The sequence below is a fragment of the Microcaecilia unicolor genome, chromosome 8 (assembly GCF_901765095.1).
Source record: "Microcaecilia unicolor chromosome 8, aMicUni1.1, whole genome shotgun sequence".
Classification (NCBI taxonomy): domain Eukaryota; kingdom Metazoa; phylum Chordata; class Amphibia; order Gymnophiona; family Siphonopidae; genus Microcaecilia; species Microcaecilia unicolor.
The window spans coordinates 47,063,224-47,351,581 of NC_044038.1; positions in this window are offsets into that span (position 1 = coordinate 47,063,224).

The following is a 288,358-nucleotide window of genomic DNA, read 5'->3' on the forward strand; positions in this document are numbered from 1 at the left end:
TAATGCACAATGTTTCAAGCTCTTTAGTTATGAGAGATGCTGATAGGCTAGGAGTTCAAATACATCCTGTAACTAGATTTAATATAGCATATATTGATCCATAAAAATGTTTGTGGATTAGTGCATGAGGCTGTGAGTTTGAAAATCCCCAGTAATTAGTTCATTATGGGGCCCTTTTACTAAGCCACATGGGCGCCTACATGCACCCAACAAGCATCAATTTTGAGTTACCGCCCAGCTACCGCGTGGCCCATGCAGTAATTTCATTTTTGACGTGCATCTGCTAAGCGTGCTGGAAAATATTTTTATTTTCTGGCGTGGAGGCGGTAATTGGGCGGTAATCAGCATTTACGTGCATTGACCATTACCGCCCGGTTACTGCATGAGACCTTACCGCTAGGTCGATGGCTGGTGGTAAGGTCTCAGACCTAAAATGGACACATGGTTTTTTTCATTTTGCCGCACTTCCATTTTTGGCACGCTGAAAAATGCTGAAAAATGCTGAAAAATGATTCTGCGCGTGCCCAAAACACATGTCTACACTACTGCAGGCCAGTTTTCAGCTCGCCTTTGTAAAAGGGCCCCTTAGTATTTGGAAATAAATTTTTGTTGTGTTAATAAATGTGAATTTATATGGAAGGGGTTAATTCTATAAAGAATAGCATCAACATTTTCATGCCAAGAAAACATACAAATGATATATACATATGTGGGTAGATGCCAATATTCTACTACTACTACTACCAGTTAACATTTCTAGAGCGCTACTCGGGTTACGCAGTGCTGTACAGTTTAACAAAGAAGGCCAGTCCCTGCTCAAAGGAGCTTACAATCTAAAGGACGAAATGTCAAGTTGTGGCAGTCTAGATTTCCTGAATAGAGGTATAGTGGTTAGGTGCCAAAGGCGACATTGAAGAGGTGGGCTTTGAGCAAGGATTTGAAGATGGGCAGGGAGGGGGCCTGGCGTATAGGCTCAGGGAGTTTATTCAAAGCATGGGGTGAGACGAGGCAGAAAGGGCGGAGCCTGGAATTGGCAGTGGTGGAGAAGGGTACTGAAAGGAGGGATTTGTCTTGAGAGTGGAGGTTACGGGTAGGAACGTAAGGGGAGATGAGGGTAGAGAGGTAGGGAGGGGCTGCTGATCGAGTGCATTTGTAGGTTAGTAGGAGAAGCTTGAACTGTATGCGGTACCTGATCGGAAGCCAGTGAAGTGACTTGAGGAGAGGGGTGATATGAGTATATCGGTCCAGGCGGAAGATAAGACGCGCAGCAGAGTTCTGAACGGACTGAAGGGGGATAGATGGTTAAGTGGGAGGCCAGTGAGGAGCAGGTTGCAGTAGTCAAGGTGAGAGGTAATGAGAGAGTGGATGAGAGTTCGGGTGGTGTGCTCAGAGAGGAAAGGATGAATTTTGCTAATGTTATAGAGGAAGAAGCGACAGGTCTTGGCTATCTGCTGGATATGTGCAGAGAAGGAGAGGGAGGAGTCGAAGATGACTCCGAGGTTGCGGGCAGATGAGACGGAGACAATGAGGGTGTTCTCAACTGAGAGAGTGGAGGGAGAGGAGAAGTGGGTTTGGATGGGAAGAAAATAAGCTCAGTCTTGGCCATGTTCAGTTTCAGGTGGCGGTTGGACATCCAGGCAGCAATGTCGGATAAGCAGGCCGATACTTTGGCCTGGGTTTCAGCAGTTATGTCTGGTGTGGAGAGGTAAAGCTGGGTATAGCTACGCGATATTGAATGACACATAAATACAATGGCATACACATGGACAGAGTCTGGATAAAGATTGGGCCAGGCACACAGTTATGTTAGCACAGTGGGCTGAGAACCTGGGGAACTGGGATCGATTCTCAATGCAGCAACTTATGATCCTGAGTAAGTCACTTAACCCTCTATTATCCTAGGTACAAAACTTGGATTGTGAGCCCACTAGGAAAAGAGAAAATATCTGCACATAGTAAATGTAAACACTTTGGTTGTACCACAGAAAGGGAGTATATCAAATTATAAAAACATTTCTTTGGGTAGAGCGAGTCACATTTGAAAAGATTTGTATCCTCTGCCTGCAGAAATGCACATTTTAAACTTTAAAATATGCTTTCAAAACCAACAATTTATCTTTTTCAGAGACAAAGTTCACCATCAAAATAGCCCACAAAGAAATTAAGGGCCTCTTTTACTAAACCACGCTAGTGATTTTCGGCGTGGCAAATGTGCCACAGCCTATTCAATTTGAATGGGCTGCATCATATTTGGCAAGTGGGAATCTCTAGCACTGTGTAGTAAACGAGACCCTAAATCCTGTGAGTCCTGGAGAAAGGCCATCAATTGACCTGCCCAGTTGTAGGCTGCCTCCCACCACCCCCACCCCGAGGGGTAGAGGATGAATTAGGAAGGTACAAACACTTGAGAAGGGAAAATTATCCCCATTCTCCAGGTGTAAAACATCACAGAAATACTTTCTTAACAATATTTCAGGAGACATCAAATATGTAAAAGGAAAGTTCAAAATTCATAGGGGTACTTTTACTAAGGTGTGCTGAAAAATGGCCTGTGGTAGTGTAGGCGCCTGTTTTGGCCAAGCGCAGAATCATTTTTTAGCGCCCCTGTAAAAATGCCTTTTTTTTTTTACTGAAAATGGACATGCGGCAAAATGAAAATTGGCACGTGTCCATTTTGGGTCTGAGACCTTACCGCCAGCCATTGACTTAGTGGTAAGGTCTCATGCATTAACCGGGCGGTAATGGTCAATGCGCGTTCAAATGCCGATTACCGCCCATGCGCCAGAAAATAAAAATATTTTCCGGCGCGCGTAGTGGATGCACGTAAATAATGAAATTACCGCCTGGGTCACACGGTAGCCGGGCGGTAGCTCAGAATTGATGCGTGTTGGGTACACATAGGCGCTTACACGGCTTAGTAAAAGGACCCCTTAAATTGTTAATACGTAATCGATTTTCTAATTATTCAGTCATATGATGTACACCCAGGTTCCCTCTGATAGAAGAAGCACTGCTTGCAGAGTTTTTACCCGAACCTACATCTCTGATATTGACTTTTCTATTTCTGTGGCTTTAGTTTGCAACACCATAAATTTATCTACCATTTTAGAAGAAAAATCACATAATTGTGCAACCTTCCCCATCAATAAGCTGAGCCTTTTAAATAACAACTATGTTAAAAAAATGTAAAATCTAACAAATTTTAGGCCTTAAAAGATAATAACAAAGAGTAGATGGGGAGGGGGGCATGTTACGCTATTCTACATGCAACCACTAAAGTCCAATTTACATGACATTCTTTTACATTTGCATATGCATTAATTTTAGCAGGTACATGCTAACATCTTCAGGAACTAGTTTAGAATACATGCTAGGGCCTTAGTGCATATCATACGTTTACAATTGCATGCTAAATAAATTTATTTTTCATGCCAAAATTTAGAGCTCCGACCCCTATGTTCTGTTGCATCTGCAGAAAAAAAATATGATTTTTGTTTCTTTTTATGGAGGTCACAGTGTGCAATAGATAGTATGCTTGGGAAGCATATCATGCAACATTTTTTGTAATCAGTTTATAACTCAATTCACTTGTATTTTCATTGCATTATTATGCTAAATTGGTTATGGGCACAGGAAATGCAATTACACTGTGGAGCAAGTAAGACATTGTGAATAATATTATGAGATCAAGATGTCAGGAGGTACAACCAAATTGAAGTCTACAGTTATCAAATTGACTTGCCTCATCTACACCACATGATGCTACCTAATAAAAAATAATGTTGGTGGAGTGCAACTTCTACTACTACTGCTACTACTTACTTCTAAAGCGCTACAAGGCATACGCAGCGCTGTACACCATACATGAAAAGACAGTCCCTGCTCAAAGAGCTCACAATCTAAATAGGACAAACAGACAGAACAACTAAGAGGCAAGGGAATTAAAGAGGTGGGGATAAAAGGGTACAGGGCAAGTGAGTAGTAGTTAGGAGTCAAAAGTAGCATTAAAGAGGTGGGCTTTTAGCCTGGATTTGAAGCTCAGGAAGTCTATTCCAGGTGTGAGGTGCAGCGAGATAAAAGGAACGGAGTCTGGAATTAGCAGTAGAGGAGAAGGGGACAGACCAGAGAGATTTATCAACAGAACGGAGTAAGAACTATCCAATTTAGAAAAAGAATCGAATAGGAAAATTATGCAAATAAACATCAAAACATGGAAGGACCATTGTAAAGACTTGCATAGGTGTAGGAGGCAATGAGCAAGCTGCATGTTTACAACTTAAACTCCCAAAAGGAAGTGTGAGAAAAAAAAAAACTCCACAAGAGGCAAGTGTCAAAGGACAATAAGTTCATATAATTCAGTTGAGACACCAGAGGTATTCTAAAAAGCTTAGGAGCCCTTTGACTAAAGAGTTGGTGCATGGCAATGGGCTTGCCACGTACCAATCCAGAACTACTGCCGGGCTACTGCAGGAGCCTGGTGGTGGTGGTTCCTACCCCCAGGGGGAGCACTTACCACCACCCGTTGAGGTTGCAGTAAGGGCTCCCACATGATGACTTCCATATACACTTAACTCTATTATTGACGTACACATAAAATCTCCTGGTTTGGTTGTAGATTTAGCTCAGGATGTCCTTACTGTTTGTATAAAAATTGACTGCATCTGTTTTTAATTTAGATTTTGCTCACACCTTTTTCAGTAGTAGCTCAAGGTGAGTAACATTAAGGTGCACTGGGTATTTCTCTGTCCCTGGAGGGCTCACAATCTAATTATGTACCTGAGGCAATGGAGGGTTAAGTAAATTGCCCAAGATCACAAGGAGCAGCAGTTGGATGCTCTAACCCCTAGGCTACTCCTCCACTCCATATCATGTTTTTATTATTTGCATTGTTATGAATAGTTTATCTCTTTTAAATTGTTTTCTCCTCTTTTTAATGGCTACATTGTAACCTATCTAACCTTGTGCATCCTCAACACTATTTGCTTTTCTTTAATTATGTAAACCACTTGAATATATTTTATTATTTGTGGTCTTTCAATTAAAAGTGAAATGTGACTAGTTTTGGAGGTAGGGCAATTTGTGTTGTGGTGGCATAATAGTGGGGTTGTTTTGGGGGGGGGATGAAGGTAGTTTGTGGGTTAGTCGGGGTAGTTTTTAGGAGTGGAACAGTCAGGAAGCAGTTTTAAGGGGTGGGGCAGCTTCAGGATGTTGTGGCAGTTGCAGGAATAGTATTTGGTTGTGGGCAAATGTGGGGGGAGGCAGTTTTTTTGGAGATAGGGCAGTTTGCACTATGGTGGGGCAGTTGCAGGGGAAGTATTTGAAAATGGGAGAGTTTGAGGGGTAGTGTGACAGAGTGTGTGTTTGTGTGTGTATGTATGTGTGTGAGAGAGAGAAGTCTATCTTTTCCTTTTGAAAATGCCGTTTGGAAAAATGTTTTGTGATTTGGGGGAGTAAGGGAAGGTGAGCCCCTTCAGTGGTCATCTGGTCACTTGAGGCACCTCTCGTGTGGAGTAGAGGAGTAGCCTAGTGGTTACTGCAGCAGACTTTGATCCTGGGGAAGTGGGTTTAATTCCTACTGCAGCTATTTTTTATAAAAACAGGTCTAGCTCGAAACGTCTAAATTTTAGTCTTGGACGTTTTTGTTTTGTTCCATTTTGGCTGAGTCTTAGGAACACTCCCTGCCTTGAACTCGCCCCTGGCAAGCCCCCTTGAGATTTGGACGTCCTTCTGGTTCACTTCATAGAAAGACGTCCAAAAAGAGGTTTGGATAATACTGATTTGGACGTTTCTGTGAGATAAACGTCCAAATGCTGGCTTACGTCACTTTTTGGACGTCTATCTCTTTTGAAAATGAGCCTGATAGTCACCCGAGCAAGAGTAAAAATAATAGTATTGAGATGTACCATGAACCTCTACCTGCAGAGCTAATAATATGAAATGTTTAAACTGAAAACACGGTGTTATTTTATTCTGAATTTTACAGCATAGACAAGATCAGTCCAGTTCTATCCATTAATTGCAAAAAGAAAGAAAAAAGAAAAAGATGAAGCCCATGGATTTTCGAATCATCATGTAAAAAATACAACCACAGGATCCTCATAATCATACTCACAGCGTCTGCAACCATCTGAATATTTATGAAATTCAAAACAGAGCTGCCCTGCTGGCGTGAGGTACTCAAAAAATCTAATTAAAATAAAGCAAATAAGCTGTAAATATTAATGAAGTCCAGGAAATGAGGTGCTACTAAATCATCCAGGCTAGACATCTTGAATGCTGGCAACAACACCAAACAAAAAATTCTTCTGTTTTTTTTCTCTCTTTTACTTTTTATGGAAATGAGTGAAAGATCTAAAGTCTTGCAGTATGGAAATTGACTTATAAACATTATTTATAGAATCCAAACAAAAATAGATTGTTTTATAAGCTATAAGAATGCTGTACTTGAAATAGGAAAAAATTGCAGTAGTGAGTTTGGAATTAATCTGCCTGGAGGGAAATAAATAAAGATAGAAAACAATAAAAACTGGATGGAAAGACTGAAGGGTCCTCCTTTTAGGAACATATGAATTATACATTAGTGAATAAAACTGATTTATGATTTCTAAGTCCAGTTTGAGAATTAATGTAGGAGATCAGAGCAATTTGGAGCGAGACTGCCAAACCTCACAAACTATGACCAAAAATATCACTATTAAAAAGGCTTTTGGATTTGGATGTTACCGTGTCAGCTTGAGGTATTGTGGTTCTCAAACTTATCTTCATGACCTTACAGTCAGTCTCATTTTAAGGACATCCACAATAAATGTATATATATATATATATATATTGTAATAACTGTAATCCCGGTAGCAAACCTTCAGGGGTGGTAGGCTCCCTTTAGCAGTCCACAAATAAAGTCCTTCCAGAAAACACAGCTTTTAGTTCCAAACAGTTTATTTCCCCTCCTCCACCAAATCTCAGTTCAAGGGGTTAAAGTCCCATTCGGTTTCCAAAATAAAGCAACAAGAAAAAACTTCCCTTTAAATCCACGTTCTTCCCCCAGTTCAACAGCCTGGGTTTCAGTTTTTAAAAGTCTTTCTGCTTGGGTGGTTGCAGAATGGCAGTACACCTCCCACAACACAGCTAATTGACTCCTGTGACCACCCACTGCCTTCAGTCCCTGCAACTCTGCCCCAAAATACAATTACAGTCCATGTCCACTGGTTCCTCCAAACCTGGTGTGTTGGTCTCTCCAGCCTCCCCTTCCTCCAAACACTCCATTAATTCTGCTTCTCTCCTAGGCTGTTGGTTGGAGACCTCCTCCCCCTCCCAGGTGGAAGGAATCTTGTACTGATTTCTAACCCACGGGTATTGAGCTTTGTCATCTCTGCTCCCCCTTCTGGCCCTCGCCTGCCATCGCAGCTGCTCTCTCCAGTCCTTTTCCCCCTCCCTTCCACGTGGGGGCCATACCGGGTTTTGGGACCTACCACCCCGATCCCTTCTCTCAGGGCCTTGTGGGGAATGTAGTCTGGCCCCATACCTCCTCCTGAGCTGCTTAGACCCTTCAACCTCCTTACAATATATATATATATATATATATATATATATATATATATACAGTGGTGGAAATAAGTATTTGATCCCTTGCTGATTTTGTAAGTTTGCCCACTGACAAAGACATGAGCAGCCCATAATTGAAGGGTAGGTTATTGGTAACAGTGAGAGATAGCACATCACAAATTAAATCCGGAAAATCACATTGTGGAAAGTATATGAATTTATTTGCATTCTGCAGAGGGAAATAAGTATTTGATCCCCCACCAACCAGTAAGAGAGCTGGCCCCTACAGACCAGGTAGATGCTCCAAATCAACTCGTTACCTGCATGACAGACAGCTGTCGGCAATGGTCACCTGTATGAAAGACACCTGTTCACAGACTCAGTGAATCAGTCAGACTCTAACCTCTACAAAATGGCCAAGAGCAAGGAGCTGTCTAAGGATGTCAGGGACAAGATCATACACCTGCACAAGGCTGGAATGGGCTACAAAACCATCAGTAAGACGCTGGGCGAGAAGGAGACAACTGTTGGTGCCATAGTAAGAAAATGGAAGGAGTACAAAATGACTGTCAATCGACAAAGATCTGGGGCTCCACGCAAAATCTCACCTCGTGGGGTATCCTTGATCATGAGGAAGGTTAGAAATCAGCCTACAACTACAAGGGGGGAACTTGTCAATGATCTCAAGGCAGCTGGGACCACTGTCACCACACGAAAACCATTGGTAACACATTACGACATAACGGATTGCAATCCTGCAGTGCCCGCAAGGTCCCCCTGCTCCGGAAGGCACATGTGACGGCCCGTCTGAAGTTTGCCAGTGAACACCTGGATGATGCCGAGAGTGATTGGGAGAAGGTGCTGTGGTCAGATGAGACAAAAATTGAGCTCTTTGGCATGAACTCAACTCGCTGTGTTTGGAGGAAGAGAAATGCTGCCTATGACCCAAAGAACACCGTCCCCACTGTCAAGCATGGAGGTGGAAATGTTATGTTTTGGGGGTGTTTCTCTGCTAAGGGCACAGGACTACTTCACCCGCATCAATGGGAGAATGGATGGGGCCATGTACCGTACAATTCTGAGTGACAACCTCCTTCCCTCCGCCAGGGCCTTAAAAATGGGTCGTGGCTGGGTCTTCCAGCACGACAATGACCCAAAACATACAGCCAAGGCAACAAAGGAGTGGCTCAGGAAGAAGCACATTAGGGTCATGGAGTGGCCTAGCCAGTCACCAGACCTTAATCCCATTGAAAACTTATGGAGGGAGCTGAAGCTGCGAGTTGCCAAGCGACAGCCCAGAACTCTTAATGATTTAGAGATGATCTGCAAAGAGGAGTGGACCAAAATTCCTCCTGACATGTGTGCAAACCTCATCATCAACTACAGAAGACGTCTGACCGCTGTGCTTGCCAACAAGGGTTTTGCCACCAAGTATTAGGTCTTGTTTGCCAGAGGGATTAAATACTTATTTCCCTCTGCAGAATGCAAATAAATTCATATACTTTCCACAATGTGATTTTCCGGATTTAATTTGTGATGTGCTATCTCTCACTGTTACCAATAACCTACCCTTCAATTATGGGCTGCTCATGTCTTTGTCAGTGGGCAAACTTACAAAATCAGCAAGGGATCAAATACTTATTTCCACCACTGTATATATATATATCCAGGATATTTGCATAAATTATTGACCTAATATATGCACATGTGTTTCAAATGTATTCATTGTGAATATCCTGAAATACTGACTGGATGTGAGGTCTGTGCAGGGGCGGATTCACTATTCCGGCAACCAGGCAGTGCCTGAGGGCCCAGGGCCCAGATGCACGCCGCAAACTACAGCCCTCTGCTTCTGCGGGGGGGGGGGGGGGGGCATGTTCTTTCCTGCCCATTGTGCTGCTGCTATTCCCCCTGCCCAGCACCACCATACTTTAAAAAATGGCAGCCAAGACTCCTTGCGTAAATCTCATGAGACTGAGACCCGCAAGATTACCGCGGGAAGTCTCGGCCGCCACTTTGAAAACACGGCGGTGTCATTAGCACTGGATTTAGTGCACGCTAACCATTTAGCACAGGTCCACCCTAACGGCTAACATGCACTAAATCAACCAATAGTGGACCAATGGTTCACTGTGCAAATAAATAGACACGTGGAAGGAAAAAATGGGGAAAAAATCTCATAAATCACCGGCTCAACACTCCGCTGTTCACTTTGAGGAGCCTGATTCGAACACCCTTGGGTGATTGATATAATCATTGACAAAAAAAACCCTCCATCCAAATAACATGTGACATTCAAAAAGTGATACTTGATTAATTATTTAAATTATACTGAGTGACTAGCAGTAAACTCATAAATAAAGCAGGGTGGTGCTCATCTTTGGCTCTCTAGCTTTTTTCAACACCGATTTTTTAGGCGTCATGTATACAATGTAGTCCAGACTGTGTACAGTTAGGCACAAGCATTTACACCAGCGACTGAGCTAGTGTAGGTGCTCACCCCTAAAATTAGGCATTTAATTCTGGACTTATGCTACTATTCTAAAACAATAATTGTGCTTGTAATTGCTGATATAGAATTCATGCTTAGCGCTCATCCTAACTTGAAGTGATCTATAGACTGTCTCTTCTTCATGTTCAATTGTGAAGCGCTACGAATGACTGGTAGCGCTATAGAAATGATTTGTAGTAGTTGTACATTTGCGCTAATAGTGAATGAACTTAATATGTGCTAAGGAACTTCTGTATGGTAACTGCTGGGACGTGCTGGACACAGCCATGACAGTGCACCACCTTTGTATGTATTGCATGGTCATTTTTGCTGCTAAAATTTTGCAAGTGCAAAAACTTATCACACTGTAGTAAACTAATCCTTAAAAGCCTTGAAATCAACGTACGACCACCTAAACTTCCGGAAATCATTAAAACCTAACCTGTTCAAAAAGGCATACCCCACCAATCCAACTTAAATGCCTGATCCCTGCAACATAATAAAACTAAGTACGTAATGGACAAAACGCAACTCTTCCGATGTATGTTTCCCTAATGTGGCTATATGCCACATGAACTTCATCTTACCACAACATCACTTTGTATTCGTTCTCACCAGAGTCCTGGGCCAATCAGAGCCCAGTCAACAAGATTTCAAATGTATACTGCTTCTCGCTTCCTTTTTGTGTCAAACTGAAAAAAAAAAAAAACCCACCACCACCACCATAAACAACACCAAAACTCAATTAATAGCTTTACAGCAAAGAAATACCATCTGCTGGCCAAATAAGAGAAATACACTTCAGGACATAATCAATACAGAGAAATATCCAATACATTTTAGAGGCTTAAAACACACTTTCCTCACATACATTTTGTGATAATCTCAGCGAAAAACAAAACCAGAGGTAAAGGTAAAAGAAAACCCTATGCAGAATCCAAACAGAAAGCCAAAGAGTAGGGGTGGACCAAGAAATCTTCACAGCCGAATGTAATGCAAAAAAGGTTTATTCAGCACCAAACATGTAGTAGACCCTTGATATTCTCAGCGGCAGGTCAGAGTGGGTGAGCAAAAATCATTGTGGACAGATTCAGCTTCAGTAGCTGGAGAACAAGGTCACTTATACGGTTGTGCCCTGATTGTGGCTAGACAGATACACCAGTGCCGGCAGACTTCTACAGTCTGTGCCCTGATCATGGCTGGACAGATTTGGATGGACTGGAGTAGGCTTTGAGATCAAGGCAAGTGCTGGGCAAACTTCCACAGTCTGTGCCTTGAAAATGGCAAGGACAAATCAAGATCAAGTATATGTAAGTACTATCACATTATACCTTATGCTATGAGTTTATCTTGTTGGGCAGACTGGATGGGCTGCACAGGTCTTTATCTGCTGTTATCTACTATGTTACTATGGGGACCTTTTTCAAAGGCACAGTAGGGCTACTGTGCGGGTAGCAGGTGCCAAATTGCCCCTACTGCAGGGGCCCAGCGGTAGTTCCAAAGTTGGTATGTGCCATTTTCCGTGGTAGAAAATAATTTTCTATTTTCAAGCAAGGGGAGCATTCCTGGCAGTACCCGTCAGCGCAGCTACATTGCTATGCGCTGGGGTTGGCGTATAAGCCCTTACCGTCTGCTAAATAGGTGGTGGTAAGGGCTCAGGCAGTAAATAGCAGTGCACTAATCTTAATATTAGAATCAAATAATCTCCAAATATGTCCGGTTGCAGATCGACTTCAACAATGTACAAAAACACAGAGAACTGCTGTCACAAAATGACCACTGACACCTGAATAATATGCAAAAATAGCGGAAAAAGCCTCAAAAAGCTTCCAGGTCTTGAATTGATCTGTTGAAGCTGTGTCAGGCCAAAAGACCCTACTTTCATCACTGGCACAAAAAACCGTTATTACTTGAAATGTTTTAAATTTCATTAATTTTACTTTATTTTCAAACGTTTAACTTATTAGTTGTACTTTTACTAAAAGTACTATCCATTATCTATATTAAATAAACACCACACATATCTTAATAGCGGGTGCTTCGTGGACAGCGTAAATCCCTAAATTTGCTGAGATCTTCTCTCTTAGATACTAGTGCGGGGCCGACAATGGCCAGCGTTTCGCAAGGCTGCTTCAGGGCCTCTGTCGCACAATCTAGGGGAGAAGTATTAACATATATCTTATTGCAGGGACATCGCAAAGCATAAACTACACCACTTGATCTACAATTGGTGTATTGTTTTAATGTGTAGATCTTATCATCAACTGGATTCGTGAACACTTGGGTCTCATCCATGATCGAACAGTAATTACAGTCACAATTTACCTTTCTCTCAGTTTCTGAGACATCGACGTATATGTTCCACGGAAAAAGAGTTTAGAATGCAATCTAAAAGACTCTCACAGAGATTGGCCAATAGAGGCTATCCAGAATATGAACTACGGAGAGCATATAAAAGAGCGACATGGAATACTAGAGAATTGTTACTGACCCCGAAGACTGATAAGCCAAATATTTCAGATGACCACATTACCTATGTTACTCAATAAAACATGGATTCTCCAAAACTAGCGAATATTCTGAAGAAACATTGGATTTTAATTAACACATTGCCATGTTTTGAAAATATTAAATTGAGGCTAGCGTATAGCAGAAGTTTAAATTTGAAAGAGCATCTGTGTCCAACAGTCTTACCGAGTATGCCATCTACGATTACATCCCATGATGTCGTGTATGGCCATTGGAAATGTGGTGACTGTAATTACTGTTCGATCATGGATGAGACCCAAATGTTCACGAATCCAGTTGATGATAAGATCTGCACATTAAAACAATACACCAATTGTAGATCAAGTGGTGTAGTTTATGCTTTGCGATGTCCCTGCAATAAGATATATGTGGGGCAAACGATGAGGATGTTAATAACAAGACTAAGGGAGCATAAGAGCTCCATTCGCACTAATCGTATTGGGCTTCCGTTAGTGATGCATTGCAATACGTATGAACATTCTTTTGAAGAGTTGCGATGCGTGGTGCTTCAATCCACTTATCAAACTAAAAGAGGTGGTGACCATCAGAAGTTTCTATTACAATGTGAGCAAAAATGGATATTTAGATTACATTCTTTGCACCCGACGGGTTTAAATCACCGTGTTGAGTGGAGTCACCTTTTTTAGAGCTTTCCTATTGGCAATTTGGTCTGACAGCATCTGACGTCAGATTTTCTATAAAGCAGCCATTTTGACCTGTCAGTTAGTCAACAGGAGAGCATAACATTTCGGGCTGACCGTTCTTCTAAGTATGTGTGTGGTTATTTATGATATCATTGACTTTTTGTGCTATCTTTAATGTTAATATTTCTCCCCTAGATTGTGCGACAGAGGCCCTGAAGCAAGTGTATCACAGGGCTCCTGCTTTTCATTTCTCTCTCTATATATATTTTTTACATTTATATATCTACAGCCTTTGTATAAGATTTTCAGGGTTTTTGGGGGATAAATATGAATAAATCATGGAGTAGAACTTTGATGATTGTATTTAAATACTGGATTCAGCGGGTTATAAATGTAATTTTAAAAAATAACATATTCCCAAATTTTATGTTCTATCTATAAATGTTAGTCACCGATGCAGGATCTTGCAAAATATTTTTGAAAGTTTGAGGTAGCCTGTGGAGACACAGTCTGAAGAACCTGTTAGTATCTTTCCTGCAGTGCTTTAAAAGATTTGTTGACTTTAACAACTTTCATAAATCTATGCTGGCATCCTCTGAACCATTTCTCTTTTTGTTCTGTAAATGCTAACCTATTCAATTCTCAGAAATTGTTTCCGTACTAAATAGGCTTTTTAAATTGAGCCCACTCGCCAAGCCAGCCCATCAAATTACTAAATACTTGAATGAATTTCTGATTTTCATTTCCTATTCAGATATGAATACTTGCAAAAGTCTTCACTTCCTTATATATTTCCCACATTCTGCGTGTCTCAGAATGATCTGCACAACATATATTACATTCTCAAATAAAAAATATATATTTAGATAGAATTGTCAAAAATAAATAAAAAGCTAAACAATATTGTAAATTATGATGAGAATTCACGCATGAGATGATACTTGCCAAGTGCAAAATCTAGAAAGGCATTTCTTTATGGGATTGGCAGGGAAGAGTGGCCTACTACTACAAATCATTTCTATAGCGCTACCAGTCGTACGCAGCGCTTCACAATTGAACATGAAGAAAAGACAGTCCCTGCTCAAAAGAGCTTACAATCTAAATCAAGACAGACAGACAGGACAAATAAGCTGCTTTGAGCCTGCCATGAGTGGGGAAAGCGCGGGGTACAAATGTAACAAAAAATGTAATAAAAAAAAAAATAAGGGCTAAGGGAAGGACAGACAGATAGGATACATAGGGATAAGGGACTATTGAAGAGAGGAAGACAAGATAAAGGTTACAAACAAGTGACAAGTTAGGAGTAGTGGTTAAAGTACCACGCTTGACATCTAGTGGTGGCCAGTTCAAATCCCACTGCTGCTCCTTGTGTTTTTTGGGCAATTTATTTTGGGCCCCTTTTACCAAGCTGAGGCAGAAGTGTGCTGGCGTCGGTGCATGTTTTACATGTGTGCCGAGGCCCCCTTGTACCGCAGCTAGTAAAAGGGAAGTCTCACTTTCCTACAGGACATGGCCGAGCATGCGGCCATTTCAGGGGGAGCCCTTACCACCACCCATTGAGGTGGTGGTAAGGGCTCCCACGTTAACCCAGCGGTAACCGGGCAGCGTGTGGCACTGTCCGATTACCACTGGGTACACTCTGATGCTACAAAAATAAATACATTTTTGTAGTGCCGGAAATGACAGCACGCTAGGGGTGGGAAGTACCGCCGGGCTGCTGCAGTAGCCCAGCGGTACTTCCTCTATAGCGAGCGGTAAGCCAGTGTTGGGCTTACCGCTGCTTAGTAAAAGGAGCTCTTAACCCTCTATTTCCTCAGTAGAAACTTAGATTGTGAGACCTCCGGGGACAGAGAAATACTCAGTGTACCTGAATGTAACTTACCTTGAGTTACTACTGAAAAAGATGTGCGAAAATCTAAAAAAGACTGTCTTTACAGAATACTAAATTAAGGGGTCCTTTTACCAAGCCACGCTAAAAAGTGGCTGGCCCTGTGATTAGCACGTGGGTTTGCTGTACTCTCTAGCACAGCAGAAAAGTGCCAGAACTGTAAAATTGCGTCAGTAATGGTCATGCACTTGTGTGGTTTTTTGTAAACTAAAAAACATAAAAAAACCTTAAAAGAGTAACCCGATGAAAGAAGTGCTATACCACCAGTTAGCAGTACTATTGTCTGCTTAAAAGAGTGGGTAATATCTGAGGGTACTTTACAAAAATATAATATATTCATGAATGGCTATAATATTTGTGACACTGAAGTATTTCTTGGTATAGGTAGCAGTAGTCCTGGTTTCTGTAGTAATCACTAATTTCACAATTGGCACATTGCCATTCCCACCTGATTCTTTACCACCACCTATTTAGGAGTCCATTTACAAAGGCATGGTAGCGTTTTTTAGCGCACACTAATGATTAGTATGTGCTAAATACTAGAGACTCCCATAAAATATATGGGTGTCTCTAGCATTTAGCACACACTTATGTTTGGCACATGTGATAAATTCTACTGTGCTTTTGGCAGTAAGGGCTCCTGCGCTAATCCTGCTGAAATCAGGCAGCCATAGGGCATTCCTACTCCTCGCCTCCATGCTAGCACAAAGATTGGTGCGCACTGATCACAGCGATACCATGGGACACCTCAGGACACCTGTGGTGGTGCTGTTTTGCTGTGTACTACCTGTGCAGTAGCCCTATATCCCTTTAGTAAAAGGGCCCCTAAGTCATTTTCATGCCTGACCTCTTAAGTGTGAGTTATGCCTGCCATTGACCTGGTGTAAAGGGGTTCTTTTACCAAGCCCTTTCCTTTCTGAGCACACCACACGAACTCTCGTCCATGCTCTCATTACCTCTCGCCTTGACTACTGCAACTTACTCCTCACCGGCCTCCCACTTAGCCATCTATCCCCCCTTCAATCCGTTCAGAACGCTGCCGCACGTCTTATATTCCGCCAGAACTGATATACTCATATCACCCCTCTCCTCAAGTCACTTCACTGGCTTCCGATCAGATACCGCATACAATTCAAGCTTCTCCTCTTTACCTACAAATGCACCCGGTCTGCGGCTCCTCACTACCTCTCTACCCTCATCTCCCCCTATGTTCCCACCCGTAACCTCCGCTCACAGGACAAATCCCTCCTTTCAGTACCCTTCTCCACCACTGCCAACTCCAGGCTCCGCTCATTCTGCCTTGCCTCACCCTATACCTGGAACAATCTTCCTCAACCCTTACGCCAAGCTCCCTCCCTACCCATCTTCAAATCTCTGCTTAAAACTCACCTCTTCAATGCTGCTTTCGGCACCTAACCTTTCGAGAAATATAGTATGCCCCATCAGATTGACTCTACACTTGTCTTTTAGATTGTACACTTGTCTCTAGATTGTACACCTGTCTTTTAGATTGTAAGCTCCTTGAGCAGGGACTGTCCTTCCATGTTAAATTGTACAGCGCTGCGTAACCCTAGTAGCGCTTTAGAAATGTTAAGTAGTAGTAGTAGTAGTAGTAAATAGATGTGCCTAAATGTACATGCACCACTGTCAATTTATGCAAGTATTAATGGAATCTGGAAACCCAAATGTCATTATAGAATACTAGTAAAAAGCACAAATGAAACGGGCGCTAGCAAGGTTTTCCTCGGAGTGTGTTTGTTTGAGAGAGTGGGTGTGATAGTCACTGTGTGAGGGAGAGTGAATGTGCAAGTGAGTGTGTGTGAGAAAGAGAGAGTGAGTCTGGGTGCGAGTGTGTCTGTGTGAGAGAGAGAGTGTGTGTGTGTGAGAATGAGAGTGTGTCCCAGGGCCCCCCCCCCCCTCTCTCTCTCCCTCCCTCCCTCCCTCCCTGTTCCAGGGTCCTTGTCCCCCTTCCCTCCCTCCCAGTTCCAGGGTCCCTACCTCCCAGTTCCAGGGTCATCTTCCCCCCTCCCTCCCAGTTCCAGGGTCCCCCCTCCCACTGCCCCGCGCTTCCATATCACAGGGTGCAGCCCAGGGTCCCCGGCTCGGCGCCCACACGTCTCCCTCTAGGCAGCGTAATACCGGCTGCAGCCTGGGCCCCTGAGAGGCATTGCGGGGCTGCAAGCGGGACTCGATATAAGACGCACACCTCTCCCTCCCATTCAGTTCCAACTGCGGTGCCGGACGGAGCACAATTTGCCAGTGCCTCCCGCCACTTTCCAAGTCGGATGAGTACTGCACAAGCGCCCCGCTACCCCCACTCAGGTGTCTCAAGGGCTCTTCCGTCCCCCAGCGCGTGCTAAATTAATCTAAAGAAGCGCAGGAATTATCCCTACTGTGTTTAGCACTATTCAAGGAGGAAGGGATCAGGCTTATGTTGTCTGTGTGAGATTTTATGGCTTTTCTGTGCTATTTGGGGCGGGCTGCAGATGGACTCGCACTGCTGGGCGGGCGGGCTGGCGTTGGCGTGTGATTTGGTGAGCTGCAGGTCGACTGGCGCTGCTGTTGCTTGGGCTCTCTGGATGATGTCATCCGAGGCTTCAGTCCCAGGCACAGCCAATCAGAATGGAGGCACGGGCCCAGGCAGCTTCATGGAACGTTCATGGTGCAAATTATTATATAGGATGATCTCCTCCTTCTGCCTAAAAGAGGATGTCCAGTTATTGAATTTCCCCTCTTAGGGCCCTTTGTCAAAGCTGCAGCAAGAAGTGGCCTTAGCATACCCTTAGGTGGGTCTTTTCCACATGCTAAGGCCTTCGTTTTGCCATGTCCATTAGCATGTGAGCCCTTACCATCACACATTTTGTAGCAGTTAAGGGCTCACGTGTTAATCATGCGTTAATAAGCACATGGCTATCTGGCTGCGCTAGCTGATTAGCGCAGACATGCCCCCCTCGTCCAAAAAATGTGCATGTGTGGGTAGCACATGCACATCAAGATTTTATCTCGGGACACCTCAGAGCACCCATGGTAAGTCCTTTTTACTGCAGCTTGGTAAAAGAGCCCTTTTACTAAAGAGTTGACAAGCGGCAACCCGGAACTACCACCGGCCCAACGAGGCCGCTGGCAGTAGTTATGCCTCAAGCATGCACAATTTCTGACACTACGGAAAATAATTCCATAATTTCTAGAGCAGTACTAACCTGGTGGTTAATCAGGCTGCGCTGTATGCTGCCCGGTTACCACCGGGTTACTGCATGAGCGCTTACCGCCACCTCAATGGGTGGTGGTAAGTGCTTCCTCTCCCCCACATGGCCATGTGGTAAGAATAATTTTACCACATGGCCATGTCTTTTTTAGGAGCTTTTTAGGGGCTCACAATACAATATAAAGGGGTTTAGGTGGGATTTGTTCCTGGGACCCTTTTTGTGAAGTCCACTGCCCTGACCGCTAGGCTGCTTCTCTGCACTGCTGGGATGTCTGTGTGGCCAGTTTACTAGGAATGCTGCCAGACAAACATTCCTATGGTTTATTTTTCTACCTTTTTCCTTGGGACTTTTGTTTTTTTCTGAAAATGGTACTTACAGATGGATTTTTTTTTTTTTAGCATGAAAACATCTAGCTCAAAGCCATAGGCGGTCGGTGGCCCAAATGTTTGGGGAGGCAAAAGCGAGCAGGGTTAGGGGTGGGGCCAGGGGTGGAGCTTAAATCCATAATTGTCTGATAACACACAGAAAAAATAAATAAATAAAAATAAAAGTCACAATTAATACCTTTATTAAATTTAGATATTAGATATGTATCATATGTCAAAGAATAAAGTGGTTGCTCAAAGCATATACTAACCACAATCGCTCAACTGCAAAACACTATGCACAACTTTGTGCAAAAACACACTCAGAACCTTACTGTACCATAAATATTACACTGGGCAGAACCTAATACACCAATATACCACCCATACGGAAAATGCAGACCGTCAACCAGGGGCGTATCTGAACTGCGGCGGTAGGGGGGGCCAGGGCCAGAGAGGGGGGGCACATTATAGCCCCCCCCCCCGCCGCCGCCGCCGCCGCCATTGCCGATCCCCCTCCCCCCAGCCGCTGCCATTGCTAACCCTCCCCCTCCGTTGCTCGCCTACCTTCGCTGGCGGGGGACCCCAACCCCCGCCAGCCGAGGTCCGCGTCCTCCTGCCGCTGCCGGCTGCCTTTGGTCCTTTAATTCTTCCATTGAAGCTGGCGCCGACGAAAGTTTCTTTTGAATCTGACGTCGCTGCACGTTGCACGTTGTACGTGCAGGACGTCAGACTCAGAAACAATTTCTGAGTCTGACGTCCTGCACGTACAACGTGCAGCGACGTCAGACTCAAAAGAAACTTTCGTCGGCGCCAGCTTCAATGGAAGAATTAAAGGACCAAAGGCAGCCGGCAGCGGCAGGAGGACGCGGACCTCGGCTGGCGGGGGTTGGGGTCCCCCGCCAGCGAAGGTAGGCGAGCAACGGAGGGGGAGGGTTGGCAGCGGTAGGGGGGTCCAGGGCGAAATCTGCGGGGGCCCAGGCCCCTGAGGCCCCACGCAGATACGCCCCTGCCGTCAACAATATGAAACAAGGGATCATATCATCACAATTCTCATGAACAGCCACAAAACACCCTAATTCATGTTTAATGTGGGATAAAATGCCATAAATAAGTAAATAAATATAAACTTTTAATGTTGAGCATCTGATTCTCAAAGTGGACATATTCCAAACACTATAATGAAAATAAAATGATCTTTTCTACCTTTGTTGTCTGGTGACTTTTTTTCTGATCATGCTGGCCCAGTATCTGCTGCTATCTGTTCTCAGTACAGGTCAGAAAGTCATCCTCGTTAAATATCTCCCTGGCAACCCAGGACACCTCCAGCCACCCCCCTCCCCTGCTCTCCCAGCAGTAAGGTAAACAAACCATAAACCAATTTCTACAATTGGTTACACAAGGCTAGAGGGCTTTCACTGCAGCTCCTGCTGTGAGGATGGAGGTAAATCAACAATTTAAACCCCTCAGAACACAGCAGGGGAGGCTTAGCCTGTCCAAGCCTCTTATACCGGGCGCCTATGCTCAAAGCCGTAATCGAACCAGACATGTAGACGTTTTTCTGGTTTGATTATGGCTATGAGCTATACATTTGCAGTAAAATGTCTCAATCTGGACTTAGACATCATATTGAGAATGCCCCTCTAAGTGTCTTAATAGAATGGTATTTAACTAGGTGCCTACTTACCCTCTTAGAACATGTGCTTTCTTATAAAATTATCTTCTAAATGGTAAAAGCATGTATTATTTGCCCTTAATGCATGCTATGAGAGAGCACTGCAATCAAAATAATAATCAGATTGAAAGCAAGCATATGCATGAAAGGCACTCCATAACTATGCAAATCAAATAACCCAGCTTGCCTTTTAATTTCAGAAGCTGCATTTTTCATGGAAAGATAATGTCTGCTCTGAGCTAACATTATCTTCCCTTCCTGGCAGCATCAGGCCTCAAACCTATGGTTTGATGCTACTGGGGAACCTCTTACAAGGGCCATTGCCTAGAAAAATGTACCTCAAACCCAACTCCCGCCTTCTTCCCAGCATCTCTTCTGCTCCCTTATCATTCCTATAGCATTCATATAATCTCGCTGAGCCCCCCTCCCTAGAATCTCTAACCTCAATGAACAACCCCATTCATCTATGCTCACCCCTTATCCACTTAACTCATCTCAAGCACCTACTGTGGTGATGGTGTGGGTGGGGGGGGGGGGGGGGGAGTGGAGAGGCTTCACTGGTGTCTAGTGGGTAGAGCAGGAGCAATCCCCAGTCACATATGCTGTCAGTCACCTGGGTTGAAAATGGTGCCAGTGACCCCTGAGAGTAGCCTTTCATAGCCAAGAAAGCATGGGACAAGTACATAGGATCTCTGAGGGAGAAAAAGGGATTATAGAGAATAGTAGTTGGTTGGATAGTTAGGCTAGGTAGACCATAAAGCCTTTATCTGCCAATATTTTTCTAGGTTTCTATGCCAAGTGAGCCATTAGGAATTGCATTCAGACAAGTGTTTGAAACACTGATGTCTAGGGAATCTGAGCCTGTAGGCCACAAGCTTGATATCATTTGTCAAGGTTACCTACTGACCTTTTGACGCCTTGTCTGTTTTTATGTTCTTTACATAGTATTTCATTTTCCAAAGAGTTTAATGGCCAGTGGAAATACCAGGCCTCCATTCTGATGAAAATTAATCTGTCTTTTCTTCTCTTGTTCATCTTTCCTTCTCAGGTCTTCCCCACTTTGTTTGTATTCTGTACAGCAGAAATGTACTGGACCTTGGAGAACTACATAATGGATATCCAGATGAAGCTATAAAATTGTTACCAAGCTGCTAAACTTTCAGTGCCAAATAAAAGCATTAAATCATGAGTTATCAGATTGTAGGTAGTTGAATTTTAGCTGTAATAAATCAAATAATCTAAAAAAAGAAAGAGGGAAAATTAATGAGGATAATAGTGAGAGGGCATGATGAAACAAAAGTAGTTCACTTATATTTCTACTACTGGTCCTATTTTCGTGGTACGCAGTTGCTTAATCATTCACACATTTTGTTACCATTGACTAGGTTTTGAAAGAATATTTGTGCCCCGCAAAATTTTTACAAGTTTCACATACAGTGAAAGGGTCATTTTACCTCACCTGTGTTATTACTGTAGAGACTGATAATTTTGTCAATCCAGTAGATCTTAAGATTTATCAGTTGAGACATCGTACTTCATGTGATTCTGAGTATTTATTTATTAGGATTTATTTACCACCTTTTTGAAGGAATTCACTCAAGGCGGTCTACAGTAAGAATAGAGCAATAGGCAATTACAGCAGTAAAAGTATTCAAATAACAATACAAACTATGGCATGGTATACTACTTACAATGTCAACATGATATGTAATAGAACATTTTATTTGATAGTGAAGGGTAAAGCAAAGATGGAACATATAAATAGGTAAGAGAGTACGTGATATATTGGGTTTTTAATGTCTGTGTCAGAAGGTATATGTTGGAAAAATTATTAGAAAATTTAGAACACAGGTGAATGAGCATTTTGTACAGCTTTGCATAGAAAATGACCATGTGTTTGAAGATCTTTTTTGTTTAGTGATTGATCATCATATTCCTCCCTCTTTGAGAAGAGGAAAAGGGAAAAGATTGATGTAAAGTGAACCTGGGGCGGACTGATCATATGGGCAACCCAAGGGCCCAGGGCAGTGGGAGGCCCAGTACTTCCTTCACATGAGCTTTTTTGGTGCTGGTACCTTTTTTACCTGCTCCCCATCCATGATGGTTGAACGGGGGGAGCCACAGGTACCATGGCAGCTCCCCCGATTTACCTTTCAACAGCAGCAGCAGCGTTTCAGAGAAAGTTGCCTGTGCTGGCCATGGAGTCTCCTCTCTGCTGCACCCCTGTAGAAACAGGAAATTACTTCAAAGGGATAGGCTATTGCAGAGAGGAAACTTCAGGGCCGGCACAGGCAACTTTCTCTGAAATGCTGCTGCTCGTTGGTTCATAGATGTGTGCATATTCACAGGATGGTGCTTAAGTGGAAGTTTGGCAAATATGCATGTATGTATGTACATATGCTCATATATGCTATTATTCTAATGAGATATGCAAGTATTCGACTCATACGTGTTCACATTTACTTTATAAAATTGTCCTGCGGATAAAAGTTCACATATGTATGAATCTCTGTTTTATGAGTGAAGGTGCTTTTCAGTTTTGCCTTCATGAACTAACACAAAAGGGAAATCACAAAAACATTTTGTTGAAGTGCACTCTGAAACACTTAAATCCTTGGCACTGATTTTTGCATGTTTTAATTAATGCATATTAAAAGTATGAGACACTGCAATTATACTTTTCCTCCTGAATATTAAAGCAAAATATCACAGTGAATAGACTTAGCAAGTTTCATTACAAAATTATATTGAATTTGCAACCTTTCAGTAACAATAGGAGTAAAGGGGCAACAGGTCCTTATGGATGAGCAATAGAAAAAAGAACATTTTTTTAGGTATATTAAAAGCAGGAAGCCGGCAAAAGAATTGGTTGGACTGCTAGATGACCGAGGAGTAAAAGGGGCGATCAGGGAAGACAAAGCAGTAGTGGAGAGATTAAATGAATTCTTTGCTTCGGTCTTCACCGAAGAAGATTTGGGTGGGATACTGGTGCCAGAAACATGTATTCGAAGCTGACGAGTCAGAGAAACTTAATGAATTCTCTGTAAACCTGGAGGATGTAATGGGGCAGTTCTACAAACTGAAGAGTAGAAAAATCTCCTGGACCGGATTGTATTCATCCCAGAGTACTGAGAGAACTGAAAAATGAGCTTGTTAGTAATATGTAATTTATACTTAAAATCGAGCATGGTACCGAAAGATTGGAGGGTGGCCAATGTAATGCCGATTTTTCAAAAAGGTTCCAGAGGAGATCCAGGAAATTATAGACCGGTGTGTCTGACGTCGGTGCCGGGCAAAATGGTAGAGACTATTATAAAGAACAAAATTACAGAGCATATTCAAAAGCATGGTGGATTAATGAGACAAAGTCAACATAGATTTAGTGAAGGGAAATCTTGCTTCACCAATCTACTACATTTCTTTGAAGGGGTAAACAAACATGTGGATAAAGGTGAGCTGGTTGATATTGTGTATCTGGATTTTCAGAAGGCGTTTGACAAAGTACCTCATGAAAGACTCTAGAGGAAATTGGGAGTCATGGGATAGGAGGTAGTGTTCTATTGTGGATTAAAAACTGGTTAGAAGATAGAAAGAGAGTAGGGTTAAATGATCATTATTCTCAATGGAGAAAGGTAGTTAGTGGGGTTCCCCAGGGGTCAGTGCTGGGACCACTGCTTTTTAACATATTTATAAATGTCCTAGAGATGAGAGTAACTAGTGAGGCAACTAAATTTGCTGATGACACAAAGTTATTCAAAGTCGTTAAATTGCGGGAGGATTGTGGAAAACTACAAGAGGACCTTATGTTACTGGGAGACTGGGTGTCTAAATGGCACATGACATTTAATGTAAGCAAGTGCAAAGTGATGCATGTGGGAAAGAGGAACCCGAATTATAGCTACGTCATGCAAGGTTCCACGTTAGGAGTCACGGACCAAGAAAGGGATCTAGGTGTTGTTGTTGATGATACGTTGAAACCTTCTGCTCAGTGTGCTGCTGCAGCTAAGAAAGAAAATAGAATGTTAGGTATTATTAGGAAAGGAAAACAAAAATGAGAATGTTATAATACCTTTGTATTGCTCCATGGTGCGACTGCACCTTGAATATTGTGTTCAATTCTGGTCGCCGCGTCTCAAAAAAGATATAGTGGAATTAGAAAAGGTGCAGAGAAGGGCGACAAAAATGATAAAGGGGATGGGACAACTTCCCTATGAGGAAAGGCTAAAATGGCTAGGGCTCTTCAGCTTGGAGAACAGGTGGCTGAGGGGAGATATGATAGAAGTGTATAAAATAATGAGTGGAGTTGAACAGGTAGATGTGAAGCGTCTGTTTACGCTTTCCAAAAATACTCGGACTAGGGGGCATGTGATGAAGCTACAAGGTAGTAAATTTAAAACGAATCAGAGAAATTTTTCTTCACTCAACGTGTAATTGGGCTCTGGAATTCATTGCCAGAGAATGTGGTAGGGACGGTTAGCTCAGCGGAGTTTAGAAAAGGTTTGGACGGCTTCCTAAAGGAAAAGTCCATAAACCATTATTAAATGGACTTGGGGGAAAATCCACTATTACTGGGATAAGCAGTATAAAATGTTTTGTACTTTTTTGGGATCTTGCCAGGTATTTGTGACCTGGATTGGCCACTGTTGGAAACAGGATGCTGGGTTTGATGGACCTTTTGTCTTTCCCAGCATGGCAATACTTATGTACTTATGAGGTTCAACAAAACGAAGAGTCCAAGATGTGAAGGAAAATATTATTTATTTAAAAAGTCAGTTTGTTAAAAACACTTGAAATGGTCGTACTTCGGCAATAATGCCTGCATCAGGAGTCTGAATAGCAATGGAGCGAAAGGTATAGTGCGTGCGCTTGTGGAGTCAAACGCTATCTGTGTGGATGTTCCCATCAGTACTGTAAATAAATGTCTAATAAACGTAAGAGTCTGAATGAAACTTAACAAGTCAGTATTAAACCCCCAAAAAACAAAAGTCCTATGGATTAGTAAAATTTAAGTCACTGCATTAAATGTTTAGTCTATATTGAATGGGACCCCTCATCTTGCTATGCCTGTAGTCAAAAATTTTAGCAGTGCTATTAAGACCCAGACTATAGACTATAACGTTTTTAAAAAGCATGGTTTAGTCTAGTATTGGTTTGTCTTCTTAAGCCTTTTTAAACTGGGTCTCAGCTTAGGCTGGTCTTGTAGGTCCTTTTCCTAGACTACTGTGATTCTCTGTTCCTAGGCCTCCCTGTGAAATATCTTCACTCTGTGCAAATCATAGTGGAATCTTAGCGGAGATTGGTTGGCAACGCCGATAATTGGGAAGCAAAACCAGTGCTAGGCAGCATTCTACAGTCTACTCTCTGATCATAACTGAATAGATATGGATGGGCTGGAATGTAAATTTTAAGGGGCTTCTGCATTAGCTTCAGAACATTTAGTACAAAAATAGTGCTGGGCAGACTTCTACAGTCTGTGCCCTGAAAATGGCAAGAACAAATCAAACTCTGATATACATATAAAGTATCACATACCATTTAAAATGAAGTTATTTTGTTGGGCAGACTGGATGGACCGTTCAGGTCTTTATCTGCCGTCATTTACTATGTTACTATGTTACATGTACAAAATGCAAGTACAAAAAAAATTCTCAAGTATATTGCAAGATACTTTGTATGATACTATGGTCCTGTGAATTGCAAAAAAGTAATTTATGAGAAATGGAAAAAGTCTTTCAGGCTTATTTTCGAAAGAGAATGATGCCCATCTTTCAACACAAATCGGAAGATGGGCGTCCTTCTGACAGGGTCGTCAAAATCGGTATAATCGAAAGCTGATTTTGGACATTCCCAACTGATTTTTGTCGCAGGGACGGCCAAAGTTCATGGGGGCGTGTTGGAGGTGTAGTGAAGGTGGGACTTGGGCATGCTTAACACTTGGACGTCTCGACCCATAATGGAAAAAAAAGGGCGTCCCTGACGAGCACTTGGACGACTTTACCTGCTCCTGTTTTTCTTATGACCAAGCCACAAAAATGTGCCCGAACTGACCAGATGACCAGAATTGGGGATCACCTCCCCTTACTCCCCCAGTGGTCACTAACCCCCTCCCACCCTCAAAAAAATCTTTCAAAATATTTTGTGTCAGCCTCTATGGCAGCCTCAAATGTCATACTCAGGTCCATCACAGCAGTATGCAGGTCCCTGGAGCAGCTTTAGTGGGTGCAGTGCACTTCAGGCAGGTGGACCCAGGCCCATCCCCCCACCTGTTACACTTGTGGTGGTAAATGTGAGCCCTCCAAAACCCACCACAAACCCACTGTACCCACATCTAGGTGCCCCTCTTCACCCGTAAGGGCTATGGTAGTGGTGTACAGTTATGCATAGTGTGTTTTGGGGTTTTTTTGGAGGGGGGGGCTCAGCAAACAAGTTAAGGGAGCTATGTACCTGGGAGCAATTTCTGAAGTCCACTGATGTCCCCCCTAGGGTACCCGGTTGGTGTCCTGGCATGTCGGGGGGACCAGTGCACTACGAATTCTGGTTCCTCCCACGACCAAAGGCTTGCATTTGGTCATTTCTGAGATGGATGTCCTTGGTTTCCATTATCACCAAAAATCAGAAACAACCAAGTCTAGGGACGACCATCTCTAAGGACGACCTAAATGTCAAAATTTGGATGTCCCTGACTGTATTATCGAAACGAAAGATGGACGTCCGTCTTGTTTCGATAATACGGGTTTCCCCGCCCCTCCATCGGGATGTTTTGCGAGGACATCATCAACAAAACTTGGGCATCCCTTTCGATTATGCCCCTCCACGTGACCAAACTTTCACCCTATAAATTTTTTTGAAATAGGGTATGTAGGAAATAACATGGGTCCAATTTCTTCATCGGTATAAAAAAATCTTGTCTCTTATACTGTTTTATTGCTAAAATCGTCACAGGAATGACAACTCATGGATCCAAAAAAAGGGAAGTGAAAGAATACTTAACTTAAACTTCTAAATAGTAGATACAACATGCAGAGTGGGTCAATCATACTCTGCATGTTTTTTTGCACTTCACAGGAACATAGTATCATACAAAGTATCTTGCAATATATTTAAGAGAGATTTTTTTGTACTTACATATAATAAGATAATCTCGCATCCTTTTTATTGATTAATTACCATGTACAAACTGCATACACCAGTAGTACAGGACTAGCAGATTCACAAGTGAGACAATGAGTCACTGTAAAGCACTAAAACACATTTGCTTACAGTTATGGACTAATTTACTAACGGACAATACTATAAATTGACACCAGTTTGAGTGCCCCAATGCTGTGCACCTAGTGTCAATTCTGTAATGGTATCTTAGCACCAAGATTCCATTTTCGAATACTAGAATAAGTTGGCATTGGCACACTTTCAAGTTTATTTAAGGCTTGATATAGCACCTTAGGGTAGGGCCTTTAGAGCAGTTCACAAATACAAACAATTAATTAGAGAGGTAGAGCATGCAGAGAGAGGAAATGAAGACAAAGAGGGAAGGAAAGGAGGAGCTACGATGGTCTGAGGAAAGGAAAGCAAAAGGAAGAAAGGAGGGCAGAGTGGTTACCATGAACTGTCACATAGAAGTCATGCCATACCAAACAGCCAGGGAAAGCAGAAGAGAGGTAAAGGGCAGGAGCTGCAAAACTCAGGGATTAAGACCAAAAGGTTCCTTAAAGAGCAGAGTTTTAAGGGCAGAACGAAAGTCTCCGAGTGTAGGTAGAGTCCTTAGTTGGGGACGGGAGGGCATTCCAAAGGGAGGGGCCTACTACATGAAAGGCTTTATTCCAGACAAAGGCATAATGGACGTGCCTAAAGGAAGGAACATGAAGCAAATGGGACTGGGAAGAAAATAGTATCCTTGATGGAGTATATAGATATAGGCACTGAGAAAGATAAGGTGGCAATCATGAGTGAAGAGTTTTGAAGGTAATCCTGTACTTGACAGGAAGCCAGTGTTCTTCTTACACCATGTCAATGGCAGGCATTTAATGGTGTGCCTAAGAGCGCCAGAGGATGTGCATAATTCATTGTATTCTATAAACTATGCTTGTAACTGGGAGATGTGCCCATGCTCCGCCCACATGTACACTCCCTGCAATGAAGTGCTATGGTGCTTAGGAGCTACCTTATACAGTAGCACCTAGTGTATTTAGGTGCCTATCAATTAATGGTGCTTTTGACATGTCTAAGGGCAGGTACTGCTAGGTGCCAGCTTATAGATTTCTCCAGAATGGGACAAAAACAGGCTCCTTTCATTTTTAGTAGCACAATTCATGGAAACGAGGCAATTTCATTACTAGGTCCTCCCAAAAACTCATTTTATACTCATTTTGTAAAGCAACATACGTAGGTGACTGTGTCCAAAAAGTGTGATAAAGCACCATTTGGATGGATTTCTTCTTAAAATGTCCAAATAGGTATTTTCAAAACCTATTTTGCAGACATTTATCTATGCATTTTATCTGTAATGCATCCAAAACACAAGGGGGCATGTCAGACAGATTGCAGAGGCAGGATTAGGGCAGGCTTAGGGCATGTTCAACACTTGGACATTTTACAGCCATAATGGAAGAAAACGAAAGCTTCTAGGGCGAAAACTTCAACATTTTGGTCTAGACCTGTTTTTATAATGAAAAAGGCACAAAAATATGCCCTAAATCAGTGTTTTCCAAGTTGGTCCATGAGTACCCCCCTTGCCAGTCAGATTTTCAGGCTATTCACAATGAACATGTATGAAAGATTTGCATACAATGGAGGCAGTGTATGCAAATAAATCTTATGCTTATTCATTGCGGATATCCTGAAAACCTGATTGGCAGGGGTATACTCCAGGACTGACTTGGGAAAACACTGCCCTATATGACCAGCTGACCACTGGAGGGAATCAGGGATGACCCCCTCCCCCCAGAAAGCATTTGAATAAAATTAGAACTCACTAGCCTCTATAACAGCCTCTGATGTTATAGCCAAGCCCATAAGAGCAGCATGCAGGTCCCTGGAGTATTGTTGTGGTGGGTGCAGTGCACTATAGACAGGTGGACCTAAGCCCATACCTCCCCCTACCTGTTATACTTGTGGTGGAAAGAGTGAGCCCTCCAAAACTCACTAAAACCCACTGTACCCATATATAAGTGCCCCCTTCACCCATAAGGGCTATTGTAGTGGTGTACAGTTGGGGGTAGTACATTTTGGGTGGGTTTTGGAGGGCTTAGCAGGCAAGATAAGGAAGCAATGATGAGACGTATACCTGGGATCATTTATATGAAGTCCACATCAGTGCCCTCTAGGGTGCCCCATTGCTCTTCTGGGATGTCTGGGAGATCAGTCTGCTAAAAATGCTGGTTGCTCCTACATCCTCATGGTTTGATTTTCTATGTTTTTTATGATTGTATGTTTTATTTTTCAAAAATGGCCTGAAAAAATAAGCCCACAGAGCACAAACCTTGTTACAAATGGTATTTTTGAAAAAAAAAGAAGATGTTTTATATTGGCCATATTTCCCAATCAGATTTTGGACGTTTATGGGGAGATTCTATATATGATGCCTAAAAAACTGGAACGGAAATCAATGCTGACTAAAGGGTCCTTTTACCAAGCTGCGGGGAAAAGGGCCTTGCAGTAGTGGCAGGGGATGGTTTCTTGTGTGCCAGGGCCCTTTTTACCACAGCGGGTAAAAGGTCCCCCTCCAAAATGGCTACACATTAAGATAACTCTTACCGCGTGGCCATGCAGCAAGGAGCACTTACTGCCACCCATTGAGGGTGTACTTACAGTGTACTACATTGGTTTACTTTGAGTGTATGGCAATGACGGCTGCACGGCGCAGGGGAAACAGAGATTACCCTAATTGCCTTCCTTGCTTACAGTGGACTACATAGGCTTACTTCCACTCCTCGGAGGGGACCGAGGGAGGGGGGATAACCTTGCTAGCGCCCGTTTCATTTCAGCCAGAAACGGGCCTTTTTTTTACTAGTCTTCAATACTGCACAAAAGTTCTCACACAAATTTCCACCTTCTCCAAGGCAGGTGCAAATATATTCACATATAAACCAGACATGTACACACAAACTCTGCCCCAGATCCACTAAATTTAGACCCTGGGAGTGCTTCCACAAAGATCGCATAAAAGCAAACATTATCTTTCACAGTACCTGCGTCCCACACATGTACACTCCTGTGTAACTTTTATCATAGCCATTTTCCAGGTGTAACAACATGTCAATACGATTTACAAAATTATCCTCCGAAAGCTTGCAAACAGCTGAAATCATTCTTGACTTTCAAACCAGGCACTAGAAGAAAAAATATAATTATACCCTCCTTAATTTAAAGTCATTTAGATATTTGAAACCAAAAGTTTAGAACAATGAAGGTTAAAAATTACTGTGGAGACGCTGCTTCACATTCTGCTTTTTCCTGTTGGCTTATGCAAAGCTCTGGTGCCCAGCTACTGTGTTAGATTCCTACAGACCCTTTCTCATTAATTTTCATAAAGCTATAAAGAAGACTTTATCATTTCTGTCAGAGAAGATTAGCAAATGTGAAGGTTTTTCTTTAACGTGCAGGTGTTCACATAAGACCTTGATGTAGTATTTGATAAATTATTGCCAGACCCATAAAAGGCCTCGGCAGTGGCACAATGTATGACAATAATAATACACAGGAAAATGGATATTTGTTTTTAAATAGGAAAAGGGCCCTTTTACAAAAGAGTGGTAGGGGTAGTGCAGCGATTTGGCCCTACCACCGGGCTCCTGGGGAAGCCCCGCGGTAGTTCAGACTCCTGCTGCATGCCAATTCCGGAGCTAGAAAATATTTTTGAATTTTCTAGCACTGGAGGGTGTGCCTGGTGGTAATCAGGCAGTGCCATGCACTGCCCAGTTACCACCAGAGCCCCTACTGCCTCGTAAATAGGAGGCGGTAAGGGCTTCCCCAGGAAATAGCCGTGCGGCAGTTTAACTTACTGCACGGCCATTTCCTTATTTAAAAGGAAATGGAGGAGTAGCCTAGTGGTTAGGGTGGTGGACTTTGGTCCTGAGGAACTGAGTTCAATTCCAACTTCAGGCACCGGCAGCTCCTTGTGACTCTGGGCAAGTCACTTAACCCTCCATTGCCCCATGTAAACCGCATTGAGCCTGCCATGAGTGGGAAAGCGCGGGGTACAAATGTAACAAAAAAAGAAAAAAAGTGTTTTACTGGCAGTGGTAAATGGGGCCCAAAGTTAAGAAGCTACCATGAAGGGATGGTGAGTACAAAGTGCTACTGGTAGATGTGGCACCATCCAAAATGTTGAGATTCAGGGGCATCTAGAGCAAGGAGTGCTTTGATGAGCATTGAACTTTTATACAAGGGGTACTCTCATGGGTGAAACATGGGAGTGACCCACTAGACTACCAGAGACCACCTCCTGGTGTCAGGCTTCTCACGGAAACACAGGGTTTGTAAGCCCTTGGACCACTGCCGTAGAGCGGCAGTGGTAGGCAAAACCACCCCGAAACCAGAGGCCAGGCAGAACAGGACTGGAACCCCGGACTGGAGTTGCAGCAGAGGCAAACAAGCTGGCACAGGCAGAGCAGGAACAGCTAGACTTCACCTGTGCTTGATCGCCATTCCCCAGGAGTTGAGCCCCTGGGTGCAGGCAGTCGGCAGGACTTACAGGACAGGGCAGGAACTGGATACCAACAGGAAACACACAACAGAGTCAGGACTAAAAGCTTCCAGGCAGCCACTAAGACAGAAACACAGACAGGTGAGAGTCAGGACTGAAAGCTGCCAAGCAGCCACTAAAAAAAAACACAGACACAAGACAAGGAAATGCAGACCAGAAACAAGACTAGGAACTAAGCAATAAAACCAAAGCTAACTACACACAAACAAACTAGAACCAGGCAAGAAACTCAGACTAGAACAGGACTAGGCAGAAGTGCACAGAGCACACCCACACACCATGGACCTTTGACGATGCAAAGGCAAACACAGAAGTTTCCAGGTGGCTAATAAAGTCCATCAGCAGCTGAAGTTCAGCTGCAGGAATCACAAGGCAGCTACGGGTGCTGTTCAGGCATAAATAAGAAAAGCAAGTCTGGCAGCCTGGAAGATCCGGACCAGACTGAGCTGAAGTCTGGAACGTGTGAGAGTTCATAGCAGCCACTGGTTCAGGCCACCAGAGGGTGAGGTGAGCACAGACAAGGAAACATTCACCATCGTGACACCTGGTAAGTTCAGGGGGTGGTTAAGGGTCTAAGGGAAACTGGTGGTAGGGTAAAGGATTGGGAAAATTAGAACTAGAAGGGGATTATGGGGGGAATCAGACTGAAGCAATATGGATTGGGGACTTCAGAAAAGAATCATGGGGTGGGGGGGGGGGGGGAAGATCAGAACCAAAGAGAGGGATTAGAACCACAGAGGTATGGGAGAAGAAAGATCATAATGCAAAATTGGATCCAAGGGGTGGGTTGAGGGATCAGATGGTTAGGCTGCAACAAGATCAAAAGTTGAGGATAGATCCAAGGAAACCAAGAGGATAATGTGATTAGAATCAAGAAGAGTGGAAATTACTAAGAGCTATGATGACTGTTTCAGTGCTGTGTAAGGATCTAAAACTAGCTTGAAGAGGGTGCAACACCAATGAACTATCTACGTGTGATGAGAGTTGTGTGAAGACAATCTTTTCATTCAGTTTGGAAAGGAAACAAATTGATATCAGGATGGCAGTTGGAAACATCAAGGAGATCAAGAGAGGCTTTTTCAAAATAGGCCGTACTAATGCTTGCTTCCAAGATAGGGGAACTGAACCAAGGGTAAGGCTTTGAGAAATAATTGAATGGGGAAACAGTAAAAAAGATTTTGCTGAGGTAGTTTACTTCAGTAGGAGGGAATTGGATCAAGCAAGCAAGTCTTCGGGCATAAGGTAGATAATAGTAGAGTAGTTGTAGGAGGGAGGGATCAGAGAAGTTGTCCCAGGTGGAAGTTGGGGATGTGTCAGAAGCTGAAGAATCAACTGTATTCTGCTCCCCAAAAAGAAAATTTCCTTGATTTTAAAACAACGTAACAGGCTCGTTATCTTAAGAAAACCAAAGGAGACCAGTTATGTAGATCTCCCAGTAACATCCTCTTCAGACCTTTCCAACATCCCAGTTAAGTTCAAACTATCTGCAGAAACTTCTGAGACAGAAGAATCTTTATTTCCAGACTCTTTACTGGATCACCCTGGTAAATAACAAATTCTGTGTAATGCTGGCAAAGCAGTCTCATAATATTTTAAAGACTCCTTAAGAAATCTATAAAACAAATTTCAGTGAAGTCAAAATCATATAAAAATTTGAAATTCTTAAATTCAACTGTCTTGTAAAGTTATCAAAGTTCTTAATTTTCCTATAGACTACAGTCCTATCCTGGACTAAAGTAACTGGAACAAATTTTAATTGGAAGACTGTACCATCTAATTTACCCAGTTTTCTCTGATATTCCTTTTCCTGGGACTCGATTTCCAGAAGATGTTTGTCCTTTTGTAAAATTAAGAAACAAAACCAGGAAAACCTGGTGAAGAGTGTTCAAAGTAGTCTCTGGTAGTTTAATCAAAGGTCTCAAAACTCCCCAGCTGGTTTTCCTATCAGCTGCTAAGGTTCATCAAGGCTAATGGGAAATTGTCTCTGGTATGAGACTGAAGTCTCCAAACCACCAGAAACTGAGACTCAAGAAAACTTCTCTGACCTCACCAAACCCTACACTAAGGTCATAGTTGATGTTGTCACTGCTGCTACAGAAACAGAAATGAGATCCCCTTCCAACACCAAGCCTAATAGCACTTATGCCTCTGGTATTAAGCTCAATTGCTCTCTGACCTAATCCTACAGGACTCAGAGGAGTCTCAGGACCCAAAGAGCTAATGGGCAATTCTATTTATAGGGGTATGCTCAGGAGTGGAGGAGTGGCCTAGTGTTTAGAGCACCAGTCTTGCAATCCAGAGGTGACTGATTCAAATCCCACTACTGCTCCTTGTGATCTTGGGCAAGTCACTTAAGCCTCCATTGCCTCGGGTACAAACTTCAATTGTTAGCCCTCCTGGGACAGAGAAATATCCAGTGTACCTGAAAGTAACTCACCTTGAACTACTACTGAAAAAGGTGTGAGCAAAAATCTAAATAAATATAAGTGGGTGCCTCAGTAATGTACAACAGCAGTATATTCTATAATGACAACTGGGCATCCAGGTTCCATTATAGATCACAAGCATAACCCAGTATTGAGTGTGCCTATCATTTGGGTGCCCACAATTATACCAGCCATAGACCTGGTGAAGCTGTGTGCACCTAAATGCAACAAGGGTGAGAATAACTTATTCACAAGTGGGAGCCTTGCCCTTGTCACTCCCATGCTCTGCCCATGTCTATGCCCCCTTGCATTTAATGCTATATCACTTACATGCACCCATATGGAATAGTACTCAAAGTGCCCATGGGCATATATGCTAATTTTTGCTCATATCCTATAGCAGACTTTTTCCTGCTGAAGGTAGGGATACTGCACACTCGGTAATAGATCTGTGGGTCATCTTGGTATGTTCCAATCTCTCCTTCCTTCTAGGTATTTAAAAGTAATCAGAAAAAAAAGTTAGATACAAAAGCCAAATTCAGTTCAGAATTCCATTTCAGTGTTTATCATCCTCACTTTAATATTCCCTTATCTCTTGTTTGTCCTGTTTGTCTGTCCTAATTAGATTGTAAGCTCTGTCGAGCAGGGACTGTCTCTTCATGTTCAAGTGTACAGCGCTGCATACGTCTAGTAGCGCTATAGAAATGATAAGTAGTAGTAGTAGTAGTGTTTGATGCCATCTTGCTTCCACGTGTTATTGTTTCTGATGTAATAGTAGCAGAACCTATTCTAAGGAGATAAATCGTCAACATGAGCTACCATTAAGGCATGTTTTGTTGCTGTTAACTTGGGCTATTAGTTACTAAATCTCATTGCAAAAAATGGGATCTGTACTAAAATAACACAAGTTAGTGGTAAAATAAAAGTCCACTTCTGATAACAATCCCCTAATACCCAACATGGTCCTTATGGTCATTGCAGCTTTTACACCAAGATGAGTGGGTCTTTTAAGGTATGAAACACTGCAACATATGATTTCAGCCTGTACATGCATTACTTTAGAGGAGGCATTCACTGGGGGAGGGAGGGGCAGAAATTCTGGTTGACTTGGCATTTAATTCCATGCATTTGAAAGTAAGCATATATGGTACATAGCTAAGAGACTATAGGACCCTTTTACTAAGCTGCAGTAAGTACTAATGCATACTTACCACAGGGTAAAGGGCACTACCACGAGAGGCGCTCAGGCGTCCCAAGGTAGTTTTGTGTTTGGTGCGTGCTACCCACGTGCTAAAAAATAGAAAATATTTTTTTAGCACTGGGGCGGGCCTGGGTACAGAGAGTAGGCGTGTCCAGCACTAGTCAGTTATCACAGCTACATCACTGCATACCAACCAATTAGCATGTGGTTAGCCCTTACCACCTAGAAAACAGGTGTCGGTAAGGGCTCATGCACTAATTGCCGCATGCTAATGGAGAAATTAGCACATGACCATTAATAGACAAAATAGAAAATGGAGTCTTTTTATGGCTGCACTAAAAGTGGCCTCGGCTTGTGGGAAAGCACCCTGCTGGGACTACCACGGCCATTTTTTAGAACAGCTTAGTAAAAGGGCCCCAACGTGACCCGCTGAGCGAAAAGACAACAAAAGTGGGGTATATATGATTTATTTATACCACAAGGTAGAAGGATATCAACTGCATAATCCTGCAAAATTTCAGCCTCAGGTATTTAAAAAATGAGAAATATTTATCAATAAAAAGTGCGTTTTGGGGGAAAAAGGCAGATGAAAAATAGCAAACTGAAAACATCTGTATCCCTGTCATTCAAAGTTGTGAAAAAAAAACTTTTGCATAGTCTCAACTTTCAACAATCAAAGTTGTCTAAATTTATCCCTCCAAACTTTATAGCCTTTAAACTCCACTTTCGGGATCTTTTCACTCAGTGGGTCACACATTTGTGTGTCAAACAGCAGGTGTAAATATAAGTGCATAAATTCCCTGATGTAAGCATACTTTTGCTTTGAAAATTTACAGGGGTATGCTCAGGAAAAGCACGCACATAATATTTATGTATGTATTTAGGGACCCTTTTACTATGTGGCGGTAAGCCTACCAAACAGGAACTACCGCTGAGCTACTGCAGCAGCCCAATGCGGTAGTTCCCACCCCCCCAGCATCGGTGTTTATCTGGCAGTAATCAGTGCAGTGCCATGCACTGCTTGGTTACCGCCGGTTTAGCACAGGAGCCCTTACCACTACCTCAATGGGTGGCGGTAAGTGCTGCCCCCTGAAATGGCCACGTGGTAAGTGGTTCACATACCACAAAGCCATTTCTTTTCAAGATAAATAAACAGTCTTTTACCCACTGTGGTAAAAGGGGACCTCAGCGCTTGTCAAAAAACACTCACTGACGCTATTGCAGTCCCCCTTTTACCACAGCTTAGGACTCCTTAGTTATTTAATTACTCCCTAAATGGAAAATATAAAACAATACAGCAGTAGTGCACAGTGATGACTATTTCAAGTTATAGGGTACAGTGATGTTCTGTTATGGTATAATGATTGGACTTTTACATGAATACATCACAGTATGGTTTAAAATGTCTCAAATGACATTAAAAAGTTTTCTACATCTTGCTGTATTAATGATGCATAAAATCTCCAGGCTTTTCTGCTCACATGTTGTTCAGCAAATGTCTGTATAGTTTCAAAGGCGAAAAAAGCCCTATTAAAGTTGACTTCTTCATTCAAAATTACTGTCTATTTTTTTCCCCAGTGCACCATATGGCTTCTTTTGTTAAGACAGCTTCAAAACTTCTGAGGAACACGGGCATCCTGTCGGTGAAGCTTGCGGCTGACATTAATACATTGAACAGAGAAATAAACCATCATCATTTCACCTTAAGGTGCAAAATCTTTCTGTCTGGTGTGAATTAACGAAGAACAGGCAGCATGTGCATTCACATGAAGGAGGAAGTATTGCACTGAATTCAAAAACACTGCAACAAACAGGCTACATTTATATGCATTTTGAAAGTAGGGAATGTCACAGTTCAGGAAATGTGATCCCTTGGGCCATTGTTGCGGACCGACTACAGCAGGTGAGTCACTCAGGCTAGGCACAGTACTAGGCAAAGTACTAAGCAAGACGGAACTCAGCCTGGAAACAGGCAGAGCAGGCAAGGCTTGGCTAGAGACAACGCAAACAAAACAGGAACAGAAGAGAAGGCTTAGCAAGGCTAGACTGGAAACAAGGTAGACTCAGCTGGAACTTGGCTGGGTCCAGACGGAGCAAGGCAAGCTAGGGCAAGAATTGGATCCAGACAAAGCAATGCAAGAAGACAACAAGGCTAGAACTGGATCCACACAAGACAAGGCGGGACAAGGCAACATAAGGCAAGAACTGGACCCAGACAAGATAAGGCACGCTAGGACTAGAGACAGGGCTAGGCAAGGCTAGAAATAGGCAAGGTGCATCCAGACAGGACTAAGCAAGACTGGAAACGAGGCGGAACTAGACAAGGCAAGGCAGGACTTGGCAAGGCTGGAGACAAAGCAGGGCTCAGCACTGAAACGAGGCAGAACTTGAAACTGAAGGCAAGACAAGACACTAAAGGCTTGGAAGAAACCAGAAGACCCGTTGTGAAGGCACTGGAGAAGGGCAACCATACCTTGCATATGTGCAGATCTGTTTGTCTCATCTCAGAAACAACATCTCAGGAAGCAGGTGAAGGCTTGGCTCTTCAACCAGGCCTTTAATGGAAGAAGCAACTAACTTGTTAGTCTCACTCATACACACAAGGACTCGGGCTGCACATACTGCAGTGGCACATGTTTATCCACTCCTACTCTAGCTAAGTAATATTTAACCATCTCTCTGATCTCATGTGCAACTTTCTTCAAATCACTCACCTTACTTTCTAACTCTTCCTACTTTCTTACCCATCTATATGTTACAACTTTGCCTTACCCTTCAATATCAATTATAATGTTCTACTACGTATTGTGTTGACATTGCAAATAGTATACCATGCCATACTTTGTATTGCTAGTTGAATATTTGTACTGCAGTAACTGCCTATTGCTCATGTTTGATCTATTCTTACTGTACACCGCCTTGAGTGAATTCCTTCAAAAAGGCGGTAAATAAATCCTAATAATAAATAAATAAATAAATATGACAAAGCTAGAAAAGGTTCAGAGAAGGGCATCAAAAATGATAAAGGAGACGGAACACGTTTCTTATGAAATGCTAAGGGTAAGCAAAGGGGTAGTGTAGACAGCAAAACTCTTCCAAGAACACAAGGAAGTCGAAGAATGTCATACACAGGATTTATTCATTAAAAAAAACCCACTAGTCAACTTGACACAGCACTGTGTTTTGGCAAAAGTGCTTGTCTCAGGAGTCTTGTAATTACAAATCCATCAAAAGACGTGTCAATACGTCACACACAACTGAGATGGAGCAGTCGTGAAAAAGACGTGCCTCAGGGGCGTTGTAAAATCTTATAATAGTATGCAGAATGCAGTTGCTAAACAGCTGTAGGACTGTTCTGCTTGGAAAGGAAATAACTATAGAAGTTTGTAAAATCATTAGTAGGGTGGAACGGTTGTTTAGCCTTTGCAAAGAATACAAAACAAGAGGACAAATTCATGAAACTAACAACCAATGGACTGAAAACAAAGCATAGAAAGTAGGCTTTCATGCTACACATAATTAAGCTGCTAGAAGATGTGACAAGACGACTAAGATGGCAGGCTTCAAAAGAGGTATGGTCAAGTTCCTGGAAGAAAAGCCCCCCCCCCCCCACAAAAAAAAAATACAGCTCATCCTTTATAATCATATAATCATAAAATAATGATCAACCCCTTCCTGCTTTACTTCATAATTGTCAGTACCTAATCATTTTGTTCATTGCTTTTCTGGATTTCTGTACTCCAAATAATGGGCTCTCTATTTTTTTTTCTTTAAATCTTAGTTGTCAAAGAAACTACATTTCAATAGTTACCCCTTTTCCTAGACTGGTACTCCTGCAACTCTTTAGGTTACACATCAGGGGCATAGCCACGGGTGGGCCAGGCCCAGCCACTTTTGCTCCAGGCCCGCCCAGCCTCTTCTGCTCGCTCTCCCCGTCCGCGTGGTCTGCTCACTTTTACTGCCCTGAAGCGCCGTTCTCCCTCCAGCACCGGCGATTCCCACAGCCAGCCTTCTGCCAGCGCGCGTCGTCGGGGCCTCTTCTCAGGCACGTCCCGCCTACTCTGCAACTCCCTGCGTCCCACCTTTGCGGAAAACAGGAAGTTGCAGAGTAGGCAGGACGCGCCTGAGAAGAGGCTCTGACGACGGACGCGCGCTGGCAGAAGGCTGGCTATGGGAATCGCCGGTGCTGGAGGGAGAACGGTGCTTCAGGTCAGTAAAAATGATCAGAACTGACCATGTGCAGGGGGCTGTCGCCGGGGGGGGGGGGGGTAGCGGGTGGAGAGGAAATGCGGCAGCGACGGCGGGCAGATGGAGAGGAAATGCAGCGGCGGGCGGGCGGGCAGGCGGGGGAGGGGGGGGTGGTAGCGGGTGGAGAGGAAATGTGAGGCCTGTGCCCACCTAGCCCACTTCCAGGCCCATCTAAAAATTAAACTCTGGCTACGCTACTGTTACATATGAAAAGCCTCTGCTAGTAACATGAAAAGTGATTTGACTTTACTTTTGATACCATTCAACCTTTTTTCATATATACTGAATGAACTCACACATAAGAGCTGCTGTATCTTAGTGATAAGAATATTAGGCTCTTTAATTGTCAGTCTTTTACAAGCCTTTCATATTGCTTGGGTCAGCTAGCGCATGTATCGAGCTGTGAAATCGAATGTAGTTTCTCATCAGATCACATACTGATAATTCACATCATTGCTACACTGAGATTAAAAAGTTCTCATAAAAGGAAATTGTAATCTATGAGAATTTAATGAACAGATTAAAGACAAGATTGTTTTGAGATCTATATTGGATGGATTAGTTGCTTTGTGATAATGGAAGGGGAGAAAAAGTTAAAATAGCTCATTTCACTGCTGTATGGTCAATAAATCAATTTGCAACCAAATTTACTGCTAGTTCAAACTGGCAACCTTTATTCTATTGAAAGAAAGCTGGGGTTTATGGTGCACTGTGTATTATAGAAAAGAATAAGGGTCCTTGGAAATAGTGGTGTACCAACTTCTAGCAGTATCATTTGTCAAAAGCTGTTTTGTTAGCAGAAAGGCTCTGATGTCCCTTCTGTTCAGGAGTGGACTGACCATTCAGGCAACCGGGCAGTGCCTGAGGGACCAGAGGCTCTAGGGGGTCCAGAGTCTCTGCCCTGTTGCCTACCACTGCTGCAATACATTGCAGTCCTCCCTGGTACTACCTTGAAGAGCCTGGTGGTCTAGTGGCATCAGTGGGGACAGGAAAGAATCCCACTCTTTCCTGCCTGCTGCTGCTACTCTGTATGCCGGCACCACTATGTTTTAAAAATGGCTGCCAAGGCTTCCACTGAGACCCGCAAGACTACTGCAGTAAGTCTTGGCAGCCATTTTGAAACATTTATTTTTATTACATTTGTACCCTGCGCTTTCCCACTCATGGCAGGCTCTATGTGGCAGGCAATGGAGGGTTAAGTGACTTGCCCAGAGTCACAAGGAGCTGCCTGTGCTGGGAATCGAACTCAGTTCCTCAGGACCAAAGTCCACCATCCTAACCACTAGGCCACTCCTCCATGGCAGTACCACCACTGGGCACAGACAGAATGGGGTTCTTTCCTTCCCCCGAAGAAGTCAATAGACCATCAGGCCCTTTAAGGTAGGACTGGGGAGGGTGGCAGTGGTGGCAGCAGTGCGGGAAGGGGGTGGCAGTGCAGGGATGGGGTGACGGGCAGTGGCTGGGGGCCCCAATGGCCCTTAATACCTGGGGACCCCGAACACTGTCAGCCCACCCCTGCTTCTGTTCATGAAGATCCTAATCCTCTGGACTGGTAACTGGTAGCTCCTGTTGTATTAAGGAGACCCTGAAAGGAAACAAAAACCTCGAGGGGTATTCCTTAATACAGAGAATGCTTGTTATATGATATAAGGGAAGGAGGTTTCTCACTAGCATAACAACATACTAGATGACTGCAGATAATAGACCAAACTGACAGTGGCGTAGCAAGGGGGGGCGGGAGGGGCGGTCCGCCCCAGGTGTCAGCTCAGGGGGGGGGGTGCTCACTGCCAGCCCCCCTCGGCGAATCGACACCCCCCCCCCCAGGACCAGCCCCCGCACCCTACCTTTAAAAAGAATATCGGAATCGCGCCTGCCCTGCACGTAAAAGAAATGTGGACCTTCGGGCCTTCCCTCGCTCTATCTGTCCCTCCCTCCGCTGACGCAACTTCCTATTTCCGCAAGGGCGGGACAGACAGAGCGAGAGAAGGCCCGACGGTCCACATTTCTTTTACGTCCAGGGCAGGCGCGAGCCAATATTCTTTTTATAGGTAGGGTGCGGGAGCTGGTCGGGGGGGAGGGGGGTGTCATCGTGCTGCACCCGGAGGGGGGGGGGTGCAACAGCGAACCGCCCCGCCCCGGGTGGCAGCCCCCCCTGCTACGCCACTGCAAACTGATTCATCCAGTCTGCCCACTTTGTTCCACTTTGGATAGAGCATACAAATTGTCATGTTTATTTACTTATTAGGATTTATCACCTTTTTGAAAAAATTCACCCAAGGAGTACAGAAAAAACCCCCACAAGTTGAACATAGGCAACAGACAAATTTTCAAAATACAGTGCTTTGTATGGTATCATATGCTACTTAAATTGTTAACATAATACACAATAAAACATCTTCACGGACAGCATAGGGTGTAAGCAAAGGTGGAATCTATGAAAGAGTAACATGAGTTAGAAAATAAGGGGACTAGTTTAACTTTATTGTTTTCCAAAGTGAACTTCTCTACAAATCAAAGAGAAAAAAAAAACAAAGAAAAGAAACGCAAGGGGACTAATTTAAAGAAAGTAACCCCAAACCAACTACCCTTGTCTACCTTGTCTTTTACCTAATCTTACAACCCATCATATCTGTCTCAATAAAGAATACAATTACAGCACACATAGATAAACATGATTAATGGGACAGAGTCAGCATGGTTTCAGCAAAGGGAAATCTTGCCTCACCAATTTGCTTAATTTTTGGAAGGTATGAATAAACATGTGGATAAAGATGAACCAGTTGATGTAGTGTATCTAGATTTTCAGAAAGCTTTTGACAAAGTTCCTCATGGGAGACTCCTGAGAAAATTAAAGAGTCATGGGATAGGAGGCAATGTTCTGTTGTGGACCAGGAATTGGTTATTGGACAGAAAACAGAGGGTAGGGTTAAATGGCCATTTCTCTCAATGGAGGAGGGTACTGGGATTGATGCTATTTAACATATTTATAAATGATCTGAAAATTGGAATGACAAGTGAGTTGACTAAATTTGCAAATGACACAAAACTATTCAAGGTTGTTAAAACTTATGCGGAATGTGAAAAATTGCAAGAAGACCTTAGGAAATTGGAAGACTGGGTACCCAAATGGCAGATGAAATATAATGTTAACAAATGCAAAGTAATGCACATTGGGAAGAATAACCCAAATCATAGCCACCTGATGCTAGGGTCCACCTTGGAGGTCAGCACCCAAGAAAAAGATCTAGGTGTCATTGTAGACAATACACTGAAATCTTCTGCCCAGTGTGCGGTGGAGGCAAAAAAAAGCAAACAGGATGCTAGGAATTATTAGGAAAGGGATGGTAAATAAGATCGATAATACTATAAAGCCTCTGTATCGCTCCATGGTGTGAACGTACCTTGAATATTGCGTTCAGTTCTGGTCGCAGTATCTCAAAAAAAGATATTGCAGAATTAGAAAAGGTTCAAAGCAGAGCGACCAAAATGATAATGGGAATGGAACTTCTCTCATATGAGGAAAGGCTAAAGAGGTTAGGGCTCTTCAGCTTGGAAAAGAAATGGCTGAGGGGAGGTATGATTGATGTCTATAAAATCCTGAGTGGTGCAGGGGCGTAGCCACGGGTGGGCCTGGATGGGCCTAGGCCCACCCAGTTTGGGTTCAGGCCCACCCAGCAGCGGAGCGGAGGGAGCAGGCAGCGCTGATCCTGCATCTGCCTCCTCTCTGACGGCAGCGCTTCCCAGACGCTGCCTCCGCTGCCACGATCTACCTCCTCCCTCTGTCTCACTCAACAGCAGCGGTAGCATCGTGATTCAAACACGCTGCCTCCTGCTTCTAACCCGGAAGCAGAGGAGACGCTTCCGGGTTAGAAGCAGGAGGTAGCGTGTTTGAATCTCTACCGCTGCTGTTGAGAGTGAGACAGAGGGAGGAGGTAGATCGTGGCGGCGGAGGCAGCGTCTGGGAAGCGCTGCCATCAGAGAGAGGGCGGGCAGGTGGAATGGGATGGAAGGATGCATGGGGGTGAAGGAGAATCGCTGGACACATGGATGGGAGCGGGAGGGGAGGGGAGAGAGGAGAGTCACGGGATGGATGGATGGAGGTGGGGGTCAGGGGAGAGAGAATTGCTGGGGATGGAGGTGGGGGGCAGGGGAGAGAGGAGAATTGCTGGGGATGATGGATGGAGGTGGGGGGCAAGGGAGAGAGGAGAATTTCTGGGGATGGATGGAGGTGGGGGTCAGGGGAGAGAGGAGAATTGCTGGGGATGATGGATGGATGGAGGTGGGGGGCAGGAGAGAGAGGAGAATTGCTGGGGATGGATGGATGGAGGTGGGGGGCAGGGGAGAGAGGAGAATTGCTGGGGATGGATGGATGGAGGTGGGGGGCAGGGGAGAGAGGAGAATTGCTGGGGATGGATGGAGGTGGGGGGCAGGGGAAAGAGGAGAATTGCCGGGGATGGATGGATGGAGGTGGGGGCAGGGGGGAGAGAGGAGCATTGCTGGGAATGGATGGATGGAGGGGACAGGGGCAAGAACAGAATTGCTGGGGATGGATGGATAGGGGCAGGGGAGAGAAGAGAATTGCTGGGGATGGATGGAGGGGAGAGGAGAGTTGCTGGACATGAGTGGATGGAGGGGAGGGAAGAGGAGAGAGGAAGGTTGCTGGACATGGGTGGATGGAGGGGAGGGCAGGGGCAGAGGAGGGTTGCTGGACATGGATGGATGGAGGGGAGGGCAGGAGAGAGGAGGCTGCTGGATATGGATGGAGGAGAGGGAAGGGAGAGAGAAGAAATGCTGGACATGGATGGAGGGGAGAGAAGAGTGAGGAAGGAGATGAGATGAGGGAAAAGGAAGAGAGGAGAAAATTGCACATGGATGAAGAAAATAGGCAGAAGCTGGATCCACTGGACAGTCAAGTCTGCGGAGGACCCAGAGCAAGAAATGAAGAAGAAAGGCGGAAAGTAAAGAAATAAATGGAAAGGAAGCCCTGGAAACGGAGTAAAGAGGACAGATAGCAGCAGAATCAGATTCTGGGCCAGTATGATCAGAAAAACAAAGTCACCAGACAGCAAAGGTAGAAAAAAGTCATTTTATTTTCATTATAATGATTGGAACATGTCCACTTTGAGAATCAGGTGCTCAACATTAAAAGTTTATATTTATTTACATATTTATGGCATTTTATCCCACATTAAACATGAATTAGATTGGAACCTGGGATCATTTCATGTTTTTTTTCCTGGAGAGAATAATGCATTGCCTCCTCCACCCCCCAGGCTCTCTCTCCGGCTATAGCCAGCTCTGTAATTTTGAAGGGAGGTGCACAGGTGGACGGGGGGGGGGGGGGGGGGGGGCGCAGAGGTGAACCGGGGAGAGAGCCTGTTGTTAAACATTTACCAGCACACCACTGTCTAGTGCCCACCCATCCAACCTGTTGGCCCACCCAAAAATTGACTTCTGGCTACGCCACTGGAGTGGTGTAGAATGAGTAGTGAATCGATTCTTTACTCTTTCAAAAAGTACAAAGACGAGGGAACACTCAATCAAGTTACCGGAGGATGTGGTAACAGTGGTTAGCATATCTAGGTTTCAAAAAGGTTTGGACGAGTTTCTGGAGGAAAAGTTCATAGTCGGCTATTGAGACAGACATGGGAAGCCAGTGCTTGCCCTGGGATTGGTAACATAGAATCTTGCTACTGTTTGGGTTTCTGCTAGTACGGCCACTGCTGGAAACAGGATACTGGGCTAGATGGACCATTGGTCTGACCCAGTATGGCTATTATTATTTTCTTAACTTACACCACCTATGCTGGAAGCCATTTGAGGCAATGATTGACTTTTACTTACTCAATACTTGTGTAGAAGACTCCTCACGTATCAACCTTTACTAGCAATATCTAAGGGGTACAGTTACCCTCCTTACATTCTGTGGATTCTGATAGGTGAGGGGGCGAGATTTTATTGAATCCCCTATGTGGTAATTGCTGTCTCTCTCCCTGAACTCTCTTTTTCACTCATATAGGTCTTGTCCAGACCTAGTTTTGGCTATAAATAATAAAAATATAGGAGTCAATTTTAAGTAAGTACAGTGAATAGATTAAATTAAGCACCGTGGTTAGCATTTAACTTGGGGTGGGGTGGGGGTGGGAGAAATAATCAACTTGGGCTACCATTAAGACAGGTTATTGTACCACAAGCTCATGCTATTTTACCACAGGTCTCATTTTATGCAATGAGACCTAGTTACTACAAACACAAAGTTAACAGTAAAATAACCCTTTAACAAGCTGTGGTAGAAAATGTCCTATGGTTCTGTGGGTGCGTGGAATTGCTGCGCACCAGGCCAATTTTTACTGAGGTGGGAAAAAGGCTATTTTTAAAATGGAGGTCATTAATGGCTGTGCGCTAATATAAAAATAGCCTTTTTCCCATCTGTCTAAACATTCTCAGTGGAATTACTGTCTATAAAACACTATTTATGTAGGAATGAAATCTGCAAAAAAATTTACAGCAATACTTTAAGTTATACATTTAGACGTGAGCATTTACATCATCTCTAAGGGGTCCTTTTATTAAACTGTGGTAAAAGGGGGCCTGCACTAGCATCAGCATGTGTTTTTGATATGCAGTGGGTAAAAGGCTGTCCATTTTGGGGAAAATGAAATGGCTGTGCTGTAAAGGAACCACTTAACACATGGCCATTTTGGTGGGGAGCCCTTACCGCCACCCAGTGAGATGGCAGAAAGAGCTCACACGTAAATCTGGCAGTAACTGGGTAGCACCATTTACTGCCAGTTAACTTCCTGCACTACAAAAATAGGACATATTTTTGTAGCACCAGAAAGCATGTTTCCGGAAGATTGGAGGGTGGCCAATATAATGCCAAATTTAAAAAAGGTTCCAGAGGAGATTCGGGAAATTATAGGCTGGTGAGCCTGACGTCTTTGCTGGGCAAAATGGTAGAGACTATTATAAAGAACTAAATTACTGAGCACATTCAATAGCATGGATTAATGAGACAAAGCCAGCATGGATTTAGTGAAGTGAAATCTTGCCTCACCAATCTATTACATTTCTTTGAAGGGGTGAACGAACATGTGGATAAAAGTGAGCCGTCGATATTGTGTATCTGGATTTTCAAAAGGCGTTTGACAAAGTACCTCATGAAAGACTCCAGAAGAAATTGGAGAGTCATGGGATAAGAGGTAGTGTTCTATTGTGGATTAAAAACTGGGTAAAGTATAGAAAACAGAGTAAGGTTAAATGGTCAGTATTCTCAATGGAGAAGGGTAGATAGTGGTGTTCCGCAGGGGTCTGTGCTGGGACTGCTGATTTTTAACATATTTATAAATGATCTGAGATAGGAGGAACTAGTGAGGTAATTAAATTTGCCGATGACACAAAGCTACTTAAAGTTGTTAAATTACAAGAGGATTGTGAAAAATTACAAGTGGACCTAACGAGACTGGGCCTCCAAATGGCAGATGACTTTTAATGTGAGCAAGTGCAAAGTGATACATGTGGGAAGGAGGAACCCAAATATAGCTACATGATGCAAGGTTCCACATTAGGAGTTACCACCCAGGAAAATGATCTAGGTGTCATCGTTGATGTTGTTGAAACCCTGTACTCAATGTGCAGCGGTGACTAAAAAAGCAAATAGAATGTTAGGAATTATTAGGAAAGGAATGGAAAACAAAAATTAGTTCATTCTAATACCATTGTATTGCTCCATTGTGTGACTGCACCTTGAATACTGTGTGCAGTTCTGGTCACCGTATCTCAAAAAAGATATAGTGGACTTGGAAAAGGTACAGAGAAGGGCGACGAAAATGATAAAGGGGATGGAACAACTTCAACCTTGAGAAGAGACGGCTGAGGAGAGACATGATAGAGTGGTGTGGAACAGGTAGATGTGAATTACTTGTTTACGCTTTCCAAAAATACTAGTACTAAGGGGCACGTAAAGAAGCTACTAAGTAGTAAATTTAAAACAAACTGGAGAAAATATTTCTTCATTCAATGAGTAATTAAACTCTGGAATTTGCTGCCAGAGAATGTGGTAAAAGAAGTTAACTTAGCAGGGTTTTAAAAAGGGTTAGATAATTTCCCAAAAGAAAAGTCCATAAGCCATTATTAAGATGGCCTTAGGAAAATCCACTGCATATTCTAGGATAAGCAGCATAAAGTCAGTTTTACTGTTCTGGAATGTTGGCAGGCACTTGTGACCTGGATTGGCCACTGCTGGAAACAGGATACTGGGCTTGATGGACCTTTGGTCTATCCCAGTACGGCAATGCTTACATTATTATGTTCATATGTTTTACCAAGGTGCTTTGAATAGTCCACTTATACCTGTATATTCAGTAGCGCTCCCCAAAATGCATAGTACAGCTGAATATATGTATAATTTAAAACTGTCTGCATTAGACAATCAAATTATATACTGCTTGCCTTACCATATATTGCTATCAATGCATTTAGTAAAAGGTTAATATATACTTGTTTATGTAATGTGCCCTGTGGTTTATAACAGAAAGGAAGAATATGAAATCTCAATAAAGAAATAAATTACCATTCAAAAGGGAAACATCGATAGGACTACTCTAATAGCACAAATGCTTGAGAGTGCAGAATGATAGAGATCATTGAACTCCTGTTTGTTCATCAACTGCTTGGAGATACCTGTCTGAAGCAAGACCTGTACCTAGCCACAGAATGAGCTGTCACTTGTGCCTGGTTCTGGAAAGCCATCGAGTCTGTGACAAGAACAGAATAAGAGGGTTTTGACGCATTCAACCATTCTGTTACCAGTCCATTAATTTATAACCAGTCTAGAGGTCATACTCAAATCCCTCTTAAAGGCTTCTTTCCAGTTTGTGCTTGTCAATTAAGAACAGAGGCGATTTGTCCTTAAAAAAAAAGCCCAAGAAATTAATGGGTTTCTTATTAATTTTTGAAGAGCTATATAAATCACAAATTAAGATTTCAGACCAACTGGGTAGAGAGTGTTTTCCAGGAAATTAATCCTACCACTCTGCTGTACAATGAGGCTGAAATGATGAATTCTTCCTTCACCAAAGAACACATGACGGACGTCATTCCGGTTTCAAAAATGAATAAAAGTATGATACTAGGAATGCCTAAAGCTCTTTTGATTAAAGTCTTCTAGGCATTTTCAGCTTCTTTTCTGTTTTGTCTACAATGCAATAATTGCTTTTGGCATTTATAAGAATTGATTCATTTGCATTTCTTTTAGGGTTTTCGATGTAACCAAATATGAGAATACTTAAAAAACCATAAAAATAATCTGCTTCACTCAATTAATGGGAAATGTAACAGGACAAAAGCATTTCCAAACTAGCTGAAATTAGAGCTGGGCATGAAGGCTTAGGATTGATCCATGTTGATCCACCTAAGGAAGATCGACTTGAATTGAGTTAACAACATTTTTAAAGATTACAAAAAATAATCTCCTCTTTGCAAATGTGTATTAGCACTTCACATGCAAAAACATGCATTAATAATGAGTAGTTACCTCTGTCTGTCTGCCTGTCTTATCTAGATTGTAAGCTCTTTGAGAAGGGACTGTCTTTTTGTGTATGGTGTACAGCGCTGCGTATGCCTTGTAGAGCTATAGAAATGATAAGTAGTAGTAGTCCGGGAGGACCGCTCCCCCTCTATACAGAAGGTGTTGATGCGTTGGTTGACGGAAAACCCCTTCAATCCGTTCGGAACTCTGCTGCACGTCTTATCTTCTGCCTGGACCGATATACTCATATCACCCCTCTCCTCAAGTCACTTCACTGGCTTCCGATCAGGTACCGCATACAGTTCAAGCTTCTCCTGCTAACCCAAAAATGCACCCAATCTGCAGCCCCTCCTTACCTCTCTACCCTCATCTCCCCTTACGTTCCTACCCGCTCTCAAGACAAATCACTCCTTTCAGTACCCTTCTCCACCACCGCCAACTCCAGGCTCCGCCCCTTCTGCCTCGCCTCACCCCATGCTTGGAATAAACTCCCTGACCCCATATGCAAGGCCCCCTCCCTGCCCATCTTCAAATCCTTGCTCAAAGCCCACCTCTTCAATGTCGCCTTTGGCACCTAACCACTATACCACTATTCAAGAAATCTAGACTGCCCCAACTTGACATTTCGTCCTTTAGATAGTAAGCTCCTTTGAGCAGGGACTGTCCTTCTTTGTTAAACTGTACAGCGCTGCGTAACCCTAGTAGCGCTCTAGAAATGTTAAGTAGTAGTAGTAGTAAATGATGTGAGCTGATCAAAATAATACTTGTTTCCATATATGAAGGTGGTAGTTCTATAAGTGGGTACCTCCTTGTGGACACTCTGAGGCTGCACAAGAAATGCCTATTCAATAATGGCATCTGGACACTCAAATTCAGTTATACAATACAGATGTAACCCAGCATCAGCGAACTTTATATTTATGTGCCTGTAGTTACACTAGCCACAGAGTTGGCATAACTGAGTGCATTCAAACATGGCAAGAGAGCATGCAATTGGAGGACATGCTCCTGTCCCGCCCATTCTCCACCCCAGGGCCAGTCTTAGCAAGTGCGGGGCCCTGTGCAGACCAATTTGGTGGGGCCCCATCCTAGCCCTGCCCCCACCCTAGCTCCGCCCCACCCTAGCTCCACCCCATTGATAAGATTATTCCATTTTTAGAAAATTTTTTATTTATGCAATTTCAAATAAAGACAAATGAAGCTAAACTTGTACAACTTGTACAAAAGAACTGATTGAAATAATAAGCCCAATGCTATCATGAACCCCCCCTCCCCAGAAATTCAGTTCAAGTTCACTACAATTAGTAGTTCCAATTCTCATAACAAAGGAGAATAAAGGAAAAATACTAAGAAAAGATCCAGTACTTTCAAATTCCCCTATTTTTTAATTTAAAAAGGTTCCTTGGACATGGATTTTATATGTGCTCTTTTCCTCTCCTAAGCTGAACATGCTTAGAGAAATGCCTCTCTTTCTTGAGGCTACAATGCTATTTGCTTTGGAAACTCAAATTCTCCTAAATACACATGATCTGGCCATGATCAGCAAGATAAGTACCTTTAGATGGACAATTTTTAGTCTGCCCACTTGGGATTCTTTAGGTTTTCAATACCTTTGGGCAAATTAACAGTAAAGTCTGACACTACTAGCCCTCTCCACTTGCCCCTGTCCCCACCCCTCACATACACGCACCACTTTAGCTAACCTCTTGATCTTTTCCTGTCACTGCCCTTCATAAAACACTGAATTTTGACTTAATCACTGATGGGAGAATAATAGACTACTGCAATAGGGGTTTGACACTTCCTTCTTCCTTATAAGAAAAGCTTTGAATGGCAGTGGCACAAACTTGCTCCAGCTCGAGCTCCACTTGACTGTCTTTATTTTTAAGTCACACTCACTCGCACACCAGCTCACCTCCAACCAGGCTCCAGGCAGCTTTCCCACTCAGTGACTCCCACCCGCCAAACAGGAAATACCTCATCAGAAGGCGGGACATTGAGCGGGAAGTGAAATGCTGGGGTGAGCCGTCGCTGCAACTCTCTGTCAGGAGCTGGGGCCGTCTCACTGGCGCTGCAACTGTCCGTCGGGGTCGTCGGTGCAACTGTCGGGGTCCGGGAAGGTGGGAGGATGCTGACAGCGGGCTCAGCAGGGGGTGGGCACCGTGCCGCAACGTGGCGGGAGCGGAGCGGCGGCGGCCGAGCGGGATCATGATGCGGTCATCCGAGCGGGGGTCGGTCGGAGTGAGGCAGAGTTGAGGCGCGCTGCGTGGGGCCCTATGCGGCCGCCTTGGTTGCCTCTGCTTAAGACCGGCCCTGCTCCACCCCTTATATTTGTATGCTATTGCACTTACACACACCTGTGAGAGCGTCTACAGAAAACTGCCCCTCTCCCTTAAGAAAAGTCCCTCCAATAGCTTGGGCCACCTTAAGAACAGTTGCTCCAATAGCCTTGACCACCTTAAGAACACAAAACCCGCCCTGGGAGGAGGTGAGTTGGGAGGGGCAACCCCGGCAGTCACAACTTGTGTTAGACCTGCTTAATAACTGTGGGGTCTTTTTACAAAGATGCGCTGAAAAATGGATTGCGGTAGTGAAGGTTTTGGGCGTGCATTGATCCATTTTTTAGCACACCAAAAATGAACTTGTAGCAAAATCAAAATTGCTGCATGTCCATTTTGGGTCTGAGACCTTGCCACCAGCCATTGATCTAGCTGTAAAGAATCCAGGAGGTAATGATCTACATGTGTCAAATGCCACTTATGCACGCTAAAAAATATTTTTCAGACATGCGTATCATGCCTAACACTTGGACATTTTATAGCCATAATGGAACAAAACTAAAATGTCCAGGACAAACAAGACATTTTGGTCTAGACCTGTTTTCAGAACAAATAAGGTACAAAAAGGTGACCTAAATGACGACTGGAGGGAATCAGGGGTGACCCCCCCCCCCAATACCTCCCCAGTGGTCACCCTACCAGAAAAAAATGTGAATGAAAATATGATTTACCAGCCTGTATGACAGCTGTGGATGTTAACGTCAGGTCTATTAGAGCAGCATGCAGGTCCCTGGAGTAGTGTAGTATACAGTGGAGGATCCAGGTCCCTATCTCCCTGTACCTGTCACAATTGTGGTGGAAAATGTGACCCCCACCCCCAAGGTCACCAAAACCCTACTGTACCGACATATAGGTGCCCTCTTCACTCATAAGTGTTATTGTAGGGGTGTACAGTGGGGGAAAGTGGATTTTGAGTGGGATTTGGAGGGCTCAGAGGACAAGATAAGGGAGCAAAGATGAGATGTGTACCTGTGAGCATTTTTATGAAGTTCACAGAAGTGCCCTCTAGGGTGCCCCATTGTTCTCTTAGGATGTCTGGGGGACCAGTCTACTAAAAATGCTGGCTCCTCCTATATCCTAATGGCATGAATCTCTACGTTTTGCACCTATTCGTTTTTTGTTTTTGTTTTTTTTTTCAAAAATTGGACCAAAAAACAAAAGTCCAAATCACAAAACCTTTTTCGAAACAGTATTTTCAGGAAAAAAAAGACATTTTTTGAAAATGTTTCCTATTCGGATTCTGGACATTTTTAGCAAAACATCCAAATCCGGACTTACATGTCATATCGAAAATGCCCCTCCACGTCTAGTTTCATTATATTCTACAGGCTACCAATTGTGTGGTATATGGGTCAAGCAGCAAAAAGAACCACAGAGCGAAATTCAAGAGATTTCTTGGCTGTGTGCCCTGGATGTGAGCCAGGTCAAGGAGTGCTTCCTTTTATGTTAAACTGCTGATTGAACTTTTCTTCAGGACTGCATGGAAAAAAACAATCACAAATACCGCATGCAAATCATGTTGTGGAACAGCATACAGCCAAAGACCAGATGCATATTCATTTCATTTTGCTCAAACAGTAGTTTGTTTATACTAGACTGCTTTGCAAAGGTTACCGTAATATTATGTATTTATCATAATTATTATGTAAATGATAGTAATTACATGAACCCCTATAATTTACATGTTGATTTACATAATTATATACTGATGACTGATTGTATAGTTTTATTTAGCAAAAAAAGAAAAATAAAATGCTACAACACCAAAAGCAAATTCCGCTTCCTGGTTTTGCAGGTTCCTTACTAGTTACATCACTCGGTCCACATGGTTATGACTTACTTCACTAGCTAAGCATTTTGAACTTTGAACTGCAATTTGCTGATCTCTCAGCCAAGGCCTGAGCTAAGGATCAGCTTTCCTAACTGCTGAAAGGTAGATTTTTTAAAATCTACTTCATTAGCTATTTCCCATCCCTTAATCAACCTTTATCTAGTTATAATGGTCCCTATTTACTAAATTGCAGTAAGATTTTGCAGTATACTCATGCTAATTGTCATAATTAATGAGATGTAACTGCAGAACCTCTGTGTTAACTGTTGAGACATCCCCAGTAGTTTCCCTTTCAGTTAACACTAGAATTACCACAGGGGTCATTTTTAGTTTTATTATTATATGTCTGGATTCCCCCCCAACATGTCCTCTTTTTCAGGGGACTGTCTGGGGTCCGGGCGGTTTTTATCAGCCTGCCCGTTTTCTGGGTTTCTGGACAGATGGGTTGGCGGGCGGGCAGGCGGACGGACGGACGGACGGGCTGGCTGCCATGCGGGCCTTCTCTATCCCCCACCTGAACCTACTGTAGCATGCCCTGATGGCCTCTTTCGGGCAGGAATTTACCCTACTCTTTCCTGCCAGTTGCCACCACTTCTTTAAAATGGCTGCAGGGACTTCAAGCTGCACATGGATCGGAAGGAGAGAAGGGGACATGGTGCTCATTGATGAGAGGGAGAGAAGGTGACAAGCTGCAAATGGATGGGAGGGAGAGAAGGGGGCAAGCTGCACTTGGATGGAAGGGAAGGGAGATGAGAGGAGGAAGGGAAAGGGGGGGGGGGGGGGGAAATGCAGCACAGTACTTTAGAAACACCTCACTCTGCTCCAGTCTTCACCTGAGCAGCGACAGTGGCACTCATATTCTGCCTGCTGCCTGCAGCCTGCACCGAGGCTTTCTCTGTGAACCATTCCACCCCTTCTGATGCAATTTCCTGTTTTGTGGAGGGTGGGGCGATTCACAGAGAAGCCCTGGTGCAGGTCGCAGGCAGCCTATGATTGCCACTGCTGCTGCCTGGGCAAAGACTGGAGGGAAATGATTTTAAAGCAGTCTAACAGGGGGTGCATATGCAACATGTGCACCTAGAATAAAAATATGCCACTGTTTCATTGTGATTGTATGTGATTGTGGTTTCTACAACTCCAGGAGAAAACATGACAGCCAATGAGTAGCTTTTAACTACTAAGGCAAAGCGTCCATTTATCCAGGACATGGTAAGCAAACCTGATAAATTTGAAATCAAATCTGGCTCACAGCAGATGCCGAAACCTAGTACCTTTTGAATGACTTCCCATGATCATTAACCTTTTAAAGCAGCAATTTTCAGCTAATTATAAAGCTATAGTCGAGGAGATAATTTATATAAAGCCAGTACATTGCCTGCTTTTAGGAAGGGTAACTTGCATGAAGTGACACTTTAGCTGAACATTAATAGTTACATGCCCTTAACCTGACGAACTTGCACAAAATGGTAAATTCTGCTCAGCACTTATGCTACTGTTTATCACTCTCCTAATTAAACCGTGTTCAGTGCAAGCAGCCGCCAGAATAGGAGGCCGGAAAGACAAAGAGTTAGATTTATCAAAAGGCGCTACTGTGTTAGTGTGAACTAATATTGCATTAATGGGTGTTATTTGCTGCAAGTCCCACATCAGTTTGATTTGATGGTTATTGTTTGGATGGTTCTCATCTCACATTTACATAGAGGAGAAGTTTTTGAACAGCATTACAATAGCAAAATGACCAACTATTAGCAAGAACACAATCATTTTAATGTGCGCAGGCAAAAGGGGCATGGTTATGGGTGGGGAAATGGGAGTTCCAAAATTTACACGCATTGTTATAGCATACGGCCCTTGGCGCCTAAACCTCTGCACTGTGACTTATGCCACATTTTTGTGGGTGTAGATAGATGTACGTAGTTTCAGGCGCTAGGATATCGACTAAGCGTATTCTATATATTGCACCTAAATCTAGGTGCCGCTGATCATTAAGGGGCCCTTTTATTAAAGGGTTGTTGCGTGGCAACCCGGAACTACCACTGGCCCAACGCTGGTACTGGTAGTAGTTCCACCCCCAGCGCGCACCATTTCTGGTGCTAGCGGAAATATTTAAAAAATATTTATGCAGGAGGTTACCCGGTGGTAATTGGGAGCATTGTGCACTGTCCGGTTACCAACGGGTTAGCACAGGAACCCTTACTGCCACCTCAATGGATGGCAGAAACTGCTCCCCACCCCCCCCAGAAACGACCATGCGGCAAGTATGAACTTACCGCATGACCATTTTATTTTTGGTTATTTTCACCCCTGCAGTAAAAGTCAGGGCCGCCGAGAGGGAGGGGCAAAATTCCTCGGGCCTCCAAGGGGGGCCCGACGCCAGGGTCTCTCTCTCTGTCTCTCCTGCTCCTGACGGGACTCGGGTGATCACGTCCCGACAGGAGAGCAGGAGAGAGAAAACTCCAGTGCTGGGCCCCCCTTGAATTGCCTGACAAGCAGCTGCTGGGCCCTGAAACCGCGCATGCTCAGTTTTGAAACCAAGACCTGAGAAAAAAGCAGCCGCAGGGGCAGGCAATGCAGCAGCCGGCAGAGGGAAAAACAGCAATGTCTGGTGGAAGTCTTCTGCTGGCGGGGCCTTAGGATCCCCACCAGCCAAGGCACTTGGAGTTTGGTCGGTTGGTTGGTTGGGTTGGCAAGCGGGCGGGGGGGGGGGGGGGAGTGCGGCGGCGATCCTGGCAGGGGGGTCGGCAGCCGCGATCCTGGTGGGGAGTAGCAGTAATCCTGGGGGGGACGCGGCCCTGCCCCGGGCCCGCTCAGTCTCTCGGTGGCCCTGGTAAAAGATAACCTGGCGCAGCAAAAACGGCCATCACCGCTAGTGCAGGGCCCCTTTTACCACAACTAAGTGGTCTGAGAACTCAAGAATGGTAACAGATGAGAGATATAAAGGAGTATAATTCCGGAGATATAATGAATGTCAGCAGAATGTGAGTGATACCATAAGAAGCACCATGGAAAAACATTCATATAACATAGATTCACCTAAATTATTTTTAGCCTGTAAAGACAAACTACCACAAAAAGCAGAAGTGCATCTACCTTAAAATAGATCTTCAATTCTAAAAACTGACATTCGAAACAGCCTGAGAAAAGAGTTAGACCTCTGAAGAGGAGGGATCACCAAAGACAGTCCATTAAAACTCTTGACTCTATCAAAAGCCTGCTCACAAAAGACTTGATTAACCAAGTTACCTATACTTTTCATGTGCTTCTTGGAGCTTTAAAATACAAACAGTGAGGCAGGAATTGATTTGGGCTGGAACACTGCCTCAGCTATGCAATTCCTATTCATATCAATAGGAATGATTCTGACGCTCAAAAAATGTTTAACAAGCTTGGAAAAATATAAAACACTGTTCTTTCAAAGTCTTATCTTTAACTAAGCAATTGACTGCAGGAAATATTTTTAAAACATTCCCACACATTTTTTTCCACTTTCTAAATTTTTCATTTCAAATATTATTTCCAAGGACCATCTGTCTTTGTTTCTTAGCAAAAATGACCTTTTAAATGTTTTATTTTCTTGCTACCTAGAAAATGCTATATAAAGAGGGGTGGTTTTGATATGATGTCAAAGTCCAGCTTTGGGTCTTTTGCTCAAAATGTCCAGAATCTGAATAGCAAATATAGCCATTTTTGAAACAGTCAATTGTCTATCTTTTTTTTTCTTTTTGAAAATGGTCACATCTAGATGGTTTTGTGCAAGGCCCTTTTTTCCACAGCTTGACTTGCCCAGGGTCACAAGGAGCTGTAGTGAGAATTGAACCCGGTTCTCTCTATTCTCAGGCCATTGCATTGCCCATTAGGCTACTCCTCCACACCTTAAGTGCTGATTCCACCCTCAGACCACCCACAAAATAGGCTACAGCTTTAGTGGTTAGCGGCCATTGGGTGGCGACGCCGGTAATTGGGGAAACAAAACAGGAGCTGGGCAGACTTCTACTACAACTACTACTTATCATTTCTTTAGCGCTAATAGACGTACGCAGCATTGTACACTTGAATATGAAGAGACAGTCCCTGCTCGATAGAGCTTACAATCTAATTAGGGAAAGACAAATAGGACAAATAAGGGAATAACTAAGGTGGGAATGTTAAAATACGGGTACTGAACAAGTGAGTAAGGGTTAGGAGTTAAAAGCAGCATCAAATTCTGGATCCCCATCCTGTGCTCATCAGCACTGAGACTATTGACTTCTATGGTCTATGCCCTGATCGTGACTGAATAGATAGGGATGAGCTGGAGTGTAAATTTTAAGGGGCTTCGACGTTAGCTTCAGAACTTAGTACAAGAACAGTACTGGGCAGACTTCTACGGTCTGTGCCATGAGAAAGGCAAGGACAAATCAAACTCGAGTATACATATAAAGTAACACATACCATGTAAAATGAGCTTATCTTGTTAGGCAGACTGGATGGACTGTACAGGTCTTTATCTGCCGTCATTTACTATGTTACTGTGTGATCGAATATCAGTGGATCACCCTACACAAGTGATTTAATTGGCCAGGAGCCTCTCCTGGCCTGTTAAATTGTTTTGAATATTGACCCCACTTTTTTGTGTACTGTCCTAGAACAACTAATGAAGTGGAAAATAAACATGAAGACAGGAATCAATGGGTGTGCCTGTGCAAAGCGCATAACTTATGATCTTCATAAGTTGTGCATATATGTTGGAAAAAAGCCTACACTCCTCCCAAGTTCCACCCATGTGCATGTTCCCCCCCCCCCCCCCCCCCCTTGCAGTTACTCTCTGTGGCGCTTTTAGAACAGCACATAGTGCAAGATATACATTATAGAATAGCCTTTCTAATTTATAGTTACCAATACCTAAGAATAAAAGCCCTAATTACAAGACAAATATCTTTCAACATATGCATAGAGGGCTCATCAAAGATATTATCCTTCTAAGTCTTTCCATTTCAAAATAGAGACAGTTGCTCAGAATGTTTCCAAGCAACTAAGCAGTAAGACCTTGCAATCAGCCTTCAGTACAGAAATTCAGGAAGGGAGCGAGCAAGCTTATTCTAATGAAGGTTATTCAGCCTGACGGAGAGGAAAAATGTAAACAAACTCTGCATCTAAGGAATATGAGCTACAGAGGGAGCTCAGAAAAGGGAGAAAACATCCAAAATGTGTCTTCAATTTTGTATGCCTGGCCTGGAAAAAGAGGAGTGGAATTCATTGTGGGATACACAGGAGCCAGAAGCCTGGAGAGATCCATAGCCTGTTATTGAGATGGAAATGGGGAAAGCCACTGCTTGCCCTAGGATTGGTAGCGTGGAATGGGGTTACTAATCAAGTTTCTGCCAGATACTTGTGGCCTGGATTGGGCACTGTTGGAAACAGAATACTGGACTAGATGGTCCATTGGTCTGACCCAGTATGGCTGTTCTTATGTTCATGCAGCATCACTATGCTGCTGGTCCCTGAGGGTTATGTGAGGGGCTGTTTCAAGGGCTTCAATGTAGGTAAGGGGTGGTCTCTCCTTCTTCTGCTTGGGCCCAGAGGAATGGGGGGGGGGGGGGGTAAGAATCCTCTTTGAGGACCCAGCTCACTGAAGACCATTCAACCTTCCAGAGTGTCTACTGAACTACTCCAAAGTATGCCACTGTTAACTCCAGATAGCTATAGTTAACCACTGTAGCGAGCATTTTGTTTTCTAAATGTCAACTACAGCTGATAATCTACAGATATTCAACTCTGGTATCTGGATTGCAGCTGGTGCTGAATATTTGGATAAATCTGTGAACAGCTAACCTTCAAGGCCCTTAAAGGAAATGGTCCAGAGTACTTGAAGAACAGGATCTCCCTCTACACACCTCCAAGGTCACTGAGGTCCTAACCACACCCTCTCCAAAGAAGAGCCTTCTCCGGAGTAGTCTCCACGCTCTGGAATACACTCCCCTGAAAGTCTTCACTTAACACAAGACTTTCTTTCTTTCTTTCTCTCTCTCTCTTACTGGCTGCACATACTGTAGCAGGACATGTTTATCAACTCCTACCCTAGGTTCAAGCACCTTTCTGACCTCATGTGCAACTTTCTTTAAATTAGCCCTTATTTTCTTACTCCTGTTACTCTATCTTACCTATCTATACTTTCCATCTTTGCTTATACCCTATGCTATTAAAATGTTTTATTGTGTATTCCTACGTGCAGGACATCAGGACTCACAGAAACAGAATCCAGATCAGCAATGCGCCGGAGACTGGCGCTGAAGAGGACTTCGGCTGGCAGGGTTTGGGGACCCCCACCAGCAAAGATACCTGACGGCGGCGGCGGGGAAGGGATGGCGGCGGCGGGAGGGGGGATCAAATGTGGTGGGGGAGGGTTGGCAGCAGGGGGTGAAAGCAGGGGGCCAGGGCTAAATCTGCGGGGGCCCATGCCCCCATCTAGACACACCCCTGAGTTACACAGGTATCTGCTGCACTTATTGGTCCTTTTACAAAGCTACGCTAAAAAGGGCCCTGTGCTAGCAGCAGGGGCCCTTTTTGCCATGTGCTGTGACCCTTTTTACTGCATGTCGTGGATGTGTTTTGGGCTAGAGTAGGGTGAGCCCCAAATTAGGACATCCAACAGTGATAATTGAATGGGATGAAAGGTCCTGGCCTAAAAAGATTGAGCATCAGACCACTGGAAGGATTACGGTGAGACCCCTCATGATTCCCCCAGTGGTTGTTGCTCCCCTTCCTCTCCCCTGAAACTGAAATTGGAAAGGAATGTCAGGCTCTATGACAGCCTGAGGTATTATGAGGATTCTGAACAAAGCAGATAACAAGTCTGAGGAGTAGCCTAGTGGTTAGTGCAGTGGACTGTACCAAGGAACCCGGGTTTACATTCCACTTCAGCTCTCTTTCCACCCCCCTTTAAATTGTGAGCCCTCCAGAAACAGAGAAATGCCTACTGTACTTAAACATTTATGACACCTGCAAGCCTGAAGGCTATTGAAGTGGTGTACAGTCAGGTATAGTAAGTATTTCCCTGTTCCTGGAGGGTTCAGCATTTTAAATAAAACAGTTGTAGGGGGATATGAACCTTGTTTACAGTCCACTGCACTGACCAATAAGCTGACCCTCTGATCTGCATGGACATCTGTGTGGCCATTTCTGTAAAAAGAAAAGCTGCCAGATAAACATCCTTGTCCCTGAATTTTTGGTGTTCATAATTTGGACATTTTAGTTTGTAAAAATGGCTGTCCATTTTGGGCGGTCTTAAGTATTTTTGAACAGAACCCCCCCCCCCCCCCCCCCCCCCCCATGTATTTCTTGTTCGAAAATGACTGTGAGATGACTGGGCTTTTTTTGGACATTATAAGCAGGGCATCCCAATTTTGACTTGGATGTCCTTTCAAAAATGTCCTTCTATGTTGCTGAGTTGCCTCCACTGATGTTCTTGGTGTTGACAATTGCAAAATGAGAGCTGCTGCCACACATAACCAGTAGATATACGCCCATTTCTGAATGTACATTATTTTTTGAAAAGGCTCTACATGGGCAAATCCTTTTCTAAAGTACTACCAGAATTGTACACATCCCCTCCTGAACAACTAGGTCCTGATTTCTACATCCTTTTCAACATATGCTTTCTGTGAGAAGCCCCTTGTGGCCAAAGGCCCGTTCCACTCGGTCTCCTCTCTCCCTTGTTATGCTCCTAGATTTATGCTAATTTATCAACATAATTTATGCTTCCAAATTTAAGCTCTTAAATTAGGAGCATAATCTATTTTTGGAACATAGAGTACGCTCGTAATTTAGGAGCATAAATTATGCCCATCAATTTAGGAGCATAACCTTTATAGAATAAGGCCCTTAGTGCTCAAATATTTTGGCACAAAATTGTCAGCTCCATTTATTGACTTCCCTCCTTTATGTAGAAATCCTTTGCTCAATATACAGCTGCAATTAAAAATTACATGATAATGAAAAGAATATCATAATGCCTTGGTAACATCTGATGGTGCAACTACACCTTGGTTATTGTCTTCAGTTCAGGTTAGTAGCTCCCACATCAACATCGAGGAGTGGCCTAGTGGTTAGGGTGGTGGACTCTGGTCCTGAGGAACTGAGTTTGATTCCCACTTCAGGCACAGGCAGCTCCTTGTGACTCTGGGCAAGTCACTTAACCCTCCATTGCCCCAGGTACAAATAAGTACCTGTATATAATATGTAAGCCGCATTGAGCCTGCCATGAGTGGGAAAGCGCGGGGTACAAATGTAACAAAAATAAAAAAATATATATAGATACAGAGAAGGGCAACCAAAATGAAAAAGGAATTGGAATGGACTAAACAGGTTATGGCTCTTCAGTTTGGAGAAGAAATGGCTAAGAAGGAATATGATGAGTTCTGTAAATCATAAGCAGGGCAGAATAGGTACATAGGAAACAGTTATTAACCCTTTCAAATAGTACTAAGACTAGGGGACACTGGAGAATTAATAACAAATTGGGCAATGCATTTTTCACTTGGCCCACAATCAAGCTGTGAATTTATTGTTCGAGAATGCAGTCGAGGCAGTTAGCACAGAGGGTTTTAAAAGGGCTCCAGGCAAGTTCCTTGAGGAAAAGCCATAAAGCATTATTAGCCTTGGAATAGCCACTATTTAATTCCTGGAAGTGAACATCAAGGAATGGAATTACTTTTCAGTCACTATCAGTCAGGATGCGAAAATCAATAAATCAAGGATGGTACATCTTATGTGTGTATGTTCATAGATCGACAAAAAACACCAGTAAAAAGTATTAAAATGCTGATGAAAGTATAAAAATAAGGCAACTAGTGTACTAACTCAAAGGATTTATTGAGGGTTAGTGGCCTCTCTGCAAAAACACTGGTTCTGTTTACAAATTACCTCAATAAAAATAAACTACATGACAGTCTGAAACGCCTTTTTTTTTTTTTTTGCATTCCTATTTTTACAAAATTTATCATTAATGATCTGCTTGGCATGCATTTGCAACATAACAGCTCATTCTTTATGAATTTATTAAGTAAAATTTCATGTGTTGCAGACTATGCATGAGTGTTTACTATATACAAAGGCTACAATTTGTGAATTTTCTTTTCACCAAGAGGGCAATGAGTGATAAAATACACAAATATTCCAAAATTCATGATGTTTTGCACATTTTAGAGCACACAGGGACTCACTTTGTACTAGATTCTATATATGGCACCAATAAAATTGGTGTGTAAAAAAATACACGTAGTGCTATTCTATAAAAGCAATCCAAAAATTAGCAAAAATAATAAATAAAAAGCAATGAATCAAATAATCATAAACTTCAAGGAAAGGATTCCATATAGCTCACTCATTTAAACAACAAATTAGCTTTAAGATATGGTGCCTCAGTGATGCAGATCCCACAATAATTCTTGTCAATAGGATTTTTCTTGCATCCAGTTCTTCATTGGTACCATGATTTTATTGTCATCATTTTAAGAATTTTTTGTATATTATCTTTGATATTTTCAACTTATTTTAAACTTTAAATACTGTGAAAATAATGAAAATCACTTATCTGAATAGTTATTTTCAAAAGAGAAATCAGTACCGACGTGTTTTGCCAGTAGAAGATGTTAGCAACTTCAGTCTGAAGTGCAGAAAGGGGAATGTCTTGAAACAGCTACTGGCGAAATATGTATTAGGACTGATTCTCCTTTTGAAAATAACTATTCAGATAAGTGATATTCATTGTTTTTACTGTATTTAAAGTTTAAAATAAAGTTGAAAATATCAAAGATAATATAAAAAATGATGACAATAAAATCATGGTACCGATGACGAACTGGATACAAGAAAAATCCTATTGACAAGAATTTGTTGTTTAAATGAGTGAGATATATGGAATCCTTTCTTTGAAGTGCTATTCTATAAACCACGCTTAATGTTAGGTGTGGTTTACAGAATATGTGTAGTGCCCGGATCCATGACTAAATTTTGGCATGACCATTTACGCCAACTAAAACCTGTAAATGCCTGTGCCAAATTTAGGCGTGGATCGGGCACATTCTGTTACTGCATATAATTTCTAGGAATGCCCATGATCTGGCAAAGGCTCTTCCCTTGGCTATGCCCCCTTTTGAGATCCACACATTAGAATTTACACACACTTTACAGAATTCACTTAGAAAGTTGCACTCAAGTCTCTTTTTCAGTTGAACTGCCAAGCCTTGACTCACTACAAGCCAGAATACAGGATTTTGGTATCCTTCATCCCCTGAAGAAGCCCTATTGGTGAAACAGGTCCATCGGGTTTGGATGCCTACCTGGGACGGTCGAAGATAGCGCAGTCAAGTCAAGCCAAGCTAAGTTTAATTCATAAAAGCATTGCAACACTGTGGTGGAGAGCGTTTGTTCTTATAACGGTATTTTGCACAAAGGCAAGAAAAAAAATTCTAAAAAATTGTAACTACACACCAAGGTTGGATCGGGGGGGGGGGGGGGGGGGGGGGGTTATGACCAGTGACTAAAGAGAAGAACTGTGGTTTACAAGATTCAGTTCGTGTTCCAGCTTTACAGCTGGTAGCCACATCTTTCTGAGGGTTTTCCCCCCGTTTTTTTTTTCCATTTTTTAAGGTGCCTGGTTCACATCAGTTAAAGGCTCGCTTTGTTAGCTGTTTGACCACTATACGTGTATCAAGCAAGTCCTTTCCCCTTTGTTTGGTACTGTCCTATTTTTAGCCAACTTTAGAAGCCATATTGGCTGTCCAAAAATCCCAATTATATAAAAGTCAGGCAATGGATATCTAACATTGCAATATGTCCATAGGGCAAGGGGGTATGGCCTGGGCATGTTTTGGATGGAACTAGGGTGGAGCCAATATATGGATGTCCATTATGAAGGAGAAAGGATGTTGTTATTTAGACCTGGTAATTGACATGTCCGGGTTACAGAATGGTGCTCTGGTTGAGCGGCTGTCTATTAGAGGGATTAATGCATGACACCTCCTTAATGCCCCAGTGGTTACTATCTGCCTCCTCTCCTCCGAATGTGAATGAAACAGGCAAGGGATACCAGGCTTTATGACTGTCTATAGTACCTGAAACATTCTTAAAAGAGCAACCTGCAGCTCTGAGAAATAGCCTAATGGTTAATGAGATGGTTTGAGAACCAAAGAACCCAAGTTCAAATTCCAGTTTAGCTGTTTTTCTTTAATTGTGAGCCCTCCATGGACAGAAAAATAAGGTCTATATCCTTTGAATATTGGTCCCTATAAAACTTGGAAGATATGCTTGGAATGCTAGGGGCAAGGGGGATAAAGGTAAATTCTTGTGAGAATAGACCACCTAAGGTATATAGCAGGAGCAGCTATTAATTGCTGATATGACCCGCTCTGTTCTGTTGCTTATGGTATGTGGATACCAATGACCAAAGTGTGGCAGGCAATAAAATAATATCTACGTTTTTTCAAGAGTCTTTCTGTTTGTAAGTCTCTTATTGACTGAACTCTACACATCACCTTATAGAGCCTTACACTACTTCTGTAGGAAATCAGTAGAGGCACCACTGCAAATTACCTAGAAACCTCTTCATTTGCTTATCTACATCAGTAAATCTATGGTTTACTGTGCTTACTAAAGTTTTGCAGAAATCTGAATCCATGATGCACTGAAGCTTGTCTGGTTCCTTTGCTTTCACAGGAGCTTCCAGTAATTGCTGCTGACTATAGGATTTGATTGGATATTCAGTGGCTTATATAGTGTAACTGATAGTTTGTGCATTGTGGCTATATTCCAGTTCCATCCTTCTAGACCCACTGCCAATCAGTGGTTGGATGTAATGAAGAATTTTAAGAAAATGGTTATGGAATATTGGTACTTGATATACCACCTTTCAATTGTTAAAATCAAAGCAGCATGTGTGACATAAACAGCTGGCACAAAGCCTTTAATCATCATAAAAAAGTGAATTGTGGTTGAGCATCAAATTGAATTTTTAATATGGGTTCAATTGATAGACAAGAGAAAATCATAGGAGAGATCAAGAGAAGAATATTAGCTGTGGTAATTAAAAAAAAAGTATTCAATCTACCAAATTGATTTGTGGAAAATTGTTGATATCATTTAGGTCTGATGGATTGTTAATTATTTTTTCTAACTATAAATTTGTATCCATTATAACAGCATATCCAAATACAAACATATTACCAGTGGCCAAATTTACAAATGATCATTTGAAACAGCTATTAACAGTATAGTGTTGAGGGAATTCAATCAACAGTGATGCTCAAACAGATCTGTGGTATGGAACCCCCCCCCCCCTCCCCACACACACACACATGACCACCAAGCCAATCCGCTTTTTAGGATATCCCTCATAGATATGCATGGGACATATCTGCTTACATTGGATAACCAATATATGCTAATTTAATTCATGCACATTTATTTATTTACACGTTTATAACTTGCCTATATGTAAGCGGGAGTACATACTGCACATAATCAAAAATCATAAAAAATGTACAACGCAAAAACATAAACAATAAAAACAACTAGAAAAATCTGTTGCCCAAACACAAAATCAGTATACTAAAGATATCCTAAAAACAGACTGAAGGAGTGGAGGGGGAGCCGAAAGACCAGTATGATCAAATAAAGATGACAATAGGGCTTTTCTTTTCTTTTTTAAAGAAGATAAATTCTGCCTCTAATAATGTAGTAAGCTCGGATTGGGTCCATCCTTCTTTGGTTAATATATTGGCAGCTCTAACTGCAGTAAACTTGGTGATATCATTTATGCCAACATCATTTCATTGTACCTGAAGCAAACTAGGGGTAAAATGCTTAAACATGTATATAACTACACAAAACCCTTTAAACTGTTTTTTAAAAGATAGGTTTAGTTCTGTGGATGGTTTTTTTTTTATTTAGTCATTTGATCATTACAATGTGTCACACTTTTGCTGGTGTTCAATGGCACTCAAGTGCTAATGTACTTCCAGTATTTGAACAGTGAGCACTTGACTTTAATAAGTGATGAGGAAGACCTTTTCCACACAGTCAAGGATCCTGATATTCCTGAACTCTCTATCTGTATATCTTGTGGTCTCAAGAGACTCTTCAGATTAGCAGTCTGATTAATAATCATTTTTAAATGAAAGCAGTAAACTAAGAAATTATTGTCTTTCAGTCTAAACTAGTGTTGCAGTTAGGAATGTATACAGAATACTTTTTGCACTGGCCCAGTGGCTCATTGACAACACCATGCAAGAACTCCGCAGTCCAATCCCCAAGTCAGGTCTTTCATTCCCCAAGTTAGCAATGACTGTGGTGGCAGCATTCACAGCCCCTCTAGGTGAGAAGATGGAATAGTGGTAAACCTCCTAGAACTTCCTGCTGGGACCAGTACTGTCTATAAAACATGAATTAGATTAGATAAGGAGATTTAAAATGAGTGTGATGGTTATTTCTGTCCTTGACAGAGGTCATCACTTCAAAGACCACTGCATATATTCTAAATCTTAACCCAGCATAGCAGTCTGTAAATGGAGCCTTCTTTGATATCAATCAATTATTTTGTTTGACTATTAACTCAACTCTGAGAGTTTTGGAACCCTTTTGAACTGTGTCTTTACTGTTTTGCATCCTCGTGTAACCATAGCCCCTCATTTCCCCAAATATCTTTAAATTTCCCCCACAAATCACCACTGGGCAATTCTATAAACAGGCTCTTCCATTTATACCTGTCAAAAAATTAACAAATCTGCTTTTTTCCCGGGTTTAAAGCTAAGTACTCCAGTTATTATTGAAGTGTTTTGCAACTTTTTCAGTCAATTTTCTCTTGATATTGTCATTTTTTCTCCCTTCCAATTTATATTTTGTCATCGTTATGCTCTTATATTGTTGACTATGCTAACAATATGGTCCAATATTTAAATTATTAATATCAATATTATAACCTCTCTGTTTTTTTACTACAGATTGTTTGAAGTATTTCACTCTGTAGGTTTTTTCAGAGGGTTGTTGGCCCATGATAAAAAGCCCTATCAGGTGTGTCCACTGAGTTGGTACCCTGGACTACTGAGGCCTCTTTATTTAAAATTGTTAAATATATGGACATCAGCATAGTCACTATATATGTATTTATTTATTTATTTGTTGCATTTGTATCCCACATTTCCCCACCTCTTTGCAGGCTCAATGTGGCTTACAATACATCATGAATAGTGGAAATGAATATATCATGAATATAGAGCTATTTCGAGCTTATTCATTAGTTTCTTCCATTTATACTCCATGATGCCTCATGGTGAGAGCCTGTTCTATAAAAGCATCTCAACAGCCATATTCTGTTATAGAATACTAGGGTAACCAAGCATTACTGTACCTACCATTTATACACCTGCAGTTTACACCAGCCACAGATATGACGTGACTTTAGGCGGCTAACTGCAACAAGGGTGCATGTAACTGAAAGTATTCTGTAAATTATGTACAGAAGTGTGTGGCCCACTCATGACCCTTGCAAGCTCTCCCACATAAACACTCCCTTGCAGTTAATGTGTTTTGCCACTTATGTGTGTCATTTCAGAATAGCACGAAGGTGCCCTGCTGGCATTTTCACTCTGAGTCCTAACCTAGCCAGTTAGGAAATGGCTAGCTGGCAGACATATTCAGTGGGATTACTCAGTTAAGTGCAGCTGAACATTGGTGGGTAGCCTTTCTTGCCTGGTTAAACTCCTTTGAATATTGGCCCATAAATATCTATTTCCTGAAGCCGTCACAGAGCCCAATATCCTTTGCCAGTGTCGCTTTCTGGGGACAGAGAAAACACTTGTGGATTAAGGGGGCAACCACTCTAATCCCTTTGGAGGGCAGCATAAAATGAAACTTTATCTAACTTACACATCTATAGGATCAGGAGTAATCCTAATATTGATATCAGTGGACATAAACATACAGTCTACTTCTGCAATGGGGAATGCATGTGTATCTTTTCACCCTGACCAAAACACATCCAGACCACACCCCCTTCTGTATGCATGTATTCAAGTTTTCAACATACTTCTCTATTAAAATTATATTTTATTGTTGTATCAATAAAATTAAAATACTGCAACTTGTCTGAATGCCAGTTTATGCACCTCCAAAATGTGAATAGGGTTTTAAAAAATGGCTGCCATACTTTATAGTATTCTATAAGTTACACATATAAATGTGAATCCAATCCACACTCCACCCAGACTCCGCCTATGTGTATGCCGACCTGTAAAATATGTATTATGTTAGATATGCACCTATTTACAAAATAGTGCATAGGCAAACTTTTGCCAGCTGATATTTAAAACTAACCAACCAGGAACAGATCCTGGCCTGTTAAATAGCCTAAAGCCAGCTAATCGCTAATATTCAGTGTAACATAGCCGGATAGCACCAATATTTAGTAACCAGATAGACCTGTGTAAATAGCAGGTCTATCTTTGGCTACTATAAATTAACTTGTCAGCCAATGAATATCAGTTTAACAGGTATGTTTTTAGGCACAAAAAAACCCTGAAAATTCAACACTGATCACCAGATACAGCCCCAGTATGGAAGTTGACAAGGCTCTCTCCTTAAATCTGAATATCTACCCCCTGGCATTTACAAGTTTATGTGCATGTATACGTATATATGTATTATTACCCCACCACTGCTAGAAAGTGTAGGTTCAAAGGTTGCTGGTCTCATGAACCCAAAATAAAACTCTCCAATCTGTTATGGGATGGAGAATTCATCCAGCAATAACCTCCAAAAGAAGTATAATCAATGCAGTTAGGCCCAATTGGGTTTACCTGTACTCTAACACTCGAGGTGAGTAGGAGAAAGATTATGTCTAGTGAAATTCAAATCAGTCACTCAAAACTTCCTTTAAAATCAACAGAAAACTCCCACATTTCATAGTGTCTTTGTAAATAATTGACACTTCATTAAACAGAATAATTCAATTTGAAAGGAAAGTATATTCTTCAGCATATGCAAATTAGGACCCACTCCCAGCATGTGCAAATTACAACAATCTCTCCCCCCCCCCCACACACACACAAAGTTAAAATGTTACTGTGGTTAGTAAAGGGTCCCCCAAGTTCCTCATGCATTAGAAAAACAAAAAAATCTGCCCTGCCTCTTATTATTGTGGCATATTTCCACTTTTGAGAGTAGCTTCTCTTTATTTCCCAAAGAGTTCATATCTTTAAAAGCCCACAAAAAATACACACACTTTCCTTTAGTCCACTTGTCAAAAAACCTTTTTCCTGCCCAGGTGGTATGTGTTAGGATAAAGGGGGAAGCCCACCACCCACTTGCTTTCATAGCCAGTTGCCTCCCCAACTGGCCTTCCAACAAAAAGTTTCAGCAAACAGCAAAAAAAAAAAACTACCTTGGGTTTCATAAGGCTCCATTCAGTGATGTCCATAGGTTCTCCCTCTTCTTCTCCAGCCTCCCAAACCATCTCAGAGACTTCTGGAGGCTCCCTCTTTTCTTCTTTCAACCTGGGAAAAGGACCCTTAAAAGCTCTATTTCATATCTTACTTCTCCCTGATTGGGTCCCTCTTTCCTGGTCTTCCATTGGCCAGAACTGCCTTGCCCTCCTCATTCCTGAGTTCCATGTGACTTCCCAAATGCTTTCCTTGGGTCTCTCCTGAAAGGGGTTTCTCCTTCTGCACCTCCCCCAGAATAAAAATGCTGCATTCTCTACTTCCCTTGGCTTGTATAGACTCCTCCTCTGCTCTATAGCTTTATGAGGTCCTTTTACTAAGGCATGCTAACGGATTTAGTGTGTGCTAACAATTAGTGTGCACTAAATATTAAGATGCCCATTATATTCACATGGGTGTCATCATTTAGAGCATGCTAAAAGCGTGCGCTAAATCTGTTAGCGTGCCTTAGTAAAAGGACCCCTATATTTCCTAGCCCAGTTTATTTGGCCAGAGTTTCCTATAGATTTTGGGGACTTTGTGCAGGTGGACTTCTCACCTTCCCATCCTTGAGCTTGGATCACCTTTCTCTGTCACAACATAAAACTAATATCAAACAATCCAAAGCACTGAAACAATATTCTATTATTCTAATCATTTATGTGTATAATCGGCATATAATTGTTAGCACCTATTTTATAGAATACCCCCATTAATTCCATTTTAACATGAATGTTAAAACTTTAAGCACACCTAGGCTACAAAAATTGTAGCATTTTTATGCACAGAGGCAATAATTGTGACTACAGAAGTAAAACTATAATTAACAACTTATTCTGAAATACACCAGACAATTCGCAGCTTTATATTTATTCCAGAAATAGGTTGCAACATATCCTGAACACCTCAGACATAAACAGCTACCCTCTGTTTGCTGAACAGCTTGAATGAATATAGCCAGCAGGGGTAAATCATCATACTGCTGGAAACATTCATGTGACTGTGGTCGACTAACCGTAGAACTATTAAATTGTCAATTTGGCAACTTTCATGCTCAGTAAATTTGTCCTGAAGAATACTAGACAAACAGCCGCGTATAACATCAGAATCACAACTGCACAGAAATCTACAAGCTCCTGATACAAAACAAACAAAAAAGCAGGTCTTTCTATAATGCATTCTCAGTTTATAATTCAAACCTTTGCTTGGTTAGGAAAACAAAAATTACAGGAGAGGGACAAAAAAAAAACCCACTGTGATGCTGGTAACTAAAGGAAGAGCTCCAGATCTGTGTGGAGTGGCACTGAGCAGATGGTATGGGGCGCTATTAGACTGTATCTTTGATTCATATTTTAAAAAGACAGATGTTGAGGTCTTGGAGCTGGTAATGTGATTACACTAATAAACACCTTTCTTCTGTAACAGCAGCTTATTCTTAGTTGCGCTGCAACATGCCGATTATTAGTTCATAAGGTAAGGCATCCATCCTACCTGAAAATAGAACAACAAAGATAGACCATACATTAATAACATTATTTTAATAGAGAAACATAAATAAATATATCAATAATAAACACACATAACATCATTAAACCTGAATCCTACTACAACCCATTATGGCCATGTTTTTACATATACCTGCTTCAGGAGTTAAAAAGTAGAAATTATAAAACAAAAACATAAATATTTGCATAAAACATATGTACATAAAACATAATGGCATAACAACCACAAAAAACAATAGTGTCATCAGACTATGGGCCCCTTTTACTAAATGTTAACAAAACTATGTAAGCCACATTGAGCCTGCAAATAGGTGGGAAAATGTGGGATACAAATGCAATAAATAAATCAATCAATAAATAAATCACACTAGTGATTCCCAGCACAGCAAATGCGATGCAGCTCATTCAATTTGAATGGGCTTCACTGCATTTGCTGTGTGGAAATTACTAGTGTGGTTTTGTAAAAAGGGCCCTGTATACCTTAACCATGTGTCATGATATAACGTCTGCTCAAAATTAAATATCCATAGATTAATCTAATCAGTAAAATATTACACCATAATATTATAATTTAGTAAATCACTATGGGGTCCTTTTATGAAGCTGCGGTAAGAGGACCCCTTTGGTGGTGTCAGAGTGTGTGTTTGCTGCACGCTGAGGTCCCCTTTTACTGCAGTGGGAAAAAGGACTTTTTAAAATGGAAATGGCCATGCGGTAAATTAAGCACTTGCTGTGTGGCCATTTTCTGGGGGGCTCTTACCACCTACTATTTAAGCGGTGCTGTTTGATTACCGCCAGGCAAATCCCTGGTGCTAAAAAAATAAAATTATTTTTGAGCACCAGAAATGGCATATGGCACACACCAGCATACCACATGGTTCCTGAGGTAGCCTGGCGGTAGGGCTGCCACTTGCCATTGCAGTGGTAGGGTTACCGCAGCTCTGTAACAAGGCCCCTTACTGACATATAGAAGATAAATAAATGTAAGGGAGCTGAAACTTCTATACATTGTTGCATCTGCATTGATTTATTGCAGATTAGAAACTCCTAGAATGCAGTCATCTAATTAGAGAAAGACGTGAATCATAACATCAAAGCCCTTGAAGCCCTCATGTGCCGAAATATGGCTATGTTACGTTTTAGTTGGATTCCATTTTAATGATTTTTATTTGTTGATCAATTTATTTATGTTTGTCTATGTTAGCACACTACGGCTCTTTTACTAAGCCGCAGAAGCGTCTATGCACGCCCAACGTCTGCAAAAATGGAGTTACCACATGGCTACCATGTGGCCCTTGTGGTAATTTCATTAGTGGTGTGCATCTGCTACACGCACCTGGAAAATATTTTGGCACCCACTCCTACCAAACATACATAAAATATCTACATATCTTATAAGTCCACTCTGTTGGAATCCCCCAAATATGCTCATGATATTCAACACTGTTCTTCCACTATATTGGCACCTTCCCTTGTGCACAGGAAATTAAACATTTATCCAAAATGCCCTCCTAGTAGTCCAACAAGTGCTGCTGATGTCAATTCCCAAATCCTTACAATGACAAGATCTTATTGTGCCACTGCAAGTCCCCCTATTTAATCTAAAGTGTTGTCAGTTTACACCTCAACCCCGATGAGTCTCTCTTCTTCCAGCAACTCTAGTGAGCTCTCTATTGCTGACGATTTCATACAGAATGTCAGAAACTCTCTCTTAACTTCATGTAGATACGGTCTCATCACTTCCTCAGGAGACCACTCCGCTTGAGACTCTCACTGTTTTTATCATGGCGTCCACTGTCAAAAGACACTGCTCTTATCAATGGGGTAAGAAACTTAACCATCTACTTAGCAAGCCCTTGAGTCTAAGCCTTTCAATAGAGTTGTACCCATCCCCAAGGGTCTAGCCAGACCTACAAATGAGTACTTTACCTGGGATGATGCACACTACCTGACAACTTAATAACCCAGGTGAGGTCTGGAATGCACCTCTGAAATGGCTATAGGTGTATTTATCCCATTGAGTAATACTTAAAAACTTACAGAAATATGTCTCAGTACAATAGGCAACACCTCATACTCATTTCCAGTTCAAGCAGCAATATTTTAGTCATACAGTGTCCTTTTCAACCAATGTTTCACATTTTGCTATTTTGCTCTAATGAAGATTAAAACTAAGAGAAAAAAAACTCAAGCTTACAAATTCAGTATTATCCAGAATAGTTGAGGTGAACTCATAAAATTGTCTGACAGTACTGTAAAGATTTTTCATAAATTGTGTTGAGATGGAGCATAGGAAAGAGAAAATGCTGAGCAACTAAAACAAATTAGTCTTAATCCAGTGTGACCTAAAAGGAGGCCTTGATGTTTTGTACAAAGCGCTAAATAATGTTATTAATTTCTCACACTTAAGGCCAACATAAATGTTCTTCTCAAACTTTTCAACTTATAAATCCAAGAATATAGGATGCTATCAGGCTTATTTTCAAACGAGAAGGGCGCCCATCTTTCAACACAAATCGCAAGATGGGCATCCTTCTCACAGGGTCGCCCAAATCGGTATAATCAGAAGCCGATTTTGGGTGTCTTCAACAGCTTTCCATCGTGGGGACGACCAAAGTTCATGGGGGTGTGTTGGAGGCGTAGCGAAGGTGAGGCTGGGGCGTGCCTAACACATGGGCGTCCTTGACCGTTAATGGAAAAAACAAGAGTGTCCCTGATGAACACTTGGACGACTTTACCTGGTCCTTTTTTTCTTACGACCAAGCCACAAAAATGTGCCCTAAATGACCAAATGACCAACGGAGGGAATCGGGGATGACCTCCCCTTATTCCCCCAGTGGTCACTAACCCCCTCCCACCCTAAAAAAAAATTAAAAAATTTTTTTTCCAGCCTCTATGCCAGCCTCAAATATCATACCCAGCTCCATGACAGCAGTATGCAGGTCCCTGGAGCAGTTTTAGTGGGTGCAGTGCACTTCAAGCAGGCAGACCCAGGCCCATCCCCTCCTACCTGTTACATTTGTGGTGGTAAATGTGAGCCCTTCAAATCCCACTGTACCCACACCTAGGTGCCCCCCTTCACCCATATGGTAGTGGTGTACAGTTGTGGGGAGTTGATTTTGGGGGGCTTAGCACACAATGTAAGGGAGCTATGCACCTGGGAGCAATTTATGAAGTCCACTGCAGTGCCCCTTAGGGTGCCTGGTTGGTGTCCTGGCATGTCAGTGCACTACGAATGCTGGCTCCTCACATCACCAAAGGGCTTGTATTTGGTCGTTTCTGAGATGGGCGTCCTCGGTTTCCATTATCGCTGAAAATCGGGGAGAACCATCCCTAAGGATGACCATCTCTAATGTCGACCTAAATTTCACGATTTGGGCGTCCCCAACCGTATTATCGAAACGAAAGATGGACACCCATCTTGTTTCTATAATACGGGTTTCCCCGCCCCTTCGCCGGGACGTCCTGCGAGGATGTCCTCAGGAAAACTTGGGCGCCCCTTTCGATTATGCCCCTCTATATCAATAAAAAAAACCTCATACGTAGGAACATAACTACTGTATCATAAAGGGTTCCACAGAAGTGGAAAGACAATGAAAAGAATCTGGTACAACTTCATCCACCTTTACTGGAAAGGGATTCTGTACTCACCCCCAGTTTACTAAAGCTTAGCTTGAGTTACCTGCGGCAGGGCCCATTTTATTCCTATGGACCCTGCTGCAGATAACTCGAGCTAAGCTTTAGTAAACAACATTTTATCTGTATAGACTCAGGACTTCAGCACTAAACTAAAACAAAAATGAACACATTTAGGAGAAAAGAAAGAAACCTGTAAGAGGTTATGATCATACAGGGAAAGGTGTTTATCCCAAGACTTGAAATGGTTGCCATACTTAAAGATAAATATTCAACCTTCCAGCACTTCCAAAACAAAGGTTGTTTTCCAGAATAATTGAAGCTAAACTATGTGGGTAGTTTTGCTTTATTGTCCCACAAAAAAAGTAGCCACAAATCTGAGCTACTACTACTACTTATCATTTCTAAAGCGCTACTAGACGTACGCAGCGCTGTACATTTGAACATGAAGAGACAGTCCCTGCTCGACAGAGCTTACAATCTAATTAGGACAGACAAACAGGACAAACAAGAGATAAGGGAATATTAAAGTGAGGATGATAAAATAAGGGTTCTGAACAAGTGAACAAGGGTTAGGAGTTAAAAGCAGCATCAAAAAGGTGGGCTTTTAGCTTAGATTTGAAGACGGCCAGAGATGGAGCTTGGCGTACCGGCTCAGGAAGTCTATTCCAGGCATATGGTGCATCAAGATAAAAGGAACGGAGTCTGGAGTTAGCAGTGGAGGAGAAGGGTGCAGATAAATTACAGATATAATTGCCTCCTCTATCCTATCTCTTCACTGGGATTCCCTCCAAAATACCACAAGTAAAAGCAGCCATTCTTTGTACATGTATGCAAATTTGTGTATAGACTGGACAATGTTCAAAATGTCAATTATGTGTTTAAAATAGCCTTTTACCCATGGGAAGGGCTTTTATTGTTGTCCTGGTAGAGTTGTAGAGTTGTGAAATACTTTTTTCTTCACATTTTATGAAAAATGCACCATGGGGAACTTTCCTACAAAACAGATAGGTAAGCAGTCCTCTAGTCCCAGTGCAATTGAAGATGAAGAAGCAGACACAATAGAACTTTTTTCATATTTTCTCCTAGACAGCTGCCCATAAGTGCAATAAGTATTTATTCTATTTACTAAGAGGGTCATTTTATAAAGCTTCTTCTGTGACCCTAAGCATTTGTAAAAAGTATCTACAGTCTGTCTATAGGCCTTCCTGGGGGTACGGCAGTGGCATAGCCACAGGTGGGCTTGGGTAGGCTGGGGCCCACCCACTTAGGGCTCAGGCCCACCCAACAGTACCACACATTTATCAGTACCTGGTGGGGATCCCAAGCTCCGCCAGCTGAAGTCTTCCCCCTGATGTTAATTAAAACGCTACTCTCCGTGATACCGGCACCTGCACATGCTAAGTTTTCAGCACATGCCTGCTGCAGACTGCCAAGGTAGAAAGAAGTGTTTTCCTGCCAACTGAGATATTTTTTGGTGGTGGGTGGTGGTGGTGGTGGGGGGACACTTGGTGCCCACCCACTTCTTGCCTAGGCCCACCCAAAATCTGTGTTCTGGCTACTCCTCTGGGGTATGGGCTGGGCAGAACCAAAGTGGAACTGCAATGTACATGTGTATTTTATGAAATATACAGGCATACCCATAGAATATACACAGCTACATTTATAGCAACTTTGGACCAGGTGTAAATTTTTGGATGGGAATTTGAATAAAATAGGAGCTGAATCTGAGAGCCTATTTTATAAAAGCACACAGGCCTCCATGTTGCCCTTCTAAATTAGGCTTTAATAGGCATCTAGTTTGATTTATCATTTAAACACCCTATTATAAAATCGATCCCTGTACGATTCATATTTCTTGATGAAAGTATCGGCAAGCCACAAGCCATCAATAAAACCACATATTTATGATAAGGTCTTGTATCATATTACTGATGTTACCATTAAGATATGAGACAAAAACAAGCTACAAGTCATAGCTTTTATTGAGCTAACTCAAGAGTAAAGTGACAAACAGGGAAGAGGGAGGTTCTGTAGCTTCCCAAGAAGAAACAGAGAAACAGTACCAAGCAGATACAACAGAGAAACAAATAAAAAAAATTGTAACTATTCATTTTAATGAAAATCAAGTTAAATCACCATAAAATCACATGGCCATATCAGATTTCATTATGTGATTTTACGGTGGTTTTACTTGATCTTCATTAAAATTAATAATGTTATTTTATCTTTGTTTTTTCTGTTGTGTCTACTTGGTATTCTTTCTCCATTTCTTCTTGACTTAGGGTAATACATCAGTGACTGGCTTTTGAGAAGACCTGATGAAAGGAGCATAGCTCCTGAAATTTCTCGAGATGTTGATCCCTGCTTTGGATTAACACTGTAACTGCAAGCTTTGTTCATGATGGTACAATTAAATATCAGGGTTAAAAAAATATCTATCATATTGCTAGCAATCAATTTCTGGACTTTCTATACTTAGAAAGACCTGTTGCTAAATGTTATTCATATACATTAGGATGGGCTTATTTTTGTTTAACTATGTTAGAAAAACATTGCTAAAAAGCCCTCTATATCTTACAAATGTAAATAAACAGCAGATATACAAGTCAGAAGCACTTGACTGCATATCAATCATCATAGTGCCCCATTTAAATATAAGCAACAGTATATAGGGAAAATGACTCAAAAATGTAGAAAAAGAAGTTTTCTGGTGCAAAAGTTATTTTCATAAGAAAGTCCCAAAAGACATTATGCAGATATTAAGGACATATCACATGTAGAATGAAGTCAACAAAAAAAGTAACCAAGGGAGGCATCAGACACATTTTATACTTTGAGAATCTTTTGCTAAAGTGTGGTAAAGTTTTCTAGTTACCACATGGTAATTACAAAGCCTCTGCATTCACACTTGAGAGCATTTCCAGCATCTATTCATGCAGTTCACACAGAGAAAATACACTTAACCTGCAATATCTGAAAGTCAGATGAAGGGCAATTTGATAAAGGGTGCTCACTTAAATAGGGCCACACCTAAATGACCGCATCAAAATATATACATGTATTCTATAAAGGGTGTGCAGACTGGCACGCCCTTTACAAAATAGTCACAGATATGGTAATAAATGTAAGCTCTTATATTTATTTATTTATTTATTTACCATCTTTGTGAAAGAATTCACCCAAGGGGTCTTTTACGAAAGATTAGCTCGAGTTATCTGCAACAGGGCCCATTGGAATAAAATGGGACCTGCTGCAGATAACTCAAGCTAACCTTTAGTAAAAGATTCCCGCAAGGTGGTATACAGTAAGAATAAATCAAACATAAGCAATAGACAATTACAGGAGTAAAAATATTCAAATGGCAATACAAAATATGGCATAGAGGGGCATAATCGAATGAAAACGTCTATCTCCATGGGCGTTTATCTCCGAGAACGGGTCCGTGAAGGAGCGGACCGAACCGTATTTTCGAAAAAAATAGACGTCCATGTTTTATTCGACAATTTGTGAGCTGGGCGTTTTTGTTTTTCAGCGATAATGGAATATGAAAGCGCCTAGCTCAAAAACGAATAAATCCAAGGCATTTGTTCGTGGGAGGGGCCAGGATTCGTAGTGCACTGGTCCCCCTCACATGCCAGGACACCAACCGGGCACCCTAGGGGGCACTTGTACAAAAACAAAAAAAAAGGTAAAAGAGCTCCCAGGTGCATAGCACCCTTCCCTTGTGTGTTTAGCCCCCCAAATCCCCCTCAAAACCCACTGCCCACAAGTCTACACCATTACTATAGCCCTAAGGGGTGAAGGGGGGCACCTACATGTGGGTACAGTGGGTTTGGGGGGGTTGGACGACTAAGCATTAAGCAGCACAATTGTAACAGGTGGGGGGGGGGATGGGCCTGGGTCCACCTGCCTGAAGTCCACTGCACCCCCTAACAACTGCTCCAGAGACCTGCATACTGCTGCCAGGGAGGTGGGTATGACATTTGAGGGTGAAAATAAAAAGTTGTGAAACATCATTTTTTGTGGTGGGAGGGGGTTAGTGACCACTGGGGGAGTCAGGCGAGGTAATCCCCGATTCCCTCTGGTGGTAATCTGGTCATTTAGGGCACTTTTTGGGGCCTTATTCGTGAAAAAACAGGGTCCAGGAAAAGTGCCCTAAATTCTAGCTACAAACGCATACTTTTTTTCCATTATCGGCGAAAGGCGCCCATCTCTGTTCGGGTGATAACCACGCCCCAGTCCCGCCTTCACCACGCCTCCGACATGCCCCCGTCAACTTTGTGCGCTTCCGCGATGGAGTGCAGTTGAAAACGTCCAAGTTCGGCTTTCGATTATACCGCGTTATTCGTTTTTGTGAGATAAACGTCCATCTCCCGATTTAGGTCGGAACTTGGGCATTTTTCTCATTCGATTATAAGCAGGATAGTATACTACTTACAATGTCAACACAATAAAACATTTTAATAGGCAGCGCAAGGTATAAGCAAAGATGGAACACATAGATAGGTAAGATAGTAAGAGGTAAGAGAATAAGAAGAGTTAGAAAATAAGGGGACTAATTTAAAGAATGTTGCTCATGAGGTCAGAGAGGTGATTAATTATTATCTTTATATGTGATGTGTCCGGTGATCTGCATGTGCTATTTCATATGCATGTGTGGATGTATACAAAGTACACGACATAGTCTTTAGAGACCACAGTGGCTCAAGGGAGCCCATGCCCAGATAGTGGAGGAAGCAGGTTAGTACCAAGTACTCACAAATGCCTCCACAATGAGGGAACCCACATCTGATTGATGTCACCACAGCTGACTCAGTCCTAGCACCAGCTGTAACAGGTACATAGATCAGTAACTTGCCACTGTGAGAGCTCACATCCAATGTATGGAATCTGCAAGCACAAATGCACAGCTGACACTACACCACACAATGCTGCTACCTTACTTCTGATCCCCTTTAGGGCTCCTTCAGCACAGTTCCCCCCATCACTGCTAGGGACAGGGACACTTCTGATGTTCTGAAGTGGCAACATATCTTATGTCCTGCCTGGCCCCAATATGCTGTTGCCTCTGAAGGTGTGGAGGAACTAGGGACATCATCATGGATGTGAGATAGATCCTTGAAAAGATGAAAGAATGCCATCAAAGGGATATCTACATGTTTTTCATTTACTACAACAAGGCCTTTGACTGTGTAAATCATGACAAATTCTAGGTCACATTAAACAGCATGGGTATACCAGAATACCTGATCGTATTCATGCACAGCCTTCACACATTGATGAAGAAGCAACAGTTTGAATGGAACAAGGAGAAACAGAAGTCTTTAAATTTGGCAAAGGCATAGGCAAGGTTGCCTATTTCCCCCTATCTGTATAATCTATATGGAGATCAAATCATTAGAGAAACAGGGCTGTATAAAGAAACCCAAGGTGTAAAAATTGTTAGAGGATTCATCAACAACCTTTGCTCTGCTGATGATACCAAGTGATTGGCTGAAAGTGAAGATGATCTGAAATATCTGATTGTCAAGATCACCTGTACCTGAATGTGAAGAAGACAAAAATCCTAACAACGGGTAAAATCTATAATTTCAGTCTTGATGGAAAAGTTACAGAAATTGCAAACAACTTCAACCTGCTAGGTTCAGTAATGAATAATGAAACAACAAGCAGTCAAGAAATCCAATGACATGTTGTTCTTGGCAGAATGGTTATGAAGGACAAAAGACAATATCAAGTGTGGAGATGTATCTCTGCATACAAAGATTTGACTTGTTCATGCCATATTATTTTCAATAATATTATATGGATATAAAAGTTGGATAGTGAAGACGCAAGACAAGAAGAAAATTGATGCCTTTGAATTATGGTGCTGGAGAAAAATATATCATATAACATGGACTGCCCCAAGAACAAATCAATCAGTATTGGAGGAGATCAAACTTAAGCTTTCCTTGGAGGCTCAAATAATGAGACTTTTACTTTCATACTTTGAAAACTCATAGTAACATAGTAAATCAGTCCAAGAACTTTACGGTCCATCCAGTCTGCCCAACAAGACAAACTCATTTTACATGGTATGTGATACTTTATATGTATACCTGAATTTGATTTGTCCTTGCCATTGTCAGGGCACAGACTGTAGTAGTCTGCCCAGCACTCTTCTTGTTCTAAAAGTTCTGAAGCTAATGTCGAAGTCCTTCAAAATTTACACTGAAGCCCATCCATATCTATTCAGTCACTATCAGGGCGTAGACCGTAGAAATGTACCCAGCAACGGTTTCGCTTCCCAATTACCAGCGTCACCACACAATCTCTGCTAAGATTCTGTGGATCCATTCCTTCTAAACAGGATTCCTTTGTGTTTATACCAGTGGCGTTCCTGGCCTGGACGGCACACCTCCCCTGCCCTCCGGCGAAATGACACCCCTCACCCCGGGTGCAAGCCGCTGGGGATGGGGGGTGCCACGGCACGCGCCTCTTCCTCCGAGTTCGCTAAACTTTGTTCGTTCGCTGCAGCAGCTCCCTCTGCCCTGGAACAGGAAGTAACCTGTTCCGGGGCAGAGGGAGCTGCAACGAACGAACGAAGTTTAGTAAACTCAGAGGAGCAGGTGCGCGCTGCGGCACCCCTCAGTGGCGTGCACCCGGGGCGCACCAACCCCACCGCCCCCCCTTGGTACGCCACTGGTTTATACCATGCATGTTTGAATTCCATTACCATTTTCATCTCCATCGCCTCCCACGGGAGGGCATTCCACATATCCATCACCCTCTCCATGAAAAAATACTTCCTGACATTACTCCTGACTTAAAGATCATTAGAGAAAGATCTCATGCTTGGCAAGGTTGAAGATCAAAAGAGGAAGACCCAGCAATGTGATGGATCAGTACAATAACAAAAGCTATAATGACACTCTATCAATAATTAGCTGCCTAATCGAAGACTGAACCCAGTTCAGGGCAAGTATCCACAGGATCACCATGAGTCGACACAGACTCAACAGTACTTTACAACAGCATATGTCATTTTACATTTTGAGGTACATGGCTTGCTGTATTGTTAATTTGTTTTGTTTATATTACATTACTTATGTTGACTGTAAGTCACCTGGAGCATTTTTTATGGCCAGGAACCTCATAAATTTAAATTTAAAATAAATAGTGCCTTGACTTAATGATAAACTGTAAGAAAGTAGTCTGTAAAGTCCTTGCACAGATAAGACTTTCTAACACTCATGTTCCACTGGGGTTACTACCTCTAGGCTTTATAAATCATAGGTGAGAACTATAAATATGACATTTCTGAACAGACATATATAATCACAGGTGGTTGTTATTGACAAATGTGTAATGTGCAATAAATCAAAAGCTGGATTCGGATTTTTTCTCTCAGCTTATCACATTTAGAAAAAGGGTAAATGGAAGGGATTTAATTAGCTGTCATGTATTATACATGCTTCATTAGTTATCAGAATGACTTTGACAGCACTGTACGTGTGCAAATGTTAATCTTAATTTTGAGTCTGAAACTAATCAAATCTCATTATTGTGAAGTATGTGACTGCAACCATCAGTGGGTCAAACCTCATGTTATACAGAACTCTTGATTGTCTTTGGAATGAAAACCACTGTCTTCCAGCAGTGACATTGTCTCTTCTTCTGTAGTGTGTTTATTGGGTATGGCAGAGGGTAAAGAGTTCAGGGGGTCTTTTATTAAAGGTTAGCTCAAGTTATCTACAGCAGGGCCCATAGGAATAATATGGGCCCTGCTGCAGAAAACTTGAGCTAATCTTTAGTGCTGAACTATGCAAAACTGGGGTACAATCTTCTGTATGAACTGAGCAAGAATGATTTGATATAGATCTGGAGTGCAAAATGCCCTTCCCTGTGAGATCATTTAACTTTCACTGAGCCTGAGGCTCTTGAAAGGAGACAGTGAGGGGCATAATCGAACAGCGCCGGCCAAATCGATTGCCGGCCATCTTCGGGGCCGGCTCCGCGATGGGGCGGAGCCAAGTGTATTTTCGAAATACGCTTGGCGCCGGCCAAAACGCTCGCCGGGTTTAGAGCAGGATCGCCGGGTTTATATGAGATGGCCAGCTTGGTTTTTCAGCCATAATGGAAACCGGGCCCGGCCATCTCATACCCGGCGAAATGCAAGGCATTTGGGCTTGGGAGGAACCAGCATTTGTAGTGCACTGGCCCCCCTCACATGCCAGGACACCAAACGGGCACCCTAGGGGGCACTTAAAAAATTTTAAAAAAACAAAACAAAAATAGCCTCCAGGTGCATAGCACCCTTACCTTGGGTGCTGAGCCCCCCAAATCCCCCCCAAAACCCACTCGCCACAACTCTACACCATTACCATAGCCCTAATGGGTGAAGAGGGGCACCTACATGTGGGTACAGTGGGTATTGGGGTTTTTTTGAGGGCTCAATATTTATCACCACAAGAGTAACAGGTAGGGGGGGATGGGCCTGGGTCTACCTGCCTGAGTCCACTGCACCCACTAAATACTGCTCCAGGGACCTGCTGTCAAGGAGTTGGGTATGACATTGCAGGCTGGCATACAGGCTGGCAAAAAAATGTTTTATTTTAAGATTTTTTTGGGTGGGAGGGGGTTGGTGACCACTGGGGGTGTAAGGGGAGGTGATCCCCGCTTCCCTCCAGTGGTCATCTGGTCAATTGGGGCACTTTTTTGTGACTTAGTCCTAAAAATAAATGGATCAAGTCCAGCCGGCGAAATGCTTTTTCGAACCGGCCTCTTTTTTTTCCATTATAAGGTGAAGCCGGCCATCTCGTACCCACGCCCCGCCTCCCGTTTTGCCTTCACTACCCTACCAACATGCCCCCTTGAAGGTTGGCCAGCGCCGCGACGAAAAAGCAGTTGGGGCCGGCCAAAATCGGCTTTTGATAATACCGATTTGGCTGGGATCAGGAGATCGCTGGCGATCTCCCGATTTGTGTCAGAAGATCGCCAGCAATCACTTTCGAAAATGAGCATGAGTGTCTGCATTTCTCTCTCTCTTTCGCATTTTAAAGTATACTTGGGGGTGGGGGGAGAAGAAAGATGCCAGACCAAGGAGGTGGGATGGAAGGAGAGCTGCTGGAATGCGGGGAGGATGCGGTATGGAAGGACAGCTGATGGACCATAGGTGGGCCAGGGGCCAGGGCACGCTCTAAGACAGCCAGCAAGAAAGTAGTTGGATAGTTGGAGGACATCAGGCAGCCCAGAATCAAGAAAAGAACAGGGAGCTAGAGAGCAATAACGGCAACAAAGTATAGAATGTACAGCACGAGTTGTATGTGTCTCCTGCAGTGGCGTTCCTGGGGGGGCTGGCACCCGGGGCAGATCGCCGATGCACCCCCCCGATGCAGCGCCCCCCCCCCCCGGCGAAAGGACACCCCCGCGAATGAACCCCCCCCCCCGCCGGGTGCACGCCGCTGGGGGGGGGGGGTGCCGCTCGCGCCTGTCCTCCATTGTTCCATGCTTCTTCTCTGCCCCGGAACAGGAAGTAACCTGTTCCGGGGCAGAGAAGAAGCATGGAACAACGGAGGACAGGTGCGCACGGCACCCCCCCCCAGCGGCGTGCACCCGAGGTGGACAGCACCCACCGCCCCCTCTAGGAACGCCACTGATCTCCTGCTCTCTGTTCGCCACTCATTTGCAGAACTATTCCTCCACAGTGCCACCTGAGGCCTTCATCTCAATTGGCCTAATTATGGAGCCACCCCTGCCGTAATGGCAGTTTTGTGTGCAAGTGCCATTATAAAATTAGGGCCTTATTTACTAAGCCACACTATAGGCATGCTAGGGCCCCCTTTTACCAAGCTGCAGCAAAAGGGGGCCAGCGCTGGTGTCAGCGTGTGTTTTACATGCACGCCGAGGCTTCCTTTTACTGCAGCCGGTAAAAGGGAAGTCTCGATTTCCTGCAGGAAACGGCTGTGCGACAAGTAAAGCACTTGCCACATGGCCATTTCGGGGGAGCCCTTACCACCACCCATTGAGGTGGCGGTAAGGGCTCCCGCATTTATCCGGCAGTAACCATGCAGTGATTACTGCTGGGTACACTCCTGCGCTACAAAAATTAATACATTTTTGTAGCGCCAGAAATGACGGCACACTAGGGGTGGGAAGTACCACCAGGCTGCTGTAGTTGCCCAGTGGTACTTCCTGTAAAGTGAGCAGTAAGCCCGCGTTGGGCTTACCGCCGCTTAGTAAAAGGAGCCCAAACTTTTTAGAGTGCGCTAAAAATTAGTGTATGCTAATGCTAGAGACATATGGGCGTCTCTAGTGTTAGCGCGTGCTAATTTTTAGCGCACTGTAAAAAGTTAGTGCGCCTACAATGTGGCTTAGTAAACAGGACCCTAATAAGTGTGCTACCTACTTAATTTTGGCACCTAAGTAATAGTGCCCAGTTACAGAATTACCCCCGTCTTAGCATGTTTAGCATTTTTGACACAGATGTCCCACCAAAGGTGCTATCAGAGAATGAAAGTCAATAATTAAAAATAAGAAGAAGATGGATTGGACCTCTTCCTGCAAGATTATCTTAAACTACAGTGCCAACATACTTTGGATATATTTCTAGCAATCCATTCTTTTATAATATCTTTATTAAGTTACTGAAAATATACTTAAAATGATACAGTATAGTCCACATAATTTAAATGTAACTCATCAGTATGCTGACATAGATGCTGCTCTGGAAACCAATTTTACTATGTATTCCCAGGGGGCCTTTAAATTGTTTAATTTGACAGATGCTATTTTCACTTTACTTAACAGAAAATTAATGTTTCACAAGAATGAAGCAAGGGATTACTGGTATACGGACCACCTTTCTCTTAATAGACTCTCACCCTGGTAGTTTAAATCTGATAGTATTTGAAAACAGCTCCGCAGAAATGCTTCCTATTGGGAATACTCCTCTCTTTGAGTTAATTTATTTTATTTATGTACTCCTATACCATACCCACAAGTCCATTGACTGCTCAGAGCAGTTTACAGATAAAAAAGATGAAAACAATGATGTCTCTGTGGAAATGGGCTTATATTAAAATACGCATCTTGTATACATGTAGCAGAACTTACCAAGGTTTGGAACTATGTTCGTGTTTGAATTTTCACAAGTGTGCATTTATTTATATCCAGATAAAGTATCCATACATCGATGTTAATGCATACACGGATGTTTTCTGGGATAATTTTCAAAGTAAAAGCGTGTGTGTATTTTCACTTTGAAAATCCTGAAAAGTCCACTGACAATCTGTATGCACTTTTCACTAACATGGCCTGTTATAAAAATTACCATCATGTTTTTGCCATATGGTTTAATTTTTTGGACACAGAGTAAAGGAAACATAACCCTTAGCTGAAGTCATGCAAGACTACCACTAGGAGTGCCATTTTGCAGCCAACGTTGAACTGGGCATCGCTCCTGCCTAAAGACCCTAGTGGACCACCGATGTTCAAAGGGCTACCTTACAAAGGGCAGTGGAGGACTTGAGCTGGGGGGTACTACTTTCCAGGCAATGAAATTACTCCAGCAAAAGTCTGGGGTTATTTTACCCTGATTTTTTGCCCCTAGCGCAATATTTTCATTTGTATGTTTTGCATCTCATTACTATGGAACCCTCAGCGACTTAAATATCACCATGGGAAATTGTCAAGCTGTGTTATGACTCTGTAAGTTGGGTTATGGGCCAAATAACTTCCCCACTAAATGACAATAATGTGTGCTATATTGCGCATATAAATGTAAGTTATCAAGAGATAATATTGAGATGAAAAGCATGCAAATGTATGCAAAAAATGTCATTATTATGTAAATTGAATAATAATAGTTAGCCATGAATACTGCAAGCTTCATTATTCCTGGAAAAATAATGCCAGCACAGTACATGATGTTTGTAGTAATTCTAGCTAGAGCTTTTTGTGTGTTCGCTTTCTATGAGATCAGAATATCTCCTGACGAGATGACTCGCAGGCATGGAAAAAGTTCCAGATTATTTTTGGATTTTGTTTTGCCAGATTTTTAGATATTGTTTTCTTTGGTTCAGTTCACAAATTAATGCATGTAAAGTTTGATGAACATGTGTTTAAAATTTGGTTAAACAAGGATATAAATATGGAAAAAATAAATTAATGCTATCATTGACATCATTACACACCAAAGTCAAATCAGTGCTGAAAGATCAGTGTGATATTTAAGCAGATTCTATAAATGGTGCAGAAACTGGCTTAGCATATTCCATAAATGGCAAGGAAATTGCCGCTAAGCATAAGTTTATAAATGGCGAGCGGCATTTATAGAATTTCCTCGATGATTTTTCAGCAACTTTTATAGAGTGACTCTAGTGTTTAGCGTGTGCTAAAAACGTTAGCACACCTTAGTAAGCAGGGCCTGTAGTTTCTTGTGTTGTTTGTGGATATTTTCATTTTGTTTTGTTTTGCTATGGTTTTTTTTTAATTTTAGTGTTTGTTTCAGGTTAGTTTTGTTAATAATGTGTACTATTGCATGATATCACTTGCTATGAGGAGAATTATTCTTCAACAGGTGCCTACTTAGCACAAAATTTCTGATTTTTACCTGTCATTTTGGGGTTCAAAATTATATGAAAAGAGATAGAATATGTTGTTTTAAATGAATGCACACCCTTAATCATTTGGGTCATGGTGGACCCTTCTAAGGAGACTTGCGGTGGGGGTGAGGATAATGACTGAGCCATTGCAAGCCCTTCTTTGGAAACCTGGAGGGTGAATCTGGAATATTACCCCATTAACAATGCATGTACATAACCTTCTGTTAGCACCTGTGATACTAGAAGATTCTGTGCCCTTTAGAGCCACATGTGTTAAACCTTCAGAGAATTACTGCATTACAATTGGCATATTAATGATCAATGTGAACATTATTTAGTACATAGGCCCCTAAATCTATCTACTGCATGACTGCTAATAACAGTTAATATCGCACTGTGCTATTTCAAGCTATGTGGCTAGTTTGAAATGCATGTAACTACTACTACTTATTATTTCTATAGCGCTACTAGATGTACGGCTGAGGGGAGACATGATAGAGGTAAATAAAATAATGAGTGGAGTGGAACAGGTGGATATGAAGCGTCTGTTCACGCTTTCCAAAAATACTAGGACTAGGGGGCACGCGATGAAACTATAGTGTAGTAAATTTAAAACAAATCGGAGAAAAGTTTTCTTTACCCAACGCATAATTAAACTCTGGAATTCATTGCCGGAGAACGTGGTGAAGGCAAAGTTTAAAAAGGGGTTAGACGGTTTCTTAAAGGACAAGTCCACAAACCACTACTAAATGGACTTGGGAAAAATCCACAATTCCAGGAATAACATGTATAGAATGTTTGTACGTTTGGGAAGCTCGCCAGGTGCCCTTGGCCTGGATTGGCCGCTGTCGTGGACAGGATGCTGGGCTCGATGGACCCTTGGTCTTTTCCCAGTGTGGCATTACTTATGTACTTATGTACACTGTACACTTGAACATGAAGAGACAGTCCCTGAAGAGAATAAAATTGCAGAGCATATACAAAAACATGGACTGATGAGACAAAGTCAGCACGGATTTAGTGAAGGGAAGTCTTGCCTCACCAATCTAATGCATTTTTTTGAGGGGGTAAGCAAACATGTGGACAATGGGGAGCCGGTTGATATTGTATATCTGGATTTTCAGAAGGCGTTTGACAAAGTGCCGCACGAAAGACTCCTGAAGAAATTGCAGAGTCATGGAATCGGAGGTAGGGTATTATTATGGATTAAGAACTGGTTGAAAGATAGGAAGCAGAGAGTAGGATTGCGTGGCCAGTATTCTCAGTGGAGGAGGGTAGTTAGTGGGGTCCCGCAGGGGTCTGTGCTGGGTCCGTTGCTTTTTAATGTATTTATAAATGACCTAGAGATGGGAATAACTAGTGAGGTAATTAAATTCGCCGATGACACAAAATTATTCAGGGTCGTCAAGTCGCAGGAGGAATGTGAACGATTACAGGAGGACCTTGCGAGACTGGGAGAATGGGCGTGCAAGTGGCAGATGAAGTTCAATGTTGACAAGTGCAAAGTGATGCATGTGGGTAAGAGGAATCCGAATTATAGCTACGTCTTGCAAGGTTCCGCGTTAGGAGTTACGGATCAAGAAAGGGATCTGGGTGTCGTCGTCGATGATACGCTGAAACCTTCTGCTCAGTGTGCTGCTGCGGCTAGGAAAGCGAATAGAATGTTGGGTGTTATTAGGAAGGGTATGGAGTCCAGGTGTGCGGATGTTATAATGCCGTTGTATCGCTCCATGGTGCGACCGCACCTGGAGTATTGTGTTCAGTACTGGTCTCCGTATCTCAAAAAAGATATAGTAGAATTGGAAAAGGTACAGCGAAGGGCGACGAAAATGATAGTGGGGATGGGACGACTTTCCTATGAAGAGAGGCTGAGAAGGCTAGGGCTTTTCAGCTTGGAGAAGAGACGGCTGAGGGGAGATATGATAGAAGTGTATAAAATAATGAGTGGAATGGATCGGGTGGATGTGAAGCGACTGTTCACGCTATCCAAAAATACTAGGACTAGAGGGCATGAGTTGAAGCTACAGTGTGGTAAATTTAAAACGAATCGGAGAAAATTTTTCTTCACCCAACGTGTAATTAGACTCTGGAATTCGTTGCCGGAGAACGTGGTACGGGCGGTTAGCTTGACGGAGTTTAAAAAGGGGTTAGATAGATTCCTAAAGGACAAGTCCATAGACCGCTATTAAATGGACTTGGAAAAATTCCGCATTTTTAGGTATAACTTGTCTGGAATGTTTTTACGTTTGGGGAGCGTGCCAGGTGCCCTTGACCTGGATTGGCCACTGTCGGTGACAGGATGCTGGGCTAGATGGACCTTTGGTCTTTCCCAGTATGGCACTACTTATGTACTTATGTACTTATGTACTTACAATCTAATTTATGTGAGCAGCAAATCTGATGTAATTATTGTTACAGCATGTCTGCACTGCAGCAGCTGTTTCTTCCTGCCTACCAATTCATTATTAGCAATGCAATCAGTGTTAAAAATCTGTCTGGACATATTATTCACTCATGTTTACATCACAATATATTGATCATTTTCTTCTTTCTAATATACATGTAACTTCACAAATTTATTTTCATAAATTTTTCTTTTCCCAAATTAACCACAAAGCGACTTATTTCTGGTTCCTATGTTTTTCCCCCTCCATTCTATGTGCTTTTCTCAAATTCAGTGCAAGTAGAAAAATAAATTATTCTGGTTACGAGAATCTGAGGCAAGTTTCCTAGCTTTGTTACCATGGAAAAAGTGTATGTCACATACATCACGCTTCATATACGTCATGCCTGAGTAATGCTTGTTAAACTCAGACCTTAAGAATCACGGACAGCATTTTATTTGTATTCTAATCATCAGTCCGGGAAATTTGGCCTTTTTGTTTTGTTTTTTCTGTCATCTCTGCATTCCAGAACCAGGTTGGTTATTCTAGAACTGGGACCACAAAATGGAAGCAGAAGATAACATAGAATCATTCAAATTAATCACAGACAAACGCATCGCAAGAGTGCTTTATCCAAAAGTCAGATATGTTAATTTTGCAGAAGGACAATATACTGTTGTCATTAAGCGATTTAAAAATTAGATGTGGCTATTTTACCTTTGAGGTATGTTTTCAAGGTTGCTTGGTTGTATAAAAGTAGGTGAAGGTATTTTTTTCTATAGGGTGTTAACAAAGGGATAAATGATTAAAGACTATAGGGCCCCTTTTACCAATCTGTAGTAAAAGGGGGCCTGCACTGGTGTTGGTGTGTGGTTTTGATACGCGCCGAGGCCCCCTTTTACCACAGGGGGTAAAAGGTAGGTCTTTCTTTTTTCAGGAAATGACCATGCAACAAATGAAGCACTTGCTGTGTGGCCATTTTGCGGGGAGCCCTTACAACCACCCATGGAGGCTGGCGATAAGGGCTCCCATGCTAACCTGGTTGTAACCAGGCAACGTGTAGCACTGCCCAATTACCGCCTCGTACACACCGGATATGAGGGCGTGCTGGGGGGTGGGAACTACCGCCAGGCTGCTGCGGTAGCCTGACGGTACTTCCTTTTTAGAGAGCAGTAAGCCCGCATTTGACTTACTGCCACTTTGTAAAAGGGGGCATTGTGTCTTCAGCTGTGGGAATGTTCTTCAGGGCTTGCTCTAGTTTTGGAGGGGTAAGAATGAGCTTCCTAACTAAAGGCACAGCTTGGAGAAACCCACAGTTCAGACCAAGAAATGCAGTCAAGGGTAATAAAACATGACAGAAGTATTTCCCATTGTATTAGCGGCCACAGGCTTGATTAAAAGGAATTTTCAAGCACATCTGATAGATTGCCTATGCATGCTACATCATATAAGATCCAGAAGGAAGCTTTCTTTGGCACAATTCTAGTACTATTTATTTTATTTTATTTATTTATGTATTTAGTTGTTACATTTGTATCCCACATTTTCCCACCTATTTGTAGGCTCCATGTGGCTTACATAGTACCGGAGAGGCGTTTGAAGACTCCAGTGTTAACAAATACAAAGTGATGCTGTGGTAAGATAAAGTTCATGTGGCACAGCCACATTAGGGAATTGAACAGCGGAAGAGTTGTGTTATGTCCATTAAGTACTTTGGTTTTGTTGTGTTGCCGAGATCAGGCATTTAAATTGGACCGGTAGGGTATGCCTTTTTAAACAGGTTAGTTTTACGTCAACTGTTAGCAGTAAATTTGGGAGATCATGCTCCACGTAGCTTGACTTAGGAGTGAGGTTCATTCCTGTCATGATATGTGCAAAACTAATCCATTTGGGGGCATTGGGGGCCTTTTACAAAGCCGCAATAGCATTTATAGCTCACGGTAAAAATCAGCTGACGGTAAATGCTGAGACACCCATAGGAATATAATGGGCGTCTCAGCGTTTACCTCCAGCTGATTTTTACCGCGAGCTAAAAAAGCTAGTGCGACTTTGTAAAAGATCCCCATTGTCTCCTCAGACTTTTCTAGATTTGACTTAGATTGTCTGGGTGTCCTACTCAATTGTGTACGTTTTGGAAAAGTGCATTACTTTTCTAGGAATACCAAAGGAAAAATAGCTCTCTATGAGCTAGTTAAAAGTCCGGAGATACTGCTGCTTTTGAAGAGCATGAGCAAGAGCCAACCCAAAGCACTTCCTCTTGCAGACATACTGCTGCCCCTAGTTCCAGAACAGTGTTAGGTGACGGGAAAGGCTAGCAGGGCAGTGGCCTAGGGTACTGCAAACTAGGGGTCACATCCATTATTAGCCACCAAGAGAGACAAAGAATCAAATATAATCATGTTTTGGAATAAATTGTACTAAAATGCAGACCACCCAAGGGGGATCCCAAACTTCTCAGCATTGTCTATACATAAGAAAGTCATACCAAAAATCAGCAGGAATACATCTAATGGCATTAAGGGGCCTGTTTACTAAAGAGTGTTAAGTAGTTAGCACACAATTTGTGCATTAACTGTATGCCATTTTATGGGTTAGGAGCTGGATATGTTATTGGTGCAGAATGAGCGTGACCTGTACATGGTACTTTATTGCACACTAGCTCTCATAGCTGCCAATAGTGCAGGTGCCCTTAAAGTCTCATCAGGAGGAAGCATTAAGTGCACCCACACCATCTGCCACTCAGCCATTTCCTAGGGGAGCCCCTTATCACCTCCTATTTAGGAGGTAAAAAAACTCAAATATTTCCTGTCACAATGGAAATTGCACGCAATGGGGGTGACACTACCGCCAGCTTCCACGGTGGGCTGGTGGTGGTAGTGCTGGATTAGTGTGTGCCAACACTGCGGTAGCTCTACCACAACATTGTAAAAGGGCTCCTTAGTTGGTTAGCAGCAATTTTCGGTCCACTAACCGGCATAAAGTTAGGTCATCAAAACAGCTGCCTAACTATGTGAAGAGTTAACCAGGCACCGGTCTAAATATTGGTTGTGCCTAGTTAGCTTCCGGGTTGGCGATCATATCCAGATATTCAGTGCCAGAAGCCATGAATGCCCCAGCATTGAATATCTGGGGTTAATTCAGCACATGACTAGAGGTGGTTTACCATATTGGGGACTTATCAAGACAAAGTTTTCAGCAGATCTCATCAACAAGAGAGCATCAGTTTAATGACAGGCTAGAGTACACACCATGACATTACTAAATAGCACATTTAAAACAAATTGGCGAAAACAAATTTGTGCACACAACAACAATTAAGTTCTGGAATCATTGTTGGAATGTATGGTAAAAGCTGTTAATATATCTGGGTCTAAAAGAAAAGATTGGACAAGTTCCTGGAAGAAAAGTTCATACAGACAAAGGGAAATCCACAGCTTATCCCTGGAATAAGCAGAATGTAATCTATCTGTCTAAATGTGCTAGATGTCCCAAATCTGAATAGGAAATATAGCCATTTTCGAAAAAGGAAAACGTCTATCTTTTTTTTTTTTTTTTTCGGAAATGGCCACATGCTAGATGGTTTTGTGCTGTGTGCATTTATCTTTTTGGTCCATTTTCTAAAAAGAAAAAGCCCAGTGCAAAATGCACAAAATTAAGCCATTAGGATGTAGTAGGAGCAAGCAATCTTTGCAGACTGGCCACACAGACATTCTAGAAGAGCAATGGGGCACCCTAAGAAGCACTGGCTATAACTCCTGAAGCTGTCATAGAGGCTGGTAAGTACTATTTTTATTCACATGTTTGGGTGGTGGGAGGGGGGCCACTGATCACTGGAAGAATAAAGAGAAGTCAACCTTGATTCCCTCCAGTGGTCATTTAGGGCACCTTTTTGTGTCTTATTCATTCTAAAAACAGGTCTAGATCAACATGAGGAAGTTTTAGCTCTAGATGTTTTGTTTTGTTCCATTATGGCTATAAAACATCCAAGTATTAGGAGCACCACAATCCCGCCCTAATCCCACTCCTCCTTGTGATATGGACACACTACAGACAAATTGCATAGAATACCGATTTGGATGTTTTGAGAAGAAATATGTCCAAGTGCTGCTTTATGACACTTTTGGATGTTTTTCTCTTTCAAAAATGAGCATCACAGACAAATAAGATAGTGAAAGGAGTTTGAACAGAAGATATCATATGACCAACTTAGAGAAAAATTGCACATGGAGTCATTAAAGGCTGATGTGTGACTAGATAGTGTTAAACCCTTTTCATTAATAAGGATACATCCATACCTTTCTCAATATAGACAACGCAACCTAGGATTAGTTATGAGCAACAGATGGGCTATATAAATATACTTTTATGGACTGGTTTGAGGGCAGAGCTGGGACTAGTAAAACTAGAAGGCCAGCTAGCACATAATCCATTTACTCAGAAAGCTTCTAACAGTCAATAAATAGTTCGCACAGGTAGGTATACTTCGAATTATGAAAGATGTACTTGGAATTTGGATATTTCAACAGGTCACTTACTTCAGTACAGTTATTTACATTCTGGTGTATATGGCAGTAAAGTTGCTCAAAGTAAAAATTAACACTTACAAATCCACAATAGTCTTCTAATTCTCCTTTTCTATTTGCAGTCTAGTTCCTTCCAGAGGAAAGTCTGGAGGACATCGAGTCTTCATCTTGGATGTCTTTCTTCTTCTTCTCCAGCTGGATTTCACAGCACCTCTTGGTTTTCTCTTAAGCCTGCTCCTCTCAGGCAATGTTGGAGGAAAGAGTCCCTGTACCAGTGCTCTGTGGAAGCAGTCCAACAGCTTGGTAGGCTCTGAGACTCATTCCCGCTTCTGGCTCTTCAGGATCAATGACTATGGGGCCCTTTTACAAAGCTGCAGTAAGCACTAATGTTCGCTTACTGCAGCAAAAAAATGATTTACCATGTCACGCAGTAATTTGAGAATGAGCACACACTACCCACGCACTATAAAATAACATTTTATTTTTTAGTACTAGGGTGGATCTGGGGGTGGAGAGTGGGTGTATTCTGTGCTAATTGGTTAGCTCAGGTTTCGCGCGTGAGTTCCTACTGCATACAAAATAGGTGGCACACACTAATGGCCACACACTGACAAAAATTAGCCACGCCTCCAAATTAGCCATGGCCATTAATAGGAAAAATAGGAAAATCAACCATTTTACTCCAGCAGTAAAAATGGCCTTAGTGTGTGTGAAAGACCCACATAAGGACACGCTAAGGTCACTTTTTACTACTGTATTGTAAATGGGCCCCTAGGTTAATCTCAATCTGGTTCTCCACTATTAGGGGCCCTTTTTCTAAGCCACGGCAAAAAAGTGAACCGTGCTAGTTTTGGTGTGTGAAATTGGTATGCGCTGGGCCACTTTTTTACCGCATTAGGAAAGATTATTTTCTACTGCTGGAAACTGTGTGCATCAACTTCAGAACTACTGCTGGGCTCCCATGCTACCCTGGCGGTGGGGCCAATTTGGCAGGTGCAACCGGCACAGTATCCCTACCATGCCTTTGTAAAAGGGCTCCTTAAAGAAGTCGCTGCAGATTGGAGGTTAAAAGTGATGTTTACTCTCCTTGCATGGTTCTGATGCAATGGCTGGGAGCCAAAGACAATAACCCTACCTTGAGACTGATATTTATATGGGTTCAGATTTTCCTCCAAGGGCAATCTCCTCCCACTCTGTCAATCAGACAGGGAGACACAGCCCCTGTTCTGGAAAATGCGGGATTAAAGGTCAGAACCTTTTTATTATGGTAGAGTACTAAAGGTTCTGATACTGTTGCACAGGCAGAACCTTAGCTGCCTCTGCAACAATATGCCAGATGTACCATAAGAGGAATTAAAAATGAATTCATTTTTCTCTTTATGCATTTGAAATCATTCCAAAAAGCTGATGAAATGTATTCTTTTCTGTGATCAAAGGTAACTTCCTGACACAAGAATGCTTGGAGTCCAATGCAAAAAAAACCTGAAAAGGTTTCTTTTCATTTCTTTTTTTTCTTTAATGACAAACTGCATTTAAATGAAACTGCAATTAAAAGACTTCATCATTCTTCAGTTGCTTTGAGTTCACAGAAAGGATTTATTGATGTTGCAAACCAGCATGCCCTATGTGCTATGGAGACCAAGCACATGCATCAGAATTGGCTAAAAGCTGAAGTTTCCTGCAGTCTGTTGCCTAAGGAAGACACAGTGGTGATTGACTGTAAGAGCACCCTGAGATTGTCCTTGAGGAAGGTCATATCAAACATGAAAGCTGAACTGTTTATCTTTCATTTTAAGAATGGCAGTGACAGGCTTCAACTATTTAAAGGGCTTCTTAAGCATCTGAGCTAAAGCGGATAATGTAAGTCACCAAGGTGGAATTTCTTTTTCTCTCAAACTTATTAATTTGTTTTACTTAGGATGACTTCTGCAATAGAATCAACTTCTACCATAGAATCAACAGTGAAATTCTTTTTACTTTCCAGCAGACTTAAGCAACTTGTTATGAAAATTAGTGATACTTTTAATTTTTTCCTATTTTATCACATTTGTGTTTCTTTACAGCATTTTAAATAGGTGTTCGCAAAGTTATTGGCTAATGTGTGAAGCTAAAATATAGGCTCTTCTACAACATTCTTGTACAGGATCATTGTATTTAATGCAATGCAGCTTTCAAAGGAAAAAAAGACTTTTGTTAAAAACGATATTCCAGCAATTCAGCCATAAAAGCAGAAAACAATCATGCAAAGCAAGAAGAATTAATTGTAGCCCCTCACCTGGTTAACTTTTATAGCAGTTCACTTGCATCCCACAGGTCTCCCACTTGCTTCTCACAGGTCTCCCACTTAGCCATCTCTCTCCTCTTCAATCTGTTCAAAATTCTGCTGCACGACTAATATTCCGCCAGTGTCGTTAAGCTCATATTAGCCCTCTCCTCAAGTCACTTCACTGGCTTCCTATCCGTTTCTGCATACAGTTCAAACTCCCCTTGTTGACCTATAAGTGCATTCACTCTGCAGCTCCTCAGTACCTCTCCACTCTCATCTCTCTCTACATTTCTCCCCGGGAACTTCGTTCACTGGGTAAATCTCTCTTATTTGCACCCTTCTCCTCCACCACTAACTCCAGACTCCGTTCCTTTTATCTTGCTGCACCATATGCCTGAAATAGTCTTCTTGAGCCGGTACATCAAGCTCCATCTCTGACCGTCTTCAAATTTAAGCTAAAAGCCCACCTTTTTGATGCTGCTTTTAACTCCTAACCCTTGTTCACTTGTTCAGAACCCTTATTTTATCACTCTCACTTTAATATTCCCTTATCTCTTGTTTGTCCTGTTTGTCTGTCCTAATTAGATTGTAAGCTCTGTTGAGCAGGGACTGTCTCTTCATGTTCAAGTGTACAGTGCTGCGTACGTCTAGTAGCGCTATAGAAATGATAAGTAGTAGTAGTACTTAGGGGTCCTTTTACTTAGCTGCAGTAAAAGGGGGCCTGTGCTAGCATCAGCGTGTGTTTTTGACACACGCTGAGGCCCCCTTTTACTGCAGTGGGTAAACGGCTGTCTCTTTTTTGACCGTGTGACCATTTCAGACGGGAGTACTTACCACCACCCATTGAGGTGGTGGTGTTAAGGGCTCCTGTGCTAACCCGGCAGTAACCAGGCAGCACGCTACACTGCCCGATTACCACCGGGTAAACACCAGCACTACAAAACTAGAAAATATTTTTGTAGCGCTAGAAATGGTGTATGCTGGGGGTGGGAACTACTGCTGGGCTGCTGCAACAGCCCAGTGGTTCCTGTTTGGCATGCGGTAAGCCCATAGTGGGCTTATCGACGCTTAGTAAAAGGCCCCCCTTAGTTCCAGGGTTAAATGCCACAGATGGTCTGTAAATCATGGCCTGGATTCTCCAATGTGGTAAGAAAATTCTTCAGCTCAGGGTCCTGGATGTAGTATTACTAGTTCAAAGAGATACTTCATCTATAGAAATGCTGCTTCAAACTATTAAATGTTTCTTCAAAGTAAGCAGTTTATACGGTAACAGGTTCAGTTGCAGCCTTACAGCATATAATTACATAATCAGAACAAGGGATTTAGTGTTTTCTATACACTGCTGAGACACTCTCTTTCCCTTCCGTTGGATTTTCTGTTTCCTTTAGACCAGTAGTTCTCACGCCTAACCTGGGAGGCTACCAGCCACTCAGTTTTCCAGGGTAGCTCTAATGAATATGCATGAGAGAGATTTGCATATAGTGAAGGTAATAGGCATGCACATTTGTTGTATTCTGAAAATCCAATTGGCTGGTGGTCCCCCAGGACTGATTTGAGAACCACTGCTCTAGACCATTATAGGGTTTCCTGACTCCCCAAAGACCTTCTTGGTACCTGTTATTGCCAGTACTTGAACTCTAGCCTGCACTCATTTTTTTTCCTCTCCTCCTCATGGACACCTATATACTCCTGAATTAAACACAGATTGGACAGCTTCTTTTTCAACCTCCACCACACTGGATTTCTCAGAATGCCAGGGAATGCCAGAAATACTGTGTTATCCTTTAGCTCTACTGCAGTATGCTCGGGATGAGAAGTTCCTCATTTTACAGCTTCGAAGATGCTACTACTACTACTTAACATTTCTAAAGCGCTACCAGGGTTACGCAGCGCTGTACAATTTCACAAAGAGAGACAGTCCCTGCTCAAAGAGCTTACAATCTAATAGACACGTGAACGGTCAGACCGATAGGGGCAGTCAAAATAGGGGCAGTCTGGATTCACTGAATGGTAAGGGTTAGGTGCCGAATGCAGCATTGAAGAGGTGGGTTTTAAGCAAAGACTTGAAGATGGGCAGGGAGGGGGCTTGGCATAAGGGCTCAGGAAGGTTGTTCCAAGCATAGGGTGAGGCGAGGCAGAATGAGCGGAGCCTGGAGTTGGCGGTGGTGGAGAAGGGTACTGAGAGGAGGGATTTGTCCTGTGAATGGAGGTTACGGGCGGGAACGTAAGGGGAGATGAAGGTAGAAAGGTAGTGAGGGGCAGCAGACTGAGTGCATTTGTAGGTAAGAAGGAGAAGCTTGAATTGAATGTGGTAACTGATTGGAAGCCAGTGAAGTGACCTGAGGAGAGGGGTGATATGAGTATATCGGATCTGGCGAAATATGAGACGTGCAGCAGCAGTGAATAAAGGTTAGGAGTTAAACGTTTTTAGTGATCAGACTGTTATGACTGTTGGAAGGGGTTGGAGGAACGGGCAGGGGATAGGGAAGCCTTGTGGGGCCCTTATCCAGGTATGGGCAGCTCCTTGAAGTCACCTAGGTGCGCCAAAATTCAGTGGCAGGACATTAAGGGGTCCTTTTACAAAGGCGCGCTGAAAAATGACCTGCAGTAGTACAGGCGCAAGTTTTGGGCGCACGCAGTAATCATTTTTCATTGCACCTGTAAAAAAGGCCTTTTACTCTTTTTGCCAAAAATGGATGTGCGGCAAAATCAAAATTGTCACGTGCCCATTTTGGGTCTGAGACCTTACTGCCAGCCATAGACCTAGCAGTAAAGGATTTGGGTGGTAATGACCTACGCGTGTCAGATGCCACTTGGCACGCGTCCGCTACATGTGCCAGAAAATAAAAAATATTTTTCAGATGCACGTAGCGGACACGCGCCAAAATTGAAATTACCACAAGGGCCATGCGATAACCGGGTGGTAACTCCAGTTTGGCGTGCATTGGGTGCGCGTAGGCACCCACGCAACTTAGTAAAAGGGGCCTTAAGACTAAAATCATTCCATGCTCTGTGAGAGACCCTGGAGAATGGCCTATTGCCTCTCTCACCCCCTTGTAAACCTACAGGACAAGAGATTCACCCTGACCTTCCCAGCCAAGAACTTTTATCTTCTGGATCTCCATATTAAATTCTACTAAACTTTGGCCTGCTTCTCACAACTCTTCCTATGTTTTCTGTTGGGAAGATCAGAGATGTTAATAAAGGGTACAGAGACCCCTTCAGGATAAATATAAAAATAGAAACTCGAAGCAGGTAATTAATAGTCATAATAAGCATTACAACAGAACCCATTTTAGCTAAATTAAGTAATACAAATGCTATCTTAATAATAATGTTAAATAATTCTAGAAGGCTATTGTCTATACTACTAAATTGCAGAAATGTTTAGAATTTTATTAATTGCAATCAAAAATGTGCAATAATGTACAAAACTGCCTTCTCAGAATAATTTGCATTTTAAAACCGATTCCTGTAGATCAGTTCTGCAATTTTTTTCCACTTTGATTGCAATTTCTAAAAATTCTAAACATTTCTGTAGTTCAGTGAGATTCATGATTGCCTTATATAATTATCCAGCATAATTTTGCTAAGCTAGTTTTTTGGGATGGTCCCCTTTCTCATGCATTATGTATTTCAATAGTGATGGTTCCAGTTTATTAGAGCTGAGCACTAGAGATAAATGTTTGAAAACTTTCATGCAAATAGCATAAGATTTAATAAAAAGGTAGATATGGAACCTTAACTCAGGGGCCCTTTGACAAAGGCGCTCCAAAAAGTGTCTTGCGGTAGTATGTACGCATGTATTATACGTGCTGGACCATTTCTCCACCATGTCTATAAAAAAAGGGGAGGTTTTTTTGGCCGAGAAATGGACGTGCGGCCAAATAAAAACCAGCGCGCGCCAATTTACGGTCTGAGCCCTTAATGCCACCCATTGACTTAGCGGTAAGTGTTCACACATTACTCACATGGTAACCGTCCAGCACACGCCAACTGCCAATTACCACTGGGAACGCCCTGTGGTAGAAAATAGAAAATAATTTTCTACGTGTGTTTTTGGTACACGCCAAATTCAGAATTACCGCCCAGGGCATACAGTAGTCAGGTAGTAATGCTGATTTGGTGTATGCTAGATGCACATAGGCCCTTATGTGCCTTTGTGAAAGGGCCCCTCAATTCTGAACTAAGGTTTCCAAAGACAAGGGACTCAAGATTCCAGAATGCTTAGAGCCCTGTTTGTAAAGTGTTTTCTCCCTGCAGATATTTGGAGTGGAGGAGTAGCCTAATGGTTGGTCCCTTTTCCTTGGGACTTTGCGCTCTGGTAAATGAATGAGACAGCTCCATGCTTCCCTTTGTTCTTCTCCTTTCCCTCTTTCCCTCTTTTTGATATGTAACCTTTCCTCTCCTCACTGTCCTTTTGTGTTTTGTTTTGTGTTGTTCCTTATTGCAGTGTATTGACCCTTTTTCTCCTTTGAAAATTTAGTGGTGAATTAAATAAATTGAACTTGCTGCAGCGTGCGAAGAACTGCATTCAATTCCCACTGCAGCGCCTTGTGACCCTGAGCAAATCATTTAACCCTCCATTACCCCAGGGACAAAACTTATGGGTCCTTTTACTAAACTATGGTAAAAAGTGGCCATAGCATGCCTTAAGGGGGGGGGGGGGGGGTTCCTGCACACTAAGGCCATTTTTACTGCAGAAGGAAAATGGCCGACTTGCTATTTTTTCTATTAATGGCCATGCACTGATATTGCTATTAATGCATGGTCATTAATAAGGATTACCACATGAGCACTTACCAACAACTATTTTGTAGGGGATAACAGTGGTGTAGCTACAGGGGTCTTTAGGGGCCTTGCTCCCCCCCAAATTGGACCCCTGCCCTAAAACCAAGCATGCACGCGACATGAGGGGAAGCAGGGCAGGCAATGTTCAGAGAATAGCGCTGGAGAAACACGAGTGCACGATAATGCAGCTGTGCTAACTGATTTGCACAGGAACATCTACTATCCACCCTCAGACACACCTCCTTCAAAAAAAATTATTTCCTAGCATGCAGTTAGGATGCACAGATTTTGAATTTGCTGCAGGACACCTTAGCGCATCCCACAGTAAGCCATATCAAGTTGTTATAAGCGCACGCTAACTCTTATTGCAGCTTAGTAAAAGGGCCCCTTAGATTTAGTACCTCCATAAATACGAATTGCTTTGGTTGCACCACAGAAAGGTACAAAATAAGACCAAAGAAATGCCTCTGTATCGCTCCATGGTTCGACCTCAGTTGAGTACTGGGTTCAATTCTGGTCGCCGTATCTCAAAAAAGATAAAGCGGATTTAGAAATGGTTCAAAGAAGAGCGACCAAAATGATAGAGAGGGTGGAACTGTTCCCATATGAGGAAAGGCTAAAGAGGTTGAGGCTCTTAAGCTTGGAAAAGAGACGGCTGAGGGGAGATATGATTGAGGTCTACAAAATCCTGACTGGTGTGGAGCGGGTGGAGGTGAATCAATCTTTCACTCATTCAAAAAGTATAAAGACCAGGGGACAATGAAATTGCAAAGAAATACTTTTAAAACAGGAGAAAATATTTTTCTCATTTAAAGAATAGCTAAGCTCTGGAACTCATCAGAGGATGTGGTAACGGCAGTTAGTGTATCTGGGTTTAAAAAAGGTTTCGACAAATTTCTGGAGGAAAAGTCCATAGTCTGTTACTGAAATAGACATGAGGAAAACCACTGCTTGCCCTGGAATTGGTAGCATGGAATGGTGCTACTGATTGGATTTCTGCCAGGTACTTGTGACCTGGATTGGCTATAGCTGGAAGCAAAATACTGGACTACATAGACAATTTGTCAGACCCAATATGGCTATTCTTATGTTCTTGAAGAGTACAACTAAATCAATGGCTCTTTATTTTTACCAAAGCACCATTTTGAAATATTTCCCCTAGACTAGAATTCCAGTGAAATCTAGTCCAAAGTTTTATCTCTCCAATAAGCACACAACAGTCAGTGTTTTTTAAAAGCCAGCTGCCATGGGTAAAAAATTAAAAAATCAAGAAATTCAGTGATGGTATCTATATACCTCTTCATCCTTTAAACTTTATGCATAGATAAGTGTGTAATTGTGCACACAGTTAAAGGAGACTAACACTTACATGTATAACTTAATTGGTAAGTTGGCTCTTAATTGGAGCAACAATCATTAGGTCAAATCAATTTTGGGACAGGTAGATTAAGGGGAAAACACTCCCTAAATCCCTCCTACAGAACATTATCCAAAATGAGCACCTTCAGAAAATCTAGGCATCCCACGAGCCAGGTGTAAATCCCCACATTCAACATGTTGAGCACAGACATGCATTCCCTGCTGAAGTGGGATATAGATAGATAGATAGATAGATAGATAGATAGATAGATTTTGGTCCTGTCTAGTCCCACCCTAACCACGTCCATGCCACGTACGCCTGCCAAATGCTCGTAGTCACCATTAGCATCTGTAGTTCTGGCTTTCTAAGATTTGGCTTTCTATATTTATGTCATATTGATATGTAAATCCTGGTATTTACATATGCAAATAATAAATATGGTCTTCTAAAATAGGCATCATATTCATTGATCTTTTGTTGCCAGGGTTTCCTCCTCCACTCCAATTTACTCCCCCTTTTACAAAGCCATGCCAGTGGCTGCCGCTCAGCAATGCCTACACAGTCCATTCAATGGGCTGTTTCGACATTACCACATCAGCAGCTGCTAGTACAGCTTTGTAAAAGGGAGAGGGTTAGGATTCTCCCAGGCACATTCTAAACATCTAAACCTACATTTTTGTTTCCTCAAAGGTAATGAAAAACAATGATTACTTGGTTCTAGGAGGAATAAATTGATCCAAGCCTGCAAAATCTCTCTACTTCAATCCACAGCCTGGCTATCTATCTCATCATCATGTGTTGTAACTCTAAGGGCTCCAAATTTCTCCTCCAATAATGTTATGTTAATCTTGCTCTTACCCCTGCTATCTTCAAACCATCTTTGTATCTTTCCTAACAAAATGAAAGAATGTATTTATTTAAAAAAAATTATACCACCTAAAGCCTAGGCAGTTTCCAAAGAACCATACATAATTAAAAACAAGCATACAAAAATTAAAACAAATAAATAACATGACAACCATTACAAATCATCAAACAATATCAACAATTTTAAACTCTCTTTCCTCCATAAAATAATGTGATATAAAAATCAAAAAGATGTGTCCTGCCTGGTGTGGAGGGGCCTCCACCATCTTTAAATCGATGAACCAGAAAATAATTAAAAAGGAGCAACAAGGTCTTTCAGAACTGCATGCTTAAGATAATTTGAATAATTGTAATAGACTTTTATATGAAATGCGAATTTTGGTTTGATTTATTTTCTTTACGAGCTGCATGAATTTGAACATGCAAATAGATTAGGGAATTGTGGAGCCCTTTCACTAATTTTCATTAGGCGCTAATGCATGCCAAATGTAGATTAAAATGGTGTAATGTGAGACATGCTCAAGCATCCTGCAGTATTTGCCAAAGTACTACTACTACTTATCATTTCTATAGCGCTACTAGACGTACGCAGCACTGTACACTTGAACATGGTTTGCGGGGGTATGTCAGGAGGCAGGGAGTGAGACTTCCTGTGCTAATCAGCTAGTGCAGCTACATTACCGCATGCTAAGTGGTTAGTGCAGGAATACCACGTGTGCCATTACAGCCTACAGAATGCATGGTGATAAGTGCTCAAGTGGTAACAATTTTTAATAACCAAGTGCTAATGGCAACATTAGTGCATGACCATTAATACAAAAAAAAAAGACCATTTTTACAGCTGTGGTAAAAATGGCCTTAGCGTGTGGGAAAAACCCATGCAAGGGCACACTAAGGCCACATTTTACCACAGCTTAGTAAAAGGACCCCTGTGTTAGATAAAATTTTCACTGGGAAGCACTGGTTATCTAGATAATGGCATTGAAAAGCAGTGACTGGAAGTGGCGTACCTAGCTTGCTTGCCACCCAGGGTGGGTCACCTCTGTGCCCCCTGATGTACATCACCCCTGAGGCATGTCACCCCCTCCCCCCCCCCCCACTGAAGCACATCACCCTCACCCCTCCCAACTGAAATGCATCACCCCCACCATCCTTCCTCCTAGCAAGGGTGCACGGAGCAGTGGCTATCGGATCCACTGGTCCCCTGCCCTGGAACAAAAAGTAACATCAGAAGAGGCAGGGCACCAGCGAAGCCGATAGCCACATGAGTGCTCCCCCTTGTTGCCTGCACCTGGGGTGGACCGTCCCCACCGCCCCACCCTTGGTATGCTACTGGTGACTAGTCCCAGTAGCAGGTGCTGCTGCCCAGATAAAGGGGCCCTTTAACCAGGGACGTAGTCAGACTTCAGCGGGAGGGGGGTCTAGAGCCCGAGGTGAGAGGGCACATTTTAGCCCCCCCCCCCGGTGCTGCCGACCCCCCCCCCCCGCCATTGCCGACCCCCCCGCTGCCGCCACCACCACCAACAACTTTGACCCTCCCTGCCGATGACCCTCTCGACCCCCCTCCCGCCACCAAACCTCTCCCGCCGTCGCCGTCACCTACCTTTGCTGGCAGGGGACCCCAATCCCGCCAGCAGAAGTCTTCTTCTTCCTTTGTTCTGTTTCTGAGTCTGACGTCCTGCACGTTGTACTAAGCATATTCTATAGTCAGCGCCTAAATCTATGTACCTATTATAGAATACGCTTAGTTGGCACTGATTTCTGCACCAATTTTTTTAGGCACCATATATAGAATATCCCCCCATGTGGCAAAAATTTGACTGGCAGCTGATCCCACTTTATGGTGAAAACAGAGCCTGAGAAAAAGTTTGAATCAGATTGGCTGGGAAATGTTATCATCTAGAATGAAGATAATTACTATATTGATTTTAAAAAGTGTGAGAAAAAAAAACCCAGAATCAATTCCACCATCTGTTTGGATTTATTTATATGAATCCATCCTGAGACTTTCAAGCCGGTCAAATAAAAGTGACAAACAGTTCTTCCATCAATAACATTCTCAGCTGTATTAGAAAAATATGAAATCATCAATAGATCACAAAACAGGGAACTGAAAAGGAAAGTAATTGAAATCTATAGTGGTACATGTCACTTAACTGAACAACAACAGCAACAAAGATTTAATGGATGTCTCTAAATTGATTGAACCGGAGCTGGTGGGAGTTTATTAAATATAGAGCCATAAACATATCTGCATCAAGGTCATAGGGTAGCTTAGTTTAGTTCCTGTGGACTGGTAGGGGAAAACGTTCAATAGTACTCAAAATCAACTTTAATAGTAGAATGTGATTTTATACAACATCTTTTGTACTTACCATGCTGCTGCACTCACAGGGTTATAAATGGCCTATTTTTAAGATTAATGTAGTATGGTAAAGCAACATGGCTTAGGGAGCAGAATCTGATGTCCTCAGGTGTCATTTTCAAACAGTGCACAGTTGCATGGAAAGATTTTACTGTATTCCCGAAAGTACAGAAAACAGCAGTCATTTTAAATTGATTACCCTAATTTGTGTATCTTAAGATCGTTTTTTTTTTAAGCCATGCAGAATTAGTCTAAGGCCATTGAGCCCTTTGACAGCAACCAGTTTAGATCCTTAGTACCTGGCAGATCCTAAAAAGTAGATTTATTTCTCATAACTAATTTAGGTCTTTTTTTACTAAGCAGCAGTAAAAGGGACCCTGCGATGGCATTAGTGTGCGGCAAACCCACGTGTCAATGATCCCTTTTTACCACGACCGGTAGAAGGCTTTAAAAATAAAAGGGAAATGGCCATGCAGCAGGTCAAACATTTGCCACATAGCCATTTCCTGGGGAAGCCCTTTCAGCTTATTTTCAAAGGAGATCGCCGGCCATCTTCCGACACAAATCGGGAGATGGCCGGCGATCTCCTGAAACCGGCCAAATCGGTATAATCGAAAGCCGATTTTGGCCGGCGCCAACTGCCTTCCGTCGAGGAGCCAGCCAAACTTCAAGGGGGCGTGTCAGTAGGGTATCGAAGGCGGAGCGGGGGCAGGACTGGGGCGTGCTTTGAGATGGCCGGCTTCGCCCGATAATGGAAAAAAGAAAGCTGGCCTTGACGAGCATTTCGATGGCTTTACTTGGTCCCTTTTTTTTCACGACCAAGCTTCAAAAAGGTGCCCAACTGACCAAATGACCACTGGAGGGAATCGGGGATGACCTCCCCTTACTCCCCTAGTGGTCACCAACCCCCTCCCACCCCCCAAAAAACCAAAACTTTTTGCCAGCCTCTATGCCAGCCTGAAATGTCATACCCAGCTCCCTGACAGCAGTATGCAGGTCCCTGGAGCAGTTTTTAGTGGGTGCAGTGCACTTCAGGCAGGTGGACCCAGGCCCATCCCCCCCTACCTGTTACACTTGTGGTGGTAAATGGGAGCCCTCCAAACCCTCCCCAAACTAACTGTACCCACATGTAGGTGTCCCCCTTCACCCATAAGGGCTATGGTATTGGTGTAGAGTTGTGGGGAGTGGGTTTGGGGGGGGATTTGGGGGGTTCAGCACACAAGGTAAGGGAGCTATGCACCTGGAAGCTTTTTTTTTTTTTTTAATTTTTAGAAGTGCTCCCTAGGGTGCCCGGTTGGTGTCCTGGCATGTCAGGGGGACCAGTGCACTACAAATTCTGGCTCCTCCCACGACCAAATGCCTTGGATTTGGCCGGGTTCGAGATCGCCAGCTTCTGTTTCCATTATCGGCGAAAACCGATGCTGGCCATCTCAAACACGGCCATCTCTGACATTTGGCCAGCCCCAACCGTATTATCGAAACGAAAGATGGCCGTCCATCTTTTTCGATAATACAGTTTGGGACTGCTCTTTGTGGCACCGGCCAAATAGTTGGCCGGCCATCTATTTGGACGGCGCTGTTCGATTATGCCCCTCCTTATCACCTTGTGTTTAGGAAACAGTAAGGGCTCCCGCGGAAGCCCAGTGGTAACAAGGAAGCACATGGCACTGCCTGATTATCACCGGGCATGCCCTTGGCACTAGAAGATACAAAATAGTTTCTAGTGCTGAGAATGGCGTGCAGTAGGGATTGGAACTACCATCAAGCTCCTTGGGAGCCCAGCAGTAGAGCTGAATTGCCATGTGGCAAGCCCCTTTAAAAGGGCTAAACAATAGCTTTCCTTAATCTACCTAGTAATACATTTTTATGGACCTTTCCTCCAGGAACTTGTCCAAACCTCTTTTGCACTCCACTATGCTCATTGCCTTGACCACGTCCCCCATCAGCTTAATTATGCACTGCTTGCTTGTTTGGGTGTGAAGCATCTCTAAAGTCTTGATTTTGAGAATCTCTGGTTCAGGGGCGTAGCCAGACACCCAATTTTGGGTGGGCCTGGGCCCAAGATGGGTGGGCAGAAGAACCCCGCCTCATCCCACAGATGATGTGGTCTCTCCTTCTCTCACCTGCATGCCATATGGTCTCTCAAATATCCTCCCTCTCCTGCATACCTTTTAAATAGCAGATTTTCACTGGCAACGGGCAGCAACTAATACACACTGCTGATGTTGGCTCCATACCCTTCCCTCTGATGCAACTTCCTGTTACCACCTAGGCAAGAATACATCAGAGCGAAGGCTATGGGGCCGGTGCGAGCAGTATGCATCAGTCACTGCTCACTGCAGGCGAAGATCTGCTATTTACATGGTATGCAGGAGGGACAGTTGTTGGGAGTTTTCAGCTTGTGGGGCTTGGGGATCCCTGCAAACCACATTATAGCTATGCTGGTACTGGGTGAGCCTGAGCCCAAAGTGGGTGGGCCTGGGCCCACCTAAGCCCACCCTTGGCTACGCCACTGCTTTGGTTTCATTTATCATTTTCTGTTTTACTTTCTTGGTAGTATTTCTATTATCTCTTTGCAAGTTCAATCTGAGTCTGAGACCTTTAGTTCAGAGCTAGAATTCCGGTAGAGTGGGTTAAAGGTACACAACATTGTTTTTTTGAACAAATAGATTATTCTAGACAGGTTGGGAATAAGAGGCAGCATGACATATTATTTATAACTATTGATATTACAGACTGGGAGATTGTTCTGCGAGCAGACACTGTAAGCCAGAAAAACACGACAGAAAATCAAGAGTAACGCTGAGTTGCCTGTAATACTGAAATGCCATGGGTCTTGTCAGATAATGATTGAAATTACAAAAACTTCTACGGGGACAATTACAACATGAGGCTAAGGAATAAGTTCTCAACCCAGTCCTTGGGACACACCCAGCTATATGGGTTTTCATGATATCAACTATGAATATGTATACAAGAAATTTGCCTGCATTACCTTGCTGTTTGCAAATCTATCTACTACCTCCCTATTGCATATTCATTATGGATACCCTGAAAACCAGAATGATTGGGCATGTCCCAAGGATTTGATTAAAGAAAATAATAGGTAAGGAAAATGATGCATAAATAGCAGTGTTGACATTGAGCGACTGCAGAGAAGAGGATCGGGGAGCTGAGGGTCAGAGCTGAGGGCTTAGGAAGAAGCAATTGAGGGATTTGGACTTACAAACTTGAATGGAGCTCCCACATCACCCAACTGACTAAATTTTACTGTCCTAAACTTGGGGGGGGGGGGGGGGGGGGGTCTTTTACTAAGCGGCGGCAAGCCCATTTGGCGCACGTAGGTCATTACCACCCAGTTACCTAGTGAGTCTTTACTGCTAAGTCAATGGCTGGCGGCAAGGTCACAGACTCAAAATGGACGCATGACAATTTTCATTTCGCAGCACGTCCATTCTTGGCAAAAATTTTTAAAAGGCCTTTTTTACAGGCACGCTAAAAAATGGACCGACGCGCACCCAAAACCTGCACCTACACTACCGCAAGCCATTTTTTTAGCACGCCTTTGTAAAAGGACCCCTTAACGCATTTTGCACTAAATCTTTTTTTCCATGTTAAGCTCACATTAGTACGTAGCATGGTTTACTAAAAAGGCCCTTTAGTAAGTGCACCACTTACCTAGTAGCACACCGAGGGAGGGGCGGTCCGCCCCAGCTGCACGCCGCTGGAGGGGTGCAGAAAGCAGCCATGCGGCTGTCGGCTTCTCTGGTTCCAGGGCAGAGGGAGCAGGGAACCTGCGGAACAGTTAGCTGCGCGGCTGCTCCCAACAGGTAAGAATGCACCAGGGGGGGGGGTGTCAATGCACCTGGGGGGAGGTGTCATGCTGCACCCAGGGGGGGGGGCAGATGCCGCTGCACCCGGTGGGGGGGTGCACAGCGGTGATCCGCCCCAGATGACAGTCGACCAAGGATCGCCACTGCACTTACCCCCGGATTCTATAAAGGTTGCCCAAAATTGGGTGCCGATCGATGATGGGATCCAATGATTTAATTATTGGAGTTAGCAAGCACTTCATTGGCACTAATTATGATTTGGGCAGTGATCTAGCTATGTGCTACTCTTTAACAATAAGGGGCCCTTTTAATAAAGCATGCCAAAAAATGGCCTGCGCTGGTGTAGGCACGTGTATTGAACATGCGCCGGTCCATTTTTCAGCATGCCTGCAAAAAAGGCCTTTTTTGAGGATGAAAATGGACGTGCGGCAAAATAAAAATTGGCACGCATCCATTTTGGGCCTGAGACCTTACCGCCACCCATTGACTTAGGGGTAAGGCCTCATGCATTAACCGGTGGTAATCATCAGCGCGCGTACACTGCCGATTACCACCCGGTTAGCACCACAGAGTAGAAAATAGAAATTTTGTGTTTTGGACACGTGTCAAAATTAGAATAATCGCCCAGGGCACGCAGTAGTCAGGCGGTAGTTCTAAGTTGATGCACGTTGTACGTAGGTAGGCACCTACAGGCCCTGTTTGCTAAGCCATGCTGTAGGTGCACTAATGCTATTGCACCATAGTAAACAGGGTCTTAAGTTGGATCACGTGCAACTCAAAAGGGGTCATGGATATGGGAAGGGCATTGGTGGCTCAGGGGCATTCACAAAAGAATTGCACAGTGTTACAGAATAGTGGGCATCTGCTCCCAATTTTCGTGCCAGGATTTACACCAGGTTTCACCTGGCGTAAGTCCTCACGCCCAAAGTTGAGCACTGAATTTCGCGTGCAATGCTATTCTATAAAGTGCTCATCCTGAAGCACCCGGCATAGAATAGCGTTGAACGCCAAATTTTTTCAGTGCTGTTTATAGAATCTGGCCCTTAATATGTGCCAATAACAAACTTTAAAAAACATGCATTATGGTGAGCTTCCACTGTGATTTACTAGGGCTCTTACACATGGGCTGGTCCCTCCTAATCTGTCTGCTCTAAACCATTCCTACGCCTTCCTTATTTGTACTCAGTCTTGTATCCACTTCCTTATTACTCATCTCTTCAAGCAAGCTTACCCAAACTACCCGACCTAACCCATACACATTACTCTTGTTCTGACGATGTCTATATCTTAACCATGTCTCCCTAACTACTCCATACTCTCCTAGTCTTCCCTTCTCCATCTTCCCTACGCCATACTCATCCCTATCTCTTTATCTTATCTTCATTACTCCTTCCCATGTTAACTCACACATTCTCAAAGCCTTCTATTACTATGTTACATTACAGTTGTATTATTCTCCTGACTCTAACAATTGTAATTCTGTTTACTATGTAAGCCGCATTGTACCTGCTTTTGAGGGAAAGTGCGGGGTATAAATGTAATAAATAATAATAATAATTACAGACACACATGGCAGGCAATTTCAGGTTGCCTTCTTCCACCTAGCTCCTCATCTGAGCAACAAACTTCCGAGTCAAAGGACACACCAATGTTTTCTCATTATAGATACTTGCTCAACAAACATGTCCTTCTCCTTAGAAGTATTATCTTTCTTATTGAGTCAGTACTGCCATTATCTGTTAGTTTACTGTTTTAAGATGCCATAGGCAACAGTAGTGTATAAATACTGGATCAATAAAAGTCAAACAAGGGGCCTTTTTATTAGACTAATTTAGTACATCTGCAACTAGCTCTCCAGAGCTATATTCCTTTCATCAGGTCAATGAGGACAGTAGTGCAATTATACTGGGTGTAAATAGTACAGAGACAACTAGACCTTAGGTTGTTTGCATATGTTATTATAGCTCAATAAAATGAAAAATAGGTGGGCTGACAGAAATGATTGCTGATTATGACAGTAAATCTTTGCACTTGGATGGGCCTATATAGGATAACGTATTGCGTTCAAAATCTGTACCCTGGTTCATAAAATTATTCATGCGGCATGCCGAGGCCCCAGTCTACATGACAGACCTCGTAGACTTACCAACCAGAAACACAAAAAGATCAGCATGCGCGTTCTGGAATCTTCATTACCCTAGCTGCAAAGGACTAAAATATAAATCAACATATGCATCCAGTTTCTCCTACATAAGCGCGCAACTATGGAATGCATTGCCAAATGCATTCAATCAAAACAATACACAACCTAACAAACTTCTAAAGTCATTAAAAACCAACTTGTTCGAAAAGGCATACCACAATGACCCATCCTAAATACCAGACAACGAAACTCATACCAGAACGGAACAAAACCGAACTCATGATACTGGATTGCTTAATTTTACTCTGGCACCAATGAACTTTATCGCAATACCACTTTACTTCTCATTCCAGGAAAGAACTCTCTAAACATGACTGCTTAACTTACCCTGTCACTCATGAACTTTATAGCAATATCACTCTATTTCTTATCCCAGAAATGAACTCGCTACACTTGATTGCTTAACCTACTCTATCACTTATGAACCATTTTGTATTTCTCTCCGTAAATGGCAATCGCCATTACGGCATTATATAAGCCACATTGAGCCTGCAAATAGGTGGGAAAACGTGGGATAGAAATGCAACAAATAAATAAATAATGGGTGAGAAAGCTAATATCCTTATTAAGGGCCCATTTTACCAAGCTGAGGCAAAAGGTGTTGACGCTTGTTTTACATGCGCGCCGAGGCCCCCTTTTACTGCAGCTGGTAAAAGGGAAGTCTTGACTTCCTGCTGGAAATGGCTGTGCAGCAAGGGCTCCCACATTAACCCGGCAGTAACCGATTACTGCTGGGTACACTACTGCGCTACAAAAATAAATACATTTTTGTAGAGCCGGAAATGACGGTGCGCTAGGGGTGGGAACTACCGCTGGGCTGCTGTGGTAGCCTGGTGGTACTTCCTGTGTAGTGAGCGGTAAGCCCGCGTTGGGCTTACTGTTGCTTAGTAAAAGGAGCCCGGATTCTATAAACAGCAACTAAAGTTGCATGCGCAAATCAGCACTTGTTGTCTATTGGCACGCACAACATAATTGCTTAACAATCCAATCGGTGACAATAATTGGCTGCTAACAACCAATTATTGGTCTTAATTGGGCTTAATTAGGACTTAGGAGCAGATCATATTCTAGAACGATCTGTGCGTAAATCCTAATGTGCATAATTTGGGGGGGGGGGGGTGGCTAGAGGCATATTGGGGACATTCAAGGGACGTTCCAAAATTTTACACACAAAAATACAGAATTCAGCTGAACCTCTCCTAATTTAGGTGCGGATATTTACACCTGCTTTTAGCAAATGTAGTTGTTGACACCTAAAGTTGTGCATGGTTTATGCCCTAAGCTCTATTCTAGAAAGGACGTATACCCTTTATAGAATAACACTCAGCACGTAAAATTTTTGGCACCGATTTTTAGGGACCACTTATAGAATTTACCCCTTAGAGGCCCTTTTACTAAGCCACGTAAGCATGTACACACGCCCAACATGCGCCAAAATAGAGTTACCGCCCAGTTACCGTGTGGCTCTTGCAGTAATTTCATTTTTGGTGTGCGTCCGATATGAATGACTGGAAAATAGTTTTTATTTTCGGACGCGCATATCGGATGCACGCCAAGTGACACTTGATGCGTGTAGGTCATTACCACTGGGTTACCGCATGAGACTTTACCGCTAGGTCAATGGCTGGTAGTAAGGTCGCAGACCCAAAATAGATGCGTGGCAATTTTGATTTTGCCGCATGTCCGTTTTCAGCAAAAATTAAAAAAAAAGGCCTTTTGTACAGGCGCCCAAAACCCATGCCTACACTACCACAAGCCATTTTTCAGCACACCTTAGTAAAAAGGACCCCTTAGTGTTTGATCACAAAATTCGAAAGATCACAAGAAAAGGAACACAGAAAGGAATATCAGATAAAGTTGAAAGAGACAAAGGAAGGATTGTAAATGCACAGGCAAGATAATAACTGGCTAAAGATGTAAAGAAGTTACACAGAAAGGATTAAATTCTATAAATAGCACTGAGAAAATCAGCGTTGAAAAAAATGCACTAAGCACTATTCTATAAACGCCGCTCAAAGTTAGGCGCTGTTTTAACATTAACATTAACAATTAATTTATATTCCACCATATAACTCTCTGATCAATGCGGATTACAGTCACTAAGAAACCAGACATTTCCAGGAAGTACACTATTACTCCGTCTATTTGGTAAAAGCATTGTACCCGTTCAATTCTTTCGGTACCTTGGAGTCATTCTGGATTCTGCTTTACCTTTTGCACCTCAAATCTCTCAGGGGTCCATTTACTAAGGTACGCTTAAAAATGGCTTGCGGTAGTGTAGGCATGGGTTTTGTGCATGCACCAATCCATTTTTCAGTGCACCTGTGACAAAGGCCTTTTTTTTTTGCTGAAAATGGACGTGCGGCAAAATCAAGGGGTCCTTTTGCTAAAGTAAGCTGAAAAATGGCTTGCGGTAGCGTAGGCATGGGTTTTGGACGCGTGCCAATCCATTTTCCAGCACGCCTGTGAAAAAGGCCTTTTTTTGCCAAAAATGGACATGCGGCAAAATCAAAATTGCCCCACGTTCATTTTGGGTCTGCAAACTTACTGCCTGCCATTGACCTAGCAATAAAGAATCTGGGTGGTAATGACCTACAGGTGTCAAATGCCACTTGGTGAGTGTCCGTTACGTGCGTCCAAAAATATATATATTTTTTTCAGACGCGTGTATCAGACGCGTGCCAAAAATGAAATTACTGGAAAAGCCGCATGGTAGTTGGGTGGTAACTCCATTTTGGCGCATGTTGGGCATGACTAGACACTTACACAGCTTAGTAAAAGGGCCCCCCCAGGTTTCTAAAGTAGGTTTTTTCTTTATACATAAGCAGCGGTCAATCTGGAATCTATTAAATTTTGAAGCTCCCGGTTCTTTATGCTATGCTTTTCTACATTCAAGATACGATTATTGCAACACTGTCTACTCAGGGATCAAAAAAACAAATCTTAAGAGACTACAGATGGTACAAAACACAACCGCCTGGATACTTTGTCGTGCATCTCGTTTTGATCATATATCACCACTCCTCTGTCAGTTACACTGGTTACCTATTGAGTTCAGAATCAAATTTAAAATCTTAAGTTTAAAACACAAGCTTCTTTATAATGGTTCTCCTGCCTATCTTGCCTCTGGTCATTCCCTATATGCCTTCCTGTAATCTTCGTTCATTGAATGACAACAGATTGGTACTCCCGCATCCCACAAAGGTCAGGTGGGAATCCATTAGATTCAGTGCCTTCTTTTCACTGCACCAGCTTTATGGAATGCACGACCAGGGCCGCCGAGAGACTGGGCTGGGCCCGGGACAAGGCCACTCCCGGGCCCCCGGCCCCGCCCCTGGGTCCCGCCCCAATTGCCACCCCCCCCAGGTTGTTGTCGCCCCCCCCTGGGGGGGCCGGCGCCACAGTCCCACCCGCCTCCGCCACCGGGCCGGGCCCCTTCCACCCGAACCCCTGCCAGCAGAAGTGCTGTCTTCTGACTCCTGCATGCACGGCCCACACAGACATGCTCCTCTCAGCTGATCTTCGCTGTACTCTGCAGGGCTTCTGTGCATCTGACATCCTGCACGTCAGACGCACAGACGCACAGAAGTCCTGCAGAATACAGTGAAGATCAGCTGAGAGGAGCGCGTCTGTGTGGGCCGCGCATGCCGGAGTCAGAACAGAAGACAGCACTTCTGCTGGCGGGGGTTCGGGTGGAAGGGGCCCGGTGGTGGGTGGGACTGTGGCACCGGGCCCCCTTGGAGGCCCGGGCCCCGGGAATTTTGTCCCCCCTGTCCCCCCCTCTCAGCGGCCCTGTGCACGACCACAACATCTCTAGCTCGAATTATCTTACACCACTTTCCGTGGAAAACCCACCTCTTTCAACAAGCTTTCGTGGTTTGATTTAGACTGGTTCTGCAATGGGAGATTAAGGTATCAGTTTTTTGTCTTTGCTTATTTTTTGTTTTTACCAACTTTTTGTTGTGATAGTGTTTGGTCTCGTTACTATGATTGAGTGTTCTCTACTTCTGAAGTTAGGTCTTTCCTTTTCCAGTTTCTTGCTTTGCATTTATTGCATATTTTTATTTGTAAACCGCTCTGTTTGGCTGCAACACAGGCAGTATAACAAGCTCAATAAACGATAAATGATAAACGAATATACAGTTTAATTTAAGAAAATAACAACATTACTAAACATGACAATTTAAAACAAACTTCCTAAATAAATACGTTTTAATTTGCTTGTGAAACTGACTGTAATTTGTCTCAGAAAGTAATAAAGATTGAACGTCCTTTTTCCAGATGAGCCACTTGATACGATAAAAGAATATCTAATAACCTAATTCTCTTATAGAATAGCACTTAGCGCTGGGAACCATGACTACTTTTAGGCGCAACCATTTATACAAATGAAACCCTGGTGTAAATCCTCATGCGTAAATTAGGCACTGATTTTTTTTATTTTATAACAATGTGCATAAATTAAGGAATGTCCATGATCCACCCATGACCCTCCCTCAATTTGGACCCACGCATCCCTTTTTGGACCCACACGTAATTTTTATGCATGGATCTCGGCACCTAAATTTATTTGCATACATTTTAATTAGAGCCAATTGGCATCGATAATCGATTGTTAGGGTCCAATTATTGGTGTTAATTGGCTCGTTATTGAATTAAGTGTATGCTGAACTTGGGCATATAACCAAATTTGCATGTACAATTTAAAGCACCATTTATAGGCTTCGGGGGGGAAATGTCAAAATCCAGCTGTCCTGCAATAACTTCTGTGCATAGCTTAGGCCTGCAAAAGAATAGGCTTACCTTATCCCCTGGATTGCGTGCAATTCCAGTGTCGGCCCCCTTTTGCTGCAGTTTGGTAAAAGGGGCCATTAATTAGCTAGGTTATTCTTGTTTGATCATTTGTTTATTTATTTCCAGTGTATTGTGGTATATTTCTTTATTGTAGGATGATGTTTTGTATGCATCTTATGCACCTATGATTGAACTTACTTTGCAAAAGAATGCATTGGATCTTTGCTATGCACTTTTGCAATGGGCCTTAAACTTCATTGTAAAGCAGAATATAAATGTTTAAATTAAATTACATTTATAGTAGTTCACACTGATCCAGAGTAATTAATAATTCAGAATTTAAGTCAATATTTTACTTGATGCATACTCTTGCATAAAGATCCTAAAAGATCTATATGTATAGTATGTAGCTGAGTGCAGTAATCATTGCCTAGCCGTCAATAAACTGTTCTGCAGCTTAAAAATAAGAGCCTAGTCCTTCCTCAACTTTCTGAGTGTAATTTATTTATGAATATATTTTTTTCACAGTACATGTTTTCAATGATGGTTAGAGCATATTCCCCAATATGTATATATTAAAACCCCCTCATGTAATATTTGACCATTATTTTTGTGTCAGGTGGAGACATTCCCACAAAATATAAGTCCCACTCCACCTTGAAGTACAAGCTGGGGTTTATTCCTTACGCATTTGCCAGAAAAGAAATGGCCATACGACTTACAGTTTTTCAAGTTAATGATAGACAGGCTAGATAACCAAAATCACAGCTCTCTAGCTTTCAAGTGTTTCTAAGCAGATCCCAGTTCAAAGCTGGCTAGAGCTTTCGTTGCTCTGACAATTTGTCAGTACTTACTTGGTATTACATAGTGTGTAGCATATGAACAAAGCTTGAATGATTTTTTATCACTACAGAAACAACTATACAAGTATTGCAAAGGGCTGTTTTTATAAAAAGCTATCAGGTCAGTAGCATGGGGGGAAGGGGAGAGGAGAGAGTCTCTGTCATTCATCCTATCTCTACCAGTCTCTGTCTTTTCTCATAGGAGTTGCTATGGGTTGGCATAAGGAAGCAAGTGCCACCCCCCAAAATTACTACTACTACTACTATTAAACATTTCTATAGCGCTACTAGACTTACGCAGCGCTGTACAAATTAACATGAAAAGACAGTCCCTGCTCAACAGAGCTTACAATCTAAAAATGGCTTGCTACCCCTGTTTCACTACGCATGCTGTTCGGGATCTTCTACTCATCCTTCCCTGAAGTCTGGCATCTCTCCATCTCCTAGCATGTATAGGCATTTTCTCTCTAGTCCCTGCCTCCCTCTGTGGCCCTCCAATCTTCCTATACATTACCAGCAGTGTCAGCGATTGAGGCATCCAATGCCAGGCGGCTGCCAAAGTCTTCTCTCTGTTGCATCCTTCCTCCTCTGATACAATTTCCTGTTCCCGCACAGGTGGGATGCGACAGAGAGAAGACTTTGGGAGCTGGCTGGCAGTGAATGCCTCAGTTATTGAAGACGACAAGAGGAGAGAGAGAAGAAATGGAAAAACACAACTGGAAAATAATTTAGGAGAAGACTGACACAAAGAGACTGGGTCCAACACAGAGAAATAAAAATCCCAGACAACAAAGGCAGAAAAGAAAAAATATATATTATTTAATACTTTTTAAGGATTGGTACGTGACTGCTTTGGGAAATGAGCATCTTTTCTGTTTTTGTATTTTGTAGAGCAAGGGAGAAAATGTAGTTTTGTTTCTCTTTTACCAGCATTGCCCTGCTTATAGAGTCTGGATTTCTTGGATGGAGCGGAGGGGAGTTTCCGTTTCAGTTTTTGTCTGCAGGTTTTTGTGATCCCTTATTTTATATCAGGTGAGGGTTTGTCCATGATCTGTATGTGCAGTTGAGTCTAGTTTGTTCCAGTTTTCCAGTAGTAGGTATATTAGTGCTCCAGGACCTAATATAAAATCTTTTTATAGGTGGGTTAGGGTATAATGGTGTGATAAGCTTCCTATGTAGGTTCTGGGTGCCTTTTTGCAGAGTTTTGTTTTATTTTGCAAAATTTCTGGCCCTATTTGAAAGCGGGCCTTTGTCACCCCAAATAAGAATGCTCAAGACTGGTGGTCTCCACATCCTTTAGAGTTACCATGCACACAAAAACCCATCTGATTTCATCAGTGTCTGGCAGTGGAAGGAGCACATGCTGCTCCTGAGGTAATAATCACAATTTGAATATTTTCTTGTATGATGTGTTGTGAGAGGGATAGCTCCATTGTTGCGGAATATGGAGGTTGTGATACAAAACTGGAGTTGAAGGGTTTATATTGAGATTCTGTCCAATCCTGTAGAGAATCCAGGCTTCACTCCACAAGGAAGAATTTACTGAATGGTGCTATGGTTTTAACTGGTAGATGAATCTAGCTGGAGGGGGACTGCTTCTTTATGCATAAAAGTTTATGGCACCTTACATTGCTAATTTTTTAAAAAGGAGTTGGGGGTGTATGTGATGTAGCAAGCATGATATGTGGAAAAGTCGCTTTGACTTGCCCCCCTCTATACCTAGCTTGCCTCCCTGAATATTTCTGTCTAGATGCACCATTGTCTTTCCTCCATCATTCTCTTTCCCCCTTAGGTCATCCCACTAGGCTCCCTGTCTACTCCCAAACTGTATACAGAATTTCTATCTCCTTCCCCAACCACTCTCTTTATCCTACAGTTCATTTTCACCAGTCAGTTTCCCTCCTTCTCTTCCCTCAATCCATTTCCACCGTTCTTGCGCTCTGTCTATGCCTTTTCCTTAGGATCTGATTCATCTTTGCCACTGCTGGCCATCTTCCATTCTCCTTCTCTTCCTCAGCCACAGTGGAGATTTTCTTTGGGCCAGCTACAGTTATGTACACTCTAAGGTGCTACTTTGGGCTCCATTCAAATCCTTTTTCTGGGACCAACCACAATGCTTGCTCCACTGTACAATCAGCCCCACATTTCTGTCCTTCCATGATGGGAGTCAGTGGAGATGCACAGCACAATCCCAGGGAAAAGGGACTACAGAGAAGGAGTGGGTCAGAAACTAAGCAGTATGTTGGCAGACCCCCATGAAAAACAGGAAGGTCAGATAAGCAGAGGAGCATCCCAGGAGACAGTGTTGTACCTGCAAAGGTAGGTATGGGGGAGGGGTCTAACTCCCTGGCAACCACGGGGTAACTATGCTTTGACCTTTCCTAGTTTCATTGCTAGTTTCTGTACTCCATTTAGTAGAATCATTGGTTCAAACGCTATTGAGCCTGACATGATAGTTTATTCTCTGGTGGTATGAAAAGCCCCACGCTTCCCTCCTGGTGGTGGTATATACACACTCTTGAGGGGTGATTGGCCTTGCATTTCTTTCCTTCCAGAGTGGGGTGGAGCAATAGCGGTGTATACTCTTTGTGATTAGGTCCTCACTTTGTTCTAGAGGGACTGGAAGGAGAAGAACAATGATGATGCTTGCATCTAAGAACGATGAAGCACTGTCGGCCTTTCTATTCCACAAAAAAGTAAAATCACCCACTCCAAAGCACACTGTTGAGACTGCAATGACATTCAGATAAGCTGGCAGTTTCTGTTGCTCTATGTCTCACATTGCAAAAAGCACAATGAACCTCTAAGGATGAGTTGGCATCTAAAGTTTATTAAAGAGTCCAACATGGGCCATGCTTCGGTGGAGTGTCTGCATCAGGGGTCATCAGTGTTAGTGTTAGAGTTTTGATGTGATCCTTTGTTCCTTGAAAGATCAGTATTACCAACACATACAGGGCAGATTCTATATATGATGCCTGAAAATTCCATGTGGAAAAAAAGTATGTCTAGGCGTATTCTTTAAAGTATGCCTAAATTTTATACTTACATTTCCATATACAATAGGCTTACATTTCCACTTGGTATATAGAATATGCCGAGCGCTTCTCCACGCAACCAAATTTAGTCACAGTCATTTAATCCACATTTTACTGGCATAAATCCCACCACCTAAAAGGAGTGGAGGAGTGTCCTAGTGGTTAGAACACTGGTTTTGTAATCCAGAGGTGGCCAGTTCAAATTCTGCTGCTCCTTGTGATCTTGGGCAAGTCACTTAATCCTCCATTACCTCAGGTACAAACTTAGATTGTGAGCCCTCCTGGGACAGAGAAATATCCAGAGTACCTGAAAATAACTCACCTTGAGCTACTACTGAAAAAGGTGTGAGCAAAATCTAAATAATTAAATTAGGAAATGCACATGCCCCGTTTGCAACTTCAAATTTACCCACACCATGAGTTGTGCGCATAAATCTTAATTAATTCCAATTAGTGCTGATAATTGCTTGTTAACATCCAATTGACAGTGCTGATTAGCTAGTTAACCAATTCAGTTACATGCATTGTTTTTTTATTATTATTTTTTTTATTGATGATCCAATAGCTTATACATAGCCTTGAAATCTAACAGTTGACAAATCAATAAACACAACGTTCTTTTGCAAGTATAACAGTAACTTATGTCACCCATATTTTTATAACTTTTCTCCCCTCAGCCCCCTAAACTGCAGACTCTGTACCTTAAATATTTGTCTACTTTATCAAAATGAACAGCAAATAACATTCATCTAAGTAATATATTAAGTTCACTAACATCACATGGTATGTTATACAGTTACATGCATTGTTATAGAATATGCTTCAATTTCCATGGAGAAATTAAGGCACAATACATATGGAATCTGGAAGACAATGTTTAACAAACACAGCTCATTCTAAGACGCTGCCAAGACTCTCCAACAGCGGACCATTCATCTGTCTTGAGTTGTGGCTTTCAGCTCGAATATCTTCTATGACCATTAAAGCAGACAGCAAATTCCTCCATTGGGTTTAGCTTGGCAAAATTGCTTTCTGTTCTAACAAAACAACTCTCTTATGTAAAGCTCTTTGCCCCCTTTTTAAAATGGGGAGATCTAAATCATGTTTATATTTATTAGCTTTTTGATATAATATCAAAGTGCAACAAAGTTATATCTCTTGTTAATTACATTTTCATTGCCCTAGCCAAAAAGGACACCACCTTCCCTCTCTCCCTGCCCACCCCCCCCCCCCATCTCAGTAGATTGAGTCAATGAACATATCCCAAAAAAATTCCCAAGGATACATTATATGATTTTTTTAAAAACCTCAAAATGTTTAGGTTTTTTTTCTTGTGTCATCAATAGTATATACTATTCTTCAATAGCTCACTATCAATGATGCAACAACTTGAAACAAAAAACTTTATACAACAAAACAAATGAGAAAAAATAGGAAACAACATGACAAACAAAACAAAGTAAAAACAATTCCAGTGCACACCCATCCCTTCATTGCCCTACAAAACAGGGCTGGTCTTATTCATGTTGGGGCCCAGGGCGGAAATTAGGAAGGAGCAGTGGCGTAGCCACAGGTGGGCTTGGGTGGGCCAGGGCCCACCCATTTATGGCTCAGGCCCACCCAACAGTAGCACATGTTTAGTGGTAACTGGTGGGAATCACAAGCTCCGCCAGCTGATGATTTTCCCCTGATGCTAACGAAAACGCTACTCTCCATGACACCGGCACCTGTGCATGCTCAATTTTCAGTGCATACCTGCTGCCAAGGTGGAAAGAAGCATTTTCCCACCAGTTGAGATCATTTTTTTTTGGGGGGGGGGGTGGTGCCCACCCAGTTCTTGCCTAGGCCCACCCAAAATCTATTGTCTGGCTACGCCCCTGGGAAGGAAGTTCCCATGCCTGCCAGCAGACTATACCTTCTTCAGGTACAGGCAACTAAGGGGCCCTCTGTGTCATGGTGGCCAGGGCAATTGCCCTGGTTGAACCCTCCCCCCCCCCCCCCCCCACCACCACCACAGTAACCCTGCTACAGAGACAAAACACATCTTGGAAGACTATTATTTTAATGACTAAGAATTCTTTGCTGTTGTACTGAATTACTGTTTTAACATTCTATGCACTAAATTTCTTATGAGTCTGCAGCAACAAAGATTAAAAAGTGCAATAAATTTCTCATCCAGTACCATGCTGTGCCCAGTTCTTATAGGAATGGTAGCTGGTAATAATGATGTTATCACTTAATTGTTCTTTATAGTAGAAGCAGATATTCAAATTCATTTACCTCATTTTCTGGTGTATTATGGATTAACAGTAGCTTTATCTGACAACATGGTCCAATTTAGATTTAAAGGTACATTTGCTAAGAAATGGAAATCTCTTTTTTTCACAGTATGAGAAGGGAATAGCTAGCAATTGGGTATCACTTTTATCTTTATTGTTCAACAATGCTAGAATGAGACTTACATTTCCAGCCAATATGACAGTGCATGATGCTGAATGGATTGTCAAATGCTGATTCATATATAATCATATTTTTGATTAACATAAAGTGGACTATGCAATATCAGTTAAGGGTTCTTTTAAAGGTTAGATTCAGCCCACGGTGGTAAGCAGCTTTCAAACTATTGATCACTATGGGCTGAATACTGGAGGAATATTCCTTAGAAGAAAAAAATAAAGTCTTTCCCCTCCCCTCCCCCACACTTATTTTCTACGGCATGTTATAGGTCTTCTTTGTGCTCATGCACATTTTTTTTCTGGGCACTGATTCTATATTTTATGTATGTGCAATCATATTTGTTTACATTAAGAATATATGTTGAAGGCCTTGGTGTCATGAAAACTTAGTTGACAGTTTCATTGTATCAATACCTAGGGATGATTGACAGAAACCATATCTGAAGTAACTGAATGGGGCATCTTGTGTGTGACATTGTGGTTCACTTCTAACTACATCATCCTTTTGTCATTGTATCATTGATATAAAATGAGAGGGTCCTGGCCATACTTTAACTTCTATAGCTGTATGTGGTCTTCGCTGTTTAAATGTTTTGTGACAAGGAGGTCTAGCCATGCCATATTTTTAATACATAGGATGTGTCTTGCACCAAACTAGAACTATAATCTCCAAGCAAGAGGCAATCATGATGGTGACTACAGCGTAAAGAGTGACTTTGGATGGCCACCTTAAAGGCGACTCATTGGAAAATTGATTTTTATACCTAGCCCCGGATGATGAAATCTATCAATGGGCATGTATGCCCCTTGGGAAAGATACCTTAATGGGTTTTGTTGCGTTATTATTATAACTCTTGTTAAATATATGTAGTATGTTATTTTATTGGATGTTATAACATCGATTGTTGTGGCCATGCATTTTTCAATGACTGGGCCATCTTGAGCATACTGCCTCCTCATAAAAAGAATAAGGACTGGAAGGCAAAAACAGTAACCCAGAGGGTGTGTATAAATGCAGACACATGGGGTAAATTCTGTAAATGGCGCCTAACAAATCAGTACTGAAAAAAGCCCACTTAAGTGGTATTCTATAAGCCACGCTTAAAGTTTGGCAAGGGTTATAGAATATACGCTTAAGCAGAGAGTTGTGCATAAATTTAGACGTGGTCATTTGCACTGATAAAAACATAGTGCAAATGCCAGCACCTAAATTTACACATGGAGTACCATTATTCTATAATTACATGTGTAATTGGAAGCCACACCCTCATTCTCCCCTGAAACACCCGTGATTCTTCCATTTCTGTGCCCCCTTTTTTGGAACACGTGTAAATTTTAGGCACGGATCCCACACCTAACTTTATGCATATTGGTCCCAATTAAATCTAATTAGTGCCAATAATTGCTTGTTAAAAAGTCAATTATTGGTACTAATTAGCTTGTTATTCAATTAAATTGTGCATGCAAATTGGGAACACACCTACTGTACATTTGGCGTACAATTTTTGGCAACCTTTGCAGAATCAGGGGATTGACATATTTTGATGTCATAGGAGGTTCCCATGCCTGCCAGCAGACTATACCTACCATTGCTAAAGGTTTCATCACTTTGTATTTGTTTCTCTATCGGAGATGGCGAACGCCTTTACGGTACTATGTAAGCCACATTGAGCCTGCAAATAGGTGGGAAAATGTGGGATACAAATGTAACAAATAAATGTCAGAGGTAAATATTCTACCACTGTTGGGGGGGGGGGGGGGTCTCGCACTTCTGCTCTTTACACTAAACAGAATGGTTTACACATTATACAATGGAGCAGGTAGATAATAATAAAAGTCTATCACATAATTTTGAGTGGAAGGAAGTGACTCAGCATTGTAGGTCACACTCCACTAGGGTAATACAATGTAATCACAGCAGAGCCTGTGACTATACAAATGTGACAAATACGAAGCATCCGACTTTAATTCAGATACAAACTTACCTTAATTCTTAATCAATTAGCAGCTGTCCAGATGCTGACTCACATAGGGGCCCTTTTACAAAGGCACGGTAAGCCTACTACGGATTTGCCATGTGCCAATTTGGCAGTACCGCAGTAGTCTGGCAGTATTTCCCGACCCTCATGCACCATTTTCGGTACTTTAAAAATAGTTTAGTTTAGTTCGGTAGTTTAAAAATAGAGCTGGGGGCTTACCTGGCAGTAACCTAAATAGGTGGCAGTAAGTGCTCCCCCAGAAAATGGCTGTGCGGCAAGTGTTTAACTTACCACACGGCCACAACACGGGCATTCGGCATTCACTCAGTCACCCCCTTCTATCCAAACACCACACCAGAAGCCAATTTCTTTAATGAATGTGGATTTATTTAGGCCACAGCCAGGTCCGCAAAAATTTATTTACCGTAAACCTTCACATAAACAATCATTGGTAAACATCATTGATAAACATCTCCCTCCGAGTACACAGCCCTTCTTGCTTATATTACTACAGGCTGTGCCGTCCAAGCACCCTGTTCCTCCTCAGTGCTGTCTGCTATAGCACGCTGTCCAATCAAATGCATCCCATACAAGGATGCATTTACCACTTTAACCAAAGCTATTGGCCCCCTGGCCGTCCAAGCCAGGAGACTAGCCGTGTCCATCTTGTTCTGTAATCCTGCCAGCATGCAGGCATAACATTTCGCTCAGTATTGTAACTTTCAACAGGTCATTAACATATACATAGTAACTCACTTTGCCACATTATCCGCTGAGGTGCTGTGTACTCGTCGCTAATGTTACCTAAGTTCCATAGCTTATGCCTTGCTGCGACAACGACCCTTTCCCTGTACCTCATGGGCGGGAGGGCGGGTCAACACTGCTCCCTCTGCTTGCTGAAATCCAAATGGCGCTGTGTTTCCCTTCACAGCCCTTCTTCACCCCTCCTCCCTACCCGCCCCTTTACCCATCACCCTTCAATCTCTTATCCTTCCTATCCACTCCCACTCCTCCCTCCCTCTCCCCCCCACCCCAGATTCTTCCTGAGCCTTCAGCCCGGTTGTAATCGGCTCCCCTTTAAGGGTGAGCCTTTCCATCAACACGGGCATTCGGCATTCACTCAGTCACCCCCTTCTATCCAAACACCACACCAGAAGCCAATTTCTTTAACGAATGTGGATTTATTTAGGCCGCAGCCAGGTCCGCAAAAATTTATTTACCGTAAACCTTCACATAAACAATCATTGGTAAACATCATTGATAAACATCTCCCTCCGAGTACACAGCCCTTCTTGCTTATATTACTACAGGCTGTGCCATCCAAGCACCCTGTTCCTCCTCAGTGCTGTCTGCTATAGCACGCTGTCCAATCAAATGCATCCCGTATAAGGATGCATTTACCACTTTAACCAAAGCTATTGGCCCCCTGGCCATCCAAGCCAGGAGACTAGCCGTGTCCATCTTGTTCTGTAATCCTGCCGCATGCAGGCATAACATTTCGCTCAGTATTGTAACTTTCAACAGGTCATTAACATATACATAGTAACTCACTTTGCCATATTATCATCACTGAGCCCGCTCCCAAAACCACCGAGCATTACCCCCATCACTCGCACGCCCTCCCTGTAACCCTTTCCTACCCTTTATATGTTCCCTCAGACACCAATGAATGGGATTTTTTTTTTTTTTTTAAATTAAACTTGCTGCCCACACTATACCTGACAGCTTCACACAGCACAATACAGAAAGCGCTATCCTCACTGTCCCAACCGCAACAAACAGATAATGGACAATAGCTTGCTGATACCACACCAATTGTCAACACTGCTCCCTCTGCTTGCTGAAATCCAAATGGCGCTGTGTTTCCCTTTACAGCCCTTCTTCACCCCTCCTCCCTACCCGCCCCTTTACCCATCACCCTTCAATCTCTTATCCTTCCTATCCACTCCCACTCCTCCCTCCCTCTCCCCCCCCCATCCCAGATTCTTCCTGAGCCTTCAGCCCGGTTGTAATCGGCTCCCCTTTAAGGGTGAGCCTTTCCATTTTCCTTTTTTTTTTAATAATATGTCACTGCTTCTTCAGTCCTGTATTGGTGACCTTACCATATACCATTAATTGCAGTGTCAGTCAGCCACTTACCTCAAGTCACTAATCCATCCTGAATAGCAGAGTACATTAAACTAACCATGTTCTCTTAGTTCAACAAAGAAGGAAGGAAACAAATACCAAGCATCCGAGTGGAGCAGAGGAGTGGCCTAGTGGTTAGTGGTTAGGGTGGTGGACTTTGGTCCTGGGGAACTGAGGAACTGAGTTCAATTCCCAGCCCAGGCAGCTCCTTGTGACTTTGGGCAAATCACTTAACCTTCCATTGCCTGCTGCATTGAGCCTGCCATGAGTGGGAAAAAGTGCAGGGTACAAATAAAAAAAAAGGAAGGAAACTAAAAAGGATAGTGAGTCATGAACCAGATAGACATAACAACAGGTACATGAGTTTATTATTAACTAGTCTGGGATTGTTAAATTAAACAAATTGATCATTTCTTTGAACAACTTCACTTTCAATTCAGCTTATATAATACTATTTTCTTTTACAGGTGCAACTAGATATTCCTGACAGAAATTAAGCAGTGAATCAGGATATCAGATAAGTACTACTATTCAAATAGTTTCTATTTTACTGTTAACTTTCTCTGAAGAAAATGTTCTTTTCTCTAAGAAATGACTCTTTGTGTCCAATTTTTGTCTTTCAGACCCCTAAGGATTTGGACCTTCTTGGTCAGGTAAGTAAATGTAAATCACTGCACTATCCCCTGGATTCTCAATAGCGCGCCTAGAGATCCCCACCAAAATCCAAGCATATTCTATAACAACGTGCATAACTTAATTGGCTTAACAAGCTAATCAACATTGATAACGGCTCTTAACAAACAATAATGAGCAGCAGCACCACCAAGAGGGGGGGAGGCAAGGGGACAAAATTCCCCAGATCTGGGCCACCAAAGAGGGCCCGGTGCCGGAGTCGCTCGTCCTCTCCTGCTCGCAGGCCGCTGGGGCCGCAGTCCCATCTCCACCTGCCTACCTTCAGCTCCCTTCTGTCTATTGTCTGACCCCCTGCATTTAAAAAAAAAAATCTCTAAAGCAGCAGCACAGCACCTTCTCTGTGAAAACGGCAGATCATCACGGGCGGGCCTTCCCTCATTGCTTCCCTCCCTCCTCTGATGTAACTTCCTATTTCCGTGAGGGCAGGACACAGTGAGGAAAGGCCCGCCCGAGGCAATCCACTGCTTTTGCACAAAAGGCGCTGCGCCTGCTGCTTTAGAGATTTTTTTTAATTATTTAAATGAAGGGGGTTGGATGGCAGGCAGAAGGGAGCAGAGGGCAGACAGGTAGGTGGAGACTGGGAACTGCGGCGCCAGCGACCTGGGAGCAGGAGAGGGAGGTAACAGCAGTAGCAATTGAGAGGTGGGGGCGGGGTGGCAGCGATCCTGAAGGGCACGGCCTTGCCCTGGGCCCGGCTCAGTCTTTCGGTGGCCTTGGTGAGCAGTACCATATAAGGGAGTTTTGAAGGTGTTGCTCTCAGGAGGAGGGAGTGCAACTCCCTCCTCGTGCTTCAAGGTATGGGGGATTTGGGGGGCACTAGGCCTCCAGGTTGCCCATTGGGCAACCAGGGAAACCTTTCTTCTGCATGCAGCCCGGTTATCACCAGGTTAGCGCAGGAGCCCCTACCGCCACCCCTACCGCAGTAAGTGCTCCCCCCCCCCAAAAAAAATGGCCATGCAGAAAGTGGTTCACTTACCGCATGTCCATTTCTTGTCAAGAAAAAAAGAGCTTTTTACCCGCTGCGGTAAAAGGGTCCTCAGTGCGTGTCAAAAATGCGAGCTGATGCTAGCGCAGGCCCCCTTTTACCACAGCTTAGTAAAAGGACTCTTAAATTAGGAGTATAAATTTAGGAGCACAAATTTAAGAGCATAAATTTAAGAACATAAGAGCCCCTTTTACCAAACGGCGGTAGAAGAAGTCATGTGGACGCCCCCTTTTACCGCCACCAGATAATTTTTTTTTAGGAAATGGCTGTGCAGCAAGTTAAAGATTTGCTACATGGCCATTTCCTGGGGGTGCCCTTACCACTTCCTATTTGGAAGGCGGTAAGGGCTCCTGTACTAACCCAGCGATAATCGGGCAGCACCTGGGGTTGCCTGATTATTATTGCCAAGTAAGCCCCCGGTCCTAAAAAAAAAATTATTTTTTGAGCGCCGGAAATGGTGTACAGCTCACACTGGTACTTCTGCCAGCTCCTGCAGTAAGGCCAATTTGCCATGTGCCATTGCCGCGGATGGAAGGATGCAGAAAGAAAGAGGGGAGACACTGGAAGGATGGTGAGAGAAAGAGCAGAGAGGCTGGATGGAAAAGGGGAGTAGAGAAAGACTGGAGAATAAGAGGAAGGGGCATGGGGAGAACAAGGGTGAGAAAAAGATGAAAAGCTATAAGTAGATGAAGGAGAAAGAAGAAAATTAAAGAATGGATAGAAAGAATGAATTAAATCTGGACAGAGAGAGAGGCTGAAAAATATTGAAGAAAGCAAAGAAAAAGGAGAGAAAATGACAAATGGCACAGAAGAGTTAAGCAAAAATGAAGGAAAGCAGAATCTAGAGACTGGGAGCAACACAATGAGAAAAAGTAAATGGCCATACAACAAAGGTAAAGAAAATAATTTTATTTTTAATTTAGGATCAAGTAATATGGTACCTGTGTTAATAACATTTCAGAGACCAATACTTCCTTAGGTCAGGAGAGGATAACATAATGGAGAAGGTAATCCACCAAGGTGGATGAACACTGACTCCCACGAAAATACAACGGTTAAAAGGAAGTGGGAAGTGGTACTAGGAATCCGTCTTAAAAGTCGAATGGTCTTGAAAAAGACCTTTGTAATGTATAGCGGGTACTGATGCGTCTCCATGTGATCCTAGTACCAGAATCATTTAAGACTCCTGAGGCAGGCCTGTGGCCGAAACATGGTACTGTGTCGAGTCTGTGAATAAAGTGGTACTTTATACATCAGTATCCCGCTTCCCTGGAGTCATTGGTCCACTTCCCACTTCCTTTTAACCGAGGATAACATAACAGCATTATACTGACCTGAGGCAGGAGGTTTTGGCCTCTGAAAGCTCATTGAAAAGGGTGTTAGGCTATTAAATAAATTATTTTCTGAAACCTGATGCACTGAAAAGCAGCACTTTACCCCTGTGTGACAAATGCATCTGATTAGTGTGACTAAATTTTGCTGGGGGAGGGGGTAGAGAGAAAATTTTGTGCCCACTCACTTTGGGTTCAGGCCCACCCAAAATTGGCAGTCTGGCTACGCCACTGGTATATGCATTGTTTTATATAGAAATAGAAAAAAAAAGTGGTTGTGATATTTTTATTTCAGGAATTCAAATGTAATTACTCATTAGTGCTAACATTTTGATTTAAAAACAAAAATAAGGGTGCTGTTTACTAAGATACGCTAACAATTTTTAGCACACGCTAAATACTAGAGTAGGAAGCATTTAGCAAGTGCTAAAAACGCTAGCACGCCCTTAGCACAGCTTAGTAAACAGGGTCCTTATTTCTTATCTATTCACCTTTACTTCAATGAATAGATAGGAAAATATACTGTATACATTACAAATCACATGTGCCATACTAAACCAAAGGCATGTTTCTTAGTAATCTGTTAGAACTCTAAACCATAATAGTTATAAGTCTCTTCATTTGTTCAAGGATGAAATAAAATGGTAACATTCAGAGCAATACAGAAATGAAGTTATAAAGAAATTATGCTTTATGATACGAATTAACATAAGCAAGGTTGAAGGACAGGCGAAATGCAAACTGTATTGTATCACTTTTTTTTGTAGGGAACATTGACTGATGTGCTACTACTAGTTATCATTTCTATAGTGCTATTAAATATACGCTGCACTGTATACAAACACATAACAGACAGTCCCTCTTCACATAAACACGTAAGAGACAGACCCTGTTCGACAGATTCTATAATCTATTCACGATGGACAAACAAAACAAATTCAGAGCACCTGTTTTTTTTTTTTTGCTGTTTTCTCAGCAACCGCTTGGAATTTGAACATGAAATGTTACAGCTTTATTTGCTGTTACTATCTGCATTTATGTGCTGAGTAGAATAAGATTATCTTTAAACATGGTGAAGTTACAGATTTTTTAATGTGACCACTCAGGAGTTTTTCACATTAAAAAATGTTTGCACTGTAATACTGCTATTATTTCATTAAAAAAAATGCAGGCCAACTGTCCAGATTTCATTACAAGGACCAGTGGCCTCCAAATTTGCCAGATCTAAACTCCTTGGATTACCATTTCTGGAGATCAATGTTGGAGTCATCACACGCTCCATCCAAAGAGTCGCTGAACTCAAAGAAGCACTGCAGATGATCTGGGACAACCTGCCCCATGGACTGATCGACAAGGCTGTTAAGAACTTCCCAAACAGACTGAAGGCCTGTGTTAAAGCTGGAGGTGGTCATTTTTGTATTTACAGTGACTGCTAAATTCTGACATGTGGAGGGGCATTTTCGAACGGGGACGCCCATCTCTAAGGGCGTCCATCTCTGAGGATGTCCCCGCGAAGGGGCGGGGCAACCCGTATTATCGAAAAAAGATGGGTGTCCATCTTTCATTTCGATAATACGGTCAGGGACACCCAAATCTCAACATTTAGGCCGACCTAAGAGATGGTCGACCTAAATGTTGAAATGGTCGACCTTAGAGATGGTCGTCCTCGGTTTTCGGCCATAATGGAAACCGAGGACCTCCATCTCAAAAAAGACCAAATCCAAACCCTTTTGGGAGTCAGCATTCACAGTGCACTGGTCCCCCTCACATGCCAGGACACCAACCAGTCACCCTAGGGGCCACTGCAGTGGACTTCATAAATTGCTCCCATGGTACATGCTGAGCCCCCCAACCCCCCCAAAACCCACTACCCACAACTGTACAACACTACCATAGCCCTTAAAGGGTAAAAGGGGGCACCTACATGTGGGTACAGTGGGTTTCGGGTGGGTTTTGGAGGGCTCCCATTTACCAGCACAAGTGTAACAGGTAGGGGGGGATGGGCCTGGGTCCGCCTGCCTGAAGTGCAGTGCAGTACCCACTAAACACTGCTCCAGGGACCTGCATACTGCTGTGATGGAGCTGGGTATGACATTCGAGGCTGGCAAAAAATGTTTAAAATTTTTTTTTTTGGGTGGGAGGGGGTTGGTGACCACTGGGGGAGTGACCTCCGGTGGTCATCTGGTCAGTTCAGGCACCTTCTCGAGTCTGGGTTGTGAAAAAAATTGGACCAAGTAAAATCGGCCAAATGCTCATTAGGGATGCCTTTCTTTTTTCCATTATCGGCCAAGGATGCCCATCTCTTAACCACGCCCCTGTCCCACCTTCTGTACACTGCTGACATGCCCCCGGGAACTTTGGTCGTCCCCGCGATGGAAAGCAGTTGAGGATTCCCAAAATCAGCTTTCCATTATGCCGATTTGGGCGACCTTGAGAGAAGGACGCCCATCTCCTGATTTGTGTCGGAAGATGGGCGTCATCCTCTTTCGATTATGCCGCTGATTGTTAACTGTATTATTTGAATGAAGTTATTTTATTGTGTTTCAGCTCGAACATTTTTAACGTGCAAAAATCACTAAGTAGTACTTCTAAGATATCAGCTTAAGATAATTACATGTTGTTTAATAGTAATATGGAAGTATGATGACTAAATATGTACACAAAATTTCTCTTTGAAATTCAAAGCGGTTGATGAGAAAACTTCACATAGCTGTAAGGGTTACTTTTTTTGCTTAATGATAGATAGATAGATAGATAGATCGATCCAGGATGGATCTTATAATGAGTGTTTCAAGATTTAGAATTATTCCATAGTGGATCAGAAATCCTCCTTTTTCTTGAATGGATGAATAGTGTAAAGGCATAGAAATCATGCAGTGATTTACACAGGACCACCAGGTCAGGCACCGTAAGTTTAACATTATATTATGTTACTCATTTGCTCTTTCATGAAAAATATCAGCTTGTAGCTACTACTACTGCCCTTATTCCATCCCTGTCAAGGTTACTCCTGTACATCACTTATTAAGGAAAGGCAGATACTGTGCTTGAGGGTGATAATGCGCATCCTTTATCCTGCTCTCTCATTAAGCATACGTGGCTTACTTTCAGCATTGTTGAAACCTCTCTACTGGGATTCCATAAATGTCCTGTTTCAATAGTATCCTTCGAGGATACTTTACACCAAACAACATGCTCCTGGGAGACTGTCGGTTTCCCACTGCCCCACTCTAGTTTAAAAGCTGCTCTATCTCATTTTTAAAAGTTAGCACCAGCAGCCTGGTTCCATCCCAGTTAAGGTGGAGCCCATCCTTTCAAAACAATATCTCCCTTTCCTAGAATACCACCCAGTTCCTAACAAATCTATATCCCTCATCCCTGCACCATCATCTCAACCACACATTGAGACTTTGGAACTCTGCCTGCCTTTTGGGTAGATGACCAAAGAGAGAATTGGGCTTCTGCTTTAGAGTGGATCTGGGAGACACCCTAAAAATTACTGGGAGAAAAATGCAGAGGCACTGAAAAACTTCCAACTACACCTGCTATAAAGCCCATTAAAGTGCTAGGCACGTAAATTGGAGGCCCTAAGTAGATCAGGATGGACCTAAGAGTCACCTTGAAGAATGCTGGGAGAAATATACAGATGAAGTACAAGACCTCTACTGTATTTGGTAGGAGCACTGGGTAACTGGATCAGAGACCCTGAGTGGATTGGGGTGAACCTGGGAGTCACCCTGGAGAATACTAGGAGGAATATGCTGATGGCTGTAAGATCTCCATAGCTTCTGGTGGGCAGCTGGAGAAAGTACTGGGCACTTGAAGCCAAGGCCCTGAGTAAACTTGTTAGTCAGCTGTACAGGTTATGCAGCACATTTTTTGGTGTACGTTTCTTTGAGAATGTCTACCAACCTTTTCAAAAAGGCCTACCCCACGGATCCACCGTAAATCCCCACACCCAGCAACACAGCATTACCAATGATCGCACTGGACAATATACAATCTTCACTCCCTTCGACCCTCATGGTGCCTGATACACACCTACCTCATTCGACCACAATTTAACCTTGTATTTGTTATCAACCAACTTGGTGAACGCCATTACGGTATTATGTAAGCCACATTGAGCCTGCAAAAAGGTGGGAAAATGTGGGGTACAAATGAAATAAAGAAATAAATAAATTGGTGTGCAAGCAATGAAATTGGGGTTTGTTTAGTTTTCTTTATTGTTTGCAAGTTGTCACTTGGCAGGAAAGATTGTAAGCTCCTTTGAGCAGGGACTGTCCTTTGTTAATTGTACAGCGCTGCGCAACCCTGGTAGCGCTTTAGAAATGTTAAATAGTAGTAGTAGTAGTAGTAGTAGAACGAGACATGCACTTCTGTGCTTGAAAGCAATTTCTCAGAGGTGGAATGCAAAGTGGGTTTTTTTTTGTTCTACTGCTTTCACCATACAAGACAAAGTAATTTTTGCTCATCTACTCTGACAGACTCCTGAAGCAGGCAGTAATGCCGAAACACAGCTCCTTGTTGTTTTTCATTTATGATTTGACAAATAAATACTCTTTGATGTTATCTATTTGTAACCCTGGTCTCACCACACACACAGTCTCAGCTCCAGCTAGCTCGTTGTGGGTTGGGGGCACCCAAGACCATGTCCATAAAACACAAAACCAACACGTTCTGAATCCTTCTGACTTCCTGAGCTGGGCGTAGGCCGGGACCGAATAAAAGTCCGGAAGGCTGTAGGATTTTGAGTTGGGGCTTTATTTCTTTTTTGCTCTCTGTTCTTTCCTTTTACCAGTCCGGGAGTAAATAAGGTTCACTCTCACTCAGAGAGTTATGCAAATTAACCAAACTTTGCTGAAAATTCTGCAACAGGTAGTTCAACTCTTTTATCTCCAACAGTTACTTTGTAGTTCAATATGATATCAGATTAAAACTATAAATCCAGAGCAAATTTAGGGATATGGTGTATCTTCTTAAATGCAATTTATAATCCTACAGTATGTACATATTTACAGCTCCTCCTGTCCATACCCATCCCTTCTGGGCAAAACCATCTAAGGCTGTGCCTGCAGCACTTGTGCAGCAAGCAGATCTTCCTTTGGACCAGACCTCCCTGTCTGTCCACGCTCTCCTCCAAAGGAGTACATCTCTGGGCTACCATCTTTGGCTCTGAACAGCTCTTTACTGCTCCTGCTCCCAGGCTGGGATCCCCTATTTCCTACCTGGAACACTCCTCCACTTCACGGTTAATGCTTTACTAGCAGAAACCTCCCTCTTTGGTCAGCCTTAGTGTCGTGAATCCATCCAGGACTCCCCCCTCTTCTCAGAGGTCCCGGCAGGGGTACAGGTAACCAAAGACTTCATGTACTCCCCAATAACATTATCTATTAACTCCTAACTCTTCCCCTAATGTCGTTCAACAAGCACAAATATTTTCCTCTACAATTTACCCAGGAACCTACCCCATTGAGCTGGATCCTTTACCACCCACAACCTCAGAACCCTCCCCTCAGTAACCCTGGAGAATTCTCTCATGATCTTTAGTAATCCCTATTATAATGGGGGATTACAAATTTATGGCTGACTGTTTATTATTGGAAGACTCACAGACAGCTCTACTCTCCTCTACTGTCCTTATTTTACTACAAGGCATGCTATTTGAGCATAGGGTCCCATATAGGGTCTCATTTTATACAGTGAGACCGTGTGTTAAAATAGCATAACTTTTGTGGTAAAGAAACCCATCTTGATGGTAGCCCATGCTGATAACTTGCCTCCTAAGTAACATTAAAAAAATAAACATTTCTTTTACCATCACCAGTAAATTAATAAGTTGTCTACCTCCTTTTTGTTGTCAAAATGAAAGGCTTCTGTTATTCTTTCGTGTTCTTTGAAGGAGACTGTAGACCTTTTACAGGATATCTTGCACTGAGCTCAACTTAATCAATACTGCTTCAGTAGGTACAAGACTCTTAATTCCGATCTAACAAAACAAATGTTCTGTACTGTCAGGTGGTATTTTTTAGTTTGATCAAAACAACACCTAGGGCAAATAATCAGGCATGATATAGTAGTTTGTTTAAATTTGTTGTTCCCTCTTGGTTCCTTGAAATAAAATGTCAACTGTGTTGCATGCTATGCCAGATGCTGTGTTTATAGATGCTAAGCTTACTATGGTAGTTGGAGGAAATCGGTTATCTAAACTAACCTAGTTGCCTTTATCTATCATCATGTTCTGTGCTTCTGTGAGGGCTTTGATCACACCTAGACCAAAGATGACAGGATTTCTATTTTCACATATTGAATCATTATACGATTGGTTTTAATGCTCTTTACACTCTTCTTATCCCCTCCCATTGAGAAAAATGGTCATTTAACCCTACCCTCTGTTTTCTGACCAGTAACCATTTTGTAATCCACAGAAGGACATCGCCTCCTATCCCATGACTTTTTAATTTTCTCAGGAGTCTCTCATGAGGAACTTTGTCAAAAGCTTTCTGAAAATCCAGATACACTACATGAACTGGCTCACCTTTATCCACATGTTTATTTATGCCTTCAAAGAAATGAAGCTAATTGGTGAGGAAAGACTCCCCTTGGTTGAACCCATGCTGAATCAGTCCCATTAAACCATGTTTGTCTATGCGTTCCATAATTTTATTTTTTATAATAGTTTCCACTATTTTCCACGGCACTGAAGTCAGGCTTACCAGTCTATAATTTTCCTGGATCACCCCTGGAACCCTTTTTAAAAATTGGCATTAAATTGGCCACCCTCCAATCGTCAGGTACAACAGATCAGCAATTTCATTTTTGATTTTTTTCACTACCCTGGGGTGTATGCCATCCAGTGAAGATGATTTATCACTCTTTAACTTGGGTTCTTGACTTCTTTTTTGTTTCTTAACTATGATTCACATGAGCCACAACAGATTTTGATCCTGGGTGCTCTGAAGCTTTTCCTTCAATCTATTAAGAGTGTTGTTTTCATCGTGAAGGTTTTGGAGTACTTTGTTCTAACATTAGTGCATGGCCCTTAATACAAAAAATAGAAAATTGGCCATTTTATAGCTCTGGTAAAAATGTCCTTAGCTTATGTGAAAGACCTATGTAAGGGTGCACTAAGGCCGCTTTTTGTTGCAGCATAGTAAAAGGACCCTTGAGTCATTATTTATCTGTCATTATTTATCAAGCTAATGGGAGAGTAGTAAAAATCTGAGTATACTGGAGATGTCATGTCACAAAATTCAAGTGTAGTCATTTTTTTTAGGTAGTTTCTATTCTTCACATGACTCTTACTATTAAAAAAGGGAACATTTATATATACACTTTTTCAATCCCTCATCACTAGCAGACTGTCAAACTCAATGAAACATCACCTAATCTTTTATTTTGACATGAGATAATCAGCTATTTTTTCAGGCAGAAGGAAGAATGATAGTTCATAGCAGGTTTACAATTATACAATTTAAATATAAAATACAGCAGTTGAGAATTTTCTCACCAAAACAGTAAAAAAATACCTGATTTCGTATTCTTAAAAATTAGAAAGACTGTGCCAAATTTGATTTCTTTACCAATAACATATTCTATTTACACTGTAAGCTTCACTTTATGGCTCTTCATTTTGTTTTACAGAGAGCCATAAGTGTCATCTCATTACCCTCTTACATGAAATCCTGAAAGTAAGGAATATGTAGCAAGTAGTCTGTAGCACTGAAAGAGTGAGCCATACAGAAAGCCTTAGACATAAAGCAATACAACCATTTCTGGGACTGTGTTTCAGAAGACAGTGTAGCAGGCACTGCTGCAGCAACCACCAAGCATCTTCTACTTCTGGGACTTGCACAACAAAAGACTGCGATTGCAGCCTTCTCATCCTAAGGGTGGCAACAAAAAGAGCATCTTCCCCCCCCCCCCCCCAAAAAAAAATATATATAGGGCTGCACACAAGCTAAGCTTTAGTAAATGCATTTTTACATTAATGCATTTTTACATTAACTCCCCTATTTGTGTCAGCATTGCCACGTGGCTTATTAAACAGGGGGGTAAACTTATAACTCAAATTAATAATTTTAACATGTTAATTGCATCAAGCTCCCTGCTCCTTGCCCCGCTACCTGTACCTCTTGGTCTCTCTCTTTTGTCCTCTCTCTCCTACCTTTGCCGCCACTGTCACACCCCCCCCCCCCTTGCACGCACACGCTCGGCATCTACCTCTCCGCTCTCCCTTCCCATAGTGGCCCTCCCAGCTTGCCTTTACAGTCTGCAACACTGCACACACACCCCCTCTGTCTATCCTGCCTCCTCTGACAGAACTTCCTGTTTCCTGCAGGTCAGATGCTTCAGAGGAAGGGCCCCCAGCTCGAAAGAAGCAGCAGCATGTGTGCAACACTGTAGACTGTAAAGGCAAGAGGAAGGAGAGGGAGATGCCAAGCTAGTGCATGGATGCGCTTAGGGCAGGGTTGCAGCAGAAGCAGGACACTGTAAAGGCAAGCATGAAGGGTTGGTGGAAGGAGAGTCAGATGCCTGAGTGTAGGGGGAGGGGAGAGGGAGACAAATATGCTGGGACCCACGGGAGAAAGAACAGAGAGATCCAGACTGTGGAGAGGGTGGGGTGGGAGAGTGAGAGATGTCAGAGTGCAGGTGAAGAAGAGGGGAAATGCAGCCAGCCAGAGATACCAGGACCCAGGGATGGAATAAACAAACAAGGGAGATGGTGCCCATGGAGGGAGAAGGGAAAGGGGGAGAGAAGGGAGGAGATGGTGCCCATGGAGGGGAGGGGAGGGAGAGGAAGGGGAGAGAGATGAGAGGATATGTTGTCCATGAAGGGGAGGACAGGGGATGTTAAGAGACAGAAACTAGACAGATTTCAGGACAAAGAAAAATGGAAGAAAGCGAAACATGAAAGATAGATATAGGGCAGGAAGTGAAGAAGAAAGGAGGGGGAAAAAGAAATAATGAATGGATAAGAAGCCCTGGAAACAGAGTTCAGAGCACAGACAAAGGGAAGCAGAACCAGAAGTAGGGAACAAAATGATTAAAAAATAAAATCACCAGACAGCAAAGATAAGAAAAATTGATTTTATTTTCAGTTAAGTAATTGAAATATGTCAGTTTTGAGAATTTATGTCTGCTGTCTATATTTTGCACTTAAGGAGGAAATGTGAAGCGTACACTATGCAATTAATTGAAATGTATGCTTCTTGCTATCCAGTTGCAAAAAAAGAAAAAACTGGATAGCTAGAGGCATACATTTTGCTGTACGTGCAGTATTTCACTTTACATTTACTTCTGATTTGAGTTACTCAAGCGAGCCCTTACAATACGACTCCTGCAACAGGCATCTAGTTGAAACATGGGCCGTGTCGGGTCCAATAATAACATTTGCTTCCTCCGAGCCAAGGCTCTGCCATTTTTCTCCCATCTGGGCCCACTGCACTGCATTTCTTCTGTTTGGTTTGTGTTGGTGGTTCCCTCTGGCTTGTTCATGAAACACATTTCAGAGCATACACCACTATTGCAAAATTTTGAAAAAAAAACCTTAGCAAGCTCAGACACCATGGACTAAATTCTGTAAATGACACCGAAAAGAAACACGCTAAGTGCTATTGTATAAACAGCACTCAAAGTTAGGCATCGTTTATAGAACAGCACTTAGAGCCTCAACCCGTATCTAACTTTAGGTACGAGGACATAAGTACATAAGTAATGCCACACTGGGAAAAGACCAAGGGTCCATCGAGCCCAGCATCCTGTCCATGACAGCGGCCAACCCAGGCCAAGGGCACCTGGCGAGCTTTCCAAACGTACAAGCATTCTATACATGTTATTCCTGGAATTGTGGAGTTTTCCCCAAGTCCATTTAGTAGCGGTTTATGGACTTGGTCTTTAGGAAACCGTCTAACCCCTTTTTAAACTCTGCCAAGCTAACCGCCTTCACCACGTTCTCCGGCAACGAATTCCAGAGTTTAATTACACCAACTAAACCCAGATGTAAACCCCTGAGCCTAAATTAAGTGTAGATGCCCCTTATTTTATAACAGCACACTTACATTGCAGGAATGTCCCTGATCTGCCCATAACCTTCCCATGGCTGCGCCTCTTTTTCAGAGCTACACATAAAATTTATACACAGATCCCAGTGTGTAAATATGAGCATATAAATTTAAAATAATCCCAATTAGCACGATAATTTATTTATTGGGATTTATTAACTGCCTTTATGAAGAGATTCACCCAAGGCGGTGCACAGCAGATACAGTTTAACATCAAACTTACAACTTTGTTAACAGCACAACAATATAAGCGCACAACTATGGAACGCATTACCAACCGTCGTGAAAACAATGTATGACCACCTAAACTTCAGGAAATTATTAAAAACCAACCTGTTCAAAAAGACATACCCTAACGATCCAACTTAAACACCTGAACCCTGCAACATAACGAAACCAAAGTTCGTACTGGACATAACTTAACCTCCTCCTTATGATTCCCCAATGTGTCTGTCGCACATGAACTTTTACTCTACTACTATATCACCTTGTATTTGTTCTACCGAAACTGGCTATCGCCATTAAGGTACTATGTAAGCCATATTGAGCCTGCAAATGTGTGGGAAAATGTGGGATACAAATGTAACAAATAACAAAAATAAATAAAATAGGTGTGTAGCAAGCTAGTCCAGGTGCAGAATAGGTGTTTACTCAGTCATCCTATCTATTAAAGGCTTGGGAGAAGAGCCAGGCTTTTACCTGCATCCTGAAGTAAAGTTAGTCTTGACTAGGGCCCAGCTATCGGTGTTAATTGGTTCATTATTCAATTAAATTGCACATACAAATTAGGAATGCACCCGAATTTTCACATGCCATTCTGAGTGCCATATCTAGAATTAGGGGGCATATGTCAAAAACAGCTCAGATTCTATCATCTGCATTAAAAAAAACCCTCTGTTTATTAGGATTTAAGCAATGTTGTAAATACCAGTCCATTTTTAAATTTAAGATCAAAACCAAATTTCTACTTATCTCAAAGTCCATTTAGCAGCTTAATCATACTGTCCATGTCCAATGGTGGCCAGCATTTTGCATTACTGCTTCAGAGAACCAGGACCGAATATTAGAGGAGCAGCCAGATGACATCATCAGACTGTGGTAGGAAGGAGAATCTTCATTGTTTTCTGGTTATCAAAAAAAACAACTGTCCAATGGGAAGCACCTCATCTTGCATAATTAGCATTCCATATTCAAAAGCAGCTAGTAACTCAGAATCATGAGTGCAGTCTAATGGTCACAGAAGCAAGCTAAGAACCATGGAAGCCAGGATTGAATCCAACAGCAATTTCTTGTGATCTTGGACAAATCACTTGGGGGGGGGGGGGGGTCCTTTTACTAAGCTATGATAGCATCAGTGTGTTTTTGACGCACACTGAGGCCCCCTTTTACCACAGCAGGTAGAAGGTTATCTTTTTTGCTCAACAAGAAATGGTCACTACTGGACAGCCATTTGGGGGGGGGGGGGGGGGGGGCACTTACCGCCACCCATTGAGGTGGTGGTAGAGGCTCCCGCCCTAACCCTGTGGTAACCGGGCAGTACATGGCGATGCCTGATTACCGCCGGGTAAACACCAACACTACAAAAAGAGAAAATATTTTTGTATTGCCAGAAATAGCACGCACTGGGGGTGGGAGCTACCTCCTAGCTCCTGCGGTAGTTCCAGATTAGCGAGCGGCAAGCCCATTGCTGCACGCCAACCCTCTAAGAGCCCCTTAAACCTCTATTGCCTCAGGTCCAAACTTAGAAGATGATGCAAAAAGCTAGAACAGATCAAAGTATACAGTTAGGTCTGTACTGAACTTTCCGGGCACCTAATACAGAAACGTTTTTCATGCAGAAGCAAAAACTCACGTTAGACACCGGCACAAAGCATATTAAAATGAAGGCTATTGGGTGTCCTGACCCAATGCAGAAGTGTTTAGAAACCTTTATTCAAAAAGCAAAGACATACAGAGGGCATAGAGAAACACACAAATGCCACACACACAGAATAAACAAAACAGGAAATCCCTCCAACAAAAGACAAGAGCAAAACCCATTCTCTGCAGTCAAGTCCAGAGGAGCCAGCTCTGCAATGAGCCCCCCTCCAAGCTAAAGCAGAGCGAATGGGCCAGTTCAACCAGTGTCTCAGTTCAAACGTCCTTGTCTTGACCGATGTCCCAGCCTCTCGAATCACATAATCCAACACAAGTTTTCTACTGAGGCTAACTCAATGCAGAAGACTTTAAAACAAGCCTATCATAGGAACCTGAATGCCAAGTCTGATGAAGAATTGAAGGGTTAGCTTGCTCTTCTGCACCAGTTGCATCAAGGTGAAATAGCTAATAACCTCCCTATATATAAATATATATCTCCCTGGTAGTCTAGGGGACCCTCCTTCATATTCCTTGAAGAAGAAGAAGCAACACCCACTCTCTCCTGCCTTCGTGCTGTCATCTTTCAAAACAGCAGCACCCTATGCCACACAGTGCTCCTGGGATGCACCACATGGTGTCAAATAAGGGAATCTTTTCCTCATTTGGTTCTCTTCAGCCAGACTAGCAAATAAGGGAAAATTTCCTTATTTGGAAGGCTGGCCCCCACATGGTGCATCTCATGATGCACCATGTGGGGTCAGGCACGACCATTTTGGAAGATGGCAACATGGAGGCAGGAGCAAGTGGACATCACTTTTGCCTCTTCAAGTTACATGGTGTGGGCTGGCTGGGGAGTAATGGGTTGGGATTTATTATTCATGCACTGACAAGGAGTCTTTTCTTTTTTTACTCTTTTGCAGTGAACAGCTGCATACTACCACTGTGGTGTTTGCTGTGTTTTTTTCTGACAACACATCCTTTATAACACAGCATTCATTTGAATGCCATTCATTCATGGGCCGATGATCAGAAGCAAACACAGGTGCTAAAGGCGTTTAATGCCATAGTAGCGCCTGCGTTTACTACCGCCCCATGATCAGCGCGTGAAACAATGCGCTCGTGGGCTCTGAACGCAACTACCATGCAAATGCATGCAAAAGAAGGCTCTTAGCGCAAGTAGCATGCAAATGCATGCTAAATGTATTCCTCCCCAATGATCAGCTTGCAGCACGCCAAACATTGGCGAGCTGTCCGCAGCAAACCCTATGCTAGCTCACTGCATCAGAGAGCAAAACTTTCACATTAGATTCTCATTAGAAGCTAAGCACTGAGCAATCAGCAGACAGCTCTAACACATGACTTTCTGCACCTGCTCCTCAGATTGTAAACCCTCCAGGGACAGGGAAATCCCCCACTGTACCTAAATAAATGTAACTGAACTTGAGCTACTTCTGTAAAAGCATGAACAAAATCCAAATGCCTTTTTGAACTTCTTACTACTGTTTCTTACCTATAAACACTTTGATGAGTTTAGAACATATTCCACAGAGACAATAGAAGTGAAGGTGCTAAGAGTTAATAGAAAAAGGATACAATGAAAGGTTATCTAAATTATATCCATATTGTAATACTGAGAGATTGTATTTTATGTAGCAGAATATAAAATTAATTTTTTCATCAAGGAAACATTGATTACGTCTTTGCTTAATGGAAAATTATTTTTTGCAAAGAAAAATTGATCAATTTGTAGATGCAGAACAAAATAATATAAATTACCTTGTAGAAACCTTTTGTATTAGACATGAAAGAAGAAGATGAAAAAGTGAGGGGAAAACATCAGCGAGAAGTTCAATCTAATAGGTAAAATCTTTAATCAATACTATGGTCCTCATCAAAGGTCCGTTCTAGCACAAGGTGACTTGACACGGCCATGTTTCAGCAACTAAGCCTATGCCAGGAGTCACAAATTCTACAAATAGAAGATACATAAATAACAATGACAGTATGAAATGTTAAATACTCTAAAAGGATGCAAAATTCTAAAGAAATAAATGAATTCACAAGAGATAACATATCAAAACGAATATACAAAGAAAACATAACAAGTTCTAAAAAGTATGTAAAATAACACATAAAAATAAACTAAATAAAAATAATTCATAATTTCTAAAACAAACCATAATAGCTCATGGACTCTAAAAATAAATATGATTCATTATGGACAAATAATAGTTCATAAGCTCTGGAAAAATCAAATCAAACATAGTTCATGGGCTTTAAATTGAAATTCTATGTAGGTCCTCATATCGTTACAAATAAATTAAAAACCAACTGAGAAAAAAAAGATGATAAAAAATGAATTTCGGGAACCTTTTTGTGCATTGGTCGTAAGAAAAACATGACCAGGTGAAAATGTCCAAGTGTTCGTCAGGGACGTCCTTTTTTTCTATTATGGGTGAAGGACATCCAAGTGTTAGGCACCCCCAAGTCCCGCCTTCACTACACTTCTGACACGCCTCCTTGAACTTTGGCCATCCCTGCGACGGCAAGCAGTTGGGGACATCCAAAATCAGCTTTAATTACTTGAGCGTGCTGTTCACCGCCGCTGCCTTCACTACACTTCTGACATGCCTCCTTGAACTTTGGCCATCCCTGCGACGGCAAGCAGTTGGGGACATCCAAAATCAGCTTTAATTACTTGAGCGTGCTGTTCACCGCCGCTGCCTTCACTACACTTCTGACATGCCTCCTTGAACTTTGGCCATCCCTGCGACGGCAAGCAGTTGGGGACATCCAAAATCAGCTTTAATTACTTGAGCGTGCTGTTCACCGCCGCTGCCTTCACTACACTTCTGACATGCCTCCTTGAACTTTGGCCATCCCTGCGACGGCAAGCAGTTGGGGACATCCAAAATCAGCTTTAATTACTTGAGCGTGCTGTTCACCGCCGCTGCCTTGATTTTTCTCTCCTCACATGCTATTCTTGACCCATTACAATCTGGTTTTCGCCCTCTCCACTCAACCGAAACTGCGCTTACTAAAGTCTCCAATGACCTATTACTGGCTAAATCCAGAGGTCAATATTCCATCCTCATTCTTCTTGATCTTTCCGCTGCTTTTGACACTGTCGATCACAGCATACTTCTCGATACCCTGTCCTCACTTGGATTCCAGGGCTCTGTCCTTTCCTGGTTCTCTTCCTACCTCTCCCTCCGCACCTTTAGTGTTCACTCTGGTGGATCCTCTTCTACTTCTATCCCTCTGCCTGTCGGCGTACCTCAGGGTTCTGTTCTTGGTCCCCTCCTCTTTTCTATCTACACTTCTTCCCTTGGTTCATTAATCTCATCCCATGGCTTTTCCTACCATCTCTATGCTGATGACTCCCAAATCTACCTTTCTACCCCTGATATCTCACCTTCCATCCAAACCAAAGTTTCAGCGTGCTTGTCTGACATTGCTGCCTGGATGTCTCAACCGAGCTTCTCATTTTCCCCCCCAAACCCACCTCCCCGCTCCCCCCGTTTTCTATTTCTGTTGATGGCTCTCTCATTCTCCCTGTCTCCTCAGCTCGAAACCTTGGGGTCATCTTTGACTCTTCTCTCTCCTTCTCTGCTCATATCCAGCAGACCGCCAAGACCTGTCGTTTCTTTCTTTACAACATCCGTAAAATCCGCCCCTTTCTTTCCGAGCACTCTACCAAAACCCTCATCCACACCCTTGTCACCTCTCGTTTAGACTACTGCAATCTGCTTCTTGCTGGCCTCCCACTTAGTCACCTCTCCCCTCTCCAGTCGGTTCAAAACTCTGCTGCCCGTCTCATCTTCCGCCAGGGTCGCTTTACTCATACTACCCCTCTTCTCAAGACCCTTCACTGGCTCCCTATCCGTTTTCGCATCCTGTTCAAACTTCTTCTACTAACCTATAAATGTATTCACTCTGCTGCTCCCCAGTATCTCTCCACACTCGTCCTTCCCTACACCCCTTCCCGTGCACTCCGCTCCATGGATAAATCCTTCTTATCTGTTCCCTTCTCCACTACTGCCAACTCCAGACTTCGCGCCTTCTGTCTCGCTGCACCCTACGCCTGGAATAAACTTCCTGAGCCCCTACGTCTTGCCCCATCCTTGGCCACCTTTAAATCTAGACTGAAAGCCCACCTCTTTAACATTGCTTTTGACTCGTAACCACTTGTAACCACTCGCCTCCACCTACCCTCCTCTCTTCCTTCCCGTTCACATTAATTGATTTGATTTGCTTACTTTATTTATTTTTTGTCTATTAGATTGTAAGCTCTTTGAGCAGGGACTGTCTTTCTTCTATGTTTGTGCAGCGCTGCGTATGCCTTGTAGCGCTATAGAAATGCTAAATAGTAGTAGTAGTAGCTTTCGATTATACCGATTTGGACGAACCTGGGAGAAGGACGTCCATCTTCTGATTTATGTCGAAAGATGGGCATCCTTCTCTTTCGAAAATGAGCCCAAAAGGCATTTATGTCAATGTGACATGGGATTTTATAATTAATGGAGATTTTCGTAAACAGTTCCCTCCCTCTGTTTGTAATATTGGGCCATTTGATCCTCCCTTTTTCTGGAAGAGGATAAGATCTAATGCCTGTGTAATATGCCACCTAGCAACTACTGATGTTATACAAAAGGTAAATTTACGTGCGTATAGTAGAGGTTCTGGGAATCTCTCCTACAACATTCCAGGCGCCCTACATTAGATTGTAGAGGGAAGCCAATAACTGCTCATGAGTGCATTATTCAATTTAAAAAGGGAAATTAGAGTATCTTGACTGTGAGGATGTGGTAAAAGTTGAAGTCCTCCAGATGCATTGAAATATAGACCAGACATATGATTCAGACTACCCAAATCAGCTGCTTAATAAATAGTTTGTAGAATACATTTAGATGTCTGTATGATAATGTCAGATATCCAAAAATAGGATTGATATGTTAAGAGTATAAAACTCCAGATGAAGCTATTGAAATAATAGGTATCAGAGACCTGGTGGAAAACATGTGATAACAAGAGTATAAAACAATGGTTCCAAAACCTGATCCTGGAGGCACCTCATCCAGCCATGAATATTCATGAGAGAAATTTGCATGTAGTGCCTCCACTGCATGCAAATCTCTCTCATGAATATTCATTGTGGATATCCTGAAAAACCTGACTGGCTGGGGTGCCGCTGGGATCAGGTTTGGGAATCACTGGTATAAACAAACAAAATCAGAAAGTATATAGAAGAAGGATTCCATAAAGTTAAATGCTAGTATGTTGAACAACCTCCTGAATATGGAAACACAGTAATGGGAGTGTTCCTTCCCCCCATTAAAGCCCCCTTATAGTACTACATCAACCAGACTGCTCAACCCAAGGTTTGCCCTAGTAGCCACTCCCCTCAACCAGAAGTTCCCTGCTGCCCTAGTAGCCACTCCCCTCACCCAGAAGTTCCCTGCTGCCAACCAAGGAGCCTCCAAGGCACTAACTACATCCAAGCTCTTCCCACATCCTTCTAAGACCCACTCCCCCCCCCCCCCCCTCCAGACTATCTGACTCAAATTCCTGGTGTCTAGTGGTGTGGGCAGGAGTGAACTCTATTCGCTCCTGCCTTTGCCAACACCATCATCCAAAATGGAACCAATGGCCCTTAGTGGTAGTCTTGCATTGCAACCATTAGGGGACATGTCCTGCTTTTTAATAATCTCTCAAGGGCAGAAGACTTTATTTTTTTTAAATATCATTGCATTGGGTGCAACATTTGTGCTCAGATTCCTATATTTATATGAATGATAAGTATATTTTTATGGTTCTAAATTGTATAATTTACCCTTGTTTACTTTTGATTAGCTTTGTTTTCTAAACTGAGTTTCGGGAACTGGAGGAGTAGGGAAACCTTCGAAAGCTAATCAAGAAATGTATTAAGTTATGTCCAATAAAAAAGGTATCATCTTATTTTCTTTTCCATGTTTTATTTTGTTTGATTTCTATTGGGAACTGGAGGGAAACTTTAAATGAAGTTGATCACTAAGGGGTAAATTCTATAAGTAGTGCCTAAAAATCAGCACTGATAATGTGTCATGCTTAGCGCAACTCAACAAAGAGTATGTGTCCTTTATAGAATCGCACTTAGCACTAAGCTGCACCTAACTTTAGGTGCCTGCAATTAGGCCTGCTCTAAGCAGGTTTAAATACTGGTGCCTAAGTTAGGTGCACTTAGGCATGATTCTGTATCAGTGTGCATAAAATCTGGGAACACCCCCAGGAATACCACTAACCACGCCCCCAAATTGTTATATAATCGGATATGCACCTAATTAGTGCTGATAATTGTTATCTCCCAATTATCAGCACTGATTAGCTTGTTGTTCAATTAAGTTGTGTGCACACTTTATAGAATCACGTCAAGCATGTCTTTAATCGACACCAATTTTTCAAGTGCAATATATAGAATTTGGCACTAAAGTCTGTTCTCTTTGCTTGTTCTCTTTACCTCACTGAGGAATTTTCTTTGTTTTCTTTCTATTTTTAGTATTCTTCACCTTATTGTGGCCTTCTAAATGAGTGTTTGGAGATTTGTAATATTTGGAGCATTGCATTAATTGAATGAATAATTCTTTTTTACTTTCTTGAACAAAGCCATTGCATTTCTTTAAGCAAAAGTGTCTTGTGAATTTATTTTGAAAATTATAAATAAAGAATGCATTTTAAAAATGAGCTGCTTTGCCTGAAGAGATCACGTGAGGCAGTTCTGACAATGATCTGATATTGAGAATGCTCAAGTTCCCACAGCAACCATGGAGCTGATATCTAAAGAATTAGCCATTTCTGACTATATTCACCTTAGGAAAGGCATGACAGCTGTCTGACATACTGTGCTCTTCTCATATTGCCTTTGCTTTAGCTTTCTCTAGCCAGGCATAACATAAAAGTGAAACAGTGTGTACAGGAAGTGTATGGGCTTTGTGGTATCATAGCATAAAATTTTAAGTGTGTTCTTTCCTTACAAACCTTGCACATGTAGTGCAAAATTCAATTATTTGCTTTCGCCTTTTCTTACAGCTCCCTCACCCCCTACCCTTACCCACATTCCACATCCCCTCCCCTACATTATTGTGCTCTGGTGGTCTAGTGGCCCTTTGGGGAAGGAAAGGACCTCACTCTTTCTTGCCAGGCGATTCTGCTGCCCGCTCGATTCTGGTGCTGCTTCAAAATGGCTGCCATCACTTCAAGTGGTGACCTCGCAAGACTTCTGGAAGACTCCCAAGGCCGGCACTTGAAGTCTCAGCAGTCATTTTGAAGTGGCACTGGTAGCAAGCGGGAGACTTAATTGTCCTCTATTTGATGACACTGTGAGATGCTTGGGTGGGAGATTCCAGCCAGCCTGTTTGTCTGCAAACCCGGACAAATGGGCAGGCTGGAAAAACACACCCGGACGTCCCACAGTGTCCTCAAAAGAGGAGATGTCTGGGTAAAACCGGACATACGGTAACCCTAACATTTTTCTATGTTTCTATGTTATCTTACATTGCAATTGAAAGGAAACAGTTATTTGGCATGGGGTCCAACCTCTGGTCATGCTAAATATCTAAGGTTATTTCATTTGGGGTTCGTGAAGAATCTGTTTATGCTTTCCAAAAATACTAGGACTAGGGGGCATGCGATGAAGCTACAAAGTAGTAAATTTAAAATGAATCTGAGAAAATGTTTCTTCACTCAACGTGTAATTAAACTCTGGAATTCGTTGCCAGAGAATGTGGTAAAGGCAGAGTTTAAAAAAGGTTTGGATGGCTTCCTGAAGGAAAAGTCCACAGACCAAATAAATTGGACTGGGGGGGGGAAATCCACTATTTCTGCGATAAGCAGCATAAATGTTTTGTACTTTTTTGGGATCTCGCCAGATATTTGTGACCTGGATTGGCCACTGTTGGAAACAGGATGCTAGGCTTGATGGGCCTTTGGTCTGTCCCATTATGACAATACTTATGTACTTAATGTTACTTTTTGAGTTTTGTGCTTCCTTTGTCATTGAATAATAATATTTCCAGAAATAATAGCAATTTGGAAGGGAGGTTGCTGAAATCTTCTATTTCTATTTTATCAATGTCTTCCAATTCTGCTTGACAATTAAGGGACTGGTTTTAATATCTGTGTGTACTATAGGAGTGGGTGGTTTGGAAATTTTTGTTTTGTGCTGTTTCCCAAGTTATTTACAGGAATTTTTGGGTTATTTTGCTCATCTTGCTATTATGGAAACAATGTCATAAAGTGCACCCTCTTTGCAAATGGTGAAACCTCTCTCTGAAAGGGTGCTCAATGTTGTCAGCGAACAAAAAAACACAATGTTGGGGTCAATATTCAAAGCGATTTAACTGGCCAGAAATGACTTCTGACCGGTTAAACTGCTTGTTCGGGGCTAACCAGTCATTTTCAGCAACAATTAACCAGTTACTGCTGTTGAAATAGTCCAGTCAGCGCCAAACTGAAAACTGGCTATTTTGGGGGCATTCTGGGGGCGGAGTCAGCATTTGGCCGGTTAAGTGCCGATATTCAGCACTCAACCGACGAAAATCACTGCATAAATAGGACTGCATAAAAGTGAGTCCTATCTTTATGCGGTGCCCCATAGCCAATTAATATTGTACTTAACCAGCTATGCTTTAGCCAGTTCCGCAAACCTAGAAATTCAGGGGCTCTTTTACAAAGCGTCAATAAGCCCAATGTGGGCTTACTACACACTAACCCGGAACTACCACTGTTAGATAATATATATTCTATTCTCCACCAATTACCTATAAGGTAATAACATAAGAATAAGAATATGTAAGAAAAGGGGGAATTAAATATTATATTTGTTGAATTACATTAACCTGCACTGCAAGGTTTAAAGACTGGAGTTAACCAAAGACAGTGAAATTCCACCTATTCTCAGACAATAACTCTGACTGAAAAGCCCATCTAGCTATCTAATCTGACAAAAGCAGCCCACCTACTCTCTGTCTGAGTCTTTCTCTTGTAATCCTGTCAGATGCCTTATGGATGTGTATCTACCAGCAGATGTCCAGACAGAAAGTCTTATGATGTCATTAAACATGTGACCAGTTACCATGCTCCATCTCAAAACTAGATGAAACCAGTTCTCAGACACCCCACCTGACTGCAGCCTAAGGTCCAGCAAGAACATATAAAAAGCCTGGAAAATGCCCAGCTCTGGGGATCTGCCTCCTGCCTCTCTGCTGGACTTCACACATGCCCTGATGAAACTTTCTCCAAGCTCCAACAACAACAACTCTGCAGTGGCAGTTCCACCTTCAGCACGTGCCATTTCTGGTGTGCTGGAAAAAATGTTTTATTTTATAACGTGGCACTAACTCGGCAGTAATCAGGCATCACCACGCACTGCATGGCTACGGCTGGGTTACCGCTGGAGCCCTTATCGCCACCTGAATGGTAGTAAGGGCTCCCGCATGGCCATTTTTTAAAGGATTTTTACCCACTGTGGTAAAAAGGGCACGGACGTGTGGAAAAAACAGCCTCGCCGCTACCACAAAGCCCTTTTTCCCACAGCTTAGTAAAAGTATCCCTCAATGCCGGAGCCCGGACATGGCCCAACTTTTAATCTCCGGGCATAATGCCAGCAGTGGTCAGCAAAACGCTGAGTGCTACCAGCTGAATATCGATCTGTGGTTTTTTTCTCCTCATTATCATTTGTTAATAACATACAACAACATGGGATATGTCGTTGACATTTCCTGTGTCATTGCAAATAAGTCATAATCCTAGCACATGGTTTTCTGGATGCAGACCTGGGTGGATCCTAAAAGTGAAAGTACAAGGGGAAACTATGCATGTTCGTTGTCATTCACATATTTATTTATTTATTTATTTGTTGCATTTCTACCCCACATTTTCCCACCTATTTGCAGGCTCAATGTGGCTTACATATTACCGTGAGGCGTAAGCCGCTTCCGATGATGAAACAAATACAGAGTGATGTGGTAGAGAATGAGATGTATGTGTTACAGACACATAATAGAATCGAGAGAAGAAGAGTTATATAATGTTCGTTGGTTTTGTTGTGTTGCTGAGTCCAGGCACTTAAGTTGGATCAGTAAGGTATGCCTTCTCGAACAGATCGGTCTTTAGTGATTTCCAGAAGTTGAGGTGGTCGTGCGTTGTCTTTATGGCTTTTGGTAATGCGTTCCATAGTTGCGTGCTTATATAGGAGAAGCTGGATCCGTGGATTGATTTATACTTGAGTTATAGTGTTAATTGAATAATGCTTGAATTCTCAAAAATCTGTAGGGTCCTTTTACCAAAGCACAACGTGCAGTTTCCATGTGAATTAGTGCACAGTAACTGTTAGGGCATGGCCATGATAACTGTTAGAGCACTGGCAAGGCAGCATGCACCAATTCATGCACTAACCCTCGGATTCTATATAAGTTGTGGTGAGTTGTGCACATTAAATTGGGCATGTGCACCTTAACTGAGTAACAAGCCAATCAGTGGTGATAATTGGCTGATAACAACCAATTATCAGCACTCATTTTCAATAATTGGAATTTACATGTGCATCTTTTTAAGCGTATTCTAAAAAAAGGTGCATGTAAATTCTAAAGCATATAGCTTAAAAGGGGGCGTGGCCATGAGAACAGCATGAGAATATCAGGGGTATTCCTCAAATTTACATGCAGGGTTATAGAATTCAGGGGTATGCACCTACATTTAGGCATAGGTATTTATACCAGTGGCCCTGTTTATTAAGGTGTGCTAGTGTTTTTAATGCATGCTAAACATTAGTGTGTGCTAACTGTGTAGATTCCCATTGGAATATTAGGGGCATCTACATGGTTACTGCGTGCTAAAAATGCTAGCGTGCCTCTAGCATGGATTAGTAAACAGGGCCCCAGGTTTTCAGTGGCGTAAATGGCCACACCTAAATGTAGGTGTGTTCCTCGGCCCTATGCACTATTCTATAAATCGTGCCTAACTTTAGACATGATTTATAGAATAGCGTTAAGCACTATTTTCAGATATGCCCATTTTTTAGACACCATTTACAGAATCTGGCCCTAACTACATATCCTATTATGGGGAGGGAAATGGGTGAATTATAGATTTGGAATAGATGTGGATTGTAACTTGCTGTTAGCTTACTTGCTAATGGTCACTGTGGCAAGTAGCACAGATGCACTTACTATCTCCAATACAATGGACTTGTACTCAATGAAAGTGCATGCAGTAACCATATGGGAAAATGTGAATGCACCCAACAGTCATTGAACTGTCTTTGCGCTTACTGAATGGTAAATTGGGCACTTACCTATGCAGAAAATATATTATTTTATCATGGTTCAGTAAAAGGGCCGCTACGTATAGATACAAAGTCCTTCCAAGGAATTTCTCTGTTCAGTTTAGGTAATCTTATACAAGCTGCATGCTAAATTCACCTGTGTGTGTGTGTGTGTGTGTGTGTGTGTGTGTGTGTGTGTGTGTGGCCTTATAAAAGCTTGTTTCCTATGTTGATTCAATGGAAATGGTTTAAAAGTTATGCTTTCATTCTAACAGTACGCCTGGATCAATATTTTTCGCACAGGCAAAGAAGGGGAAAAAGCTTTTTGAATAATGCTCAAGGCCATCTTGGGTGAATCTCTTCATAAATGCAGTTAATAAACCATCATAAATGTGACATTCAGAGTTATTAAATGCTTTCGTTTATACTGTATTCAAGATGTCATTACCAATAATTTTTGCACTGGAATAATAACAAATTGAACTTTCTAACTGTAAGGGCTCTTACGTGCAGAAACAAGTTGCCTATGGTAGCGATAAGCTCCATCATTAAAAGTTTATAAGAGCAGATGACAGGGTCAAAACTTCATGGAGACCAGAACTTTTCCTCAGGTGACTAATTTTAAATAACAGGTATTGCTTTGTGGGGGAAGATTGTAGTGGTAGTCAGATGGTGGATTTCCTGTTGTATGCATTAGGTGCAAAATATCTCATCCAGCATTGGCAGATTAGACAAACCTAAGCCACCTCAAACAGATATCTAGTAGACCTTGCCTAGACTTAAAGCAACAGAAAAGATGACTTCATGAGGTCCCTTCAGGGCCGATAAAAGAATATTTCGCACCACTGGAAAACCTTCAGCTTTGTTCACCTTCACCCCTTGGCCTCCCCATCCCCAACAATCACGATCACCTCAACACCATCCCTCCCATTTTCTATTTGACAATTTCCCTCCTTCCCTACAGATAAAACCAAGTGTTGGTAATCCTTTGAGGTTGTGTGGTTGTCAGGACCTATTTCAATTTGACACCAGTTGCTCTTTGACATCCCCCCAGCTGCTGCCTGGGCTGGCCCTGGTTCCCTTCTAGCCCTAGCGTGTCTGTTACATCTTATATGTATTTTGAATGTATGTATGTGATTGTGAGCCATGTAGAACTTGTGGATATTAGAGCATGTAAAGCTGAAATAAATGAAACACTATGACTTTGTCATTTTGTCTAAATGCATTGCACAAAACTCATGGATGCAGATAAAGTGAAAAGATACCAGGTAAAGTAATGCAGATTAATGTTATACCAATAAAGCACCAATCAATACCATCTAGGTATTTCACATAATAGTTCACAATCCAGCTTATTTTCAAAAGAGAAAGACGCCCATATTTCGACCCAAATCGGTAGATGGGCGTCCGTTTTCCGTGGGCGCCCAAATCGATATAATCGAAACCCAATTTTTGGCGTCCTCAACTGCAGTCCGTCACGGAGATGAACAAAGATCATGGGGACATGGCGGAGGCGTGGCGAAGGTGGGACTGGGGCGTGGTTATCGGCTGAGGAGAGATGGGCTTCTTTAGCTGATAATCGAAACAAGAAGCGTGTTTTTGACGAGAATTTGATCTGCTTTATTTGGACCCTTTTTTTCAGGTCCAAGTCCCAAAAAAGTGTCCCAACTGACCAGATGACCACCGGAGGGAATCGGGGATCACCTCCCCTGACTCCCCCAGTGGTCACTAACCCCCTCCCACCAAAATAAACCCACTTTACAAACTTTTTTCCCAGCCTGTATGCCGGCCTCAAATGCCGTACCCACCTCCATGACAGCAGAATGTGTTCTATCCTCTGACAGCCTTTCCCTGGTTCTGATGTGGGTCTCGGGCGAGTGTGACACCTTTTCTGTTAAGGGCACTGCAGAGTCACATCAGCAATGCATTGTCGTGGGTGTAGGGTATTGGGGTCCGTGATTCCACTAGCTTGTGTTAAATGCTCATGATGTTGGTAGTTGGTAGGCTCTACTGCCATGGTGCTTTTCCCTCTGCTTACTGGGTCAGAGTGTGCCCTGTTTTGTTTCTGGTAGTCCATGAGGTAGTGGCCATTTGTGTAAAACACTTTTAGATCCCTTTCATGTGTTTGCCATGTTACAGCACTTAGTTCTTAACTTGAATGTTGCTGAAAGAGGGCATTGTACACCATTCTGCCAGCTCTGACCTACTGCTAATCTCAGTACCAGCGAGACTCGTTGCCAGTGGGGCACAACCTCTGATCTGCAGTTAACTGTGAGTAAAGATGCTTTTATTCAAATAAAGGACGTTTTCAGCGAGATTAGTCTTCAGGTGTCAACTGCTGTGCCAAGGTTATACAGCAGCAACAAGTCCTGTCCCTGGAGCACTTTTAGTGGGTACTGCAGTGCACTTCAGGCAGGCAGACCCAGGCCCATCCCCCCTACCCGTAACACTTGTGGTGGTAAATGGGAGGCCTCTAAAACCCACTGTACCCACATGTAGTTGCCCCCTTCACCCCTAAGAGCTATGGTAGTGTTGTACATTTGTCCCTCCCACGACCAAATGGTTTGGATTGGGATGTTTCTGAGCTGGGCGTTTTTAGTTTCCATTATCGCAAAAAAAAAAAAAAATGTCCATCTCAGAAGGGACCAAATCCATGGCATTTGGTCCGTCCAAACCATATTTTCGAAACGAAAGATGGACGCCCATCTTTTTTGATAATACGGTCTGTCCTGCCTCCTCACATACCCGTTTTCGGACATAGACACCCATGGAGATGAGCGTTAGCGTTCGATTATGCCCCTCAATGTGGCCCTTTTACTAAAGCTTAGTGCAAGTTAATGGACAATATTGTGTGTTAACCCACAAATTCTATATATGGCATTGAGAATAGTGAATTTATGTATGGAGCTGAGATTTTATTGCTGAAATTTGCATGCATATCAAAGATCCATGTGAAAATTAATTAGCTGACAAGCCAAATAATTGCATTTAATTGATGTCAACAGTTACTGCAGTTAATTGGCAATCATTTAAATTTGTGCACGCATCTCATGCCTTATTCTATAACCCCATGCACCTAAATCCTCTGGTATGCAACTCAAAAGGGGGCATGGCCGGAGGAGTGCCAGGGGTGATCCTAAAAGTTGCACGTGAGGTTATAGAATAGCCCGGTGTTGGGCGTCAGCATTTACACTGGGTTTCAGCTGGCGTAAACAATGTCTCCATCCACTCTTGCAGCTCTCAGAACTACAAAGCCTCTTGCCTTGGGGCATAAACTTCTGAACATCTACTGACTTTGAGTAAACTATCTACATTTCCTATATAATAATACTCACCTCCAATGTTCTGAGCCTAGCTGCCTGTGTCCATAACTTTGGGCTCCGAAGCCCCAGCTGACGTCACTGGACGCATTACGTAGAAAACTCAAGGGACGTGATCAAGTTGGAATCTGTTTGTGTGTGTGCGTTAGACGTCAGATGCATGAGCACAAACTGATTCAAACTTGATCGCGTCATTCCTCCACGCCGCGCGGCTGGCGGGGGTTGGGGTCCCTCACCAGCACAGGTACGCGACAGCAGCAGGGGAGGTTTGGAGGCGGGAAGGGGGCTCGAGAGGGTCATGACAGGGGGGTCCAGGGGTCAGGAACTCCGAGGGGGGGTCTACAAATCGGAAGGCAGAGAGGTGGGCTCTGCAAATTGGAGGGAGGGAGCAAGGCAGGGAGGTGGGGTCTGGAACTCGGAGAGCGGGAGGGAGGGGGGTCTGGAATTCAGATGGAGGGGGGGTCTGGAACGGGGGGGGGGAGAGGAAAACCTTGCTAGCGCCCGTTTCATATGTGCCTGAAACGGGCCTTTTCTACTAGTATTCAATAAATTAAAAAAAAAAGAAAAGAGACTTCTGGGTGTGCTGATGTGCCAAGGTTACACTTCTTGGATATTAAAGCCCTAAGAATATTATGCTTTAAGAGGCCTTGACAAGCATTTAGCACATCAGTTAGCGTACGCTAAACTTTAGCAAAAGAGCCCCTAGAGTAATGAAATATCGTATGTCTCATATATTGGTAACTATGAAATACTAGACTTCAGCTTGCTGGATAATATAATTGTAAAATATTTGGGAATAAATATCTATTGAAATGTTTTCCTAATTCAAAGGTTCCAGGTGAATGCTATTCTAGCTTCAAACACAAATGTGATAGTACCTTATAAACGCTGTATAAATGGAATTACTGTGGTTATTGTTCTCTTTATCCCAAACAAGTGAAAGCTCAAGCTTCATTGAGAACTCGCTTCTAATTTTCTAAGACTTTATCACTAAGTGAAAAATGATATTGGTGCATCTACAAGTTACTGTAATTACCTTTCAAGGGTGGAAACAATAAATTCCCTCTTCCATTCACAGTACCAGTTTTATTGGAACTAAATGTCTTCATTGGAGAAACATTAAAAAGAAAATTATAGGCAGAAAATTATAGGACGAAAATAACATTTCAAAACTGTTAGATTGATGATGTCATCTAAATATCTCATCAGAAATACTTTGTTTACAAAATGCAATCTTCATATCAGTTGTGAGTTCTGGAATCTTCCATATCAGAGAAGAGTCACAGTTACAATCCCAGCTGAAGTAGCATTTGAGAGAAGGATTCCAGCATAAATAACCCATTTTTGACAGGGAGGGCTCTAGAACCAGCATAGCTGTCCTGGACTGACAGATGATCTTGCTTTGAAGCAAATTCAGGGTTTAATTTCTGCCACTTTTTTTAAGACCCCAGAGCAACAGAGGTGTTTTGTTCTACTCCCTCCCGTCCAGACTTCCTGCAGGGATGAGGAGGGGAGGGCTGAGAACAGTCCCACTACTCTCTATTACAGCCCCTCTTCTTGTATTGATTCTGCCTCTGGCCCCTCCACCTCCTCCCCTGTCTCCACAGTGCTGAAAGACCTTGTTTAATCAGGCCCATGGCAGATAATTTTATATAACAGATATGTAATCTGTTATATAAAATTATTTGCCAAATAACATGTAAATTGGGCAGGAAGGTACCTATTTTTATAAAGGCAGAGGTTTTCAGAGGTTTTCAATCTAGTCCTTGGGACCTACCTAGCAAGTCAAATTTTCAGGATATCCACAATGAATATGCAAGAGATAAATTTGCATGCACTACCTGGATACTATGCAAATCTATCTCATGCATATTAATTGTGGATAGCCTGAAAACCTGACTAGCTAGGTGTGACTCGAGGACTGGGTTGAGGACCACCCCCCCCCCCCCCCCCGCACTATCTGCAGAAAATTGTGCCTTCATTGAAGGTGTGGATAGTTATGCCTACTTAAGAGCAGGTGTGAATGATTAGGGGTAGATTCACTAAATAGCACCCAAAGTTAGGCGCAGGGATGATGTATGCTAAGTGTGAATTTTATAAAGGCAGTTTCACATGGAAATATCTTTATCAAATACTAGCTTAAGTCATTTTCGCACCTAACTTTAGATGTGAGCATTTACGCCTACCACAGGCTGGTATAAATACTCCTAACTACTGTCGGTTAGGTATGGAAATGGAAGTATTCTATAACTTTGTGCCTAAATTCTGGCAATGCCCATGACCTGTAGCAAAAAAAAAGCACAACTGGGCCTTCAGGATTGAGATCAGTGTAGACCTATTTAATTCTAAAAGAGACCCGACACAGGCCGTGCTTCAGCATACAAATGCCTGCCACAGGGGTCTAGTACTAAAACATATAAAAATAAACAATAATCAATCAAAATAGGAAATAGTGGTTAGAGTGGTGGACTTTGGTCCTGGGGAATTGGGTTCGATTCCCACTGCAGTTCCTTGTGACTCTGGGCAAGTCACTTAACCCTCCATTGCCCCAGGTACAAATAAGTACCTGTATATAATATGTAAGCCGCATTGAACCTGCTATGAGTGGGAAAGTACGGGGTACAAATGTAAGAAAAAAAAATATATATATACATGTAATAAAAACATATAAAATACCATTTTCACAAAATGATAGAGCAACATGATAATATCTAGCAATTGAGGACCAAAAGATTTCAAAACAGTTATAATACAAGAAACAACCACTACCAATCAGAATATGATTTGACAAAGGAATGGTGTGTCAATCTTACCCAAAGGTTCTTATAAATTTAATAACACAAGGTTGAAAAGAACCACACAGTGAAGGTATATCGCCTGTCATAAGACAGAAAAAAGGTAAGAAGAACTATATCATTCAACATAAAAATCGTCCAAATCATAGTGTGATACTGTCAGGCTTATTTTCGAAAGTGATCGTCGGCCATCTTCCGACATAAATCGGGAGATGGCCGGCGATCTCGCAAAAGCGGCGAAATCGGTATAATCGAAAGCGGCATTTTTGACACCATCGCCGCTTTCCCGTCGCCGCGCCAGTGAAAGTTCAAGGGGCCATGTCGGCGGCGAAGCGAAGGTGGGACATGGGCAGGCATGGGCGTGGCTACCAGATGGCCGGCTTTTGTGGATAATGGGGGAAAAAAAGCTGCGTTCATCAGTATTTCGCCGGGTTTACTTGGTTCTTTAATTTTCACGACCAAGCCCCAATTGACCAGATGACCACCGGAGGGAATGGGGGATGACCTCCCCATACTCCCCCAGTGGTCACCATCCCCCTCCCAAACTAAAAAAAATAAAAATAAAACACTTTTTTGCCAGCCTCAAATGTCATACCCAGCTTCCTGACAGCAGTATGCAAGTCCCTGGAGCAGTTTTTAATGGGTGCAGTGCACTTCAGGCAGGCAGACCCAGGTCCATTCCCCCCTATATGTTACACATGTGGTGCTAAGTGTTGGGCCCTCCAAACCCCCCCAAAACCCACTGCACCCACATGTAGGTGCCCCCCTTCACCCATAAGGGCTATGGTAATGGTGTAGAGTTGTGGGGAGTGGGTTTGGGGGGGATTTAGGGGGCTCAGCACCCAAGGTAAGGGCGCTATGCACCTGGGAGCTATTTGTGTATTTTTGTAACATTTTTAGAAGTGCCCCCTAGGGTGCCCGGTTGGTGTCCTGGCATGTCAGGGGGACCAGTGCACTACAAATGCTGGCTCCTCCCATGACCAAATGCCTTGGATTTCGCCGGGTTTGAGATGGCCGGCATTTTTTTTCCATTATCGCTGAAAAACAAAACCGGTGATCTCAAACCCGGCGAACTCTGGCATTTGGCCAGGCTAAACCGTCTTATCGAAAAAAAAAGATGGCCGGCCATGTTTTTCGAAAATACAGTTCCGGCCAGCTGTTGCGCCACCGCCAAAATAGATCGCCGGTGACCTATTTCGCCGGTGACGTTCGATTATGCCTCTCTGTGTGAAATTGAAAGATCCGTGGGGCATTCCAAATTCTGGATGTAAACAAACAGTATATAAAAGACAGTATGCAATTCTAGTGACATCTGTAAAAACCTTTAAACAATATGTGTTTAAAATATGACATGGATTCCATCATTGAAAACTGTCATAATAAGAGAAAAATGCCTGGGATGGACATAAAATACCAAATCAACCCCAAATTGCTAAAAAGGAGAGTTCCATAGTAAGTTAGCTGTAAACTAGAAATAAAGCAGCTGATCCCCCATGTGATTCAAAAGCACAATTTTTAAAAGGCAATAGGAACCTTCTCACCCAGTACTTCCCTCGCCCTTAATTGTCTTGTCTTGTCTGTCTGTATTATTTTAGATTGTAAGCTCTATCGAGCAGGGACTGTCTCTCTGTGTCAGGTGTTCAGCGCTGCGTGCGTCTGGTAGCGCTATACAAATGCTAATAATAATAATAATTATATATATATATATATATATATATATATATATATATATATATAATTTATTTATTTATAGTACATTTATATCCTGTATTTTCCCACAAAAGCGGGCACAATGCGGCTTACAAAATTAGAAAAGTTACAAGTCAGGAAGGGTAATAACTGAGTGAAACAGGTTCAGTCAAGAGGAAGAAGGTGAGGGCTGAGTGATGTAGTTGGGATATGTCTTCTCCAACAAGAATGTTTTTAAGGATTTCTTGAAAATTTGATGGTCATAAATCTCCTTTAAGGATCTTGGTAGACTGTTCCAAAACTTAGGGCTGACATTGGTGAAGGATATATAATATATAATAATTCTCACCTCCAACAGAATGTGCTTGGGACCGTGCCTGCCGGAAGTGGTCTGCTAGGCAGGCACGCACTGACCTCAGTGACAGACAATTTGGCAAAGCAGAACAATCTGAGTGCTGGCCATTAGGACACAGGGTTGATAGGAGAGTTTTAAAAGACTGAAGGAACTGAAAGTGTTAAATGGGGGGAGGGGGGAGTTCTGAAGGACTGAAAGACATGAACATTTGGGAAAGGAAAACAATCTGAATGCTGGCCATTAGGACAAAGGGTAGATAGGAGAGTTTTAAAAGACTGAAGGAAATGAAAGTGTTAAACTGGAGAAGGGGGGGGGGGGGAGTTGTGAAGGACTGAAAGACATGCAAATTTGGGACAGGAAAACAATCTCAATGCTGGCCATTAGCACACAGGGTACATAGCAGAGTTTTAAAAGACTGAAGGAACCAAAAGTGTTTGGGGGCGGGGCGGGGGGGGGGGGGCAAGTTCTGAATGAATGAAAGAAATGAAAATTTAGGAGAGGAACACAATCTGAATGCCGGGCATTTGGACACAGGGTAGATAGGACACTTAAAAAAAAAAATGAAGGACGTGAAAGTGTTACATCTTGGGGGAGGGGTGAGGAGGAAAGTGGTGGGGTATCCGGATACTGGGCGTTAGGGCCACGGGGGTACATAGACTTTTGAAAGCCTTAAGGAACCCAAAGTGTGGGAAGGAGGAGGAAAAGGAGGGGAGGGAATGGGGTGAGGGGCATTAGGAACAGGGGAGGGGGGCCTGCCACACACTCTCATTCTCACACACACACTGTCACACAGACAGTCTCACTCTGTCACACACCCGCACATTCACTCTTGCTCTCTCTCTCAAACATACACACTCCCAGGAAAACCTTGCTAGCGCCCGTTTCATTCGTTCCAGAAACGGGCCTTTTTTACTAGTATATATATATATATATATCCGTGCGTTCATGCAGGGCACCATCCATATAAAAGGCCACCAAAGATTTATGCACGGTGGAATGAGTATAGTAATATAGTAACATAGTAGATGACGGCAGAAAAAGACCTGCACGGTCCATCCAGTCTGCCCAACAAGACAACTCATATGTGCTACTTTTTGTGTATACCCTACTTTGATTTGTACCTATGCTCTTCAGGGCACAGACTATATAAGTCTGCCCAGCACTATCTCCGCCTCCCAACCACCAGCCCCGCCTCCCAACCACCGGCTCTGGCACAGACTGTATAAGTCTGCCCAGCACTATCCCCGCCTCCCAACCACGAGCCCCGCCTCCCACCACCAGCTCTGGCACAGACCGTATAAGTTTGCCCAGCACTATCCCTGCCTCCCACCACCGGCTCTGGCACAGACCATATAAGTCTGCCCAGTACTATCCCTGCCTCCCAACCACCAGTCCCGCCTCCCACCATCGGCTCTGGCACAGACCGTATGAGTCTGCCCAGCACTATCCCCGCCTCCCAACCACCAGCCCCGCCTCCCGATCTCGACTAAGCTCCCAAGGATCCATTCCTTCTGCACAGGATTCCTTTATGCTTATCCCACACGTTTGAATTCCGTTACCGTTTTCATTTCCACCACCTCCCGCGGGAGGGCATTCCAATCATCCACTACTCTCTCCGTGAAAAAATACTTCCTGACATTTTTCTTGAGTCTGCCCCCCTTCAATCTCATTTCATGTCCTCTCGAAAGTCTGAGCAGTGGGAATGCCTGATTACTGCCGGTTAAGTTCCGGTGCTACAAAAATCAAAACAATTCCTGTAGCACCAAAAATGGTGTGTGCTGGGGGTGGGAATTATTGCCAGGCTAGTTCCAGATTAGCGCATGGCAAGCCCGTTGCCACGTGCCAACCCTTTAGTAAACGAGCCCCATACAGAATAGTGCTTAGGGCACTTGTGTACATAAGTAGCATTTGTTTCTGCATTTAAGCTTTCAAGGTGTAGGAATATGCAGGCACACATTTATAGAATTGCCTTTTAAGTGTATATGTGCATGCTTATTTTATAAACTACTTGCATAAATTGTGACTTCACCTACAGTCTAGCCAAACCCCTCCCCTAACACACTTACTTTACAAACAGGTACCTACTTGCACCCACTGTTCCCTCTAAGCTAAGCAGGAGTCCTCCAACTTCATTGCTGCCAGTGGGAGGCGGTGCTCAGTATTGTGTTTTCAATCACTAGGGATAGGCAGGTTCCCTGGAATCCTGCAGAGCTTGCCTGTCCCTCACTATGGAAAACATGATAGTGAAACAGCACCACCCACTGGCAGGACTGTAGGTGGAGGACTCTCGCTCAACTTTTCGTGCATACGTTTAGGTGTGACCTAATTTTATAAGATAATTTTAACTTGCATAAATCAGAATTTTACATGTGAAAAGGTTTATAAAAATTTGCCTCTTTGTAGCATGCTGTATGCAATTATATCAAACATGATTAGAGGACTTTTTTTTCATATGAAAAGATTAGATTAGTTGAATGAATTACTGTAGTCTTTATAAGCTATTAAAAAGTTACCTCCTGCTATTAAATAGCAGGCCTAATCAACTAATTTTGCCTCATTAATTACTTCCAAATTCATAATGTTCTCTACATTCTTTAGCTTTGGATCATAAAAAGTGCTTGAATTTGTGTGTAATGGTAACATAAAATTCCATAAAGGAGAAATCAGTACAGCAAGCACAGGTCCATGATAAAAGCTTATCTAAGTATGACGTGTTTGGCTATCCGTTTTTACTCTTGCTAATGCCCACTGGCAAATTGTGCTAAGATTCCAATTTTCACCACCTATTGAATTAAAAAAAAAAAAATAAACCTTCTCAAGTGTCAGACTGCTTCTTACACACCTTAGACTGCAGACATTCTTGTTTTCAAATGCATTTGTCTGATCCCCTCTTTGCTCAGACCGGATGTGAGACCTAATGTGTGGCAGTATTCTAGGGCGTCTTTTACTAAGGCACGCTCACGTTTTTAGCGCGCGCTAAACTTGTGGGTGCGCTAAATATTAGAGACAGCCATAGGAATGCATTGGCATCTGTAACGTTTAACGCCCTTCAATTTTAGCATCAGCCCTGCGAGAGGCGGCAGCAGCGGTGAGCCGAGCAGTGACCACATGGGATTTCAGCAAGAGAAGACTCAAGAGCAAGCGTAGCTTCTCACAGTGTGGCAGCAGTGAGTAACCAGTACTCCCCCCTGCTGCTCCTCAGAGAGCTTGAGCTATTTTGGGCTCCTTTCGGGTGCGGAATCGCGGATTGAGCTTGGGCTACTTTGGGCTCCTTTCAGGTGCGGATTGGGATGGGAGTTTTTTTGTTATCTGGCAACAAGTACTGGAGGGGGTCAGTGACCGCTGAGTGAGTAAGGGGGGTGGGGTTATCTCTGAATCCCCAACTTGCCATTTCGTCCTTTAGATTGTAAGCTCTTCTGAGCAGGGACCGTCCTTAGTTATTAATTTGTACAGCGCTGCGTAACCCTAGTAGCGCTCTAGAAATGTTAAGTAGTAGTAGTAGTTCTTGTTAATTTAGGGCACCTTTTTATGTCTTATTCATTAGAAAAACAGGTCTAGACCAAAATGTTGAAGTCTTTCCCCTAGATGTTTTGGTTTTGTTCCATTATGCATGCAAATTTGGAATGAACTACCAAAATCCATAAAAATAACACACGACATAGTGACCTTCCGTAAACTATTGAAAACTTATTTATTTAAGAAAGTATACAATAACAACTCATCATAAATTCAAATTAACATAACGCAACTACACAGCATGTATTCTCTATATCTCAACTGTCTTGCTAATTATCTTGATTTCCAGTTTAATGATCCTAATTGTTCAAGTTTTACTTTTTTGTCATGAATGAAGTTTAACCTATTACCTTTAGCTCTTATCATAGGACGAACTTTCCTCTTGTAACCTAACCTAATCTGCCCCTTTACCCCAACTATGTATTTCTCCTATCTGGATCTGCTAATCACCACTTACGAAATTATGTAAGCCACATTGAGCCTGCAAATAGGTGGGAAAATGTGGCATACAAATGTTATAAATAAATAAATAAAACATCCAAGTGTTAGGCATGCCGTAATCCCGCCTTTGAAACACCCCTGACATGCCCCCTTGGCATTTGGACGCACTGCAGACGAAATGTGTAGATAGACATCTGCAAAATAGGTTTCAGAAATACTGATTTGGACATTTTGAGAAGAAATCTGTCCGAATGGTGCTTTATGACTCTTTTTGGACATTTTTCTCTTTTGAAAATCAGCCCCTTTAAGAGACTCAATCTTAACCTAAAAATGAACCATAAGTGTTTACCTTTATTTATCCTTGAAATGCGCAATATGTTTACAGAATTTAGACACTGATGCGTGAAAATGCATTGTGATGGGGTCCCTTGGAGTCCCCCATAAATCCATTTTTGAGGGACTGGCAGAATTAAGAGGCAGTCAAGGAGCACTCCCCATATACTTCATTTTGTTTTAAAGCGTGCTGGTAATTTATTTACAATGATTATTCTAGGGGTTTAAAAAAAAACAAGTTTAATAGGGGTTCTAGAGGTCACTTAGGCAGCTGCCTGGTATGTGCCCATGATCACAGCATCCTGTAAATAGATAGATTTATATTTGTTGGTACCAGGGCCTGGGACTGCTATACACCAGGAATCCAAAGGCAATAAAACGCACTCTGCTTTCTCAAGACAGTAAGAAGGAAAAACCAAGCAACCCCACGCTGCTTATATCTTTGTTGTGATTACAGAGAAGTTTTACATGCTATATATAGTGCGGTTTTTGACACGTGTGTTTAGAAGCCTGTTGACAAATCAGACACCTGATGAAGGCGTATTAACTAAGGGCCCCTTTTACTAAGCCGCGTAAGAGTCTACACGCGCCCAATGCGTGTCAAAATGGAATTACCGCCCGGCTACCATGTGGCTCTTGCAGTAATTTCATTTTTGGTGTGCGTCCAATACGTGCATCCAAAAATAAATTTGATGTGTGTAGGTCATTACCGCCCGCTGACCGTGTGAGACTTTACCACTAGGTCAACGGCTGGTGGTAAGGTCTCAGACCCCAAATGGACGCGCGGTAATTTTCATTTTACCGCACGTCCATTTTCGGCAAAAATTTTTAAAAAGGCATTTTTTTTTACAGGTGTGCTGAAAAATGATTCTGCGCGTGCCCAAAACACGCATCTACACTACCACAGGCCATTTTTTCAGTGCGCCTTTGTAAATTGGCCCCTAAAACACAGATCGTGTTGAGTCCATCTCCAAGCAAGTGTCTCTATACTATTTGCTTTGTCTATATCTACAGGCATTACTGTGTGCACTCTATATAGGACCTGTTTATGCTGTGTTTAATAAAGGGTCAGATAAAGCTAGACCCAATTTTCAGCGAAAAAAGTAAAATACTAATAGCAAGCTGAAAAGTATTTGACTATCCCAGTCTTATTCAAAAATGTGCAAAATCAATGAACTAAGTTTCACTTTTTTCTTATTTAAAGTGGAGAAAAACGACCTCAGTAGTCAAAGCATGGCAGCAGTGTCATAATAGCACTCAGTGCCAACATTGAAACGACTCCGTTCTTATCACTGGTCTGAAAACTCCACTTGCATGTAGGTGAGAGGGTTATATTTATCCCATTGAAAAATAATATTCAAACATGGTATTAGGCAATTGCTTGATCAATAAAGTTACTTAGCTTTTGCTATTATGCCCAATGGGGCTCACCATTTCACTACTACGATTAGCTTCCTCAGGGGGCCAAGTAACTGTTGGCAAGTCGCACTGCCTGAGAATCACAAAGATATTCCATCATTTATTTCGACTTGATAGCAAACATGTACTTCAATACATTAAAGTAGAATGTCCACTGACACTAACCTTATACGTTGATGTCCATGGCTTCCATGATACCGGAAGTGAAAGCGACACCCGGAAGAACTGTATTGGTATTTAAAGCACCAAAATGATAAACCACACCCCCATAAAGTAATCAGAGGGGGTCACCACGTTGGTCACCACATTGGTCATTCCCACCTTCTTTATGTGCTTCTCAGACAGTAATCCAGACCACTGTGATAGATGTGTTCTGATCAGTGCATTTATTCTAGCGAAAAAGGTGCCAGTACTCAGTACCCCCAAGTACCCCCTCAAAAAAAGCCCTGGTTCTGATCCATGTTAGGGGCCCTTTTCCTGAGATGTGCTAAGAAATGGGCATAGCGTGTTTTAATACAGGAATTTCCCCTGCACTAAGCCCATTTTCACTGCATCCTGAAAATAGGGCGTTTTCAATTTTTCTATTTGCAGGTCGTGAGCTAATTTCATTAGTGTGTGGCAACTGCAGATAATTAACAGGGGATTACTGCCTCCTATTTAGAAAATGCTAAGGGCTCCTGCGTTAACCCTGTGCTATTCAGTTTACTACAAGGCTGTTGTGGCTCTTATTAGCCATCTTCTGGTACCTCTGAGTTCTTTAAGCAGTTTCTAAATGAAACCTGTGGAATTGGGCATTTGAAATACAGGAGGCAGACAGCTTTAAATGAGACAGCAGCTGAACATAACAGCAGCAGTTTGATCATTACATTACATTTGGTCTCCATCCTCCACAGGTCCATGCAGATCAAAAAAAGAAGAAAACCAGAACAAACATTTGGGAATTTACAAAATATTATAATTGAATGGGCTTTGTCAGCATTGCCGCACAGGAACCGTAATTAAGGCTTGATAAAAGAGGCCCTAAGCCATAAATCATCCCACGTATTTCTTGAACAAAATGGTTTTAAGTTGAGTATGAAACAACAATCCGTTAGGGAACGAACAGATGAGGGAAGGGAATTCCATATTGAAGCAGCCTGAAAAGGTAGTGTACATGAAAACTGTCTTAAATATTTAACCAACTTTACTGATGGAAATAGTAGGGAAACCTGCCCTCTCAATAACTGCCTACCTAGTAAAGGACAGAATCCTACCATGTAAGAAGGACTATTTCCCTGTAAGGACCGAAAAACCATTGTGCACATTTTAAAATGAGATCTCGCTATGACTGGCATCCAATGTAATTCATGAAAATATGGCATTGCAGATTCATCCAATGCAGTGATGTCACTATAGTATAAGTGTTGGCATAACAAGGAATAAGATAAGTGTTTCTCTTTTCGATTGCATTTGGAATTTTAAACAGCACTTTGAGTGTCTCTAGCGTTAGCACGCAATACAAACACTGGTGCATCTACAGCACGGCTTAATAAACAGGGGCTTTAGTAGACTGCCACCCAGATATCCCAGCAGAGCAGTGGGGAACCCTAGGGGACACTGCAGTGGACTTCACATAAAAGGTCCCAGGTACACATCTCACCATTACCCCCTTATATTGTACGGGGAGCCCTTCAAAACCCACCAGAAACCTACTGTACCCAAACTATATACCACTACAATAGCCCTTATATCTGCAGGTGCCACCTATATGTGGGTACAGTAGGTTTTTGTTGGGTTTTGGAGGGCTCACACTTTCCACCACAAGTGTAACAGAATAGAATATGGGCCTCAGTTCCTTTCTCTACAGTGCACTGCATTAACCAGGGACCTTCTTGCTGCTCTAATAAGCCTGGCCATAACACTGAAGCTATCGTATAGAGGTTAGTATGCCTTAATTCCTCCAGTGGTCATTTAGGGCACCTTTTGATTGAGGCAGGTCAAGACCAAAACATCTTTTAGCCATGGATGCTTTTTGCTTTGTTCCATTATGGCAGAAGAACCTCCAGAAGTTTTGGGAATGCCCAAATCCCCTTGTGATTTGGATGCACTGCATATGCACTGCATAGAAAAATGTATTAAACTGGGGTTCAAAAATATCAATTTGGACATTTTGGAAAAGAAAGTGTCACTTTTTGGATGTTTTTATTTTTTGTTACATTTGTACCCTGTGCTTTTCCCACTCATGGCAGGCTCAATGTGGCTTACATGGGACAATGGAGGGTTAGGTGACTTGCCCAGAGTCACAGGGAAGCTGCCTGTGCCTGAGGTGGGAATTGAACTCAGTTCCTCAGGACCAAAGTCCACCACCCTAACCACTAGGCCACTCCTCCTCCTCCTCAAAAATGAGCCCCTTTACCTCTTTGATTCCCAAGCCCAACATTTATATAGAAACATCTGTGATTTCAAATATTAAAATCTTCAAGAGGGTACTGTTATTCTTAAAGGTTTGGTGAAAGATATTCCTTTAAATCAATTCTTGATATGGAGAACTAAGTACAGTACAGTCTCAATTATCCGATCTTCGCTAATCCGACCATATAGCATATCCGACAGACTCCCCGGTGATGTTCTTGCTTTGCCATTAAGAAAAGCACAGGTTCTCTTCCTGTTTTCCGACTTCACGCACTGTGCTAGTCAGTGTTAATAAACAATATTTTAAATACAGATACCCCATGGCTGTTCTTTATGCATAAAGCATGTTTTCCATGCATTTTTAAAGGGTTACCATTGTTTTCCTTATTATCCAACTTTTCACTTATCTGACAATGGCTCGGTCCTGTTTATCAAGCAAAAAGAAGCACAAAAGGGCCTTCAAAACTGGAACAAAGATACAATCTTTATTGTAATTGACCCAACATGGCCCGTGTTTCGGCTCTCAATCGTGTCTGCTTCAGGGGTTCAGATAAAAATCCTTAAAAACAATATATGCTGTCTTGGTCTGATTGTACCTAACACTTCCAAAATCTGTAATGAGGTTCTGAACAACCGTTTTGGTAAATTGTATTGGACACTTCCAGAAAGCTGCAGATTGAGCTCTGAAACACGGCCCGTGTCAGGTCAATTACAATAAAGATTGTACCATTGTTCCAGTTCTTGAGGCCCTTTTGTACTGGAAGGCTGGAAGGCTGGAGGGCTGGAATATCTGGACCAGACCGGACCAGAAAGTAAGTCTGGAAAGTCTATGGCAGCCACTGGTTCTGACCACCAGAGGGCAAGAGGAACACAAACCAAGCAGAAAGCTTACTGAAGCACAGAGAGGCTTAACACACACAGGTGCAGTATAATGGAGTAATCAGAGCCATGCTGGAAGCAGCTAGCACACAGAGACAGAGACAGAACTAACTCAGGAAGAACAGACAGAAGCCAGCTCAGAAGCTGACCACCAGAAATAAGGTGAGTCTGAGAGGGGTCACGACCACAATCATGACAGCTTCTTACCCTCAACGTGGCCCTGTCTTTTAAACTTCCCAGGTATTGATTCCACCCCTCCCGGCTCACTTCCTCCCAGGGCGGGATCAGTGCTCTTAAGGTGGCCCAGGTTGGTTAGAGAGGGACTTTTCATAAGGGCGAGGGGCCCGTCACAGGATGTTTAAAGAAAAGAAAGGCAGAATTTGGCAGTTACATGCATACATGCACACAGACATGCATGAAAGCCATTATTCCAAACATTTATGCATGTAAGGGGTATATAAATATTAGTGCCTGTCTTCTAGGATTCCACCCGCTGTGACTTCAAGAGCCACAAAGCTGCCTGACCATTGCACAATACGCGTGATATGGCAATTGTGTACTGAATGAACAGAAATGAAAAAAAGCCAAAAATAATCACAGAGGAAAACAAACAAGAAGTAATTAAAATCTGGCACAGTCTTTTGGAGGTTTGTTGTTGTTTAGGAGGCAACCTAGACTGTAAATTATCTGGTAAGTGACTCATTTGAGCTGTACATAGGAGCCAATTTTTCAAATGATTAAGGGTCCTAAACTAAACACAACACAAATCACCCCTTCCCTAGACATAGTGAAGCAGCTTCCTCAATATTGGAGGAGTTTTGCACCCACAAAGCTACCACTTATCATCTTGTCTGCAATTTGTTCAATATCACTCCATAAATGTTAGAATAACAAAAACATTTAACAAGAAAGTGTAGGGTAGAATATAGTGTGTCTATGCCCTGAAAATGGCAAGGGTAAATCAAGATCAGGTATGCATATTACGTATCACATATCATATGTAATGAGTTTACCTTGTTGGGCAGACTGGATGGACCATACAGGTCTGTATCTGCCATCATCTACTACTACTACTACTATTTATTATTTCTATAGCGCTACAAGGCATACGCAGCGCTGTACACCATATACAAAAAAGACAGTCCATGCTCAAAGAGCTTACTAGATAAGACAGGTAAACAGACAGAACAATTAAGAGTAAGGGGATAAATAGGTGAGGATAAAGGACAGGGCAAGTGAGTAGTGGTTAGGAGTCAAAAGCAGTGGTAAAGAGATAGGCTTTAAGTTTGGACTTGAAAACGGCCAAAGACGGGGCTAGACGCACAGGCTCGGGAAGTCTATATTCCAAGCGTGAGGTGTAGCAAGACAAAAGGAACGGAGTCTAGAATTAGCAGTAGAGGAGAAGGGGACGGATAAGAGAGATTTATCTACAGAATGGAGTACCTGAGGGGTATCATCTACTATGTTACTATATGTTATGTCACTGGCCTCATTTCTTAGTTGCAGAAGCACAGAAAAATGCCCTCCTTAGAATATGAACTTTCATGTCATGGGTAATGTGTTTTTCATTGTGTTTCATTGCATTTAAGCTAATACATAATGAAATCAAACATTTCTTTTCTTTTTTTTTTAAGGCTTGAGGTGTAGAACTATATTTTTCACATATTTGAAAACAAATAAGAACCAGTCAGCATCTCTTCATGTTTGAAGTCCATATCCAAAGGGTCAGAACTTTCCCTGCCTTTCTCTGTTCTGAGATGTTTTATCATATTACATAATTCATTCCAGCCTTCTCATGGCTTTTTTCCAAGTCTTCCAATCATCGATTTCCAGTAGATGCTGACCAGCTAGATGGATAATAACATTGTATAATATTCTGCATAAATCATCACTTCTTAGTATCTGTAATTTCAGAAACATCAATGCAGTGTGTGTGCATGTGTGCTGAGTGGGCGGAGGTTATGAGATGAGAAAGGACATTTTTCTGAAAATTTATACTCGATTAATTTGTCAGGTTACTGCCTTTTCTAGAAGATTTAATTCTATAACTACTGTCTCCTGAAATTCTGGTATGGTATATAAATCTGTAAGACAGACAGTAATTTATGAAGGGGTTTTTTTTTTGCCTTGCATGGTCTTAGAAAAGGAATTCCTCAGCTAATACTATCTTTACCCTGGCAATAAATTTCTCTTCTAGCATTGCTCTGGCTGTATCCCATCTGCTATTCTTGCCTACTTTGCTGATGGACCAGTTATCTGATAATGTATCCTTAACAGTCTCACTTATTAGAAGGCTTTGCAAGACTAAGCTATTAAGTCTCCATTTAGACAGAAAGTGGTTGACATTGAGGGGCATTTTCGAAAGGTCGTCCAAGTATGAATTAGGATGCCTTCGTGAAGTTGGCCAAAAACAGGTAGGTATAATCAAAAAATAGTATGGACGTACTTAGACATTCCATTATCGCAGTTCAAAACGCCCAAATCAGGGACACCCAAAGTACAGTAAAAAGGACGCCCATCTTCCAGAACCGCGAAAGGACGTCCCTAAAACATTCACTGTATTTTCATATCAACGTCCTTCGGCGGTTCAGCGAGAAAGACGTCCTTATTACTATACTTTGGACTTTTCTGATGTACCTTGTTGTTCTGTAAGTACAGTGCATGTAGTTGCGGACATCCAGGTACGAGAAATATAAGGAACATTCATAAGTGTAAAATACAGTAACAAGGACGTGTTTCTCACAGAACTGCCGAAGGGCGTCCATCTTACAAGGCCCACCTTGAGAATAGGTGGGCACTTCATAAAAGGGGACTGGGGTTCACCACATAAAGAAGGATGGAACCTACCGGGGAGCGGTACAGGCCCAACGGGAAGCAGTACAGCAGCTCCAACGGCTGGAGCATAGCATCATGGGTCTACGGCGTGACCTGCAAGCACACAGTACAGCCCTGTTGCAGCAACAAGTGGCGTCTCCTTCCACCACTGCACAGCAACCACCGGCAAACCTGGTGAAAATAGAGGTAAGATTTGAATGCAGAGAACATAGAGGGAATGGGGAGCCCTTGAACATGAGGGATGCACACATCCATTCTCAGGGCCTCTTCCCCTCCCCCACCCCCACAGGCAGGCACAACTGTGTCCAATAGAGAACAAGACATCTGTACAATGAATTGGGTAGAAACAATCATCAGTATCATAGTCCAGTGTATTAGAGTCCACTGCTGTCCCTTGCAATCCTGTTGACCAGCTGCAGTGCAAGATGCAAAAAAATGTTTGTTTAGCACCTACATAGCAGAAGGAGAAGAGGTAGCTGAGAGGCATGAGCTTACCTTGAACTTGTGGTTCCAGAAATTGCCAAAAGGAACACCAATCTGTTTGCTCCAAGGGGCCAGAGGCTGGCTGCTTCAACTAAGGAGAGAGAATGGGGGTCAGTGAGGGACCGCATCAAACATAGCAAGCAGCTCCTGGAGGGTAGAGGATGGAGAGTTGGTCAGATACAGAAAATGCAGAGTATATGCTAAGCTGCCAGCTAACACCCAGCCAGAAACGTTTGAAAGGAAAGGTACACAGCCCACACACCAGTTATCTTTTAAGAATTGACCAAAAGGTATCCCCCTCCCCCAAAAAAAAAAATTAGACCGAAAAAACCAAACAGGTCTACAAAAGCATACAGTGGCAAAAACAAGGTTTACTATAATTGAAGGTAAAATGCTTAAATATACCACCCCATGATCTAAAGAAAAACCTCTAAAGTGCAAGCACAGAGAAAGCCATTTTAAAGAGGCGCCAACAAAGGGAATGCAAACTTCCAAGCCGGAAGAGCTGCTGGGGACGTTTATCATTTTCACCTATAATCGAAATTAGGGCGTCCAAAACACAGAGCAGCTGGGGACGTCCATAGTTCCCCACCCATAATCGAAATGGGGACACCCAAATCGCAGAGAGCAGCTGGGGACGTTTATCATTTTCACCTCTAATTGAAATTAGGGCGTCCAAAACACAGAGCAGCTGGTAACAATAAAGACTTCTCATAAATTAAAAAAAAAAAGAAGGTAACAGGGCACTGAACAAATCTCAACTTTCTCTCCCAACCAGTGGCGTAGCCAGACAGCCAATTTTGGGTGGGCCTGAGCCCAAAGTGGGTGGGCACAAAATTTTCTCTCTGTCTCCGCCCCCTCCTCCCCGCACTCTCCACATCTCCCCCGGCACTTCCCAATTCAAAATATACTTTAGCTCATAAAGATCCCCAAGCCCTGTCAGCTGAAAACTTCCTTCGAAGACAGCCACAAATCCCTTTTACCAAGCTTGGCAGGCAGCAATAGCAACAATGCCTTGAGTCACCGATGCTGGCACCCCATGCATGCTTAGTTATCGGTGGCTCAAGGATGTTGCCGCCATCTGCCAAGCTTAGTAGAAGGGAGTTTTAGCTGCTTTTAGAGGAGGTCCTCAGATGATGTAGGTTGGGGATCCCCACCAGCTACAGCAAGGGTCGGGACTAGTGTTAGACATGCTAGGGCCCAGACTCTCACCAAATACAGAACAAGGGATCACAAATTAGAAATAAAAATATGTAGACAAAAATTGAACTCGGAACCTCGGCATGTTACAGTGGAGAAATAAAATCATAAATATATTTCTTTTTTTCTACTGAACACAATAAAATGATATCCGCTGTGCACATTTCTCAAGCTAACAAATTTCAGTTAATAAATTCAAAATAAAATGTCTTTCCTACCTTTGTTGTCTGGTCATTTTATTTTTCCATTATGTTGGTTCAAGTTTCTCTTTTCCACTTTCCTGTCTTTCTGTTAATTCTCCTTCAAGCAGCTGCTCTTCATTTGTCTTTTCTCCACTCTCATTCCATTCCCTCACTACACTGACATATTGATGTTTGTTTCATTTTAGCTCTTTCCTATCTTTTTTCTTTCTTTCCTGCTCTCTGTCCACTCAAATTTCATCTTCTAATCCTTTTCCTTTTTACTTTTCAGATACCTATCTGATTTCCACCTCCTTCTTTCACCCACTAGCTCTCCTATTCCCCATCTCACTCCTCCTCCAGCCTTCCATCTTCAATCTACTCCCCGTAATCACTATCATCCTCTCGTTCATTTCCTTACCACCCCTTGGCCTTCCACATGGTTCCACCATCCCAGTGTCTGCCTCCTTCCAACCCTTCTAGCCCAGCATCTGCTCTCTCTTTCTCCTCTCTCCACCCTCTATCCCCTCCTAGCGTCTTCCTGTCCTTTCTCTCTTTCCTCTTGCCCCTTCCCCCAGGGGCCAGCATTTCTCCCCCTCTTCCCTCCCACCCACATTCCAGCATTTCTCCCTCACTGTCTTCTACCCCTGGATCCTACATGTCCCTCCTTCTTCCCCCTCCTCCGCCCTCATGTTCAACATTGTTCCCTCTTTTCCTCTTCTCTCTCACCCTTGCATCCCAAGTCTAACATCTGTTTCCCCCCTTGCAGCATATCTTCCACCACCATGTAACATTTCTCCTTCATCCCTCTCTCCCCTGTGCAGTACCTTTTCCTCCCCTCCCTCCCAGGTCCAACATTTCTCCTTCCCTCCCCACCCTACATCCAGCAATTATCCCTCTCTCTCCCCCCATATCCCAATAATGATCCCCTTTCTTCTACTCTCCCATGCATGTCTCCCGCTCCTACACCCCCCTGCATCTCTCCCTCCCCTCCCTAACAATTTTCCTCACTCCTACACCCCCTGTGTAGCATCTCTTTTCTTTCCCTCCCCTCCACTCCCATGCCCAAGCAGCCCAACAATTTTATCTTCTCTCCAACCCCCCCTCCATGCTGGCAGCATGTAAGAGAGAGAATTGCTGCACTGCTGCTGATGACCCAGAAGCCTTCCCTCTGCTGCGCGTTCCTCCCAGGAAATTACTTCATAGTTGGGGGGAAGACATGGCAGAGGGAAGGATTTCAGGTGCGACTCAGCCAGCAGCAGTGATTCTTACACGCTGCCAGCAACCCTTTCAACCGGCGCAGCAGAAGAGACGAGGCAGCTTCAGTCCCTGCATTTTTTTCTTTGATCGTCGCCGCCAGCGCTGCCATTCACACAGGCAGCTTCGCTCCCTTCTGACGCGTCCATCCGGCCCACTCTGATGCACTTCCTGTGTACATAGGGCCAGATGGACGCGGCAAAGGGGGGCGGAGCTGCCTGTGTGAATGGCAGCACTGCCGGCGACGATCGAAGAAAAGAATGCAGCGCTGGCGGTGACTGGGGAGGACAACAAATTTCTGCGAGGGACGTGGGCAGGCGGGCCTGGACGGAAAGTGGGTGGGCCTGGGCCCACCCAGGCCCCACCCGTGGCTACGCCCCTGCTCCCAACAATGATCTCGTCACTCTCCAACTCCACAAAATCGCTAATAGGTCTAAAGACGACTTCCCCCTTAGCCTGATCACTTTTATTTCAGATCTAACTAAGGACGCCCATGTTCCCGCCCATGCGAACCCATTTCGCTAGCCATTATATGGTGGAGGTGCCCATCTCGTAACGCCACCCATAACATGCCCCTAACACACCCCCTGTGGGGACGACCATAGATAGGCATCCTCACGCTGAGGACGTCCTTACTGCCCTGTTTCGATTATTGGATTTGGGCGGCCTTCTTTCACGGGGACACCCATGTGCCTTTTGTGTCATTTTTTGGACGCCCTTCTCTTTCGAAAATGAGCCTGATTGTGTATTATAATTTCTGTGACTACAGGGCACACAATCTAAGAAAGAGAGAGAGAAAGTGAGAGTTTAGCACAGTGATACCTCATTTCACATGAAGAGTTTTCAATCAAATGAAAAATAATTTATTCTAGTCCTTACATTGTAAAACCATCTTACATGTGCAATTTGATCTCCATTCTGTACATATTATCAATTCAGTTGAGCAAAGATGAGTTGATTCTCTTATTTCTATCTGAAATACGAAAAAAATATATAATGGACACATTCAGCTTTAAGGAATGTAGTTAGAGCACTGATTTATAGAAATGAAATGCCTGATCTTCTTATAGATGAGGAAAAAGAAAGAAGATGAGGTCTGTCCCCTGTGATCCCCACCTCCTTTCCATCACAGAATGTGGGTCCTTCGTACAATGCTAAGGGTTCCATAGGAACATAGTAAATGATGGCAGATAAAGACCTGAATGGTCTATCCAGGCTGCCCAACAATCACAATCATTATCAATTCATGATTAAACCAACAATTAATGTGATACAAAATACTTGATCATGGTCTTTCTTTGGCATTTCTGGGACATAGACTGTAGAAGTATGCCTTGCACTGTCCTTACATTCCAATTACTGGAGTTGTCGTCGAAGCCCATTCCAGCCTATTTGAATCCATCTTCTCATTTGCAGAGCACAGATCATAAAAGTATGCCTTGCACTGTCCTAACATTCCAGGATTTCGTTGGCTGTTAGCTGAGAGAAGGGAAGCCTTCCTCCTCACAGCTTGAAGCAGATACGGTATATCACTAAGCCCCAAGGAATATATTCCCCCACTGGTTTCAAGTCCCTGGAATGCAGTGGCCAGGTTTCAGATACCTGAGAGGTGTGTAGAGTCCTCTCTCCCCCTTGTTGCTTCCATGAATAGAGCGGGGTGGTAAAGCAGGATGGGCAGAAGTGTCTAAAACCAAAAATCATCTCTGGAAGACAGAGCTGGGCATGTTCTCAGTGAATGAAGCTGGGGGCACCAGCCTGGTCAGTCTGGACATGGGAGCCGGTGAGCAGACAGTAACAGCAGAGGCTTCTGCACGAACATAAACTACTTCATTGGAAAAACATAATACTATTAGCTCAGAGGCCATTTGGTAAGTAATTGTTACTCTGGAAAAAAATAAGTACTAGGATGCACTACATGGAAATCATTTTAGGTGGACTATCGAGGAGCAAGCTATTAGGCTAGAGAGGATGGTGTTTGAACATGCTGGTAAAACCAAGATACTAGCTGGTAGTATCCAAGAGGGCAGCATTGGTAGTTTATTATGCTGTGCACGCTAAATTTTTTTTTTAAACTTAACTTTTTTTTTCACTTGCTACTATGGGGAAATATAATAAGAAGCCTTGGTCCTAGACTTCTGTGTCACTTACAGTGGGGCCTGATGGACTGTCAGGTAATCCATCCAACTATCAATGGGCAGTATATCAAGTATTAAGGTGCTCATTTTCAAAGCACATAGGGAGTCTTTTACAGGTAGCATTTTTAGCTCGCGGTAGACATCATGGCGTCTTGGCGTTTACCACCAGCTGATTTCTAACGTGAGCTAAAAACGCAACCATGGTTTGGTAAAAGACCCCCATAGACTTACAAAGTTACATAAAGGGGCATTTTCAATATGACATCTATGTCTGATTTTGGATTTTTGCAATAAATGTCCAAAGTCTGAACAGGTCATTGTTGAAAAAGAAAAATGTCTATCTTTTTTTTTTTTTTTTGAAACTACTGTTTTGAACAAGGTTTGTACTTTGGATGTTTTGTCTTTTGGTCCATTTTCGTAAAAAAAAAAAATTAATAAGTGCAAAATGTAGAGGTTCGTGCCTTTGGAATGTAAGAGGAACCAACATTTTTAGTAGACTGGTCACCCAGACATCCCAAGAGAGCAATGGGGCACCCTAGGTACCACTGCAGTGGACTTCAAATAAATGCTCCCAGGTACATATCTCGCCTTTGCTCCCCTATCTTGTTCCCTAAGTCCTCCAAAACCCACCCAAAACACACCATCCCCTCTGTACACCACTACAATAGTCCTTATGGGTGAAGGGGCACATATATGTGGGTACAGTAGGGTTTGGGTGACTTTGGTAGGGGGTCACAGTTTCCACCACAACTGTGACAGGTAGAGGGAGATAGGGACCTGGGCACTGCATTGACCACTTCACTACTCCAGGGACCTGCATGCTGTTCTAATAGACCTGACTTTAACATCTGAGGTCGTCATAGAGGCTGGTAAGTCATATTTTTATTTACATTTTGGGGGTGGGTGGGATGTGGTCAGTGACCATTGGGGGGGTCATCCCTGATTTCCTCCAGTGGTCATTTAAGGCATATTTTTGTCACTAGAGGGTGGCAAAAGGAGTACACCAGTGGAATGATGTAACGGGACAGCCAGGAGGTGCTCATGGTATAGGAGCTGCCCTTCCCTGAAGAGGCCACCAGGGGGAGCTCTCAGAATAGGAGATGGAAAGATGGAGAGAGTTCTGGTCTTGAATCTTCCTGGAACCATGGGAAGGGGCCTAAAGAGGTGGGGAGGAGGATTATTAGCCACCCTATAAAGAGCACCCTCCAAGAAAAGAAATGGAGAGAGGGAGAGGGGAGCTGGAACAACCCCTTGGAAGCTGAAGATGGGGGATCCCTTTAAAACCAAGAAGGTATTTACCTTGCTGTGGATATTTTAGTAATGAATCCAATAACTACCGTAGAAGCCAATGTGAAAGAACATTTTGCCAGATAGAACCGAATACTATATGAACAAGCCTAACAGCCGGGGGTAGAGGACAGGACTATAAAGTTAGAGTGAAAATAAAAGTCCTGTCCAAGTGGTGGAGGCTGTTCAAACTGAGACCCAGGTTCCCTATAAAATGGGCTCAGTTGAAGAGTGATTTGCTGAACTGTTTACTTAAATAAGTCTCTGCTGGCATGACTAAAGAATATTGAAGAAAGTATAATTTACTTAAGAAGTAGCTAATTTGCATATTGTGAGGAAGCATGTGAATACAATGTTGTGTCCCCCATAAAAGGTGCCTTGAGGGCATGCTACAAGTGTACAGAACTTGCAACCTATGACTAAGGAAAACCTCACAAGGAAGAGGTCAGAAACAGGATGACTGATAACTTGTGGAAGTCACCCTGAGTTGAAGGAGGACCCCTATATCTAAGAATGAAGGTATGAGTCTCTATGACTGCAAGCAATTTCTGGGATCTTTCCTAGAAGTAAAGCTTTTGTAGTACATTTATGAACATCCCAAGTGCATTCAGAGGCTTTGATTGAAGGTTGATAGAGGTCTTTACAGAAGTGGTATTGTAATTGCACTTTCAATTGGAGAGAGTCTATCTAAAGCACTTATCACACAGGCTACAATTAAGTTGATGGTGAACTAGGGAACTCTTAGCAAGTCCTTGATTATCTGAGGTGGTTGGATCCTAAGCATAATCTCCACAGAGAGAGGAGATTGGATGGAGATTTGGTTTGCTTTACAAAGCATCTCTGTTTCATTGCTCACTTCCTCAGGAGTCAGAGATTGGATGGAGATTTGGTTTGCTCTACAAAGCATCTCTGTTTCATTGCTCACTTCCTCAGGAGTCAAACTGCCATCCCTTATCATATCAGTCCTACTATTTTTCTTTGGTTCTTTCCTAGATAAGCCATAGATAAATGTCTGCAAAATAGGTTTTGAAAATACCAATTTTGACTTTTTAGAAAAAAAATGTCCAAATGGTGCTTGATGACACATTTTGGACGTTTTTCTCTTTCAAAAATGAGCCCCATAGTAACATATGTAACTTTGTAAGTCTATGTGCTTTGAAAATAAGGGCCCTGTTTACTAAGCCGCGCTGTAGGCATGTAGAAGTTTTAGTACACGGTAACAATAGAGACACCTATAGGAATATTATGGGTGTATCTATTGTTATCGCATGCTAATTTTTAGCACATGGTAAAACATTTGAGTGCCTACAGCATTAGTAAACAGGGCCCTATGCCTCTAAATGAACTTGAAACATGAAATTTCTTTATTTTTCTGCTGTTTAAGTTATCCTATTTTTTCCCCTTTATCATTTGCTTGTAATACTAGCATAAACCGATAAGGAAAAAAAACACATACCCAATACCGTTCATACCATCAGTGTGCTATTTAAATATTTTGCATATATTTATTTTTTATTTTTATTACATTTCTACCCCGCGCTTTCCCACTCATGTCAGGCTCAATGCGGCTTACATGGGGCAATGGAGGGTTAAGTGACTTGCCCAGAGTCACAAAGAGCTGCCTGTGCCTGAAGTGGGAATTGAACTCATAAGGGCATTAAAATTTAAACTCCACTCTGCCATATTTATGTTTTGCACAAAGCATGGAGTAGGAAAGGTAGGCTTTTCCAAAACAACCGGAGACGGAGTATGTAAAAAATCAAATCTTTATTCAATTGAAAAAACTGTGACACACTTGACTCTGACTCAACACAGCTGTGTTTCAGCGCAAAAACATGCCTTCATCAGGAGTCTATAAAATGAGATATATAATTATTTTTTTTAAATAATAAAATAATAAAACATCTGTATAATAATATCACATATATAAAAAAAGAATGGTCACATTTATAAAGAACATTCAATTATTTCAAAAAGGTTATATATAAAATACCGCATAATATCTATCTATTTATCTATCTATCTATATATATATTTGAAACACACAAGTATATTTTAAAAATATATATATACACACACATACATATATACATACATATACATATATACATCAATTCACAGAACGGTGTTGTTTACAATTAAAACCTATACAATCCCATATATAAACTCTTTTGGGTCTATAGCAGAAACAAAAAACATAGTTACTGAATATATAGACATATTATAAAGAGAACAAATTAGAATCAGATATACAATAAAAATAAGAATCTAAAACAATAGTGTCTAGATGAAGTGCATATAGATGAGCCTACTGACCTTATAAGATGTAGTTGATGGTGTATATTCGATCATTAATTCTGTGATGATTGTTGTATCAGATATGGCTATCATCCTATAGATAATGGCAAATAAGCATTTGATCATATAACCATATAGACACACATTGGGCATCATTTATACAATAGCGCCTAGCGCTGGGATCGGCGCATAACTTTTAGGTGCAAGAATTTACACCAATTGAAACCTGGTATAAAATCCTCTGTCTTAATTAGGCACAGATTGGATGTATTCTGTAACAGTATGTGCAAATTCTTGGAATGCCCTTGACCCACCCATGTTCCTCCTATGGCCACACCCCCTTTTCAGATGTGTGCACTGGAGTTTACACACACACCTTTATAGAATATGCCTAGTAAGATGAGTGCATAAGTTCTAATGGGCTCTTTTACTAAAGGTTTGGTGTGTGGCAATAGGTTTGCCACGCACCAATCTGGAACTACCACCGGGCTACTGCAGCAGCCTGGCTGTAATTCCACCCCAGTGCGCACCATTTCCAGTGCTATGGAAATCTATCTCTGTGTTTTTACTGCCAGGTTAGTGCAGGAGTCCTTACCTCCACCTCAATGGGTGGCAGTAGGTGCTCCCCCCCCCCCAAAAAAAAACAACAAATGGCCACATGGCAAGTGTGAACTTACCACACAGTCATTTATGAATAAATAAAATAAAATTTCTTTTTTCGGTCTTTTTACCCTCAGAGGCCTTTTTACCCTCTGGCTTGGGTTTTAGCTTGACATGTGGAGGGGCATTTTCAGTATAACGTCTAAGTCCAACTTTGGACATTTTGCTAAAAACGCCCAAAATTCAAGTGGGGAATATAGACATTTTCAAAATAGAACAATGTCTATTTTTTTTCAAAAATGGCTATTTGCTAGATGTTTTCATGCTCTGTGCATTTATCCTTTTTGTCCATTTTTGAATAATGTACAAAATCAAGCCATTGGGATGTATTGGGGGGGGGGGGTAGACTGACCCCACAGACATCCCAGGAGAACAATGGGGCACCCTAGGGGGCACTGCAATGGACTTCAAATAAATGCTCCCAGGTACATATTTCACCATTGCTCCTATATCTTGTCTGCTGAGCCACCCAAAACCCACTACCCCCCAAGTATACACCACTGCAATAGCCCTTATGGGTGAAGGGGGCACCTATATGTGGGTACAGTGGGTTTCTGGTGAGCTTGGAGAGCTCACAGTTTCCACCACGTGTAACAGGTAGGGGGAGGTATGGGCCTGGCTCCACCTGTCTGAAATACAGTGCACCCAATAATGTTTTTAATCATATTTTTGGGAAGGGGGTTAATGATCATTGGAGGAGTAAGGGGCAGTCATCCTTGATTCTCTCCAGTGGTTGTTCAGGGCACCTTTATATGCCTTCTTTGTTATAAAAACAGGTCCAGCTCAAAACATCTTAGTTTTAGCCCTTGACAGATTAGTTTTGTTCCATTATGGCTGAAAAACATCAAAGTGTTTTTGTATGAAGCCCGCCAAAAGTGCATTCAGATCACAAGGGGGTGAGATCCCACCTTTTGCCCCCTTGTGATTTGAACACACTTCTGGTGGGTTTCATAGAAAAAACATCTAAAAATTTGGTTTTGAAAATATCAATCTGGATGTTTTTGTGAGAAAAACATCCAAATGCAGATTTATGCCACTTTTTGGATGTTTTTCTCTTTTGAAAATGAGTCTCATATTCTCTTTATTTTTGTGCTCATTATACTCCTCTGTTACTGTGATGACAGACCAGGTTGGAGTTAGAGGTGACTGTTTCTGGATGGGCGGGACAAATTGTTTTTTTATTTTGGCCACTGTCGGGGACAGGGTGCTGGGCTCGATGGACCCTTGGTCTGTCCCGGCATGGCAATGCTTATGTACTGTATACTGTACTCACTCATTTTGGAAAGCATTGGAAAGTCACCATGAAGTGCCTTTCCTTTTTCACTGTCCTGGTGCTCCTTACAGCGGTACTAAAGTGAAGTGCGAAGTTGAAATTTGTGGATATGTAAAAGTGTTTGATGAAAACAGAACATTATAAACACCTTAGACTAGATGAAAACATGATGAATGTTTCCTAGCAGGCCCAGTCCTGTGCAATGTGTCATTTGTGTCTTGTTCAGATCAATGCCATTCGAAACACAGAGAAGAGGCGTATGTTTTCCTGCCTGAACCTGTAATTCAGAACTTCTAACAAAGGACTTTGCCAATCTACAAAGCTACTATTATTTTATAGTAAGTTTGCTAAGCATAACCTCTAAATAATATGAAGACGGCTTCTGGAACCCATTCTGCATTAATCAGTAATCCATTAATGTGCCTAGCAATAAATTACATGCCCTGTATGGGAATGAACTTTTCATTGCTGTAATATAGGAAAGTAATCAAACGGATTGGCCCATATTTCCAGTGCTGTCACAAAAAAATCAAATGAATAGAGAGCAAGTGAAAGATGTCATTTGTAGCACTTTGACCAGGAGTAAGGTTTTCCAGGGACTTTAGAAATTGTCTTAGGGGTAAAAAGTGGCCTGCGATAGTGTAGGTGCGAGTTTTGGGCATGCGCCGGGCCAGTTTTTACTGTGTCTGCAAAAAAAGGGCTTCTTTTAATGGGAAAGGAAAAGGGCCTGCGGTGAAACTGAAAACAGCGCGCACCTAAAACCGGCCTGAGCCCTTAACGCCACACATGTGCTACATGCGCTATGTCCGGTCAGCGCATGCCAACTTCCAATTACTGCTGGAAACGCCACGTGTGGGAGGAAATAAATAAATAAATCATCCAGGCATTATGGGTGCGTGACAAATCTGAAATTATCACCAGGGGGCGTGGTAGCCTGGCAGTAGTCTCATTTTGGCGCATGCTGCATATGCATAGAGCCTAACACGCTTTTGTAAAAGAGGCCCTCAGTTAATTAAAATTTCATTTCAGTAACTTACTTTATGGATACTTTGGAAGCTTAACGAGGCCTGTTAGTAAACTGCAATTAAGTATGTTAAAATATGAACTAGCTCATGGGACTTGTTACCACATAGCCACTGTAACAGTTACAGTATAAGTGCAACACTTTGCCTACACAGAGAGGGGCATTTTCAACATGACGTCTAAGTTGGACTTTGGATGTTTTGTGCTATTTAAGTCTACGCCACCCTAGTGGCAAAGGACTCAAATACAAACCAGTTCATGGATCCAGCTTCTCATATATAAGTACACAACTCTGGAATGCACTCCCAAAAACCGTGAAAACTACGTACGTACGACCAACTCAGCTTCCGGAAATCATTAATGACTTACCTGTTCAAAAAGGCATATCCTAAGGGCCCAACTTAATTACCTGAATCCAGTAATTCAAAGAAACCCAAATTTGTTATGAACTTAATGAACTTTATATAACTTCCCTCTCTATGTTTCTCTAATGTGTCTGTACATATCTATTTCATTTATAATAACATCACTCTATATTTGTTTCTTCTCCGGAGGAGGCTTTGCCCCACTGCGCTATGTAAGCCACATTGAGCCTGCAAATAGGTGGGAAAATGTGGGGTACAAATATAACAAACAAACAAATAAATAAATAAATAAAATGTCCCAAATCCAAATAGGAAGTATATCCATTTTTGAAACAGCAAAACATCTTTTTTTTTTTTTTTGGAAAACGACCACATGCTAGATGTTGTTGTGCTTGGTCCATTTCTAAACATAACAGAAGTCCAAATGCAAAACACACAAAATCAAACCATTGGGATGCAGGAGGAGCCATCAATCTTGGTAGACTGGCTATACAAACATCCCAAGAGAGCAATGAGGCACCCTAGGGAGCACTACTGTGGACTTAAGCTCCCAGGTACACATCTCACCATTGCTCCCCTATCTTGCCTGCTGAGCCCTCCAAAACCCACTGCTCCTAACTATACACCACTACAATAGCACTTATTGCATTACATTACTTTAGGATTTATAATCCGCTCTTACCTGATTAGTTCTAAGCACAGTGCAATAATAGCAGACCAGACAGTATCTGGGAACTACAGTAAGTCAGATAAGTTACATAATAAAATCAACAATTAACTTATAGTTAACATAAATTCAAAACAAATGTAAGCAATAATGAAGTCTTTAACTGTTTCCTAAAATCCAAATAATTATAAGAAACACAAACTATTATACTAACTTCTATCCCATGGGTGAAGGGGCCACCTATATGTGGGTATCATAGGTTTTTGGTGAGTTTTGTAGGGCTGACACATTCTGGCACAATACACTGTACTGGCCACTAGGCTACTCCAGGGACCTGCTTCTTACACTGATAGAACTGGCTATAAAATTTGAGGCTGTCATAAAGGCTGGTATGTACTGTTTCTTTCACATTTTGGGGCAGTGGCATAGCCATGGGTGGGCCCAGGCCCACCCACCCACCCACCTTGGGCTCAGGCCCACCTAATAGCAGCACACCCATGATGTGGCTGGCACTGATCCCCAAGCCTCACCGGCCGAAAACTCCCAACAACTTCCCCTACTGCATACGTTGTAAATAGCAGATCTTCGCCTTCAGCGAGTAGCAACTGATACATACTGTTCGCGCCAGCCCCATAGCCTTCCCTCTGATGTTTCCCTATGCGGAAACAAAAAGTTGCATCAGAAGGAAGGCTGCGGGGCCAACATGAGCAGTGAATTAGTTGCTGCTCGCTGACAGTGAAAATCTGCTATTTTAAAGGTATGCGGGGGAGGGGGATTTTTGAGAGACCATATGGCATGCAGGCGAGAGGGGAACTGACCAAATCACTTGTGGGATAGAGCGGAGTTCTTCTGCCCACCCATCTTGAGCCCAGGCCCACCCAAAATTGGGTGTCTGGCTACGCCCCCATTTTGGGGGTGGGGTGGAGGGGGGGGTGGAGAGGTCAGTGACTACTGGGAGAGTAAGATTAGAGTGCAGTAAGTCCATGTTGGGCTTACTACTGCTCTGTAAATGAGCTACTAAGTGAGCTCTAGACTCTTAACTGATCCACCTTGCACTTAGAGGTCACGATTCAAAACAATTTAACTGGCCGGAAACAGCTCCTGGTTGGTTAAATTAACTGTTTGGAGCTAACTGCTACTTTTCAGCAGCATTTAACCAGTTACTGCTGCTGAAAATAACCAGTTAGTGTCTAACTGAAAACTGATTATTTGGGGGGGGGGGGGGGGGGGGGAGGGTGTTCAGAGTTGGCATTTGGCCAGTTAAGTGCCGATATTCAGCACTTAACCGGCCAAGATAACCACATAAGTAGGATTGTATAAAAGTCAGTCTTATCCTTATGCAGTAACTCATAGCCGGTTACGTGTCTGATATTGCACTTAACTGGCTAAGTGTTAACCAGCTCCAGAAACCTGGAAATTCAATGTCAGTGCCCAGACATTAGAGAGGTTCTATGTTCGTGCCCTAAGTTCCTTCCAAAGGTAGTGTCAGAGTTCCATCTTAATGTCAATAGTGAACATAAGAATAGCCATACTGGGTCAGACCAATGGTCCATCTAGCCCAGTATCTTGTTTCCAACAGTGGCCAATCCAGGTCACAAGTACCTGGCAGAAACCCAAATTGTGACAATATTCCATACTACAAATCCCAGGGCAAGCAGTTGCTTCCCATGTCTGTCTCAATAGCAGACTATGGACATTTCCTCCATGAACTTGTTCAAACCATTGTTAAACCCAGATACGCTAACTGCTGTTCCTATATCTTCTGGCAAAGAGTTCCAGAGCTTAACTATTCGTTGAGTGAAAAACTATTTCTTCCTATTTTGTTTTAATAGCATTTCCATGTAACTTCATTGAGTGTCCCCTAGTCTTCGTACTTTTTGAAAAATTAAAAAAATCGATTAACTTCTGCTCGTTCTACACCACTCAGGATTTTATAGACCTCAATCGTATCTCCCCTCAGCTGTCTCTGTTCTAGGCTGAAGAGCCCTAACCTCTTTAGCCTTTACTCATTTGAGAGGAGTTCCATCCTCATTATCATTTTGTTGGCTCATCTGTGAACCTTTTCTAATTCCTCTATATCTTTTTTTTTTTTAATACGGTGACGAGAACTGAACGCAATACTCAATTGTGAGGTTGCACCATGGAGAGATACAGAAGCATGAGATAGATTTGCATTTGCATACAAATTTATCTCATGCATAGTCATTGTGGGTACCCCGAAAACCTGACTGGCTAGGTGTGTCCTGAGGACTGGGTTGAGAACCACTGCCCTAAAGGGTCATGCCACAATTAGAATATCAGAACTATGGTGCTGTTGGTAGCCCACTGAGATCAGCCTCCAGAGAACAGTTTTCCAGGGCTACAACATAGACTTCTGTCCATACATTAATCTCATATTATTACCTAGAATAGGATTTCCGATGCAGTTGTAGGTTTGGCCAGACAATAGGGATGGACAGCCAGAAAATATTAATTTCATGTTTATTTATTTAGATTTTACTCACAACTTTTTCAGTAGTAGCTCAAGGTGAGTAACATTTAGGTACTCTGGATATTTCTCTGTCCCAAGCAGGCTCACAATCTAAGTTTGTACCTGAGGCAATGGAGAGGTAAGTGACTTGTCCAAGATCACAAGGAGCAGCAGTGGGATTGGAACTGGCCACCTTGGGATTGCAAGACCAGTGTTCTAACCACTAGGCCACTCCTGTTGTTTCCTGTTCCACTTCTGGGAATATTCAATTTGGGCATTTTGTCATCATGGGAGCAAAACCACTGAGTGTGCGTTCTTTCAAAAGAGTTTGCAATATTTGCAAAGATAGGGTTACCATTTTTTGTCCTCATAAAAAGAGGACACTTGCCCTGCCCCTTTCACATCCCCTGCCCCGCCCCTTTCACATCCCCTGCCCCACCCCTTTCACGCACTCGCCCCGCCCCTGATGCATATTCCCCTCCCTCCCCCATCACCTTCCCTCCCCCGTCATCTCCATTCCCCCCCATCACCTCCCCTCCCCTTACTCTACTATCCCTGGTGGTCTAGAGGCACTTCTTCGGGGCAGGAAAGAGCCCCCTCTTTCCTGCCCGGAGCGCTGCTGCCAGCTGTCCTGCATCCTGTGAGTCTGGCTCTCGGCGTTTCAAAATGGCCATCAAGAGTTGAAGTCTCACAAGGCTGCTTCAACTCTCGGCGGCCATTTTGAAACGCCGAGAGCCGGACTCACAGTATGCAGGGAAGCTAGCAGCAGCGCTCTGGGCAGGAAAGAGGGGGCTCTTTCCTGCCCCAAAGACGAAAAGGTACCGCTAGACCACCAGGGATAGTAGAGTAGAGTAGGGGAGAGGAGTCCCACGCCCGCCAGCCAGCCCGTTTGTCCAGAAATCCGGACAAACAGGCAGGCTGGCCAAATCCATCCGGACACCCGGACATGTCCTCAAAAAGAGGACATGTCCGGGTAAATCCGGACGTATGGTAACCCTTTGCAAAGAGGGCATACTGTTTTCCCGATAATGTACATGTGCAGTGGCATGTAGCCTGGGGACCACTGTGCATGCAGTCAGCAAAGTGGACAAAACAGGGAAATTCGTCTATTCAAGTTTCGGTATTTATAGGCTTGGTCCCTTTAAAAGAGGTTTGACTACAATTCCCAGAGGGCTCTGCATTCTAAAGCCAGGAGGACTGTGTTCAGACAAGGAAGCTGCTGATTCATCAGGTTTCCAACTGGGCTAATTAATCAGGTTTCCAACTGGGCTAATTAGCAGTGCCTTCCTAGAACATGAAAGGAGAATTTAAATGTTTTTAGTTTTGAGGAGAGACACCCAAGGGAAAGAGCAGCACTCCAGGGTTCTAGAGAGATAAGGGCTGGACAAGGCTCAGCCCTGTATGAAAGAGGGAAAGAAAACTTCCCAGTAAGGAGTGGAAACCAGGGTTGGTAATTCTCTGTTGCAAAAGGTGCCCCAGCCTGGAGATAGGCAAAGAGGGGGAAGTGCTCCAGTAGATTACTGCAGAGAAGTTTCAGTGCCTGGGAAGGGAGAGCAGGATTCCTTGAGGCTAGGAACCAGTCCAGTGGTTGGGATAGGAGAGTTCAAGCTGTAACAGGGACAAGGAGCTAAGTGTTGGGGGGTCAAGTTCCCAGAGGAGTTCCAAGAGTTAGGGTAAGTTCCTAGGGTGTTTACTCTCCTGAATGGTGTAGAAGAGGGAGAGGGGTCTGATGTATGGAAGTCTGTGGGAACAAGGGCACAGAGAATACCCTGGTCAGGCTAGCGTAGTGGGGGAAGTGCAGCTAATTTAAAAGATGAAAAGAAATGGTGTGTAGACCCTGAGTTGCTAAGGTAGCACCGTGGGGGAAGAGTCAGTTAATAAGAAATACCTCATAGCTACCTGAATGGTTGAAAATGGATGTGATTTAATCAGGGCTTTTTTTGAGGGGGTACTTGGGGGTACTGAGTACTGGCACCTTTTCCATTGTCTGCTAAAATTGAGCCATGGTCCCCAAGTTTTAATGAAAGAGCTCAGGCTCTACACACCAATTCTGCCTTGTCATAGATTCTGTGACTGGTTGCAGGGGGCCTGGCTATTATGGGGTGGATCCCTTACTGATCATCCCACTCCTGAAGGGTGGCCTAGAATTTGAGTACCGGCACCTTTTTTGCTAGAAAAAACGCATTGGATTTAATCCTTGTTATAAATGGTATGAAAGAAAAGGTTCCATTGATTTCTTGTTTGTAAACTAACCTGTGCTTAGAGTTGTACTGTACAGGACCAGTGGGAAAACCTAGCCTGGATTGTGAGTTTGAACAAGGTCAGACCGAAGACCTAAGTAAGAGGTTGCAGGAATATGTGGAATGTATTTTTATGTTATAGTTTGTTATATGCTGTTAGTTTAGATGTATTAAAGAACCTGCATCTTACTGACTGGTACTTTGTGTCTCATTGTGGGTAATCCAAAAGGGTGTGGGAGGTGGGAGGCTTCCCAGAGCAGAGAGTAAAATCCTTGTCCCTAGGGCCAGAAGGGGGTGCCCCGACGGGCGATATCTCAATGCACACATTATTCATTCCGGTGTTTCTCTCATGCATGATGGTTCATGCATGATCAATGGCTTGAATGGGCATGCTCAGAAAAAAAAAAGAGTGCACATTTTCATTCATTAATGACATATAATGGCAAGTGCAAGAACATTGACATTTCCCATATTATTGCAAACGACAGCCCATTGCTAGCAGACAGAATTTATTTGGAGATTAGAAAGAAAGAAACAAGGAAAACTAAAGAAAAAAGGACATAAAAAAACAAGGCTTGTTGCTGTAAAAAAAAAAAAGCAGATTGAACGTTTGCCTGTTGTAGTGCTATTTGTGTTATGTACCCATTTTTCTGTTAAAGGCAATCTGTGTGAGGATTTCTGTATCCTGCTTAGCCTTGGAGAAATCAGTTACTTACCTGTAGCAGGTATTCTCTGAGAACAGCAGAATACAAATCCTTACAAACCCTCTCACCTCCTCAAGGAGTTGTATTCTACTAAAGCTTGTCTCCCACCTCCTCAAGGAGTTATATTCTACTAAAGCTTGTCATGGCCTAGTATGGTCCCATTTATCATCAGTAGGTGGATGATGGGACACATGTACAGTTGAGCTATCTTGAAAGTTCTGTAGATTAATGCTGAAGGAAAGTTACTGCACAGAGCTCCAACTGATGATGTCACTCATGAGTGAGGATTTGTGTCCTGACAGCCTCAGAGAACACTTACTACAGGTAAGTAACTGTGTTGTAGGTAAGAATGACTAAAGTTAATTGTATAATAGTGTGAGAAATCAGGAAGGGAGTTAGAGAGCAGAGTTGGGGGGTAGAGCTTGTGAGCCTCCTCCCCTCCCCTAGCCCAGTCAAAAAGGTATTCTGCTATACCTGCCCTATGGCATCTTATCTACAAGTTAACAACCTATTTATTCTGTGGAAAATCTTGGTTTCCTAAGATCTTAACAATGTAAAAGAAGGACATCACAATAATGATTGAAAAAAACAACAACAGGTGATTTATTGGTCCCAAAATAGAATATCAGGACCAGGGCAACAGAAAGGTAATTTATAATGCAACCGGCCCATTTCTCTTCCCTGCTAACACTTTATTAAGAGATGAGAAATTTGTGCTTCAAAATAATACATTACAAATGAGTTCTGGTCTTATTCAGGCAAGAAGTTATTAAAATTTTTATGGCATGCTGATTCCAATCAGCTCGATGATTGCAGGTCATTGTGATGACTTAAAATGACTTCTTCTTGAAAGCAATGAACTTTATTGCTATGGCAAATTGGCACATGATACTGTGTGTACCTTTCTTCGGTTCTCAAAGCATAGACATAAACGATGGGTACTGATATGTTAACAAAGTAAATATGATACACCTTAAATATCCCAATATTTGAAAACTGGAAGCAGAGATCAATAAAATAGTTTTAAATATGGGGTAAATTCTATATGTGATGCCAAAAAAAATCTGCACTGAAAAAAAACACTATTCTAACCACGCTTAAAGTCAGGTGTAATTTATAGAATAGTGCTTACACCCGGGAGTCATGCTTTACTTTAGGTGCGGCCATTTGCACTAACTGAAATGTGATATAAATCTTTGCGCCTACATTAAGTGCATATCCCCATTCTACAACTACCTGCGTAAATTTTAGGAATACCCTTGTTCTGCTCATAACCCTCCCATTTCTGCACCCCTATTTTGAACTTGCATGTTTATGTAGGTATATTTTAATTACATCTAATTAGTGCTAATTGCTTAAGCCAATTATCAGTGCTAATTAGCTTGTTCAATTAAATTGCATGCGCAAATTGGGCACATGCCCAAATTTACAAGCACAATTTATAGCGTCATTTATAGAACACGGGGGTATATGCATAGGCAGAATCATTGTACCAGTAAGGAAGACAGGGTAAAGAAGGGGTAGGCAACCATGGTCCCAGAGGGCCACAATCTAGTCAGGTTTTCAAGGTTTCCACAACAAATATGCATGAGATTGATTTGCATGTACTGCTTCTATGGCAGGGTTTCTCAAGCCAGTCCTTGGGGAGCACAAAGCTGGTCTGATTTTCAAGATATCCACAATGAATATGAATATGCATGTATGATCATCTACTGAGTATATATCTTTCTGTAGTTACAACTAATATCCTTCAGTTTAGTAACTGTTGCTCTCAACTTTAATTATCAAAATCTCTTTATTCAATATCTCAAATATACATTAAAAAAATCCCTTTCCACAATACTAACCATGCACTTACATAAGCACATAAGCACCGCCATACTGGGAAAAGACCAAGGGTCCATCAAGCCCAGCATCCTGCCTCCGACTGCGGCCAATCCAGGCTTCAAGAACCCGGTAACCCCCCCCCCCCCCCAAAATATATATTTAATAATGTTCAATGGACTTTTCCTTCAGGAATCTGTCCAAACCACCCTTAAACTCTGTAAGGCCAGCTGCTGTCACTACATTCTCCGGTAACGAGTTCCAGAGTCCAACTACACGCTGAGTAAAGAAAAACTTTCTCCTATTTGTTTTAAATTTACCATATTCTAGCTTCATCTTGTGTCCCCTGGTTCTATTATTTCTTGAGAGTGTAAACAAATGCTTCACATCTGTCCGCTCTACTCCACTCATTATCTTGTAGACTTCTATCATATCACCTTTTCTCCAAGCTGAAGAGCCCTAACCTTCTTAGCCTTTCCTCATAGGGAAGTCGTTCCATCCCTTTTATCATTTTCGTCTCCCTTCTCTGCACCTTCTCCAATTCTTTTATATCTTTTTTTTGAGATGCGGCAACCAGAATTGGACACACCATGGAGCGATACAATTCTCACATTGATACCAACCTAACAATAAAATAATTTTCTAATAATCCCTCTATCACTAGAATTTCACAATCCAAGCTTAATAAGTATTTTTGAACTCTTTAAAGCCCTATACTTTCCATAAATCTTCAGTTTCACATATCTCCTAATATATAAGGCATTAGTTATTTACATGACGATTTTAGCCAATGATCCTCCTTATATAAACAATAATTCAGTGTGTCCATGCAGCTTTCTTGTAAAATCCAACTGACAAGGGCACTGTTATCATAAAACTGCTTCCTCCATTTATTCGGGCGAACATTATCACCTCAATATGATCTTATCTGTTTAATGTTCCCAGAGTCCTTGCTCTATTCCTTCAACACCAATTTCCTTCTAGTGTAGTCATTCCCTCCTTTGTGAAACCCGACACAGTTACTGCGTTTCGCAAAGTACCATCAGGGGTTCAACTAAAGAATGTCGATTTATATTTCGAACTGCATAATCAGGGTATTCTGAAAACCTAACTGGCTAGAATTATATACAATGGAGGTAGTGCACACAAATTTATCTCATGCATATTCATTGTAGATATCTTGAAAACCTGACGGACTGGTTCTGTCCTGAGGACTGAGTTGAGAACCCCTGTTTGAAGGGCATCAGCAGTTGTCTTTCTGGATCTGCAGGGATCATGAATAAGGAGGTATCTCTCTATATTACACCTCAGTATGGGTTTTGTTTTCGTCTGCAGAAGAAACTATTTCATAATAACAGGATCAAAGGCTGTAGGAGGAAGACAGAGTCAATAAAGAAAAGTGCTAAACAGAAGTGTTCAGGAAAAAAAATCATAAAGGAAACCTTCACAGCAATCTTTCATTAAAAGTTAGTCTACTCCCAAGACAGCAGGATGGGGGCACTTTGGCCCTCTCTTCTTAAGAATCAATTGCTTTTGCTGTAGAGTTGAAAGGAAGACCACAAAGATCTTTTCCACTTTGTAGGAAGGTGTCAAAGTTAGATCAAAGGCAGCTTAGCTAAGTGAGCAAAAGTTCCCGACCTCACTTGTGGAAAGCAGGCTAATAACTTCTTGTTTCATAAGGATTTTTTTGAATACTTTCCTTGATCTTGAATTAAGTTGTGTCCTTCAGAATAAAACTTTAAAGCAGGGGTGTCAAACATATGACTTGCTAAGCCTCCTCGCCTGGCCCACAGGATACCTTTAATCAATATCAGGCTATTTCATAGTCATCTGCCGCCTTTGCTGGCTAGTGCTGGCTGAAGACCTTTAGAAGCAGGATGTGACAGCAGCCTATATTGTCTGTCAGTGGATCAGTTCTCTCATGTACTTCAGCTGTCTGTAATGGGGAACCTATGAAATGCAGGACCTCTGCTGGTTTGGTGAGACTGCATATTGGAAACTGAAGACAAGGGGAGGAGCTAAGCTATTTTCCTATATTATTATTTATTTGGATTTTGCTCACACCTTTTTTCAGTAGTAGCTCAAGGTGAGTTACATTCAGGTACACTGGGTATTTCCCTGTCCCTGGAGGGCTTACAATCTAAGGGCCCTGTTTATTAAGCCATGCTATAGACGCTCCAACATGTTTAGCACTTGCTAACGCTAGAGACACCCATAGTAGCGCTGTTTGTTCAGCATTTTTCCTGAGCGGATGCCTTTGGGCTGCTTTGTTTGTTTGGTAAATCACTTTGAACACTATTGTGACCCCTGAGGCAGGTGTTGTGTGATGCCGAAACACGGACCGTGTCGGGTCCCTTTATCCAAGCAGCAAATAAAGCGTCTTTTAAGCACCATCTCCTGTGTTGGAATTGTCCTTCGGCCAGCCTCTACTCTGATTTGATTGTACTGTTTGACGTAGAGTTTTTTCCTGCTTGCTGTGCCTCACAAAACATAAAAACAATAGTTAACAAATACACTGTAGAATTTGTGCACTTTTTCTCCTCCTTCAGCGCAAGTGTAAATTTCTGCATGAGGAGTCTGAGCATTATTTGGGCTGATTCCAGGAGCCTGTTTTTTAAGGGCACATAAGAACCTAGGTTGCCTTTCAAAAATATACCCCCTATATTTTTATCTAACTGCATAAAACTTATTGTAAAGGGTCTAATTTAATTATATCCAAAGCACTTCACAGTACGAGTTAGTATAACACCTACAAGAATCCCAGCAACTGCGGTTTCCAATTTACAATTGGTTTCAACCGAGAACGATAGTCTACCACGGAAAATTTAAACTGCAGCCTAGATGATTCTGATCATTCTTCATGGCGAGCGCCATATATTATGAGTTAAATAGCTTTGGCTCCATTACCTCAACATCCTTCTGCCAAGGCATTACAACCCATATGGTCCTCTATCACATCAACACACAGCATATGCCTCAGTGAAATATTATTGGATTAATATGTATAAGTACAGTGTTGAGAAATATTTTACATATAAATTGATTCAGAGATTATGGAAGTGAATTCTAATATAGTTTATCTTCTGATGGTTTCCAAACATTGGGTCATTGTAACATGCCACACCTTAGTGTGTGTCTTCGCGTATGTACTGGATCAGTGCACTGCAACTGAATGATTTCTAGTGCAAAGATATTATTGCAACTATATTGTTACCCTCTGCTACTATAGTTTGCTTGGGCTAGAGTTAGGGAAAGTGTTGCTGCTTTCATAACACAGCAGAATAAATTGATCCAGAGCCCGGTTAATAAAATGTTTTCTTGGCTTTCTATTCTATGCATCAGTTTACAGTACATTAAAATGTCTACTACACTTGATGCCTGCATTCAGGCACTCCTCTGAGGCACAGTCTGTCCTGTAATCACTTTGGTTGACTGACTGATTGATTCTGGCAGTTAATTATATAGGGCTGTGTGAAGGGAGAAAAGGCTAAATTACAAAAAACAAAATCAACACGTGCCCCTGAAAGATACTCTTTAATAATATTAGTGGGCAAAAAATAAGAAAATCTGGCACAAATACTTATTGCTTTTTCCTAACCAAGTCAAAAATAGCAAACCATATTTACTTCTAAAGAAGATCCTGGCTTCCATATGGAGGCAAAGCATTTGGGACTGGATTCTATATATCACGCCTAACAAAATCTGCACTGAAATGAAATATGCCTAGATATATTCTATAAATTATGCCTAAATTTAGGCATTCTATATAGAATAAGCCTAAATTTCCGCATGATTTATAGAATATGCTAAGCGCCTGTCCATGCTACTAAATTTAGTTGTGGGCAGTTACGCCAAGTAAAACTTGGTGTAAATGCCAATGCTTAAATTAGGCGTGGACTGGGTGTATTCTATAAGAATTCGCATAGATTTTAGAATCGCTCCAGACCCGCCCATTCCACACCTATGACCACACCCGCTAAAATCCCCTTTTTCAAGGTTCAGTGCGGTTTACTTAATGGGTGAGACAAAGTGGCGTGGAGGAGTGGCCTAGTGGTTAGGGTGGTGGACTTTGGTCCTGGGGAACTGAGGAACTGAGTTTGATTCCCGGCATAGGCAGCTCCTTGTGACTCTGGGCAAGTCACTTAACCCTCCATTGCCCCATGTAAGCTGCATTGAGCCTGCCATGAGTGGGATAGTGCGGGGTACAAATGTAACAAAAAAAAAAAAGCAAAAAGTGTTAAATAGTATACATGTATCAAAAGAACTTAATCGGGAAATCAGGTGGATAGTATGAGGAGATATCCGTCATACTGGTTTGTTATGAAGCAGTCTTTGGCACTCAGTGTGAGCCAATGGGGTGCTAAAATTGGCACAGAGAAAGCAAGGAGTGGGAACAAGCTGTTCAGAAACAGACCAGAGATGCTGGAAAATGGTGACAAACTTTAATGAATGATGACTCAACAAGGTACCAAGTTTCAGCACACGTGGTGTCTTCCTCAGGAGTCTGCACAAATACAAATGAAGGCATATCAAAAAACAAGTAAAATAAATGTATAATATATAAATAAATAAATAATGTATCGATAAAAAGTAAAAAAATAAAAAAACAACATAAAAACATAGAGGCGATCAATAAAACTTGTAAACAGATTATTAATTATGCAAATAGAGAAGAGATGAAAAAAAAAGTTTGTCACTCCTTGCTTTCTCTGTGCTACTCTTCGTGGGATATCAGTGTTCCTTCCACTTCTGTGGTTTCCATTGTGCTAAAATTGGCACGCATCTTTATAGAATTACCCCCATTATGGGAAAAAGGTAAGGCAAGCTTTTCATTGGAATACCCAGGAACTCTCCAAAATTAAAAAAAAACAACTATTCATGGGTCTCAAGGATGTTAGTTAAAATAAGGTTAATTAGATGTTTCTTTAAAGCACATTACTGCACAGTCATGAAAAATACACCCATTCTTACTGTAAATATTATCTGCCATAGTGCATTTAATACTTGCTGTTGCCATATAATTGTCTCATGCAAACATCCTGAACATTACATTACAGTTTCATTGTGCAGCAATTATAACTGAAACTGAGAGAATGTGTACTGGAAGCAACATTAGAGATGACATACATGGGTAACCGAAATGTTTCATTTTTGCATAGTGACTTTTAATACCAAAGGTTCTAAGACACAACATCAGTAATAGCATAGAACTGTCACACTGCCTAGAATATCACTGACTTAACCTTTAGGCAGATGACATTGAGCGGGCCATTACGACAGCTGCTTGCATATCCCACGAGCAGCAAAGGTTAAACAGCCTTGCAAACAGATTGCAATATTTATCTTGCCTGTCTTTCTACCACCGCTATGTGGTGACCTCTCAAAATAAAAGAAAACTTACTTCTTTAAAATGAGTTTAAAATGGGAGAGAGTTTTTGGAGGGACTGTAGTAGATTTACACTTTGCAGGAAACGTTTTTATATTGCCAACTGAATGCCGTGGGCAGGTGATGAAGCATTGAACACACATGCAAAACTGCTCTGGTACTGAATTTCTTTAAGAATGAATAATGCAATTTTCCACTGCGCTTTTATTGTCTTTGTATTTGATATTCTTATCACATACTGTTGCCACAAGCTATTTCTGTGTGCCTCTCTTCGCAAGATAATTCTTATTTCAAAATGTTCTTGGAGAACTTAATGTCAAAATGCATTGATTCTGCATGTCAGTGTTCTATTGCCACTCTGCAGAATACTTTTACTAATTCAGTTATAACCAGGGTGTAGTACTGCCCTGGCTGTCAAGAATGGAGTCCCTATGCTTTCTAACAAGACATGTGTCTACCAGTATTCAGGGCAGTGCAGGAAAGAGAGCCTTGCTAACAGTAATGGATGGTTAAGAAAAAAAAATAGAGAGGGGCCGATGTAAGAAAACTGCCGTAAAAACCCACACTGTAAAATTACTATGAATTATTTTCAATGCCAGTGCTAAGAAATTAATTTACCACGGTATGTAGCAAGCTAATGGCATGCAAATAGGTGTCATATTAAAAATCCACACTAATTCCAAAAAACAAACCTTCTTTTTCCCACGGATTGGTTATTTTTGTTGAGAGAGAGAAAGCTGCATTTCCTGTTGAGGACAGATTATTTCTCTATCTTTACTACAATGAAGAATGAGAGAGAGACAGGGTGTGCCTGATGCTCAGACCTCCAGGTGCTAAAGTGAACAGCTCCACCCCATAACGTGAGAACAGTACAAAAATTTAGCTCCCCAATGCTGAACGCTAATGACATGCAAATCATATGCGCTGTGAGACTGAAAGTAAGTTAATGAAGAATGAACAACTTGTTTTATCTATGAATGGGAAAATAAAGAATTTTTGAATAATTATAAGATGCTGGGACAGTTTTTTTGAAGAAGTATCTTTGAGTGGGTCCGTTTAACCCATTAGTGTACAATGTTCCCTTAATAAGCCATATAGAAACATAGAAACATGACAGCAGATAAAGGCCATATGATCCATCCAGTCTGCCCATGCTCTGTAACCCCTAATTCTACCTGTTCCTAAGCGATCCCACATGCTTATCCCATGCCTTTTTAAATTCTGGAACAGTCCTTGAGTCCACCACCTCCACCGGGAGGTCATTCCACTCTTACACCACCCTTCCTTAGGTTTCTCCTAAGCCTATTCCCTCTTAACTTTGTCATATGCCCCCTCATTCCAGAGCTGTCCTTCATTTGAAAAAGGCTCTCTTCCTGTACATAAATGCCCTTGAGATATTTAAACGTTTCTATCATGTCTCCTCTCTCCCTCCTCTTTTCCAGCGTCTACATGTTGAGGTTCATAAGCCTGTCCCTATAATTTTTGCATTCAAGACCGCTTGAATGCAAAAATATGGGAACAGATTGATGGGAACATTGGACACTAATGGGTTAAAGTGGATTTATGGTGTTAGGTTCTGAGCCTCAGGGCCCTGGAGTGTGAAGAAAGCTGGTTCACACTAAAGCACTGATGTGCAAAACTCCAGTGCTGTTCTGAATAGCGCCGTAAAAATACTGCTGGAACAACACCCTAATGCTTAAAGCTAATGATATGCAAACCTAGGCGCGCTCATAGCATTGAGCATTAGGGAGTTTGTCGGGAGGATTATGCTTCGGTGCAGGAGGGTTGTGCTGGTGCATACGCAGAACAGTTCTGCGGTACGTTCAGCTCCTATGTGCATGCATTTGGTAAAATCCGAACGTGAAGCACATATTGGCGTCTGTTTACTACAGCCTAAATATAAGCGTTTTTAATTATTTTTTTTTTTTAGCTTGGATGTTTTTATTTAGATTCCGGAAACAGATGCCGGAAACAGACTCCTGAAGAAATTGCAGAGTCATGGAATCGGAGGTAGGGTATTATTATGGATTAAGAACTGGTTGAAAGATAGGAAGCAGAGAGTAGGATTGCGTGGCCAGTATTCTCAGTGGAGGAGGGTAGTTAGTGGGGTCCCGCAGGGGTCTGTGCTGGGTCCGTTGCTTTTTCATGTATTTATAAATGACCTAGAGATGGGAATAACTAGTGAGGTAATTAAATTCGCCGATGACACAAAATTATTCAGGGTCGTCAAGTCGCAGGAGGAATGTGAACGATTACAGGAGGACCTTGCGAGACTGGGAGAATGGGCGTGCAAGTGGCAGATGAAGTTCAATGTTGACAAGTGCAAAGTGATGCATGTGGGTAAGAGGAACCCGAATTATAGCTACGTCTGCAAGGTTCCGCGTTAGGAGTTACGGATCAAGAAAGGGATCTGGGTGTCGTCGTCGATGATACGCTGAAACCTTCTGCTCAGTGTGCTGCTGCGGCTAGGAAAGCGAATAGAATGTTGGGTGTTATTAGGAAGGGTATGGAGTCCAGGTGTGCGGATGTTATAATGCCGTTGTATCGCTCCATGGTGCGACCGCACCTGGAGTATTGTGTTCAGTACTGGTCTCCGTATCTCAAAAAAGATATAGTAGAATTGGAAAAGGTACAGCGAAGGGCGACGAAAATGATAGTGGGGATGGGACGACTTTCCTATGAAGAGAGGCTGAGAAGGCTAGGGCTTTTCAGCTTGGAGAAGAGACGGCTGAGGGGAGATATGATAGAAGTGTATAAAATAATGAGTGGAATGGATCGGGTGGATGTGAAGCGACTGTTCACGCTATCCAAAAATACTAGGACTAGAGGGCATGAGTTGAAGCTACAGTGTGGTAAATTTAAAACGAATCAGAGAAAATTTTTCTTCACCCAACGTGTAATTAGACTCTGGAATTCGTTGCCGGAGAACGTGGTACGGGCGGTTAGCTTGACGGAGTTTAAAAAGGGGTTAGATAGATTCCTAAAGGACAAGTCCATAGACCGCTATTAAATGGACTTGGAAAAATTCCGCATTTTTAGGTATAACTTGTCTGGAATGTTTTTACGTTTGGGGAGCGTGCCAGGTGCCCTTGACCTGGATTGGCCACTGTCGGTGACAGGATGCTGGGCTAGATGGACCTTTGGTCTTTCCCAGTATGGCACTACTTATGTACTTATGTAACATGTGCTATCACTGGGTGTTTTTTTTTTTTTAGCATGGATGCTTTAAATTTTGGTGCAGGAAACAGATGCCAACGTGGTGCTTAAAGACTTGCACGGGCTTCCTTCTGCTTCCAAAAGCAATCAAAACCGGCTGATTTTGCACAAAGAATCGTGAGAGAAGCATAAGAATCCTGAGAAATCTTCCCTTCCAACACACTAACTCCTGCTCCAACCTGGTGTGTTATTTTGCAGCGGTAAGGCAGTTTTGTTTTGGGTGCTCATTTCTGAGCATTGGGGAGGAATACAAAATGAGCTCATTTAGATGAGCTTGACTACATTTGCATGCTATCTGTGCTAATGGCTAGGTGCACTTGTTATTTCCTGTGCTGGACCCGTAGTGATCTAGCAGCAGCGCAGTGGTAGGGGGGAGCAGTGGGCTGTGGCCAGGAGGGGTGCCCTATGATCTTTACTGCCTGCGTGTCCAGATCACTGTCAGTCTGCCCCTGATTGTAATCATAGGAAGGAAACTTGAAACTGTGCAAGTAGTTTGCAGGTCCCTTTAAATGTATACAAACAGTTTCATAACGTGTGTATTTCTAACTGCTGAAGGGAGGGAATGTTTCAGCCTGGACAATTGATTTACTAAAGTACATGCTTAGATGTCAGGTGCACACCTTTTGAAAACCGACCTCCTTTTTTCTTATTTCATGAAAAGAAATGTGAAAATCTGGGTACTGTGAGAAGTTATCAAGGTGCACCAAGCATTTACTGCATCTTGATTTACCATGGAAGTTACCAACTTGAGGCATCACAGTCCCACAGGTTGCTGACTACCATGGTAAATGTACTGCTTTCAAGCCACCTTACAACAGGGGCGTAGCCAGACAACAGATTTTAGGTGGGCCTAAGCAAGAAGTGGGTGGGCACCAGGTTTTCTCCCCCCCCCCCCCCCCCCCCCACCAAATAAAAATCTCAAGCTGGCGAGATCCACCTTGGCAGTCTGCAGCAGACATGCACTGAAAACTGAGCATGTGCAGGTGCTGGTATTGTGGAGAGTAGCGTTTTCGTTACCATCAGGAGGAAGTCTTCAGCTGGCGAGCTTGGAATCCCTACCAGCTACCACTAAACATGTGCTAGTGTTGGGTGGGCCCTGGCCTACCTGAGGCCACTGCCTTGCAAGCAGTATTATTCAAGCAGGCTGGATCATTGGGATGCAAAGCCATGGCCTGATGCTCTTGACTGCATCATCTAGGGGCTACAGTGCTGCCCTCATCAGTTTCTGATCCTGACTCTCCCCTGATCAAGCCCTGCCCCAAGCAAACTCCCCCAGCACAAGTCTCACACCCCTGTGGTCATTAATTAATACCTGATAATATAGTAGTCCCTCAGGCAGGAGTGATTCCCAGTCACTCCAGGCCATCTGATGCCATTTCTCATAATGGTCATCCTAGAGGTAGACTCATAGTGAATGATGGGTGGGGGGAAGGAATGATCGCAAGGGAGCTTGATTGGGAGGGAGCCTCATCGGGGAGCCTTATTAGGGGTGCCTGATTGGGGCAGCTGATCAGGGGGGTGATCTTATCTGGGGTGTCTTATCATTGGGGGTGCAGAGACCCCATGGAAGCGACAGCCAGGAACACTGGACTACAGCTTTGTAAGCCAATGCTCCCAGGACAATAAAAGAACTTCAACTTTTTGCGGGGTATTTTGCTATCATTTTAGAGCTATAACACCTGGTGCTCACTGCAAGATGCATTATGGAATTTACATAGTTGAATGTTTCGCATCTCATTACATGTATCATGGGGTAACTCATTTAGAACTGTTATAGGGCTAATAATGTGGGTTATTGCCCTAAAGCAGCTCAATAACTTCCCCTTTAATTTACGTGTCATGTGAGAAAAGCAAGAAAATGATAAGTAGCCTTCAAATAACTCCAAAGTTCAAATATAGTGCTGGTTTTTTAAACAGAATGTTTCAGCTATTTCAGAACCTAATTATCTATGCATAAAAACATGAAATGCCATTATAGTCTTCTCTAACCAGCGTGGCTTAACTGACACAACTACATCCATAAATCCTTTTATTTCCTACAATAAACAGCTGACAAGTCTTTCATCCTTTTTATGGCACAGAAATCTTTCTAATTTTGCTTGATAAGTTCCAAATATAAGTTGGAACTTTTCAGAAACACTTTGGAGAATTGTCAAAATAATTAAAAAAAAGAAAATCTTTAGATACTTTGCAAAGCAAAACTGATGCACCTGTTCTGTAAGAATCCAGCGCCATAAAGTCATTTGGTCTCTCTGACCTCACCTTTCATAAAGCACATACTAGTTCTTTTACTGTAAAACTGAAATGTAGAAACCAGGCCTGGCTCAATCAGTTAAAGTTTATGTAGGTCTGATGGCAAAAGGAATTAGAATAAATGTGTTCATGACAAACAGAAGTTTATTGAAATAGGCGTAATTGTATGAGCTCCTGACGTCGCAAAAGATACTTTAGATACAATTAAGAAGGACATTCTGTTGAACTGCTAAATGAAACTGGATATGCTCAGCTAATAATGGGAACATCTGTCTCTTCCTTCACCAGATGCTATTAGATTTTTTTTTCTCACTTGACTGATAGATGTTCTTTCTAGAAATGGTTTTCAAAATGTCTTGTCAAAGTGTCCTGGTTCTCAGTGTCTTCTATTAATACTCTGTCTGCAACAAATTGGGATGGCATTTTAAAAACCTAGTGAAATCCAACATCCTCCAGCAGCCCATTTGCTACGGATTTTTCCCCCAGTTTGTGTCCGTGAGAAAAATGCTTAGTAAACCGGGCCATTTACTGGTTACATAAAGATCGCCTGTCTTATAGGTCGCTAGAGTTAAATATGTTACTGCAGCTTCCTGATAAGGGTAAGTACAGTCTGATATCTGAAGCTACATATCATCAGGAGTGTCTACCTTATTACAGATTTTGGTATCATTTGCAACGAGTCAAACCTTAACAGACAGCCCTTCAGCAATACAATGCCAACAAGAGACAAAGCTGGGCCTGGGGCAACCCCCCCCCCCCCCCCCAAGACCTATGTGCTACCCCCCTCCAGGCCTGTGTGCCCTCCCCCCCCCCCCCCCCAGGCCTGCTTACTTGCTTGTCATCTCTCCTGCTAGCTGCGCTCTGCTGCACAGGTCCTTCTTCCTGCTATTTCCAAACAGGAAGTACTTTACCCAGGAGGTGGGACACGGCAGGAAGTAGGATCTGTGGTTGATAGAGCAGAGTTAACACGATAACTCTGCTCTGCGGCACACAGGAGCAAGAGAGCTATGCTAGCACCAGGTGGGTGCCGGGCAGGCACCAGGCCCTCCTTAGAGGCTGGGCCCTGGGGAATTTCCCCCCCACCTCCCAACTCGGCGGCCCTGCAGCAACATCACTTACAAAAATGTTAAAAAGAACCAGCCCAAGAACCAAAACTTGCAGCACACAGCTGGTAACATCCTCATCCTCAGAGATCGCTCCATTTACGACTACCCTCAGTCCCCTTCCATTCAACCAGTTCCTAACCCAGTCAGTCATTTTAAGGCCCATTCTGAGGGCACTCAGTTTATTTATCTATATGTAACCATTCCAAAGGCTTTGCTAAAATCTAAATACATTACATCTAGCACTGTCCCTCAATCCAACTCTCTAGTCACCTAGTCAAAAAAATTAATGTTGTGAATGATAATGAGGGCTGATCAAAGAAATATTTTTTTCAATTTGGGTGTGCTTTCTGTTGAAAGTGTATTTCACAGTTAAAGTAGCATGATTCCTCTTGCTGTCTGCAAAATTAAATCTTGCCAGGCATGAGAAGACAGGTTTTATTAACGCATAGAAGATTCCAACTTTAGAACCAGCAATACTGGCTTCCAGTTTGTAAGATGGGTTTAAACAGAGCATGGGCAACTACCCTAGTGAGAGTGACCTTGGTAAGGCCGAAGTCATTGCCAATACGACAAAGTTGAAAAGTACTAGAAAATCCATGAATAAGAATGATTGTCACATCTTGATCTTAAATAGACTTGTGATTGCTGGTTTCTTATGAGAATTATACTGGTGGCTTGGGCTCATTTGCTGTCAAAGTTATTTACCCTCAAATTCTATAAATGGCGCCTTAAGTTGGGCACGCTAATTTGGTAATGCTGCCAGTCAACATAGCATTGTGAAGTTTGCTGAGTAAGCTTGGGAAGCACTTATGTAAGGTGGTTGTAGGACTACTTTTAGGGGTTCACTTTGCTTTTTACCCCTATTAGTTTTTTTACCCCTGACGCAGCCTGAGGGCGAAACGTGGCCACGTCGGGTAACTTGTAATAAACCACTTCTTCTGTCACCCTCCTGTTCTATTTTTTTGTCTTTTTTGATCTGCTTTTTTTCCTTTTGATTTGCCATTTCTGTGGCAGATCTTTGCCTTTTTTTTGTTTCTGTCTGCTTAATCAATTAGCGGCACTAATTGGCTTTAATTTGAATTTACATGCATAACTGTCTAGGCATATTCTATAACATGTTGCAATGTAAATTCTAATACATGCAGCTGAAAAAGGGGGCATGGCATGGCCATGGAATTGACGGGCCATGGGCATTTCAAAAAACTATGTGCACTATTATGGAATACACCCGATCTGCGCCTAACTTAGGCGCAGGTATTTAGGCCTGGCTTTAGGTGGCCTAAATGAGTGCTCCTACATTTTAGGGGTCCTATTACTAAGGTACGCTGAAAAATGGCTTGCAGTAGTGTAGGCGCGGGTTTTGTGTGTGCGCCGATCCATTTTTCAGCATGCCTATAAAAAAAGCTCTTTTATATTTTTGTCAAAAATGGATGTGTGGCAAAATCAAAATTGCCGTGCATCCATTTTGGATCTGCGACCTTACCATCAGCCATTGGCCTAGTGGTAAAGTCTCGCACGGTAACCGGGCGATAATGACCTATGCTTGACCGATGCCACTTGGCGCGCGTCCAATACTTGCATCCGAAAATAAAAATTATTTTTCAGCCGTGCGTATTGGAAAAGAACCAAAAATAAAATTACCACAACAGCCATGTGGTAGCCAGGCGGGAACTCCACTTTGGCGTGCATTGGGTGCGCGTAGAGCCTTACGTAGCTTAGTAAAAGGGCCCCTTAGTCACAAGAATGGCACATTTATAGAATTTGGCCCTTAATGTCATTGCAACACCATCCAAAAACTCAGCTGTTCGGACTAGAAGGAAAACATACTGGGTATGTGAGATTAACACATCTAATGATTACTGAACGGGAAAAAGATGGCTAGTGTCAAAATGTCTGTCAAATTAGTCACATACGGTATGAAAGAAATCCAGTCAACTGGAACAGCCCTCCTGTCATCCTGCTTTGTAAAAATAGAGAGACAGAGAAAGCGAGAAATTATTAAACACAGCAGTTCACTCCCACACTTCTGTAGTCTTTTTCACAGAAATGCTAATGAGCTGGTTTGGACTTTCAGTGCACAATGAAGCAGAATGTCACAAAAATCTATTCATGAGGAAGCAATCAACCATGAGCAATCTTTTTGGACAAAAGACAAATGTAGGGCCCTGTTCACTAAGCCTTGCTATAGGTGCACTAGCATTTTTACCACATGCTAACGCTAGAGACATCCATAGGAATATATGGGTGTCTCTAGCATTAGCGCATGCTAAAATTGCTAGCGCACCTTAGAAAACAAGGCCCGTAGTGTCCACTGCTATTTAAGGGCTTCTTTTACAAAGCCGTGCTAGCAACTGAATGGGTTTCCTCTCATTTGCCGCACCGGGAAGCGGTAGCATGCACTACCTCCATTCTATGCAAATTTATCTCTTGCATATTCATTGTGGATATCCTGAAACCCTGACTGGCTAGGTGTGTCCCAAGGACTGGGTTGAGAACCCCTGGTGTAGATCATTGAGCAAAACTGTGCACTATTATGCATTAATGAACATTATTTGAGTAGCGGAGCACATAATTGGCAACGCAAGGAAAAATCCAAAATGTAGGCTTTTTTCTTTTAGGGGGTTAAAAACAACATGAAATGACTTGGAAAGCTACAGCACGATGTCTGAAATGTCATTTCCATTTACTCAGACACCGCAAGACCCAGACAACTGCAACAATCAAGGGAAATATTGTTGACATTCCCCATGTCATTTCAAATGAATGCACATCCCTTTTGAGTACAGCTGAAACTGATTTGGATTGTAACTTCAAAATAGAGCGGTGGTTCTCAACCTTTTTTCAGTCGAGATACACTTGATGGACAATGTTCGCATATGTGACACACTTCATATATGACCCTCATGGACCTTTAGTCTAATACAATTTGGCAGTTCTTATGAATTAAATGTAAACATAACCTGCATCCACAGAAACCCCTCGAACAAGCACATTTTCTCCATAGAAGTTATCAGTCAAAAAATGAGAGATATTCTCATGCCATCTGTGCAAAGGCAATATAAATCTCTCTACTACCAGGCACACTGTGAAATAATGCAAAACCTGAAAAAAATCCTAACTCAACATAAATGTAGCAAAGCTACCATACCACAGTAGCACAAATTCCTATGATTTAAGCATCATGAGTGAGAGCAAGATGGTGAGTACAGAAGGTAGAACCGTAGTAAAAGGAAGCAAGTGAAAGAGGAAGGAATAGGACAGGGAAAGAATGAGAAAGGAGAGCTAGAGGGTGATAGGAGGAGACAGAAATTTGATAAGTAAGTGAAATATAGGTGGAGGACTAAAGAGTGAGAGGGTGGCATTTGAGTGGGCAGACAGAAAAGAGTGAAAGATGAAATATGTCGAGCCAGATGCATTGAGAAAATGAAAGAAGATAGGAAAAAACATGAAGAAAGGACAAATGGACAGCACCCACTGGAAAGAGAGAAGACCAACAAGAAAGCAGAAAAGAGAAACTGGGACCAACATATTTGTGAAAATAAATGCCCAGGATAACAAATGTAGTAAAGTATTTTATTCTGAATTTATTAGGTGGAATATGTTAACTTTGGGAAATGTACATTGTGGATATCTTTGTATTTTGTTGGAAATGCATTTCTGTTTGCATTTCTCATATGTTGTGGTACACACCTAGTTTGACTTCTTGGGATTCCCAATTCAATTTCTGCCTTCAGAGTTACTTAAGGGGTCCTAGAACAACAATACATTTACTACTAGTAAAACAAGTGGGTCTGCTACACAGAAACTACATGCAAACAGAATACCTTACCTCCATCGTATGCAAAAACAGAGACAGAACCTCACAAAATACAGACCAAAGGATCACAAAATTCAAATAGAACGCTGAAGGCAGAAATTGAATTGCGAACCCCAAAAAGTACAGAGCTAAGGGGTCCTTTTACAAAGGTTTGCTAGCATTTTTAGCACGTGCTAAAAATAAGCACACCCTACATTAGAAACAACTATATTTCTATGGATGTCTCAAGTGTTTAGCACACATGAATCATTAGCGTGCACTAAAAATGCTAGTGTGCCTTTATGAAAGACTCCCTAAGGGAAGTAGTGGAGTGTTGGAAGAAGGTGTATGTCGGCCTGTATGTATGTATGTATGCTTGCTCTAATTTGATTTAGAAAGGCATACTGTTTCAAGAAAAGAACAGATCCAGAATAAAGATGCACTGTCTGCAAGTTTGCCTGGTCACTCGATGTTTGGGGAGGCTGCCTAGTAGTAACTCATCACATATAATGTCAATGATAATGAATGAAGTTATACTGCCATTGGTTTCTAAGGTGGCACTTATTGTATGTAATGAAAGGATCAGTCAAATGCAGAAGCCTAGAATGCCACATCTTAACTGTCTTTGAACATGGTGAATAATGGGCTTTACATACATTCAAGAAATGAATTTCCAAAAGAACGTCTAATCCAAAGCTACAGTAACTTTCCCGGTAAAAGTCATTTCTGACAGATGTGACATTCAGATTTTATTAGAAAGGTTAAGAGAGAGGAAGTTTCAAAACTTTCTCAGAGGAGAGGCAATTTTTTGTTATTAAACATTTTATGGATGACACATGAAGACAATTGTCTCAGCTTTCAATTTACGTGGTCATAATTCAAACAAACAAACAAACAAAAACAATTGACTTCTAGTTAGAGGGGCAATTCTATAACTGGATACCTTCATTTAGGCATCCTGAGAACACGCCTGTTTCATGACCACATTTGAGTGCCCAGATGCCATTATTGAATAGCCATGTAACCTGGTTTTGGGGTGCCTAATATTTATGTGCCCACAACCATAGAGCTGAAACCCAAACAAAAAACCCTAAAAAAAACTATTCATATCGATGTAGAAAAAAAATTAAAGCGTGCTGAGAATCAATTAGAAGATCAACACGGGTATAAATACCTAAAACCAGGAGATTCAAGATCTTCTGATATTTCAATCATTGCACACTTCAAATGTCGAGTGCTTATTGTGTTCAAAGGGCAAATTCTATAAATGGTCCCTTGAAAACTAGTGCTGAAAAACCACATGGTTAGTGTGATTCTGTAAACTATGTCTAAAGTTTATAGAATATGCTCACGCGCTGATCTTGTGACTAAAATTTAGGTGCATCCATTTAGGCCACCTAAAACTAGGCCCAAATACCTGCGCCTAAGTTCGGTGCAGATTGGGTGTATTCCATAATAGTGTACATAGTTTTTTGAAATGCCCATGACCCAACCATTCCACACCCATGGCCATGCCCTCTTTTTTGACTGCACACATGAGAATTTACACGCATCGCATTATAGAATGCACCTAGAAAGTTGTGATTGTTCATTCTAATTAAATCCAATTAGTGCTGCTAATTGGTTGTTAAGTACCAATTATTGGTGCTGATTGGTTTGTTAATCAATTAAGTTGTGCATGCAATCTGGCCATGTAGCCAAATTAGCACATACAGCTTAAGGTGCCATATATAGAATTTGGGGGAAAGTGAATATATCCAACTCAAATTTCTAAATATAGGAACCCCTTCAACTTTCTTATAAATTAACCAATATACTAAACTATGTGAATATTTACCTGGATAAAAGAGCTTTATGAAAATTGCCCACCCTGTCTGTGGGTTTCATAGTGAGGGTACTTTTATCTCTATTGTCATGGGTGTATTCCTTGGGCACAATTTTGACCAATAAAGACAGTGATGTCAGCCAGAAAAGTAGGATGAAGACAGCAACTTTACTAGCTAACAGCTGAAGACCCCACACGGGCCGTGTTTCAGCAACCTTGCCTGCATTAGGGGTCTGCACATAGATACCACTTTTTCGGCTCACATCTTGGGATTTTTTTTTTTTTTGGTCTTTTCGATGCTGTGCTGCGGATTCCCTATGGTGTTTTCCGATTGGGCACAGTTATGCCAGGAAGGCAATGTACATAGTTCATTTATTATTTTGGCTGGGAAAAGTACCCACAGAGAAAGCAGGTGCACATCTCTGCTGGTACTTTTTCCTTGGGCAGTTTTCAAATTGAAAGGATGCTTATCAGAACTGCTGTAAAATTTACAAGGAAAAGTACCCATGAACTTTGAACTTACCTATATAGGTTTGAAAATTGTCCCAATAAATGTTCTGCTTTGTAGTGTGTGAGATAATAGATGAAAAACATCCTTTCCAAGGTCAAGCAAAGCTCTCTATCTTTTATGACTAATTTTGTCGGTAAGGTACTTTGAACAATGGACTATATATATTCTACTTGAACTGAGGTGGCATGATGGAGTTTATAGATTTCCATTACCTTCAGCATTGGCTCCAGTCATCCAGTACTAAGTTATATAGTGGTGCGGATGGTTGAGTCATCAGAATATACTATACAATTACATAATTCATTCCACCATTGAAGCATGTTCAATTACCTGTAAGTTGCTATTGAATAGAAGAGTGACCTGTATCTATTCCATTGTTCTTACAGATCTTTACATTCCAGTGGGTTGACAGAAGATGTTTAATTGGTGCTGCTGTGTCTTATGCTGGGAAAGCTGGTATTTGCAAGACTGCTAATGTAGCAAGAGATATTCCAGTTGCTGCCTACGTTTCTTCTCTCATTATTTTTACTGTGTCCTCTCTTCCCCAAGGCTGGAAAATCTCAGCATTTCATGCATTTTGCAGTGTTTCAAGAGCTCATTTGATATGTAGTAACACTCACATTACACAGCATGACGTTTTCCTTTTTAAGAATGGGGCTGGCTGTAAGACTTATTTGAGTAGGATCAGCTCCTACCTGGATATGCCCCACTGACCGGGTCAGGAAAAGATTTTCAGTCGTACTTACACAGATAGTGCTGCTGAGAAGCTGGTCACATTGTCTCTGTACTATCCAGCCAGTGTCAGGACGGTCTGGGGAGGGTTTGGGGGGCAGAGCCAGGAATTACCTGGCTAGCAGCAGCATGCAGTTCACTAACCAGGTCACTATCTGAATAAAGTTAACACAGCTGAATTTCACTAGTGCCAATACCTAGATATTCAGCATCAGTATCTGGGTACAACCTGGTGCTGAATATCTGGTTATAAAAAGCACAAGGTGGCCAACCTGACTGCCATGGGCTGAACATTAACTCAAATTGTTTTTTTTAATATTTGCATGCCACTAGGATTCTCTGCAGCTAACAACTCAGATGGCCCCGATGATCAACGGTAAATGCAGACACTAGAAGCCACAAGTGACTGCATTTACTAGCACAGAATGATCACAGGGGTCTGGTGCGGCAACCAACGAGTGCACCAGGGAATACCTCAGAGCTCATTTTCTGCGGTATTCTGCCCGTATGACCTGAGCACTGCGCTCTGATCTTACGGGCAGAATACCACCTTAACCCTACTCCAGCTCGGAGCTGGTGCTGGATTAAGGCTCCTCTCTTCCTCCTCCCCAAGCCAGGCAGCCCAGGCTGTCACTGTCAGCCTGGGCTACCACCATCAGTACTGGGGATCCAGTGGACCCCCAGTCCCACAACCCTCAATGGCTAAGGCCTCCCCACCGCTCTGGTGGCTTAGTGCCGCCCTAGGCCCCTGGACACCAACACAGAGAGCTGGAGGTCTGGTGGACCTCCAGCCTCCCCAATACAAAAAATAAATACCTGATGGTCCAGCAGGACCCTAGTTGTAGCTCCCCAGCCAACCCTAACCTCAAACCCCAAACACCAACCCCCCTGTACCTCCAGACTCCTCATACCTCCCCCTCCCCACATGGAGGGTTAGAGGTCCACTGGACCTCTAGACCCCAATACAAACAAAAATGCTTGGTGGCTCAGCGGGGCCCTAGTTGTAGCCCCACCCTAGCTAACCCCCCCTACCTTAAGGCAGGAGGAGGGAATAGTACTCCCTCTTCTTATAAGCGCTTCCTTTAAAATTACGGTGCTCTGCCCTGCCCGGTGCATCATGGGGTGTACTGGAAACCCTTATATAGAAGGGAAGCCTCACCCAGCACATTCCATGATGCACCAGGAATGGCATCACCATTCTGAAGGTGGTGCTCGCAGGAGGAGGGAGTGCCACTCCCTCCTCCTGCCTTAAGGTACAGGGGGGGTTGGTGTTTGGGGTTTGAGGTTAGGGTTGGCTGGCGGGCTACAACTAGGGTCCCGCTGGACCACCAGGTACAGGGAAAACAAGCATAGCACAGCACATTTGGTGAATAAGCAGGGACTCTGAGTTTGAATGCTTGTTTTCACTGGGTGTGTAGGTAACATCACACCTTTGGGCTTCTATCTTGGTGGAAGTGACAGGATTATTCCTTAAGGTATTATAATCGCCCCTGAAGCAGCCCTACTGGGCAAAACATGGCCATGTCAGGCACCCCTTTACCCACTCTCTGCAATAATCCATCTTTCCATTAATCCATTTTTTAATCCATCTTTCATCATGTCTGCTTCTTCATCTTCCATTCGACATTACTGCATGGTCATTAATACAAAAAATAGAGAATTGGCCATTTTTACCACAGTGTACTAAAAGGACTCCTAAGTCTGTCCCTTTTGTCTTTATGATGAAGGCCAGTGACCATTATAGTAGCCACCCTCTGGACTGGCTCCATCCTGTTTATATGTTTTCGAAGGTATAAATTAAATAATTTCTGAATTTTCTTCAGGCAGTGTATAGCATTATGGCCTCTAGCTTTTACTGATATGTAAACATGCGCTGTGAGCAGTTATGTTTTTCACTACAGCCATCAAATAATTTGGCACCTACTGAAATAAGCTGAGTTTGAAACAGTGACCTAGAAGTGAAAGGCTTTGTTACTGTATGAAAAGACACTAAACTGTCCATTCGCCTTCTCCTAGCAACACCCTATCCTAAGCTATTCCCCAGTAAGTATTCCTCTTTGCATCGTTGGTCTATTTCGTCTGCATGACATTGTGTTTGTACAGTTTTATTGACTTTTTCATATTGTTGTGAGATTTGATAATCTAATATTTACATTGTACGCCAGAAGAATTTTCCTTAAAATCTGATCAGTTCTAATGGGACAGCTAATGAAGATAGGTGTAAACAAGGAATATCAGTTTAGGGAAACATAGGTTTATTTTACAAAAGAAATAAAACATTAGCTGTCTTAAGGAAGGTTCTTAAATTGATGCAACATTTCTTTTTCACTGAGGCTATTGCTTTTTTTCTGTTTCTCCTGATTCCACTGGAACAAAAGAAATAGATTTCAGCAGTATTTATGTTATAGACATCCTTGTTTTCGCAGCATTGATGGATGCTTTTCTTTCCCTCCCTCCCCCTGATGGGTTATATCAAAAATACTTCCCAACTGACATAGTACAATAGATTTGACCTGCACTGTGCTGAATATTGAACTTAACCAGCTATGCATTAGCCAGATACGGCAGGCAAGATGGTGTCAGACTAGGATGTACAGGGAATGTATCCTGACTTTTCTTCCTGCCACTGTACAAAATTATAGTTTTCATGCCAAAACAATGGGGCAAGGTGAAGGGATGTCTTCCCCTTTCAGAACCTGTTACACCAACATGACAGACTGCAATTTCCCACTTCGCAGTTTCACTAGATCCAGGCACAGTCGCTGTTGAAGCAAGAAGGTGCTCCGACTTATCAAACAATTCATTGCTGGGCCCACTGGGTCCTGAACTGCGTTCTTAACCTGGTGTTTCCACACTGCAGCAACCACGACTGGAATAGACTAGGATGCCTCCCAGGAACGTAGGCTAGGTAGTGATGCAGAGCCCCGATCCAACTGATCAGACACCGACGCTAATAGCGTTGGGTGCAATGACTTTGGAGGTGTCTGTCAAAGATTCCCAGAGACCAGTGGACACCATATCTCAGGTTTCTTCGGAATCTTTGCAACACATTCCTTCATTAATGGTGAATCTTCATTCTGCTTTCAAGATGCCCTATGCTCATCTATTTGAAAACTTGTAGAAGGTTTGCTCCTCATTTGTGACTATAACTAGCAGCGTACCTACCTTGCCAACCAGGGCGGGGGACCCCTTTTCTCTAGGCAGGTGGGTGCATGGAACAGGCACATGGCTCTGCCGTTACCCTGCCTCCTGATGTCAACATCCTGTTCCAGTCAAAAATACAAAATCAAAAACTTAGTGCTAATAGTACGGGCCGATAGCACTGCACAAATCCAAACACACATAAAAATACAATAGTTGTTTATTTGAATGTATACCATAAAGGTCCACTCACTATAGATCACCAAATGTAATTAGAAGAGGGCCCTCAGAATAAACCACCACTTTTAAGGCAATATCATTTGTTTGTTGCCTGGTGGGATAGCACCTCTTTCATAGGGCTTCCTCTTGTGTGTATGTGTACGTGCTATTGCCACAATACCCAAGTCCTGAACATATACTTATAAACAGTGCTCATTCAAAACGTGAACTGCTTTGTCTTTCTTTCTGTAGTTACTTATTTTTTTCTTTTTTTCTTTCTTCACTCACGCAAATAGAGCACCTTCATTTTATTCAACTCCCGGTCTCACAAACAGAAGTCCATCACGTTTCCCCTAATCTCGCCCGACACCGCGGGTTTCAATGATTTCTTCAGGGACTCGGGTTAAACATCATGCCAACCTTTCTTTTAGGATGGTCGATTGCTGTCAACTGAGACCAAGTCACCATAGGCTCTGTGATGCACTTGCACAGCTCTTCCAAAGCGCTTTTATATGTCTTGTTCCAGGGCAGGGGACAGGTACAGTCGACAACCACGCGCCTGCTCCATGCACCCCCTTGCTGCCTGCACCCAGGGCAGACCGCACTCAACGTCCTGAGCTTCATTCACCACAGACTATAACAATGTCTTCAATGACTAAAGTTACAGAATTTAGTCAAGACAAAAATGCATGTTCCTAAAATTGAGAACTTAGAAAAATCCTCTACTGAGTTAAAAGCTATAGTAGCTAATATATTTGCTTGTAAGGAAGATTAAGAACTTGGGAAATAATAACAGTAGTCTCAATTTGAGATTCCTGAATTTTCAGAATTTCTTTTAGCAAAAGATCTTTTAACTATGTTTTTAACTATAGTAGTGAGCTATCCAGGTGCTACATTTTCGCCTATACAAAAGATTTATTATTTAACTGCATGAAAGGACAATGACAAAACTGCTCCATTGGATGCCTCAGCGATTTTAGAAGGAATTAAAAATAGATCCACATTGTTGGTCTCTTGTGTTTTACAGGACAAAGGGGCGATTATGCGACTTTATTAACATGTTAGAGATACTAATTTTTATGGTGCTAAAATCTCAGTCTTTCTGGATGTTAGGAGAATATGTTTTTAACTATAGTAGTGAGCTATCCAGGTGCTACATTTTCGCCTATACAAAAGATTTATTATTTAACTGCATGAAAGGACAATGAGAAAACTGCTCCATTGGATGCCTCAGCGATTTTAGAAGGAATTAAAAGTAGATCCACATTGTTGGTCTCTTGTGTTTTACAGGACAAAGGGGCGATTATGCGACTTTATTAACATGTTAGAGATACTAATTTTTATGGTGCTAAAATCTCAGTCTTTCTGGATGTTAGGAGAAGACAGTTCCTTGAATTGAAAAAAAAAAATGTTTTGGCTGTTGGAGCCACCTTTCAACTATGGTTTCCTTGTAAACATTTGATTTCTTTACTAAATACTCATTATGTGTTCTATGAACCTTCTCAACTGAAATATTTCCTTGAACGGAAAGGTGTTTTGAATTTGCATAGCTGGACTAGTCATATCCTGTTAGTTAAGGACTATGATAATTAATAGCTTATGAATTTTATTCCCTTTTTCTTTCTTTTTTTTGTGGACTATATTTATTTATTTGTTTATTTATTGGGATTTATTAACCCCCTTTATAAAGAGATTCACCCAAGGCGGTGTACAGCAGGTACAATTTAACATAAAACTTACAATTTTGTTAACAGCATAACAAAAATAAAATAACCTAGAATAAACACAAATACAATAAATGAGGTAAAATTGAAAACAGTAAATTGAAGCCTAATAATAGAACAACCATGAAACAGTATAAAAAATATACACATTTAACAGCCCTGGAATTCAAATACCAGAGATATAATACAATGTTAGCATAATTCTAATGATACATCTAATACGCATGCATTAGAACATTCAACTAATATAAACGTGATGCTAGAGATTTTCTACATTACAGCTCACCATATAGCTGAGGGACCAAGAGCAGATATATGATAGGAACAAGATGCGTTTTATAGAGTCAGTTGGGATAATTTGGTTTTGATTGCTTGCCTTCCTTGATTGTGGACTATGTACTGTGTTAGTATTTCTATATCCTGATTTGTTTGGATTAATCATTTTTCTTGTTGATTATTTGTTTTCTATCAAAGTTTTATCTTTGGCTCTATATTTAAATCTTAATAAAAAATATTAAAAATCTATAAGCTGTCTAAAATCTATAAAAAACATACAAAAATGTGCATTAAGGAAAACTACTGCAATCCTAAAATCTGTACTGCCCAATCCATCTCAAGCTGAAGGAAAAACAAGAAGAAATAAATGTGTCCTCAAGTTCTTTTTAAACTGCTTTAAATACCCACAAAGATACAGATGCCCTGGCAAATGATTCCATATCAGCAGACTGACCACTTGTTAAGCAGCCAACCTAATCTCTGCAAATCGCACAGTACAAAGGGGTCCTTTTACAAAGGCTTGGTAAAAAGTGGCCTACGGTAATGTGGGTGCATGTTTTTGGCACGCACTGGGCCATTTCTGGATAAAAGGAGGCTTTTTTTTAATGGGTCGGGAAATGGACGTGCGGCAAAATTAAAACAAGCTTGCACCAATTTCTGGCCTGAGCCCTTAACGCCACCCATTGACTTAGTGGTAAGGGCTCATGTGCTACCCGCACAGTAACCGTGCAGTGCGTGCCGACTGCTGATTACCACCAGGAGTGCCCCTGTGGTAGAAAATAGAAAATTATTTTCTACCACGGGATTCGACGTGCGTCAAACTCGTAATTGCAACCAGGTGCACGCGCCACCCAGTGGTGGTGTTGATTTGGCACTCGCGACCCACACGTTGGTCCTCCCGCATCTTTGTAAAAGGGCACCAATTTACTAGCATTTTCTGACCTTAGGGTACACCCCAGATGGTAAACTTTTAACACTTGTGATAAGATTTAGTCACCGATTATGGAATACGCTTAGTGGATATTTCAGCGCCTAAATCTACACACATCTATTTACACCAGTGAAAATGTGGCGTACATCCCAGCACATACTGGGACAGACTGAAGGTCCATCAAACTCAGTATCCGTTTTCAACAGTGGCCAATCCAGATCACAAGTACCTGGCAAGATCCCAAATCAGTACAATACGTTTTATGCTGCATATCCTAGAAATAAGCAGTGGATTTTCCCAAGTCCATCTTAATAATGGCTTATGGACTTTTCTTTTTTGAAGATAGCCAAACCTTTTTTTTAAACCCCGCTAAGCTAACTGCTTTTACCACATGCTCTGGCAACGAATTCTAGAGTTTCATTTTACTGGAATGGGAATCAGTTTAGATCTCTGCTCAGCAACAGTTACAACCCATCCTCCCTCACAACTTGCCCCCCGGTTTGTATCACATAACTTAAAACTTGCCCCCCCTGCTTACTAAGCCGCACAGCAATGCCGACACAGCCCATTCGAAGTGTATGGGCTGTGTCAGCATTAGCACATGGCAGCTTAGTAAACAGCGGGGTTAACCAGACAAATCAAAAGGACATTTATTCCCAAGTAAAGCAACCCTATCAACTTCTAACACCTTGCAGATAGAATTCAAATCCTAATCATTCAGTCCATTAAAATACTGGATGTAACACTGCACTATAACCTGATATTTTGCAGCCATATTTCATTGGTAGTCCAAGGGTGGTTTTTCAAATTAAAACTGATTAGATCAATATGCAAGTTACGACATCAACAAGCCCTACATACTCTGATGAATGCCCTTGTCATAACTCATCTGGATTACTGTAATGTTCTTTTCGTTGATTTATAATCACTTGAACTCAAGCACCTTCAATTAATAAAAAATATACCAAACCACCCCGTAAAAGTCCTTCAATTATCACAACAAAATATTTTAGCTATACCTTCCTTAAAGCACAATCAAACATGATGCTATTCGCCGTATAGTTTTCATCATGAGGGGTCCTACAATTTAGTTGGGAGGGGGCTGTGACTGCATAAAAATGTGGGTGAGTGAGATTTTATGAAAAAAAATGTTTATCTGCAAAGTCAGGGTTTAGTGATTTGTGAAGTTATGTGAAATGTTAAGCGAGTGGAGTTTGACTACAAAGTACTTTTAAATGAGCTGTAACCATAACGGCTGAAGAAGTGGTGTGTTCTGAGTTGTAATTATTAATGAGAGATGCTGTTGTTGTGGGGATGGGATTAATTAGGGATTTATTATCATTTGTTTATTTTGAAAGGTTAGTTAAAAACACAAATCGTAATATGTCAAGGCAGGACACATTTAGGGGTAAGTTTACTAAGGTGTGTTAGTGTTTCTAATGTGCCCTTAACGCATCTATACATTTCTATGGGCATTAGAATGTACACATTAGGGAGATAGATTTTATTTGCTGAGTTTTTAAAGAGAGGACAGTAGGAAGAAGATGTCCAGACATTGCCAGACAATGTAAGAGAGAGAAGATTTCACGGAACATAGACTTTGGGCTAATGCTAAGTGATGCCTGCACTCAGGGCCCTTTTACAAAGCGGCAGTAAGCCCAACGTCGGCTTACTGCTAGCTAAAAAGGAAGTACCCACCCCCAGTGCACCATCATATCCGGTGCTACAAAAATATATATTTTTGTAGCGCCGGTGTGTACCCGGCGGTAACTGGGCAATGCCACGCGCTGCCTGGTTACTGCCAGGTTAGTGCAGGAGTCCTCAATGAGTGGTGGTAAGGGCTCCACCCACTAAAATGGACGCACAACAAGTGCTTCACTTGCCGCATGGCCATTCTTAAAAAAAAAGAAAGACCTACTTTTTACCTGCTGCAGTAAAAGGGGGCCTCAGCATGCATCAAAAACACGTGCCAATGCCAGCGCAGGCCCCCTTTTACCGCAGCTTGGTAAATCTTTGTTGTCTGGACATTTTCTTTATAATCACAGTAATGTTGGTGTTTTGTCTCGTGTCAGTCTTTTTTAAGGCAATAAAACAGAAGAACACAAACCCTTGCAGTCACACAAGCGACAAAACGATTGAACAGCAGACGATGTCCAATGTATTGTGGCTTTATTTACAACATCCGAGGTTCGACACAGCCTTTCTCAGGAGTCTTCTATTGGATGTATGGAATTCCTAGCTAGCCTCTTTTAAAATATATATAATGTTGTATACCTTACTGCTGATTTTCTATGAACAAGCATTAACGCTGGGTCTCTCAAGAGTACAGGTTGAAAAAAAGTATTTTTAAGCTCATTTTCCAGGCTTGATTGTCTATTTTTCTCCCTCTTCTCCTTTACATCTTTTGATATCAATCTATCCTTTTCATCTCTTTCTCTATGCATGCCCCCAATTATCCTCCATATTTTTATTACATTTGTACCCTGCGCTTTCCCACTCATGGCAGGCTCAATGTGGCAGACAATGGAGGGTTAAGTGACTTGCCCAAAGTCACAAGGAGCTGCCTGTGCCAGGAATTGAACTCAGTTCCCTAGGACCAAAGTCCACAACCCTAACCACTAGGCCACTCCTCCACTCTTTATTCTCTTTCTCCAATCAGCCCTTTCCTTCTCCTCCCCATCCAATCATTGCTTCTTATCCCCTTGATTCTTTTCCTTGCCATCTCCCCATATCTTTTATTATCTTACATTCCCCCGACCCCTTCTTATGTTTGGTTTTACTCCATCTGTACCTTCTATCGATCCCTTGCCTAGCTACTGGCTTTCTATCTCCCATTCTATTACTCCTTCTAGGCCATCTTCCCTTTTTGTCTCAGTTTTTCATTCTACCATCCAAGAGTTTACACACTCTTCCCCCCCCCCATCCCAACTTTCCATTCCCACCTAAAATCACAGTTCTTGCTCTACCTCCACCCCCACCCCCAACTCAACAGCCAGGTTTCTGAATTTTCTTCCCCTAACTTATGCTAGGCAATGTAGAGCATGGTCTTCCTCCATCAAGTTATTTTCAATTTTGCCAGCAAGTGACAGCACAACATTTATTGCATTTATGGTGATCATGTTAGCTGAAAAAGGGCGTGCATTACAACACACAGACAAATTTTATATCCATGGTAACATATTTAGCACAGAAAAGAATGACATCAAATTGTGTGTAACTACTATTGCAACTAGCACTTATTGTCCTAAAACATGCACCCCTTAATTCTATAAAGTCACCAAAAACTGTGTGCATAAATTTAGTTAAATAACAAACCAATTAGTGCCAAGAATTGGCATTTTAAGAAGAAATTATTGGCATTAATTAGATTTAATTGGAACTTAAGTTTGTAAATTTCAGCACAGGATCCATACCTAGTAATTTTACATGTGAGTAAAAAAAAGGGGTGTGGAAATGGGAGGGTTATGGGTGGAACAGAACATTCCTAGCATTTACATATGTTGTTATAAAATGAGGATATGCGCCTAATTTTACGCCACATTTCAGTTGGTGCAAATGGCCGCACCTAAAGTTAGACACAAGTCCCGGCATAAACGCTATTCTATAAACTGCGCCTAACTTTAAGCGTGGCTTATAGAATAGCACTTCTTTGGTGCTGACTTTTTAGGCACCACATATAGAATCTAGCCGTTAGCATGCAAAGTTGTGTGCATAATTTATAGAATAAGGTCCAATCACGCATGCAATTTAAGTCCAATTAACAGCCAATTATTGGCTTAAGAACATAAGAATAGCCATACTGGGTCAGACCAATGATCCATCTAGCCCAGTACCCTGCTTCCAACAGTGGCCAATCCAGGTCACAACTACCTGGCAGAAACCCAATTAGCAGCAACATTCCAGAACCCCAAAGAGTAACAAGATTCCGGAATCCCAAAGAGTATGTCCACCTCAATAACAGAGTATGGAATTTTCCTCCAGGAACTTGTCCAAACCTTTTTTAAACCCAGATACACTAACCACTTTTACCACATCCTCCGGCACCAAGTTCCAGAGCTTAACCATTCTTTGAGTTAAAAAATATTTCCTCTTATTGGTTTTAAAAGTATTTTCATGTAATTTCATTGAGCGTCTCCTGGTCTTTGTGCTTTTTGAAAGAGTGAAAAATCAATTCACTTCTACCCCACTCAGGATTTTATAGACTTCAATCATATCCCCCCTCAGCCATCTCTTTCCCAAGCTGAAGAGCCCCAACCTCTTTAGCCTTTCCTCATACGAGAGGAGTTTCATCCCCTTTAGCATTTTGGTCACTCTTCTTTGAACCTTTTCTAATTCCCCTGTATTTTCTTGAGATACAGTGACCAGAATTGAATGCAATCCTCAAAGTGAGGTCACACCATGGAGCAATACAGGGGCAATTTAATATTCTTGATCATATTTGGCATCCCTTTCCTAATAATTCCTAGCATCCTGTTTGCTCTTTTGGCTGCCGCTGCATGCTGGGCAGAACATTTCAGCATAAATCGATGTTACTTGTTGATAATTGGCACTATTTAGCAGTTGCACATGAACTGCCTTATTCCCAATTCTAGAAGTTGTGTGTGGAATTTCTATCATGCACAACTTCCAGGAGGGACATGGGTGGGTCAAAGCCATGTCTTGGAGTTACACACACAGATTATAGACTACTAGGGGTTATGCACCTAACTGCCAAGAGTTAGGCATGAGCATTTTGCTAACACCTAAATGTAGACACAAAACTATGGACTTGCACTAATACTCTATAACAAAAGATCCAAGTGGAACTGCTGTTATAGATTTTGCGTTTAGCGTACATCATCCCAGGGCCTACAGTTTGGGGCTCTTTCTTGAATTTACTGCACAGTGCTCATTGGAAGAAGATTCAGAAGAAGAAGAGAAATCAAACTTGTATATGACTGTAAGGCAAGAAAATAAAATCTTCATAAAAGGCTTTTATTCCATAGCTATATGAAAAATCTTTATTGAATAAGACTCTTTGCCTGTTTTCCTGGTGTCTCCTTAATAGTACATGCATGTTTGGTTTATGAGGGAAAAGGATGTTTTCAGGCATGAAATACTGGCTATGAGAGAATGGGTTACAGAAGTTCAAGCTAGAATAAATTATCACTGCCTCAGGTCAACAATGAGTCATTCTTCATGATTTCTCATCTTTTGCAAGCTTGAAAGGCAGCATCCTTGGCTTACTGTAGTCTTTCTGTATGTGGTGCAAGTCAGTGATAGAGTACAATAGGAAGGTTTGGAAAGCTTCCTCGAAGATTGTGTCCATTGAATCTTTCTTTCTGTAGAGTTCCTTTTTGTTTCACTCTGATCACTCTTTGTATTCTGCCTTTTCTTATTCTAGTTTCAGCCCTCCCCCTCCCGTACTAATGTATTTCCATTCTAGATTCTTTCTTCACTGTGTTGAATTAATGTAGTGTCTAATCTCTTCCTCAGGTCACATTAAAACTCAGCCACTCCCAGAGCCCTAGAGTTGCCTTCTAAATCCATTACTGCCCAGCTGATGTTGGTCCTTAAAGCTCTCTTCCTGCTTTCTTGAAAATGTATACTTTATTAGAAAAATCAAATAGTGCAGTACAGCATCATCTGAAAATTACGGTCACAAAACTAATATAATTTCAGTAACCAATATAGTGCATGACCTCCTAGTCCTATATATTTAATCCTCATCTGTCTCCTGTGTATTTATTACTCAATAAAAGATTGGCAAAAAGTATTGCTTTGCTTTGACTTAAAAATATGAACAGAGACTTGCAAACCTAACTTGGTTTAAGAAAGAGATTTTATCATCGTGCTCCTTGAATATAGTAGGATGCAGCATAGACTGTGCTAGCCACCAAATGCATATCTACTGTGAAAGCTTCACATTGAGTTTCAAATTAGCTTTTGATGGTCATTCTATAGGCTAGAAATAAGTAGAGAACACAAATATATATATTTTGGCAGTTGCTCTAAACCATGTAACAGTATTGATCTGTATACTGTATACTGTTAACATTTACGGACAATGCAGACATCACTCTACCGGTTACATTTTTTATATTTTACTTCTGACTATAAAATTATATGATATGTATGAGGTACTGCCTTTTTTCATGCATGAAACATTTGGACATAGTGATTTATGAGATGAGAAGACCAGGTATTCTAGTTCACAATGTATTATTTTTCCAGCATGCCTCAAGGTAATCAAACAGTTCATCAGACCTCACCCATTATTTCATTCTTTCCTGTGATGCATTTCAATTCAGATGTTCCAGATAAAGCTCTTTCCTTTATGGAAAGTAAAATGATATGGTTTTCACAATGATCCTATTTAAAATATCGCAGTGCCCGTCACTGTAGTATGCAGAATTGTTAATCAATTTTCCATTTACTCCAGTTTTGACAGGTTCCTTATGAGGACAGTAATGTTATTTCCCACCAAAAATAGAGCTTCCATTTATTTTCTTCTCCGTTTCATTTACACACTGTCAGGGTATCACTTGCAGCCTTTATAGACCAGTAAGGACACCACTGGGTGTGCAGAACTGAGAGCAGAAATCCAACAACTGGGCAGAGATGTAATAGACACGTCAGAGCAGAACTGGTCAAGCTACATCTGATGAGCTGTATAAAAACTGCAATGGAAATAAAGGCAGTTCATAAAGTTATTGGAGTATTGAAAAAATATATATATATATGAATGAGAGAGAGAGAGAGAGAGGGCACACATACAGAACAAATATTTCACCTTTATTCTTAAAGTAGCTGTTAGGATTCATAAAAACAGAGAAAAATGAAAGCAGATAAAGACCATTCAGTAAATGACGCCCAAAATTTGGACGCTGAAAAAAATCCACACAGAGCAGTGCTCTGAGTGCTATACACTATTCTATCCTGGCGCTATACACTATTCTATGAAAGGCACGCAGCTCAGAGCATGCGTGCCTTTCATAGAATAGTGTATAGCGCCAGGATCTGCCCTAACTTTGCACATGAGGATTTACATCAACTGAAACCTGGTGTACATCTTAGTAACAAATCCTTGTGCATAGATCCCCAAATTCTTTAATACTGCATGCATCTTTAGCGAACGCCCCGACCCACCCATGCACCTCCTATGGCCTCACCAACTTTTGAGTTGTGCACTAAGGGGTCCTTTTACTAAGCCGTGGTAAAAGGTGGCCTGTGGTAGTGTGGGCGCATGTTTTTAGTCCACACAGGGCCATTTTTTACCACGGCTAGGAAAAAAAGGTTCTTCAAAAATGTGGCAGTAAACGGCCATGCACTAAAATGAAAAGGTAGCGTGCAGCTATTTACTGCCCGAAACCTTTCCACCACCCATTTACCTAGTGGTAAGGGCTCATGAGCTACATGCATGGTAGTCAAGCAACGTGCGCCAATGTAGGAACTCTGCCAATTACCTCTGGAAACACTCCCCCCCCCCCCCCGCGCAGTAGAAATTAGAAAAATATTTTCTATTGCTGGAAACAGCATGTGCCAACTTTGAAATTACCACCAGATGGGCACGCTACCTGGATGGTAGTGTCGGGTTGGTGTGCACTACATGTGCAGTAGCCCTACCGCCTCTTTGTAAAAGGGCCCCTAAGTGATTATTATGCGGTTCTTTATAGAATAGCACTTAGCAAGGTGTGCGTGCAAAGCCTAACTGGAGCCGTTAGCTGCAATAATTGGTTGTTAGCACCCAATTATTGCTAGATATTGGCTTGTTACTCAATGCACGCACAACTTAGGATAGGCCAAATGCTCCTGGATTCTATATAAGGCGTCCATCTGCCCATCCATGCCATCCCTTTCTCTCCCCTATGTACTTGTCCCAAGTTTTCTTGAATTTAGATACAGCTTTTGTCTCCACCACCTCCACCAGGAGGCCATTCCATGAATTTGCTACCCTTTCCATGAAGTAGTATTTCCTCAGGTTACTTCTGAGTCTATCCCCTTTCACCTTCATCCTATGCCTTCTCATGCCAGAGCTTCCTTTCAATTGAAAGAGATTCACATCCTGTACGTTTAAGCCAATAAGGTATTTAAACATCTATCATATCCCCTCTCTCCCACTTTCTTCCAAAGTATACATTTTTCCTCTGTTATATTTATCTTTATAATCTGTCAAATCCACTAGTTCACAGTAAATAAGGAAACATACAAAATCCTTTAAGTAGAACAACATGAGGGATATTTTCAATATGACATCCAAGTCCATATGTAGATGTTTTGCTGGAAACATCTAAAATTAACATAGTAATTTTTGAACTGGGAAAACGTCTGGTGGGGGGGGGGGGTTGTTTTGAAAATTGTTGTTTTCTAAATGTTTTGTACTCTATACATATTTCTTTAGGTACCATTTTCAAAAGAAAAAAGTCCCAGATAAAAATGCACAAAAGCAAGCCATATGCATGGTTATTTTATTTATTTATTTATTACATTTGTATCCCACATTTTCCCACCTATTTGCAGGCTCAATGTGGCTTACATAGTCCTGTAAAGGCATTCGCCAACTCCGGTAGAGGAACAAATACAATTAGATGTTAGGGTGGAATAGGGCAGGTAAGATTCAGGCATGTTAGGGGTTGAAGATAGGAAGGGTTAGATAATGTCCAATACGATCTTTGGTATTGATGTGTTGCAGAGTTGAGGCATTTATGTTGGGTCGGTAGGGTATGCCTTTCCGAACAGGTGGGTCTTTAGTGATTTTCTGAATTATGTGGCACCATCCTAGTAAACTGGCCACACAGACATCCCAGCAAAGCAGAAGGACAGCCTAGTGGTCAATGCATTGGACATCACTTAAAGGGACCCAGGTGCAAATCCCACCTTAAGACCCTTATTTTGTAATATGAACCTTATAGGAACAACTAAAAACCTACTGTACACCACTACAAAAGCCCTCAGGGCTGCAGGTGTCGCCTATCTATAGGTATATTTGGTATTTTGTGAGTTTGGAAGGCTCACAATTTCCACCACAAGTGTACTAGATGGAGCGGGAACTTTCTCTATAGTCCACTGCACTGACCATTAGCCTAGTCTTGGGACCAGTTTGCTGCTCTAATAGGAATGCTCATACTATATGAAGCCATCCTAGAGCCTGGTGTGCACTGTCACTGTCACTGTCACATTTTTGAGGAATAGGAGAGGGTCAGTGACCATTGGGGGATTAAGGGGGGGGGGGGAATGCCTTAATTCCTCCAGCAGTCAGGGCACTTTTTTGTGACCAAGCCATGATTGAAATTTTTGCTCTAAAGATTTATCTTGTTCCATTGTCTCTGAAAAACATCCAAGTTCTAGGCCTGCCCAAAACACCCCCCCCCCCTCCTCAACATGCTCCCTTGTGATTTATAAGAACTGCAGATAAAACTGTCTAAAATCTGAGTTTTGAAAATCGCAACATAAGATGGTTTCCCATGAAAAATGTCCATCTGTCACTTTGTGCTGCTTCTGAGATGTTTTTCTCTTTTGAAAATGAGTTCCCATGTGTGAGAGAGATGCAGGTCAATATACCATCATCCACAAATTGCATTATCCCTTTTACTTCCAGTCATTAAAAGCTTTGAGCCTCTTCCTAAATTTCTGCTGTTTCATATAACTATGCATGAAATATACAGAAAATGGGGTCAATTCTATAAACAGCACTGAAAAAATCGGTACCAGTGTGGATTGCTATTCTATAAACATTGCTCAGAGTTGAGTGCTGTTTATAGCAGGAGCATAGCTACGTGGGGCCACGGGGGCATGGGCCCCTGTAGATTTGGCCCTGGCCCCCCCACCGCCAACCCCTTTGACCCCCTCCCGCTGCCACTGCCATCCCCGTTGGGTACTTTTGCTGGTGGGGGTCCCCAACCCCCGCCAGCTGAAGTCCTCTTCTCCGGCATGGCCGTGTTGCTGATCTGCAAGGCTTCTGTTTCTGTGAGTCTGGACCAGTACGTGGTGACATAACTATGAGTCAGTCGGGGTGGGAACAGGCTCACCTTGCAGCACAGCATCACCTACTTGTCTCCCTTTCCTTCAGCACTGGCCCAGCATCTGCCCCCCCCCTCAAAATTCTCCACATTGTACCATCTAATGATTGATCCTCGTGGCCTGTGCTGGTCCCTTAGGAAATGATGTCAACGATAATGGAGATGCAGCAGAGAAAAGTCCTGCCCTTTCCTTTTCTCCTGACTCTCACGCAAACGTTTTCTATAGTACAGTGCTGTGTTTAAAATGGGTGTCAAAGTGAAAAAGGGTCATCTTATCATGACAAGACAAAATCAACATCGTGGAGAAGTTAAGAAAAGAAGTGTCATGGAAATATTTTACAGAAGAATATGGTATAGGAACATCAACAATATCAGACATAAAAAGACAAAGTGATGCTATTGTCAACTATGTCTCAGCTCTTGAAAAAGAGGAGGGGAGTTGTTCCAGAAAAACCATGAAAAAGTCACCCATTGAACAGGTAGGTAAAGCTCTATAGCTCTGGTTTTTGCAAAAATGATCATTGGGCCATCCAATTTCTGGGTCGCTATTAGCCAAAAAGTTGTTGTTTTTCGATCAGTGACTTCAGAGGGATTTTGAATTCCAAGCCAGCATTGGATGGCTTCGAAATTTCAAACACTGCCACAGATTAGGCAGATTGAAATCCATGGTGAAAAGCTTTCTGTGAATTTACCAACAGCTAATGACTTTCTTGTACAATTGAATGGCTTTATCAAGAACTATGACCCCGATTGTATTTATAACGCAGATGAAATGGGTCTGAATTGGAAATCGCTTCCCAGTAAATCTCTGGTTCATCATAAGGAGCAATCTGCTTCTTGTTTTAAGTCATCCAACGAACGTGTCACACTGTTGGTGGGGGAAATGCAACCAATAGTGATAAGTTGGAGTTATTGTTGATTGGTAAATCTAAAAGTCCACAGGCTTTCGAAAACATACATAACCTACCACTGTTATATAGAAGCCAAAAAAAAGCCTGGTTGAGTTGTGAGGTTTTTCTCAACTGGTGCAGCACTTGCTTCATACCGGAGGTGAAAAAACTTCAGCTTCATACAGGAAAAGGTAGAAACATCATTTTATTATTGGACAATGCGTTGTCATATCCCATGGCTGAAAGCTTACAGCGAGAGGAAGGTAGATTTAAAGTGATTTTTTTGCCTCCAAATGTGGCATCTGTAATGCAGCCTATGGATCAAGGAGTTATCATTTCATTGAAACGACTTTACAGGAAACAATAACTACAAAAACTTCTATTGGCCGATATTGAAGATGAATGTAGTATGATCCAATTCATAAGAGAATTGAACATAAAAGACTGTTGTGTTCATTTCTCTTATGAATTGGATCATGCTACATGGTTGCTGATGCTTGGAATTTAGTTAAAAAAAAAACCCTGAAAAATGCATGGAACATTATTCTAAACAAACCATAAAGATACTGAGAATGAGAAGAAGAAGATGATGATGTCCTTAAAAATATTGCTGTTCTACAGGGTCCTGGCTACTCTGATTGTGATGTTGAGAATGTCAATGAAATGGATATGCAGTGATGCTAATGATCTAGGGTATCAGATCATAACAGATGATGAAATCATGGAATCAGTACAAGACAAGGAACACAAGGAATCAGAAACTGATGATGATCACCAGATTAATGCTGATGTGAGACCAATGCATGCAAATGCCTTTGAATGTTTAAATACAGCAATGGGCTTGGCAAGAAAAGCAGGAAGAAATTGGTGCGACCCAGCTCCTTTGTCTGAAAAGAATACATGATCTTGCAGCAGAGAAATGAAAATTGGCACTGAAGCAATTAAGAATTACTTCCTTTTTAAAACAGAAATACATTAATGTATGGACTACAAATACAGTATGCTTGTTTTCCACTTATTGTTGAAAAAAATTAATGTTCAACATGCATGGAGTGGAGAAGTGGCCTAGTGGTTAGGGTGGTGGACTTTGGTCCTGAGGAACTGAGTTCAATTCCCACTTCAGGCACAGGCAGCTTCTTGTGACTCTGGGCAAGTCACTTAACCCCTCCATTGCCACATTGAGCCTGCCATGAGCGGGAAAGTGCAGGGTACAAAAATACAAAATATTCTGAATGTGTGTTCTTTTTAATCAGGTAGGATTTGTCCAATCATCCGGATAACCCCCTTGCCGAGGTTAGTCTGGATAATTGGCGCCCTACTGTATGTGTGGACTTTTGTTTAATAAATCCTGCACAACGTTAGGACAGAAAGACTACCTGAAAGCAGTATGTAGTTTGGCACTTGTCTTCAGTAGAGTGAGTTGGAATACTCCATTTCTGGGTCTGAATGACTGCTTTGAGGGATCTCTATGCAAGGATCTTGAAGGCCCTTCCCCCTTGAGAGAATCTGCTCCACTTTAGAAGAATATGCATGCAAAGAGCGAAGGAGGGAGATGATTGGGATTAAATGTTGTGTGAGGGCCCTGGTGTGTGAATCTGTCAATGGACCACCCCATAACTGGGATGTCCCCTTACATGTATGAAAATAAGTCAGCAAAATAAGGAGAGGTAGCTTTATTGGTATAATCTACTACATGAATAGTCTTTCTGGCCACAAATATACAGTCACAATGTTTGGAACAGATTAACTGTGTTTCCAAACCCAAGTTCAAGGTAAGTTAGATTTCAGGTACTGCAGAGATTTTCCTTTATTTTTTGTCTATTAGATTGTAAGCTCTTTGAACAGGGACTGTCTTTCTTCTATGTTTGAGCAGTACTGCGTATGCCTTGTAGCGCTATAGAAATGCTAAATAGTAGTAGTAATAGTAGTAGTAGTGCTTACAAGCTAAGGGGTCCTTTCACTAAGCCGTGTAAACATCTACACGTGCCCGAAGCATGCCAAAATGGAGTTACTGCCCGGCTACCGCGTGGTTCTTGCGGTAATTTAATTTTTGGCACACGTCCGATACACATGTCTGAAAACTATTTTTTATTTTCAGCCATGCGTATCGACCTCATGCCAAGTGGTATTTGGCGTGCGTAGGTCATTACCACCCAGTTACCACATGAGACTTTACCAAAATGGACGCATGGCAATTTTGATTTTGCCGCACATCTATTTTCGGCAAAATTTTTAAAAAAGGCCTTTTTTACAGGAGCGCTGAAAAATGGATTGGTGCGCACCCAAAACCCGCGCCTACACTACCGCAAGCCATTTTCACCGTGCCGTTGTAAAAGGACCCCTAAGAGACAGAATGCACTAAAATGTGCTGAACCTATGCACAAATTGTGATTTTTCTGCATGTAAATTTTCTATCAGGACTCACATGCAAATCAACATGATGGGAAATCTAGCACATTAAAGTTTCTTACATACAACTTTGAAAAAAATAAAACACAACTACAGTTTATGGAGGCACAGTTATTTTTACTACCTCAATATTCTGGGATGTATCTCATCTTGCCCATGGCTTTATCCACATTATATCTTTCAGATTGTTCATAAATGCTTTCTTCAGTGGTTTCATTTTGAAATACCCACATTGGTTTTATATCAGTTTATTCTATAGAATAAGGACTCCCAGCAGCACTATCTCACCATGGGATTTTAAAAGGAAAACTCTGTGGGGAGTTTCCCTTTGTACATATGCTTGAAGGCTAAACAGTTTGATGTACCCATGGACTTGAAAGCACATTGTGGGGGGAGGCTCAAAAATTACCTTTATTTGATAAGTATAATAATGTGTTTGAGTGTGCACCCAAGTCATGCACTAAAATTATTGAAATTACACCCGCATCTCTAAGGCATCAGTGAATGTGGGTGTTTTTGTAAGGACCTTGGCCCTGACGCAGCAAAGCGAAACATGACATGTTGGCGCAGGTCCTAGTCTAATGCTGAAAATTGCTTCGAGTTTATTGAAACTTTTAAGATAAGTAACAAGTTTTTCTTTAAGATATTTAAATTGCTTTCAGACAATATAAGTTGTAATGGTGTGAGAAATTTTTAAGCTGATGATGAGATAAGTGATCAGTGGGCAGTGGTTCCAACGTGAAACGAGTCACTGCTGAGGCTTTTCTCACATTAATTTCATGTACCATTACTTAAAATTCTTTTTTGCGTTGGGTTGATTATCATGTACATTAATTTCTTAAAAGACATCAATCCATTTAAACATGATTTCTCTTTTCCTCTGGATTTTTATTCTGCTTTAAGAAGGATAGAGAGTAGGCATGATTGCTGATGATCAAATTAAAGTGCTGTCTTTTCTTTACACTATTTAAGGAACAGTGTGCTGTATCTATGACTTCAATAATACCAAACCACTCAAAGGAATGGGATTACATTAGAAGACTTATTACAATAGCTTTGGCAAACTACTTGAAGTCACGTTTTTATTCACTTGAGTGAAATGAGCAATTTAACCAATATTTTAAATAATTAGATTTAATTTGTAGTAGGGATGCTTCACCTTGGTGTTTTGCACCTCCAAACAATGAAGAGCAGCTAACTATCAGACTTTTCAAATAGCTACTGTTGAAAAAAAGAACATATTCAGCTGCTATTTAGTCTGTCTGGGAAAACTCAAAGTGTTATTTGGATGAGGGCTGCTTAAAGACCTTTGGAGCACACAGAACCCAAGCTACCCTATAATCTCCATAAACAGGTTCCGTTCTGCCTCATGGCCCACTCCAAAGAGCTTATTCAGCCACTTGGAAATTCAGCTTTTACTTACCTCCCTGAGGCATTTACCCCAAATCAGGGGTTCTCAATCCTGTCCTTGGGACACATCCACCGTCGGGTTTTCAGGATACCTACAATGAATATGCAAGAGGTAAATTTGAATGCACTGTGTGATAGAGTCACATCCAGGATAGTTGGGTAAAGGCAGTTTCAGTCTGAAATACAAGTCCCAGAAGGCATTGCTGGCAAAGAGCCAGGGGGTGAGATGAAGAATCCGGACTGGACTCCTAGCTGCAATAGGGGAAGACATGGGTGTAGGCTGGCAGGATGGGTAGATTGGCTGCCACTAGGGGGAAAGAGAGATAGGAAACCCTGTGTGCAGGAGCTCATCATTAGTCTAATGCTTAACTCAGCTGGTATGGGTGTGGGGGGAAGCTAATGGAAGGAGAATGATTGGTTGTAGTAGCAGAAGCCAGGGATTGATTAGGCAGGTGGGAAGGAGTCCCAGAGGAGAGAAGCAGAAGGAGAGAGGAGAGAAGCAGTTGCAGGCTGAAAACCCTTGGCTAAGAGAGGTCCCTAAAGTACTGAAGCAGGCTGAAATCCCTTGGGTGTGAGGAAGTCCCAAAAGTATTTGCAGGCTGAAAATCCTTGGATAAGGGAGGTCCCTAAAGTATTGAATTTACCAGTGAAGCTGATGCAGGGTGGAATCCCTTGGGTATGAGGAGTCTCTAAAGTATTGAACTCTCCTGAAGGTAAAGAGAATAGAAGGTAGAAACTGCTGCTTTGTCATTTAACTGTGATGATGAACTGAATGAACTACAGTGGTGTGCTGGAGCCGGCTCGCTCCAGCTTGCAAGAGCCGCTTGTTAAATTTTGACAGCTCTTGCGAGCCAGTTGTTCTTGGGGGCGAGCCGGCTCCATTATGGGAGGTAAGCATGGCAGGAGGGCACCATCACAGGCCATGCTTACCTCCCCTCCCACTCCCAAACATGTCCAACGATGTCCTTAGCCCCCACCCTCCCCTCCCGCTCCCATCTGTCAGTTTCTATTACCTCCGTCGAAGCGCCGCATTATTTAAAGCCCTGCTGCCCATCTCAAGCCTTCCCTGCTTGCTTCTGATGAGTTTGTGCCCTTAGTCCCGCCTTCTGACATCATTATGGCGTCATTTCCTTTTTCCGCGAAGGCGGGACTGAGGGAACGAACATCATCATGAAGCAAGCAGGGGAAGTCTGGAGACGGGCAGCAGGGCTTTAAATAACGCGGTGCTTCGACGGAGGTGATACAAAAAGATGGATGGGAGCGGGAGGGGAGGGTGGGGGCGACGGAGAATCGCTGGACATGGATGGGAGCAGGAGGGCAGGGGAGGGAGGAGAATCGCTGGGTATGGATGGGTAGAGGGGGGCAGGGAAGAGAATTGCTGGGCATGGATGGGTAGAGGGGGGCAGGGGAGAGAGTTGCTGGGCATGGATGGGTAGAGGGGGCAGGGGAGAGAATTGCTGGGCATGGATGGGTAGAGGGGGACAGGGGAGAGAATTGCTGAGCATGGACGGTTAGAGAGGGGCAGGGGAGAGAATTGCTGGGCATGGATGGGTAGAGGGGGCAGGGGAGAGAATTGCTGGGCATGGATGGGTAGAGGAGGGCAGGGGAGAGAATTGCTGGGCATGGATGGATAGAGAGGGGCAGGGGAGAGAGGAGAGTTTCAGGACATGGATGGAGGGGAGGGCAAGAGAAATTCTGGACATGGATGGAGGGGAGGGAAAGGAGAGAGAAGAAATGCTGGACATGGAGGGAAGATAGAGGAAGGAGATTAGATGAGGGGAAAGGAAGTGAGGAGAGACACTGCACATGGATGGAGAAAATAGGCAGAAGCTGGATCCACTGAACAGTCAAGTCTGCGGAGGACCAGAAATGAAGAAGAAAGGAGGAAAGAAAAGAAATAAATGGAAAGGAAGCCCTGGAAATGGAGTCAAGGGAACAGATAGAGAGCAGCAGAATCAGATACTGGGCCAGCATGATCAGAGAAACAAAGTCACCAGACAACAAAGGCAGAAAAAAATAATTTTATTTTCATTATAGTGTTTGGAATATGTCCACTTTGAGAATCAGGTGCTGAAAAAAGTTTATATTTATTTACTTATTTATGGCATTTTATCCCATATTAAACATGAATTAGATTGGAACCTGGGATCATTTAATTCTTTTTCCTGGAGAGAGTAATGCATTGCCCCCCTCCCGGCTATAGCCAGCTCTGCAATTTTTTGGGGGTGCAGAGGTGGGTGAGGGGCACAGAAGTGGATGGGGGAGCGCAGTGGTGGACAGGGGTGCAGAGGTGGATGGTGGGGGGGCGCCGAGGTGGATGGGGGGCGCCGAGGTGGACCGGGGAGAGAGCCTGTTGTTAAAAATTTACCAGCACACCACTGATGAACTGCTTTTATTTGGAATTGAACTACTGTTACTGTGCCCTGGATAAAGAGCCCAGACTGGAGCTGACTGTGAGCCTGTATTGAATCCTGGTATATGCTACTACCACTACTATTTAGCATTTCTATAGCGCTACAAGGCGTACGCAGCGCTGCACAAACATAGAAGAAAGACAGTCCCTGCTCAAAGAGTGCTGATAGCCTACTGCTTAAAGGGAACTATTTGCCACACACTTTCATGTGGCTTATATGTGCTTAAGATTGAAGGTGAATGCTGCTGTTGGAACTGTGCATCAGGTCTACTAGAAACCTGCATGGAATAAAGTCCTTAAGATTGAAGTTGCTGGTGGACATTTATTTCTTGACTGTACCGGGAGCCTGTGACTGGAGGAGATTGTTCTATCCTTGGCTGCACTTAGAGGTACCTGGTTACAACTGCCTCCATTGCATACAAATCTATCTCATGCATATTCATTGTGGGTATCTTGAAAATCTGACTGGGTGAGTGTGTTCTGAGGACTTTTTGAAAACCATTGCCCCAAATAGACGTGAGTCCTCCAGCACCATTTAAATAGTAACATAGTAGATGATAATAGAAAACAAGAAAGCTTTTCCTCCATTTCTATGTTATGTTTATAAACCACCTTTCAAATCAAAAGATGGTGTATAACATCAATGAATAAACACATCATGCTTGACATCAATTATTAAAATTACAATACAGACAGTAAAAAAAAATGACATTACAGTCTACCCAGTTACTTCACTCCCGTTACCAAGCATATAGCCCAGCTCCCAACCAGACTGCAGTGGCCCTCAAGATATCTTTCCTTATCCAGGGCAGCCTTTTTTTGGTCTTTTTCATTAATACTCTCACTGTTGCGGACAGATAAGTATAGCAGATCCCCTTTTAATTCCCTCCCATCTTCCTCATGCCTAACTAAAAAAGCAATAATTCAAATAGCTAGCAATATCATCATGGCTATTGCCCAAATTCAGCCCCCTAGGTATTCTGCATAGTCTGCCAGATAGACATATAGCTGGGTCTGTTTCCACTAGTTTTTTGGTTAATTATTCCCAGTCTCTCAGACAACCAAGCTGCTAGTTTGATTCTGTCATCACACTCAGATCTACCATTACTAATAAGCTCCCCCATTCTAGCTAAGTGAGCATCTGCAATTCCTCCAGGACTACTAATTATTTCAGGACCTTCAGACTGTGAGAGTCACATACAACAGCTAGTTTATTCTAGCATTGCAGCTTGTCTGTGTTTCCACTAAAACTTCTAACCTTTTATTTTCACCACTTTACCATTAATTCTGTTGTTGAATCAGAGTAGTTTGGGGCTATAAACACTTAATCATGTGCCACCAGGACATACTTCCTCCTACCTCTTTGCTTTCAGCAACCAAGGATCCTCTGTGTTTATCCCATGCCCTTCAAAATTCAATTACTGTTTTATTCTCCATCAGACACCCCAAGACAATGTTCCCATTCATCCACCACACTTTCCATGAAACGATATTTCATGATATTGGACCTCAGGTTTCCTCTGTGGAGCTTTATATCATTTACGTCTTCTTGTTCTAGAACTGTTTTTCTCATTTAAGGGGATCACACACACATATGTTTATGCTGCCTCAGCACAACATTCAGGCCTCCTGTGATCTCGGGGATCACAGACAGCAAGGGCATAGCCAGCACTGGATTCTGGGGGGTGCCCAGGGTGGACTGGGGGACACAGAATTACCTCTTCTGTCCCTCTCCCCCCACCGTCCCACCACATTAATCTTACCTTTGCTGGCAGGGATGCCCAATCTCCGCCAGCGGATGAGATCTGCTGCCCAACTGCCTCGGCAGGAAGAAATCAGTGACCTGCTCTCCATCCTCCAATGTCTGCACTCTTTGCACATGCACAGCTCATGCATGAACTGAGCATGCACGAAGAGTGCAGACATTGGCAGCTGGAAAGGGGGCCTCTGACTTCTTCCTGCTTGGGCAGTTTGGTCAGCGAATCTAGTCTGCTGGGGGGGATTGGGCATCCCCACCAGTCATTCAATATCTACTCCAATTGTGGAGGGGGTCTGAGCCAGAATGTGTGTGTGGGGGGGGAGGGGGGTGGCATGGATACACCACCGACAGACAGCAGCCTTTATAGAGGAGGAAAAAAGAATGAATGACAACATGCAGGCTTTGGTCTCCAGATGTGTCCATGCATGCTCTGCTTTCTATTACAGAGGGCACTGTTCCAATGTGTGTGCTGAGAGGAACGGGATTTTTGAAGGCTGAAATTCTTTTATAAAGTATGATTGCTGGGTGTGCAAGGAAGATGATGGTGTCATGAAACTTTTGTGTATAGCTGATGATGCATCAGTGGTCAGCTCTTCTAGCTTTGCTTCCAATGTTGGTAAATGGAAAGTTTTTTTGTGTGTATGTTAAAAGGTGTGGCTAAGGTCCTAATACAATTATAACTTTTTACTCTTTCAAGATCAAAACTGTGAAGTGCATGTTCTTCAAAATGTTTCAAAATTACCCCTGTTTTTTTTCAGTGTTCTTCCATTTTAAATTAATAAATGTGCTCAGTTTGCCCTTTTTAATGAATAGTATTTCTTTGACAATAAATCGCTCCTGAGCATAAGTCACATGGATGGAAAATAGGCAAAAATTATGAAAATTCAATATATGTCACACAACCATGCAGCTCCTAATGACTGCTCACACATAGGTACATAAGTATTGCCATACTGGGAAAGACCAAAGGTCCATCAAGCCCAGCATCCTGTTTCCAACAGTGGCCAATCCAGGTCACAAACACCTGGCAAGATCCCCAAAAAAGTACAAAACATTCTATACTGCTTATCCCAGAAATAATGGATTTTCCCCAAGTCCATTTAATAATGGTCTATGGACTTTTTTTTAGGAAGCCGGCCAAACCCTTATAAAACTCCGCTAAGCTAACCACTCTTACCACATTCTCTGGCAACAAATTCCAGAGTTTAATTACACATTGAGTGAAGAAACTTTTTCTCTAATTTGTTTTAAATTTACTACATTGTAGCTTCATCGCATGCTCCCTAGTCCTAGTATTTTTGGAAAGCGTAAACAGACGCTTCACATCTACCCATTCAACTTCGCTCATTAATTTATAGACCTCTATCATATCTCCCCTCAGCCGCCTTTTCTCCAAGCTGAAGAGCCCTAGCCGCCTTAGCCTTTCCTCATAGAGAAGTCATCCCATCCCCTTTATCATTTTCGTCGCCCTTCTCTGTACCTTTTCTAATTCCAGAACACAATATTTGAGGTGCAGTCGCACCATGGAGCAATACAAAGGCATTATAACATCCTCATTTTTGTTTTCCATTCCTTTCCTAGTAATAGATGATTGAACTGAAAGAATAACAAAAAGCAAAAAAGCATTAATATAAGCCGCTCAAGTATGTCACACCCAGAAATGCACCTGTAAAAAAAATGTAACTTTAGTTCAAAAAATACGGTAGAGCTAGAAAAATCTTCATAAACATACATAGGGAAGACAATACTTGCCCAGCCCCCAGTGGTATTTCCCTTTGAAAATGCAGCTGGCTAAGCTATTATAGAATATTAGTGGAAGTCGTCATTGACGCTCCTTATCATAGATATGAACACTTATACCAAGTCAATGGCTAGTGTAAATGGTGCACCATGTGACTCGTGTAACTGACAGTGTTCTACAACTAATACAGTGGGGGAAATAAGTATTTGATCCCTTGCTGATTTTGTAAGTTTGCCCACTGACAAAGACATGAGCAGCCCATAATTGAAGGGTAGGTTATTGGTAACAGTGAGAGATAGCACATCACAAATTAAATCCGGAAAATCACATTGTGGAAAGTATATGAATTTATTTGCATTCTGCAGAGGGAAATAAGTATTTAATCCCTCTGGCAAACAAGACCTAATACTTGGTGGCAAAACCCTTGTTGGCAAGCACAGCGGTCAGACGTCTTCTGTAGTTGATGATGAGGTTTGCACACATGTCAGGAGGAATTTTGGTCCACTCCTCTTTGCAGATCATCTCTAAATCATTAAGAGTTCTGGGCTGTCGCTTGGCAACTCGCAGCTTCAGCTCCCTCCATAAGTTTTCAATGGGATTAAGGTCTGGTGACTGGCTAGGCCACTCCATGACCCTAATGTGCTTCTTCCTGAGCCACTCCTTTGTTGCCTTGGCTGTATGTTTTGGGTCATTGTCGTGCTGGAAGACCCAGCCACGACCCATTTTTAAGGCCCTGGCGGAGGGAAGGAGGTTGTCACTCAGAATTGTACGGTACATGGCCCCATCCATTCTCCCATTGATGCGGTGAAGTAGTCCTGTGCCCTTAGCAGAGAAACACCCCCAAAACATAACATTTCCACCTCCATGCTTGACAGTGGGGACGGTGTTCTTTGGGTCATAGGCAGCATTTCTCTTCCTCCAAACACGGCGAGTTGAGTTCATGCCAAAGAGCTCAATTTTTGTCTCATCTGACCACAGCACCTTCTCCCAATCACTCTCGGCATCATCCAGGTGTTCACTGGCAAACTTCAGACGGGCCGTCACATGTGCCTTCCAGAGCAGGGGGACCTTGCGGGCACTGCAGGATTGCAATCCGTTATGTCGTAATGTGTTACCAATGGTTTTCGTGGTGACAGTGGTCCCAGCTGCCTTGAGATCATTGACAAGTTCCCCCCTTGTAGTTGTAGGCTGATTTCTAACCTTCCTCATGATCAAGGATACCCCACGAGGTGAGATTTTGCGTGGAGCCCCAGATCTTTGTCGATTGACAGTCATTTTGTACATCTTCCATTTTCTTACTATGGCACCAACAGTTGTCTCCTTCTCGCCCAGCGTCTTACTGATGGTTTTGTAGCCCATTCCAGCCTTGTGCAGGTGTATGATCTTGTCCCTGACATCCTTAGACAGCTCCTTGCTCTTGGCCATTTTGTAGAGGTTAGAGTCTGACTGATTACTGAGTCTGTGGACAGGTGTCTTTCATACAGGTGACCATTGCCGACAGCTGTCTGTCATGCAGGTAACGAGTTGATTTGGAGCATCTACCTGGTCTGTAGGGGCCAGATCTCTTACTGGTTGGTGGGGGATCAAATACTTATTTCCCTCTGCAGAATGCAAATAAATTCATATACTTTCCACAATGTGATTTTCCGGATTTAATTTGTGATGTGCTATCTCTCACTGTTACCAATAACCTACCCTTCAATTATGGGCTGCTCATGTCTTTGTCAGTGGGCAAACTTACAAAATCAGCAAGGGATCAAATACTTATTTCCCCCACTGTATTACTTGGCGTTATGGCCCACCAATGCTCCTCCCATTTATCTGCACGCCTTGAAATTATACACTATGGTGCTTATTTTAGAAGCTATATTTGTGTTTTCAATGCCTGAAAACTGGCATTTAGATACCCATCTTGCATGGACGTCCAAAACATTAATTTTATAAAGCCAGAATATGGATGTCTAACACTACAGTACACCCATATGGCAAGGGGGCATAGTCTGGGTGTGTTTTTTGGGTAGAACTAGTGAGGGACCAAAATATGGACATCCAGCTCCGAATGCAGATGGAGAAGGAACATCCATATGAAAACGATGGATGTCTGTATTTAGACCTGGTACTTGGCACGTCCAGGTTACAGAAAGGTGCTGCGATTGAGCAGTTCTCCACTGAATGGAGATAAAGGAAGTCACAGTAGGTATTTTTTCTGTCCCTGGAGAGTTCTCAATTAAAAAACCAAACAAACAAGTCTTACAAAAAGCTGCAGTAGGACTCAGACTGGCAACCCTCTAGATCTGACTCTCAACTGCCTGCTTCAACCATTAGGCTATTCCTGCACGTGGATGTCTGTGTGGCCATTTTATAATATGGAAGTCCCTCTGCCACCACCCAGATGTCCATGTACCTCATTTTGCCCTGTTCATACTTTGGACGTTTCAGTTTGTAAAATGGATGTTCATACTGGATGTTTCTAGCACATGAACGTCCATCTCACATGTATTTTAGAATAGACTGTACCCTATTCTAAAATACATGTGAAATGGACATCCATTTGCAACGTACTGACTGAGACATCCGCATTGAGTTGGATGTCCTTTCTAAAATGCCTCTTCACAGAACTTAAGTGCTACTATAGAGAATAACTCCTAGTGTACTTTTGCGTGAAACTGGCAATTAAAGGTGCCTTTGATACGTGTAAGTAGAGCATAACTCTAGGTATTATGATATTATAGAATTAACCCAATTATGTGCCTATAAAAGCATATATGCATGAAAAATAATTTATTAAATTACTCTCTAAGTGCAACAATGGATATTTAGCAAAAAATAAGTTCAGACAATATGGATTGCTGTTTGTGTCTCATGCTGTCATATTGAAAACTATATTTGTCACTACTAATAGCTGATAATAAAAAAAACAATGCCCAGAAGCTTTCCTGTATCACTCTCATATATAGTATTTTTAGGCGCCAGAAAAATGTGATAGATTAGCAATTATCTTTACATAGGTCCAGACTGAGGTTACAACAAAGCTGTCGTATTTCTTTGGCTGAGAATATCAAGACACATTTCTATTACCGTACCAGATGCAGCCAGGCAAATCCATCAAAAATGTCTCAGCTGACTGCCTCCTCATTCGTAGAGGTTGGAAGTTTGTTAAAAGTCTAACTGGTTGCATTTGTGACATCACTGAAACATCAATGACAAGGGTCAACAAATCTATCACAGATTACATTATCCATAACACCTAAATCAAAGGGTGAAGTTACAGCACTATTCTATCCCCCTATTACTGGGCATCCAGCAAGGATTCTAGCATTTTGTTGCTACTCAAATATCATTAACTGCTTTCACTAGACTCATGAAGCAGTCACAACAGCAGCTGGTGGCAGATTGGGTATTTAAAATTCAGCTAATATATTATACTTCAGTAAACATACAACTGCTTTGCAAACAGAACCAAATGCACAATAGTCTACTTATGTTCAAAGTATCTAACACTGCGATGTGACCCCTAGATTTCTGTAAAAAGCTGACTTTAACTGCAAATAATTATGGGGCCCTTTTACTAAGCCGCGAAAGTATCTACGCGCGCCCAACACAAGCCAAAATGGAGTTACCGCACGGCCACCACGTGACTCTTGTGGTAATTTCATTTTTGGCGCATGGTTGATAAATAATTTTTATTTTCTGCCGCACGTATCGGACGCGCGCCAAGCGGCATTTGGCACACATAGGTCATTACAGGCTTCTTCATATCTCCCAGAATTCTTCCTTCAAGGCAAGCAGGGCTTACTTCAAACCTTACATAAAGTGAGCCGCATCCTTCTCTACAAATGGAGAGCAGCTAATGACTAATTGGTTCACCTGCAGTAAACAGCCTCTGCTACTACAACTCCCAGCATGCATGTCTTTCCTTTCCCAAGTTGTCTGTTGGGCAGTTATTGACTACTTTGCTCCCATGAGTTTTATCTACATTCCCCCGAGCTGAGTGTTTGGCTAGCTTCCTAAGTTTTGCTCTTCCTTCCAGATTCCTCTGCTTGTTCCAGCTGTCGATTTTTCCTGAGTCCTGCTCAGGTTTGGATAGTCTTTCCCCATTTTTACCTCCTTTCTTTGGGGTTAGGGGAAACTACTGGACTTTTCTTGCATGCTTTCTCTTCCCCTTTTCCTCAGACCATGACAGGCCCTACCCATCACAACAGGAAACCAGGGATCCCAAGGGCATGCATTTATCACTCCAGCAATATGAAGAATGAATTGGCAACAACCTAAAAACTGATTCAACATCCATCTTGGCCGGTTTCTCCCTTATATACTACTACTAGAACTACTACTACTTGACATTTCTAAAGCGCTACTAGGGTTACGCAGCGCTGTACAATTTAACATAGAAGGACGGTCCCTGCTCAAAGGAGCTTACAATCTAAAGGACAAATGTACAGTCAGTCAAATAGGGGCAGTCTAGATGTCCTGAAAGGTATAAAGGTTAGGTGCCGAAAGCAACATTGAAGAGGTGGGCTTTGAGCAAGGAAGCCACACCCAGTGCATCCCAGGATGTTCTGGACAGGCCTGGGCACCGCCATTTGGAAGGCAGTGCTGAAAAGGAGGAAGTGTGATACTCCCTCCTCCAACAAGGAGGTACGGGAGGGGGAGGGGTCTGCTACACTAATAGGGCAGGTGTGGGGTAGAGATGGGAGCCCACTTGGGCCACCAGGGATTTGTTTTGTGTTTGGAGGGGGTTAAGGGGGCTGGAGATCCACCAGACCTCCAGCCCCAGTGCCCTGTTGTCGGAGGGGATTGGAGGTCCATCAGACCTCCAGCACCCCATGTCACTATTTCGGGGGGAAGTTGTGGGGCCTTGGGAGGGCACTAGGTCACCAGGGCCTCACTTTTTTGGAAGGGGGGTCCAGAGGTCCCATGGATCTCCAGCCCCTGTTTGGCAGGTCGAGCTGTTGACAGCCCAGACCTGTCAAACAAGTGCAGGAGGATTGTGCCTGAGTGCATGCTCAGGCACAATCCTCCCACATTTCACCCCTATGATCAGAGATAACATTGTGCTTAAATTTGCATGCTATTAGTTCTTATCAGAGGGGCATTACAGCCCTGCACTGTTTGAGCGCTATTTTTAGAGCACTGTTTGGAACAGCGTGGGGCTTCTGATCATTAGCAGGCATGTAGGTGACTTGCTGCACAACTGGAAGTCATGTGCTTAAAGTAATTTTTATTTATATTTATTGAGTACTTGCTTTATCACCTAAACAAATACACATACACACAAGAAAGCATATATGTATGTCCTCCCTCTGTGTGATCAGCAGAAGTTCTCACCCCAGGTCCCCCTTCCTAATGGTCCCCCAATCTGATCTGAATAGGTCTCTGAATATTAGGAGCAGGATCAGTCCCGTTCACTTCTGCTCTGCAGCATCTGAGGTCAGTTGTTGTCATTTTATGCCATGAAACTAGAGATCAATCCTTCCTCAAAGACACAGCAAGATCCTCTTTATATCAGGTAGGGGAATCTGTAGGGAGACTGAACTGAGGGAAAAGTCTGCTTTTTAGAAGAAAGGAGCCTTCTGATTGAAGAAGGCAAGATTCTATTCCAGGAGAGAGGATTAGTTCTCCAGGGAAAGGCTGTTCAGAACAGGGGTTACTATGGTACCAACAACACTTTAAGATAGAGTTGGGGGGAATCAGGTATGAAAGAACAGCAGGCACATTAGCATGCAGTGCTCAAAAAATAATTAAATACACTTCTTCAGATGTCGTTAATTTTTTGACATTAATGGCCACCTTAACATATTTGTTTTTGTAAACACAAGTCTTTGACTCAAATGTGTTGATTAGTATATTAATCAACTCAATTAAATGTTAATGCAAAAAAAGACATTTATGAAAACATACCTTTGCTACATTTTTTTAAATACTTGTTAAGGCTTTCATAATGTGTTCTACGGTGTTAACAACATTTACTGTCCCATTTTAGGACAACGAAGTCAAAATTGAGATATTCAAGTTAAGACAACTGAAGTTTCACAAGTATTTTAGAACAGAACCTGCTGATATAGAACAGACTGTACCATGCAGAAGAAATGCTTGTTTATGTGCTGAGTGGCATAAACATGCATTTCAGAAAAAAAAAAAGTAAGTAAGTACTAAGTTATGTCCAATAAAAAAGGTACCATCTTATTTTCTTTTTCATGTTTCATTTTGTTTTATTTCTATTGATTGCCTTTAAAAGTGGACTAACACGGCTACTACACCTCTCTACAACAAATGATAAAATTCCCCTGCGTACCCATCAGGGCCCGCTGATTTATTCAGGGCCAATGAACAAATCACCACCCATATCTCACCGTCTGTAATAGGAGCATTAAGCAAATCCAACTCCACTTCAGTGAGGGTAGGCAGGTCCAAAGTATCAAGCCCAAACCGTGGAGGAGTAGCCCCAGGCTGTTGAGCAAAATATAAATTTTGGAAAAAATTGCAAAAACAGGAGGCCATGTCTTTAGGGTCTGAACACAAATTGCCTTCACCATTATAAATTGAACTAATCAGCTTCTGGCCTAACCAGGGATGCATCAACATAGATAACAGCGTACCTGCTTTATACCCATGCACATGAAGCTTGTACTTACTATAAGTTTGAGCCCGCTTTACACGCTCATGCAGTTTAGCATTTAAAGCAGTTTGAGCCGCCAAAAACTAGATTGATGGGCCAGAGTAGGATTATCTATATATTGTCTATGTTCTCAAGTCAGAGTTAAAATAGCTTATGCCATAGGTGATGATATCACCCTGCAGCAATCCCTCGATGTGCAGCATTATTGTGACAAAAATCATTCCATTTTTTCAACAAATATTTTTGAAAAGCATGATCCCCATAAAGATATTTTGGAAAAGTCCAATGAGGTGTGAATTGATATGCCTCAGCCCCCTTTATCTGCATCTAAACCATAGAGTGCTCTGCTATCACAGGTTCCTCAATCTCAGCCTTTAAGACTCAATTGAACCAAGATGTGGTGACAAAGATAGAATCTAATCTGGAAGCCACCTTATGGGCTCTAGCAAAGTGTGTAAATCCCTTCTCTAAGGGATGAAGTGTACGCCAAACGTCCACCACATCCAAACTGGAAGCGAGATAGGGAAGTCCCATCAGGGGATTAATCTTTTGGGAGGTCGCAGGCAATCTATCCAGACTAGGATTCATGACTATGTTTAAATCCCAAAAAAGAAAAATAAGAAAGCTACCCAGAGACCAACATTTGCTGACGACATTCAGTAAAAAGTGTGACCATGAAGCAGTGGACAGTAAACGTTAACCACAAGGATAACAGGATTATGCCATTTCAATTTTTGATCACATATTGTTTGTTTCACCACACAAGGAAAGTACTTACCAATTAAAATAGCCATCCCTGCCCTTCGTTCTCCAGAAGATGCAGCCACCACCTCCCTGACCCTATAATGCTGTAATCTGGCATGCTTTGAGTCAGAAAGCCAGGTCTCCTGAAGACAGGTCAGGTGAATTTTATGGCTCCATAAGGCTGCCAATATATTTTGCCACTTTATAGCGGAGCCATTAACAGACGCATTCCAAGAAGCCATAGACACATTAGCAATTTGGAAAAAAAGAGAAAAAGGAACCTCTACTTAAAATAAGAAAAGAAAAACACAAGGGAGTCCAACGTCCAGCCTTCACCAGACCCCATCAAGAGCAAATACAAAGAAGACAAGTACATAAGACATGGACCCCAACCCATAGAATCAAACAGCCAATACAACACAAACACACATGCACACATTATGAGCCACTGAGTCCTCCACAAGATCCACACTCTCCATTCACATCCTCCTACCCCACCCCCCAAATACAAAGCTATCATGGATCACTCATGCTCCTCTCATCCCCCAGAACCCCCATACAGAAGCCATAACATAGTAGTGCAGCACCCTATTACACAAAAGCATAGTGCCATGATCAACAATAATCAGAAACAGTCAAAAAGTTCACCCAGTATCTCCCACCGGGGATCCCACAGCAGGGGGGGGGGGGGGGCAAGAATGTGGGCATCTGCTTGAAGGCTTCCTCTGGAGTGGCAAAACAAAAATGAGGTACTCCAATTTGGAGCACCCGCAAACATGCTGGATATTGAAGATATCCAGTGTTATCCACCAAAGTTTTATACACAGAGTGAAAAGCTTGTCATTTTGCTGCAACACCTGCAGATTAGTCATGAAAAATCAGAATCTGGGTGCCTTGATACAAGAAATCAGTACACTGATGATCAGTCCGAAAGATTATATCCTTATGATCTGAGTAAAGAAAATGAGCAATGACTGCACATGGTCTGCCATCTACAGCCAATGCTGCTGCCCAAAGGGTAAGCCCATTCAATGCGAAGTTCTCCAAACAGGTTGTCAGTTAAAAGTTCCAATTTAAGCCAAGTTTCCTAAAAACCCACAAGTTCTGCATCTTTCACCAACTCCGGAAAACCTAAAAAATGCACGTTATTCCTTTGTGATCGATTCTCCTGATCCTCAAGCTTAGATTCACACTGTACGAGTGCTGTCTTTAAAGTGGTAAGCTGTTGGCTTTTCTGGTCTCACACTCCACGGCACTGATACATGCTCCACAGTCAGTAATATGAGCCCCAAAATCCACTACTGTCTGGGACAGAGCTGCAATTTGTTCAGTAAACCCTGCAAACTGCTCTTTCAAGGCATGTAGCACTGCCACAGTAAACTGCTGCACCATGTCTGATGGATCTGCTATTTTGGTACCATTGCCAAAGGGCTGTTTCTGACATGCATATCACTGGAACTTAGGTGAACATAGATACCCCAGTTCTATGTTAGCATACGTATTCACACATAACTTATAGGTGCATATTTTCACTATGGTTAGGCAGTCAGAAAATTTTTATTTCTTTGTTTTCCTTTTTTTCCCCCAAAATGAATGTTGTTAATAGTGCACACTATTTGCGTATATGGAGGGGCATAATCGAACAGGGCGCCCAAGTTTTCATGAGGGTGTCCTCACAGGATGGCCCCGTAAAGGGGCGGGGAAACCCGTATTATCGAAACAAGATGGGCGTCCATCTTTTGTTTCGATAATACAGTCGGGGACGCCCAAATCTCAACATTTAGGTCGACCTTAGAGATGGTTGACCTAAATGTTGAGATGGTCGACCTTAGAGATGGTCGTCCCCGGTTTTCGGCCATAATGGAAACCAAGGACGCCCATCTCAAAAACGACCAAATCCAAGCCCTTTGGTCATGGGAAGAGCCAGAATTCGTAGTGCACTGGTCCCCCTGACATGCCAGGACACCAACCGGGCACCCTAGGGGGCACTGCAGTGGACTTCATAAATTCCTCCCAGGTGCATAGCTCCCTTATCTTGGGTGCTGAGCCCCCAACCCCCCCCTAAAAAAAACCACTCCCCACAACTGTACACCACTACCATAGCCCTAAGGGGTGAAGGGGGCACCTACATGTGGGTACAGTAGGTTTCGGGTGGGTTTTGGAGGGCTCCCATTTACCACCTGTGATAAGGCTAAGCACACCGACTACAGCCAAGGGCAAGCAGGTCCTGAACTACCCTACCCAGAGTTCTCCGGGAGGCTTAAAGGAAAAGGTAGACAGGCAATCGCAGTAGGGATTCCCGAGAATAACTGGAAGGGATGCAGCTCAGGAAAATGGATGCCATTTAAGTCAGTTACCAACAGGGGGCCAATGAAAGATGAAGCCCAATTTCCTTTTGTACTTAATCAGTACCGGATACCTCCCAGCTGTGAAAGGGGAGAGGAGACTGATTCCCTGAGAACGGTGAAGAGTGAAGAGGGGAGTGAAGGTTGGAAGGAGAGGGCAGAGTCCATGAACTGTGTGGAAGAAGGGAGGACGGCACCTTTTAAAAAAAAATCTTTTATTTATTTGCATTTACATTATACTTCAAGTACATACTCTTGAAACAGAAAAGATGATTACAAGTCAATATATGTATTAGGAAATTAATATCAAACAATATTAAGTCTTAATTTGATCTATTTACTCATCTTTAGCCCTTCTGACTTGCCCTGCTCAGAGGATCCAGCACACATGGACTGGGAGGAAAACACCTAAAAGGTAGCCTTTCTAGCACTGAGGGGCAGAGTGTGGGTGGTCACAGATTTGAATACTGTGAACAGGGTGGTGCTCTACTACTACTACTACTACTACTACTATTTAGCATTTCTATAGCGCTACAAGGCATACGCAGCGCTGCACAAACATAGAAGAAAGACAGTCCCTGCTCAAAGAGCTTACAATCTAATAGACAAAAAATAAAGTAAGCAAATCAAATCAATTAATGTGTACAGGAAGGAGGAGAGGAGGGTAGGTGGAGGCGAGTGGTTACAAGTGGTTACGAGTCAAAAGCAATGTTAAAGAGGTGGGCTTTCAGTCTAGATTTAAAGGTGGCCAAGGATGGGGCAAGACATAGGGGCTCAGGAAGTTTATGCCAGGCGTAGGGTGCAGCGAGACAGAAGGCGCAAAGTCTGGAGTTGGCAGTAGTGGAGAAGGGAACAGATAAGAAGGATTTATCCATGAAGCGGAGTGCACGGGAAGGGGTGTAGGGAAAGACGAGTGTGGAGAGATACTGGGGAGCAGCAGAGTGAGTACATTTATAGGTTAGCAGAAGAAGTTTGAACAGGATGCGAAAACGGATAGGGAGCCAGTGAAGCGACTTGAGGAGAGGGGTAGTATGAGTAAAGCGACCCTGGCGGAAGACGAGACGGGCAGCAGAGTTTTGAACCGATTGGAGAGGGGAGAGGTGACTAAGTGGGAAGCCAGCAAGAAGCAGATTGCAGTAGTCTAAACGAGAGGTGACAAGGGTGTGGATGAGGGTTTTGGTAGAGTGCTCGGAAAGAAAGGGGCGGATTTTAAGGATGTTGTAAAGAAAGAAACGACAGGTCTTGGCGATCTGCTGGATATGAGCAGAGAAGGAGAGAGTGGAGTCAATGATGACCCCAAGGTTTCGAGCCGAGGAGACAGGGAGAATGAGAGAGCCATCAACAGAAATAGAAAACGGGGGGAGTGGGGAGGTGGGTTTGGGGGGGAAAATGAGAAGCTCGGTTTTGGTCATGTTTAATTTCAGTGGCGTTGAGACATCCAGACAGCAATGTCAGACAAGCACGCTGAAACTTTGGTTTGGATGCAAGGTGAGATATCAGGGGTAGAAAGGTAGATTTGGGAGTCATCAGCATAGAGATGGTAGGAAAAGCCATGGGATGAGATTAATGAACCAAGGGAAGAAGTGTAGATAGAAAAGAGGAGGGGACCAAGAACAGAATCCTGAGGTACGCCGACAGGCAGAGGGATAGAAGTAGAAGAGGATCCACCAGAGTGAACACTAAAGGTGCGGAGGGAGAGGTAGGAAGAGAACCAGGAAAGGACAGAGCTCTGGAATCCAAGTGAGGACTGGATATCGAGGAGTATGCTGTGATCGACAGTGTCAAAAGCAGCGGAAAGATCAAGAAGCATGAGGATGGAATAGAGACCTCTGGATTTAGCCAGTAATAGTGGAGACTTTAGTAAGCGCAGTTTCGGTTGAGTGGAGAGGGCGAAAACCAGATTGTAGTGGGTCAAGAATAGCATGTGAGGAGAGAAAATCAAGGCAGCGGTGGTGAACAGCACGCTCAAGTAATTTGGAGAGAAAAGGGAGGAGGGACAGCATGTTTAAAGGGAGAAGGGACAGTTGCAGTGGAAAGTGAGAGGTTGAGAATGTGACAGATAAAAGGAATAAGAGCAGGTGAGATGGCATTAAGAAGGTGGGTGGGAATGGGATCAGAGGAACAGGTGGTACATTTTGAGGAAGAAAGGAGAAGTGTAGTTTCCTCTATAGTAACTTCAGGAAAGGAGGAAAGGGTGTGCAGGACCATTACAGTGCTCTGGTGAAAGACTGGGTTGGAGTTTTTTTTTTTTTTTGTGTGTTTTGCTTTAAAACTGAGGTGGATTACATTGTGGTGTTCAACTAGATCCGGGAGTGAGAACTGTGGTGCTTACCCTATCCGGAGGTGAGAACTGGACTGCAAGAAACCATTCCCTGACCTGTGAGGGAAGGAGGCCTTTACACGCCACAAGTGTAACAGGTAGGGGGGGATGGGCCTGGGTCCGCCTGGCTGAAGTGCACTGCACCCACCAAAACTGCTCCAGGGACCTGTATACTGCTGTCATGGAGCTGGGTATGACATTTGAGGCTGGCAAAAAAAATATTTTAAAGGTTTTTTTTAGGGTGGGAGGGGGTTGGTGACCACTGGGGGAGTAAGGGGAGGTCTTCCCCGATTCCCTCCGGTAGTCATCTGGTCAGTTCGGGCACTTTTTCATTGCTTGGTCACAAAAAAAAATGGACCAAGTAAAGTCAGCCAAGTGCTTGTCAGGGACGCCCTTCTTTTTTCCATTATCGGCCAAGGATGCCTATCTCTTAATCACACCCTAGCACCGCATTAGCTACGGTGCCGACATGCCCCTGTGAACTTTGGTCGTCCCCGAGGTTGAGGACGCCCAAAATCGGCTTTCGATTATGCCGATTTGGGTGACCCTGAGAGAAGAACGCCCATCTCCCGATTTGTGTCAGAAGATGGGCACCCTTCTCTTTCGAAAATAAGCTTTATAGTGCACTATCCCCTGGATTCTATATAGTGTGCTTAGAGATCTGCACTGAAATAAAGGTGGATTCTATAACAATGTGTGTAACTTAATTGGCTTAGCAAGTTAACAAAATAGTACTAGTATTAACAAAATTCGACTACTGCAATTCCATTTATGCAGGAATTAAAGGCGGCCTTATCAAAAAATTACAGACTGCTCAAAATACCTCTGCACGCCTCGTATGTAGATCACCTCGCTTCGCCAAAGTAACTCCTCTTCTATATAACCTATACTGGTTACCAATAAAAGAATATCTTTTTTTTTTTTTAAATTTATTATTTATTAACATTTTCCAATATTTTACAAGACAATCCGCTTGTTCAGGAAAAGTATCTAGTAATCTACAAAATATGTAAAAAAAAAAAAGAATAATAATACAAACAGGAAAAAAAAAGTGAAGCTTAAGCTTCACATTAACAGGAAAACTATACTCAAGTCCATACATGTGATCCAAGATTTCAGGAAAATACTGGAGACAAGTTATCTAAAGGTTTATCAATTAAGAAAAAGGAAATTATACAAATACTGTTAAGTAGAGCAAACACTTATAATTAACGCTTATCCATTTTCACTGAGGTTATGAGTGAAGATACATGAGACGGCTCTGTAAATACATATTTTTTCTCCTTAAACCTTATTATACACTTGCAGGGGTATCTTAAAAAGAAGGTACCCCCCAAGTGTAAAACTTCAGGCCTAAGGAGCAGGAATTGTTTCCTTCGTCGTCGAGTCTCTTTAGAGATGTCAGGAAAAAGTAAAACTTTTAAACCCAGAAAGGGTTTATCTTTATTTCGGAAAAACAAACGAAAGATCCAATTCTTGTCTGGTAATAATGCAACTGTAGCCACCAATGTAGCCGCAGTTGCTAGTTCGGTATCAGAAGTCTCAAGCAAGAGAGAGACATTAATCGGGGCTTCGGGTTGAGAGGTTCCTTTCCCAGGAATATAATAAACCATAGTCATTGGTGGCAAATTCTGTTCGGAAATTAGTAAATTTTCACGCATATAACGTTTCAGCATATCCATAGGAGTAACATTTTGAAGTCTAGGAAAGTTGACAAATCTTAGATTATGATTTTTAGTGTAATTATCAAAGGTTTCCATTTTATCTCTAAGACTCGTCAAATCTTTCATCATAGTAGGTTGTAGCATTTCAAGCTTCATAATTCTCTGATCCAAATTAGCAAATTTCCCATTCAAGTCTTTAATCTGTTCCTCTTGTACCCCCAAATTACTTTCCAGAGATTTAACTTTAGGCTGAAGGTCATTTATCTGTTTAAGAAAAACTTGTCCTAGGTTGGAAACCAAGTCCCACAAAGCTTCCAATGTCACATCTTTTGGTCTAGTCATAAATTCTTTAGGCAGTTCTAACCTTACAGGCTGGTCTCGGTCCTCACTCTGCCCCTCTGCTTCTCTCCCCTCAGTTTGCAACGTTTCCATGGGCAAACTGCTCTCCAATCCCACCTCTGTAGTAAGGAAGGCTTCGATTCGGCGATCTTCTGGGCCCCTAACCTCTACGGGAGTGGACCCCGTCGAATCCAAGAGGAAAGAGCTGGCGCCAATCGGCTGGGGAGGAGGAGTGCGTTCGGCGGGGCTGAGGGTCACTTCAAAGCCAGAGAACGCCGAAGTCTCCGTTTCGCCGGCGCGCACCTCTGGAAGCGAACCGCCATCGCGGTGAACTCCCTGCGATCTCAAATAACGATCCATCGGACCAGGTAATGAGGGAGTTAGCGGGGAAGCCCTACCCGCAAATCTCCCTCTTCGTTTCGGCATTTTTTTTTTGAGAGCGTGAGTCGCAGCAACCTAACAGCTTGCGGCCATCTTGGATCTCAATAAAAGAATATCTTTCAAGTTCTTTGTTTTTATTCACCAAATTCTATATGGTTCTGCTCCATCATATATGAACAATCTCAATGAATTGAGCTACCCTAGTAGCGCTCTAGAAATGTTAAGTAGTAGTAGTAGTAGTAGTAGTAATTACCCCCATGTACTGCTGAATCATCATCCAGAGAATATCTCATTCTACATGTCCCTATTTGTAGGAATGTAATCTATAAAGCAATTCACAATGCCAGTTTCTCATATCAAGGTACTAAAATTTGGAATTGTCTACCAAAAACAATTAAATGCACAGATGATTACCTGACCTTCAGAAACCTACTGAAAACTCATTTTTTTTCAATTTAGCCTTTCAGAAAAAAAATAATTCTATTTGAACATTATCCATTCATATAATTAATTTCACTTCTTCTTCCCTCTCTAATCCTATCTAGCCCTAATTGTACCCATATTTATTCATCTTCATTTCTTTGTTTACAAAATTATGATTTAATCTTCTTCTCTTTCCATCTACCCTTAAGAACAGTTGCATCCAGGTTAATTCACCACATATGTTACATTTGTTTTACAAAGCTAATGTTATAGCATTATTTATTGTACTTTATAATCTGTTTATGTAATGTTTAATATGTATCACTCATTTAACCACTCTTGGGCTAATGTGGGGTAAAAATGTCATAAATAAATAGCACTAACAGCACTTAATAAGAACTAATTGGTGATAATTAGAATTTACGCGCACAACTCACTAAGCGTATTCTGTAATGAACTATGCTTTAATTCTAATGTGCGCAGTTCAAAAGGGGCATGGCTAAGGGCAGAGAAATGTGCGTTTCATGGGTGTTCCCAAATTTACGCACATAGTTATAGATTATGGCCTAGAGCGTACATCTACATGCAGGGATTTATGCCACATTTTTGTTGGTGTAAATGGGGGAGCATAGTTTTAGGCGCTGGGATATCTACTAAACATATTCTATATACCACACCTAACTCTAGGCACCACTTATAGAATAAGCATAGTCGGAAATGTTTCCTGCATGGATTTCTTAGATGCCATATATAGAATCTCCCCCTAGATTACTACTACTACTACTTATCACTTCTATAGCGCTACAAGGCATACGCAGCGCTGTACACCATACATGAAAAGACAGCCCCTGCTCAAAGAGCTCACAATCTAAATAGGACAGACAAACAGACAGAACAACTAAGAAGTAAGGGGGTTAAAGAGGGGATAAAAGGGTGCAGGGCAAGTGAGTAGTGGATAGGAGTCAGAAGCAGCGTTAAAGAGGTAGGCTTTTAGCCTGGATTTGAAAACGGCCAAAAGACGGGGCTAGACGTACAAGCTCGGGAAGTCTATTCCAGGCGTGAGGTGCAGCGAGATAAAAGGAACGGGGTCTGTAATTAGCAGTAGAGGAGAAGGGGACAGACGAGAGATTTATCCACAGAACGGAGTACCCGAGGCGGGGGCGTAAGGAGAGACAAGAGTGGAGAGGTACTGGGGAGCGATAGAGTGAATGTACCTATGCATGTATTCCCTAATTTTAGAAAGTTGCATTCCCAGATTTGAAAACACAAGTTTAAGGTCAGTTGCACATACAACTTAATTTAAGGGGAAAGGGAAATGGGACTTGATATACCGCCTTTCTGAGGCTTTTTGCAACTACATTCAAAGTGGTTTACATATATTCAGGTACTTATTTTGTACCAGCAGCAATGGAGGGTTAGGTGACTTGCCAAGAGTCACAAGGAGCTACAGTGGGAATCAAACTCAGTTCCCCAGAATCAAAGTCCACTGCACTAACCACTAGGCTACTCCTCCACTGATAATTGGTATTAGTTAGCAATCATAGGATATAATTAGTTTAATTGGTGCTAATTGACAGTTACACTCTTTAGTTGTTATTCTATAAGTTGTGTGCTCAAATTCCAGAGCATGCAAATTCAAGGGGGGTGTGGACCTGGGAGAGAAATGTGTAGGTTGGCAAAATGTCAGGCAGTTACACGCACAGGTTATAGAGTACTAACATTTATTCACCTAACACCACATACATCCAGAATGGTCTTATAATCAGTGGCGTACCAAGGGGGGGGCGGTGGGGGCGGTCTGCCCCGAGTGTCGGCGAGTGGGGGGGTGCTCCGTCGTCTCCTGCCACCACCCTGCATTTTTTAAAAAATCCATTCAGCGAGCGACGCAGGCAGCGCCTCGTGTCTGCCCTGCTGTGTGCTGTCAAAAAAGAAAATCGCTTCGCCGGCGTCGGGCCTTCTCTCGCTATGTCCCGACCTCGAGGAAATAGGAAGCTACCTCAAAAGTGGGTGGGACATAGCGAGAGAAGGCCCAATGCCGGCGAAGTGATTTTCTTTTTTGACAGCACACAGCAGGGCAGACACGAAGTGCTGCCTGCGTCGCTGCACGGATTTAAAAAAAAAACGCAGGATGGTGGCAGGAGAAGAGGGCTCTGTCGCTCTCCACGGGGGGGGAGAACTCAGAGGGGAGAAGGGAATTGGGGAGGGGTGAGGGGAGCTCAGAGGGGTTCGCAGAAGGGAGAAGGGAACTGGGGAGGGGTGGGGGAGCTCAGAGGGGTTCGCAGAGGGTTGAAGGGAATTGGGGAGGGGTGGGGGGAACTCAGGGGTTCGCAGAAGGGAGAAGGGAATTGGGGAGGGGTGGGGGGAACTCAGGGGTTTGCAGAAGGGAGAAGGGAACTGGGGAGGGGTGAGGGAGCTCAGAGGGGTTCCCAGAGGGGACAAGGGAACTGGGGAGGGGTGGGGGAGCTCAGAGGGGTTCTCAGAGGGGAGAAGGGAACTGGGGAGAAGGGAACTGGGGAGGGGTGGGGGAGCTGAGAGGGGTGCTCACAGGGGAGAAGAGGATTGGGGAGGGGTGGGGGTGCTCAAAGGGGAGAAGGGGTCTGAAGCTGGAACTGGGGTCCGACAAGGGGGCAGGAGGGAGAATGGGTCCATGCCTGGGGCAGGTGGGAGAATGGGTCTGGGGCTGAAAAGGGGGGTTGCAAAGCATGTGGTGGATGAAGGGGGCTGGAACTGGGGGCTGAAAAGGAGGGTATTTGGGATAAGGGGGCTAGTGCTAGAACTGTGGGCTGAAATGGGGCAGGGGCTGAAACTGTGGGCTTTAAAGGGGACAGGGAGAACTGGTTGGGGCTGAAGCTCAGGACTGGTGAGAGAAAAGGGCTGGGGTTGAAACTAGGGGCTGAAAGTGGAGGAGTGGCCTAGTGGTTAGAGTGGTGGACTTTGGCCCTGGGGAACTGAGGAACTGAGTTCGATTCCCACTTCAGGCACAGGCAGCTCCTTGTGACTCTGGGCAAGTCACTTAACCCTCGATTGCCCCATGTAAGCCGCATTGAGCCTGCCAAGAGTGGGAAAGCGCGGGGTACAAATATAACAAAAAAAAAAAAAAAAAGGGGGACAGGGAGAAGTGGCTGGGGGCTGAAGCTCAGGACTGATGGGAGAAAAGGGCTGGGGACTGGTGGGATAGTGGGGCTGAAAAGGGGGGCCATGGGAGATGTGGGCTGGGGCTGGAACTAGGGGCAGGTGGAACTGGGGGCTGAAAAGGGGGGGCAGAGAGAGAGGGGACAACAGACCCTGGAAGGAAGTGGGGAGCATGAGGGAGGGCAGACCCTGGATGGATGGGAGAGGGAGGGCAGACGGATTGAAGGGGCAGAGAGAAAGGTCAGATGGTGGATGGAAGGGGGAGAGAGAAAGAGGGCAGACTGGGGCAAATGGTGGATGGAAGGGAGAGAGAGGGCAGACAGTGGATTGAAGGGGCAGAGAGAGAGAGGGCAGACAGTGGATGGAAGGGACATTAGAGAGGGCAGACACTGGATGGCAGAGAGAGAGCAAAGACAGATCCTGGATGGAAGGAAGACAGTGAAAAGAAGATGAGGAAAGCAGAAACCAGAGACAACAAACTGTAAATATATATTTTTATTATTTTGCTTTAGGATATAGTATTGTAGCTGTGTTGTTTATAAATAGAACATGTAAATAAGGTAATCTTTTTATTGGACTAATTTTAATACATTTTGGCTTAACTTTCAGAGAACAAAACCCCCTTCCTCAGGTCAGGATAAGATACTGTAACAGCACTATACTGTACTGACCTGAGGAAGGAGATTTTGGCCTCTGGAAGCTAAATGTATTAGTCCAGTAAAATGGTATTATTTTATTTTCTGTATTTGTTTTATTTCTATTTGTTAATTTGTAAAGTGGTGATTGGTATTTGTTAGTTTTTTCAAATTTACATCTGCTGTCTTTATATTTAGCACAGTACTAGGGGACATTTTCTGTTTCTGTGGTGTTGCATTGTATGCAGAGTCTGGCATCGGGGGTTCAGTTTAATTTTTGTCTCAATAGAAAGTTTATGATTACTTATTCTATAGTGGATTAGGGTGTATCTGTGTTTATGAAAAAGACATGGCTTTCGGTTGGCATTGACTGTGCAGGATCGACGATCTGTACTAATCTGTCTGTTTTCGTTTTACAATAGGTGAATTGATGTTCTAGTGCTCACTGTAGTGTTTAAGATGCTTTCCTTTTCCTTGTGTGACTCGTAGAAATGACTGCTTATGGTATGGTAGAATTGCTCTATAGGTCCTGAGTGTTTTGTATTCTCAGTATGCCTAGTACTGGATTTGGGGGGGGGGGGGGGTGTTAAAAAATGACCGACCCCGGGTGTCAACTACCCTAGGTACGCCACTGCTTATAATATCTGCTTGTTATACTAATATCATGTTTTATCATTATAATGTTACCCAAGATCCTTCTGAAATACTAAATGTCTATTTTCTTATATATTTCCACTATTCATGATGTATTGTAAACCACATTGAGCCTGCAAAGAGGTGGGAAAATGTGGGATACAAATGCAATAAATAAAATAAAATAAACTGCCTACAGTTAGATGCAAGATTTACATCAGCCATTGAGCCTAACGTTAAGCACATAAAGGCAGATTACACTAGTATTCTAGTTGAATGCACAACTGCTGTTATAGAATTTGCGATTACTGTGCATCACGTTGGTGCCTAACGTTTCAGTGACCTGATGGGTTATCTAAAATTTGATGTGTCACCTTTAGAAAACATATCAAAGCAATTACTGGCACTAATTAGATTTAATTGGAATATATATGCATAAGTTTAGGCGTGGATAATTTTACTTGTGTGTTTATAAAGGGTTCACAGAAATGGGAAAGTCATGGGTGTTCCTAGCATTCACGCCAATTGTTATAGAATAAGTGGGGATGTGCACCTAAATTATGCATGTACATTTGCGTCATATTTCAATTGGTGCAAATGGCTGCACCTAAAGTTAGGTGCGATTCCTGGGCATAAGCACCGCTCTATAAACCGCACCTAACTTTAAGAATGGCTTATAAAATAGTGCTTTTTTTTGGCACCATATATAGAATTCACCTCATAGTATGCACTCTTTTAAGAAGAGTTTGCACTATGAGGGAGATTCTATGTATGACGCCTAAACAATTCACGCGGAAAACATTTCTGACTAAGCGTATTCCATAAGCTGTACTGAAGATTTAGGCATGGCATATAGAATATGCTTAGATGATATCCCAGCACCTAAAACTAAGCGCTTCCATTTACTCCAACGAAAGCATGGCATAAATCCCAGCACATAGATTTAGGTACAGAGGGCCGTATTCTGTAACTATGTGTGTAAATATTAGAACGTTCATGAAATACCATTGCCCTACCCATAACCATGCCCCTTTTTGCCCTCCCATGTTAAAAGTTAGGCGCTCTGTGTTATAAAATATGCTTAGCACATTATGTGCGTAAATTATAACTATTACCAATTAGTGCTCATTATTGTTAAGTGCTGTTATCAATGCTAATTAGCTTGTTAAGCCAATTAAGTTGCGTGTAGTGTTATAGAATCCGTCTGGATTTCAGTGTGGATCTCTAGGCAGGGGTATATAGTACACACTCATTGGCAAATGACATTGATTTCAATTGATAGCTCACCCCTAATTTTCACGGTTACACTAGTATTTTAAAAAGGGAAGTAGGCTACTACATTCCCTTATAAGATAGGTACCCAGTTGGAGTTATGCCTCTAACTACTTAATGCACCTTAGTGAACAATCTTCCAGCTTAGTGCATATGTTAAATAAATTAGTTTTTCTAGACATGTAATGAATTCAGAGATGAATAGGAAATGTGAGGAAAATAAACAAATAATCTGACCTGCTAAATAGAATCACATTTCAAAAGCTGGTCTCAAATGTATTGAATTAATGCCAGTAGAAAGACATCATTTATATCCTGTTTGATGAGGTTCAGCTCCTTGTATCTAAGTAGAGTAACACTACTTGACACTAGTCCCCAATTCCAATTACTGGATCAAGATTCCTCCCCTGTACAGAAGTGTATAATGTGTACGGTGGATAGATGTCTTGTAGGTTAAATGGATACTGTGTGTGGTTTGCGTTTTTATTTTTCTTTGTCTTCTCTAGGGAAATTGCAAGTTATTTTTAATGGGGAACGGTAGTATGGCTTTTTTCCCCCCAAATAATTATTTTCCTGGCTTAATGTTTAACAGAAATAATTATGTCTAATGAGTACTGGCAGTCATTTGTGGATAAACAACTATAAACAAATGATGCTCTTAAACCTCCTGGCTCATAGTTTTTGTGTCCTTTTCTGAAACCCACAGGAAAGACACCAGAATGTATGTGTGTCCTCGGTCTCCTCGTTGAATGAATACTCTATTCCAGAGCTCTCATTGCTGGGAATAATTATAACTATTTGTTAGTTTGACATAAGCTAGTTAGATATGGCAAAGTTAGAGCAGCAGGTACAGCAACTGATAAATGTACAGTTTAGCATCATGCAGCAGCATGTAGATGAAAAGAATGCAATAGAATTACATTGATGAGTACATTTACATAAAAGGAAAGTTTCAAGTGCTGACGTTGCCAAAATCAAGTGCCAAACATTAAACTGTCATTGTGGATAGGCAATTCTAGAACAGTAGAACCAAAGTATCATGTCACTATAGTCAAAATTTCCCCTTTCCCCCTCATGCTATGACTTTTGCACCTAAATGTAAGTACCATTTACGTTCTAAAATTATTCAATATTCAACCAGCAGCGGCCCGTGTTTTTTTTAAAATGCTGACCATTGCTGGCTAAATTAACCTAGATATTCAATGTTAGGCCATGTCTGGGTATTGGCATTGAATATCTCTCAACAGACATATGATGACCATACAGAGTTATGCTGGTCTCGGCCTATGTTTAACTAGGACCTGCATAAGGAGATTCTTCATTCCTTTCCACCCCCATCCCACTGCAACAACATCAGAAATCCCCTTCCCTACCCTCCCGCAATAAGGTCTGATCCTCCTCCCTCACACTCTTCCCCCTCCCACACACACACACACACACACACACACAGCATGGTCTGATCTCTCTCCCTCCCATGACCCAACCCCTCACCACAACTGGATTCTTCTCTCTCCTGAAACCCTCATCCCAGGATAGGACCTGCAGCCCCCTTCCAAGTCCCAGCAGCCCCCCCCCCCCCCCTCAGCCTACCTTAAAAGGCCTGGTGGTTTAGTGATGGGCAGGACCAAAGTCCACTTGCTCCTGCTCCTAGTTTCTCTGGATAAAAAATGGCTGCTGTTACCGCTAGCAGTAGTTTCATGTTACTAACACTAGGCATCAGCCTCTAGTAGTGGTAGCGTGATAATCCTACTAGAGTAGAGATTGGAGCAGTTATTTTCTATTCAGGGCCACTAGGGCAAGAATGAGTGGGCTTCACCCAGCCCATCCATCACTAGACCACCAAGCTAGTTGATGTAGATTTGGGGGGGGGGGCCTGCTGAGACTTGTGGGGGGGCTTAAATCACTTTGAATATCAGGCCCATACAGTACTAGCAGTTACATGCTATCCACCCCCCAGATTCTATAAAGTTGCACATCCAAATTTCCGATTAGCGTGCAAATTTGGGCACGCAAATTATAGAATAGTACAAGTTGTGCATCTAATTTAATTGTTAAATTTGGCACCAATTGGCCTTAAGTACCAATAATAGCCCTTAAGTGTTATTAATTGGTGCTATTGGCACAAGTTTATAGTTACACATGCGAATGCACTTAGCGCTATTCTCTGCCCTTACCACTGGATTCTATTTAGTGTGCCTAAGATCCGCACAGAAATCCAAGTGTATTCTACAACAATGCACGCAACTTAATTGGCTTAACAAGCCAATCAGCGATTTTAATAGTACTTAACAAGCAATAATGAGCACTAATTGGCAATAATTAGAATTTACGCATAGTACTCGCTAAGCATATTCTGTAACGCAGTGTGCGTAACTTCTAATGCACGCAGGCAAAAGAGGTGTGGTTTGGTGTGGGGAAATAGGCATTTCATAGGTGTTCCAAAATTTATGTGCATTGTTATAGCATATGGCCCAGTGCAGGGATTTACACCATGTTTTTGTTGGTATAAATGGACACACATAGTTCTAGGCGCTGGCATATCAACTAAGTGTATTCTATATACCGCATGTAAATCTAGGCACCACTTATAGAATACACTTAGTCGGAAATCTTTACCACATGGATTATTTAGGTGCCATTTATAGAATCCCCCTCCCCCCTAGCACCTAAATGCTATGACGTGCAACTACAAAGAGGAAATGTTCATGGGTGGATTAGGGGTGTGTCTTGCAGTTGCATGCATAAGTTATAAAATACAATCACTTACACGCACAACTCTCAACTTTAGGCATGACCATATACACCAGCCTTTGACATGGTATAAGTGTCGAGTCTTAAAGTTAGGCGCACACATGCCAACTTACATTCTATTCTATAACAGCAATGTCACGAGCAATTGCTGTTGAATTGAAGCTTAGTGCCCATATTTTCATGTCTAATATTTGGTGCACTCTCTTGAATCTACCCCTATGTTCTCATTCAGCACTATTCTAATACTGACAAGCACAATTTGCTTAGCAGGTAAATGCAAGCAACATACATATGGGTGGGGCATAGGTATGGCTCCCACTTATGTATCTCACAGACTACTGTAAGTTATTCTCTAAACTGATTCATTTAAATGCTCACATTAAGCCTGCTATTGACAGGTAGTACCATAAGGCTGCTGCAAGAAGTACAACAGCCATTTTCTAGAGGGGGCAGGAGTGAATCGGGTTTTCTTGTAACTCATTGTGTAGGACCAGGGCCGCAGAGAGAGTTCCCTTCCAAGATCACCGTCATCGCCCCCACCCACGGCTCCTTCTCTGCACAGCATTGCCTGCCCCTGCGGCTGCTTTCCACAGGTTGCACATGCTCAGTCTCAAAACTGAGCATGCGCGGCCTGAGGGCCCAGCAGCTGCTAGGCAGGCAATGCAAGGGAGGGCCCGGCGACACAGTTTTCTCTCTCCTGCTCCTGTTGGGATGCGATCACCCGGGTCCCGTCAGGAGCAGGAAAGAGAGAGAGACCCCAGTGCCGGGCCCCCCTTGGAGGCCCGGGCCTGGGGAATTTTACCCCCCCCCCCCCCCTCTCGGCAGCCCTGTGTAGGACAACAGCACACTTATGTTTTATTGAGATGTGTAGTGTTGGAAGACATTGAAGTTTCTGATCATTGGGGGAGGGATATACGTCATCTTCTGAGATAGCATGAGCAAAGATGGATTTATTTGTTTGATTCTGTGGAACCTGCAATTAGAATAAGAAAATAGAATGGGCTGTAGTTTTTTGATATTTTTTAATTTTTTTTTTTGACTGAAAATTTGATGATTGTCCCCCCTCTTTGTTTTGTTTTATAATGATTAGTTAGATCTATATTAAGGGGAGAAGTTAGATGACATTAACAAGCTTTTAAATGCTGGCGTTTTGGTATCCCATCACCATTTTGGAAAATGCAGTGCTGGAGGAACAATGGAGTTTTCCCCTGATGCAGCAAGTTTTGTGAAACAGGGATCCCTGTCGGGAGTTAGCAATGATAAATTATGAAGAATCCTTGTGGAGAATCAAGTACAGTGTGATTGTTGAATGGCCATGTGGAGCTTGAGCTAAGTGCACTACAATTAATTGTATTGTCAGCATTGAATTTGAAGTGTTCCTCTTTCATATACTCAAACTACAGTGGTTGAGTTTTGTGAATATGTACAAACTTTATTTAGTGGAGGTTTTTTTGACCTATGATGGAGTGTTATGTCCCTACGGTGGAGTAGGTGGTTTATAAGTTCTCTGAGATCCTTTTTCTCCACTTTGTATTCTGGGCTATTCTTAAAAATATACAGATAGCTGTTGTGGTGGTTTTTTTTGTTTTCTATTCTCACCGGTGTGGCTGATATATGAACTACAGTGGGAAACATTTTTTTTTTGTGGTTCTTTCCTGCCCCTATCACCCCCATTGAACCACCAGAGACTTCAGGTAAACCCAGGGGTGCCTGTGTGTGTGTGTGTGGGGGGGGGGGGGGGTGGAGGGGGTTGGGAAGGGGATCATGCTATATCAGGAGGAGAGTGGGAGGAGGGATCAGAGGGGACAAAGTCACCTTTTGAATGTTATGCGGGTCCCTGCCGATATTCAGCCAGGGCCCACATATCTGTTTTAAGGGGGTTCTCACTGAATATCAGATATTCTGTGCTAACTTCCAGACAGGACCCAGAACTGAATATCCAGGGCTAATTCTGCCCACAGTGGCCAGTGTTTTTTAAAAATGCTGACCACCATTGGCTCAATATTGACCAGTATCTCTTTAACTGGCAATATTCAGCAATTAACCATCTTATGTGTGCCCTGGATGACGATCAGCCAGGACCTGCATAAGCTCTGGTGGTCAAAGCCCTTTCATGAAGCCCCTTATATTCAGTGCTGATGCTCAGACATGGGCTGGCACTGAATATTTGGGGCTAATCTAGCCAGTGATGATCAGCATTTAAAAAAGAAAAAAAAGACCACCGCCAGCTGAATATCGGCCAGAGTGCTTTTACTGTGTGTATTAGTTGTAAAAATTCATAGAAAATGGTATGATCATAATAATCATTGCTGTTATGGATATGGGTAGTCTGATCAAAGATAATTGCAGGGGTTCTGAATCTTGACCCAAAACAGTGGTGAACGAGCTCTCCCAAACCGAGTTATTCTGCTGATCTACCAAATAGGATCTCTGGGACTGGGACAGCATGGGCTTTGGTTAGTCGTTCACGGAAGAGATTGGAAGCTGTGAGATGGAGAAAGCAACCAAGAGAGATGAGGAAGTGACAGAGGAGAGAAACAATACATAACTGAGCACTTCAAATATATTTCCAAGTAATAGGTTACCAGAGTCAAAGGTCATTGAACATAATAACATAAGAATAGCCATACTGGGTCTGACCAGTGGTCCATCTAACCTGGTATCCTGTTTTCCAAACAGTGGCTAAGCCAGGTCACAAGTACTTGGCAGAAACCCAAATCACGGCAACACTCCATACTACAAATCCCAGGGCAAGAAGTTGCTTCCCATGTCTGTCTCAATAGCAAATTGGACTTTTCATCCAGGAATTTGTCCAAACATTTTCCTCCATAAATTTGTCCAAACCTTTTTGAAACCCAGATACGCTAACCGCCGTTACCACATCCTCCTATTTGTTTAAAAAGTAGTTCCATGTACCTTCCTCGTGTCCCCTAGTCTTTGTACTTACTGTCAATTTAATTGATATGCGTGAAGCCAAGCATTAGGCTGGATCTCAAATGTTTCTTTGAGTTCATCAGTTGCCTTGGTTTGAATTTGGTGCTCTTTCATTTCAGCTTTGAGACAATGGCATAGTCTCTTCTCCAGACATTACAGGATCTACATTACAGGATGCTTACAACCAGATTCCTCCCCTAGCTCATCTTCTTCTATATTCCCTTCTTTTACAAATGGACTCCTCTCATACCATTATTTCAAGACCTGAACTCACACAGAAGACAAATGGGCAGGAATATGCATTCATGTCTGATTTGTCCTCTCCCAGAACTTTATAAACTCCTTTTTTGTGGCCCAGTGGCTCTCCCACTTCTTTCAACCCTTTCAAGCAATTCTATATGCTGGCTTTATTTTCACCCAGTTTTGAACCGAGAAGCTAGAGCTAAGAGGGAAAGAGACTTAGCTTTTCTAGTGTACTAGTGTTCTCATGCTATTTACCAACTGAATTTCGGGGTTTACCTGCAAGCTAACAGCATGAACATGTTTTACAGTGCACATGTTTGTTTACATGATTCCCAAACCTGGTCCTGAGGCACCTCAGCCAGTCAGGTTTTCAGGATATACACAATGAATATTCATGAGAGAGATTTGCATGCACTGCCTCCAGTGCATGAAAATCTATTTCATGACTATTCATTGTAGATAACCTGAAAACCTGACTGGTTGGGGTGCCTCCAGATCTGGGAACCATTGGCATATAAATTAAAATTTTACTCACTCACATGCTAGCAAAAACCGATTAAGTTTCCATGTGTTGAAGATCAAGGTAAGGCCAGCACGTATATGTTACTTCTTAAATTCCAGTAGTAAAACATCCTTTTATGTAAGAAAATATTTACTAATCAGTCCTGCCAGAAAGCTGCAAACCTAAATTTTATAGAGCAGAAGATGTGGCCAGCAAGCTGGTTGGATTTTCAGTGTGTTCAGTATGAGCATGGATGAGACACATTTGCTTATAATGGAGACAGTGCATGTCAATGCATCTCCTGCATATTCATTTTTGGATACTTGGAAAACCCTTGCCTACCCCTGTGCCAAACCATCTTCCCAGGTGTGGCCACAAGTGTATTTATTAAAAATGTCACATCACATCAAAATCTTGTTTGTATGGGATGCAGCATGGTACATACATGTAAGTTACTACCATATTTGAGATGACCTTGTTTTCTTGCTCTGTGATATCATGAAAAATATATTTGGTCCTTTAAATTATATTTTGTATTCTCACCTAGGGGACATACTAGTATATTATTCAGTAGGCATATTAAGATTCTTATAAAAATGCATTTGTCCTCATAGAGATGGATTGAACTTCTCCATCTGTTTAGTGAGATTTCTATTTTGGTTTTACTGAGTAATATATTGCAGCTGAGAGCATTCAGCATTCCTTAGGCATTTTAAGTGTATGCAAATGACTTTGACCTTGTAAATTGGTGTACATTGGAGCTCACTCCCAGACATACCCAACTCACCTATTTTTAACTCCGGCTAATCTGCAGTGTTGGTAGGCACCACTCTCAGTAAATCTAGTGGTTATAGCACAAAATCATGAAGTCCACAGCTCAGATGTACTTTCTTTTAAGCCTAAGTTATATAACCTTGACAATATAATTTTAGCTTGTTGAATGCAGGCTTTGATTGAGAGGGTTATCTTGTCTAGAAATCTTATGCCATGTGAGAAATATACTAACTGCTGAAGTATTGCATAAAGGCATGTTAATAGAAAATGCATTAAATGGTTTGATAACCAGCATGGACATCACCTATTGAGCATCATAAAGGTGGGCTTTTTGCCTAGATTTGAAGACGGCCAGAGATGGAGCTTGACGTATCGGCTCAGGAAGTCTATTCCAGGCATATGGTGCAGCAAGATAATAGGAACAGAGTCTGGAGTTAACAGTAGAGGAGAAGGGTGCAGATAAGAGAGGTTTACCCAGTGAAAGGAGTTCCCGGGGAGGTATGTAGGGAGAGATAAGAATGGAGAGGTACTGAGGAGCTGCAGAGTGAATGCACTTGTAAATCAATAAGAGGAGTTTGAACTTCTTAAGCAGAAGGCATACCACTGCCCTTTTTAATGCTGTTGGTAGTTGTCCATTAGAAAGAGGAGTTCATAATTTTTATTACCCCTTCTCTGAGGTCCCTGCTTGCCTGCTGTATTATTATTGATAGGCAGGGGCAAAGGAGCAGGTGGTTGGTTGAAGGCCTCTCAGGTTTTTGACAAGGCCCTCCTCCAGTTCAATGCATTGAGAGAAATATTGCTTTTTGGCTGATGATCAGCTTGGCAGTACTTTGTCATGTTTTTCCTACAGTTTAGCCAGTCAAACAGCTGATCTGGACCATGCAGCAGGGAGATAAGCCAACTGCAGGAGGAGTGGATGCATCTTTGGCCCTACTTTGCTGATGGCCAGTGTGCATGGGAAGAAGGGGGATTTTGGGTGAGCCTAATCCAGGAGTGTCACTCATAAAGGGACTGAGGAAGGTGATTAGGAGCAGCCTGGGGTCTTAGCATGGAACAGAAAGCTATAGAATTGGCCTCATTGGCTGGTGCAGCTGGGACAAAGCTGGACCTTGTCCTAGGGTTACAGAAGTCAAGATGGGAGTTGAGATCAGTTTCTCCCTGGTGAGGTCTACCATACATAGACCCTAGGATCTGGAGCCTCAAGATTGGGATCCTGGATGAAGTGATTGAGTTCAACATTTTTCCTGCAGGCTGCTGCTCTTTTTGGCCTGGATGCAAAGAATCTCATAAGTACATAAGTAATGCCACATTGGGAAAAGACCAAGGGTCCATCGAGCCCAGCATCCTGTCCACGACAGCGGCCAATCCAGGCCAAGGGTACCTGGCAAGCTTCCCAAACGTACAAACATTCTATACATGTTTTTCCTGGAATTGTGGATTTTCCCAAGTCCATTTAGTAGTGGTTTATGGACTTGTCCTTTAGGAAACCATCTAACCCCTTTTTTAAACTCTGCTAAGCTAACCGTCTTCACCACGTTCTCCAGCAATGAATTCCAGAGTTTAATTATGCTTTGGGTGAAGAAAATGTTTCTCCGATTTGTTTTAAATTTACTACACTGTAGTTTCATCGCATGCCCCCTAGTCCTTGTATTTTGGAAAGCGTGAACAGACGCTTCACATCCACCTGTTCCATTCCACTCATTATTTTATATACCTCTATCATGTCTCCCCTCAGCCGTCTCTTCTCCAAGCTGAAAAGCCCTAGCTTCCTTAGTCTTTTTTCATAGGGAAGTCATCTCATCCCCGCTATCATTTTAGTCGCCCTTCACTGCACCTTTTCCAATTCTACTATATCTTTCTTGAGATGCGGTGACCAGAATTGAACACAATACGCAAGGTGCGGTCGCATCATGGAGCGATACAACGGCATTATAACATCTCCTTCTCTCCATACTGGCTGGAGTGGCATTTAATGGCACATCAACTTCTTGTGCTGGATAGGACCTATCTTATGAGACTGGCCATGCAGCACAGGAAACTGAAATGCTATTCAGCGCACTCCTGCTGCCAGCATAGAAGAAATATTGAAAATGCAAGATAGGCTGCCTGCACCAGGGGAGTAGGAATAGAAGCCCTGCTCCACTGTCCCCACTCTAATTGGACACAGCAAGAGGCTATAGTCTGAGAGTTGGGACATTGCTCCAAAATTGGGGAGAATGCCCCAAAATGAAGGATGTCTGTTAACCTTAAGCTGAATGCACCCAGACCAGTAACCATGATCACAAGAAAACTCACAGCTAAGGTATTTTCACAAAGGAAACTCTCAACATTCTTTTTATTTTTCACAGTAGCTCCAACCTCAACAAAAGAATAAGGATCCTTTGCTTCAGAGTCATGCAACAAAAACATCTACCATCCAGTACTGTCCGCAGTGATTACAGCAATTGCAAATCTTCTATTTTTGCAGAGTCAGGGAGCAGTAATCACTCTTCCTCTTGCTTACATTCAATCATTCTCCCCCCCCCCCCCAACAAAAAAATCTTTATCAGAAGGAGATGAAGGGCTTCTCCTACAGATTAATCTTGCTGACAGCCAATTTCAATCTCTCTCACTTTTTCCCTCTATCTCTCCTGCTGTCTTCAAATTTCCCATACAGTTTTTGTTAAAGAAGCATTTACCTCTTCCAAACTATCTCAGCTATGTCCTTTATACAGTTAGCAATAGAAAGGTTTATATTACAAGCATACAAAAATAGCCCTTTTCTTATTTAACTTTTCCTCAGAGAAATACTAAACTGTGCACTCTGTAAAAGACCTGGAGGCGTATTTTCAAAGCACTTAGACTTTCAAAGTTATATAGAGGGGCATTTTTAATATACGTCTAAGTCCAACTTTGGACATTTTGCTCAAAATGTCCAGAATCTGAGTGGCAAATACAAAGATTTTTGAAACAGCAAAATGTCAATTTTATTTTTGATAATGACCACTTGCTAAATGCCTTTGTGCTCTGTGTATTTATCTTTTTGGTCCATTTTTGAAAAAGAAAACAAAAAAAAGTACAAAGTTGCCAAAACAATGCAGATTGTGAAAAATTGCAGGAAGACCTTAGGAAACTGGAAGACTGGACATCCAAATGACAGATAAAATTTAAAGTGGACAAATGCAAAGTGATGCACATTGGGAAGAATAATCTGAATCATAACCTGATGCTTAGGAGTCAGCATTCAAGAAAAGGATCTAAATGTCATTGCCGAAATCTTCTGCTCATTGTGTGGCAGCGGCCAAAAAAGCAAACAGGATGCTAGGAATTATTAGGAAAGGGATGCAAAATAAGACCAAGTATATTATAGTGCCTCTGTATTGCTCCATGGTGCGACCTCACCTTGAGTTCAAGTCTGGTCACAGTATCTCAAAAATGATATAACGAAATTAGAAAAGGTTCAAAGAAGAACAACCAAAATGATAAAGGAGATGGGACTCCTCTCCTATGAGGAAAGGTTAAAGAGGTTAGGGCTCTTCAGCTTGGTAAATAGATGGCTGAGGGGAGATATGATTGAGGTCTACAAAATCCTAAATGGTGTAGAACGAATAAAAATGAATCGATTTTTCACTCTTTCAAAAAATATAAAGACCAGGGAACACTCAATGAAATTACATGGAAATACTTTTAGAACAAATAGGAGAAAATATTTTTTTCACTCAAAGAATAGTTAAGCTCTGGAAGTTGTTATTGGAGGATATGGTAAAGGCAGTTAGCGTATCTGGGTTTTGAAAAGGTTTGGACAAGTTCCTGGAGGAAAAGTCCATAGTCTGTTATGAGATGGACATGGGAGAAGCTACTGCTTGCCCCAGGATTAGTGGTATAGAATGTTGCTACTAATTGGTTTTCTGCTAGGTATTTGTGATCTGGATTGGCCACTGTTGGAAGCAGGATACTGGGCTAGATGGACTATTGGTCTTACCCAGTATGGCTATTCTTATGTTCTTATGACTAACAGTTTAACAGTAATTCAAGATTGGGCTAAAAACAACAATCTTTCCCTGAGCTCCTATCCACCTTATAATTGAAAGAGAAAAACGTCTAGATTTCGACCCAAATCGGGAGATAGACGTTTATCTCACAAAAACGAATAAATCGGTATAATGGAAAGCCGATTTTGGACGTTTTCAACTGCACTCCATCGCGGAAGCGTACAAAGTTGACGGGGGCGTGTCGGAGGTGTGGCGAAGGTGGAACTGGGGCGTGGTTATCGGCCGAGGAGAGATGGGCGCCTTTCGCCGATAATGGAAAAAAAGTATGCGTTTGTAGCTAGAATTTAGGGCACTTTTCCTGGACCCTGTTTTTTCACGAATAAGGCCCCAAAAGTGCCCTAAATGACCAGATTACCACCAGAGGGAATCGGGGATGACCTCCCCTGACTCCCCCAGTGGTCACTAACCCCCTCCCACCACAAAAAATGATGTTTCACAGCTTTTTATTTTCACCCTCAAATGTCATACCCACCTCCCTGGCAGCAGTATGCAGGTCCCTGGAGCAGTTGTTAGGGGGTGCAGTGGACTTCAGGCAGGTGGACCCAGGCCCATCCCCCCCTACCTGTTACAATTGTGCTGCTTAATGCTTATTAGTCGTCCAACCCCCCCAAACCCACTGTACCCATTTGTAGGTGCCCCCCTTCATCCCTTAGGGCTATAGTAATGGTTTAGACTTGTGGGCAGTGGGTTTTGAGGGGGATTTGGGGGGCTCAACACACAAGGGAAGGGTGCTATGCATCTGGGAGCTCTTTTACCTTTTTTTTGTTTTGTAAAAGTGCCCCCTAGGGTGCCCGGCATGTGAGGGGGACCAGTGCACTACGACTCCTGGCCCCTCCCACGAACAAATGCCTTGGATTTATTCGTTTTTGAGCTGGGCGCTTTCATTTTCCATTATCACTGAAAAACAAAAACGCCCAGCTCACAAATTGTCGAATAAAACATGGACGTCTATTTTTTTCGAAAATATGGTTCGGTCCGTCCCTTCACGGACCCGTTCTCGGAGATAAACGCCCATGGAGATAGACGTTTTCGTTCAATTATGCCCCTCCACGGGCTCTAACATGTGGTCACATATCTGGAGTAGCCTAATGGTTAGTGCCACAAGCTTTGATCCTGAGGAATTTGATTTGATTCACACTGTAGCTCCTCGTGACCCTGGGCAAGTCAGGTAACCTTCCATTACCCCAAGTACAAAAAATACCTTAGACTGTGAGCCCACTATGGATGGAAAAAGTACCTGCATATAGGGCCAGATTTTATATGGTGTCTGAAAAATCCGCATGGGACAAATTTCCGCCTAAGCGTAAATATAGAATGCACTTAGTTGATATCCTGGCACCTAGGACTATGTGCATCCATTTATACCAAGGGAAATGTGGTATAAATACCGCGCAGCGGGCCATTTTGCATGTAAAGTTTGGAATGCCCATGAAATGCCAATTTCTCCACCCATAACCACACCCATTTTGGGCTGCACTCACTAGAATTTAGGCACTCTGCATTACAGAATACACTTCACAAGTTGTGCGTGTGAATTCTAATTATTACTAATTAGTGCTCATTATTTATTTATTTTATTTATTTATTTATTGCACTAGGCGCAATATATAAATTCTGGGGGATAATGTGTACAGTGAAGCGTATATCTAGTAGCACTATAAAAATAATTAGTAGTAGTAGTAGTAATACCTGACATCAAAATTCCTTTTGTAAGCTACAACTCCCCCGTAAAACAGATATCAGGGGGCAAGCTGCTTCCAGCTGTTGGTTAATCTAATACCGGATATTCAATGCCAGGGCATCCATGGCTCCCAGCTTCGAATATCAGTGTATGTCCGCTCACCCAGACGTTAACTGGGCACCAGCTGATACTCAGACCAGTGCCAAGTTAACGTGATGCTAGAGGTATGCATGGGGACATAATCTGGTCCCCACCCCCATTCGATTCTTTTCCATCCCTGCCCCATCCCCAGTTTTCTTTTTGATCTTTGTACCCAACCCATATTTAAAAGATCTTGTAAATTCAAACAAAACATATGTTTCCTGTAATTTGTTAATAACTAAACATAAAAAATAGGCATTATTTTGTAAAATATGCAAAAAAAAACCCTGCATTCCTATCATTAACATTGTTTTCTTAAATATCAAAGTTCATAATGTCCTCGCACTTTATCATTTCAAACTGTGTAAAAATAATAAACCATCTACAGAGCCGGAGCTTAGTTCCCTTCTTCCTGCCTTGATTGTTCATCCTGCAACTGAAAAAAGGATGTTCTGATGATGAACTGGTGGCAGGAGTTCCAAATGGAGGTGTGCACAGGGATATAATCTGGTTCCCATCCCCAATCAATTATTGTTCATCCCCATCCTATCCCCCATTATATTTCTATCGTTCCCATGAACATCTGTACTTGGTGCATAATAGGCCTCTTTTACAAAGTCGCACTAACAATTCCTTGTGGAAAATGAGAGGAAACCCATGCATTTCTCATGTGCTTCCTGTCATTTGCCACATGGGAATCACTAGCACAGCTTTGTAAAAGGAGCCCAAAGTCAGGACAGATTTTTTTGTTGTTCTAGCTTTATGTGCTTACTTAGCTGGTTAGTGGACTGAATGTCACTGCTAAATTTATTTATTTGTTACATTTGTATCCCACATTTTCCCACCTATTCGTAGGCTCAATGTGGCTTACATAGTACCGGAGAGGCCTTTGCAGGCTCCGGTGTGAACAAATACAGGGTGATGTTGTGATAAGATCAAGTTCATGTGGCACAGCCACATTAGGAAATGACTAAGTTGCCTCTCTACAATAACTCCACCTCTGGCTCACCTCTAATCTTGCTGCTTAGGGGATGGCCGGTTAGCAGTGACGTTAAGTGCCACTGAATTCTGGAAACCAGCTAGTTCAGGGACCCTTTCACTAAGCTGCGTAGACATCTAAGCATGACCAATGTGCACCAATTAGGAACTACATGTGCCGGAAACTTTACGCCACGTAGGGCTAACCAAGCAGTAATCGGCATTGTACATGCACTGACAATTACCGCCCGCTTAACGTGTGAGACCGTACTGCTAAGTCAATGGGTGGCAGTAAGGTCTCAGGTCCAAAATGGATGTGCACCAATTTTCATTTTGCCGCATGTCCATTTGGGGCAAAAAGGACCTTTTTTTGCAGGTGTGCTGAAAAATGACCCTGTACGCGTCCAATAGACGTGTCTACACCAGCGCAGGCCACTTTTCGGTACACCTTAGTAAAAGGACCCCTCAGTGGGGTTTAACTGGACAGGAGCCTCTTCTGCCCAGTTAAACCTTTTTGACTATCAACCCACCTATTTTCTACTTAACTCCTGTTATTTTAGCATATCTATCTATCTGTTCCACCTCTGCCATGGCTATATTTATTTTTTAAAATGCAGTAAATAAATCCTAATAAATAAGAAGTTAGCATGCGCACCAGGACTAACTATGGTGGTAGTAACAGCATGGACACGTTAGGTGAAGATAATACCCCTGGTGGATCTATAGGCCATAGCGAACCTTTCCATAGACACATTGAAGCAGGAGACAGGCCACAGAACCTAATGGAAAAGTTAAGAGGACTTTTACTAACAGGTGGACTGCTGAAGATAAAAAAGCAGATAATGCTCTACTATTTTATGGTCAAAATAAAATCCTGTCTCCTTACCACAAAGGATATATGAATATGCAGTCAGATTTGGCAAACACTTCTTTCCCAAATGTGAGGTGGGGAAAACCAGAAAATGATTAAAGTATGGAGTCCATACTATGTTTAACATAATGATATTATCCTTAGCTTCCTCTCTGGCCTCCTCTCAGCTCTCAATTAATCATTTGTCATCTAGTGTCACTAAAATCATCCACGTATCAGTTCATATAGGGAGGAAAATTAAACTCAAAATAGCTCTCTTGCAAGAGCAATAGCATAAAATATCTACAGGATATAAATACATAATAAAACTCACACTTGGGAATATGTCATGTAAATCTTGCCTTAGTGTTGATTATGAGCACATTTTTGGCTGTACCTCAGAACTGTAATTAGCACTAGAAAAAAGTTGATGTATTCTATAGTTGAACTAAACCGTGAGGACTCCTTTACTTGCAGTAGCGTTGCTGGAGACAGCAGTCACAGTCCCTTTGATGCACAGAGTCCTAGTTTTCATGCAATAGTGTCACCTACTGGCTGGATCAAGGACATACTTTGTTCCAGGTTCTATAGGAAACCATGGTCTTCACTTCTCGAACAGAAGACTGCCATTGAGATGCCTGGATAGACAGGATGGTGTTGAACATGGGGATGGGAGAACTCAAGGTAGAAGTATATGAAGGCTTAAGATGCCATAGCTCCAGTTGGGGCCAGTTCCTCTAGGTATTCGTTAGACCCTTTCTATTCTATTCTATTCTATATGTAGTTATATTCCGGCATATCTCCATAGGATTCATTGCAGATCACAATAAGAAGAACATCTCAAACAGATGAAATTACAAAACAAACACATCAGAATAAAACAGATTAAATTAGGCTAAATCCGCATCTAAAAAAAAAAGTCTTCAGCTGTTTCCTAAACAAAAAATAAGATGAAATAGATCTAATCTGATATGGGAGTGCATTCCAAACTTTTATAGATAAATATTGTAATGAATTATTCAGATAACTTTAAAATCTAATGCCCTGAAAATTTAGAAACACCTTGAGCGAGATTCCCGTTCCATAAACAACAAAGTTAAACATTTAGACGAACTGGATTTTGACCTATTAAATATTTAAAAACCATACAAACTAATTTGAATTTGATACTTAAATGGACCGGCAACCAGTGTAACTTTTTAAAAAGAGGAGACACTCTCTCAAATCTGTTAACTCTAAAAATCAGTCCAGCAGCCATATTCTGAAGGAGCTGTAATTTACGTAAAAGCTTTCCTGTTTTAGCTAATTCAGGGATCCTTTTACTAAGGTGCACTGAAAAATGGCTTGCGGTAGTGTAGGCATGGGTTTTTGGGCATGCGCCAATCCATTTTTCAGCGCGCCTGTAAAAAAGGCCTTTTTACATTTTTGCCAAAAAATGGACGTGCGGCAAAATCAAAATTGCCACGCGCCCATTTTGGGTCTGCAACCTTACCACCAACCATTGACCTAGCGGAAAAGTCTCATGCGATAACTGGGCAGTAGTGGCCTACATGCACCAAATGCCACTTGGCATGCATCCGATATGCATATCTGAAAAGGAACATTTCGGCTGCATGTATCGGACGCGCAGCAAAAATAAAATTACTACAAGAGCAATGCTGTAGCCATGTGGTAGCTCCATTTTGGCACGCGTATAAGCTTACGCGGATTACTAAAGGGCACCCTCAGTCTTGTAAAGATCTAATGCTTCCTATCACTTCTCAAATTATAAATCCCTGTTTTATAGAGGGAGTTTCCATCCTTGCTTAAACAAGCAGTGGTCTGTCCAGTTCTAAAGAAATCATCTTTAGATGCTACTAATCCAGCCAGCTACCAACCTATTTAATTTGACAACTATGGACGTCTATGTGAGTCAAAGGTATCCAAAAAGGTGCCTAGTTTATAATGACCCACACCGTAATATATAATTCTCAATAAAATGTGACACAAGTGTCCAATATAGCAAATTACTTAGGCATAATTAGTTTAAATACTTGTAAATAGAGGACGACAATCAGTAAACCCCTTAATATATATATACATATAGTGTATTTTTTTCAAGCAAAAAAGATTCCAGTACTGAAATGCTAGGCTATTCTTAAGGGGTGGGGTGATAACTTAAGGACCTACCCCACAATTGCCATACCCCCTGTAACCGGTCACAGAATCTATGAAAAGGCAGCTTTGGTGTGTAGAGCCTGGGCTCCGTCATTAATACTTAGGGACAATGGGTCAATTTTAGCATGCAGTGGGAAAGGTGCAGGTACTCAGTACCCCTGAGTACCCCCTGATAAATACCCTATATAGATATATAATTGCCTCAGGTGCATCACCTTAGAATGTGAGCCCTCTAGGGACAGAGAAAGTACCTGCATATTATGTGCACAGTGCTGCGTACGACTAGTAGCGCTATAGAAATGATTAGTATTAGTAGTAATGATTCGACACTGAGAGCCGTACAGTGCAGAGGTGTAGCTAGGTGCGTCACCAGGGGAGCGACCACTCCTCCAAATGGAGTTCTGATGGCGAAAGCACCGTCGGCAGTCTGCTCTCTGCTTCCCCCGACGCCTCAACCTGGCTACACTTCTGGTACAGTGGTGTCCCCAGTTTTCTCAAAAGCACAATATGTGGCAGCAAAGAATAATGGGGGAATTGCTACCATCATCGATCTACCTCCATTGAAGTCCCAACAAAAAAATAATTCCACCATGTGACTCATTAAAAAAAAATGCAAATCACACTAATGTCCCAAAATAAATGCTGTTTCACTGATTAATTATTGTTTATTTTAATATTGCCATATGAGGTTCCTTTTAAAGCAAGTTTGGGTATGATGTATTCAGACAAACCCATTGGTTTCAGTTGATGTTTTATCTTTTAAGAAGAATGGGACTTTTTTGGTTTGGAACCGTTATTTCATTAACAACTATGGTTTTAACGTGTCTTGGGCACTGGTGGTGTTATTTTAATTAGTTCTGAATTATTGGTTGATATCAGTGTCATAGCCAGGCCTAGCATTTTGGATGGGCCCAGAGTTAACTTAGATGAGCTCTTCCACGCCATGCCATGTTGAAATAAGAAGGTCTTGCGTCCTTTCTTGAAAATAGACATACTCTGAGCTGCTCTTAAAGACACTGGTAAACAGTCTGTGATCCCATATACGGGACACAGACCGTAGAAGTCCATTCCGACATTGGCCTTACATTCCCACTGCCGGGGTTGCCGTTGAAACCCACTCCAGCCCATCCTGATTCATCTTGCCATATACGGGACCCAGACTGTAGACATTCATCCAGCATTGTCCTCACTGAGCTAAGGATCCTAGTTTTTGTATTTGTTTAATAGCAGTCTTTGGTTTGGACTCTGGTGTTCACAGGATGAAGTCTGGTGCATCAACACATTTATAATTTTGCAAAACATGTTCCTGACACAAATGAGCTACAGTCAATGAGTCTCTCCCATTCTGTGAGAACCATTAACGAATCATGGAAGACAGAGCTTCCATTTATATTCCAATCTGCTCTCCACTATTCCACAAAAGACCAGTACAGCAAAAGTCACGCTGTGAGCTCCCTGTGACCATAGGTTGAGTAATACAGATTTTAAGTGATGGAAAAGGCAAAGTGAATCTGTCGCCACTGTCAAACAAGATGTAATTAATTTTGTATCTGGCAGACTTCAGTAGGGGCTTTGGAGTCAGCAGTGAATGCTAGAATTATTCAAGCTGTAAATACAGTCATAGAACTTCCATTACCACATCCTCTCATAGATTCATTTCTTAGCAAGTTATTGAAGTGTGAGAAGGTCACAGGCTTGGGAAATTATTTTAGGTAGTGCTCACAGGATAGCACAAATGTAAATTCTCGGGGTGAAAGGATCATGATTTTATAGCATAAGCTTTTAAACAGAGGGGGGTCTGCTGGTCCTGCTTTCAAGTCTCAGGAGCTCAGGCTGAGGGCGGGCCCTTCTTTGACACAGGAGAAATGAGGGAAATCTGGCCATGCTGGACTACTCTTCTTTCCTGGAGCAGGAGAGAGATGGAGCCATAAAGGTCCTTTTTCCTTGGACTTCAGAAGGGGTCAGCAACATCGGCAGATGCAAGTCAGGGTAAAGTATGAATGGAGTTTTTAACTGGAGTGTGCTGGGAAAGAAATGTAGTAGTTTTAAACAAAGACAATAGCTGTACAAGCCAGAAGGTCAATGTACTAACCTGTTTAATTTCCATTCCACATATCTGAGCAAAACAAAGAGCTTTAATGCTTAAAAATAATCTGTCAATATCCCAAAACACTTATGTGGATAGCACTGGATGATAAGCATGTTTATATTTTTAATTCTAGATCACCAGATAGATACATTTTGGCCTCTAAAGTTGATATATGGATAAATTGTGTCCATATATCACTAGGAAGATCTGGGACATTCGAAGGGCAGAATGTAATTATATCAAGATATAGCAACATTCATCAGGCACTCGGGGGGGGGGGGGGGCAATTTTTTTAACAGGGCATCTAGATTTAGAGGGCAAGAAGATGCCTATTTTGGACCAATTTTATGAAGACACATACGTGCCCTGCATTTTTAACGTTTGGCAATTAAAATTCAATGCGAAAAATGCAAAGTGATGCACTTAGGGAGTACAAATCCAAGGGAGACGTATGTGTTAGGCGGGGAGAGTCTGATAGGTACGGACGGGGAGAGGGATCTTGGGGTGATAGTATCTGAGGACCTGAAGGCGACGAAACAGTGTGACAAGGCGGTGGCCGTAGCTAGAAGATTGCTAGGCTGTATAGAGAGAGGTGTGACCAGCAGAAGAAAAGAGGTTTTAATACCCCTGTATAAGATGTTGGTGAGGCCCCACCTGGAGTATTGTGTTCAGTTTTGGAGGCCATATCTTGCGAAGGATGTTAAAAAAATGGAAGCGGTGCAAAGAAAAGCTACGAGAATGGTATGGGATTTGCGTTACAAGATGTATGAGGAGAGAATTGTTGACCTGAACATGTATACCCTGGAGGAAAGGAGAAACAGGGGTGATATGATATAGACGTTCAAATATTTGAAAGGTATTAATCCACAAACGAACCTTTTCTGGAGATGGGAAGGCGGTAGAACTAGAGGACATGATGTGAGATTGAAGCGGGGCAGACTCAAGAAAAATGTCAGGAAGTATTTTTTCACGGAGAGAGTGGTGGATGCTTGTAATGCCCTCCCGCGGGAGGTGGTGGAGATGAAAACGGTAACAGAATTCAAACATGCGTGGGATAAACATAAAGGAATCCTGCTCAGAAGGAAGGGATCCCCAGAAGCTTAGCTGAGATTGGGAGGCAGAGCTGATGGTGGGAGGCGGGGCTGGTGGTTGGGAGGCAGGGCTAGTGCTGGGCAGACTTATACGGTCTGTGCCCTGACAATGGCAGATACAAATTAAGGTAAAGTATACACAAAAAGTAGCACACGTGAAATTATTTTGTTGGGCAGTCTGGATGGACCGTGCAGGTCTTTTTCTGCCGTCATCTACTATGTTACTATCCAGCTTATAATCGAAAGTAATCGCCGGCTATTTCCCGACACAAATCGGGATATGGCCGGCAATTTCGCAAAGCGGTGAAAAGCGTATAATTGAAAGCTACATTTGTGATAGCTTCGCCGCTTTCCCTTCACCTCGCCGGCGAAAGTTCAAAGGGGCGTGTTGGCGGCGAAGCGAAGGTGGGATATGGGCAGGCTTGGGCGTGGCTACCAGATGGCCGGCTTTCGCGGATAATGGAAAAATAAAACCCGGCGATAAGCAGTATTTTGCCGGGTTTACTTGGTCCTTTTATTTTCACGACCAAGCCTTAAAAAGGTGCCCCAACTGACCAGATGACCACCGGAGGGAATGGGGGATGACCTCCCCTTACTCCCCCAGTGGTCGCCAACCCCCTCCCACACTAAAATTATTAAAATACAAACCTTTTTTGCCAGCCTCAAATGTCATACCCAGCACCCTGACAGCAGTATGCAGGTCCCTGGAACAGTTGTTGTTGGTTGCAGCCAGGCCCATCCCCCCCCCACCTGTTCCACTTGTGGTGGGTTATGTTGAGCCCTCCCAAACCCCCCCAAAACCCACTGTACCCACATGTAGGTGACCCCCTTCAGCCCTTAGGGCTAGGGTAATTGTGCACACTTGTGGGCAGTGGGTTTTGGGGGGGATTTGGGGGACTCAGCACACAAGGGAAGGGTGCTATGCACCTGGAAGCTAATTTGGTTGTTTATAAAAGATGTTTGAAGTGCCCCCTAGGGTGCCCGGTTGGTGTCCTGGCATGTGAGGGGGACCATTGCACTACAAATGCTGGCTCCTCCCACAGCCAAATGCCTTGGATTTCGCCGGGTTTGAGATCGCCGCAGTTTTTTCCATTATCGCGGAAAAAACAAACTGGCGATCTCAAACCCGGCGAAATCCAAGGCATTTCACCAGCCCACACCGTATTATCGAAAAAAAAGATGGCCGGCCATCTGTTTTGAAAATCGGTTCCGGCCCAGCTGTTGCGCCGCCGCCAAAATAGATCGCCAGCGACCTATTTCGCCAGCGACGTCGATTATTCCCCCTCCACGTTACTATGTTATATTTTAGAAACTCTATTCATGTTCTGAACTGCTGAAAACTGGCATTAGACTTCCATATTGCAGGGATGTCCGAATACTGATTTTGTTTTTAAAGCCTAAAACTGCAGTATGTCCAAATGGCAAGGAGCATGGTTTGAGTGTATTTTTCTAAAATACAGCTTACCATGTAGCCGAGGGGTCAAGTGTAGATATATAGGTGGGGACAAGATGGGTGGTGTGACAAAGTCATCTGGGATAAATAGATGGGTAGCTAAACTCTAGACACGTTCTTTGTACAGTTAAACAAGATATGAGGAACTGGTCTTAGTTACAGTGTGTGTAGCAAGCTAGTCCAGATGCGGAGTGGTGTATAATCAACAATCCTAGAAATAGCATGCGGCAGTTACACATGCCTTGCATGCACGAGGGAGCACCTCTTTGGGCAGTTGTGCATGATAAAAATGCACTAGGCACTATTCTACATGGTAGAACAAAAGTGCCTTAGGGGTCCTTTTACCAAGCTGTGGAAAGTGCTAGCGTGTACTTATCATAGTTTTAAAGGGTTTACCACAGGACGCACTGAGGTGGCCCACAGTAATTTGCAATCTGCACGCGCACACCACATGCTAAAAAGTTAATGGAGGAGGCATGTCTGGGGTGGAGAGAGTAGGCATTTCAATGCTACTGAGCACATCACTAATTGATTAGTGCATGATTAGCACGTGAGTCCTTGCCACCTAAAAAAAAATAGGTGATGATTAGGGCTCACATGCTAATCGTTTTTAATGGCCACGCAATATTAACAACAGTAGCGCATGGCTATTAATGCCACAAATGGGAAATTGTCCATTTTCCTGCTGAGGAAATAAATGGCCTTTGAGCACTTTTCCCCGCATCTTTGTAAAAGGACACCCTGGGGGGCAGGGGCTGTACATGGGCCTTTCAGATGTGCACGTTGAGTGGCGCTTCTAGTTGCGCCTACTTTTTTTTTTTTTTTACAAAGGAAAGTATAATAGAAAACAAAACTTGAACATGGAGGGGCATTTTTGATATGACATCTAAGTCCGACTTTGGACATTTTGCACAATCTGTCCAAAATCTGAATAAGAAAGAAGGTCATTTTCGAAAAAGAAAAATGTCTATTTTTTTTAATTTTGAAAATACTGTTTTGAACAAGGTTTTCTGCTTTGGATATTTTGGTTTTTGGTCCATTTTAAAAAAAAAATCCCAAATATGTGCAAAATGTAGAGATTCATGCCTTTGGGATGTAGAAGGAGCCAGCATTTTTAGTAGACTGATTCCCCAGACATCCCAGGAAAGCAATCGGGCACCCTAGAGGGTACTTCTGTGCACTTCATAAAAATGCTCCCAGTTACACATCTCACCTTTGCTCCCTTTTCTTGTCCCCTGAGTCCTCCAAAATCCATCCAAAACCCAAAACCCACAACCCCCCATCTGTACACCACTACAATATGGGTGAAGGGGGCACCTATATGTGGGTAGAATAGAGTTTTTGTGACTTTGGGAGGGGTCACAGTTTCCACCACAAGTGTGACAGGTAGAGGGATATAGGGACCTGAGTCCCTCTAGTCCATAGTGCTCTGCACTGACTACTACACTACTCCAAGAACCTGCAAGGTGCTCTAATAGATTTGAATTTAATATCTGGCTGTCATAGAGGTTGGTAAGTTATATTTTTATTCACATATTTGGGGAGTGGGTAGGGGTCAGTGGGAGGGTGTCACTCCTGATTCTCTCCAGTGGTCACCTGATTATTTAGAGCACCTTTTGTGCCTTATCTGTTCTAAAAACGGGTCTAGCTCAAAACGTCTTAGTTTTAGTCCTGGACATTTTTGTTTTGTTCCATAATGGCTGTAAAACATCCAAGATTTAGGTATGCCTTAATCCCGCCTTTGAAATGCCCTGACACGCCCCCTTGTGATTTAAACGCACTTCTGACAGATTTCATAGAAAAACATCTAAAAGTAGGATTTGAAAATACTGATTGGGATGTTTTTGTGAGAACAACATCCAAATGCTGCTATCTGCCACTTTTTAGGCATTTTTCTCTTTCAAAAATGAGCCCCGTGGAGGGGCATAATTGAACGAAAACGTCTATCTCCATGGGCGTTTATCTCCGAGAACGGGTCCGTGAAGAGGCGGACCGAACCGTATTTTCAAAAAAAATAGACATCCATGTTTTATTCGACAATTTGTGGGCTGGGCGTTTTTGTTTTTCAGCGATAATGGAAACCGAAAGCGCCCAGCTCAAAAATGAATAACTCCAAGACAGGATTCGTAGTGCACTGGTCCCCCTCACATGCCAGGACACCAACCTGGCACCCTAGGGGGCATTTTTACAAAAACAAAAAAAAAGGTAAAAGAGCTCCCAGGTGCATAGCACCCTTCCCATGGGTGTTGAGCCCCCCAAATCCCCCTCAAAACCCACTGCCCACAAGTCTACACCATTGCTATAGCCCTAAGGGGTGAAGGGGGGCACCTACATGTGGGTACAGTGGGTTTGGGGGGTTGGACGACTAATAAGCATTAAGCAGCACAATTGTAACAGGTAGGGGAGGGATGGGCCTGGGTCCACCTGCCTGAAGTCCACTGCACCCCCTAATAACTGCTCCAGTGACCTGCATACTGCTGCCAGGGAGGTGGGTATGACATTTGAGGGTGAAAATAAACAGTTGTGAAACGACATATTTTGTGGTGGGAGGGGGTTTGTGACCACTGGGGGAGTCAGGGGAGGTCATCCCCGATTCCCTCCAGTGGTTATCTGGTCATTTAGGGCACTTTTTGGGGCCTTATTCGTGGAAAAACAGGTTCCAGGAAAAGTGCCCTAAATTCTCGCTAAAAACGCATATTTTTTTTCCATTATCGGCGAAAGGTGCCCATCTCTGATCAGCCGATAACCACGCTCCAGTTCCGCCTTCACCACACCTTCGACACGCCCCCGTCAACTTTGTACACTTCCGCGATGGAGTGCAGTTGAAAACGTCCAAGTTCGGCTTTCGATTATACTGCGTTATTCGTTTTTGAGAGATAAACGCCTATCTCCCGATTTAGGTCGCAATATAGGCGTTTTTGTCTTTCGATTATAAGCTGGATAGTCCACCAAAAGTCCAAGGGATCCAAGAGCAGTAAATCCATGGAAAAATAGATATTTTCAGGAAAAAAAGAAATGAGTAAGAAAATCCTCTTTCCTCTTAGTCACTAGACCTGAATTTAAACAATAATCCTAGACAATCAAACCGACCCCACCACCCAGGGGGGGGGGGGGGGTGGGGGGGGGGGGGGGAGGTCAAACAGAGGTTTCACCCTTTCCTTCAGGAAAAAATCTCAACTGAGAAGGCTTGTAGAAAATATATTGAACATTCTGATAAACGATGCAACATTTACAGGTAAATCTAAGTTGGAAAGAAGTTCCTAATCCAACAACGGAAGAACACAACTCCAAAAATGTCTTCCGTCTAGACTGCGTCCATTTAGAAGCATCAAGAAACACATGCACTTTCTCACCCATGAATGAAGTATCAGAAGTCTTAAAATATAATCTCAGAACTAATGTACCTATCTTAATGAAAAACAAAAGATACCAACAATGTAGCCCTGGTAGTCACAGTTTTCTCTGAATCTGATAATTCCGATATATCAGAGATATTTAAATCCACAGGGACCTCAGTAAAAGTCTCATAGAAAATCCTTTGCAAAGGTGGCTTAGCTGCTTCCGGAAATTTCAATACTGTTTGTAAAACTATAAAATAGTTCTCTCACTGGCATCAACCAAGGCTGAGGAAAATTAAAAAAATTGCAAATTAAGTCCTCTTTGCATATTTAGTTTTCACCTTCCTTATTATCATGGACTTATCCTGTATTAATAAAGCTTGTGAAGATTTTAAGTCGCTAACAGCTTTTTTCCAACAGTTGTTTTTGCAGTGCAGGGATTAACCTTAGACTCCAAATATAGCAATTTAGTTGAAGAAGCTATGGAATCAGGAATGAAAGAGGAACAATCTTGGTATAAACATACAATGGCCTCCCAAAGGGTGACCAGGGTCACTGTCGGGGGGTTTCACCAGGGTTGCTGAGAGGGGGAGCAGGAGGCAAAATTCCCCGGGCCTCCATTGGGGTCCGGCGCCGGGGGTCCCTCTCTTTCCTGCTCCTGACGGGACCCGAGTGATCGCATCCCAACAGGAGCAGGAGAGAGAAAACTCTGGCGCTGGGCCCCCCTTGGAGGCTGGAGAGGACCCGGAGCTTCCTCCAGCGTTGCTCTTCTGCCCATTTTTTTTTAAATGGCCAAAAATGGACGTGTGGCAAAATATAAATTGGTGCAAGTCCATTTTGGGCCTGAGACCTTACCGCCACCCATTGACTTAGTGGTAAGGTCTCATGCGTTAACTGGGCGGTAATCATCAGCATGTGTACACTGCCGACTACTGCCTGGTTAGCGCCATGCGGTAGAAAAATATATATTTTCTGCCACGCGTATCAGATATGCGTAAAAATTAGAATTACTGCTCACGGCACACGGTAGATGGGCAGTAGTTCTAATTTGACATGTTGTATGCACGTAGGCGGCTACGTGCCTTAGTAAAAGGGCCCCCCATATAGCAGCTGAATATTACCCCTATTTGGATAATTTTTTTATCCTGCCCTGGCTCCACCATCCTTCCATCCCTTTCTTATACAGGTGACATAAAAATGATTTGAACAGATTTTCAGTCTGATACTATCAGCATAAAGGCCAAAATGCAAGAATAAGAAATTTCCAGTAAATATATAACTTTTTAATTATTGGCTCATCTATGTATACTGTAAGTAGCACAAATTCATTATTTTTACGTGCGAAAGACACCCAAGACTTCTACAGTTTATCCTGTAATGTTGCTATTGCAAACTATCAACTTCAGTCTGGAACTTCACCTCCTCCCAAAGTATTGGCATCTCTATGATTCATGTGTCCATACAGTCATAAGCTTGAATTAGTAAACTGGGTGTGAATAAAAATGTCCTTTCCCCCCCTTTCATTGCAATCAGTTTTATGTGAAAAATAGAATTTGGTATGGCAGGCTTTAGAAGAAAATCAAGACATCAGTAGGAAATCATGAAAGAATTGTAATAAAAAATAATTTTCAGCAGACGTGTATGTATGCCTGGCTTAATTTTATTTTAAAGATGTTACAGTGGTGTTTACTCCCCATGTGGCCATTTCTAAAGGCAACAGAATTGTAATAAGCCCCACAAGAGGTAAAATGAGCAGTCTGATTCTGAGACATGAAAGCTCCATGCTAGATGAGTGATTTTTTCCCCGTTGGATAAAATAAATAACAAAGAGGTTTGGATTTTCTTTTATTTCTTTGGTTTTATGGTGAAGGGCATCTTTTTAGTAAGCAGGTTTTTTATATTTTAAGTTACATAATATATTGCCACAGTCAAAACTAGGGGTATGTCTAAGAAAGGGCTTAACATACGTGAAAACACTTCCTGCAAGATATAGTAAAGCATTATGAGATAGGTAACCGTTTAGCATGCGCTTAAGTTTGCATTATTATTATTTTTTTATTTATATTTTTTTGCTGGGGGTGGAGAATGGAGAGGGAAATATTAACCAGACAGCACATCCACAGGTTATCTGGTTAATGCTGGTTTAGCAGGCAAAAACAGTGGAGAAAAAAAAGGAATCCTCTTGCAGATGGTGTCCAACAAACTTCTTTATTTCAACAAACTTCAAAATTTTAAAGCAGTAAAAGGTTGTGGAGTTTTTTTTCCCCTTCTGTTTGTGACTGACTAATGCTGGTTTAGTACATGAGCACTTAGCGCCTCCTGAATGAGGCGGTAAGAGCACCCTTTTTTTCTCAGGTAATGCTCTCTAATGCATACATTAGAGCACAAATTTATTTATTTATTATCACATTTATACCCCACATTTTCCCAACAGCATCAGTCTCAATGTGGCTTACAACGTACAGCAAAGGCTGATGCCGATCCAGTAAATTAAGCTAATACAAGATAAATCCTACATAAGAAAGAATGGGGAGGAAAGGGGAGGAACAAGAGGGATCAGGGAAAACAGGGAGAGAGGTGGGAAGAGTAAGTGTGTCCAAGATTATCAGTAGATTGATGTGAATCAAGAAGTGGTAACACTGGCTGAGTCTTTGCGGTAGGCTTTTCTAAATAGGATGGTCTTAAGAGATTTCCTGAAATTTAGATGGTCTTGGATGGCTTTTGTAGCTTTTGGTAAAGCATTTCATAGTTGTGAGCCAATGAAGGAGAAGGACGAAGCATATGAAGATTTATATTTGATATCGGTGCAGCTTGGATAATGAAGATTCAAGAATGAACGGGATGATCTTTATGCGATCCTAGGAGGTAGGATGACTAATGTGGTCATATAGCCTGGGACTTCCCCATAGAGGATTTTGTGGACTAGGGAACAGATTTTAAAGGTGATACGATCCTTGACAGGAAGCCAATGCAATTTCTCTCGGAGAGGTTTAGCACTTTTGAATTTTGATTTACCATAGATTAATCTGGCCGCTGTGTTTTGGGCAGTCTGGAGTTTCTTAATGAGTTGTTCTTTACATCCTGTGTAAACTGCATTGCAGTAATCCAAGTGACATAATACAGTTGACTGTATTAGTTGACGAAAACAAAGTCATTGAAAATGCCCTATGTCCTGGGCATTCTTGAAATGGGATTAGCTTAAGGGAAAAT